The sequence below is a fragment of the Saccopteryx bilineata genome, chromosome 4 (genome assembly GCF_036850765.1).
Source record: "Saccopteryx bilineata isolate mSacBil1 chromosome 4, mSacBil1_pri_phased_curated, whole genome shotgun sequence".
NCBI classification, from domain to species: Eukaryota; Metazoa; Chordata; class Mammalia; order Chiroptera; family Emballonuridae; genus Saccopteryx; species Saccopteryx bilineata.
The window spans coordinates 289,339,901-289,577,953 of record NC_089493.1 but is presented as its reverse complement, the minus strand read 5'-3'; the positions used below and the strand labels follow the sequence as shown (position 1 = coordinate 289,577,953).

General features: G+C 57.2%; 23 protein-coding genes, 2 long non-coding RNA genes, 1 other non-coding gene and 1 pseudogene across 50 annotated transcripts; 15 read left to right on the top strand and 12 right to left on the bottom strand.

Moving 5' to 3' along the window:
• Nucleotides 1-6,123: 6,123 nt before the first annotated feature.
• On the top strand, nucleotides 6,124-12,157 carry PRR35 (proline rich 35). 4 transcript variants are annotated; one of them, XM_066278375.1, is made up of 4 exons: nucleotides 6,124-6,826; nucleotides 6,984-7,123; nucleotides 9,903-11,035; nucleotides 11,296-12,157. In XM_066278375.1, the coding sequence occupies exons 3-4, from the start codon at nucleotides 9,942-9,944 to the stop codon at nucleotides 11,927-11,929; spliced, it is 1,728 nt and encodes a 575-aa protein (XP_066134472.1). In that variant the 5' UTR covers nucleotides 6,124-6,826; nucleotides 6,984-7,123; nucleotides 9,903-9,941; the 3' UTR covers nucleotides 11,930-12,157. The 4 variants fall into 4 exon arrangements, with proteins under 4 accessions (XP_066134472.1, XP_066134475.1, XP_066134474.1 ...); XM_066278378.1 differs by lacking the exon at nucleotides 6,984-7,123; XM_066278377.1 differs by lacking the exons at nucleotides 6,124-6,826; nucleotides 6,984-7,123 and adding an exon at nucleotides 7,284-7,361.
• A 1,172-nt stretch (nucleotides 12,158-13,329) lies between these two features.
• On the top strand, nucleotides 13,330-15,255 carry NHLRC4 (NHL repeat containing 4). Its single transcript, XM_066276844.1, is given in 5 exon segments — nucleotides 13,330-13,336; nucleotides 14,855-14,896; nucleotides 14,899-14,952; nucleotides 14,955-15,088; nucleotides 15,091-15,255. Coding segments are annotated over 5 exon segments (402 nt in total).
• Nucleotides 15,256-16,451: 1,196 nt separating this feature from the next.
• PIGQ (phosphatidylinositol glycan anchor biosynthesis class Q) lies at nucleotides 16,452-32,951 on the top strand. 3 transcript variants are annotated; one of them, XM_066275418.1, is made up of 11 exons: nucleotides 16,452-16,575; nucleotides 21,818-22,516; nucleotides 24,440-24,571; nucleotides 24,708-24,828; nucleotides 27,360-27,486; nucleotides 27,799-27,952; nucleotides 28,092-28,203; nucleotides 28,886-28,966; nucleotides 29,554-29,668; nucleotides 31,728-31,789; nucleotides 32,651-32,951. In XM_066275418.1, the coding sequence occupies exons 2-11, from the start codon at nucleotides 21,828-21,830 to the stop codon at nucleotides 32,801-32,803; spliced, it is 1,746 nt and encodes a 581-aa protein (XP_066131515.1). In that variant the 5' UTR covers nucleotides 16,452-16,575; nucleotides 21,818-21,827; the 3' UTR covers nucleotides 32,804-32,951. The 3 variants fall into 3 exon arrangements, with proteins under 3 accessions (XP_066131515.1, XP_066131513.1, XP_066131514.1); XM_066275416.1 differs by lacking the exon at nucleotides 16,452-16,575 and adding an exon at nucleotides 17,630-17,783; XM_066275417.1 differs by lacking the exon at nucleotides 16,452-16,575 and adding an exon at nucleotides 17,872-18,049.
• A 7,320-nt stretch (nucleotides 32,952-40,271) lies between these two features.
• On the top strand, nucleotides 40,272-73,963 carry RAB40C (RAB40C, member RAS oncogene family). 5 transcript variants are annotated; one of them, XM_066275410.1, is made up of 8 exons: nucleotides 40,272-40,486; nucleotides 41,216-41,441; nucleotides 63,030-63,090; nucleotides 63,610-63,670; nucleotides 64,835-64,897; nucleotides 70,732-70,809; nucleotides 71,086-71,308; nucleotides 72,177-73,963. In XM_066275410.1, exons 2-8 carry the CDS (start codon nucleotides 41,300-41,302, stop codon nucleotides 72,455-72,457), a joined length of 909 nt encoding a protein of 302 aa, XP_066131507.1. In that variant the 5' UTR covers nucleotides 40,272-40,486; nucleotides 41,216-41,299; the 3' UTR covers nucleotides 72,458-73,963. The 5 variants fall into 5 exon arrangements, with proteins under 5 accessions (XP_066131507.1, XP_066131509.1, XP_066131506.1 ...); XM_066275412.1 differs by lacking the exon at nucleotides 40,272-40,486 and adding an exon at nucleotides 41,020-41,072; XM_066275409.1 differs by lacking the exon at nucleotides 40,272-40,486 and adding an exon at nucleotides 41,038-41,093.
• Nucleotides 73,964-75,101: 1,138 nt separating this feature from the next.
• WFIKKN1 (WAP, follistatin/kazal, immunoglobulin, kunitz and netrin domain containing 1) lies at nucleotides 75,102-77,467 on the top strand. Its single transcript, XM_066278374.1, has 2 exons — nucleotides 75,102-75,391; nucleotides 75,995-77,467. The coding sequence occupies exons 1-2, from the start codon at nucleotides 75,221-75,223 to the stop codon at nucleotides 77,465-77,467; spliced, it is 1,644 nt and encodes a 547-aa protein (XP_066134471.1). The 5' UTR covers nucleotides 75,102-75,220.
• A 477-nt stretch (nucleotides 77,468-77,944) lies between these two features.
• METTL26 (methyltransferase like 26) lies at nucleotides 77,945-79,644 on the bottom strand. The gene is made up of 6 exons (XM_066278372.1): nucleotides 79,367-79,644; nucleotides 79,053-79,215; nucleotides 78,798-78,857; nucleotides 78,413-78,480; nucleotides 78,245-78,323; nucleotides 77,945-78,168 (listed from the first exon to the last, which is right to left on the bottom strand). The coding sequence occupies exons 1-6, from the start codon at nucleotides 79,561-79,563 to the stop codon at nucleotides 78,121-78,123; spliced, it is 615 nt and encodes a 204-aa protein (XP_066134469.1). The 5' UTR covers nucleotides 79,564-79,644; the 3' UTR covers nucleotides 77,945-78,120.
• A 320-nt stretch (nucleotides 79,645-79,964) lies between these two features.
• Nucleotides 79,965-80,035, bottom strand: TRNAG-CCC (transfer RNA glycine (anticodon CCC)). Its single transcript has one exon. It is a non-coding gene; the product is annotated as a tRNA-Gly (tRNA).
• A 71-nt stretch (nucleotides 80,036-80,106) lies between these two features.
• Nucleotides 80,107-92,205, top strand: MCRIP2 (MAPK regulated corepressor interacting protein 2). 2 transcript variants are annotated; one of them, XM_066275408.1, is made up of 5 exons: nucleotides 80,107-80,258; nucleotides 87,515-87,632; nucleotides 91,144-91,271; nucleotides 91,502-91,603; nucleotides 91,821-92,205. In XM_066275408.1, the coding sequence occupies exons 1-5, from the start codon at nucleotides 80,213-80,215 to the stop codon at nucleotides 91,889-91,891; spliced, it is 465 nt and encodes a 154-aa protein (XP_066131505.1). In that variant the 5' UTR covers nucleotides 80,107-80,212; the 3' UTR covers nucleotides 91,892-92,205. The 2 variants fall into 2 exon arrangements, with proteins under 2 accessions (XP_066131505.1, XP_066131504.1); XM_066275407.1 differs by lacking the exon at nucleotides 80,107-80,258 and adding an exon at nucleotides 87,220-87,409.
• A 1,142-nt stretch (nucleotides 92,206-93,347) lies between these two features.
• Nucleotides 93,348-109,947, top strand: WDR90 (WD repeat domain 90). Of its 2 annotated transcripts, XM_066275406.1 has the most exons (42): nucleotides 93,348-93,428; nucleotides 93,693-93,784; nucleotides 93,931-94,107; nucleotides 94,195-94,303; nucleotides 94,532-94,702; nucleotides 94,978-95,092; nucleotides 95,176-95,243; nucleotides 95,408-95,508; nucleotides 95,582-95,794; nucleotides 96,255-96,323; nucleotides 96,910-97,020; nucleotides 97,094-97,239; nucleotides 97,310-97,367; nucleotides 97,971-98,089; nucleotides 98,221-98,364; nucleotides 98,445-98,575; nucleotides 98,648-98,764; nucleotides 99,068-99,303; nucleotides 99,525-99,664; nucleotides 99,880-100,010; nucleotides 100,479-100,609; nucleotides 100,938-101,099; nucleotides 101,290-101,418; nucleotides 101,591-101,721; nucleotides 101,801-101,841; nucleotides 102,032-102,172; nucleotides 102,318-102,515; nucleotides 102,807-102,904; nucleotides 103,502-103,601; nucleotides 103,863-103,984; nucleotides 104,149-104,305; nucleotides 104,387-104,577; nucleotides 104,667-104,835; nucleotides 104,961-105,072; nucleotides 105,267-105,438; nucleotides 107,823-107,945; nucleotides 108,100-108,274; nucleotides 108,375-108,505; nucleotides 108,612-108,755; nucleotides 108,830-108,949; nucleotides 109,035-109,119; nucleotides 109,521-109,947. In XM_066275406.1, exons 1-42 carry the CDS (start codon nucleotides 93,419-93,421, stop codon nucleotides 109,676-109,678), a joined length of 5,448 nt encoding a protein of 1,815 aa, XP_066131503.1. In that variant the 5' UTR covers nucleotides 93,348-93,418; the 3' UTR covers nucleotides 109,679-109,947. The 2 variants fall into 2 exon arrangements, 1 of the variants encoding a protein (XP_066131503.1); XR_010731213.1 differs by lacking the exons at nucleotides 108,612-108,755; nucleotides 108,830-108,949; nucleotides 109,035-109,119; nucleotides 109,521-109,947 and having other exon boundaries at nucleotides 108,065-108,274.
• A 310-nt stretch (nucleotides 109,948-110,257) lies between these two features.
• Nucleotides 110,258-116,118, top strand: RHOT2 (ras homolog family member T2). Of its 4 annotated transcripts, none has more exons than XM_066275400.1 (19): nucleotides 110,259-110,418; nucleotides 110,518-110,576; nucleotides 110,665-110,746; nucleotides 110,853-110,896; nucleotides 111,798-111,851; nucleotides 112,364-112,416; nucleotides 112,490-112,598; nucleotides 112,806-112,907; nucleotides 112,981-113,079; nucleotides 113,207-113,315; nucleotides 113,403-113,523; nucleotides 113,808-113,892; nucleotides 113,984-114,126; nucleotides 114,208-114,308; nucleotides 114,393-114,523; nucleotides 114,615-114,701; nucleotides 114,821-114,943; nucleotides 115,055-115,257; nucleotides 115,539-116,118. In XM_066275400.1, the coding sequence occupies exons 1-19, from the start codon at nucleotides 110,382-110,384 to the stop codon at nucleotides 115,663-115,665; spliced, it is 1,869 nt and encodes a 622-aa protein (XP_066131497.1). In that variant the 5' UTR covers nucleotides 110,259-110,381; the 3' UTR covers nucleotides 115,666-116,118. The 4 variants fall into 4 exon arrangements, with proteins under 4 accessions (XP_066131496.1, XP_066131497.1, XP_066131494.1 ...); XM_066275397.1 differs by having other exon boundaries at nucleotides 110,271-110,418; nucleotides 110,856-110,896; XM_066275398.1 differs by having other exon boundaries at nucleotides 110,285-110,418; nucleotides 110,523-110,576.
• On the bottom strand, nucleotides 113,530-122,069 carry LOC136334764 (uncharacterized). 2 transcript variants are annotated; one of them, XR_010731211.1, is made up of 3 exons: nucleotides 121,378-122,069; nucleotides 121,053-121,205; nucleotides 113,530-113,754 (listed from the first exon to the last, which is right to left on the bottom strand). It is a non-coding gene; the product is annotated as an uncharacterized lncRNA (long non-coding RNA). The 2 variants fall into 2 exon arrangements; XR_010731212.1 differs by having other exon boundaries at nucleotides 121,607-122,069.
• RHBDL1 (rhomboid like 1) lies at nucleotides 117,925-120,517 on the top strand. 2 transcript variants are annotated; one of them, XM_066275401.1, is made up of 8 exons: nucleotides 117,925-118,058; nucleotides 118,496-118,654; nucleotides 118,912-119,136; nucleotides 119,206-119,354; nucleotides 119,453-119,565; nucleotides 119,640-119,740; nucleotides 119,815-119,875; nucleotides 119,956-120,516. In XM_066275401.1, the coding sequence occupies exons 1-8, from the start codon at nucleotides 118,020-118,022 to the stop codon at nucleotides 120,225-120,227; spliced, it is 1,119 nt and encodes a 372-aa protein (XP_066131498.1). In that variant the 5' UTR covers nucleotides 117,925-118,019; the 3' UTR covers nucleotides 120,228-120,516. The 2 variants fall into 2 exon arrangements, with proteins under 2 accessions (XP_066131498.1, XP_066131499.1); XM_066275402.1 differs by having other exon boundaries at nucleotides 118,005-118,058; nucleotides 118,493-118,654; nucleotides 119,956-120,517.
• Nucleotides 122,070-122,164: 95 nt separating the features above from the next.
• STUB1 (STIP1 homology and U-box containing protein 1) lies at nucleotides 122,165-124,566 on the top strand. The gene is made up of 7 exons (XM_066275403.1): nucleotides 122,165-122,457; nucleotides 122,962-123,160; nucleotides 123,234-123,399; nucleotides 123,597-123,684; nucleotides 123,835-123,891; nucleotides 123,979-124,095; nucleotides 124,167-124,566. The coding sequence occupies exons 1-7, from the start codon at nucleotides 122,299-122,301 to the stop codon at nucleotides 124,290-124,292; spliced, it is 912 nt and encodes a 303-aa protein (XP_066131500.1). The 5' UTR covers nucleotides 122,165-122,298; the 3' UTR covers nucleotides 124,293-124,566.
• On the bottom strand, nucleotides 124,445-126,613 carry JMJD8 (jumonji domain containing 8). The gene is made up of 9 exons (XM_066275405.1): nucleotides 126,449-126,613; nucleotides 126,274-126,372; nucleotides 126,038-126,086; nucleotides 125,861-125,957; nucleotides 125,362-125,430; nucleotides 125,145-125,264; nucleotides 124,987-125,054; nucleotides 124,774-124,908; nucleotides 124,445-124,696 (listed from the first exon to the last, which is right to left on the bottom strand). The coding sequence occupies exons 1-9, from the start codon at nucleotides 126,541-126,543 to the stop codon at nucleotides 124,616-124,618; spliced, it is 813 nt and encodes a 270-aa protein (XP_066131502.1). The 5' UTR covers nucleotides 126,544-126,613; the 3' UTR covers nucleotides 124,445-124,615.
• A 99-nt stretch (nucleotides 126,614-126,712) lies between these two features.
• On the bottom strand, nucleotides 126,713-133,439 carry WDR24 (WD repeat domain 24). 3 transcript variants are annotated; one of them, XM_066275393.1, is made up of 9 exons: nucleotides 133,081-133,439; nucleotides 132,259-132,741; nucleotides 129,655-129,832; nucleotides 128,832-129,504; nucleotides 128,178-128,296; nucleotides 127,979-128,100; nucleotides 127,783-127,887; nucleotides 127,348-127,688; nucleotides 126,713-127,224 (listed from the first exon to the last, which is right to left on the bottom strand). In XM_066275393.1, the coding sequence occupies exons 2-9, from the start codon at nucleotides 132,737-132,739 to the stop codon at nucleotides 126,871-126,873; spliced, it is 2,373 nt and encodes a 790-aa protein (XP_066131490.1). In that variant the 5' UTR covers nucleotides 132,740-132,741; nucleotides 133,081-133,439; the 3' UTR covers nucleotides 126,713-126,870. The 3 variants fall into 3 exon arrangements, with proteins under 3 accessions (XP_066131490.1, XP_066131493.1, XP_066131491.1); XM_066275396.1 differs by having other exon boundaries at nucleotides 132,259-132,793; nucleotides 133,186-133,439; XM_066275394.1 differs by having other exon boundaries at nucleotides 133,186-133,439.
• A 1,357-nt stretch (nucleotides 133,440-134,796) lies between these two features.
• On the bottom strand, nucleotides 134,797-146,171 carry FBXL16 (F-box and leucine rich repeat protein 16). Of its 4 annotated transcripts, XM_066275390.1 has the most exons (8): nucleotides 145,820-146,171; nucleotides 144,395-144,537; nucleotides 142,811-142,973; nucleotides 138,716-139,377; nucleotides 137,699-138,207; nucleotides 137,330-137,414; nucleotides 136,913-136,976; nucleotides 134,797-136,685 (listed from the first exon to the last, which is right to left on the bottom strand). In XM_066275390.1, exons 4-8 carry the CDS (start codon nucleotides 139,361-139,363, stop codon nucleotides 136,537-136,539), a joined length of 1,455 nt encoding a protein of 484 aa, XP_066131487.1. In that variant the 5' UTR covers nucleotides 139,364-139,377; nucleotides 142,811-142,973; nucleotides 144,395-144,537; nucleotides 145,820-146,171; the 3' UTR covers nucleotides 134,797-136,536. The 4 variants fall into 4 exon arrangements, with proteins under 4 accessions (XP_066131487.1, XP_066131488.1, XP_066131486.1 ...); XM_066275391.1 differs by lacking the exon at nucleotides 142,811-142,973 and having other exon boundaries at nucleotides 145,815-146,171; XM_066275389.1 differs by lacking the exon at nucleotides 142,811-142,973.
• An 814-nt stretch (nucleotides 146,172-146,985) lies between these two features.
• Nucleotides 146,986-154,260, bottom strand: LOC136336574 (uncharacterized). The gene is made up of 3 exons (XR_010731476.1): nucleotides 154,081-154,260; nucleotides 148,586-148,719; nucleotides 146,986-148,009 (listed from the first exon to the last, which is right to left on the bottom strand). It is a non-coding gene; the product is annotated as an uncharacterized lncRNA (long non-coding RNA).
• Nucleotides 154,261-154,332: 72 nt separating this feature from the next.
• Nucleotides 154,333-156,702, top strand: METRN (meteorin, glial cell differentiation regulator; the record flags this gene model as incomplete). The annotated part of the gene is given in 7 exon segments (XM_066276843.1): nucleotides 154,333-154,453; nucleotides 154,715-154,778; nucleotides 154,780-155,035; nucleotides 155,724-155,985; nucleotides 156,233-156,292; nucleotides 156,385-156,659; nucleotides 156,661-156,702. Coding segments are annotated over 7 exon segments (1,080 nt in total), but the record flags the coding sequence as incomplete, so codon positions are not given.
• Nucleotides 156,703-163,889: 7,187 nt separating this feature from the next.
• LOC136334757 (small ribosomal subunit protein uS11m pseudogene) lies at nucleotides 163,890-164,591 on the top strand (annotated as a pseudogene).
• A 199-nt stretch (nucleotides 164,592-164,790) lies between these two features.
• On the top strand, nucleotides 164,791-166,336 carry ANTKMT (adenine nucleotide translocase lysine methyltransferase). Of its 2 annotated transcripts, XM_066275387.1 has the most exons (5): nucleotides 164,791-165,104; nucleotides 165,412-165,516; nucleotides 165,611-165,751; nucleotides 165,950-166,000; nucleotides 166,093-166,336. In XM_066275387.1, the coding sequence occupies exons 1-5, from the start codon at nucleotides 164,943-164,945 to the stop codon at nucleotides 166,300-166,302; spliced, it is 669 nt and encodes a 222-aa protein (XP_066131484.1). In that variant the 5' UTR covers nucleotides 164,791-164,942; the 3' UTR covers nucleotides 166,303-166,336. The 2 variants fall into 2 exon arrangements, with proteins under 2 accessions (XP_066131484.1, XP_066131485.1); XM_066275388.1 differs by lacking the exon at nucleotides 165,950-166,000.
• Nucleotides 166,330-169,927, bottom strand: CCDC78 (coiled-coil domain containing 78). Its single transcript, XM_066275384.1, has 14 exons — nucleotides 169,862-169,927; nucleotides 169,563-169,682; nucleotides 169,389-169,475; nucleotides 169,019-169,171; nucleotides 168,869-168,925; nucleotides 168,679-168,746; nucleotides 168,499-168,577; nucleotides 168,269-168,394; nucleotides 167,914-168,101; nucleotides 167,675-167,846; nucleotides 167,498-167,541; nucleotides 166,841-166,907; nucleotides 166,661-166,761; nucleotides 166,330-166,561 (listed from the first exon to the last, which is right to left on the bottom strand). Exons 1-14 carry the CDS (start codon nucleotides 169,919-169,921, stop codon nucleotides 166,450-166,452), a joined length of 1,434 nt encoding a protein of 477 aa, XP_066131481.1. The 5' UTR covers nucleotides 169,922-169,927; the 3' UTR covers nucleotides 166,330-166,449.
• Nucleotides 169,928-171,970: 2,043 nt separating this feature from the next.
• Nucleotides 171,971-181,194, bottom strand: CIAO3 (cytosolic iron-sulfur assembly component 3). The gene is made up of 11 exons (XM_066275383.1): nucleotides 181,049-181,194; nucleotides 179,768-179,863; nucleotides 177,415-177,558; nucleotides 176,754-176,886; nucleotides 175,971-176,105; nucleotides 175,558-175,676; nucleotides 175,228-175,357; nucleotides 174,253-174,325; nucleotides 173,702-173,839; nucleotides 173,030-173,187; nucleotides 171,971-172,884 (listed from the first exon to the last, which is right to left on the bottom strand). Exons 1-11 carry the CDS (start codon nucleotides 181,112-181,114, stop codon nucleotides 172,646-172,648), a joined length of 1,431 nt encoding a protein of 476 aa, XP_066131480.1. The 5' UTR covers nucleotides 181,115-181,194; the 3' UTR covers nucleotides 171,971-172,645.
• Nucleotides 181,195-198,571: 17,377 nt separating this feature from the next.
• Nucleotides 198,572-204,908, top strand: LOC136336573 (mesothelin-like). Its single transcript, XM_066278371.1, has 11 exons — nucleotides 198,572-198,640; nucleotides 201,456-201,543; nucleotides 202,186-202,229; nucleotides 202,332-202,431; nucleotides 202,708-202,886; nucleotides 202,985-203,140; nucleotides 203,402-203,544; nucleotides 203,625-203,752; nucleotides 204,100-204,194; nucleotides 204,434-204,620; nucleotides 204,697-204,908. The coding sequence occupies exons 2-11, from the start codon at nucleotides 201,459-201,461 to the stop codon at nucleotides 204,783-204,785; spliced, it is 1,206 nt and encodes a 401-aa protein (XP_066134468.1). The 5' UTR covers nucleotides 198,572-198,640; nucleotides 201,456-201,458; the 3' UTR covers nucleotides 204,786-204,908.
• Nucleotides 204,909-205,319: 411 nt separating this feature from the next.
• LOC136336572 (mesothelin-like protein) lies at nucleotides 205,320-215,471 on the bottom strand. Its single transcript, XM_066278370.1, is given in 18 exon segments — nucleotides 205,320-205,504; nucleotides 205,507-205,556; nucleotides 205,558-205,711; nucleotides 206,553-206,817; nucleotides 207,038-207,132; nucleotides 207,210-207,340; nucleotides 208,027-208,154; nucleotides 208,258-208,413; nucleotides 209,036-209,229; nucleotides 209,598-209,745; nucleotides 210,007-210,097; nucleotides 210,491-210,681; nucleotides 210,777-210,903; nucleotides 211,051-211,136; nucleotides 212,442-212,562; nucleotides 213,561-213,681; nucleotides 214,495-214,580; nucleotides 215,402-215,471. Coding segments are annotated over 17 exon segments (2,118 nt in total). The 5' UTR covers nucleotides 214,511-214,580; nucleotides 215,402-215,471; the 3' UTR covers nucleotides 205,320-205,460.
• A 2,421-nt stretch (nucleotides 215,472-217,892) lies between these two features.
• On the bottom strand, nucleotides 217,893-221,416 carry RPUSD1 (RNA pseudouridine synthase domain containing 1). Of its 2 annotated transcripts, none has more exons than XM_066275381.1 (6): nucleotides 221,100-221,416; nucleotides 220,403-220,593; nucleotides 220,189-220,312; nucleotides 219,996-220,098; nucleotides 219,738-219,839; nucleotides 217,893-219,035 (listed from the first exon to the last, which is right to left on the bottom strand). In XM_066275381.1, exons 2-6 carry the CDS (start codon nucleotides 220,582-220,584, stop codon nucleotides 218,608-218,610), a joined length of 939 nt encoding a protein of 312 aa, XP_066131478.1. In that variant the 5' UTR covers nucleotides 220,585-220,593; nucleotides 221,100-221,416; the 3' UTR covers nucleotides 217,893-218,607. The 2 variants fall into 2 exon arrangements, with proteins under 2 accessions (XP_066131478.1, XP_066131479.1); XM_066275382.1 differs by having other exon boundaries at nucleotides 221,213-221,416.
• A 113-nt stretch (nucleotides 221,417-221,529) lies between these two features.
• CHTF18 (chromosome transmission fidelity factor 18) lies at nucleotides 221,530-231,186 on the top strand. 2 transcript variants are annotated; one of them, XM_066275379.1, is made up of 22 exons: nucleotides 221,530-221,683; nucleotides 221,915-222,091; nucleotides 222,176-222,326; nucleotides 222,872-223,040; nucleotides 223,449-223,541; nucleotides 223,635-223,687; nucleotides 223,824-223,953; nucleotides 224,365-224,574; nucleotides 225,425-225,522; nucleotides 225,828-225,951; nucleotides 226,039-226,190; nucleotides 226,366-226,459; nucleotides 226,825-226,923; nucleotides 227,010-227,140; nucleotides 227,412-227,580; nucleotides 228,457-228,681; nucleotides 228,771-228,920; nucleotides 229,015-229,145; nucleotides 229,777-229,921; nucleotides 230,031-230,162; nucleotides 230,639-230,696; nucleotides 230,783-231,186. In XM_066275379.1, the coding sequence occupies exons 1-22, from the start codon at nucleotides 221,593-221,595 to the stop codon at nucleotides 230,917-230,919; spliced, it is 2,919 nt and encodes a 972-aa protein (XP_066131476.1). In that variant the 5' UTR covers nucleotides 221,530-221,592; the 3' UTR covers nucleotides 230,920-231,186. The 2 variants fall into 2 exon arrangements, with proteins under 2 accessions (XP_066131476.1, XP_066131475.1); XM_066275378.1 differs by having other exon boundaries at nucleotides 221,912-222,091.
• Nucleotides 231,150-233,552, bottom strand: GNG13 (G protein subunit gamma 13). The gene is made up of 3 exons (XM_066275380.1): nucleotides 233,295-233,552; nucleotides 231,497-231,628; nucleotides 231,150-231,336 (listed from the first exon to the last, which is right to left on the bottom strand). Exons 2-3 carry the CDS (start codon nucleotides 231,592-231,594, stop codon nucleotides 231,231-231,233), a joined length of 204 nt encoding a protein of 67 aa, XP_066131477.1. The 5' UTR covers nucleotides 231,595-231,628; nucleotides 233,295-233,552; the 3' UTR covers nucleotides 231,150-231,230.
• Nucleotides 233,553-238,053: the final 4,501 nt, after the last annotated feature.

Below are 238,053 nucleotides of genomic sequence, written 5' to 3'. Positions count from 1 at the left end.
CCGCACGTAGACAGAAGGATAGTACGTATGTGTGGCTGTTCCCAGCGAGACGTCAGTGTCTGGGGGTGCCTGTCTGAACCCATCGGTCATCAGGCGGGAACAGATGGAGCATGGGAACATCTCCTCTTCTGTGGGTGGCGACCTGCTTGGACCTGGGTCCCCTCCTGTTCATCCTGGGAGGCACCGTCCCCGTCTCACAGGTAGCAGCCATGGCCAGGCACATCAAGCAGCTCCCCCGTCTACTCTGCGATTCTGGTCTCAGTCTAGGCTCTTCCCCGAATGAGTCGGGGGCTGGCGTGCAGAGGCTGGCACTCAGTGGGTGTAAGAGGCCTGTCACAGGCCAGCCTATCGAATGTGAAAGCAATTAAAGCCACCAGCAGTGTTTGCTCCAGGCGGGCCTCGGGCAGCGGGGGAGCTGCCACAACACATCTTACCTCGACGCCCGAAGAAACCCGCGCTGATCCACCGCGGCTGCGCTGGCCACACTGGACCCCCTCCCGCGGGTCGGGGCCGGGCCGGGCCACGTCCACCCTCCAGTCATCAGAGAGCTAGCTCGGTCACCCCGGGGCATTCTGGGCAGCCTGAACCAGTGTTCCAGAGTGGTGTCAGGCCAGGTAGGGGTCACCACAGTGCGGCGGGGGCTGCGTGTCTACCCACTTGGCCAGCCTGGGGACCCAGCCCTCTCCAGCCAGTACCCCCACCCTTTGAACCCCAGACTTCAGGAAAGGGGGTTCCAACGGAGGGGGTAAGAGAAAGGGAGGCCAGGTGCCCTCAGCCCCAGTGACAGGAGTTGAGGGACCCCACTGGTGAGACCCAGTCATGACACTGAAGCTTGAGGGAGGTGCTGGCAGGGATAGCCCACTAGTGGGGCTGAGGTGCAGGCTTAGCCAAGGTCAGGGGGCGGCAGCTGGTGGCGGGGGGTGGTGCCAGCCAGGCCAGCCTGAAGGGGTAGACTTCACAGGTTGTGCCCTCAGCCATTGCAGGGTGGCACCCAGATCCAGGCCGAGCGTGAAGAGGTGGCTGGGCTGTCCCCCTCCTCACCTCCTCACCGCTGGGCTTGGCTCCCACCTCAACCCGCTGTATCTGACCCTCCGGGTGCTAGGGCTCCTGGTTCCAGGCACTTCTGTCTCCCCTTCTCTTCCCCACCCTCCCCCTTCCCAGCACCCCTGGCCCCTTCCCTGCTCCCGCCATTTGGGTTGGCCCCGTGTGCCCCTATGGCCTTCTGTGCCAGCCCATCACCCAGGCTGCCTTTCTGGCCACCCATTGGCCATGGCGGCCTTCCCAGGGCGGATGGTGATGTGTTCTCACTTGTGAGGCATCCCTGTCAGAAGCACTTAGTGTACAAATTAGCCTCTGCCTCCTGCCTCCCTCTGCACAGCTCTGGGCGCTGGGCTGACAGGGCCGAGGCTCCAGGCCCTCTCCCGCCTGCCCCGGGGCCGGGGCTGTGCAGCCTGCGTGCACCCTGGCCGCCTAGCCATGACCCAGCAGGAGGATGGCCCCCAGCTGCCAGGGCTCCTCTCGGGCCCACCTGACCTGGATGGGACCACAGAGGGTGGGGTGCACAAGGATATATTGGGGGCCAGCACCTGGATCCACCCCCAGTGTCAGGTCCAGTGTTGAGAGCCATGCAGAGACTCTGTAGCCCCCACCTGCCCCACCCGCTGGCCAGCCTGCCACTCAGGCAGGGAAAATCAGTTGTGACAGGCCCAGGAAGGCCAGGCCCCGGGGGCCCGAGGAGCAACGCACACAGCTCCTCTTCCAACATATGGTTGCTGTCGGCCTGGGGCACTGCTCGGCCAGTGCCGGCTCCGAAGCCGGGTGGGGGCTTGGGCGGCCCAGGCCTCTCATCCCATCCGCCTGGCCAGGCTGCTCCCTCAATGATCCAAAGGCTCCTGTCCCAGCTTGCATGCCTCCCATGGTGGGAAGCTCATTCCCACTGCATTACCTCTCCTCTATCCCAGCAGCCTGAGGCACAGAGGGTCCCCACAACAACGGTGGCTGATGACCTTGTGGGTCGCTGGGTGGGTCCCGGGGTAGGACACATGGGGAAGGCTGGCAGGGCTTCCAAAGGAGACAGCCCTGCAGCTAGTGCAGCTAGTTGGAGGCCAAGGCACAGCAAAGCACACGGGCAGGGGCCAGCTACCCTAGTCTGCTGGCCCGGGGAAGCAGGTGCCAGAGGCCACCTGGGGTCCCTGATATCAGGGTGGGCCAGCTCCCCCTCAGACTTCCTGGGGAACTCCCTGTCCTCTGTGTGCTTGCAGTGGGGTCCTGAAATCCTGTTTGAATTATTTTTATTCTTTTTTTTTAACTTTATTTTCTTTCTTTTTAATTTTATTTATTTATTTACAGAGACAGAGTGAATCAGAGAGAGGGATAGACAGGGACAGACAGGAATGGAGAGAGATGAGAAGCATCAATCATTAGTTTTTCATTGCGTGTTGCAACACCTAGTTCATTGATTGCTTTCTCGTATGTGCCTTGACCATGGGCCTTCAGCAGACCGAGTAACCCCTTGCTGGAGCCAGTGACCCTGGGTTCAAGCTGGTGGGCTTTTGCTCAAACCAGATGAGCCCGCACTCAAGCTGGCGACCTCGGGGTCTCGAACCTGGGTCTTCTGCATCTCAGTCCGATGCTCTATCCACTGCGCCACCGCCTGGTCAGGCTGAATTATTTTTATTCTTTAAACATTTTTTAAATTGATTTTAGTGAGAGAGGAAGGGGGTAGGGGGAGAGTCAGAAACACGGAGCTGTTCCTGCATGTGCCCTGACGGGGGGTCAAACCAGCATCCACTGATTCGGGACGATGCTCTAATCAACTGAGCTATTCAGCCAGGGCAAATCCTGTTCAAATCTTTTTTCTTTTTTTTTTCTGAAGTTGGAAACACGGAGGCAGTCAGACAGACTCCTGCATGCGCAGGACCGGGATCCACCCAGCATGCCCACCAGGGGGCGATGTTCTGCCCATATTGGGCATCGCTCTGTTGCAACCAGAGCCATTCTAGCGCCTGAGGCGGAGGCCACAGAGCCATCCTCAGTGCCCGGGCCAACTTTGCTCCAATGGAGCCTTGGCTGCGGGAGGGGAAGAGAGGAAGGAAAGGGGGAGGGGTGGAGAAGCAGATGGGCGCTTCTCCTGTGTGCCCTGGCCGGGAATCGAATCTGGGACTCCTGCACGCCAGGCCAACGCTCTACCACTGAGCCAACCGGCCAGGGCCCTGTTCAAATCTTGATCCACACAGTCACCGGCCTCATCGCTTTGGCTCTGCCCCTCCCCTCACAACTCTGCTGTAGGTCCCTGTGCTCTTGAGGTCAGTGACTTCAAGTGTGACCCCCCTTACCCAAGCCCTGGGTCCATGCCTCTCAGCATTAGGTCCTGAGGGCACCTCTAACAGGCATGGTAGAAGTGCCAAAGATGATCCATGTTCTGGGCCCCAGGGACTTGGGAACACGCTGAGGCTGCCATGTGTCCCAGGGCAAATCAGTAAGTGAGTGAACATGAGCCATGGCCATCATCCAGCATGGTGCTAACCCCTACCAGTGCATACCAGACCCTACCTGGGGGCTCCAGCCCCCCTCTCATTCCTCTACCCACCGGGCAGGCACAGGCTGGCCCAGCCCCTGCCCCTGTCCTGGCCAGGACTGTGTGTGTATGCTGAGGGGATGAGACAGACCTACTGGGCACCATGACACTGCCTCTGCTTACCTGGAGCCCACTGTCCATTCTGCCATGAGACCCCCAGCACACACATACCAGCACTAATGGAGATGATAGGCAGGGGCTGCGGGCAAGCCAGGCAGAGTTTAATGGCCAAGATGAGCTCTGGCTGGGGGCAGAGGGAATGGCAGTGGGTCCCCATACCACCCTGCACCAGGACCAGCTGAGGAAAGAAGGCTGTTCCCCAGGACCCCACTGGTGATAGAAGTACCCAGAGAGTCTCCACCACCCATTCTGCAGGTGAAGGGACTGAAGCAAGGGCTTCAGGACTCTAGACAACATGGGGGGACCAAGTCCCCAGTTGGGGTCCCTGTCACTGCCAGGAGACAGGTCACTCCCCTGGGCCCAAGTTCACCACAACATGTGGGGTTGGTCCCAATGAGCAGGTTATCACCCACCCGCCCCACACCCTACTTAGGTGGAAAATGGGTCAGGCTCTAGGCACAATGTACCAGCTGTGAGGAGGCAGCTGTGCCTAGAGAGCCTTGGGCAGAAAGCACAGGGGCACGGGGCACTGGCACTGATACCTGGCCTTGCCCGGTCCTGGGTGGTGGGCGCACCTGACTCGCACTTCCATGCACTGGCCACCGGGTGCAGTTGCTACGGATCCCTCCACCCGGCCCCAGGCAGCAAGCTGAGGGCCGGCTGGTGCTCCCTGCACAGACCCCTCCTGGAAGCCCAGAAATGTACCCAGGTCGTGCCCCTTGCGTGCTGAGTTCCTCTGGAGGTGCTGCTAACTCTCCTCTCACCCAAATTTCTGGAAGAAAAACCCAGCCATAGCCCTGGCTTGATAGCTCAGTTGGTTAGAGCGTCATCCCAAAGCGCAGAGGTTGTGGGTTCGATCCCTGGTCAGGCACATACAGAAACAGATCTATGTTCCTGGCTCTCTGTCTCTCTCCCCTTTCCTCTCTCTATAAAAATTTAAAAACAACAACAAAAACAGCCATAATAGCTGCCACCATGGCTGGTGCTGAGATCACCCTCCCCGGCCTCCTCCTCCTTTTCCCAGAATCCAGAGCCCTAGCCCCCTCCTTCCTCTCAGGGAAGGTCACCTGAACTTCACTGGCCTGTTTGCTCGATGTGCTTCGAGCAAGCTTCCTGACCATAACCTTCCTTCCCCGGGACGATGGCAACAGCCTCCAAACAGCCCATCTCCGGTGGTGACAGCTGTGGCCTCTCCTCAGAGGGATCAGCCAGTGAGGGGCAGGGAAACACAAAGCTGTTCCTGGGACCAAGAGGCCGAGGCCTGGCATCACCTCTGTCTCAAGGTGACCTGTGCCCTCTGCCCTCTCTGGGAAGTGCCTGTGCTGAGGGGGCCTGGGCCTGGCTGAACGTGTCCTGGATCGGGTTTGTGTGCAGAAGGAGCAGGTCTCCTGGCCTCCACTCCCCACAGGGCTGCCGGCCTGATGGCTGCTCAAGCTGTCCCTCGGCCCGGGGCTGCCTACATGGTCAGCCGCTCAGCCAGGCCAGGCAGGCAGAGAGGAGAAGGCTGGCACGCTGTGCCACCCACAGCCGCCCTTCCTGCCCTGTGGACTTGACAGGGAGAAATGGAGCCGCCCCAAGTTGCATCAGGGGAGGTAGCACTGGGGCAGGAGGGAGACCAAACTGGGCACTCACCCTCAGATCAGTGTCCTCACACTGGTGCCCCCAGAACCAGGACACGGGGGGGTCTTCTTCCTTGTGAACGCCTGTTGTGGTTGAACGGGGAGAACTGTGCCAGTAACGGCCGTGGCCTGTCACCCTCCTGCACAGACTGGGAAACTGAAGCCTGGCTCACAAGACATGCTAGACTCTGGGTCCAGTTCTCTCCAGTTCTCTTTTCCCCACTCAAGGTGAGACACCGAGAAGCATCCTAGAGGTGTTCCTTCCTTCCCCACCACACTCCTGCCCCCCAGACTGGGCTGGGGATACCCAGGAAGCCTGTAGCTGAGTCTGCAGGGAGAACCAAGTGGGCACCCTTTCATAGGGCACCCTGTGCCTCCACGGGGCCAGCCTGCAACGGCACTCAGCCCTCCGGCTGCAGAACCCGTCCCCTGACAGAAATGACACCATCACGCATCTCTGGGCTAAGATACCTCCCCCTGAATGAGGCAGATTTACTGTGAGAAACGTGGCCTTGCCCTGTCCTGGCATGTCTGTATCTATGTCCAGAGTGGAACTGGCTGGCCCAGTGAGTTTCCACAAGGACCCAGCTGAAAAGCAAAGGGACCCCAGACTGTTAAGAATTGATAGTGCAGGGAGCAATGTGGAACCTGTATTACCCTTGGTGGGGCTGGGAGCAGCTCTGGCCATGAGGACATTGGGAGGTGGGGTGTCGTGGTGGGTCTGTGATGCCCAAGCCTTTCCTTGGCCTCAGCCCCCACCCACCCCAGGTCCTCCTGTAGTGGAGAGGAGTCCTGCAGATGGGAAGATGGAGGGCTGGCTGTGCAATCTTCCTGTGGCACCTGCTGGGCAAGTGAGGAGTCTGGGCTGCAAGTGGGGGAGGCAGTAATGCTTCCAGGAAGGGGGGAGTGAGTGTATGGGTCAGTGGGCAGGGCACGGGTTTGGGGGTGTAAATCCAGCCTCCTGTTTGGAGAACAGGAAACAGCACTGGAGGCAAGGCTTGGCCAGGCAGAGCTGACCAGAAAGGGATTCTTGCTCCACTGTCTGCACTGGGCTATGCCCCTGAGCTCTGGGCTCCAACTCTCTCAGGACTAGGCTCTGTCCCTTCCTAGGCTGGGCTGCAGCTCTCTCCAGGCTGGCTCTGTCCCCCTATCGCACCCCCTGTCCTGGGGCTTGGCCCCCAGGCCCTGGCTCAGGCGGGCAGCTGTCAGGGGCCAGAGCCCTGCCCTGACGGATGAGTGCTGACGGCCCCTTTCCATGTGCCCTCGGCCGCTGACACCCCATCACACCGCTGCGGGGACCCCGGGAGACCTGGCCGCCTCTGCACGCACCCCCGCGGCAGCCTGCAGGCGACGGGGGGCAGGGACGGTGCCAGGCGCCCCGCATTCGTTTGCACACCTGCGCATCCACTCTTGGCTCCTCCGCGACGCTGCCGGTCCCTGGTGGTGCCATTGGTGTCACCGGCCACCGCTCTACACAGGAGTTACCGGCGCTACGGAGAGAGCTGAGCAGGTAAGTCCTGGGCGCGACAGGATGGTGAGTGCGCACGAGGAGGTGACTGTGGGCAGAGGGAGGTGGAGAGACGGGGCTGGGGGGGGGGGGGGCGGGTCACCTGGGGTGGCCAAGGGGAGACTGCAACCTGCGGTCGTTCATCCCCTCCCCCCGCTAGCCCGTGTCGGAGGTCGCAGCGCCCCCCGGAGCCCGGCGCCGCGGCGCACGCGCGGCCGCTCCTGCCGCCAACTTCGGTGGGTGCGAGTCAGCGTCTGTGGGACGCGGTCGGTGGCGGAGGCTTCGGGGACTCGCTGCCAAGTGAGTGACTGCAGACCGCGCGGGGGCCCGTTCCCAGCACCTGACCTCAGTTTCCCCTGCGGAAGCCCGTGTGGCTGCCTCGAGAGCCTGAGCCGGTTTCTCGCGGTCCGGGGTCGCGGTCGGGGGAAGGGGCGGGCACCGGCTGGGGCGGGGGCGAGAAGTTTCTTTCTGCATGATCCTCTGGGCGACGCGCAGACTTCGCGGGGCACCGCAGGCTCTGTTTCGGCCGGGGGCGCAGGTAGGGCGGCGCGGACATCAGCGCATCCAGCGAAGTTCGGGCCGCGTGGGGCCGGGCTGGGCGCGAGGGCTGCGGGGGCGGTGGGACTCTGGGAGTATCCCAGCGCGTTCCAGGCAACCCCAGCCCTACGTCCCCCACTTCCCTGCGTTTAGTCTCCGTGCACTGGGCTCATCTGGGCGAAGCAGCCAGGTCCCTGTAGGAGGGCGGTCTCCAGGGTGAGGCTGGGGAGTACAAGGAGAAGGGAGTTGGGGTGTCATCCTCGTCCAAGGACGAGCCTGGTCATCCCCTCTACACCACACCCTATGGTGTACCCACCAAGTCCCAAAGGGGCCAGCGGGATGGGTGAGCTGTAATCCCTCCGTAGCTAGTGGTTGCTCTGGGCACTCAGTGCCCCTTCTCGGACCCTGGGCTGGGCCTCCTGCTCCTGGCCTGACACCAGTACTCCCTCAGGAAAGTGGGGTCCCAATGTCTGGACTAGCACAGTGTGGGTGCAGGCCCCTCTGGAAACATGCACTCAGTCACGGGTTGGGACACGTGTGCAAATGAATGTGCTTTTGGGTGTATGGGTGTGCATGCTGGTGTATGGGGGTGTTTTCTGTTTGTGCACAAGCATGCCAGGTGGGCGTCAGGCATCCTCTGGGTCCCTATGGAGTCAGCAGGTGCTGAGATAGATCTTGAACAATCGCCCCCCCCAGGCTGCCATCTGAGTCCTGAGGCCTAGGAGGAGAAGCCCAGTCCAGGGGCTGGGCTGGGAGGTGAGGTGGGCTGTGGCACCAGGCAGCACAGCTGTGTGGCTCCCAGGGCTGGGTGATCGATGGCCCCAGCACAGCCGCCTCTGTCTCCCTAGCGCACATGCCCATTTGTCATTGGCATCTTAGGGGGGGCTAAGGGCTGGCATGGAGCCTGCCTTTGCACCCACCACCAAGTCTAGGGGGTCTGCAGCCCCAAGCCCTTTCCTGGGCCCAGCCCCCTCCTCCCACACCCTGCACTCCCTTGGAGCACCATCCCTTCCCAGATGTGAACATCCGCAAACCAGTCAGATAGTCTCTACCTGCCCTGTCTTCCACGTCCTGTCACTGACCATGCTGACACCCCTCTCAAGGACCTCTTTCCATGGACAGCCCGCTCCACCCCTCTGGCTATGCCCATAATGAGGGTGCCCACCCAGTGTTTGAGGGCAGCAGACATGACTGCCTGCCATGTGCAGAGCCTGAAGGCCAGCAAGGAGGACAACCTGCTCTCAGTGGCTGCCCAGCTGCTCCAGCTCGCCCACACCCCCTTAGCCCACTGGCTAGCCCTGAGCCCTGGGGAGCAGGATGCATGTGTCCGTCCATATCCATGAGAATGTCTGTGACCATATGTGTCCTCGGGTGTGTAGTGTGTCTGTATGTATGTGCACCTTTTGCTTGAATGTGTCTGAGTGCCTGCTCACACCCTGCCTGTGCTGTGAGTGCATTCGCATGCAGTTACCGTGTCCACTTTGAATGTGGTGAGTGTGCCCCGGCCTGTGTGCGTGTGCCCCGGCCCCATGCATTCTGGTGGTCCGCTCTGTTCCGGGTCAGCCCAGCCGTGCAGAGGTTGTCCCTGCAGGTACTGAGTGAGGCTCATCTACAGCCCCATACGCCTGTGTGCACACGCTCTCCTTGTGCCCCACGCAGGCACACACGGGGTGGTGGACAGCCCAGGTGGCGGCCCAGATGGAGTGCAAGAGCGGCTTCTGAGTGAACATGCAGGGCATGGGGAGAGGAAGGTCTTGGCCGAGCTTGGCCACTGCAGGCTTGGCTGCTGACCTGCCCGAAGCCACCCAGATGGAGCCAGGCTGAGCAGGTGGCTGTGCTGTGGGGCCATGCTGTGACGTCCACGCCCCCCCAGCCTGGCTTCGCCCCATGTGAGGCTGACCCCCTCAGAGATTTCCAGTCCCCAGCAGGAGCACACACTCACACTTACACGGAGGCTTAGAGCCTTCTGCGGGTTTCTCATCTCAGTGGCTTTTATCTCAGCTTCCTGGCAAGGGCAGGGGGTCTCTGGGAGGGAGTAAGACAAGGAAGAGCTGATGTCCCCCGGAATGGGCCCGGTCATACTTGGCTTCTTTCAGTCACTCACCAACTGCCCGCCGAGTGGACAGAAACAGACTTAAATGGAATCAGCCGGCCCCAGGATGGCTGGGGGCTAGCCAGGCCTGGGGCAGAGATAGAATACAGGATGCCTAGTTAAGCTTCAATTTCAGGTAAACAACAAATACTTTTTAATACGTTCCAAATTTTGGCCAAATTATACTTATACTAAAAAAGTATTTGTCGTTTATCTGAGTCAGATGTAATCAGGCATCCTGCGTCTTTACCAGCTAAACCTCGTAACCCTGGAAGTGTGCATAGAGAGGAGTAAAGGGTGAGGAGGGGAGGGCATTCCAGGCCAGGGGGCTGCATGTGCAAAGGCCAGGGAGGCCCAGGTTGCAGGGTGGAGCCTGTGCCATGACCAGCTTCTGGCCCTGGAGCTCTGGGAGCTGACAGAGGCACTGAACGAGGTCCCCTTTGTCTGCAGGTGGCCATGGCGCCGTGGCCTGCCCGCTAGCAGGCAGCCATGTCCCGAGAGGTGGCCGGTTCATGCCGCCTGGGCTCCGGCGCACGGGCACGGGCACGGAAGCCCAAGAAGCCACACTATATCCCGCGTCCCTGGGGCAAGCCCTACAATTACAAGTGCTTCCAGTGCCCGTTCACCTGCCTGGAGAAGTCACACCTGTACAACCATATGAAGTACAGTCTCTGCAAGGATTCCCTCTCGCTGTTGCTCGACTCCCCCGACTGGGCATGCCGCCGTGCCCCTGCCACGTCCCGGCCCCTTGAGCCCACCACGGACTGCCCCTCTGACCCCGCAGACCCTGACAGGCGTTCCCGAGGGGCTCAAGTCCCAGATACTCCCGCCACACCCGACCTTGTTGTCACTGACGTTCTCTCCCTGCACCGCCGTGTCGGGGGCCCCAAGCCAGAGGCTGAGGGGTCCCCAGGGACGCCACCCCCAGTGGCCAAGGATGCCCAGAAGGGTGTGGGCCTTGGTGGGCTCCTGGCTGAGTCGTGGAAGCCGGGGCTGGGCAGGGGCCCCAGGAGCATGGTGATGGCAGACTCAGGCACAGCGGGCCCTGAGAGCAGTGCTCCCTGTTACCCTCCGCCCACCGCCAGCGACTTCCCTGAGGCCCAAAGCCTCCAGCTGTCTCTGCTGGGAGTTAACTACCCTCTTGCCCCCAGTCTTTTCTCCTACCTGGGGCCCTCCCTAGCCACTGCAGCCCATATGCCCTTCCTGGGCTCTGCCAGCCCCCTGCTTCCCCCAGCCTCCGCCTTCCCTGCCCTGCAGCCCCCTGAGCGCCCCACCCCTGTGCCCCGGCTGTACTACCCTCTGCTCCTGGAGCATAGCCTGGGGCTACAGGCAAGCAAGCCTGCCCCTGCCAAGCCCCCTGCCCCTCCCAAGGGGTCCCCTGGGACTCTGGCCCCCAGGCTTCTGAAACTGCCCGTCCCTGGGCTGAGTGGGCCCTGGCCCTGTGGCACCTCCAGGGACCCAGGGCAGGAGGGAGGGCTGGAGCTGGCTGCCCAGAATGACCCCAAGAGGAAGCTGCCCCTGGGAAGCAGGCTGGAGCCCCTGAAGGCCCCTTCCAGCATGGCCAACTTTGGTTCCCAGAACAGGTAGGTGTCAGAGTTCCCCAGTCATGGGCAGGGGTGAGGTTGGGGGAGGAGGCCTGGGCCCCTGTCCTGAGATCAGTGTCTAGGAATACAGCCTTCAGGCCACAGAGGGGATACTGAGACCAGAAGGCCAACCTTTCTGTCCTGGGGTTCCAAGTCTCTCTAGGCAGGAAGACTGCACAGGGGGCGGGGTGGGGGTGGGGCAGAGGCTGAGGGTGCTGGGGGGGTAGAGCACAGCCTTCTGACCGGCTCCTACTCCCTAGCCTGCGGACTGGTCCCTCCATGATTCTCTGGCCCGAGGACAAGGAGCCAGGCGACCCCAAGACCCTGAGCCCTCTTTCCTCACTGCGCCAGCAGCCATCGAGCCTGGTGCTGGGGGGCCCTGGGCATGTGTGTGAGGACCTGACACAGGCCCTCAGCGACTACGTGAGGGTGGAGCAGCGCCTGGGGCAGCTGGCACCTGCCAGGGGCCTGGCCCCACGGCCTCTGCGGGAACAGCTGGGCAAGATCCGCAGAGAGCTCTTCACCATCCACCAGGTGCTGGAGCAGGCTGTGCGGCCCCCAGATGCACCCCTCGACCTCTCTGTGAAACGGGTGCCCTCCAAGGTCCCCGAGGTATCCTCAGGGGCCTGGGGGCAACCAGAGCTGGGGTCCATACTGGCCCGGGGGCCCCCTGAGTCACCCAGAGTGCTGGGCTCCACAGCGGCTGAGCCTTTCTCGGGCCATACCACCAAGTGTGAGGCTGACTCCAGTGTCCCACCACCTGCTCTGCCCCTTCCGGCCCCAGATGACCCTGTTCTTCCTGGCAGTGGCTGGGGCCCCCGTGGCAGGGCTGGGGGCTCCTGGCCCTCAGAGGCTGTCTCTGGTCTGCAGAGCTCCCCCGGTACCAAGGTCTGACCACAGCTCCTGCTGCCACCTCTGTCTGTCACAGAGGCCCTTACCCAATCCCATGCCCATCACCTGGCCCCTGCCTGCCTCAGCCTCCCACGGGCGAGGCCCGGAGCCTGCCCAGCATGCCCATGGATAAACCCCACCCACCATGGCCGTGGCCTGTCTCTGGGGCCACACAGGGACAGCAGCAAGTCACGGCTTTTTATTGATCACAGTTGTGGACATTAAAATAGAAACCACCTTCACACACTCTGTCTGAGCCTCCTCCTTCCCCTGCTGCTCCACTGTCGCCACTGGAGCACCTTCCCCCTGCAGAAATGTACCCGGCCTGGGCCGCTGGGGTGGGCAGTGCCCTGGGCCTCCCTGCCATTGTCCACCTTCGGATGTTGCCCTGCCTCCTGTAGACTGAGCGCTCGCCGGGAGTGCAGAGTCTGGGGACAGAGTGGGGGGCTCTCCATTGGAGGGATCAGAGCAAGGAGGGGCAGGTGCCTGTGGCTTGGGGTTTGGTCAGACCTGTCTCAGCACGGTGGTGTGCAGGGCCCCCGGGGCATGCTTCCAAGCCACTGTGTCTGGCGGGGCAGCCCTGATGTCAGATTCAAATGGGAGGCTGCTCCCACTGTGGTTAAAAGGTACCCCCCACATTCTGTGGCCCAGGACTGCTTGCCCAGCATGGCCTCCACTGGGCCCCTGCCAGCCCCTGCAGCCATGATAGGCATCGGGTGGCCTTCACAGCTCGCTGCCTCCCTCCTAGCACAGCCCAGCCAGACTTGGCCTTTCCCACAGGCAGGGGTGGGGGGCAGGTAGGGAGGGGTTCCCAGGGGACCTATGGACCCAGCTAATCACTTCTCTCCCCAGGAGTTGACCACACCTCCATGCCCACTCAGGAATGGCCCTGGGGAAGGCAGTTCTTGCCTGTGCCTGGTTCCCCAGGCTGGACCAGCCGGGCTGGGGCCAGTCGCAGCAGGACCTGTGGCCGCCCCATTAACTGCACCGGGCAGCAGATAGCATCGGCCACCCTCCCCACCAAGGGGCGTTAAGAGCCAGTGTCCAGAGAGGAGGGTGCAGGCCAGCTAGGTGGGGAGACCTGTGAGCAGCAGACAGGCTGAGTCTCCACCTTTCAGGGGCTTCCTGGAGGAGCTGCAGGGGTCTGAGAGCTGACTTAGGAAGTGTCCAGAGGACCCCCAAATCCTGAGCCTTCCGCCTCCCGTCGGCACCAGAAGGTGTCATGTCTGCTGGCCCCTGATTTCTCTTCATCCACAGGGAAGATGTGAACTGGGCCCCGTTGGGGGAGGTCACCCAGGTTTCACAGGTGCAGATGGGATCACAGAGACAGGATCCAGTCTGGGGGTGGGGGACAACAGGGACTCCTGGAGACCCTCCACCCTGGACTCTGGGCTTGCCTGCGGATGGCAGGTGAGGCCACCTCATCTGCTGACATCTGCTCAGAGCCTTCTGAAGAGTGAGCTCATGACAGACATGGCAAAGAAGTGTGGGATGTGGACAGCGGAGGGGGCCTCCCCGGGGAGGGGTTGGTTGTGCTGACCAGGAGTGGCATCCAGCCAAGTAGGGGCGGCAGGAAGAATGTCCCAGAAGCCAGTGCAAAGGCCCCAAGGCGTGAATGTAGCAGCCCTGGGGAGTCTCTGGGGCTTAGCAGCGGAGTGTCAGAACACTGTAGGGTGGCAGTGGCTTCTCCTGCCCCCTCCTCCTTTGCCCAAGGTGAGGAGGCCCCTCCCACTCCCTCAGGATCTAGTTTCCAACAATAGAGGCTGCTGCGGGGGCAGGGCCCAAGGCCAGCTCCGGATAGGAGGCCCTTCCCACGGGCTGCCCTGGGTGAGGGCAGGTGGACAGGCATAGAGCAGGACTCCTGCCTCATCCCTCAGGGGCTGGAGGTCTCCAGAGACTATGTGGGGGCAGTGGGTGAGGTCTCGAGTTGCACCCAAGAAGGGTCACTTTCCCTGCCTTAAGGAAGGAAGGGTTTCCTGGGCAGATGAGTTTGAGAAACGCTGCTGCTCATCTGACACTTGCACCCTCACTTTGAGACGTCTCAATGGTCGAGAGAGCTCATTCAGGCTTCAGAGCAAAACCCATGGCAACCGTTCTGGGTCCATATCTGCCAGAATTGTATTCCAGGGACCACATCTGGGAAAACAGGACCTAGAAACACACCTGGCTGCTGGGTTTGTGGGCTGAGCCAGGCTCAGGACCTGGTGGAACTGAGTTTGAATCCAGCTCCCCCGCCCCCTACTCCTGTGCCTCAGTTGCCTCATCTGTAAAACAGGAGAATACCAGTACTGCCTGAAAGGGCACAGGGGAACGGAGGGAGCTGCTGCTTGGCACACCGTGAGTAGGGCATCCTTTCTCTTGCAGCCCCAAACTTGGCCTAACCACAGCAACTTGCTTCACAGAGGCTGAGCTGACACGCCCACCCTCTGGCTTCCTGCCCTGCTCTCCTGGGCCTCCCCACCAGCTGGCCAGCTACTCCCCATGGACTTCACCGCACTCTGGCCTGGCCTGGAGACTACTCACTCCTGAATGCTCAGGCAGCTCCTGGTGCCTGCAGGGACTGGAGGGGGCTCTGGGGTCTGCATTGCCCCCCAGTGGCCTGCTCTTTCTGACAGGTGGGGCCACCCCCTGCATCTATGTGCTAGACCTCAAGGGACTGTCTGCTACCTGCCCTGCTGAGGGCCAGGGGTTGGGGCTTTTTGTCAGAGGATGTGGCTGTGACAGCTGTTGGGCTCACTGTGGTCAGTGACCTTGTCAATGGGGCTGTTTACACACTCCAGCACACTTTCCAAGCCCCCAAAGCTACTGTGTGACAGTGGGCACCTTCCTGGTCCCTCCGGGCTGGCTGTGGATGCCCTCGGCTACTTCCTGGTAGCAGACTCCGTGCCTGGGGCTGTACACACCTTCTCAGTGGGCCTCGCCGTGTAGCTGCTGCCCCTCCCTCCATTCTGGGTCTGGACGGCCCCTGCTGGTGGGCCTGGGGCACACTGGCGACTCTGCTGTGAGCAAGGAGTTCGGGGATGTTCAGGGTTTGGCAGTGCCCACCAGCCCCTGGGCTCCCTGGGAGGCCTGAGGGGGCATGCCTTTGGCAGCCTGGTGGGTGTGTGCACTGACTCAGAGGGTAATGTTACTGTGGTAGACAAGCAGCAGCACAAGGTGGACCCTCTCTGGGCCCAGCTGGGGCACCCATATGCTTTGTGTTTGAGGGGCTGAGGTGGCCCTTGGGCATGGCCTATGTGTCCCAGGGGAAGCTTGTGGTGGTGAATGCAGGGGATGGCCACCTCAAGATGAACCAGTATCACCTGACCATGTGGTGGTGCATTGAATAGAGAGTCAGACTGGGACATGGAGGACCCAGGTTCAAAACCCCAAGGTTGCGGCCTGACCTGTGGTGGCTCAGTGGATAAAGCGGCGACCTGGAAATGCTGAGGTCGCCGGTTCGAAATCCTGGGCTTGCCTGGTCGAGGCACATATGGGAGTTGATGCTTCCAGCTCCTCCCCCCTTCTCTCTCTCTGTCTCTCCTCTCTCTCTCTCTCTCTCTCTCTCTCTCTGTCTCTCCCTCTCCTCTCTAAAAAAACCCAAAAAAACAAAAAAAAAACAAAAAACTAATGATTGATGCTTCTCATCTCTCCGTTCCTGTCTGTCCCTATCTATCCCTCTCTCTGACTCACTCTCTGTCTCTGTAAAAAAACAAACAAACAAACAAAAAACCCCAAGGTTGCGAGCTTGAGCGTGGGCTCATCTCACCAGCTTAAGCGTGGGACCCCTGGCTTGAGCGTGGGATCCTAGACATGACTCCATGGTTGCTGGCTTGAGCCCAAAGGTCGCTGGCTTGAAGCCCAAGGTTGCTGGCTTGCGAAAGGGATCACTGGCTCTGCTGTAGTCCCCCGTCAAGGCACATATGAGAAAGCAATCAATGAGCAACTAAGGAGCCGCAATGCATCTCATCTCTTTCCCTTCCTATTTGTCCCTCTCTCTGACTCTTTGTCTCTGTAAAAAAAAAAAAAAAAAAAGATGAACCAGTACCACTCATAGTTGGCCTGACCAGGTGGGCTCAGATGACGCCAGTCCTCTCACTGGTAGGTTCAGCCCCTAAGTCCTCAGAGCACCATGAGAAGAACATTGAAGGACATTCAGGGTGGTGGAGTCCTCCAGGGCTGCTAGCCATGCCTTCCTGATCCTGCCGTTTGCTGAGCACCTAGTGTACTAGGCCCTGGGCTGGCCTCCTGTCTTCCTCTTGGAAAGAATTCAGACTTTGTCAGCAGCCACAAAACAGCTGCCTCCCAGCCTCCTAAGTCGGGTCCTCTCCATGCCCCAGTTCACTGTGCTCCAGTGCTCACCACCCCTAAGCCCACTTAGACCCTGGCGCTGGCTCAAGGCCCCGGAGGCCTGAGCTTTAGGGCCAGCAGCTGAAGCCTGAAGATCTTTGGCGTGTTGGGCCAGCTGCCAGCACTTACCCAGGCAGGATCTCCCGCCAGGTGCCCTAGTCCCAGTCTCTTAATCAGTCACAAGCAGGCAGGGAGGGTGTGGCTGGGTTGGGTTCGGCAAGGCTGGGTGGCCTGGGCAGGGGTGCGGTCCCTCACAGTCCCCCATTCTCAGAGACGCCCCAGGTTCTGAGCCTCCTGCAGCCTCTCTGGGCCCAGCTGAGGTAAGGGGGAGGCAGAGAAATGGCTATCCTGGAGGCACCCTGGGGTGTCACATGGCTGGTTTGGGAGCTTCCATGGCCCTAGCCATTTCTCCCATGTGAGACTGTCTCACAGGGTACCTGATCATTCATTTTCTCCTCTGTAAACCAGGACCCAACAGCTCATGCCTGGGGGTGCTGGGAGAGTTTTGGGCAGTGGTCAACTTGCTACCTAAAAACAGCAGGGAAATGAGGCCCCAAAAGGGTGGGGAAGTGCAGGGTGACTTTGAGTCTGGTGCTCAGACAGGGTTCAGGTTCCAGCGAGGGGTCTTCAGGGGAAGGGGACAGCGCCTGGTCCTGCCCCTGAGGGCTGATGAGGGGATGTTCCTATCACTAGGACACTGGGGTCTGTGGTTTTGAGGCCATTCACTTCTGGTAAGATTCCCTCCATACGTCTCAGTCAGTGGGTGAGAGGATGGAACGGGTCAATGTAAAGCCTGGGCAGTAGGTACTCAGTAGTTGCTGCTGGTGCTGGGGTGAGTGTTCCCTGGAGCAGGAGGGGCCAGGGGCTCCTCCTGATGATAAGATCAGGTGGCTGAAGCCTCTGGGCTGGTCCTCCAGGGCCCAACAACTTCCTAGCCCACCTGTCCTGGGTGGGGGTGGGGGTGGGGGCGAGAACTGGGGCAGCCCTCTCCAGTGTGCAAAGGGGTCAGCCTGGGGCTGGGGATGCATTCACCCTGAAAGGGTGGGGGCCCTCAAAAGCCTGGGTCCCTCAGATGGAGAAACCCTAGGGAGGTTTGGCAACTGTGGGAAGGTGGAGGAATTGGAAGGCAGGGGTGTTGGGGATACAGCAGGTAGACTGGACCGGGGACAAGGACGCTGAGGGAGGCACAAAGACACTGGGGGGGGGGGGGCACAAGGATGCTGCAGGGAGGGTCAAGGAGGCAGCGGGGGCGAACAAGGAGGCTGTGGGGCGGTAACGACGCTGCGCCAGCCAAGGGCTCCCGGGACGGGAACGTTGCGTGCACGGAACGCTCGGGCAAGGCCGGTGGGTAGCCCGAGCGCCTTTGGGGTCCGGACCGTCACGCGGCAACGTTAGGAGTCGGCGGAAATGGGGCTGGTGTCCCGCGGCACATCTGCGGCAGGGCTGGGGGCTACGACAGCAGTTGTCTGCCCGGGCCCGCCCAGCGCAGTCCCCAACCCCATCCGGGACCCGCCCCCGGGAGCAGCCGGTGAGCATTTGCATAGAGGGCTGGCGTTCGTGCCCTGTGACCTTGAGGAGCTGCCCGTCCCGGCCGCGGGCCTGGGCACAGGCGAAGGAGGGAAAGGGTCTCCCGGAATCTTTTTCCGGGGTCGGCACAGGTCTCTTGCCTCTCGGAGTCTCTGATCATCTGAAAAAAAGGGCGCCGGCCTGCGACTTAGGAAGGCAGCGAGAGGCCCCCGCCAGCCCCACGTCAGGAGCCCGTTTTCCCAGAGGGAGGATTTGTGACCGGGCAGTGTAGGTGCTCTTGGCGGGGAATCTGGTCCCAACACCCTGTAGGGTGAAGGGCGCCTGGCCGGTTCTCTCTGATCCACCCAACTTAGGCCCCCGCTGTGGACTCTTTGGAAGGGTATTCAGGGTCAGAGGAACTGACCGTCAGCACTTTATGGTTGGGTCTGACTGCAGTAAAGGGCAAAAACAGAATTCTAAGTTCATGTCCATTCTTTTGAAATGAGTGGGGAAAAAGCACTGTGTACAAAATATGAGGAAAAGAATTTTTTTAAAGCACAAACAACATAGGGGTAAAAATTAACATTTTTGTAAGCGATTGAGAGCAGTGACTGGAAGGCTTCACAGAGGAAGGTTTCAGCCAGTGAGATGTTTCTGGCCAGTCAGTCATAACTTGGTTTTCTCCCCGGAATCAGTTCATGCAGAGGATGAGAGGGAAGTAGAACTTCCACTTCTTAAGGTAGACTGTTGGCCTCTGGTTCTGTGGGGAGGGGTGTCCCAGAGATCCTGACTGATCTGGGAGTGGGCCATTTCACAAGGGAACTTGGTGTCATTCTTAACTGGGAGGCTTTTCCAGGTATGTGCACTAGCTTATTTTATTTTATCACAGTCTTTACAGATGTGCACATTACCCAAGTTACTGCCCTGCTTTCTCCCGTCTGCACCTCTGCTATCGATTGCCTGCTCTTTCATCTCTTTCTGGCTGTCTGATCTGAGCAGACTTCTTTGTGTTCATCACTCCCAGAGGCTGAGGTGGGAGCGGGGATGGGAATTTGCCCCATAATCTGTTAAGAGTTCTTTCTTGCTACCCCACGGATAACAACATCAACGTCTTCTCTCTGCTCTTCCTTAGACATAGGTAGCTGCTCTTTCTTTCTTTCTTTCTTTCTCTTTCTTTCTTTCTTTCTTTCTTTCTTTCTTTCTCTTGTAAGCTTTGTAGATGGAGCATAATTAATACAAAGAAAGGGCACAATGTGACAAATTTTCCCAAAGTGAACACACCATGTAATCAACTTCCCCCAGAGCATCTGTTCACCATTCGGCCAGTTGTGCTTCTTTTCCAGCAGTAGCCATGAGCAGTTTTCCTGAGTTCCTGCGAAAGGAGTCCTTAGGCAGGGTGTGATGGTGTCACTTGGCTGAGCTGGGATGTCCCCACAGGCTGGCACTGAGAGGCTTGGACTGTGCTGGCTGGTCCCCATGGTGGTTGCCAAGTCAGTTGCCTCAAAGGCAGAATTGCTCTGTTCCTCTCACGATGCCATCAGGAGGGCAGTCCTGTAGGAAGGTCAGGAAGACAGGTTGGCCCTGGATGCCCTTGACGATGGCCACAGGGATTTGGCCCCGGGATGCTCTCAGACTCCAGGCTTTCCCCTGCCAGCTTCCACTGTTGCTTTCCCTTCCTCGTCACTGGGGAAAGGGCATTTGGGAGTTCTGCTGCTGTTGGACTCAGAGTGGCCCTTTTCTTCTGAAATCTACAGCTGTGAGAAGCCCTTTTTATAAGCTGGCTGGAAGAAACCTTGACCCTTCACCCCAGGCTGGCTACCTGCAGGGGAGGAGCGCAGCCACATCGGTGGCCTCTTAAGCCCTGGGTGCCTGTGTCTGTGTGAGGCCTCCCAGTGCCCCCTGCTCCTCAGGATAAGGCTCCCTGTGCCTTCTACAATGTTAGACTGCCCTAACGTGTGTGTGTGTGTGTGTGTGTGTGTGTGTGTCTCTCTCTCTCTCTCTCTCTCTCTCCGTCGTCTTGTCCCCAAGCGCCTGGTGTACATTGAGACCTGGAGGCCCAGGCTCAGTTCAAAGCCTGTGTTTCTAGTGCTCTCTTCAGCAGCACATATACAAAGCCTGTGTTTCTATCCTCCAGTGTGGACTCCAACTTGGGGTGGTCTTAGCTCAGGGCAGCTGCTCTGCTCTTTTGATGGTGAAGTAGGGCATGACTCAAGATGAATGTCCTCAGTTCCTGCTGGGTGAGGTCCTGCTGCCTGTCAGGCCCCATCTGGGAGGGCTCAGGTGGAAGAATGAAGTGCTGGCTGAGAAATTCGCATCCCCAGTGAGCTTACTTCTTGGCAACTTAAGGCTCAGGATCCCACAAACTTCAGGAATTGCAGTCACTTGGAACTTCTTGTTGCTCCGAAGCCATGTGAGGGTAGTGAGAGGCCAGGAAGTCTGGTGTCCTTCATCCTGGTAGAAGATGGTGGTGCTCTCTGTTCCCTATTTGTAGATAGGTACCTGGTTGGAAGAATACTACCCAAAGGAGGTGCTCCGCTATGACAAGAGGAAATCTCGCTGGTGGGAGCCCTGCCCTGAAGTGGCGGATGGACGGGGCTCCCAGGGCAGGATGGGCCCAGCCACAGAATGGAGCAGAGTGGAGGTAGAAACCCTGTGAGAGCTGAGCCTGTTCTCGGAGCCCCCAGGCTCCTCCAGGAGGCCCACCGGGCAGAGGGGTGGGCTCAGGGTGCCAGGCATGTCCCTAGGCATCTTTGGGGTGTCTGCACCAGTGCCCACAGCCGCCAGCAGGGTTGTTTAAATTTTATCTTTATTCTTGCTAGCTTAGTAAGTAAATCAAGGTTCTTCAAAGTTAAAAATTTTTTATTGATTGATTTTAGAGAGAGAGGAAGGGAGAGAGAGAGAGGAACATGGATCGGGTCCTGTATGTGCCCTGACCAGGAATGAACCAGCAACCTCCGTGCTTTGGGACGATGCTTTACCAACCAAGCAATCTGGTCAGGGCTTCTTCAGAGTTTTAATTTGCATTACTTTAATTGTTAATGAGACTACATTTTTCCATGTGCAACACATTATATAAAACTAATCAGTTTCTTTAAAAACAAAGGTTAAAGCCTCCCTCTTGTTCTGGTTGGATAGCTCAGTTGGTCACAGCATATCGATCCGCAAAGGTTGTGGGTTCAATCCTGGTCAGGGCACAGACAGGACCAGATCAAGGTTCCTATCTCTCTCCCCTTTCCTCTCTCTCTAAAAAATCAGTAAAAAAGAAACTTACTGAAAAAACAACAACAGGCCCTGGCTGGTTGGCTCAGTGGTAGAGCGTCGGCCTGGTGTGCAGGAGTCCCGGGTTCGATTCCCGGCCAGGGCACACAGGAGAAGCATCCATCTGCTTCTCCACCCCTCCCCCTCTCCTTCCTCTCTGTCTCTCTCTTCCCCTCCCGCAGCCAAGACTCCATTGGAGCAAGGTTGGCCCGAGCGCTGAGGATGGCTCCATGGCCTCTGCCTCAGGTGCTAGAATGGCTCTGGTTGCGACAGAGCAATGCCCAGATGGGCAGAGCGTCGCCTTTTGGTGGGCATGCCGGGTGGATCCCAGTCAGGCGCACGCAGGAGTCTGACTGCCTCCCCGTTTCCAGCTTCAGAAAAATACAAAAAAAAAAAAAAGAAAAAACAACAACAACCAACTCTTTTTCATCTCTGTACTCCCTGTAATAATAACTGAGTGAGTTGTGTAACCTTGTCCTGTTTCAGCCTGCTTGTTTCTGAAATGGGGGAAAGCACTGACCAGCCCTGGGGTAGGAATGAGGGGTGATATGGGGCCCATGCTTACAACAGCCTGGGGCAAAGAGAGGGTAGCACCCACGGGAGATGTATAGCCAGGGACCTCACACCAGCCTCCATGACCAAACCAGTGGGCTCGGTGGCCATCGGTGATATGCCCATTGGGGTGTTTGTGCTACACGTTGGCCATGGCCTGCAGCCACCGTGCTGCTGGCCACTGTGGGATCATGGGGACATAGTAGCAGTGGCAGCTCTGAGCCGAGCCTCTTTCCTCTCTTCCAGTGTCTCCAGGATGGTGCTTAAGGCTTTCTTCCCCACGTGCTGTGCCTCAGTGGACAGCGGCCTCCTAGTCGGACGGTGGGTCCCTGAGCAGAGCAGCGCTGTGGTCCTGGCTGTGGTGCACTTTCCCTTCATCCCCATCCACGTCAAGGAGCTCTTGGCCCAGGTGCGGCAGGCTGGCCGAGTAGGCGTGGCCGTGCTGGGCACTTGGTGCCACCGTCAGCAGGAGCCCGAGGAGAGCCTGGGTCACTTCCTGGAGGGCCTGCGTACCATCTTCTCCCACAAGCCCTGGTTCCAGCTGTGCCGGGAGAGGGGCAGCAATTTATGGAGCTGCAAGGCCACCCGCTGGCAGAAGCCTGCCTCCGCTAGTGCCCCCAGCGAGGACCAGGTTATGCTCATCTTCTATGACCAGCGCAAGGTGCTGCTGTCCCAGCTGCACCCACCTGCAGCACTGCCTGACTGCCAGGCTGGGGGGGCCACAGCCAGCGCCGGGGGCCTGGCTGCCATCTTCGACACGGTGGCGCGAAGTGAGGCACTCTTCCGAAGTGACCGGTTCGATGAGGGCCTCGTGCAGCTGAGCCACTGGCAGTCAGAGGGTGTGGAGGCCAGCATCCTCGTGGAGCTGGCCAAGTGGGCCTCAGGGCCTGTCTGCCTGCTGCTGGCCAGCCTGCTGTCACTCATCTCAGCTGCCAGCTCCTGCCGGTAGGTGCCCCTGGGGGCAGGGTGGGAAGGAGTCAGACTCCCGGAGTCCTAGGCCCACCCCCTTCGTGTGGAGGCCCAGATGGGCCCTTTTGAGGCTCACAGCTGCCCCCCACGCTTCAGCTCTCCCATATTCCCTCCCCTAGCATCTCAGAGGACGTCCTGGCGGTGGCTGCTATTCTAGTGCCTCTCACTCCTGAGGAAGAGCCAGGTTTCCTGGCAACCTCAGTGACTGGGTAGGACCCACTGGGTAGGAGTACTGGGTGAACCGCAAATGGCTTCAGCCCATGAGATGACGGACAGCCTGGGTTGTTGCTGACCAAGGACTGGTGTTTGCCCTGCCTGGGACTTATCCATCCTCCTGAACACACGTTGGCCCACCCACTGCCCCAGCCTCAGCCCCAGCACCAGGCCCCACAGGAGGTAGCCCTGGAGGCTGTGGGGGCGCGTCCACTCACTGACTGCCATGGGTGTGGGCTGGCTGTCCCCAGCCTTGGCCATTCTTGAGAATCACCTGGAGCATTCCTGGCTTCAGACTTGGCCAAGGGATTTGCAAAAGTCCCTGAAGGCCCTGAGGAATGTTGGGGCAGCACCAAGGTTTTCTAGCTGAGCTGTAGGGGCCCCTCTCTGTGAGAATCCATCTCCCTGGGGGAGAGCAGCTGTGCTACATCCTCAGGCACCCCCTCCCCTTCGGCCCAAGGGTACACATTGTGTGGTCTGGGGGCTGGTCCTGCGTTCTCACGAGGGCAAGGCAGAGACCTCTCAGCAGCTGTGTGTGGACACACCTTGGGTTGTGAGGGCTGTAGGGAATGGGGAGGTTTCAGAGCTTCAAAAATCTCTTGGAATGAAGTATGTGAAAGTGTGTCTGGGCCTAGGTACAATTTTGGAAAGAGAAGGTTCTTAGCTCTTATCAGCTTTCAAAGGACCCAAGAAAGGTTAAGAACTTCTCATGTGTCCCAAATATGAATTAGCCCATCAATCAGGTGTTGGTCAATGACTGGTAGTGCTTATGAGCACAGGGATATTCACATGAGTCGTGGCTGTCACTGTGCTGCAGCGAAGCCCCCTTGGTTCCCCCAGGGCAGGCCCAGGGATGCTGCCAGGGCCTGGGCTGCCCGGGGCTTGGCTGGACTGGACCTTGGGGAGGCCGCTGTGCAGGCAGGGGTCTCTGTGCGGCCAGCGTGAGGCCACCTTCCACTTGATTGGAGCTGGTAGTAGTGGGGGATATGCTGAACGCGTTTCATTTCTTTTTTTTATTTCTTGGAATTGGTTCAAAGCTGCTCGGTTGGAGACGGAGTCTTTAAACTTTTCAAGGTCTAGCCCTCTTCCTTCCCAAGAGTCCAAGTGCGTGCTGGCTGATGGTTCTGCACTTTGCACAACCCTTTCTGTTCCCTGCCAGCAGCAGGGTGTGAGTGGAAAGGGGCTCTGGGCACAGCTGAGTTGCAATCTGGCACTTTCTTCATCTTTGTTTGCAAACCTCCTCCCTCAACATTTGTTCAGTGCTTCCTTTGGTGAAAAATCAGTCTCATTGGGCAGCCACGTCAGCCCCGAGACTCTTGACGAGGGTCACACATCCAGCATGGCAAGGGCTAGGTGGTGAGACAGCACGTTCTCTCCACTGCTGCGGTTCAGTTGTCCTGGGGTCAGTGCTTTGTGAGATAGTTGGGCTCCCAGTTAGTCATTGTGAATGCACCGTGAGCCCCGCTGGCCTGCTCATCTGGGCCCTCCCACCTGTGTCCCTGCCCTGCTTAGTTCAGGAATGTGGCTATTAGTGTTTGGGGCCGCCAGGGACTCTCGCTGAGCCTGCCTGGCGCTTCCTGTCTGCGCAGTGAGGGGTGTTGGTGACACTGGGGCAGCCCTTGCTCTCTGGCAGGCAGAAGAGCCCCAGGAGGAGCTGAAGGCCTATCCATCTCTTCTCCTTTACAGGGTGTTCAAGCTGTGGCCACTGCCCTTCATATGGAGCAAGCTCTCCACGTGGGAGCAGCTCAGGCACCGGCTGGAGCAGCTCACATTCATCTTTAGCACCCAGAAGGCCGAGAACCCCTCCCAGCTGATGAGGTTCGGGGCCTACCCTGGGTCTACTTGGCAGTGGCCAGATGTACCATACCCCCGTCTCTGCACCAGATCCTTCCTCACTGACCCACTTTGGCCAGGCTGCCCTCACCACCCATTCCTGTTGGACCCCTCCTTCCAGGAAGGCCAACACGCTTGTCTCCGTGCTCCTCGATGTGACCCTAGGCTTCGCGCTGTTGTCCTGGCTCCATAGGAAAGACTGCATCGGGCAGCTGGCTGATACTCTTGTCCCCGTGGCTGATGTGAGTTGGATGGGGGGGAACCAGGTCTGGACTCCAGCACCTATTTCCTGGGGTGGGGGTGAGGCCCTTTTGGGGGCAGCAGAGGCCCCTCAACCAGCAAGAGAAGCTCTTTTCTTCCTTTTTGTTTTTTTAAGATTTTTTTGGCCCTGGCCGGTGGCTCAGTGGATAGAGCATCAGCCTGTTATATGGACGTCCCAGGTTCAATTCCTGGTTAGGGCACACAGGAGAAGCAACCATCTGCTTTTCTCTTCCCTCCCTCTCTTTCTTCTCTCTCTTCCCCTCTTACAGCCAGTGGCTCGATTGGTTTGAGCATGGCCCCGGCGCTAAGAATAGATCGTTTGGTCCAAGCACATCAGCCTCAGATGCTAAAAATAGTTTGGTACCCAAGCATCGGCCCTAGATGGGGTTTGCTAGGGTGACTTCTGGTCAGAGCGCATGGGGGAGTCTGTCTCACTATCTCCCTTCCTCTCACTTTAAAAAAAAAGATTTTTTTAATTGATTGATTTTACGGAGAGAGGAGGGGTGGGGGAAGCAAGAAGTATCAGTACATAGTTGCTTCACTTTAGGTTTTCATTGCTTGCTTATCATATGTGCCTTGACTGGGCAAGCCCAGGGTTTTGAACCACTGACCTCAGTGTTCCAGGTCGCCTTTCTAGTCACTGCACTGTCACAGGTCAGGCTCTCCTCCATTTTTTGTGGTCATGAAAGCTGCCCTCATCACTGACCTTAGACCAGTTCCCTGGGGGCTATGGAGACTTGGGTTGGCCACGTGCCCACCCTCCCACACTGGGTCACATTGCAGCTCTTGGCGTCTACCTTTTCTTCCTAAAGATGGCCATGTCTAGGGGCCACCCGTGGGTCAGGGATTTTAGGGGGAGCCCCTTCCCCCACCCGGCCCAGTGTTACAGTGTCCCGTTGCCTCCCCTAGTCTGTGACTATTTCTGCTCTCCTGGCTGGCTGTTGGCTTGGGACCACGGCAGGGTCAGCATCACGGAAACCTTCCCTATATCCAGGGCTGTCTTTGTGCAGTTGAGCTCTGGCCTCCTACCCCTCAGTGGTCACATCACTTCCAGCATCGGTTCTGTAGCTCTTGTGCTGAGATCCAGATGTGCCAGCTCGTCTGCTGTGCTCCTGGGCTTGCCCTGCGTGTCTGGGCAATGTTTCTAGGCCCCGGGTGCCATCCCCTTCCTCGCTGCCATATCCCCCTTCCAGGGTCCACCTGTTGCATTCAGCTTCTCTGCCTCCCTTCCTCAGAGCCAGAGGCCCTGTCCGTTCTGTTCGGAGCTTGTCTTCCTGCTTAGGGCATTCCCTCTGGCCCCACAGGTCCTGTTGGGGGCCTCCTGTGATCGAGACCGAGGCCTGACTGGGTGGCCTGTGGGGGTTTGGCCTCTACTGGCTGTCATCAGCATCTAGTCATGTTACTGGTCTACTTGTGGCCGGGCCAGACTCTGTGGACAGGAGCCCTCCCAGGCTGAGTGTCCATGCCTTCTTTGGGTGGCCTGGCTGAGAGGAGGGAGAAGGGAGAGTCTGGGGCCTGGGAGAAGCTTTGCTACTCTGCCTGCTTCTTTGTGCTCTGCCTGTGGCCAACTTCACCCTAGACCTCCCTTCTGCAAAACTGCTCAGAAATATAAATATTTAATTTAAAAATGAAAGCCTCTTCCTGCTGCCAAGCTCTTATCCTTTAAATATTAAATAAGCTCTATTTATAAAGAATGTTCTGTTCCCCTTCTCACTGTTCCCAACGAGGCTGAGGCCTTCACGCAGGGTTGGGAGAGGCCTGCAAGGCGGGCGGGGTGGGGGTGGGGTGGAGGCAGACCTCTGATTGTGGCCCCAGCACTGGTGACGAGGCTGAGAGTCCTCAGGGCCTGCCCACTGGGGCCAGCATGCCACATGGACACTGGCTTTCCTTCTAGGGGAGCCAGGATGCTGGTTAGCTTCCCTGCTTGCTTACAAGCGTCCCTGTGCTGTCTCTGGCTCTCACGACCTTGATCCTGACTCTGAGTCCCCATCTGTCCTTCACTCTAGGGGACCCTCCCACCCTCCCACCTGCTACCTGGGCCCCTGACTGGCTTGACACCTTACCCTCACCTGAGGTCATTCACCCAGGGCAGGCCCAGGCCTCTGCTGTTGCAGGTGGTGGGGTGGGTCGTTGGTGGAGGAAGGCTGGGACAGCCAGTGGGCTCCCCCTGCAAGGTTCACGGTGAGCCTGGGTCTTTCCCACATCCTGGAACCTGGGGCTGAGGGCTCCTGTGGGTACAGTGGCCACACTGGTAAGACAGGGAAAGGATGCTGTATCTGGCAGTTGACTCCTATCAGGAGCTACCTGTCTAGAGGGCCAGGGGTGGACTATTGGCCTCGTAGGTTGTGCCTCTCAGCCCCACATCCCAGAACATCTGTGAAGATGGGTTCCGTGCCCAGACAAGGGTAGAAAACCCCATGAGCCCATCCTGGAGGAGGGAGCCTAGGCTACCTGTGCCCTGCGCAGATGGGCTGGCCCAGCTTATAGACAACATGCCCCTCTGTTCCCTCAGCGAGTAGCTGAGGAGCTTCAGCATCTGCTGCAATGGCTGATGGGAGCCCCCGCTGGGCTCAAGATGAACCGGGCGCTGGACCAGGTGCTGGGCCGCTTCTTCCTGTACCACATCCACTTGTGGATCAGTGAGTGCTGTGGTCGGGGGCTGTGGGACTTCCTGGTGACCCTAATTTGTCTCTTAAAGCCTGTGCTCCCAGGGACACCAGCCTTGGTTGAGCAGGGCAATGGGACCCAGGCCTAGGGCCCAGGCCCAACACTGTCCCCTTGGTCCCTGCTTCCTGCCCTCCTGGTATTCGGGGTGTGTGGAACCCTGCTGTGCTAGGCTGGCTGCTCTGCTGAGTGGTGGCCAGTGGCACAGTCTGTCACTCTCAGTTTCCAGAAGCCTCAGGCGCCATCCTCAGTGAGCACCCCCTCAGGGCTGAACCCCTTCTTGCCAGGCTACATCCACCTCATGTCCCCCTTCGTCGAGCGGATCCTGTGGCACGTGGGCCTCTCGGCCTGCCTGGGCCTGACAGTTGCCCTGTCCATCCTGTCGGACATCATCGCCCTTCTCACCTTCCACATCTACTGCTTCTATGTCTATGGTGCCAGGTGGGTGTGTGCTCCCCACCCTTGCAGGCTGGCCCAGGGCAGCTCTCCATGTCCTGGGCACCATAGGCAGGCTCCTGGGGCTGGGTGGCTATGGGGGGGGGCTCCAAGGCCCAGCCCTGACAGTGCCCATATCCTGCAGGCTGTACTGCCTGAAGATCTGCGGCCTGTCCTCACTCTGGCGCCTGTTCCGGGGAAAGAAGTGGAATGTTCTGCGCCAGAGGGTGGACTCCTGTTCCTACGATCTAGACCAGGTAGTGGGCAAGATGGCAGGGGAGGGGGCCCCCGGCCCGACTGGCCAGTGTGACCTCCCAGCTTCAACCCAGCCACTCTCCTCTTCTGCAGCTCACTTGCCGCAGAGTCAGCATGAACCCTGGGGGGCCTGGGGAGTCTGCGAGGGGCAGGGTCACGTGGGGCCCTCAGTGCAGAACCCCGCTGCAGGTGGGAGGGGGACCCGGCTCTCAGGAGGCTTCTGCGCCCCAGGGAACCTCTGGTCAGTGGGCACCAGAAGTGACTCTGGCAGTGGGTCCTGGAGGCGACCTAGGCACAGGGCCTGGCTCTGGCTTGCCCTGTTAGTTTGCTCGGACCTAACACTCGGACCCTGACTACTGCCCTCCAGGGCACTTTTTCCCCTGCTTAATGTTCACAGCCCCTTTGTCTTTGGCTGTGCTCCCTGTTGGCGGGTCCTCTTTCCTCCACCATCTCCCCTGCGTCACTGAGTCTGGAGGTCACGCAGTGACTCCCGCCGGGCACTGGCAAGAGTGGTCCTGAGCAGGCTTCCCTGAGTGGTCTCTGGAAGTCAGCGTCCCACCAGCAGGGGTCCTTTCTCCTCAGTGATAGGATGAGCTTGGTGATGGGAAGCAGGGGTGTGGCTAGTGCTGCGGGCTGTCCCCAGTGTGAGCTCCAGCTGGTGCTGAGGGTGCCCTTCTCCCGTAGCTGTTCATCGGGACCCTGCTCTTCACCATCCTGGTCTTCCTGCTGCCCACCACGGCCCTGTACTACCTGGTGTTCACCCTGGTGAGCTGTGGGGGGCTCTGGGTGTCACATCTGGCTGAGGGTCCTTGCCAGCTGTGCCTGCCAGCCTGGCAGAATGGGCAGGCTACCCAGCACTGCAGGCCATGTGGGGTGTGGCTGTTCTAGACCATGGTGGTGTGTGTGGAGCCCTGGAGGGAGTAGGAGTCCTTCCCCAGGGGAACACCACCCACTGCTCTGGCAGGAGCTATGGTAGGTGGGTCACGGTGGGGTTTCCCCTTAGTTACTCACGCGGGGGAGGGGGCTCAGATAGAAGAAGGGGAGCAGCACCTAGGTGGCCTGGGTCAAGGGGTTGGTGATTCATTTCTCTGGGCCAGAGCATTGTCTCTGTGACATTGTGGGAGGGCCAGCTACTCCTGCCTGCGGCTTCCCTGCCTCCTGGTGCTGGGCCTCAGGTTCAGGACGGGATCCTTGCCCTCCTCAGGGAGGAATCCATGCTCTCCCGAGGCTCGAGTCCCTGGTCACCCTTCCCTGTGGCCCAGGATCTGACAGGCTGTTCTGCTCAGGGGCATGCTAGCATGGCTCTGGCCATGGCTCTGGCTCAGAGGCCCTGAGCACTATTTGTGCTGTAGCTCCGGCTCCTGGTGGTCACCGTGCAGGGTCTGATCCATCTGCTCATGGACCTTATCAACTCCCTGCCGCTGTATGCACTCGGCCTCCGGCTCTGCCGGCCCTACAGGCTCGCAGGTACGTCTGTGCTGGGTTGGTGGGCACACCCATGGGCTTTACAGATGCACCAACTATACCATGTGTGCTTCCTGCCTGGGAGTGGTGTGCATAGGGCGGGTGGCCAGGGTGGACAGAGACTTCTGGTCCCAGGGTGTCTGCTGGACCAGTTGCCTGCACTGAGCTGGAACTAGAGGGCCCAGCTGGTGCTCAAGTTCAGAGGCCACACGGCGAACCTCCCTTTTTTTCATCCTTTTCTGACAAGTGTAAATCTCTGTCCTGAGACCGGTCCACCGTGGTGTACGTGGTACCTGAATGTGGCTCACAGAAGATGTGTTCCATGTGGCTGTGTGGGGCTGTGTGTGCCTACTGGTGCCCCTCAACTGTGGAGGCAGCAGGCCTAGATAGAGGACATGGGCTGGCCAGATCTGTGACAAGAGTGCCCTCCCAGCCTGACCAGGTGGTGGCGCAGTGGATGGAATGTCAGACTGGGGTGCGGAAGGACCCAGGTTCGAGACCCTGAGCTTGCCAGCTTGAGCACGGGCTCATCTGGTGTGAGCAAAGCTCAGCAGCTTGGACCCAAGGTCGCTGGTTACGTGGTCTGCTGAAGGCCCATAGTCAAGGCACATATGAGAAAGCAATCAATGAACAACTAAGGTGTCACAATGAAAAAACTGATGATTGATGCTTCTCATCTCTATCCGTTCCTGTCTGTCTGTCCCTATCTATCCCTCTCTCTGACTCTCTGTCTCTGTTTAAAAAAAAAAAAAAAAAGAGTGCCCTCCCAGCAGACCACTACCTGCTGGGACAACAGCCCCCTTCCCAGCTACCCCTGGCCCCACCCTGTGCAGGTGGCCACCCGATTACATGCTGACACTAACCACTGGGTTGGCTGTATGCCCCTAAGGGGAGGCTGTACCCCTTTAGACCTCGGGCCCACCTAACTGGTCACAGGGTGGATTGGTGCAGGGGCTTTGAACATACCAGGGAACTTGGAGAGCTCCACCATAGCCCCTATTAGTTTGCTTGGACCTAACACTCGGACCCTGACTACTGCCCTCCAGGGCACTTTTTCCCCTGCTTAATGTTCACAGCCCCTTTGTAATAGCCCCTATCCAGTAGCTGTTCAAAGGCCCCCAAGGTGTCCACAATGCCCATAAGCCCCTGCACCCAGTTTGCAGCTGGGAAGCTTGGGGCACGCCCCACAGCTCGTGGTGGCTGCTCTCAGACAGCTCAGAGCCAGAGGATGTGCATATGGGTGTCCCAAAGGCTTCGAACCTAAAGTCTGCCTGCTGGGTGTCCCCAAAGTCTCTTCGAAAGCACTTTCTCCACAGAGGGCCAGGCCAGGGACGCATGTGCTTGTTTCCCATGTTCACTCTGCCTCCAGCGCCCCCCCCCCCTCAGAATGCCAGGACAATGCTGGTGGAGAGCCCGAGGCTTGGCAGCCTCCTCCCACACCCTGGCTCACTGCCAGAGCAGGCGTTTCAACTTCACAAGAAAGGCCGCAGATGCTGCTGCCTCCTCTCTTCTTCCCTGAGTTTGCCTTGGGCCTCTTCATCAAATGATAATTAGCTTCTATGTCTCTTTTCAAAAAAATCTTCAGCCTGGGAATCCCGGGGCTTGGGGGCCCAAACTGCAGGCCAGGGCTGTGGTGGGTCCCAGTCGGCCACACACACAAGTTGGAAGACATTTAGATGTCAGTAGGACAGCCACCAGCCTGCAAGTGCCATTGGCTCTGGGAGACCCACGTCATCTGGAAAGCCACACAGGCTGCGCTCCGCTGCCCAGCTGCTCTGCTCTGCTGGCCGGGTGTCAGTTTTGTCCTGTCAGTGGCGTGTGCAGGAGGCTTTGCTATCAGCCCAGCGGCCCATTCAGAAGCGAATGGGAAGGCAGAAGAGCCCCGGTAGCTCTCTGAGTGCTGCCCAGAAATGAAGGGGCCTCGATGGCCAGAGTCCCCTTGGCCGTGCCTGCCTCTGCTGACCCATAGTGCAGGACTGCTGGGGCAGCCTGCCGGGCCCTGGGGCCCTGGGAGCCCTGGACGGCCCTCCTCTTCCTCACAAACACCCTGCTCTCCTTCCAGCTGGCGTGAAGTTCCGAATCCTGGAGCATAAGGCTGGTGAGCCCCTCCGACTCCTGATGCAGGTGAGGCCTCTGTGTACCCCAAATATTGCTGCTTGTGGACAGACCCCCCCCCCCCGATGCTGCCTGTATTCCTGGCACTCTTCTGTGCCGCCCTGGGTTTGGGGCATCATGGGCCAGTGTAAGGTACAGGCAAGAGAGCAGAGCTGAGGGGTGGGCCCCAAGGGGAGACGCTCCCACCGCCAAGGCTTCAGGGTATGACCTTCTCTGCCTGGAACCTTCCCCAGCAGGGCCCATGGATGGGATCCCCGATACTGTCATATGCCTTTGGCCTCCTAGGGCTCCTGCTTGCTTGGCCATGGGTCCCTGAATCCTGCCTTGGGCCCTAAGAGCTGTTGTTCTAGGTGAAGAGCGCAGATTGGCGAAGGCTCAGGACACACGTGTTCTCTGTTGACTCCTTTATCTGAAACAGTCTTGGTGCTCCCAGGCTTCAGGAGGGAGCAGGCTACTTGCGGGTTACCCCGGGTGACGCACTGGGTGCCAGTGTTGGGTCCAGGCAGGTGCAGTTGGCCTGAGCATCACTGTGAGAGGTCAGATGCTGAGGCAGCTGGAGCTGTGTGTGGTTTCTCAGGTGTGTAGTGTGTTCTGAGTCCCACCTGAAGAGGCTGCTAGGAGCTCCGTGGGTGCTGGAGCGGAGGGTCTGCACTCTATCAGCCCGGTCCATCTCTCTGCCACCTGTTAGAGCAGATCATTCCCTCCTGAGCTGCCGTCAGCCACAGCGGGAGCACAGCGGGGGTACAGCAGGTCCTGCCCCATAGTGTTTAGAGCAGTGATTTCCCCAGGAGGGTTTCCAAGATTTGGAGATCTTGAGCCCCAGAGAGCTGGGGGCTGTGCCCAGGCTGACTGCTGCCTTTGTGCTTCCAGATAAACCCCCTGCCCTACAATCGCGTGGTGCACACCTACCGCCTCCCCAGCTGTGGCTGCCACCCCAAACACTCCTGGGGATCCTTGTGCCGCAAGCTGTTCTTCGGGGAGCTCATCTACCCCTGGAGGCAGAGAGGGGACAAGCAGGACTGACAGACCCTGGCCATCAGCCCGTCCAGCACCACTGCGTGGCCACGGCCAGCCTCCTGTCCTGCCAGGGTCATGTTGATGTCAAGGAGCATGTGGCCCTGCACTCTGCCATCTCGGCCTCCAGTCTGGGACCTCCACAGGCTATGCCTGTCGCATGTCCTCCCAACTCTGAGGTTGAATTTGAGGTCACAGGGCTGGTGAGCAGGAGGGCGCAGGGGTGGCCAGCGGGGTCGTCTGGCCTGTGCTTCACAACACGCACCGTTGGCTGCAGGACCCACCTCCAGTCTGTTGTTATGGCACTGTTAGCCCAATGCCCACCAGTTCCCCAGGCCTACCCAGCTCTCCTGACCCCCCACAGACCCTGCCCCTGCCCATTATGTCCTTCCTAGTAGGGTGAGCTGACAGGTATCACTACTGCTCCACAGATGGCCCAACCTGTCACGGGGTAGAGCGATTCCTTCAAGGTTGCACTCAATAGTTCTTGAGACTTTGAGCCCCAAACATTGCCTTCCTTGGGGGTTTTTCTGAAGATGTACTCCGGAGTCCCCAACACCTCCCAGCTGCCTCAGTGGAGCAACAGCCAGCCAACATGGGTGATCCAAGCAATGGCTGACCCCTGGCCCAAACCAGCAGCCCCCCTGAGGCAGGCTCCTCCAGTGCCGCGCACCCTAACATGCACAGGGTTACTCCTGATGCTCCTTGGGGAGACGGCTTTGAGGAGCCTCCGCAGGCCTTTGGGAGTCCCTGTGCAGAGCCAGTCCGTGTTGGGTGCTCAGAACTGCCGTGCCAGAAGCTGAGTGCCCACCCACCTGACTGCCCGGTTTCTGCTCCATGCCCACCCTGTGCCCCTACAGGAACAGCCCCCTTGGCCAGATCTTCCATCCCCCCTCATGGGCTTCTTGCAGAATCAGGCAGCTCTGGGGCAGACGCTTTTATGGCCCCCACGGAGGGGTCCTGGCATGCAGGCTGCATCTGCCTACTGGATTCTAGGGGTATGAGCCCCAGAATCCCTGGAGTAAGGAAGCCTGAAGATATGACCACGGCCCATGTAGTTTGTCATCTTGGAGGTGGAAACTCCATGCCATAATCGGGGTGGGGCAGTGCTCCCTGCTCATTAAGGGTACTTGGGACTGTTCCCTTCTGCCACTCGCATTCCTTGGCTGCGACCACAGTGGGGGGGTCCCTGGGGGAGTTCCCAAAGCCCAACATCTGGTGGGACAAGTCCTGGCTCCTTTCTCTGCTATGACATTAAAACCTATTGTATGTTTGTGACACTGTTTCCCATTGCCCCATGTACAGTGAGGGCCCCCTTCTCCAGGAGTGGTGGGGCAGCTGGTCCCCCCATTCTGAGATGACTACTACACCTTTTCTGGTGATGCCAAAATGGGGGGCACTGGGCACCCTGTCTCCTGGAGCATGGCTCCACAGGTCTGCTGGGTGGATATGTAGGCGCTGGCCCCTTAAAGACGTCCCCATGTGGGAGAGTGGGCCCAGGGCCACTTGCTTTCTGGTCTCAGCTTGCCCTTGCATGGGGGTCTCAGGTGTAGGCCTCCCTGCAGCTGAGGGGTGACCCCTCCTGGCTCTGACGAATAAACAGGTCATCACCTGAAACTCGAAGACTCTACTCCCTTACTGTCCTACAGCCTCCACGGATCCTCTGGGGGCCTCTGCGTCTGTTGTCCTGGCTGTGTAGGGAAGGGGCTGGCCAAGAGGAGTCACTCGGCACCTTCCAGTCCTGCATCTCCACCCCCAGAGGGTGCCTGCTTGGGTCCTGGTGGACAGGGCCTGTGCCTCCAGTTCCTACTGAGAACAGTCTCCACACCTGCACTTGAGCTGAATTTTCTACCCACTCTTCTTGGCCGACCTGCTCACCCTTTGCCCACTTTTACCCTTTTACCCCTCCTGTTGGGTCTCCTGCTGCTTGGCCCAGACCGCCACAAGATGGTGGCCACATCACTAGGTGCTGGTCTGCCTGTCCACTTCCTGAGTGACAGCTTTGGTGCCAGGCCTGGTTCTTGCCAGATGTACACAGAGAGGTTTCTGGTTCTGTCCACCTATGGGACTTCAGTGGGGCCTCTCCTTGGTACCCAACCTGGGCCAGGGCATCCAGGGCAACTGAAACCTTTGTGGGTGTTCCCAAGAGCCTGTGTACAGAGCCTCAGGGCCAAGCTCCATCTGTCCCATTGGTTAACCTCCAGATATTTCTCAGAGGAAAGCGCTTGGGACACAGCATAGAGGGCAGGGCGTCTCCTGGAGGGGAGGGCAAGATACCCTAAAGCAGTGTTTTTCAGCAGTGGATTGGCAGTTCAAAACACTGCCCTAGACCTCTCCCCTTACCCCCACCCCCCGCCTGGACAGAGGCTGGGTCTGGAGGCCTGGCCCCATCTTGTCCAGAGCCAGGGGTGTAAGAGCCAAAGCAGATACAATTTCTAGGCCTCTGTAGCCCCCCAACACATGGTGCCTCGGCTGGGCTGAGCGGGGCCTGCAAGCGGAGGTCTGTATGAAGTCCTTCGTGCTCAGCCCAAGGGCCCTCGAGCTGGGATGCTGTCCTGTCCCCTAGTCCCCCAGGCCAGACCTGGCACTCAGCGGGCCCCAGGACGTCCTTGCACAAGGGTATGCTACTGAGTGGGAAGTCAGCTGCTCTGTCCTTAGGTCCCCTGGCCACCAGGGAGTGGCGCCCCTCTGGCAATCCTCCTCAGCTGGGCCCACTGCCCTAGAGCCTGTGGGCGCTAGCAGTGTCTTTGTGCTCCAAAGCCGACAGGATCTGAGGTGCAGGATCCCAGAGAAGGATCACAAGCCCCGGCAGGTGGTTGCCCCCCCTGCTCCCAGAATCACCCCCAGTGGATAGGCTCCCGACCTACAAAGCAGGGATGCTTGCACCTGCTCCACAGGCTGTGCTGGGAAAGGCCGCCAAAAACCGTGCATGTGGAGCCCACTTTCTCGCTCTTTCCTGGGTGACAGTGAACCAGGCAGCAGGCCTGCCGATGCTGGAGCTCCTTCAGGGGAGGTCCTGAGAGGTAATAGGGCACTTCTGAAGACTGGGCAGGTGATAACTTCTCACCAACCATTCCGATGGGCAACCCCAGAAACAGAAAGTTAACCCAGGTCCCTGCCAGATAGCTCGGTTGGAGCATTGTCTGGAGGCACGAACGTTGCCAGTTTGATCCCTGGTCAGGGCACACACAAGAACAGATTGATGTTTCTAACTCTTTCTCTCTCCCTTCCTTTCTCACGAAAATCAATAAATAAAATAAAATCATTAAAAAGAAAACAAAGTTAACCCCTCAGTGCTTCCAGTCTCTGGAGAGGGGACTGGGTGACTTCAGAGCAGGGAGTGGGCAGGGCCAAGGCAGAGGTAGGCTCAAAACTGGGCACAGTGACCCCTGGCCTGATGTCCCAGTTGGAGTCTGAAGGATGGGCAAGCACCAGCTGTGGCTCCCCTGTGCTGCAACAGTCAGTGCTCAGTCCTTGGCCTCTCTGGGGACGCTATCCCCCACCCCTGACCTGCTGAGGGCCAACAAGATTTCCTGCTGGCTGTCTCTGCCAACACTGTATTGTGGGTGCCGGCGCCCTTTCTGTAAACATAGGGGGCCATGTCTGCTCCAATCCAGCGTCCAGGAACAGCCATTCCTGGGGGAGGGGACATGGCCTGAGGAAAGGCACAAGCAAGAGCATCAGGGTTCCTAGTGGCCCTGCCAATCTCTGGCTAGCCTCTGCCCTCAATTATCCCAGCGTTCGGCTTCTCCAGGGGGCCAGGAGGATACCTGGAGAGCCTCTCACTGAATGCAACTGAGAAAGGCCTAGGCAGTCATCAGGTGCTGCCCACCCACAGAGAAACCTCCTTGGGAAGCCTCCCCAGGCACCCTGCCAAAATAAAAGGGCTCGCGGTCCAGTCAAGGCTGTCTGCAGCTTTGGGATGGGGTTTACTTGGTGTGATGCTAAGCAGCCCATGAATGGGCTTGCTGTCTGTGAAGACCATCTGCTGTTGAAGGCACGGTGTAGGTGCAGTGACCCTTTGGGAGGGAAGTTCTTACTGCAGGAAGGACATGCCAGCCAGGTTGCTTTGGGGCAGCGCTCTGGGGCCTGGTTGCTGTGTTGTTCCCTCTGCACAGATCTGCTTTTTAGGAAGTCCTACCTCATGTGGCTTCTACCTAGCCCACATGCTCTGTGCCTGGTCTAGTAAGGGCTGCTTGGCTCTGTTTTGACAACCTTTGTTATTTTTTAAATGGATATACTGAGGATATATTTTACATATCACAGAACTCACCCATTTTGAGTGCACAATTATTTGTAGTAACTTTACCAAGTAGTACAACCATCACCAATTTTTATTTTTTATTTATTTTTTGTGAGAGACAGGAAGGGAGAGAGATGAGAAGCACCAACTCACAGTTGCAACACTTGTAGTTGTTCATTGATTGCTTTCTCATAGGTGTCTTGATCAGGGAGCTCTAGCTGAGCCAGTGACCCCTTGCTCAAGCCAGCGACCTTGAGATCAAACCAGCAACCCTGGGCTCAAGCTAGCAACCTTAAGGTCATGTTTATGACCCCACACTAGAGCTGGAGACTCCTCCGCCCCCCATTCAAGCCGGTAAGCCTGCGCTCAAGCTGGTAGCCTGGGGGTTTCAAATCGGGGTCTTTAGCATCCAGGTCAACGCTCTGTCCACTGTGCCACCACCTGGTCAGATGGCCATCACCAAGTTTAGAACATTTTTATCACCTCAGAAAGAAACCCAAACCCCTTAAGCAGTCGCTCACCATTTCTCCTTACCTTAGGCCCTGGCAACCACTAATCCACTTTCTGTTTATGGACTAGCCTATTCTGAAAGTTTCATATAAATGGAATATAGCAATTATCAGTACTTTATTCCTTTTGTGGATGAATATAGACATTGTATGGATATACCAGTTTGTCCATTCATCTGTTAATGGACATTTAAGTTGTTTCTGCCTTTCGGTGATTGTGAATAATGCTGCTGTGAACATTCATGTACAAGGTGTTTTTTTATTGATTTGAGAGAGAGAGAAACATTTCTTTGTTGTTCCACTTACTTATGCATTCACTGGTTGATTCTTGTGATATTTGTATGTGCTCTGACCAGGGATCAAACCTGTAACCTTTGCATATCCTATGGGGATGATGCTCTAACCAACTGAGTTTTCTGGCCAGGACCCATGTATAAGTTTTTGTGTGGACATATGTTTTCATTTCTCTAGGAGTGTAATTGCTGCATTGTATGGTACTTTTATGCTTAACTTTTTGCCTTACTTACAAGTTAGATGTCCTATGTGAGTATGTTCTCATAAAAATGTCATCAATGAAGAAAAAGTTACCCCAGAGGTAACAATGCTGTCCATTTGTTGACACGTCCATATATCTGGAAGACATATCCTTCAAGACAAGCATTGTATTTCTCTACATGTAAATCTATTTTTAAAAATATATACACATATAGCGAGAGACAGGAAGGGAGAGAGGGAGGAGAGATGAGAAGCATCAACCTCATAGTTGCTTCACTTTAGCTATTCATTGATTGCTTCTCATATGTGCCTTCACTGAGGGTCTCAAGCAGAGCCAGTGAATCCTTGCTTAAGCCAGTGACCTTGGGATCATGTTGATGATTCTGTGCGCAAGCCAGTGACCCCATGCTCAAGCTTGCACCAGAAGTGGTGACCTCAGGTTTTGAACTGGGGATCTCAGTGTCCTGAGTCAGGGCTCTATCCACTGTGCTGGTTCTGAGGACTCAGGTTCAAAACCCCAAGATGATAAAGCGTCAACCTGGAAACACTGAGGTTGCCGGTTCAAAACCCTAGCTTGCCTGGTCAAGGCATATATGGGAGTTGATGCTTCCTGCTCCTCCCCCTTCTCTCTCTCTCTCTCTCTCTCTCCCCCTCCTCTCTAAAATGAATTAAAAAAAAAATTAAAAGGAAAAAAAAAAGGCCTGACCTGTGGTGGCGCAGTGGATAAAGCGTCAACCTGGAAATGCTGAGGTCACCGGTTTGAAACCCTGGACTTGCCTGGTCAAGGCACATATGCGAGTTGATGCTTCCAGCTCCTCCCCCACTTCTCTCTCTCTGTCTCTCCCTCTCCTCTCTCTAAAAAAAAAAAAAAAAAAAAAAAAAAAAAAGAATAAAAAACAAACAAACCCCAAGATGGATGGCTTGAGTGTGGGCTCATCTGGATTGAGTGCAGGCTTGCTAGCTTGAAGCCCAAGGTTGCTGGCTTAAGCAATGGGTCACTGGCTCAGCTTGAACCTCCATCCCAGCCCCTCTGTCAAGGCAGGTATGAGAATCAATCAATGACCAGCTGGGGTGATGCAACTGTGAGCTGATGCTTCCCATCTCTCTCTCTCTAAAGAAAAATAAAATCTAGAATGAAATGATTTGTAGATTGTTTTAAGCATAAATGTTGAAATTACACTGTACATATTATACTGGCATTTGTTTTCTTCTCAGGTTGTGCTGTCCTCGCCTTATGTTGCTCACTTCCTTAATTTAATAGCTTCCAGACTTTCACCCATCACTACAAGGCTGCAGTGAAATTCTTTGAGCTCCTTTCTGAGGACTTCTCCATGAGAAATCAGACGTGGAGTTACTAGCCAGTCCCACCTCCCTCCCTGAGGGCTGTTCCCCACACCCAGCCCCACAAGGGATGTTGCCAATTTGTTGGGTGAAAACGGTATCATTTTAATTTAATTTCCATTTCACTGAGTGAAACTTCACATGTTCACAGGCTTTTCATACTTCTTTGCTCATTAAGAAAAATAACCTATCCTGACCCACCCGTGGTGTCGCAGCGGACAGAGTATTGACCTGGGACTTCAGAGTCCCAGGTTCAAAACCCGAGGTCGCGTGCTTGAGTACGGGGTCGCTGGCTTGAGCCTGTCATTTACGGGGAGCAATCAATAAACAACTAAAGTGAAGCAACTACGAGTTGATGCTTCTCTCTTTCTCTCTAAACAAACAAATAAACAAGTAAATAGAAAAATAATCCACCTATCCCCAAAATCACCTCCTCCTGGAGGCCTCTGTGGTCAAGCCATAACGCAGGTCCTCACCCGCGTCACGGGCCCCCATGAAGTCCCTCACCTGTCTGACGCGGATCTGACTGAACATCTAGTCTCAGCCCAGGGGCCGTGAGGGCAGAACCCTGTCGCTCCGCCACTGGAGCCTGTGCTGCTATCACCTCTGACAGCTGAAGAGTCATCCGCACCAGGAGCCGCCGAGGTTCTTGAACGTTAGGCTTTCACAGCCACGCGCTGTGACCTACGGCCTTGCCCAGGTCGAAGGGCAGAGGCCCGGGCCTGCACCCCAGGGTCGTTCACTCCATCCACTCGGAGCCGCGGCGCCTAAACTCCCGGCCCAGCCCCCGCCCCCTCGGGCCCACCCCTTCCTGGCAACGGAAGTCCCGCCTCTCTGGGGCAGCACCGATTGGCCGCCTTTGCCTGGCTACGCCTGGGTCACGCCCTACCTCGGGAGGGCCCGCTTCCGTGAGCGCAGTTTCAGGGGCCGCTTTGCATTCTCCGGAGTCTCTGCGGAAGCCAGCCGGTCACAATTTAACAAGGGGTTTAGTTCTCCCGGGCTCAGCCGCGTCACCTCACTCCCGGGACCGCCACCATACAGCTCCCGTCCACGGGGAAAAAAGGAGGCGTATGCAAACAACCTGGAGTTCCAAGCTCCTGACTGGTGAGCGTGTAGGGGAGGGGCGGGAGGAAGGTGGGCTTAGAAGGGTGATCGATGTGGTGGTAGTCCAATGGGTCTGGGAGGATTGGCTTCGGTGGCCAATGGTGACTGGGGGGGTGGAGCAGGCGAGGGCTCAAAGTATGTTGGGGCAGTGGGCGGGATTGTGGTGGCTCTGGGACGCTCCAGGGCTGTAGTGGTGCTGACTGACGTGCAGGTGGACCAATGGTTCTGGGAAAGCGGGAGGCGAGTGACCAATGGCGACAGCAACAAGACAGAGCGGCTGTAATCTCCACAACGCTGTGTGGGCCGCGGCGGGGAGGGCGGCAGTCATGACAGACGTCCTCTGGGACCAATGATCTTAGGAAAGGAGGGATAGGTGACCAATGGTGGTCGAAAGGGGGCGGCATGGGGCGGGGAAACCGGAGGCTTTCCTGGGCTGTGTGGGAAACGGTGGGGGGCGGGCGGACATGAAGGACGTATGCGGAGGCCAATGGGTATGGGCGGGCGGCCAATGGCGGCTCGTGGTCTGGGGGCGGGGCGGGGTTGCGCGACGAGGTGCGGGAAGCGGCGGGGCGGCGGCATCCCTGAGGTGAGGCGGTCAGAGGAGCAGGTGCGGGCGACCGGCGCGACTGGGCGGTGCGACCCGGGCTGTCCGTGTAGCAGTCGGAGGTGGTCGGGCCCTCGCGGACCGGGCCTCGCCAGCTTCCGCTCACCTACGCCCGGTTCCCGCAGGTCGGTCGGAGGCCTCCTCCCCGCCGTGTACCCGCGGCTGGCGCCGTGGGCATGCGGGCGCGGCCTGCGCGCGCGTGAGCGAGGATGGGGACGCAGGGCAGCCCGGTCAAGAGCTACGACTACCTGCTCAAATTCCTGCTGGTAGGCGACAGCGATGTGGGCAAGGGCGAGATCCTGGAGAGCCTGCAGGACGGCGCGGCCGAGTCCCCGTACGCCTACAGTAACGGTAAGGAGGCCCCGCCGCTGGCCTGGCCTCGGGCGCCGCTCCCCGTCCCCTCCCGGGCAGGGCTCAGGGCGCTCCGCTGCAGAGCTCGCCCGGCTGGGCCCAAGGCGGCTCGGAGGCGGTGTGAGCACCACGCAGTCCCCGCAGTTAGCTGGCCTGGGAGGCGCCTTCCCCGGGGGGACCTGATCTGCCAGCTCCTGTCAACGTCGGGTCTGTGATGAGAAGCCGCCAGCCAGCCATTTGCCCGACCCGGCTGGACTGCGGTTAGGAGCCAAGGATCCGCGCCTTGCCTTTCTTCATCTCTTCACTGCGGTTCAAGCCTAACTCTGCCCGGCAGGGAGCAGGCCTGTGGCAGTTCGCAGTCTGTGTTCTTTCTCACCATTGTCAACTCGGCTGGAGGCCCGAGGCTGGCGGAAAGCAGCTGGGTCCTGCGCTTACAGTCGGTTTGGCACTTGACGGATCAGCTTGAGGTCTTTTCAGAGGCTCATGGTTTAATGGGAGGCTGAGATTCTGCTGTGAGCATTCTGGGAAAGGCTTTTGGAGCCGGGAAGCTTGGTGTCTTCTGGGTAACTACACACCTAGGAGGCGGGTGACGAAAATGTTTTTCGGGAGCTGGAGGAAGGCTGTAGCTGAGAGGAGAGCACCCAGGGGTGGAAGTCTCATGGCGCCCTGGGTTCTGTGGGGCCCAGCTGGAGAACCCGTGACGATGTGCAGGTACGACCAGGGTTTTCTCACAACCCTGTGGCGCCTGCAGAGATGGGAGGGGGAGCTCAGAGGCGGGCTAGCCCCCTAAAGTGTTTACTCAGTGCTCAGGGAATCAGCACCTTGTGCTGGAGGAAAATGCCCCATTCATGGTGTTATTAAACTTTCTGGGTGGTGGCTAAAATACACATCACCAGCACTTGTCTGGGCCCCCCTTAATTTACATGTGTAATGTAAACAAACGTAGTTATCTTGGCCAAGAAGCAGTGTGGCCAGTGTCCGTTCTGACTGGGGCCTTGTCCCAGGCCCCACCGGGTGTTTCGTTAGGAGAACCAGGGATTCTGCTTATAGTCATCAGCATCCGGTCTCTCCAAGTTCCTTTGGTGCTTCTGGGAGTTCTGTCTTGTCTAACTCATTCTATTTCAGGTCCTTTCTCTCCACACCCTTTGTTGCTTTGTTTCTTGGGCTCTTGTCAGTCCTGTCTGACTGCTCTGAGCATTTGCTGTTTGTAAATTGCTTGCCTGTGGGCAGCTGAGAGTGTGGACGCAGCTTTTCTTTTTTTTTAATTTATTTATTTTTTACAGAGACAGAGTGAGTCAGAGAGAGGGATAGACAGGGACAGACAGACAGGAACGGAGAGAGATGAGAAGCATCAATCATTAGTTTTTCATTGCGCGTTGCGACACCTTAGTTGTTCATTGATTGCTTTCTCATATGTGCCTTGACGGCGGGCCTTCAGCAGACCGAGTAACCCCTTGTTGGACCCAGCAACCTTGGGTCCAAGCTGGTGGGCTTTTGCTCAAACCAGATGAGCCCGCGCTCAAGCTGGCGACATCGGGATCTTGAACCTGGGTCCTCTGCATCCCAGTCCGACGCTCTATCCACTGTGCCACCGCCTGGTCAGGTGACGCAGCTTTTCTGACCCTCTCAATTTAGGACTCGTCAAGGTTGTTGGATTACCTGGGCTGGCTGAACGCCCTTCCTCCTGTAACAGCTCCAGCAGTTGGTAGCTGAGCCACAGCCCGAAGCACGGGCTGTCAGCCCTAGCTTAGAGGTGACATCTGGAAGGGCAGGGAAGGGGAACTCTGGGTTTGTTTTTAGCTGAGGGAGGAAAGTGTGAGACCCACCAGGTTTGCTAGAGGGAGGGCTTTTGTTGGTGTTGAGGCTTTAGCAGACCCTTTCACCAGCCGCTGCCACCTTAACCCTAATGGACACTTGGCAGCTGCAGTGAGAGGTGGCCCTCCTGACTCAGACAGTGAGTGGGTGGTTGAGTTGCTTTTCCAGGGGTAGTGTTGCTTCTTGGAGCCCTGCTCCCGGGCTGCTGGTAGGATGTGTGAAGAGTGTGAGAGGGGTTGGGCTTTGTCAGGGGCAACAGTAGTTTCCTGGGACATAGATTTACATGCCTGAGGGTCAGCTTAGCCTCACCATCAGGTACCCCTGCCAATGCAGTGAGCATTCAGGGAACACAGAGCTACTAGCTGAAAAGATAGGAACCGCCTCTGTCCCCTCTGTCAAGTTGCAGTGCATTGCCTCACTTCCTATGACATGCTGACTAAGTAAGATGTGGAGCCCTGCCTGAGGTAAGGGAGATGCCTGGTCCAGGAGAGGACCATCTGCCAGAAATGGAGCAGAAAGCCCACTCTTAGGCTCCATGTGCTGTTAGGACCAGGGCACACTCACAGGGTACCGCAGCTCCCCCTTGGCGTTAAGTGGAGAAGGCAGAGTACCTGGCCCCTGTGTCTAGAGGTCCTTGAGGTTAAGACATGCGCAACATGAGGAGCGGGTCTTTACAGTCAAGGCATCATCAGCGCACTGACTCCAAGGCCTGCTGTTCTTTGTCAGGGTGAAGTTACTGGACCCGAGTGGACTTCTTTCTGCTCCTCCGAAGGCTTCCTAACGGAGACTGTTGGGGTTTTGGAAGCTCTGGAGCACTGGTGCTCTGGATTCAGTGTCATGGGAATTTTTCCTTTGAAAAACTTGTAATCAAAGTTGTGGGTTTTTTTTACAGAGACAGAAAGAGAGAGAGAGAGAGGGATAGACAGGGACAGACAGACAGGAACAGAGAGATGAGAAGCATCAATCATCAGTTTTTCGTTGCAACACCTTAGTTGTTCATTGATTGCTTTCTCATATGTGCCTTGACCGTGGGCCTTCAGCTGACCAAGTAACCCCTTGCTCAAGCTGTCAACCTTGGGTCCAAGCTGGTGAGCTTTGCTCAAACCAGATGAGTCCACGCTCAAGCTGGCGACGTCGGGGTCTCGAACCTGGGTTCTCCGCATCCCAGTCTGATGCTCTATCCACTGCGCCACCGCCTGGTCAGGCCCAAAGTTTTTATTTCTGATCTTCTTACAAAAGATATATGTGTATTTGTTTTCCCCCTTTGTTGTTAAAAGCCTTCAGCATATTCTAGACTTCTTATTTTCTGCCAAAACTTTTGTGGTTCTTCTGACCAGGAGCAGATTACCCATGGCAGGGAGGTCCCCACCAGTGACAAGCGTTTAACCAAATCCCCTCCCTTGAGCCACCCAGATGACTTACCCACGTTGAAGTCTTGTCTAGCTTGTTCCTCAGATATGTACATGAGTGCAGGTTGCTTTTCCCAGCTTCATAAACATGTGAGTCATCAAAATGGCCTTTTTAGCTCTGGCGCCCAAAGTAGTGATGAGCCATATGTGACAATGTGCCAACCCCTGCGGGAGCCCACAGGGGCTCTTGGAGTTGGGTGATTCCAGTGTGTGCTGTGCTTATATGTTTCTGTTGACTTGAAAACCTTCTTGGGAGGTCTTCTTTCTTTCTTTTTCTTTCTTTCTTTCCTTCCTTTCCTTTCCTTTCCTTTCCTTTCCTTTCCTTTCCTCTTTCTCTCTCTCTCTCTCTCTCTCTTTCTTTTCTGGCAGGGAGAGAGAGACAGCAACATGGAGCTGTTCCTGACTGTGCCCTGACCGAGGATTGAACTGGCAACCTCTGCGCTTTGGGTTGATGCTCCAGGCAGGGCCTTTTCTTTCTCTCTCTCTCTCCCTCTCTCCCTTCCTCTCTTCCTCTCTTCCTCTCTCTCTTTTTTTCTCTAATTGGGAGGAAGGGTGATAGTAAGACAGACTCTCACATGTGCCCCGACCAGGATCCACCTGGCAACCCCTGTCTGGGATCGATACTTGAATCAACCAACCGAGCTAGCCTCAGTGCCTGAGGCTGATGCTTGAACCAACTGAGCTGTTCTCACTGCTAGATGCCCAGTCTTGAACCAGTGAAGCCAGTGGCTGTGAGGGGGGGGGGAGAGAAAGAAGGGGGGAGGGAGGGAAGTAGAAGCAGATAGTTGATTCTCGTGTGTATCCTGACCGGGAGTCAAACCTGGGACATCTATACACTGGACCAGTGCTGTATCCACTAAACCAACTGGCCAGAGCCTCCCTTTTTCTTAATACCCAGTGACTTTAGGGGAAGGTCAGTACTTTCCTCAGAAGCGAGCAGAGCACTTTGCATAAAGGTTCCACTGGGCCATCTGCTGGGGAAACATGCTTTAGAGCATAAGCGGCAAGGAGTCTGAGTTGTAGAAGCTGGCAGGAAGAAGGTAGAGGCTTCCGTGAGCAGCTTCTGCTCCCAAGTGCACTGCCAGATCTGACTCTGCGCCAGGGCCGTGGGTCCGCGGGGCGGTGTGCTGGATGCACTCTGGTGTACAGCCTGTCTTGTCCCGAGGGTGGTGAAGATCCTGATTGAGAGTTTGTCCTCTGTACCTTGATGCTCACATATCTTCACGTTGAAGGTCAACAGAAAGATGAGGAAGATGTGATATAGTTGATATGCCCAAGTCTTGGAAGAATCGAGAGAGGCCTAACTCCCTGTCTTCCTGTCTGCTCCTCTGGGGTCAGTGTTGATGGGAGCTGCTGAGTGTATGTGACACTTGGCTTCTCTGAACCCCGCATGTGCAGAGGAAGAAAGGAGGTCCAATGTACAGGAGGAGTGAAACAATTGTGCAGGTGTGGACAAAGTCAGGCAAATGCTGAGGTCTGCCGCTAATGTTGGGCCTGCTGAGTATGTCTGTATTAGTGTTGTGCCTATGCAGGGAGGACACTGTGTACCTTCAACCCTGGGGGGCCAGAGTGTGGGCTCTGGCCCACATCAGCAACTCAGCAGCCAGGCCAGAGCTCACCACATTTCCCAGCTCTATGGCCTTTTTTTTTTTTGTATTTTTCTGAAGCTGGAAACGGGGAGAGACAGTTAGACAGACTCCCGCATGCGCCCGACCGGGATCCACCCGGCACGCCCACCAGGGGCGACGCTCTGCCCACCAGGGGGCGATGCTCTGCCCCTCCGGGGCATCGCTCTGCCGCGACCAGAGCCACTCTAGCGTCTGGGGCAGAGGCCAAGGAGCCATCCCCAGTGCCCGGGCCATCCTTGCTCCATGGAGCCTTGGCTGCGGGAGGGGAAGAGAGAAATAGAGAGGAAGGAGGGGAGGGGGGTGGAGAAGCAAATGGGCGCTTCTCCTATGTGCCCTGGCCGGGAATCGAACCCGGGTCCCCCGCACGCCAGGCCGATGCTCTACCACTGAGCCAAACGGCCAGGGCCTCTATGGCTTTTTCTTTCCTTTTTTTTTTGTACTTTTTTGAAGTGAGAAGCAGGGAGGCAGACAGACTCTTGCATGCACCTGACCAGGATCCACCTGGCACGCCCACCAGGGGGCGATGCTCTGCCCATCTGGGGCTTTGCTCCGATGTGACCGGAGCCATTCTAGCGCCTGAGGCGGAGGCCATGGAGCCGTCCTCAACACCCAGGCCAACCTTGCTCCAGTGGAGCCATGGTTGCGGGAGAGGAAGAGAGAGACAGAGAGGAAGGAGAGGGGGAAGGGTGAAAAAGCAGATGGTTGCTTCTCCTGTGTGCCCTGGCTGGGAATAAACCCGGGACTTAAGCATCCACACGCTGGGCTGATGCTCTACCACTGAGACAACTGACCAGGGCCTCTATGTCTTTTTACTAGACAGTTCCAAATGTCTTTTTTCACCTGGCTGGAAGTGGGTTTCCGTTCTCGTTTCAAACCTCAGAGAGTACACAGTGTCTTCAGATGCTTCTCCATACTGTTTTCCTGAGTCAGAGTGGGCCTCTGGCCTGTACAGCCCTGGTGTCTGTTATGTTGATTTGTCCTCAACAGTAGCATGAGACCTGCACCCAGGAGGCACTAGCCAGACGTGTGTGCCAAATGAAGGAGCAGCCTGTGTGCAGCATCCCCGTTCTGACCACCACACTGCCCCTTTTCACCCCCTCTCTCTCTGTACTTGGTTGGGCACTCATGCCTGGCTTTTGTCTATTTTCTTGGTGATTTGTTGGGGTTTGCCTTCCCTCTGTCAGATGCTGGTTCCCAGGTGGATGTTGGCCTCAGCATGATACTGTTAGGCCCAGGGCCGAGCTTGGTGCAGTTCCTCATCTAGTCCTCACTGACACCCTGTGATGGAGGTACCGTCATCGTCCCATTTTACAGATGAGGAACCAAGACTCAGGTGGAGAGCCAGCAGCTATCTCAGGCAGCACAGGGCCTGGCACTTCTGTCTTCCTGAACCTGGCACTTTGATTGGTGGGAGTGACCCTCTCACTAGGCGCTCTTGCACCCTTACCCTCACTTCCGGCCTGGGCCTGGGCCTGGCTTCTCTCTCTGATGACCACAAGCCCTCTCTCTATTGCTTCTATGCAGCCACAGTCCTCCTCTCTAGTGTTTCCTATGCGTTACACTCCCTTGTTCTCAGTGCATTCCAAACTGAACTCCTCTTTCCTTCTCCTGGCACTTCTGTCCCTGGTCCCGGGGCTGCCTCCTCCCTCTGTTCTGGGGCCTGGGACCAGTCACTGAGGCCCATTTGTTCTGCCTTCATTGCACTGTCCCTGCCCTGCTGCCTCCTTCCTGTCTGGATCCAGCAGAGTAGCAAAGCCCCGACAGCTCCCAGGTCAGCTGCCAACCAGGGCAGCAAACCACAGGTTTCCAAAAGGCCACAGAGGTTCATGCATAGACCTGTCTGCCTGTGTACCCCTGTGCCAGAGGCATTCACCTCTGTGGGGGTGTGAAGATCAGTCCGCCCCTACCTGAGAGGGTGGCAGGCTAGGGGCTGGGGTTGGGAACAGGTTACCTTATCCACTCCAGATTGTGCTGCTAACTGGGCTGATTTGTAATTTGGATTTGTGTGACCCTTCTTAAATTTTCAGCAAACAGTTGAGTGGGTTGAATATTTTCAATCTTAAAGTTTTTCCTCGATCTTTATTACTTTCTATAAGCTAAGCAGATAACAGGCAAATGCTTCCACGACAGGTGTACTGCTGGGCAGAGCCAGTCCCTCTTTCAAGGTTGTGTGGTTGCAGTGACATTGCTGTCTTGTGTTGTGTACATATAATGTCATTGTTCCCATTAGCAAGAGTGCTAGTAGTGGCTTGGATGATGAACTAAATAGAAATGTGTTACAGGAAGTGGGGAAGAAGATGAGAGAGTCTTGTAGGTACTCTTGCCTCCTGCTCTGTATGAACTACTGTTGGCAAGGTATGAAATTGTTGGTCCCTGAGAAGCTGGCCACTTACCTAGTCTGTGGCCTAGGTGAGGAAGAGAAGAGGCAGAGTCATAGGCAACCCCGGGAGTGGGCAGCACCTTGTGTGATGACGTGCCTCTCGATGGGGTGTTGTAGGGCCTGGGACCACATCAGTCAGGGCATCCTCTGTTGGGTGTTTGGAGAAAGTGGGGGAGGGTCTCAGTTTCTGGCACCCTGCCCTGGAGCATGGAAGAAAGGAGATGGCTTCTGGGGCAGGATGTACTGCCCTGGACCCTCAGGAGCAGGATGTTAGGACTGTGAGTACAAGGCATAAGAGACCAGGAGGGGCTAAGCCAGCACTAGGTGTGTGGAGTCCTCATTAGGATGGGAAATGAGGGTAAATACAAGTGAATAGAGTGAACTCGAACTTTGAGGTGGTAACCAAGGTTTCCTGGTTATGATTGTGCTCGTATAGAGTCAGTAGTGATAGGCAGACTCTGATGTCCACAGTGCACAATTGTCTTCTGCCAAAGTGGGAATATCGAGTATCTCAATGACTGTGGACATGTGCCCTTCAGAGGGTACAGGAAGGATGGGGACAAGTAAACTCTGCACTGATGGACAAGGTGAGCAGGTTGGTGGGCATGGCCAGATAAGCTTTGGCCCCTCAAGGTGTTAGGTGTTGATGTCACAGAGCAGTGTGGCACTTTGGCTAGACTCATGAGTGGGAAGCAAATCATGCAGGGTGGGGGGCACTCAAAAAGACAAACCTTCAGGATTGTGAAGAGGGAGGGAAGATGAGGAGTGGTCTAACAGGAGTGCAGAGAGCGTGGGGTCAGGAGGCCAGCATCCCGAGAGAAGGAGTCCCCCACTCCAGAAAGGGTGTCCTAGTATCTTTGAGGAAGAACAGAGAATGGAAAAAGACCCAAGGGCTGGAAAGGCAGGCACTTCACAGATTTTGGAAAGTGTCAGAGTGCAGACAGCCAGGTGCCAGATCTCTGGGCAAGTGAATTCCTGTCAACTCTAGACAGAGATATCAGCTAGGTGATGAGCATGTGTTTGTGAGCCCAGGAAGCCACCAGTTGGTTGGCAGCTCTGTGGCTGAGGTGGGCCTGTGGTTCCATCTGTGGTTCTTGGGGTCATAAGCTGGGTCTTCGCCAGCCTAGACCTTTCTAGGCATTTGTCTGTCACTAGGCCAAGGTAGGGTGAGTGCCTGCTACTTAGATCTTTGCTGGGAGGAATGGGTGACAGATTAAGTGACATTATCGGGACTTGGATGCTTTGTACAACCTTGAGTGACTGAAGGAACATGGTGACATCTAACAGGGTGCTGAGGTTCTGTGTTTAGGTCCAAGAGTCACTGCAGAGGAATTGCACGCACTAACTTGGCAGCAGCAATGACTGTCTACCCTGCCCATGTGCATTGTTGGTATCTACCCCAAAGCCCCTGGGCCCAGCACTGCTGTTACAGATACACCACTTCGCACTCATTCAGCAAATCTCCTATTTACATGATCATTTTATATTGATTTCTGTGTGTTTGGTCCTCTCTCTTCCTGGGTCTGGTATTGGTGGTCCTCAAACTGCTGGAAGGCTTTAGGAACTGAATCTGGTTTTCTTCAAGACACAGTTTGGACAGTGGGGAAGGCCTGTCCCTGGGCACAGATCTCAGGAGCAGGGTGGCAGATAGAATCCTCGTCAGCTTGCAGAAGTTGCTGCACTGGCCTGTGATACAGATCTTCCATAGGAGCCCACAGTCCTGAGTCTACACTCACACTCATGCTTGCACGCACGCACATACATATATGCAAACAGCTTTCTTGGTCGGACTGGGATGCGGAGGACCCAGGTTCAAGACCCCGAGGTTGCCAGCTTGAGCACAGGCTCATCTGGTTTGAGCAAAAGCTCACCAGGTTCTACCCAAGGTCTCTGGCTCGAGCAAGAAGTTACTTGGTCTGCTGAAGGCCCGCGGTCAAGGCACCTATGAGAAAGCAATCAATGAACAACTAAGGTGTCGCAACGAAAAACTGATGATTGAATGATTGATGCTTCTCATCTCTCTCCATTCCTGTCTATCCCTCTCTTTGACTCTCTCTCTGTTCCTGTAAAAAAAAAAAACAAAAAAAAAAAACAAAACAAACAAAAAAAGAAAACAGTTAATGAACATGTAAAATACAAGTTGATTCTCCTCATCTCTTTTCCTCCTGTCTCTGTCAAAAACAAAAAAAAAACATGGACAAATATTTAACTTTAAAATTAAATATGATGGGCCCTGGCCAGTTGGCTCAGTGCTAGAGCTCGGCCTGGCATGCAGGAGTCCCAGGTTTGATTCCTGGCCAGGGCACACAGGAGAAGCGCCCATCTGCTTCTCTACCCCTCCCCTTCTCCTTCCTCTCTGTCTCTCTCTTCCCTTCCCGCAGCAAAGGCTCCATTGGAGCAAAGTTGGCCCAGGCGCTGAGGATGGCTCCATGGCCTCTGCCTCAGGCGCTAGAATGTCCCTGGTTGCAACAGAGCGATGCCCCAGATGGGCAGAGCATTGCCCCCTGGTGGGCATGCCGGGTGGATCCCGGTCGGGCGCATGCGGGAGTCTGTCTGACTGCCTCCCCGTTTCCAACTTCAGAAAAATAAAAAATAATTAAGTAGAATGGCCTGACCAGTCGGTGGCGCAGTGGATAGAGCGTCGGACTGGGATGTGGAGGACCCAGGTTTGAGACTCCGAGGTCACCGACTTGAGCGCAGGCTCATCTGGTTTGAGCTTGAACCCAGGGTCGCTGGCTCCAGCAAGGGGTTTCTCGGTCTGCTAAAGGCCCATGGTCAAGGCACATATGAGAAAGCAATCAATGAACAACTAAGGTGTTGCAACGCGCAATGAAAAACTAATGATTGATGCTTCTCATCTCTCTCCGTTCCTGTCTGTCCCTGTCTATCCTTCTCTCTGATTCACTCTCTGTCTCTGTAAAAAATAAATAAATAAAATTAAAAAAAAAAATTAAGTAGAATGATCAGTTGGTTAGAGTGTTGTCCTGATATGCCAAGGTTGCAGATTTGACCTCTGGTCAGGGCACATAAGAATCAATCAATGAATGCATAAGTAAGTCAAAACAAAATCAAATTTTCTTTCTCTCTCTCTCAAATCGACTTAAAAAATTTTAAAGAGGGCCTTGGCCAGTTGGCTCAGTTGATAGAGCATCGACCTGGCATATGGACATCCCCAGTCAGGGCACACAAGAGAAGCAACCATCTGCCCTTCTCTCCCTCTTCTTCTCTTGCAGCCAGTGACTCTGTTGGTTCGAGCTATGGCTCCAGGAGCTGAGGATAGATTAATTTGTCTGAATGTGTCTGCCTCAGATGCTAAAAATAGCTCGGTTGATTCCAGCATAGGCCCAGGATGGAGTTGCCAGGTGGATCCCCATTAAGGTATATGTGGGAGTCTGTCTCACTCTCTCTCCTCTCAATTGAAAAAAAATTCAATAGGATGGAACACTCACCTTTAACTTAATCACAGAGAAAGTCTGGTAACAGCACTAAAAGTACACCAGGGGCATGTGTATGGTGTTCTCTGTAAAGGACTCTGCAACATGTATCCAGAGCCTTAAGAAGTCTTCCCTTTTAACCAAGTAATTAGGGAATCCTTCCTAGAGTATAATAGGGGTCACAACTAGAGGTAATGAAGGCTTTGTGGTTTTGTTTTGTTTTGTTTTTAATAAAAATGAAAAACCTGGAACAGCCTAAGGGTAAAGGGGGGAAAAGTATGCCTACTTATATAGTACTGTACATGAATAGGTGTCAAATGAAAGAGAATTGTGGAGTGACTGTGTGAAAACATTAGTGGTGGTTATCTTTGTGTTTTGGGGTTATGATTAATTTTTTTCTTTTTTTCCAAGTGAGAGGAAGGGAGATAGACAGATTCTTGCATGTATCCCGACTGGGATTCACCTGGCAACCCCTGTCTGGGACCAATACTCTTCCTATCTGGTTCCATGTTCGCAACCAAGCTATTTTTAGCACCTGAGGTGGAGGCTCCAAGGAGCCATCCTCAGTGCCCAGGACTGATGCACTCAAACCAGTTGAGCCGTGGCTACAGGAAGGAGAGAGAGAGAGGGGTGGGGGGAGGGAGAGAGAAAGGAGGGGGAGAGGGAGGGGTGGAGAAGTAGATGGTTGTTTCTCCTGTGTGCCCTGACCAGGAAATGAACCCAGGACATCCTCACACTGGGGTGACACTCTACCACTGAGCCAACTGGTCAGGGGTATGATTAATTTTTTTAAACATCCTGTATTTCTACCTGACTGGTGGTAGTGCGGTGGATAGAGTGTTGACCTGGGATGCTGAGGACCCAGGTTTGAAATCCGAGGTTGACAGCTTGAGTGTAGGCTCACCCAGTTTGAGCTCGAGGTTGCTTGCTTTAGCACAGGATCAACATGATCCCATGGTCACTGGCTTGAGCCCAAATGTCATTGGCTTGAAGCCCAAGGTCGTGGCTTGAACTCCCTGGTCAAGGCATGTATGAGAAGCACTCAGTGAACAACTAAAGTGATGTAACTATGAGTTGATGCTTCTCATCTCTCTTCCTGTCTGTCCCTGTCTCTCTCTCTCAAAAAAATAAAAAAATAACAAGTGAAATACAGGACTTTTTTTTTTTTTGAGAGATAGAAGATAGAGAGGCAGGCAGGAAGGGAGGGAGATGAGAAGCATCAGCGTACAGTTGCAGCTCCTTAGTTGTTGATTGATTGCTTTCTCATATGTGCCTTGACTGGGGGTGGGGGGGCTCCAACAGAGCGAGTAACCTCTTGCTCAAGCCAGCAGCCTCGGGGCTTTGAACCTGGGTCCTCTGCATCCCAGGCCGATCCACTGTACCACCGCCTGCTCAGGCTCAGCAATCTTGTTTTATGCACCCAAAACAAGCTGAGAGGGTGGATCTAAGCAGACAGCTGAGAATTTTTGGTTCTTGTTTATGTGTGTGTGTTCCCTTGCCCTGGTTACCTGTAATATCCTACGGCTGTAGTGAGGGTGGGCTTTCTTGGGGTCTGTTGTCCTGCGTCAGTGCTAACAGATGTGTGAGAGTTGTGACGCTCTAAAGGAAGGGATGTGGAAGAAGAAATTGTGGCTTCCAGCCTGCTCTGTCCCGGGACTCCTGATAGCACGCTGTGCCGTGACTTCGGCCCACAGAGGGGCTACTTTGCTGCTGTGCAGGAAAATAGCTGGCCCTGAAAGAGTGGACTTCGCGCTAGGTTGTCCTTGACAGCCTGGCCGTGTGGCCGCAGATGCTCCACTCGGATAGCAGAAGTCCCATTTCCCGAGTGTGGGAGGCCAGGTGCAGACAGAACTGATGTCCTGTTGGTCTGTGCTACCCAGTCCTCAGCCTTCCTCCTGTGTGTCCCCACAAATCTGCTTACAGCTCCTGATGAAGTAGGTCTCGGCAGGTAGGAGGGGTGCCCTGGTAAACTCCCCAGATCACCAGACATGGGTGACTGTTGGAAAATAAAATGACATTCCAGAAAGTTGAAACTTTAATGATCATTTTTGTACCATTCCTCCTTCCTCCTCTCTGAATTCGTGCTATGAAATACCTTTGTGAAGGATGGCAGTCAGCAGATGACAGGTAATTATAATGTTCCTGCAACTCCAGCCTCCGTCAGCATATTTCTGGAGCCAGTGAGCTGCTTTCTGCTTCTCCTTGCCTTGGCTGTATCAAGGGACAACAGGGTCACGAGGGACATTACTGCTACACGAGGCCAGTGATACAGGGACACAGTGTGGGGAGGCTGTTAGCGTGTCATGCTGGGCCCCAGCAGGTCCTTCTGGACCAGTGCTTTGCAGCATCCCCTTTTATTGCATGAATGACACGAATGAAATTCATAGGTAATCTGTTCTACTTACACTCAGAACTAAAACAGATGTGCATATATGCATATATTTGTAATATAAGGGAAAAACAGGGTGCAATGTGTTGTAAGATAATGTGTATTTCAGTAGGTCAGTGCTTGGGTACCTTTGTGCTACATGCTGAGAAGGTGACAGTGAAAATGCCCCTGGTGTAGGTGTCACTATGGGTGATGAGATTTTTCTTCCTAAGTAGTGAACAGCTCTTGGTAAAATTCCGAACAAACAACCTGACCAGGTGGTGGCGCAGTGGATAGAGCCTCAGACTGGGATGCGGAGGACCCAGGTTTGAGACCCCGAGGTTGCTAGCTTGAGCACGGGCTCATTGGGTTTGAGCATGGCTCGAGCAAGGGGTCACTCAGTCTGCTGTAGCCCCCCAGTCAAGGCACATATGAGAAATCAATCAATGAACAGCTAAGGAACCGCAACAAAAGAATTGATGTTTCTCATCTCTCTCCCTTCTTGTCTATCTGTCCCTCTCTCTGTCTCTGACACACACACACACACACACACACACACAAATTCTGAACAAACAGAACCCAGTCTCCTGTGATTTGGAAGGCGAAGGCAGCCCTGCAAACATGGCACAGGGCAGCCTGGTAGCATGAGTCCATCAGCTACTGGAACCAGGCCTTCTGTATAATAGACACTTAGAAAGCAGTTTGTGTCAGGTAAATTACCACTCCCTTCAGAAACCCCATGAAACAAAAGACATTCTTAAAAACTTATGAACTCATCAGGTCAGAGCAGCTGACCTTTGGGAAGCAGGTGCCACTGCCACGGCTGAGTGCAGAGAGCTAAAGCCTGGGCTGAGGGGCCAGCAGCGAGCCTACAGCTCTGGATCCCGCGCCCCACGTCCCAGGCCCCTATGAACTCAGCGCAAGAAGGATAGGCTGAAATCAGAGCAGGAGCTGAATGGCTGGGTGGTCCTCAGCCGAGATACAGGAGGTCCACCCTGTGGGAGAATTAGGCACGGTGGAGGGCCAAGTGTAAGTCCATTCCAAATGGGAGACTCTGGCTGCCCCTCACCCCTCACGCTTAGATAATGAGCCCTTGGCAGCAGGTAGTGTTTCCTGGAACTGTCATTAGTCTAAGAGTTGTGAGCTTCGTTCTCCCCGAGGCACCTGGCAGCTTCACTGTGAGCCCAGTTCACAAGACAGAGTCACCCAGAACTTCCCATGGGTTTTCAGGACTTCTGAGGGGTGAAAGGACAGCCGGGAGCCACCACAAGGTGAGGAAAGACATTCGAGAATTTGATCATATGATAATTATGATAATGTCTGAGATAAAGAAGTACTGCATCTGAGAACCAAGAACAGGATGCTTTAAGAAGGGAACATTCCAGAAGACCAGAGAGAGCTTTTAAAAATTAAATGAAAAAAATAGCAGATTTTTTTTTTTTTTTTAAGAGAGTGACAGGCAGAGAAACAGAGGGACAGGAACATCGAGCTGTTCCTATGTGTCCTGACCAGGGATCGAACCAGGAAGTTCTGTGGTTTTGTTGACACTCCAACCAATCGAGCTATCTGGCCAGGGCTAGAATTTTTTAAAAGATCATAGAATGGCTGGAAGATAAAGGTGAAGGCATCTCCCAGAAATCAGAACAAGATGAGAAAACTGGCTGTTATCCCAGAGGTCACTCCCTGGCCGGGGGTGGGGGGGCAGGTAGTGAGACACAAGAATGTGTGGATAGGGGGGTGAACTGTGCCCAGGTTCCCAGCACAGAGAGTGAGAAATACCCCCCAGGACTCTGGACAAATAAAGCCCTGAAACCTTTCAGAGTAAAAGGGTCTTATGAAGAGGGCTAGGATTCAGAACAGTACCCATTTCCCCTCAGAGCCTCTGATCACCTGCTGCTGACCCCTGTTGGCCTCCCCAAGCCCTGTGTTCATCTAGGGAGTGTCTGTAGTCCTCAGGTCTAAGACCTAGTCATCCCATGTGACCCCTCTTCATCTGTGAGTGGCTTCAGTCCCCAAAAGGCCTGGTTGACTTTGATGTACCAGGGTTCCATCTCCTAATAGCTGATTTCTGTTCTGAATGGTCTTGACTGTGCTGTACAGAGAGGAAGGGAGTGATATGAGAAGCATCAACATGTAGTTGCAGCACTTTAGTTCATTGATGCTTTTCATATGTGTTTTGACCAGGGGGCTCTAGCCGAGACAGTGACCCCTTGCTCAAGCCAGCTACCTTGGGCTTCAAACCAGTGACCATGGGACCATGCTCAAGCCAAATGAGCCGTCGCTGAAGCCAGCAACCCCAGGGTTTCAAACCAGGGTCCTTAGTGTCAAGGTTGATACTCTATCCACTGTGCCACCACCTGGTCAGGCAGTGAATTTTTTTTTTTTTCAAGTGAGAGGAGGGGAAATAGACCAACTCCTGCATGTGTCCAGACTGGGATCCACCCAGCAACTGCCCTCTGGGGCCAAGGCTCAAATCAACTGAGCTGTCCTCAGTGCCTGAGGCCGACACTCAGACCAACCAAGTTATCCTTAGCACCCAGGACTGATGCTTGAACCAGTGGAGTTACTGGCTGTGAGAAGGGGGAGAGGGAGGGAAAGAAAAGCAGATGGTGGCCTCTCATGTGTGCCCAGACCAGGGATCGAACCCAGGATTTCCACACACTGCGCCAACGCTCTATCCGCTGAGCCAACCAGCCAGGGCCGGCAGTAAATGTTTTTTGGTTTGTTTTGTGTGTGTGTGTGTGAGAGAGAGAGAGAGAGAGAGAGAGAGAGAGACAGATAGGGACAGGCAGGCAGGAAGGGAGAGAGATGAGAAGCATCAATTCTTCATTGCAGCTCCTTAGTTATTCATTGATTGCTTTTTTTTTTGTAGCAGAGACAGAGAGAGGGACAGATAGGGACAGACAAACAGGAAGGGAGGGAGATGAGAAACATCAATTCCTCGTTGCGATTCCTTACTTGTTCATTGATTGATTTCTCATATGTGCCTTGACCGGGGGGGGCCACAGCAGACGGAGTGACCCCTTGCTTGAGCCAGCAACCTTGGGCTCAAGCTGGTGAGCTTTGCTTAAACCAGATGAGCCTGCACTCAAGCTGGCGACCTTGGAGTCTTGAACCTGGGTTCTCCATATCCCAGTCCAACGCTCCATCCACTGCGCCACTGCCTTGTCAGGCTCATTGATTGCTTTTTCATATATATCTTGACCTGGGGGCTCCATCAGAGTGAGTGACCCCTTGCTCAAGCCAGTTACCACGGGGTCATGTCTATGATCCCATGCTCAAGCCAGGGTCTCTGTGCTCAAGCTGGTGAGCCCACACTCAAGCCGGATGAGCCCATGCTCAAGCTGGCAACCTCACGGCCTTGAACCCGGGTACTCCGCATCCCAGTTCAATGCTCTATCCTCTGCGCCACCACCTGGTCAGGCTTAATTTTATTTATTGATTTCAGCAAGAGAGGAAAGGGAAGAGAGAGAGGAACATCAAGCTGTTTCTGTATGGTGCCTTGGCCAGGGATTGAATTGGCAACCTCTGTACTTCGGGGTGATGCTCTAACCAATCAAGCTATCCAGCCAGGGCCTGGCAAAAAATGTTCTTAATGAAACCTGGTTATCATTTTTTTTCAAAGAGCTGCTTGATTTTTAAGTACTGATGGGTGGGAGTGAAGTGAGGGAGTGGGTGACTGAAATTCTTCAGCAACAAATCTTCAGACCAAAGAATTGTCAGAGCTGATTCATAGTCAAGTTTGGTTGGTACCTATCTTTGTTTACAGCAGGTAGAGTCTACTTTTCTATAAGCCTCTCTCTTTGGACTTCGTATGTCTATATTTTTTATATTATAAATCATTGTAAGTTTTTATCCAGATTTGGGATGTGGTGGGGTGACAGGCAGAGTAAGCATGCAGAATATATTTGAATTTTTCAATATCCAAGTGAGTTTGTCAACTGAGGGGTTTTCCACCCACACCATTTTCCCCCTCCTCCCACTTTGACCTCTTGCCCCTGGCCTGTCCTCAGCTCTGAGCTGAGTCCTGCTCTCTGCTATAGGGACCTGCTGCCCACTTTCTTCAGGCCCCTCACACGGGTGCTCAGCCTTCCTTTGGGTGCTCATGCTGGCACCAGTCGTGGGAGCCACCTTTCCCTGGAGGCCAGGGTCAGCGCCAGAGGGCTCCAGAGAGCCCAGTCACTGTCTGAGTCTAAATCACGTCAGTGGTGACATTGCTCAGCCATCAAACTCTAGCTTCTCTGCATTGTTCCTTGAGAATCTTGTTCTCTAATGAGCCCTCTGAATCAGTTGTGGGGGGTGTCGGGAGGACAGCGGCCCCTGCTTGTTACCAGTCCCCACAGGCCTGTCCCCACAGGTCTCATGTGTGTGTGTTTGGCAGAGCATCGAGCAGAGTTGCTGAAGAACAGAGACTGGGTGTCATTTCTGACACAGACCAAAGTTAGTGTCCTGTTGTTCTGGATGGAACTCAGGCAGATGGGTCAGCAGGTTGCTTAGGGCACCCAACACTCATGATGCTGGTTATGGGAGGGAGCCCAGAGCTGAGTGGAGGGTGGGAACTAGTTCCCTGTACCCTGTCTCCTCCTGAGCCTTCCTGGGTTCCCTCTCTTCCCCACAGTTCCCTGTGGGGCCATTGGGCCACAGTGCCACTTCTGGGTAGCTTGGCTGCGGGACCGTCCCTTTCAAGGGGGCTGGCCTGGGGGAGGGGAGCAGAGCAGTCAATGTCCAGTCCTGGAGGCCTGAGCCTGCCTGCAGGGCTGCTCTGCCACGGGGAGGCAGGTCTGTTGTTGCCTAGAGGATAGGTCTCCACATCTGCAGTTGTCCTGGAGATCATCCTCATAGGGTCCGCCTCCCAGAAGCTGTGGAGACAGGACTGAAAGGAGGCCAGTCCTGGGCCAGATCTGTGCTTCCTATTTGACAGAAATCCAGGAGCTCCCACCTAAAGGAGCTGGTTCTCAGCAGATGCGGGAGGGCAGATGCAGAGGAGGTATGGTGGACAGGCCTGAGTTGTGTTTCTTCCTGAAAGATCTCTCATGGGAGAATATGTGCAAGAGAATCTCTCACTTTAAAAAACTTGTAAAACCTGACCTGGTGGTGGCGTAGTGGATAGAGCGTCGGACTGGGATGCAGAAGGACCCAGGTTCGAGACCCCGAGGTCGCCAGCTTGAGTGCGGGCTCATCTGGTTTGAGCGAGGCTCACCAGCTTGGACCCAAGGTTGCTGGCTCCAGCAAGGGGTTGCTCGGTCTGCTGAAGGCCCGCGGTCAAGGCACATATGAGAAAGCAATCAATGAACAATTAAGGTGTTGCAACGCGCAATGAAAAACTAATGATTGATGCTTCTCATCTCTCTTTATTCCTGTCTGTCTGTCCCTGTCTATCCCTCTCTCTGACTCACTCTCTGTCTTTGTAAAAAATAAATAAATTAATTAATTAAAAAAAAACTGTTGTAAAATATACATAACATGAAATTTACCATTTTAATTATTTCTAGGTGTACAGGTCAGAGGCGTATAATTACATGTACACTGTTGTGTGACCATCACCACCATCCATCTCCAGAACTTTTCATCTTCCCAAACTGCATTCAACACTGACTGACTCCCCTTCCCCTCCCCCAGCCCATGGTCAACTCTCTACTTTCTGTCTCTATGATACTGGTTACTCTAGGGACTTCATAGAAGTAGAATCAAACAATATTTGCTCTTCTGTGACTAGCATATTTCCCAGAGCATAATGTCAAGGTTCATGCATGTTATAGCATGTATCAGAATGTCATCCCTTTTTAAAAAAATTCATTTTAGAGAGGAGAGAGAGACAGAGAGAAGGGGAAGGAGCAGGAAGCATCAACTCCCAGATGTGCCTTGACCAGACAAGTGTAGGGTTTTGAACCAGCGACCTCACTGTTCCCAGATCAACGCTTTATCCACTGCGCCACCACAGGTCAGGCAGAATGTATTCCCTTTTTAAGGCTAAATTGTATCCCATCGTATAGGCCATTTTGTTAATCCATTCATCCCTGAATGGACACTTGGGTTGTTTCTACCTTTGACTATTGTGAATAATGCTGCTATGAACCCAGGTGTACAAATACATTCCCTGCTTCCATTTCTTTTTTTACTTTTTTTTTTTAAAGATTTTTGTTCATTTTAGAGAGGGGAGAGAGAGAGAGAAGGGGGGAGCAGGAAGCATCAACTCCCATATGTGCCTTGACCAGGCAAGCCCAGGATTTCGAACTGGCAACCTCAGTGTTCAGGTCGACACTTTATCCACTGCTCCACCACAGGTCAGATCCCTGCCTTCATTTCTTTTGAGTATTAACCGTGAAGTGGAATTTCTGGATCATATGGTAATTCTGTATTTAATTCTTTGAAGAACTGCCATACTGTTTTCCATAGTGACTGTGTTATTTTACATTCCCACCCACAGTGCACAAGGATTCTGATTTCTCCACAGCCTACCCAACCTTTGCGTTTTCTGGTTTTCTCGATAATAACCATCTAATAGGTGTGAGCTGATCTCTCACTGTAGTTTGGATTTGCATTTTTCTGATAATCAGTGATGCTGAGCATCTTTTTGTGATTGTGGTTATTTGTATGTCTTCTTTCTTTCTTTTTTGTGACAGAGACAGACAGGGACAGATAGGGACAGACAGGAAGGGAGAGAGATGAGAAGTATCAATTCTTTGTTGTGGCACCTTAGTTGTTCATTGATTACTTTCTCATGTGTGCTTTGATGAAAAGGGGCTGCAGCAGAGCAAGTGACCCCTTGCTCAATCCAGTGACCTTGGGCTTCAAACCAGTGACCAATGGGGTTTCAAACCTGGATCCTCCGTGTCCCAGTCCGACACTCTATCCACTGCACCACTGCCTGGTCAGGCTGTCTTCTTTCTTTTTTAATACCACTTTATTTTTTATTAAATTGAAAAAAATTTTTTTAGAGAGAGGGGAAGGGAGGCTGAGAGACGGACAGAAACAGTCTGTTCCTGTATGTGCTCTGACTAGGGATCCAACCAGTGATCATTGCTTATTAGGATGATGCTCTACCAACTGAGCTCTCTGGCCAGGGCTGTATGTGTTCTTTGGAGAAATGTCTATTCAAGTCTTTTTTCCAATTTTTCATTGTTTTATTGTTATTGTTGAATTATAGGATTTCTTTATATATTCTGAATAGCATTGTCTTATCAGATATATGATTTCCAAATATTTTCTTCCACTTTGAGGGTTGCATTTTCCTTCTGTTAAGTGTCATTTGATGTATGGAAGCCAGGTTTTGACTTGCAGTTAGGAGTTGGCCAGGCAGAAGCACAGTGGGGAGTAGAGCACCAGTGCCTGAGGTGCTGAGAGGTTGCCATGTGCAGCCACTCTGAGGTCAGCTTGCACACACGTGTGTACACACACACACTGTGTGAGACACCTATGATAATATGCCCATTTTGAAGCCCTCTTGGAGCAAGTGTTATAAAAAGTCATGAAACTGATTACCTTCTTATGTCTGAAGAAGGGGGGAGGAGGTCCTAGCCAGGTAGTTCAGTTGGTTAGAGGGTCACCCAGATATACCAGGGTGGCGGGTTTGATTCCTGGTCAGGGCACATACAAGAATCAACCAGTGAATGCATAAATAAGTGGAACAACAAATCATGTTTCTCTTTCTTTCTCTCCCACCTCTCTCCCCTTCTCCTCTCTTTCTTCACCTCCCTCTCTTCTCTTCCTCTATCTCCCTTCCTCCCTCTCCCTCTCTCCATCTCCCTCCCTCCCTCCCTCCTTCCCTTTCTTTCCCTCCCTCTCCCTCTGTCTCTCTCTCCCTCCCTCTCCTTCCCCCTCTCTCCCTCCCTTCCTCTCTCCCTTCTCTCCTGCCCTCTCTCCTTCTTTCTCTCTCTCTCCCTCCCTCATTCTCCCTTTCTTTTCCTCCCTCTTTCTCTCTCTCTCCCTCTCTCTCTCTTCCTTCTTCCACCCCTCCCTTACTCTCTCTGAAAATCAATATAAATTAAAAAAAAAAAAAAGAAGGGGGGAGGGAACACTGAGCTTTTAGGAAATTTCTAGATGGTCCATAAACCAGTTGAAGATCTTCCAGGTAAGATAACATGCCCAGCACTGTCCCTAATTCTACCAACTTCTCTTGGGCTGACTTTTTCTCATAAAAGTATAAAAAATTAAAAACTAAAGATATGGCATGCATCAGTTCTGCAGAGAGCTCTCCAGAGAAATGGCATTTTGGAAATCTCTTTACTCTCATGTTCCAAACATGCTCCAGTTGTCAGTGCCTGGGGCCTATGGTGAACCCAGGAATTCAGAAATGTCTGAACTTGAGATTCACACAAAGTAGTTCAGTTGGAGATGAGCCATCCTCCTACAGGCTTGCTGGATTCTACTCCTGTGCCACCCTCTTTGGCTGGTGCTGTAGTGCCCAGCTCGCTATGTCCCTGGGCTGGAGCCACAAGAGGGCTTCAGCTGGGGGTATGTGTCCCTCTACCTGAATCTACTGAGCCCTGGCAAGGCGGGTCCTGGCAGACTCATCTCCAAGTGTCACCTTCAGCTACTGTTTGCTTCTTTGCAGGAATCGACTACAAGACGACCACCATCCTGTTGGATGGCCGGCGGGTCAAGCTGGAGCTCTGGTGAGTCGGACTGTGTGGGGGTGTGGAGCCTAGGTGTGGGGGCTACAGCACCTCAGAGTTATTGCGGGAGCCTCGGGAGCTAAGTGAAGTAAGTGGAGAATCTGTAAGGGAACAGGAAGGAAGGAGTCCTGTTTACGTTTTACGTGAAATGGCTATTTAAAGAGATTTTATGTAAACACAGAAGGAGTTCAGCTCTGTGATACAGAAACCAGAGTCCATGGCTGTGTGTTCTAACAGAGCCCAGCTCCCCTTGTCCGTAAGCCTCATCTCTACAGTAGCCGCGGCCCCTCTCCCCTCACTAGGCTACACGTCAAGAATAAGGAGCATTTTCCAGAACCTTGAAGTTGAGATGTAAATTCCTGTAGGTTTGGGGTTCTCCAGTCTGGCAGGTGGTCTCCTGGGCTCTCAGGCCCACAGAGGTTGGCCATTGTAACCCAGGGGGTGGGGAGCGCCATGCAGGAATCACACTGGATGCCAGGTCCTACACGTCACGTCCCACTGACTCCCCTTGTGTTTCAGGGACACGTCAGGCCAGGGCAGGTTCTGCACCATCTTCAGGTCCTACTCCAGAGGCGCACAGGTAAGACCAGTGACGCTGCCGGTCCTGTTCTCCAGAGGAACAAGTCATGTCCCTCTGGGGTCTGCTTGTCAGACCCCACGTGTGTGACTCTTTCTAAGAAGTTTTGATGTTGGGATACCAGGCTTCAACTAGACTGCTGTCTGAGTGAGGGGTCTCAGCTGTCAGAATGCATCAGGTCCCCATGTCTCCAATCTGCTCCCACTCTGTGGCCTTACTGACCCCTGTGGCCAGTCTGGGGCCTTGTTCTGTGTAGATGCCACTGGTCACCTGGTTCACTAGGAGCCAAAAATGACTTCTCATCACCCAGGACCTCCCAAGTGTGGAGCATGAAGCTGCTGGGGAGCAGGTGCATCTCAGGGCCGTGGGCTCCCAGGGCAAGCTGACTGGATTCCTCATCAGGACTGTGGGGACTGAGCATTGGAGCCCCTGCGGGAAAGGCTGATACGGAGGCGGGGTGCTAGTGAAGAGCAGGAGATGGGGGCTATCCCGGGGGTTGCCATGGAAGTGCACCCAGATTTAGTGTGAGTGGGTATGCATGGGTGCAGGGGAACCCTGGGAGCTGTACCAGGGGAATTGGGGCATGCTCGCACTGCTCTGTGCTCTGTGTTCCCTGAGCATGCTCATGTGCTATAAGTGGATCAGGGTATGATTCAAGGCTCGAAGGAGGGGGGAGAAGTAGTTGCATGAGCAGGCCAGCTATAGGCTGCCGCTGCTGTGTCAGTGAAGGGTCTGACCAGTCCTCTCTGTAATGCAGAGCAGGCCATGACTTCCCCAGTCTTCTGGAATTGTCAAGGAAACCCCCAACTTCAGACTTGCCCAGCCCAGCTCCACACCAGACAGGGCCCTCCACCAGGAGCAGCACACATTCGTGTGAGAGGGGGTGCTTGGGCATGTTTTGGGGCCTCTCTCTGTACTCAATAGGAGCAGGGGTTTCCCGTCACCCCCTCACTCTGGCTTGGGCTCCTGGGGAAGCCCATGGGGTGTCCTTTTTGCTTCGTTAATCAGAATTGATGAAGTCTGCAGCTGCCTTGGCGCTCTGCACTCCTGCACTCCTGTTTGCTGTGTGGGACCTGCGGGAGCTGCGAGGGCGTGAAGCTGGGGCAGGCTCTGGTCGAGTCTGCTGAGGTGTGGTTGGGGACCGCTGACCTGAGCCTTCCCCAGTAGGGGCCTTTCAGACATGGTGGGAAGCAAGAAGACCCCGAGTGTGACCTTCCTCTCTGCAGAAGGGTGAGCTGAGGACCCCCAGGCTGGGCGTGGCGGCTCTTGTCCTGGGAGCTCCTGCGGAGGTGTGGGTATATGGGCGATGGCACCTGCAGCCCTAGCCGGATGGTCTCCCAGTGTGTGCCAGTATTGGGGGCCTGCAGAGGTGATGATTAGCTAGCAGTTCCAGCTAGAGCTGCTGATCTGAGTAATCAGGGTGTGGACCCCAGCTTGCAGGCATTGTCAGCACCCACCCCGCATCAGCACGGGAGGTGGGGTTGAGTAGTGAGAGCTGCCTGCAGAGCTCGGTGCCCTTCAGATGAGTGCGCACCATCAGTCCCCACCCACTTTTTTTCTTTTTTAAAAGAAGTGACTCACATACTTGATTTTATACACACAAGAAGATGACAAAGCTGTATTCCAGAATGGCATTGTAGTTCTTACCATGAGAAATAAGATTTCTTTCCCTGATCTCCTAGACCCGTGGCCCTTGCTTTCTGTTGCAGAGATGTGAGGTGGCTACTCGCGCCTCTGCTGCTGAGGAGAGAGCAGGTCCCCTGGGCTCAGTGTGCTGAGAGAGCTGGTGACGGGGTGGGGTGGTGGAGGAGGACACCCTATTTATTTATTTATTTATTTGTATTTTTCTGAAGTTGGGAACAGGGAGGCAGTCAGATAGATTCCCGCATGCGCCAGACCGGGATCCACCCGGCATGCCCACCAGGGGGCGATGCTCTCCCCATCTGGGGCCTTGCTCTGTTGCAACCAGAGCCATTCTAGCGCCTGAGGCAGAGGCCACAGAGCCATCCTTAGCGCCCGGGCAAACCTTGCTCCAATGGAGCCTTGGCTGCGGGAGGGGAAGAGAGAGACAGAGAGGAAGGAGAGGGGGAGGGGTGGAGAAGCAGATGGGCGCTTCTCCTGTATGCCCTGGCCGGGAATTGAACCCAGGACTCCTGCACACCAGGCCGATGCTCTACCACTGAGCCAACCGGCCAGGGCTGTTTTTAATTTTTTTATTTTTAGAAAAAGGAGAGAGAAAGAGGAGAGAAGGGTGGGAGGAGTAGGAAGCATCAAATCGTAGTAATCACTGCTCTTATGTGCCTTGACCGGGCAAGCCCAGGGTTTCAAAATACCGACCTCAGCATTCCAGGTCAAGGCTTTATCCACTGCACCACCACAGGTCAGGCAGGACATCCTATATAGTCAAGGGTTTAGGGTTAGCTGGAAGAGTAGCCAGGTGCTGGTCTCTTTCTACTGATAGAGTGATCAGTTTGTTCACACAAAAAGGGTTTCACATGGAAAATGGTCTGGGAAGTGCACTACCATTCAGCAGGTCCTGATTAAGACACCAGCATGTGCCTGGTCACTGACCAGGTGGGTGGGAGTATGGGTCAGGGACTATTTGACACCTTTTTATTCCATTTTATTTTATTGCTCCTCACTTTCAGTGTGTCAAGTGCTCTGGGCAGAGTATAAGTGCTTGTGGGGGGTGGGGCAGAGGCTTCTGCGTGCAGCCTGTGTTCCGTGGGAGCTCCACCATACAAATGTATTTCACATGCCAAAATTGAATTGAATTTTTATTTATTTTTATTTTTTAATTTTTTTGTATTTTTCTGAAGTTGGAAACGGGGAGGCAGTCAGACAGACTCCCGCATGCGCCTAATCGGGATCCACCCGGCGTGCCCACCAGGGGGCGATGCTCCGCCCATCTGGGACGTTGCTCTGTTGCGACCAGAGCTGTTCTAGTGCCTGAGGCAGAGGCCACAGAACCATCCTCAGCACCCAGGCCAACTTTGCTCCAATAGAGCCTTGGCTGTAGGAAGGAGAAGAGAGAGACAGAGAGGAAGGAAAGGGGGAGGGTTGGAGAAGCAGATGGGCGCTTCTCCTGTGTGCCCTGGCCAGGAATCAAACCCAGGACTCCCGCACGCCAGGCCGACGCTCTACCGCTGAGCCGACCGGCCAGGGCCAATTAATTGAATTTTTAAAAAATACATCTCTGTACCTTGGTTTGAGTGATGGTTGCACAGGTGTATATATTTGTTCAAACTCATCAAACTGTTTATAACTAAAATCTGTGAATTTTCAGGTATATAAACTTACAGCTTGAAAAGTAACTCCTGGGGCTACCCAGACATTCCACTTCCTACAGGTCGAGCTGTATGTACTCAGATTTATAATAAAATAAGGTGAAATTATCTGAGAGCTGACACCAGCACTGACTGATGAGGGCTGCCTAGGCCCAGGCCTGGGTGGGGGCCGTGCAGGAGGGCTGGCCAGCTTGCTCCAGGACCTGTCTGTGTTAGGAACGCCACACTGGGCAGAAACATCAAGAAACAATAACAGGAAAAGAAAAAAGAAAAAAAAACACAAAGAAATAATAGCAGGTTATTCCTGGAGGGGTGGGGGTGGGGTGGAGGAGTGGGAAAGCTGCTATTTATACTCCAAGGGTACTAATATTTTTTCAATGTGAGCATGTATTACTTTTGTTTAAAAAAAAAGTATAGTAAGAATCCGTTTGCCTCTCCTTCTGCCTCTTGGAGACATACAACTGAGACCCTCATTTTGATTTCCCTGCCAAGTCCATGATCACTGTGGTCTCTGCTGTCTGCACCGTGATGAGCTCTGTATCCTTCCTCCCTGTGGTTGGTGGGTTGGGGGAATATTCCTCTGTCATAACCCCAACCCATGGAGCTCCCCAACAGCCTCAGGTTGCAATTGAATCCTGAGCCCGTGAGATGGGCTTTTGCAGACTAGTTTAAGCTTTTATTTGTATTTAAAAATTTTTTTTTTATTTTGGCGAGAGGAGGGGAGGCAGAGACAGACTCACACATGCGCCTTGACCAGGATCCACTCCACAAGCCCACTAGGGGATGATGTTCTGCCCATCTGGGGGTCCTTGCTCCATTGCAAGAAGCCCTTTTTGGTTTTTTTGTTTGTTTGTTTGTTTGTTTTTACAGAGACAGTCAGAGAGAGGGATAGACGGACAGGAACAGAGAGAGATGAGAAACATCAGTTTTTCATTGTGCCACCTTAGTTGTTCATTGATTGCTTTTTCATAAGTGCCTTGACCGTGGGCCTTCAGCAGACCGAGTAACCCCTTGCTCGAGCCAGTGACCTTGGGTCCAAGCTGGTGAGCTTTTTGCTCAAACCAGATGAACCCAAGCTCAAGCTGGCGACCTCGGGGTCTCGAACCTGGGTCCTCTGCATCCCAGTTCGATGCTCTATTCACTGCGCCACCGCCTGATCAGGCTAAACAAGCCATTTTTTAGCCCCTGAGGTGGAAGCCATGGAGCCATCATCCTCAGCGCCCCGGGCCAACTCATTCTAATTGAGCCATGGGTGCAGGAGGGGAGGAGAAGAGAGAGAGAGAAGCAAAAGGGGGAAGGGTGGAGAAGTAGGTGGTTGCTTCTCCTTTGTGCTTTGACCGGTAATCGAACCTGGGACATCCACACATTGGGCCAACGCTCTACCACTGAGCCAACCATCCAGGACCTAGTTTAAGCTTTTAAATGTTACATAGATAAACATAAACAAGGAGATAATCCCTTATCCAGCCTTTCAAAATGTGGTTACATCCATGGAAACGTTTTCTGTGTTGTGTGCTGTATGTATACATTTAAAACACCATATTGTAGCCTGACCTATTATGATGCAGTGGATAATGTTGACCTGGAATGCTGAGGTCACCGCTTCAAAACCCCAGACTTGCCGGGTCAAGGCACATACAAGAAGTAACTACTATGAGATGATGCTTCCTGCTCCTTTTGCCCTCCCTCTCCCTCTCCCTCTCCTCTCTAAAAAATAAATAAACAAATAAATAAATAAAACACCATACTGTATGTATTGTTTGGGATCTTTGTTTCTCACCATGCAGTCAGTCTGTTGTGCGCCTGCCCTGGATTGGCACGTAAACGCTGAGTTGCACTGCTGTTACTTTTATCATCTGTGAGGCCTGTCTGCATTTCAGCTTACTCAGCAGCCCCTGACTGCATGTGTCGCTTGTTTCATGCTGTGAGGAGCATCTGCTGGCGCTGGTCTTCAGATAGCCTCAGTGATTTCATAGGAGGAAATTGGGCAGATCAGTGGCGCCCAAACCCGGACCAAAGGGCTATGTTCCCTGTGCCTTATGCAACAGGACTCCCTCCTGCTGCCTGTGGTTCCCTTCCAGTTTTTTTTTGTTTTGTTTTTGTTTTTGTTTTTTTTTTTTTAAGAGACAGAGAGAGAGATAGGGACAGACAGACAGGAACAGAGAGAGATGAGAAGCATCAATCATTAGTTTTTTTGTTGCGACACCTTAGTTCATTGATTGCTTTCTCACATGTGCCTTGACCGTGGGCCTTCAGCAGACCGAGTAATCCCCTAGCTCGAGCCAGCAAACTTGGGTCCAAGCTGGTGAGCTCTGCACAAACCAGATGAGCCCGTGCTCAAGCTGGTGACCTTGGGGTCTCGAACCTGGGTCCTCCACATCCCAGTCCAACGCTCTATCCACTGCGCCACTGCCTGGTCAGGCTCCCTTCCAGTTTTTACGCTGTGTTCCCACTGAATTGGTTTCTGCTTCTTCCACAGAGGGCTCGAGAGGGTCCTTCTGTCTAGGCATAGCCCTTCGCCCCAGTGCAGCGGCTGCTCTGCTTGTTCTCTCTGGCTTTCTGTCCAGAGAGCAGGAGCCGCTGGGTGGGCGTTAAAGCGCTTTCTACATTCCATGTAACCTAGGGGCTACACTTAAGTCTTCCAATTATTTGAAGGACATTTTTAAGGGGAAAGGCTTTAAAATTGCTCATTTTTGAGCCTGACCTGTGGTGGCACAGTGGATAAAGCGTCGACCTGGAATGCTGAGGTCGCCGGTTCGAAACCCTGGGCTTACCTGGTCAGGGCACATAGGGGAGTTGATGCTTCTTGCTCCTTTTTCTCTCTCTCTTCCCCCCCACCTCCCCCCTCAAAATGAATAAATAAAATGTCTTATTTTGAGATGGAAACATCTGTGCCTTCCATCTCAGCTGCTCTTTTCTCCTGCCTGTGTATGGTGGAGACATAGGCTGAAGGAAGACACAGTGGGATGGGGAAGGTATGAGCCTGCTTCACAGTGGAGTGTGGGACCAGATGGGCATTTAGGGGTCTGGGCGTGCTCTCTGGAGTCACCTTCCTGAGGCTTGTGATGGGTCATGGCTGAGACACTCCGGGCAGATCGAGACAGCCCAGAGCTGACCTCTGAATAATTAGCCTCTAAGGGATGTGGCAGGAAAGTCCTGTAGCAAACCCTCTGCTGGCTGGTGGGGCTGCACACGCAGCTGCTTCAGGTCTGGGCTGGAAAACTCAACCCCTCTGCTCAGCTTCTGTGGAGCCCCAAGACAAAGTGTGCTGTTGGACCGTGTCAGGAATGCTGCCCGCGTTTGCCTGCTAGGACTGTCCACAGGGTCTGCTCCTTACCGTAGAGCTGCGTGCCCTGTTTTTGCTCCTGTGACTTTTATTAACTGTCACAGGATAGTGCTTACAATGTGCTTGGAGGAAAGAAGTTAAAAAAAGCCTGTTCTGCCCCAGCCAAGTCCCCAAGGAGCCAGAGGGGGACAGCATTGAGCGTCTGAGATCCTGACCATCAATAGCATTGCTGCCACCACACATGAGGGCCACATGGGCCTCGTCATAGTGTGGAGACACAGTGCCCAATACCAGAGGCCCCCTTAAACATGATAGGATGTCTCGGTGCGTTGTCCACACCACCATGAAAGCTGTTTGGTGTTGCCGAGTGTCCCTGCCTCGTCTGTGCTAGAAGGAAGGATGTGGATGCGCGCTGGGGCTCCAGCATGCTGGAACAGAGGCCTCTATCTGGCTGACTTGTCAGCCTTAAGACACCTGCATCTTTCTTGCAGGGTATCCTCCTGGTATATGATATCACCAACCGCTGGTCCTTTGATGGCATTGACCGGTGGATCAAGGAGATTGATGAGGTAAGTGTGCACCTGCGGCCATCCCCTTCCATGGTCACGCCCTCCCCAGGACACATGTGCTCTCACGCCCTATGGGAGTGCCTGTGGCCCCCATTTGCTGCCTCTCCTGTGGCCCCAGCTCTGCATCCTCTTCTTCACCAATCACCATGGCACTTGAACTTCAGGGTCTCGTGCCTCATAGGTCTAAGCCCCACCTTGTCATAGAATTGGGATGGGGACAGCCAGGGGAAGGGGTGTCCCATGTTTGTACCTGTGCTGAGTCCTCTGCCCCCCAAGCATGCACCTGGGGTTCCCCGGATCCTGGTTGGGAACCGGCTACACCTGGCCTTCAAGCGGCAAGTCCCAACGGAGCAGGCACGTGCCTATGCAGAGAAGAACTGCATGACCTTCTTCGAGGTCAGCCCATTGTGCAACTTCAATGTCACCGAGTCCTTCACTGAGCTGTCCCGTATAGTGCTCATGCGGCACGGTATGGAGAAGATCTGGAGGCCTAACCGAGGTGAGATGTGGCAGTGGGCACGGGGACCTGAAGCCTGAGTGTTGAAGGCAGTGAACAGGTGACCCTTCAGAGGTCGTGGTCCCTCCCAGGTGTCTGGGTTTCCCAGTTGTAGAACTTAGTTCACCGCAGCTGAACCAGCTTGTGTCTTGCGTGTGCTTTGTTTGGGGGTCCTAAAGTTGTAGGAGGGATCTGCATTACACCCTGATGATGCCTCATGCTGGGGTAGTGTCATGGACCCTGATGTGTCCCAGAGCAGGCAGGGGAACAGCTTCTAATCCCATGTACTTCCCTGTCCCTCAGGCTCAAACCATGTCCCCCAGACCTGCCGGAGGTGGCTAGTGTTCCTGGAAGCTTCAGTCTCCTGCGAAGTGCTGGGGGCAGAGCTGGCTAAGCTCTTAGAAGTGGGGTCCCCAAGGACACTTCTCAGTGTGCAGCTCTAGGGAGAAAGCAGGAACAGGGTGCCATCCAGGGGCTGCTCCTGGTGATGCCCAGCGCCGAGTGGAGTAGTAGAGCATCCAGGATCCTGGTCTGGAAACCTCCAGCTCCCCACTGAGCTTAACTGTGCTCATCTGGCCATATGACAGCTCATCCCTCAGTATCCTCCACCCTGGGTCCTTAGGCTCTGAGATCTCTTTTTTTTTTTTTTTTTTTTTTTAATTTTTTTTAAAGCTCTGAGATCTCTTGACGCCTCACTGCATTTCCCTCTTGTCTGAACCTCCCCCCATCATCTGACCACCCTCCCCATGGTCTGACTCCTGCCACAGTCTTACCCTCCATCTGACACCTCCCCTGCCACTGACCCCTCCCTCTTCCCCAGGGTTTGACCCTGTCATCTGACTGCCCCTCTCTGACCACCCCATCCTCACAGTGTTCAGCCTGCAGGACCTCTGCTGCCGTGCCATCGTCTCCTGCACCCCCGTGCACCTCATCGACAAGCTCCCGCTGCCCGTCACCATTAAGAGCCACCTCAAGTCCTTCTCGATGGCCAATGGCATGAACGCTGTCATGATGCACGGGCGCTCCTACTCGCTGGCCAGTGGGGCAGGGGGTGGCGGCAGTAAGGGCAACAGCCTCAAGAGGTCCAAGTCCATCCGCCCCCCTCAGAGCCCGCCCCAGAACTGCTCCAGGAGCAACTGCAAGATCTCCTAGCAGGACAGGCAGGCGCTGCCATCTGGACATGCTTGGGGAAGCTCCTTGCCAGGCTCCGGGGCAACATCACGTGCAGGGAAGACTTTGGCTACACGAAGCCTCCTGGGAGTGTGGGGCACACCTAGTGGGCAGGTGGTCTCAGCCACATGAGCCCTGTAGGACAGCAGACTGCACTTCAAAACAAGCCCAAGTCCCCATATGCTCTGCCTGGTCCCACGCCAAGTGAACTGTCCTCGGGTCTCACAGGGCCTGGCTCACTTTCTTATTTATACTGAAGACATTTCACCACTTTATACCTTTTTAAAGGGCCAACAGGGAAGCCTTAATGCAGCCGCAGGGGTGAGCTCGCATCCCCTGTGGGGATGAGCTCCGAGATGCTGGAGAGGGTGGGGCTGGGGCAGAGATGAGAAGGAATACACCGGCACTTACACCACGCGGTGTGGGGCTTGTACAGAGGCCAGTGGGGATACATGGAGCTCTGGGCAGCAATCTCAAACCCTGCAACCCATGCCAGCCCCTAGCATGGTGGCTAGTGCGTCTACCGCACAGTTCTGGGCAGTAGTGTGGGGGTGGGCCTGGTGCACATGGGCTGTAGCTTCCTGGGTGAAGTCCCTGTGTGTGGTGGAGCCAGGGATTCCAAGCAGTGTTGATGTTTCTGGGAGAAGAGAAGGGTGCGTCCCACACCCATACCTGTGTGGAGGCACCTTTGATCACTTATGTTGCTACATGAGTTAGGATCAGCATTTCTGCGTGTGAAGATGCAGAGCTGTCTGGGTGATACATGTTCAAGGGGCTGCCGGTGCTCTGCAGGTTTGGACTGAGACAACCCACTTGCCTTCTGGGCATTTGGACCCACTCTTACCAGTTTCTGTTCCCTAACCTTCGGTGTCAACCCATAGCTGTTCCTCACGCAGCATTGCCCCTCTTCGAGGTCACATGTCACCAGAACCATTCTGACTCAATTCTCAGGCCACCTGGAACAGTCACAGTAGTGGACCTCCTCCGTGACCCGGAACCAGCCCTGAGCTGGAGGCTTAGCCTCCTCCTTCCTGCCTGTCTGGTGACATGGCCACCAGTCACACTGGTGCTCAACTCTACCTCCTGCAGGGCTCCCCCTGGACCTGAGACCCCTCACTCTGGGACTCCTCTGTGGTGGGTGTCTCCTGGGGGAGGCAGGTTGGGCAGGGGGCGTGCCCCTGTGAGCAGGGATGCCTGGGGATCATGGTCAAGGCCTGGCCACCAGTGGGGTTAGGCAGAGGAGGCCCCACCTGTCCTGTCCTGCCAACAGAGCCTCCTCTTTTGGACTTCGAACCAAATAACATGGACTTTATATTGATGGTGTGGACGGTCCTGCGTTCGCCACATAAACACTACCCTTTGCTGCTGATGCTCGCACCATTCCTGAGCTCGTTTTGGACGGTTTTTGTTTCTTTGTACAGTAAATGTAATTCAGCTCTGAGCTCCAGGCTACATTTTACATGAATTAAAGTCTCTGGTTTTAACTGGCTGGTGGGTTGGAGTTGTGATGCGGTGAGTGGCTCTGCACTCCTACACAATGGGTCCAGAGCTTTGTTGGCCCGTCCTTCCCCCATGATTGGTCTCACTGACTGGTACACATCCTGGCCGTGAGGGCTGAGTAGAGCTGCATTAGCTTGTCCTTCCTAGTGCTTTAGCCACACAGTTGGCTGGCAGGACCACCTGCTCCCCACTGCCCCACGGGTTAAAGCCTGGGATCCTGAACCATCACCAAGGGCCTTGGCAGGGCCTAACCTCTGAGGGTGGTTATGCGTGGAGCCAGGGACACCATGGATGACAGTGACCTGGGGTGGGCCATTTCCTGAGACTCACTCCAGTCCTGAAGACCTGGGCCCTGGGCAATGGTGGATGCCCTGGAGATCAGTGGGGATAGGAGGACAGTCACACTGAAAGTTACCCCCACACTTTGGGGCTGTACTTGGGCTGCAGGTTTGTGGGAGGGCTCTGGGCCTTGAGTCCCAAAGTCTGGTTTAGTGGCCTCTATGCCTGAGGCCGCCTCTCAGGGCAGACTATAGGCGTCCTCTGCACCTGGGGTCTCTTGTTCTCATGCTGAGCAGACCAGGCTCTTATTACCTCTGCCTCCTGGGTCAGAAGGTCAGACAGAGGGTCACGGGATGGTTTCCATCCAGTCTCAAAAGCAGATGCTCTTGGGGCCCCAGGCCCAGGGGAAGGGTTTGGAAAGGCGGATTCTGGCAGCCCCTGTGTTTGATCTCCCTTCCCCCTCCTTCCGGGTCCTGAACCCAGGCAGGGACGATCTTTGAGGCTGCTTTGATCCCCTGAGCCCAAGGCCTGGACACGGAGGAGGGCTTCCAGTTACAGTGTCCTCTCCCCTCCCCACTCCAGCCAGAGCCGGCCCTTCTCCGCCCCTCAGCAACCCTCGTGGCCAGTGTCTCCTTGCTCCTGGGCCTCAGTCCCTCCCCAGCCCTTCCCCCCACCACGCCCCCTTGTCCTGCAGTGACCACAGAGGAGCCTGGTAGGAAAGGGGTCGCGTCAGAGCTCAGAGAGATCTGGAACCCACCCAGCCCCTTGCACTGGGGTGTTGAGAGGGAGCATCTGCTGTGGGCTCAGACCTTGGGGGACAACAGGGATCCCAGAGGATCTGCCCGGGGCCCAAGGTCAGGGTCACTGACCACAGGCCTGGAAGGGTGGATGCCTGAAGGGATTGGGCAAAGCGGAGCCTGAAGGCCTGGCAGCCACACCCCCACACCCGCTAGGCCCGTGGTCCCCATGTCAGCCCAGAGCCTGCTTCTGCTGCTATTCCTCATGGTTGGGCTGACCTCAGGGGCCAGCCTGTTGCAGGGGCTTGAAAGCCACCCTGGCATGTGTCCCAACCAGCTCAGCCCCAACCTGTGGGTGGACGCCCAGAGTACCTGTGAGCGCGAATGCATCGGGGACCAGGTGAGTGTGGGCACTATCCCTACCCACCCATCCTGGAGGGCATCCCAGGGAACTAGGGTGGCCTGGCTGAAGCCCAGATCCCAGCCCCGAGAGTCCACTTCCTCTTCCCACACTCCTGCAGGCATTTCAGGCCATGCCCCTTATGAGGGTCTCAAGTGACACCCCCAGTCTTTGCCTTCATCACTCTCCAAACCTGCCCACCCACACCCTGGGGCTAGTTGTTCTCAGGACCCAAGTAGAAAAGTGGGGGTCACATCCAGATGTCCCACCTTTGCAGCCTGGCCACACATCCCCTGAAGTGGCCTCAAGCATGCTGTCTTATCTTCCCTGGGCTTGTTTCCTCGTATGGGAATAATAAACCAGCTTGGGGGGGGAGGGTTTGAGGAGTCAAGTGAGATGACATGGGGCTGGTCAGTGAGGCAGCGACCTACAGGTCACTGCACTGGATGGAAAGCAAATTCGTGCAAACCTGCTCGGCTTTCCAGGTGGGAGACTGAGGCTTGGGAAGACACAATGGGGGGCACACCCTGCCTGGCATAGCCAGAGTCCTGGGCAGGGCTGGGGGGTGTTCAGGCACCCGCTGAGCCTCTCCCCATCCCCCAGGACTGCTTGGCCACTGAGAAGTGCTGCACCAACGTGTGTGGGCTGCAGAGCTGTGTGGCTGCCCGATTCCCCGAGGGTGGCTCAGCCACGCCTATACTGGTGGCCTCTTGCGAGGGCTTCTCATGCCCGCAGCAGGGCTCCGACTGTGACATCTGGGATGGGCAGCCTGTGTGCCGCTGCCGTGACCGCTGCGAGAAGGAGCCCAGCTTCACCTGTGCTTCAGATGGCCTCACCTACTACAATCGCTGCTACATGGATGCAGAGGCCTGCCTGCGCGGCCTCCGCCTACACGTTGTGCCCTGCAAACACATCCTCAGCTGGCCGCCCAGCAGCCCAGGACCTCCGGAGACCACTGCCCGCCCGACACCCGGGGACACCCCGGTGCCACCTGCGCTCTACAGCAGCCCATCCCCACAAGTGGTGTATGTGGGGGGCACTGCCAGCCTCCACTGCGATGTCAGTGGCCGCCCGCCACCTGCTGTGACCTGGGAGAAGCAGAGTGACCAGCGGGAGAACCTGATTATGCGGCCAGACCAGATGTATGGCAATGTGGTGGTCACCAGCATTGGGCAGCTGGTGCTTTACAATGCCCGGCCTGAGGACGCAGGCCTTTACACCTGCACTGCACGCAACGCTGCTGGCCTGCTGCGGGCCGACTTCCCACTCTCCGTGGTCCAGCGGGATCCAGCCAGGGACAGGGCCCCCAGTGCCCCTGCCGAGTGCCTGCCCAACGCACAGGCCTGTGCTGGCCCCCTCTCTGGCAACGTCCTCTGGCACTTTGACACCCAGCGGGGTGGCTGTATGACCTTCCCAGTTGGCAGCTGTGATGGGGGCGCCCAGGGCTTTGAGACCTATGAGGAGTGCCAGCAAGCCTGTGCCCACGGGCCCGGTGATCACTGTGTGCTGCCGGCTGTGCAGGGCCCCTGCCAGGGCTGGGAGCCACGCTGGGCCTATAGCCCGCTGCTGCAGCAGTGCCACCCCTTTATGTACGGTGGCTGTGAAGGCAACAGCAACAACTTTGAGAGCCAAGAGAGCTGTGAGGATGCCTGCCCTGTGCCGCGCATGCCACCCTGCAGGGCCTGCCGCCTCAGGAGCAAGCTGGCACTGAGTCTGTGCCGCAGTGACTTCGCCATTGTAGGGCGGCTCACAGAAGTGCTAGAGGAGTCTGAAGCTGGCGGTGGCAGCATCGCCCGCGTGGCTTTAGACGATGTGCTCAAGGACGACAAGATGGGCCTCAGGTTCTTGGGCACCAAGTACCTGGAGGTGACGCTGAGTGGCATGGACTGGGCCTGCCCCTGCCCCAATGTGACAGCAGGTGACGGCCCGCTGGTCATTATGGGCGAAGTGCGAGACGGTGTGGCTGTCCTGGATGCCGGCAGCTATGTCCGCATTGCCAGCGAGAAGCGCGTGAAGAAGATCGCAGAGTTGCTAGAGAAGAGGGCCTGCGAGCTACTCAACCGCTTCCAAGATTAGCCGGCCTGCCTGGAGCTCAGCCCACCCCTGCCCTCCAGTCTCCCCAGTCCCCTAAATAAAATTATTTCCCTGGATGGAACTTGTGGCCTGCTGCTGCTGAGGCTCCCAGGGCTACACCCTTTCCCTGTCCAGTCTGTAACGCAGTTGGGCTCCCGCCACCACACTGAAGCTTTAGCTCCAGTCCAAGTTGACCAGGGAGCTCCAGTTCCCTTCTGGGAAGCCTCCTGTCTTCCTGCAGGACCAGGCTTGGAGGTGGATCCTGCAGCTGGGTCATTCCTGCCTTAGCAGTCCCTGGATCCTCTCCCTTCCTTCTCTGCTGCCCAAGCGGAGCAGCAGGGTCCAGGACACCCCCAAGCCCTGACCCCACGGGCCAGACCCCACCTGCCCCTGGTAATGGGGCCCTTAGGGACATAGCCTATCCCCCCCACCAGCACCACCAAGGGTGCTTGTAGGAAGAAGCGTAGTGGACACCAGCAATAGAAGAGCAGGAAACACTTTATTCCCAGGCTCTCAGAAGCCCTGTGGCCACTGGTCAAGAGCCCCCTGAATGGGCAGGGCCAGTCCCCATGGCCTGGTCCGTGGAGGCAGGGGCTGGCTGTCTGGGTTTATCCCAGAAGAGGCCTCCCTGGAGACACAGGGATGTGGGAGAGGGGTTATTCTTTCCGGAAAATTAGGCATTTGTTGTTAGCTGGCATATCCACCTTGGAGAGATACATTGGCTGGAGAAGCTGCCCAGGGAGACCCCCCCCCCCAGACCCCCCAACCCTCCCCACCTACCATCCTCTCCAGGAGGAGGCCACTGGCCTGGCCCAGGTCCTTCAAGAAGGCTGTGTCCCGCAGCCCCCACTCTGAGTTCCTGCAGGGATGAAGAGGTAGAGTTGGGGGGGTCACCTAGCTCACCTGCCCTCCCAGCCAGGATCCCTGCCCTCCTAAGCTCTATCTAACCTGTATCTGAGGTTCAGGTCGAAGTCCACGTTACTCTGGGGAGAGATTGTCCCATTGACAGCGTAGGGCTGTGGAGACAGAGGGGCACAGCTCTGCCCACAGACCCAGGGTCAGCCATTCCCCCGTCAACCACTGGGCAGACATGCAGGCTGGCCCCTAGGGGATGAAAAGGACACACTGCTCCCAGCTCCCATGAGCATAGGCAGCTCACGGAGACTGAGAGGGGAAAGTCTGAGCCTGTTTCAACGGTGACAGGGAGTGGGGGTGAGGGCAACTGAAAATACTGAGACAGGAAGGAGGGAGGGGGGGAGTCCAGAAAGGGGGAGACAGCAGAGGCTGGCTGGGATCAAGCCAAGGGAGTTCCATCTCAGGCAGGAGCACTCACCCCATAGGTGATGAGCAGCGCCTTGGGTTTGAGCAGGTGTCCTGCTGCTCTGAAGAGCCCCTAGGGAGGGGGGAGGCAGTAAGGTACTTTCCCCAGGGTTCTTTAGGGGCTGGAGACTCAACCTGAGCTCCTCAGGCCTCAGTGCCTTAGCAAATGGGGCAAACCTAGCATCACGCTCCCTTAGAATGCAGGGGAAAGAGTGCCTCATGGTGCAGGTAGCTGGCCCTTGGGTGGCTCGCCCACGCTCCCACAGACCTCGGTGCAGTTCAGGGGACTGATGTGGATCATGTTGATGCAGAGCAGCAGGTCCAGCGACTGTGGCAGGATCCCGCCCCATTGCTTCCAATCCCAGGTCACGTCTAGGTACAGCGGCGCCTTCACGTTGGACAGCCCCTGGGCCTGAGTGGTGGCCGAGATGCTGTCGGGAGACAGCTCGTGGGTGGGGGCGGCCTGTGCACACATTCCTGACGCCCCCTGCAGCCCTGCTCACAGCGGTCGCGGTGGCATGGGAAGCCGGGGTAGTGGGACGGGGCCACTTTCGCCACCCGGGGTCCCGCCTTCCCCCGCACCTGTCCAGGCAGCGCTGGTCTACGTCTGACGGCTGCCACTCGGCATGGGGGAAGGCCCGCGCGAAGTAGGCCGCGTGCTGGCCGGAGCCCGAGGCCACTTCAAGCACGCGGATGCCGCGCTTTGCCGGGTCCACGTACTGTCGCAGCACGCGCAAGATGGGTTCCTTGTTCCGCTCCGCGGCCGCCGCCACCATCATTATTACCGCGCACTTAATCCACCTTAAACTGCAGTCCCGCTGCCACGAGGCCCCCCGGGAACTGTAGTCCGGCCATCGCGAAGCCCGCCCCCACGGACTACAGTTCCCAGGAGGACGCGCGCAGCGGATTAAAGGGCCCGCATCCTCTGAAGACGCGCCGGGGAGGTACCCTGGCGGGACTTAAGTATATATAAGTGTACGGGGTCGCTGATGTGTAGGCGTTCCTCGCTCCACAGCCTGTGGCCATGGCCGTCCTAACATTTTCACGTTTGTGACTCTGAAACTGTCTCGTTCGCGTTGTACCGGAACACAAGGTTTCCCTATGCTTCCAGTTTCCTCTCGTCCTGAAATTTCTGCTGTCACCAAGTTTTTTCAGTCGAGATAAAAAACAAAATAAGGTATGCGCCGCCCGGGAATCGAACCCGGGTCGCAAGAATGGGAATCTTGCATGATACCACTACACCAGCGGCGCTTGCTGGGTTGGTGGTGGATCGCAAGATCTTCTAGGAGTTGATGACGCAGCCTTCTCGGCAGGGAAATATCACAGCGCACGCGCAGCGCCGCCGCTGCGGTCGCCGCGGAGGAGAGACGCTGCCTGACGCGCCACAGCCTGCAAGAAGGGTAGGACCGCCGGCCGGAGCAGTCCGCGATGGTGGGAGATCACGCAGTGTCGCTTCGGCATCCAGCGCTGGAGGGTGAGGAACCGAGATGAGGGACGTGGGTTTGTGGACCCCTTCGATTGTGGCCTGCGCCGCTGCCCCGTTGAAACCATGGCAACCGCGACCCTTCTGGAGCCCGAGCGGAACTCCGGTTGGGGCGGAGCTTCAGGTGGGCGGGTTTGCGGTCCGGCTCGGAGGAACTGATGCTCAGGGCTTGGGTGTGACCCTGAGCTGAACCGCGGTAGCCTGGGGTCTGCGGGTGTCGTAAGGGGTTAGTGACCCCCGAGTCAAATCGGAGGCCGATTTGTGTCTAGGGTGCTTCCTCAGTTGTCGGCTTTGGGCCCAAGATTCAGAGGGGCCCTTTTTCGCAGGCTGAGGGCCGTGCCCACCTGCAGTCAAGATTAACTGGGCAGGCCCTGGCCGGTTGGCTCAGTGGTAGAGCGTAGGCCTGGCGTGCAGGAGTTCCGGGTTCGATTCCTGGCCAGGGCACATAGGAGAAGCGCCCATTTGCTTCTCCACCCCCCCCCCCTTCCTCTCTGTCTCTCTCTTCCCCTCCCGCAGCCGAGGCTCCGTTGGAGCAAAGATGGCCCAGGCGCTGGAGTGGCTCTGGTCTCAACAGAGCAACGCCCCGGAGGGGCAGAGCATCGCCCCCTGGTGGGCAGAGCATCGGCTCCTGGTGGGCGTGCCGGGTGGATCCCGGTCGGGCGCATGCGGGAGTCTGTCTGACTGTCTCTCCCCGTTTCCAGCTTTAGAAAAATACCCCCCAAAATTAATTAATTAATTAAAAAAAGATTAACTGGGCAGTTTTTTCCGAGTGAGGCCCTCATAACGGACGACACTTAGACTCCGACCCAGACTTTAGCCTGGGTTTGCCCTCCAGGAGCATGCAGGTGGGATCAGGGGCCAGCGTGTGGGTCTGGTCAGACCTGGAGGGAAGGAAGTGAGTGGTGTAGGGTGGCTGGTCCTGACAGTCCCCCTTAGAAAGTTCCATTTCGTAGACCGGTCTCCCTCCTCCTCCAGGAAGACCCGTCATCATTCTGCATTGTGACCTCAACCCCCAGCTTCCTTCAGCGTTCTTTCTTGTCTCACCGCCCTCCGCTTTCCTTACCTGACTCGCTTTCTGCCTCACTTTCTCCTGGATGGTCGGCTGAGCATTTTTCCGTGGTGGAGATGTGTCTCTAGATGCGCATTCCTGCCTGACTCCGCCTGTGACCAGTGATGGTCACCTGAGGTCTCACTGTCTGTGCCCTTCACCCATGCCCCTCACACCACTCCTCACCCACCTAGAGGCACCAGCTTCCTGCTGGCTTCACTTGAGATTCCTGGGGCACAGGCCACCTTGTGATCCTGTCAGATATCTATTCTGTCTTTGTTCCTGGCACAGAGCTCCTAAAACACTGGGATCTCCTGAGTGTTGGGCCGAGAGGAGCATTTGTTATTATTAATAAATCCCTTCAGCTTTACCTGGGTGTATACTAGTGAGGTGGCTCTTGGAGAATGAGGGCTGGTTGCCAGGGGAACCCATCTTGTGATTAAAGGGCTGGAACTTTCAGCCCCACTCCTGACCTCCTTGGAGGTTGAAGGGCTGGAGACCGCGCTAATCAGCACTGACCAATGACTTCATCAGCCGGTGCAGTGGAACCTTCATAAAAACCCTAAATGGTGGGGGTTGGAGACCTGGGTTGGCGAACACGTGGAGGTGCTGGGAGGGTGGCACTCCTGGAGAGCGCGTGGGAGCTCCGTGCCCTTCCCACAGCTTCCGGGAGCGTCTCTGTCTGCGGTTCCCAAGTTGTTCCCTTTATAACGGACTAGTAAACATAAGTAAAGCATTTCCATGAGTCCTATGAGCCTTTCTAATTATGGAGCCCAAGGAGGTCAGTCGTGGGAACCCCTATTTGTGGCTGGACTGTCGGAAACATAGATGACAACCTGGATTTGTGATGTGGTCTGAAGTGGTGGTCTTGTGGAACTGAGCCCTCAGCCTGTGGGGTCTGCACTATGCTGGGCGGTTAGTGTCAGAAATGAGTTAAATTGGTGTCTGCAGAGAACTGGAGAATTGCTCCATGAGGAAAACCTACACATTTGGTGTCAGAAGCGTTATAAATGTAGAAGTTTTCCTTTGTACCATGTGTCCATTCAGAGGAGAGGAGCCCAAGTCAGACTGATTGGCCTGCTTTTCCCACGTCTTATGGGCAGCTTTAAGGAACTGCCCAAATGCCCAGCAGCAATTTCTGTTCAATAGCACTTGTCTCAGGTTGGTAACGACCTGCACATGCATCACTCTCGGCTGGACGCTGTGTGAGCCGTTTGCCCTCAGCATTCACCAAGCTCAGAGCCTCAGAGAGAAGCAGCTGGACAAGGCTGAGCAGCAGCCTTCGCTGCTGGGAGTGCGTGCAAATGTGTGCAGGTATGACCTGTGTGAATACGTGTGAGCATGTGAGTGAACATGTGAGCACGTGTTTTCTGGAACATCTTGGATGTGTGTCAGACTTGGGGAGGATCCCCGGGAGTGCCCACACTGCAGCGCCTCCCTGTGGTCTGGGCATTGGGCCCCAGTCCAGGCCCTGGCCTACTTCCTCCTTCCAGCAAGGCACATGCTGTATTGCACTCCCAAGGCCAGACCTGCCTTGGTGTGTGTGTGTGTGTGTGTGTGTGTGTGTGATACTCAGGAAACACCTGGTGAGGGAAGGGCTCCTAGGCAAGGCCCCCTACCTCCTCCCAGTCCTGCTCACCCACCAAGGGGCTGTGGAGCAAGCCTCTCTGAGTGCTGGCCCCAAGACGACTGGAGCCAGAAAAACAGGGTTCAGGCTGTTTTTCTGAACCTTCCCCCCTCAGGGGGTTCCTCACTTCCCCAGACCCTGCACATACCTTGGGTGCTTTCCCCCCAGTTCCCGTTCCCACTGTCACTCCCCTTGTATGTCTGCTGTAACAAACGACTCTCAAACTTAAAACAACAGACATTTATTTTCTCAGTTCCGGAGGCCAGAAATCCAAAATAAAGGTGCCCACAGGAGGCGCCTTCATCCACGTCCTGGGGGCTCCAGGGATTCCTGGGCTTGTAGCCACCCCACTCCAGCTTGTCTCCATGGTCACCGCCTCTCGATAGCTGGTCACAGCCTCTCGATAGCTCTACGACCAAATATCTTTCTCCTTTCTCTTAAAAGGACACTCATCGTTGGATTTAGGGTCCACCCAAATCCAGGATGACCTTATCTCAAAATCTTTGCCTTATTTATTCCAAATAAGGTGCACGTATCTTTTGGGGACCACTATTCAGCCCACTGCGCACGGGTTTGGGAGTGGACTGGGCAGTCCTTTTAAGCTGGGCGGTGGGTGTGGGAGCATCCGGCCACAGCTGTTTCCTGGAGCCTGCTGATCACCCTCTGTCGGCAGAAGCTCCTCCTCTGGTCTGAGTTGGTGAGGGCATGGATGGCAGATCTGGAAAATGATTGAGGATGACTGAAAACGGAAGCCTCTTTCTTCTTTTATACAAAAGTTTAGTATTGCATCTAGAGCCTTTTTTAGGGTAGAAGCAGCAGCAGGACTCAAGAGCCTAGATGGTGCTCTGCCTTTGTTCTCTAGAAATATGATGGGAAAGGAGTGGGCCAAGGTGGCTGCCATCAGCTCACTGAAGTGAGAGAAAGGGGTCTTGGGGACAGGCTCAGGGGCTTAGCCTGGGATGAACTGCTGCTGCTCACTGTTCCCCTGTTTGCAAGTCTCGTGGGGACCCTTAGAGTTTAGTAGAGAAAAGTAAAGGTGCACGCCTGAGAGGGAAGGAAGGTAGGGGTGTGCTACTGCTCGAACCTCTTGAAAGAGAAGAGCAGTACCTGTTTTTATTATGATGAGTGGGGTCTGTGAGGTAAAGCCCTGGTCTTTCCCTGATAGCCTTTTTGTTTGTTTGTTTGTTTGTTTGTTTTGCATGCTGGGTGAGGCCCCTCCCTCCGACCCCCTCTCAGTCTCCAGGGTGGGTTCCTAACTTTTCTGACAAGGGGGAAGTTGCTGGCTGCACAGTGTTGCCTCTGCAGGACCCACCATCAGACAGTATGATCTAGGGTGTTATGGAAAATTTCTCAGGGCCAAGAGACCAAAGAAAGAGGTTAACCATTCTTAATGTGGTATGGGGACATTTAGGACAATGTGAGATGAATGGGGCACTGGGGTGTGAGCTGTCCCAGGTGAGGGGGAGATGCCTCACATGCTTGTCCGGGCAAGGGCAGTGGCCTGCTCCAGGCCCGAGCACAAACCAGCACACCTGGGGCACATGGGCGGGGCCCAAGCAATCTCTGTGCTGGCTGTATCTAGTTTGTGGGTCCCACAGCAATGAAATCACTGAACAGCCCCCACACAGGGGAAGGCCAGGGAGGTGTGTGTTTGAGGAGACAGAACCCTGCTGGTTCATAACCAACCTGAGTTCTTGGGGGCTCTGGCTGGGCCCAGCCCACGCCCCTTGGATGCCAGGCTTTGTCCAGGCCAGGGCGGATCCAGTGCTCTCAGCTGGGTCCTGGGAGCAGCGAGGCTGGTCAGCCTCCTCTGGCGAAGGCCTGGCCCCTCCGGCTGGTCCCCCCACAACCTGGCCTTCCTCCATCCTCAGTCCCCCTGCCCCCTTGGCTCAGGGTGTCTTAGAGACCACCGAACTGTCTCACCCTCGCACCCCTCCAGCTCCCTGCTTGACCTGTGCCCCCTCCTCTCCTATTTGTCAGGACCATTCAATTGGGCTGGTCTCTCCAGTGCCCGGGGCCCGACCTCTGGCCTCAGACAAGGCCTGTGGGCAGGGCCAGGACATTGGCTACCAGAGGGCTTAAGCAAAGGCTGGGCTGCCTTCCCCTCATTCAGGCCAGTCTGAGGGGGTGCCTCACCTGGAGAGGAGGAGCTGTCGGCGAGCTCCTGTCAGCTTCGGGGACAGAGGTGGGGAGGTGCTCTGGGGCCTTGCTCCCTCTGCCAGGAACACAAACCCTCCCCTCTGGACAGTTCTTCCTCTGACCCTTCACCCCGTGCTGTCTCTCCAGAGTCTGAGCCTGAGCATTGTGCCCGAGGCCACCAGAAAGGCCAGGACAGCCAGCACAGATGATGCAGGAACACATTGTCCTTGATGCTGCCGGGGGAGGCATGGGCACTGCAGGGGAGGAAAGGGGATCCTAGACTCCCCCGACATGCTCTTGTCTGCAGGGCCCAGCCCCCTCTTGCCTCTCAGGGTCACAGGCCCAGCCCAGCCTGAGGAGGCATGTGGGAGGGGGGCATTTGTCCTTGAGCCTTGCTTAGGATATGCAGGGAAAGACAGCCCAGCCAGCCTGGGATGCAAGCTTCCTGGAGGGCCCTTGAGCGGGCCTGGTCACCGTACATGGTGCATGGGGTGGCCCCGGAGGGACTCAGCACAGAGCAGGTGGAGGAGGGGTTCCTCCTGCTGGTTTGTTCCTCTCCTCACCCCTCACTCCTGTCCCCATTGTGGCCTCTGGTTATTGTCTGTCCTGGTCTCTCAGCCCTGCTTGCATAGGAGTCTTCAGACCACTCTGCTGTGAAGCTGGGGTGTGGGGAGGAGGGCTGGATTTGCTCCAGGACTCCCCTGGGTCATTGTGCTGAGGTTAAGCCCCCTTGCCCCTGTGGCAGATGCTCCTAGGTTGAGACAAGGCCCCATTGGACATCCCAGGCCCTGGTACCAGCCGGCAAGAGCCTCATGAAACATTTGTAGGAGCCCTGAGGGACTGGGGGCAAACTCCACGGCTCCTGGACAGCTCTGGGCAGTTTATTTTCTTGGCTGGAAAGATGTTAAGGATTGAACTCTAGCAGGCTCACAAACCCATTCCTCCTCCCCTCACCAGGGCTACAATCTGTAGCCTGGGAGGGACAGCTCTGAGCAGTCTGTGAGTTGGGAGAAAGGAAAGTCATTGTCATCACCCTGTGGGGGTAGAACCCTCCTTGATGGGGTTGCCAAGTGGTCTATGGTGCAGAGCATGCCTTGTTCCTTGACCTCCACGGTCTCTGTAGGTCAGTTGTCTTTGAGGCAATGTCAGTGCAGTGATTCTTTTTTTTAGAGAGAGATGAGAAGCATCAACTCGAAGTTGTGGCACCTTAGTTGATCATTGATTGCTGTATGTGCTGAGCCGGTGACCCCTTGCTCAAGCCAGCCACTGTGGGGTCATGTCTATGATCCCATGCTCAAGCCAGCAACCCCAGGCTCAAGCCAGTGACCTTGAGGTTTTGAACCTGAGTCCTCAATGTCCCAGGTCAATGCTCTATCCACTGTGCCACCACCTGGTCAGGCAGTACAGTGGGTCTTGTATGCTCTCTCCCATGCAGGATGATACAGGCAGGCTAGGTCACCTCACTCACCTCTCTCCCCACATCACACCCCCTACTTGGCTCCTGGATTGATAAGTGGCTTCTTCCACCCTGGAGCTGGGGGTGCACCTGGGCATGGGAGGCTGAGACCTGGAGCAGAATGCACCCACAGCTGCTGTCCCGTGGGGTGGAAGGAAGATTCCCAGGGCATTTGTTAACGGCCCAAACACAAGATGCTAACCCTCTTTTCTCATCTCCCCTCAATCCCAACATCCAGGCCAAGAGGGACCCCTCACACTGGCCAGGCCCACCCAGGCACCTTCACTGAGGCCACTGACAAGAATGGGGGCACCCTCGTGTCCAGGGTGCACAAGGAATACCCCAGCGTCTGTGAATGGCTGGGGGGTTTCTTGGACAACACTGCTGACCCAGCAAACGCCTTGAGCGAGAGCCTCGCCCACGGTCTGAGTGCCCCTTGGCTCACCTGGCCTCGGGGCAGCGCCGTGGACTGGCATCTCAGGTCCCCGTGACACAACCGCTGCCTTGGCTTTGGGCCCTGTGGGGCGGGACGCCTGTTCTTGCCCGCCCCGCCCTAGCCTCTTTGTGCCTGGTGGGGTCAATTTCTCAGAGCCCAGCACCGCCCCTGTCTCGTGCCGTTGGGCCGGTGGAGCCGTGCAGGCCCTTTAAGGGCCGGGGGCGTGTAGCGGGCCCGCCCCCTCTCCGCCGTGCAGCCCGTTAAAGGGGCCGCGCTCACGGCGCCTGCCTAGCGCGAGCTCGGGCAGGAGAGCGCGGGACCTGCCCGCGGGCCGGGTAGGCGAGGGTGTGCGTCAGAGTACCGCACGGGGCGGCCCTTTGCACCATGTACACCATCACCAAGGGGCCCAGCAAGCTGGTCGCGCAGCGCCGCACAGGTGCGCAGGGGCGGGAGGCCGGCACAGCCGGATAGGGGTCCACGCGCCTGGACGGTCCGAGGTGCAGGCGCACCGACAGCTGACGCATCCTCCCTGTACCCGCAGGGCCCACACAGCAGCAAGTGGAGAGCAGGCTCGGCGAACTCCTGAAATGCCGGCAGCCCGCACCGCCCACTCCGCCGCCCCCGCGGGCTCAGCCACCAGAACCCTGGCCCCTGTCAAGGTAAGACGCGGGGCACCGGCTTGAGCTCTGTCCTCTCCTCCCCTCCCCCGCGGGCTGCTGTGGGACCAGTAGGGTGACCTTGGGGAAAGGTTAGCGGAGGCCGAGCCACGTGCTTGGGGTGGGCGGGCGCGCAGGGGCGGGGCGCGCTGACCCCGCCCGCTCCGGTCTGGCCTGTGAGGGCAGCTCTGACTCCCACACCTCAGCCCTACTGGCTCACCTGGCTCCTAGCTGGGTCCAAGGGGGCTGGGTCCGATGTGCTAGACACCCCCATACTCCGGGCCCTGTGGGACCCTGGAAGAAAGCCAACCAGCTCCAAGGTCGGAGGGGCTCCAGGCGTCTGAGTCTGATGTCCTGGCGACCTTGGGCAGGTGCAGAATGGCCCAGGGCGCTGGCACTCAAGGACCCTGTCACTAGCTGCCAGCTCCATGCTTGCAAAGCTCGCTGGGGAAGAGGTGCATGTGGTTCCCTTTGGCCCTGCCAAGCCACTGCCCTTTTCTGACCTTCATCACGAGCACCCTGGCTGGGCCCTGGGGGCCCCCATAGGTGGTCAGGGCTTGTTAGAGCCTGCAGTTTTTGCCTTTTTTGCTGGTGCCAAGAGCCTGAGACCAGCCATAGGAGACTCAGTCTTGGACACTTTGGCCTCCACACTACAAAAACCGGAGATCAGATCCTCCTCTCCCAGAGCTGAACCTTTTACTTGGCTCAAGCCCTGGTTTTAGGTTCAGGTGGTCTATATATTCTTGGGCCCTCACTTTAGTCTAGGCTCGCACAGGCTGAGGGCTCCTGACCTAGACTGTGGGTAGGGGCGGCACACGAGAGCCCCGAGAGGCAGTGCTGAGGAGGGTGCCGACAGGGGGACTTCCCAAGTGGAGGACAAACAGCCTCCAAGGTTGGCCAGGAGGTCACGGGTGTGTATGGGAAGGGAGCGCTTATCCCTCAGCCTGCCCTCTCCTTCAGTTACAGACCTCCAATGCCACGGATGGGGGCACCCTGTGGGGACTCTTCCGGGCTGAATTCCTTCCCAGGGGTCTTCTGTTGGGGGCATGTTGACACTTTGGGGCTGGATCTAGTGAGGAAATGTTCTAGGCTGCCACAGGTGCCTCCTGAGAATGAACGTGAGTGGGCCTCCAGGGCTGCTCCCTGGGACCCAGCTTGTGCAGCTACTGCTGGTCAGCCAGGCAGGGAGTTTGGCGCTGGAATGGCCCAGGTGCTCTCTACTGTCTTACCTGGGGAGACTTATCATCTTCTTCTCCACGATCCCCCTGCTGGGGAAGGCAGGGTGTGTTTGTGCCAGGGTTGGGGGTGCCAGGGAAGGACATAGAAGTATAATACAGAGCCCTTAAAATTCCCACGAGGCCTCACCTCCATCTTCAGTGTGCCCTGAGCCGGCCAGGCATATATGTAGCCTGCCAGGTCCCGGGTTTTAGGGTTCTGACAAGCTGGGCTTGAGGCCGCTGGGCAGCCCACACAGAGTATCGCTACATCTTGCTGGGTGCTGAGGAATCATGAGCAGGAAGAGAGTGTGCTGGCTGTACTGGCTGCCCTTCCCTCCTAGGTCCTTCCCCCTTCCCTGACCTGTCCCCTCCCAGTCTCTGTGGCTTGAAGAGCCTCCACTGGGAGGCCAAAGCCCACCTCCACTGCTGTACCTTCTCAGGGGGCCACCCTCTAAAATGGCTCTCCCCTGACTTCCTGCCTATCTTCCTTTTCTTCTCTGCAGAGCCTTTTCACTACCCCTATCCCTCACCCTGACTGGCCCAGGCGAGAGCAGGGTGTCTGGGTCGCTGCTCTATCCACCCTGCAGACCTGGTGCTCTGCAGATGTTCAGTGTCTGGCCCACTAAATGGACAGGCTTGGGTCATGGGTGCTGCCCATGGTGGTGAACAGGCCACATGAGTCTTGACCTCTGACAAGCATTCCCTCCTAGCCAGAGACAGGAGAGAATCAGATCAATGGAGGCCATATCAGCTGTTAGGGAGAAGATAAAATGGGGCCATGTGACCACCAGAGGTCCAGGGGCAGACAGACAATCAGATGGGTAGGGGAGGGGGCGTGGGGCCTGTATGAAATGTGGGCTTTGTGGTCAGACAGATGTGCAATTCAGATTAAGTCCTGATGCTGCTATCTGCTCACAGCATGTTACCTTCGACAGGTCACTTCTCTTTTGAGCCCAGGTTTTTAGGCTGAAAAGCGGTGGTAGTCTGCCTTGGGGGGTCTTGGAGGGGACTAGGTGAGAGGATGCCCCTGCTGGTGCTGAGCAGGGACTTGGGTGCTGTGGGCTGGAGCTGGCCAGTTGGCAGTGTCCCTGGGAACAGGCACAGAGTGGCCTTCGTCTACAGGAGCACACGAGAGCCTGCGCCCTTCCCTCCAGAGAGCCTATGTGTTGGCTTTATGTAACCACAGTAACTGCCGCAGGGGGTGGCCAGGCTAGAGGGGCAGGTGGGTGTCCGCCACTACCGTGGTCCCTGTGATTTGAAGCCCAGGGCTGCAATTCTGTTCTTTAATGTTCAGCCTGCAAATCCCCCTGAAGTTTGCAGCCTAGCAGGAGGTGGGAGGGGCAGGCGAGGGGCAATCCAAGTCACACCCTCTGGTTTATACAGCTAGACTCGGGGGAGCCCCACGCCCTAGATTCCCTATAGCCCACAGTTGGTGGGACCGGTGCCCCTCAAGACACTCCTCGTTATTTTAGTGCCCCTCTTGGCCGAGGAGGAAGTCCGAGCGGCAGTGGGGCACCTGAGCCCAGGATGGAAAGCAGGCAAGTGCCTGGCGGAGTGGCACGTGCAGCCCAGGACTCCTCCCAGCTCCCACTTCCTGTTGTAGGTGCGGCCCCACTCCCTCCAGGGCCCATCGCTATCTGGGGCCCAGCTGGCCAGGATGGGCCCAGTAGCCATGTGGAGAGAGCGTGCCCACTGGGCCAAGCTCCAGCACTTGGGGGCCGTCTCGTTCAGCATTCCCACTCCCATGAGCAAGAGGCTTGCCCTTGTCTGGGGCCTGCAGGAATGGGTCAGGGGTATGCAGGCACACCCTCCCCACACAGGCCGACCCACCCCATACTGGATGTCCTCCTTTGGGGCTCATCCCTGTGGGGCCTGGAGCAGAGGCCATTGGGCTCTTGTTTGGGGCCTTATTCCCACACTGTGGCATCAGTGAGATGGACAAGCTTCTGTGGGGAGAAGATGGCCAAAAAACTGCCTGGTGGGTAGGGTTGGGACTGAGTGACCTGGTCACAGCTCCAGTCAGAACCTGGACTGTTGGCCAAGCAAGGGGAGGTGGGAGGCAGGTGGCAGGAGACGCCTGAGAGACCCTAGGAGGGGTCCTGCATGCCTTGAGCATGGAGCCCTGCTGGGACACAGGAGTGCCTCAGGGCTACGGGCTGTTAGAAGGCTGCAGTTCAGGGAAGGGCGCAGGCTGGGCCTGGCCTGGGGGCAGTGGGTATGGCCTGAGGCTGTTCCTGGAACTCTGCCAGGCAGCACCTGGGCTTGGGACAGTCACCATCTTCTCCCTCTTCCCACAGTCCGGGGCCAAGGCTTGTGTTCAATCGAGTGAATGGCCGGCGGCCCCCCACCACATCCCCATCCATCGAGGCAACCCAGGAGACCTATACACTGGCCCACGAAGAGAATGTCCGCTTTGTGTCCGAAGGTAGTTTGGAGGCCCAGGGGTGTGGCCCCGGCCACTGGTCTTCTTCCCCACTGTAACCTGACTCACGGCCGGAGGACTGGGTTTTTCCTGGGCCTTCAGCCTGTTTGTCCTTGGCGTCCAGCAGGCTGCCCACTTCCACTTCTGGGCTGTGGTCCAGAGTGGCCACCAGACCCTGGTGGGGAGACAGGGTTCCGGGGGCCTGGTTCAGCCTGCCTGCCCTCTCCCTACAGCCTGGCAGCAAGTGGAGCAGCAGCTGGGTGGTGGCCCAGCCAGTGAGAGCAGTCCAAGGCCTGTGCAGTATGTGGAGAGGACCCCCAACCCGAGACTGCAGAGTGAGCCCTCCCCCGCCCTCAGGGAGTCCCCTCCGCTCCCACCCTGACCTGAGCCCTTCCAGGTCTAGCCCTAGGGGACAGTGAAGGGAACTTGGACCTGACCCATGTCTTCACAGTTGCCTGCCATATTTGGGGTCTGGGTGTAAGGGGCTGTGGTCAGCGTGAAGGGAGAGGTTGGAAAGTAACCTCCCTGTCTAACCTTCTGCTTTGTCCACAGACTTTGTACCCATTGACCTGGATGAATGGTGGGCACAGCAGTTCCTGGCCAGAATCACTAACTGCTCCTAGCCACTGCCTTGGAAGGAACGCTGCCTGACAGGCCTGGCCCTGCCCCGTGGCTGACCCTCTGCTAGAAGAGGACCATGACACCCTGTAGACCACTGCAGCGGGTCGTGTTTCCCCTGGGCCAAGCTGGATGCCAGCGACACCTGAAGTGCCAGCATTTGGACTTTTATACCTTCTGACCCCTTGGCCCAGCTGTCCCAGGCTGCCAGGGGCCAGGGGCTGAACCTGTTTTACCTCAATCCTGCTCACTGTGCCTGTGGACCAGCCCCTGGGGCTGGCACAGTGGAGCTCCAGGCTAATAAAGTCAAGAAACTGCCTTTTCAGAGTGGCCTTTACTTGGTGTGTGGGGGTAGAGGGATCCTCTTGGCTTCTTGCCTAAGTGCCTTCCTGTGTCCTGAGAAGTCTGTGCAGCCCACCCTGCCCCTCCTGACACCCATTCCCGCTTCCTCTCCCTGTTGGTGTTGGCAGGTGCATGAGCCCAGCTGTGCGGCCCAGAGATGTTCTGTAACTGGCCCCCAGAATGGTGGTCCAGAGTCCCAGGATTGGGGCCAGGTCTCAAGACACATGGTACTGCCTGACCAGGCGGTGGCGCAGTGGATAGAGCGTCGGACTGGGATGCGGAAGACCCAGGTTCGAGACCCCGAGGTCACCAGCTTGAGCGCGGGCTCATCTGGTTTAAGCAAAAAGCCCATCAGCTTGAACCCAAGGTCACTGGCTCCAGCAAGGGGTTACTCGGTCTGCTGTAGCCCCACAGTCAAGGCACATATGAGAAAGCAATCAATGAACAACTAAGGTGTTGCAAGGTGCAATGAAAAACTAATGATTGATGCTTCTCATCTCTCTCTGTCCCTGTCTATCCCTCTCTCTGGCTCACTCTCTGTCTCTGTAAGAAATAAATAAATAAATAAATTAAGACACATGGTACTGTCTCCTAGACCTGGTGTGGAGAGTGGACAAAGGTCCCACGAGTTTGAGGGAAGCTCCGGGGAGTGAGTGTGGCTGGGGTTGCTCGGCCCTAGGGGCTTGTGGGACACTGCTTACGTCGCTTTGTTGGGGGGGGGGGGTAACCTCATCTCCCGCTGACGGGATCAAGTCCACTACCCAGGTGTGCACTTTCCTCCAGAGGGTTGGGCTCTCAGTGGGTGTGGAGCGCCCCTGGGGCTGCATCTCATTCCCGATATACAGATGGGCCCCGGGACGAGTCAGGAACCTGTCTCAATCCCATTGCTAGAGACCATCGGGTCCTGGTTTGGGAATGGCCGAAGGAACCTGGGGAGGAGCGCTGTTGTCCCGGGGTACGACAGCGGGGGTAGGGTACGGAGTGGGCCGGCCAGGGTCTCAAGGAGCCCCGAAAGTCTGCTGCCGCCCAACCCCGCGCCCCTGAGGTGCGGGTTGCGGCCCCGAGGTCACGTGGTCACGGCGTCCAGAAGGCGGAAGTGACGCCGTTGCCAGGGGGCCGTTGCTAGGCGCGCGCTGCGTTCCCTGCGTCAGGCGCGCAGCGGCCGAGGCGGGAAGTGTGAGCCCCGGACCATGGCGCAAGGTAGGCTCGCGGCCGCGGACTCAGGGTAGGGGTCCGGAGTCCGGGGAACGAACAGGGTCCGACGGCCGCCGCGCACTGAGCCTGCAGCCTGACTCCGTCTGCGCCGAGTCGCAGGCCCTCGGGCGGGTGGTGCCGAGTATGGGTGCGAACCCAGTACGCGCGCTTTGATTACTGTCACTACTGGGGAGCGAGCAGACCCAGTCCCCCGCCCCTACGTGGGTCTGGCACCTGGGGGCAGGTCCTACGCCTCTCTGTCCCCCGCAGTGTGGCAGCACCCATTCCTCAACGTCTTCAGACACTTCAGAGTGGACCAGTGGAGGCGGTCCACTAAGGAAGGCGACGTGGCCACAGTGATGGTAAGTGGGCCGGGGAATCTGGCAGCAGAAAGGGTGAGGACCTCTTTTCTGCCTGGGACACTTAGCCCCGCCACCGGACAGTTATGCGGCGGTGCCTCTTCTGGTATGGCTCTGTGGGGGACACCGACTTCCATCCCTTTCTCCAGGACAAGACCCTAAAGTGCACTGTGTATCGAATTCGGGGCTCTGTCTCTGCCAGCAATTATATCCAGCTCCCCAAAACCAGCACCCAGTCTCTGGGGCTGACCGGACGGTACCTGTACTTGCTTTTCCGACCCCTGTCCGCCAAGCACTTTGTCATCCACCTGGACCTGTCTACCAAGGTGCCGAGGTCGGGAGCAGGGTCTGTGCTGGGGGCTCACTCCTGGTGCCCCTTCTTTCCTCCTTAGGGCCACTCTTTGTCCCTGCAGGACAGCCAGGTCATCCGTGTGTCCCTTTCCAACCTTTTCAAGGAGTTCAAGTCCACAGCTACGTGGCTTCAGTTCCCCTACATCTGTGAGGCTGGGATATCCAGGAAAGGTGACAGGGACATGGGGAGTGAATGGGACAGGAATGATCCAGGAGAGGTGGCCTGAGGGCAGAGAGGGAGGCAGGGCAGGCCCGGGGCAGGTGGGGCAGGTCCAGTCAGCCTCCTTCCTGGCCTGGAGGTGGGCAGCCTGGGTAGGGGGCACATGGACAAAGACAGAAGGCATTGTGGGTGGGCTGGTGAGAGGATGGGCACTGCTGACCTTGGCCTGCCCCCTGCAGACCTGATAGAGGTGGCTCTCCCTGGTGCCCGCTGGACCTGCCTGCAGCTGGATCTGCGTGAGCTCCTCCTTGTCTACCTGAACCGGCACTACAGCCACCTTAAGAGCGTTCGGCTGTGTGCCAGCCTGCTCGTTCGAAACCTCTACACCAGTGACCTGTGCTTTGACCCAGGTGAGGGCTGCACCCCACGCCCTGTGCTCAGCTTACAGGTGGGCTGATCCAACTCAGTCCCTACCCCCCAGATTCTATGCCTGGGAAAGGCCCTGGCAACTGGTGAAGATGCCGTGCTATGCTGTCTTTGAGCCCCTAGCTCCTGGGACCCTCATGGGGCAGGTGATGGCTGGACAGGTGGTCGGCAATATCCTGTAGGTGCCTGGTGCTGAGTCTTACCTGGGCTGGGAGAAGTTTCTGGATGAGCTTCCCTGGACCAACTTTGCTCTTTGTAGCTGTCACTGTCACCAAGGCCCGGCGGGGAAATCTGCCCGTCACCCCCATGCCTCGAGAAATGGCATTCCCAGTGCCAAAGGGGGAGAGTTGGCATGACCACTACATCCACATCCGGTGAGCAGCTCTGGCTGTCCCCGGGAGGCTGGTAGGGGAGGGCAGGGTGGCCCCTACCCTGACTCTCCCTCCGCCCTGTTGAGGTTTCCAAGCAGCAACTGGGCAGCGCCATCCGAGCTGGTTCAGAGGAGCTGTTCCCCTCCTGAGGCAGGTGGGCCTGTGGGGAGTGCAGAGCTCTGTAGGAGGGGGCTGGGGGCTGGGATGGTGAATCCAGAGGTGTGGTTCCTGCAGGGCGGGGGCTATGCGTGTGGCCCCGTCCTCTGCAGGCCTCGGCACTCTGCTCAGAGGGGTCTGTGGCCCTTTGCTCCGTTGCAGTCTTCCCGAGGCGCGTGCCACAGCTTCTTCCTCCAGTGGCCTTCAGCGAGGCCAGACAGGACAGCGTGTCCCCTGCGGTTCAGAGGCTTGGCTCCACCGCTGTGAGTGCCCGTGACTGCAGAGATAGGGCTAACAGAGGTGGCTCCAGGGTCTGATGGACACTGTCCCCGACAGTCCTGCTGGGCCCCCTCAGGGTTCCTTCCAGAGGACAGCCTGTCCTGTGAATGCTCAGAAGTCTCCATCGTGGGCAGCCCCAGCAGCCATAGCCAAGAGCCCTCGGCCTCCGTAAAGACCACGGACAAGCAGGCTGCTGGCAGTGGCCTTCACGCTCCTGTCAGTAAGGTGGCTGTGTTGTCCACGGCCCCGGAGAATGTGCTCAAACACGAGGTGAGTGCATGTCTCAGGAAGGAAGGGGTGGGCCAAGCCATAGAGGTGGGTGGGGCCATGGTGAGGAGTAGGAATGGGGCTATTGGGCCTGTGCCCACCATGAGCCATGCTTGGGGCCGATGGGCCTCTGAGGATCCCTTCTCATCCAGCCCCCCAGCAGAAAGCAGAACAGGTGGGAAGCAGCTTTGGGAAAAGTCCCTTTCAATGAAGAGTATGGAGGGGCTAGTGCCTGGCCACCAACTCCTGGCCCCAGGTAGTCTGTGGGGGACTCAGGCGCAGCACCTGGGGTCCCTGGACGGTTTGGCAATGTGGCCAGAATCCTGGGTTCCCGTCACAGACCGACCAAAGAAGCCACCCAGGACTAAGCAGCTTTTGGGAGGCAGGACCCAGCCCAGGGGGGCAACCTCTGCTGCTTGGGGTCTGGCCTTCTGGGGTCTCACTGTGAGTTTACCTTTTTCAGAGCTTCCTGCCAGATCCTGTCCTGAGGCTCAAGAGAGTCATCGGCCTTGGGGGCCACAGCACCAAATGGGTGAGGGGTCCCATGCTCTTGGGCCAGACATGTGTCGCATATATAAAGGGAGATGGTGAGAAGGCCCTGTATCACCTGAGGTTGGTGGTGGATGCCCAGCCCTGCCCACATCTGTACTGTGGCTCATTGTTTCCTCAGTCACCTACACTCGCAGGCCTCCTACGTTTTCACAAGCGCTGGCTGAGTCAGTGTTGCTCTGAGTGTTTGAGCTTCCAGAAACCTGTGAGCTCTCAGCCTTTCAACTTTGATGCAGCTGTATGCGGCCGGTGTGGGCATGACTTGTGGGTCCCTGTGGAGTAGGTGGGGGACAGTGGGAGAGGAGCCCCTGGGCTTGTGAGTCTGTTGGATGCAGGCTCCACGTGTATGCTGCCCGAGCCGTAAAATGTCTTATATTGCAGCAGGAGTCAGAGGAAACTCAGCACGTGTGTGTGAGTGTGCATGCACGTGTATTCACGTGTTTGAAAGTTTTCTCTGTCCTTTTGGTGTGTGCTGACTCCTGTGCACATTACACGGGGGAGGGTGTGTCAGGGTGGGGAGACGAGGCTGGCTGGCCGGCCTGTAACCTCGCCTCTGCCACCGTGACCAGGCTCTGTGGACCAAGGACGGGGCTGCCGTCGTGTACCCCTGTCACGCAGTCATCGTGGTCCTGCACGTGGACACTCAGGAGCAGAGCTTCTTCCTCGGCCACACGGACAAGGTGGGCACCGCCTGGCCCAGCGGTCCTTGTGTCCACAGGCCACACAGCTTTCCTCAACCTGCTGCCTCCCCAGGTCTCCGCCCTGGCGTTGGATGGGAGCAACTCGCTGCTCGCCTCAGCCCAGGCACAACCCTCCAGCGTGCTGCGCCTCTGGGACTTCCAGACCAGGGGCTGCCTGTCCTTATTCCGGAGCCCTGCGCACACCATCTGCTCCCTCAGGTGGGTGAGGGGCCTCGGAGGTGGAGAGGGGCCAGCCCTAGTGACACTAACTGTCTTCTCCACCCCGCAGCTTCTCCCGCAGTGGGGCGCTGCTCTGCTGTGCTGGCAAGGACCGCCATGGGAAGACGGTAACGGCGGGCTGGGGAGGTGGGGTCAAGTCCAGCTCACTTAGGAAGCAGCCCTCCCCTGACTAGCCTGGCTCTGCCAGGAGGCGCCCTGCCCACAGACACTGCAGGTGTCTTATACCCCTTGTGGGTGCAGTCAACATTTAAATTACTCATCTCTCTCTCCCCCTGGCTGGATAGCTTGGTTGGTTAGAGCTTTGTCCTGAAGCACAGAACTTGCCAGTTCCGTCCCCAGTCGGGGCACGTATAGGAACAGATCAGTATTCCTGTTAGTAAGTAAAAATTTAAAAGGCCCAATAAGTAATTCACCTCACTCTCTTTGGCAGCATGTTCTGGAGTCCTAGAGCAGCCAGGTTTTGTGTGTTTAACTGCTGGGCCTTCTCGCTTCTTGTGGTTTGGTGTTTTCTGTTTGTTTCTGGGGATGTGTCAGCCTCACGTGTCTGCAGAGGGTGGACTAGGCCAGTGTAGGTCGCTTGGGGCCGTGGGGACCGCCCTCCCCACACCCTCCCAAGGCGAGTGCCAGGCTGGCTCCCCTCAGAGCAAAGAGCCTAGGGGAGGCCCAGCAGGGCAGACGATGCCCAGGGCCTTAGCAGGATCTTGTTGCAGATGGTGGTGGCATGGGGCACTGGCCAGGTGGGGCGAGGCGGCGAGGCTGTCATTCTCGCGAAGGTGAACACTGATGTTGACATCCAGGCTTTTGAGATTGCCTTTTTTAATGAAGCCAGGTAACTGGGCCTCCTATCTGGATAGGGGTTGAACCACAGAGCCTGTCCCCCCTCCTCCCCGGCCTGTTTCCACAGCAGTTTCGGTCTCCCTGTGGAGAGTGGATGGCACTCACCCTCATACCCCTTTGCAGGATGGCGTCGTGCGGACGGGGCAATGTGCGGCTCTGGCGGCTTCGAGGTGGGAGCCTGCGCTCCTGCCCTGTGGACCTGGGGGAGCGTCACGCACTAGAACTCACTGACCTGGCCTTCGGGCAGGCCCAGGACAGCCGCACACTGTGAGTACTGCCCTTCTGTCCTCACTGGGCAGGCCCTGCTGTCTGCCCCTTTGGCCCTCACCTGCCGCCTCCCTGGGCAGCTACGTTTGCAGCCGTAGTGGCCACATCCTGGAGATTGATCACCAGCGCATGGCTGTGCGGTATGTTCGTCGTCTCCTGCCCACGCAGACCCCTGGCCGCCCCCTCCCACAGAAGCAGAGCTTCGGATTGGGTGAGTGGCCCCTGCTGGGTGGGAGGAGCAGCCCTGTTGCTTCTGCTGACGCTGCCTGCCCCCCCCCCCCAGGTCCTGGCGTTGCCATCAGCAGCATCAGTGTCTCCCAGGCTGAGTGTGCCATAGGCTCGGAGGACGGCCTCCTGCGCCTCTGGCCCCTGGACTTCTCCTCTGTGCTCCTGGAGGCAGGTAGGGACAAGACAGCACTCCACCATCACGGTCACCATAGAAGGACCACGTCCCTGGGCCAGTCCTGGACTGGATGGCAGTCCCAGGGCTCCGACGGGCTGTGTCCTGACCCTGGGAGTCCACCATTGCTGAGCCCAGGAGTGGGTGGCCGTGGGGGAGCCGCCTGTCCCTGCCCACAGCGAGACGGGGCTCTGGGCAGGAAGGAAATGGGTTTGTGTCCTGGGGGGCTGGGAGGGAGGTATCGTCTAGGTGTGGCCAGTCTGCCCTGGTGCCTGGGAGGTCACCAACCCACCCTGCCTGCAGAGCACGAGGGCCCCATCAGCTCAGTCTGCGTCAGCCCTGATGGCCTGCGTGTGCTGTCCACCACCACCTCGGGCCACCTGGGCTTCCTGGACATACCGTCCCGGGAGTATAGCCTGCTGGTGCGCTCCCACACTGCCCCAGTGCAGGCCCTTGCCATCGAGTGCAAGCGGGGGCAGCTGGCCACTGTGTCCCAGGACCACACCGTCCGCATCTGGGATTTGGTGACCCTGCAGCAGGTAGAGTGTGGCCAGGAAGGAAGGACTGGAGGGGCACAGGCCACACTGAGGCCTGGGGGCAGGGCCCAGGCAGGCGGGGGGCTAGGGAAAGCTTTGTCCCCGTGGCCTGTGTTGGGGACCCTCGGGTTCAGGGCACTAAAGAGAGACTGGCTCTCGGGTTCTCCGGGCCAGCTGGCAGCCAGCACCCACCCTGCCCACCCTCACGGCGCCCCACTCTCCAGCTCTACGACTTTGAGTCACCCGAGGAAGCCCCCTGTGCAGTCGCCTTCCACCCCACGCAGCCAGCCTTCTTTTGCGGCTTCAGCAGTGGGGCCATCCGCTCCTTCAGCCTGGACGCCCCCGAAGCCCTGGTGGAACACAGGTGGGTGCCTGCCGACTGGCCCTAGCAGCACAGGTGCCTGTGGTGGAAACCTGTGGGGTCCCCTAGTGTGTGGGTAGCTGGGCAGAGTGGAGGAGGGCTGTCTGCAGGAAGCTCCTCTGTTCTGCTGCCCCTGGGGGACTTGACCAGGCCCAGCCGTGGGAGGTTAGGGATGACAGAGCGCAGAGCCAAGGCAGTGGGCATCCCTTTGTGGGCAGGTGTCACCAAGGAGCCGTCACTGGCCTGGTCACCAGCCCCGACGGCAGCCTCCTGTTCAGTGCCTGCTCCCAGGGCACTCTGGTCCAGTACCACTGTGCTGCCAGCTGCTGCCGTGTCCTGCGTGTTGAAGGTCAGAGCCCCGCCCCCCGCCACCTTCCTCAGCCGCACCCCGGCCTCCCAGCCTTGCCCTCACAGGTTCCGCTGAGGGTAGGGCTCGCCTAGTGTCCGCTGACAGCAGATTGCCTTCTGTGGCCTCGCTTCCGAGACCCCCGGGGCAGATGTGGTTTTAGAACACACCAGTGAGGGTCTATGCCTGCCCCAGCCCTGAATAGGTGAACAGCCTGAGCCCCCGGCTGGCAGAGATACCCAGGCCCCACCCAAGGGCGTCTGCCCTCCCACAGCCCATCGGGCGGTCACTTGGGCTCACCCCCGGCCCAGGAGAACTCCAGTGGTCCTGACAGTCCCTAGGGCCCCGAGTGTCTTGGTGCTCTGATACCCAGGCCCCTTGGGCTGATTCTGCAGTTGTGGGCAGGTTTTGAGTCTGCTGGGGGCAGCCTCTCCCCACCTGGCTGACCAGCTGTCCCTGTGATCCCGGCAGCTAACGTGGTGTGCCGGGATGCCCGCCCAAGTTCCCGCAGCCTGGCAGTCAGTGAAGACGGCCGTCTGCTGGCTGTCGTGGGTCCCTTTAAGTACATGGTGACCATCATGGATGCAGCCTCGCTGGAAGATGTGAGTTAGCCAGAGCCTTCTGTGTGTCCAGGGTGGGTGGGCCTGCACCGGCCTGGCTGGCGGACTGCACATGGCTCCCCTGAGTTCCGCCAGGGTGGGAGGCATGCAGAGACAGGGCCCTCCCTGGCCCTGTGTGAGTACAACGGCATCGAGGGGGCAGAGGGGACCGTGCTCACTTCAGAGGCACAGAGAACATGTATGCCCAGGGTGGGCCTGCCAGGGAAGGGTGCGGGTGTTGTCCCAGCTGCCCGCCTCCTGTGCCCTGCCTGGGGGGGCGTGAGCTCTGCCCAGAGGTCGTGGCTGGGGGCTATTTGCCGTTCTTGCCCAGCTGCTGCGGGTTGACGTCAGAACCCTGGACCTGGCCAGCAGGCGCCTGGACTCGGCCGTGGCTATCTGCTTCAGTCCCGCTCCTCTCAGCAACCTGCTGGTGTCCACGTCATCCAGCAAGGTTGTAGTGCTCGACAGCACATCGGGCCGCGTGGCCCGAGAGGTGAGTCCAGGGCTGTGACCGTGGCTGGGCCTCCCCTCGGCCCCCATCTTGGTATCCCCAGTGCCTCGTGGCGGGGAGGTGCTGGGCTGCCTTCCAGTCCTCGAGGCGCATTTTTTAGGAAGGGCTGTTGCCCTGGTTCAGGTGACCTGTGTGCTCCGCTCATGTCCCCCATGACACTGCTGTCTTGCAGTTGTGTGGCGTCCACCCCGTGGCCCCCCACGCCCTGGCTCTCAGCCAGGATGTCCGCTTCCTGCTGACAGCGGCCGACCGAGCCATCAGAGTGTGGGACTACTTAACGCAGGCCAAGCCCAGCTGCCAGGTGTGTGTAGCCGGTGGGCGCAGGTGGGCACAGGCAGGCGGGGTAGAGGGAGAGTAGAAGGAGACCCACAGGACCTGCCACCACATGAGGACCTCTGGTCCAGCTGCCGGTCTGGCCAGACCTGGGTGTGGGAGGGCACTGGGGTCTCTGATGTGATATGCATGCCCCCCAGGTGTACATCGGTCACTCAGAGCCCGTGCAGGCTGTGGCCTTCACCCCTGACCAGCAGCATCTCCTCAGCGTGGGTGATGCCATCTTCCTCTGGGACATCCTGACCTCCCCGGAGAAGTCGCCCCCGGGAAGGCAGGTGCCCTTAACTTGTGTCTGTCAAGCCTCCTGCTGCATCTTCCCCACCCAACACCCTCTCCTGTTGCCTCTGCAGCGTCCAAGATGCACCTGGGGCCCCCCCGACCTCTGAGGCTGGTGAGTGTGCCCCCATGATGGAAGGTCTGTGGTGACATCGGATGCTGGCACTGTAGCCCCTGGGAGTGGCAGGCTGCTGCTCCCTGACCTGGTGGCTCCAGGGCATGGGAGGACAGGGGGTTAGGACACCTCCCCTCTGCGCTCCGCCTTCCTCAGGCCCTGAGCGCAGCCTAGCTCCTTTCGTCCCCAGGCCCGAATGCAGGACAGCTGGAGGGTCTGGAGGGTGCGGTGTCTGGGGCCAGCGGGCTCCCCCAGCAGCAGGGGCCTGTGCCATCCCAAGCAGCCCCACCCCAGCCGAGCATCTGTGCTGGGCCCTCAAGTGAAGATGATGGTAAGGGCAAGGGTCCCAGAGCACCCGGGAGGGCATGGTCACACGGCTCCCATCTGGTGGGCTCTGGTGCTGCTCTAGGACTGTGGGGAAGGGCAGGGCTTGAGGGGGCTCTGTGCCCTCCTCTCACTGCCCCCCACCTCCCCAGGCACTTTCTTCGTGTCAGATGAAGAAGGACCCTCTGAGGAGAGCCATGGCCCCAGGAGGCTGTGCCAAGCCTCAGGCCCGCCCGTGCTGGTGCAGAAGGAGGCCTGTAGGGCCGGAGACGGGGCCGGAGATGGGGCCCGGGGTACTGCAGGGGGCCCCTGGGGCCTCGACATGCTGCCCCACCCCCATGGTCAGCCCAGTAAGAGTGTAGGGCGGGAATACTTACGACCAGGCTTGGCCCAAATTCAGGTGCCCATGGGTCCCAGATTGGGGTCACCCTGTGAGATCAGGCCTGGTCACTTAATTGGCGAGTGAAGGAGCCTGCGGTCCCTGGAGGCCGGGCGGTGGGGTGTGGCTCACCTGCACTCTGACCGAGCATCTCCTGGGTCATGGACTTTCTTGTCCAGCCAGGAGGGGGTGACTGTGTGAGGGAGGGGTGTCAATGGTTTTGTGTAGCTTGACTTTCTGTGGCTTTTTTCTTTTCTGTCAGGTGCCCAGGGCACCAGGAGAACCAAGACCCAGCCCACTGCCCGCCCAGACTCTTACACACACTTCATAGCACGCTATAAGGCCTCCATGACGGCCAAGGTTGGCTGGGGTGGGATCCTCACCGCCTTTGCCGTAGGGGAGGCTCAGGGGTGAGAGTGGCACAGCCCTGTGGTTTCTGGGAGCATTACCTAATACACGGGTTCCCTGAGGGGTCCCTGGGGCTGCTCCCAAAGCTGACGGCAGTCCAGGCCTTGACGTTCGTCACCTCGCAGGTGCCCTTCCACCCTGTACTATGCTCCCACTGTCACTGACACTCATGACCTGGGCAGTGTCCTGCTGAGCCCACTGTCTCCACCCAGAGGTCCTGGCTCCCGCCCACCTCCTCAAGTACCCTGTCTCTGAGAGCCCCCTGGATCTTGCTGCCTTGGCCTGGTCATTCTGGACGCCAGGGACCCCCACACCTCCCACTGCTGCCTCCCTGTCTGCAGCCCAGCTCCTGTCCTTGCTTGGCCTCCTGTGTGCAAGCTTTTGGGCCCACCCTCTTGCCGTTTGTCCCATCCTGGGAGCTTGTACCTCCCCCCTCTGTTCCAGGCTCCAGCCTGGTGGGTCACAGCCTGAGCTGGTGGTGGCGGGCTGGGGGAGAGGTTGGCTGGCTACTGTGCCATACACCAACGTCCTGGGACCACTTCCTCACAGGTCTCCTCTCCCCCTGCCGAGGGCAAGTGGCTGCACCTGAAGGCTGTTGTGGGCTACAACGGGAATGGACGGGCCAACGTGATCTGGAGGCCAGACACGGGTAGGGGCCGCTGTTCACCCTGGCTCCCCGCCCAGGAGGGGCAGGGCAGGGCTGGGCCCAGCTCTGTCCACCCCCAGGCCCCAGGAGGGCAAGTAAATGTTGGCTGGGATGGTGGTTTGAGATAAGAGGTGGCATTTCCCTGTCACACCTGTAACTCTAGCCCATGTTCCCTGTGCTACCTCGGAGCATTTTCCCAGAGGGCTTAGCATGATCCCCTTGGCTGTTGAAACTGGCAGGGAGGATGACCCTCCCTGTCTGCAGGCTTCTTTGCCTACACGTGCGGCTGCCTGGTGGTGGTGGAGGACCTGCACTCCGGCGTCCAACAGCACTGGCGCGGCCACTCCACGGAGATCTCCACGCTGGCTCTCAGCCACGGTGCCCAGGTGCTCGTTCTGCATCCGGGGACGTGTTGCACATCCCAGTGTTCCTCCTGGGGGGGCTTCAGAGCAGCCCAGGGGATTCTGTTCTGGTCTCCCGTCCCCCCAGAGCCAGGATGGGCCCTTAGACTGCCCCACCCCACTGACCAAACCCTCCCCTGGCCCCCCAGGTCCTGGCCTCCGCGGGATGTGCAGGCACCGCCTCCTGCTGCCAGGTCTGCCTCTGGGACGTGCCTGGGGGCTCCTGCCAGCAGCTCCTGTCTCCCCACCGCACTGCTGTACAAGCCCTGGCCTTCTCCCGGGATGACAGGCTCCTCGTCACACTGGGTCAGCTGGGGGGAGAGTGGGGGCAGAGGGCGGTGGCCTCTGGACTTCCCTGCCTGATGTGACTACCATGCGTCTCCCCAGGGGACTATGGTGACCGAATCCTGGCCCTGTGGAGCATGGCCACCTGCGAGGTTGTTTCCTTTACCCACCTCCCGGAGCCGGTGCACGGCCTGGCCTTCAGCCCCTGGGTCACTGCTGAGCTCGCCTGCGTGGGCCAGGGCGCCCTCACCTTGTGCTTCCTGCAGCAGCACGGGGCTGACGTCACCTTCCAGGTGCCAGGGGGTTCAGGGACGGTTTAGGAGGATGAGGTCTGGCTGGGCCCTGGAGTGTCACTGACCCACACTGCCCTGTGTCCCTCCAGGCACACCGAGAGCCCATCCCCGAGGCTGTGGGTGCGGGCGAGCTGACATCACTGTGCTATGGAGCTGCACCCCTGCTGTACTGCGGCTCCAATGCCGGCCAGGTCTGCGTCTGGGACACGCGTGCCCGCCGTTGCTTCCTGGCCTGGGAGGCGGACGAAGGTGAAATCGGTGGGTGCCTGAGTAGTCCCTGACACCCCTCCCAGCTAGGGGGTCGGCCCCAGTTGGGGCATTAGGGCCCTATCTGGAGTCCCCGGGGTCTGGGGAAGCAGCTCACGCTGCCACCTGCTTCCTAGGAGTGCTGCTGTGCTCAGGGTCACGGCTGGTCAGCGGCAGCAACACGAGGCGCCTGCGCCTGTGGGCCGTGGGCGCTGTGCCAGAGCTGAGGCGCACGCGCTCGGGAGCCAGGTGAGCCTCCGCGTGGTGCTGGTGGCCTTGACCGGGGCCGCACTCCGGCATGCTGTCTCCAGCTGGGCCTGCCCTCTGTGGGGATGTGCTTGGGTGAGGCCAGGGCTCAAGAACATGGATGCACCCCAGAAGCCCCGGGTCCCCTGGGCTCTTGTTGCTGCCTCTCTTGGGACCCACTGACCACCCCCCTCCAGGTCTAGCTCCGTGTTCATGGAGCGCGAGCTGGCCCTGGATGGGGCCATCGTGAGTGCCGTCTTCCACGACAGCATGGACATGGGCGTGGTGGGCACCGCAGCAGGCACGCTCTGGTACGTCAGCTGGGCCGAGGGCACCAGTACCCGCCTCATCAGTGGCCACAGAAGCAAGGTGAGGCTGCCGGGCCACCAGCTCTCTGTCAAAGATGTCCTGGGGGCTTCCGTCCCGGACACAGGCAGTTGCCGGGAGCCCCGTATCCTGCCTGTCGCTCTCTGTTGTGTCTCCCGCCCCCACGTGTCATGGTTGAGTCAGGCCCAGCAATGGGATTGTTCCACGTGTAAATATGTGAGGTTCTCAGGATAAGGACTCCGCATACTCAGAACCTCACACTCATCTTGTGTTGACATAGTCCAGTGTCCACTCGTGTCAGCACCCCACCCTGGCTTCTCTTTGGTCCTTCTTTGCTCTGTTGCTTTTTCTCCCTTGGCAAAGAAACCAGGTCATCCACCCCTGAGCCTCCCACAGACCAGGGTGGGGCCTGCCTTCCTGCTCCCATGTTCTCTGGGGTTCAAGAGTCTGGAGGCGGGGCCAGAATCTGGTCCTGCCAGTCGGTCCCGCAGCTCCTTGTGTGAACCAGGTCTCCCGTGGGGAAGTACACGGGAGCTGCTTGCCTTTCTGTGCTGCCCTTGTCCCAAGTGGCCCACCACGCTGGTGGAATTGCAGGTGGCAGGAGTCTGTTCTCTAGGAGGCAGAGCTGGCCTTGTGAGTGTTGGATTTTCTGAGGCAAAGCCTGGACAGGAGCAGCATGGTAGCTGGTTCTCTCCCTCGTGGACCAGGCTTCCAAGCACTGGGTTGGTTCTGCCAATAACAACCAGTGTGTTTACTTTTCAGGTCTTTAAGAGATGCTCGGGTATACGTGTAGGCCAGGCTTCCCCTGGTCACTGCTCAGAGACCTGGTTTCAGCCAGTGACAGGGCCTTTGAATTGACTACTGAGTCCTTTTTTCTTTCTTGAACCTGTATTTACTTTTTTGGAGGTAATCGTAGCCATCAAATAAATTTGAGAGGAGTAAGGATTATATATATATATTTTGTTTTTTGGTAACAGTCTTATATTGAGGTATAATTCACATGCCATATTCTTCAGCGACTTCAAGTCAGTGGCTTTCAATATATTCACAGAATTGTACAGCGATCAGCACAGCCCACTGTAGAGCATTTTCATCATCCTAAAGGAAAGCCCATACCCAGTGAGCACTTACCTCCCATCCCTGAACAAGCAGTAACTATGGATTTATCTGTTCTGGACTCCCTTTGTAAATGGAGTCACACACATAAATGGAATGGTCCTCTGTCTGGCTTCTCTCTGAGCATCAATCACATTCTCAGGTTTCATCTGTGCTGTACTGTGTCAGTGCCTTACTCCTTCATATTGTCAAATGCTGTTCCATGGCACAGACAGAACGCATTGTGTTCGTTCATCTATCAGGGTAGGAGCATTTGGGTCCTACGCTGATGCTCACTGGCGATTTTCCTCTCATGTAGAATGGCAGGGCATCAGGCTCTCTCTCTGTGGCTCCCTCCAGGACTGGACTTGGCTGTTTCTTCCCAGAGGGGCCCATTGCTTCTCAGCTGGAAAGAGCTAAATTATTATTATTATTAATTTTTATTTATTTATTTTTTGTCAGAGAGAGGGATAGACAGGGACAGACAGATAGGAACAGAGAGATGAGAAGCATCAATCATTAGTTTTTCATTGTGACACCTTAGTTGTTCATTTATTGCTTTCTCATATGTGCCTTGACCGCGGGCCTTCAGCAGACCGAGCAACCCCTTGCTTGAGCCAGCAACCTTGGGCCCAAGCTGGTGAGCTTTGCTCAAACCAGATGAGCCCTCGCTCAAGCTGGTGACCTCGGGGTCTCGAACCTGGGTCCTTCTGCATCCCAGTTCGACGCTCTATCCACTGCGCCACTGCCTAGTCAGGCTAAATTATTATTTTTAAAGATAAAATATATCGTGAGTTCATATTTCCATCTGAAGCTTAAATGCAGGACTAGGCTGTTTTATTTCATCTCACTGGCGTATGGCGACTGTATCCCCTTTTTCCCACACCAGAAATCCTGGTTCTCAGTAGTCACGGGCCTGTTTTCTCCCTTGATGCCCACTTGACGATCTCAGGAAGTCACACCACCACCCCTGGTGCTGAGGTCCCTGGAATGGTCCGAAGTGTTTCGCGCTTCCTATACCTGTAGTCTGTAGCCCTCTGGGGACGTGGCCCATCACCATGTTTTAGGTTCTTCCAGAGCACTTCTCTCGAGTCCCAGCGAGAGGACAGTCCGGTTCAATAGCCGATGGGTTCCTTGCCATTTGAATTCAATGCCATTTGAATTTGGGACTTGTGTGGGGCACTCGAGAGGGAGCAGTCCACGTGAAGGTGGCCATGGCCAGGCAGGCTTGGGAAGGAAACATGCTATCATAGGAATGACCTGGCCCCACTGTGTCCTCTCTCTGCCCGAGGACCACGTGGTCTCAGGTAGAGCTGGCTGGCTACCCACAGGTGAACGAGGTGGTGTTCAGCCCCAGTGAATCCCACTGTGCCACGTGTGGAGATGATGGGAGTGTGAGGGTGTGGTCCTTAGCCAGCATGGAGCTGGTGATTCAGTTCCAGGTGCTGAACCAGGTACTCAGGGCACCGGGGCTGGGGTTGTGTGCTCGGGCTGGGGCCTTGCCTATCCACCCTCCCTTCAGCCTCAGTGTCTGGCCTCGGCCTTGGCGTTGGGACCATATCTTGCTCCCTAGGGGAGCACTGATGTTTCTCTACTGGGACTCCCCAGAGCTGCCTCTGCCTGGCTTGGAGCCCCCCATCCTGCAGGCTCCCAGAACAGCAGCGCATGACGGCAGGCTACAGCGATGGCACGCTGCGTGTCTTCAGCATCTCCCGAATCGCAATGGAGCTCAAGATGCAGCCACACGTGGCCGCACTGACAGCCATTGCCTTCTCTGTTGACGGTGAGCGGGACTCATGGGTGATGGTGTGACCCCTGCCACGCCCAGGTCATACCTTTGGGCTGGGGGTTCACAAGGTAACAGTGGCCCCTGCCACACCCAGGTCAGACCATCATTTCTGGAGACAAGGATGGGCTTGTGGCTGTGAGCCGCCGCTGCACGGGGATGACCTTCCATGTACTGAGGGACCACCAAGGCGCTCCCATCTCTTCCATCCAGAGCACAAGCAAGGAGGTGAAGTGGCCTCATGAGCCATCAGGGTCCTATCTCAGGGGTACTGGCAGGGAGGGGGCTTGGGCAGAGTGGGGCAGGAGGTACCCACCTGCCCTTACCTCCCCAGTATGTAGATTTTGGAGTAGAGGGCCCAGACTTGTGGTTGGCTGCCAGCAGAGACCAGCGGGTCAGCATCTGGGCCTCTGACTGGCTGCAGAACCGCTGTGAACTCGTGGACTGGCTGAGTTTCCCAGCACCCACCCTCACGGAGGTGAGGTCTTGGTGGCACCTCAGGTGGGGATGGTGTCTGCCCACCCCGCCACAGCATGCTATGCCTTTCCGTAGGCTCCAGACTGCCCTCCACCTTCCCTCGCTGCCTTCTGCCCCTGGGATAGGGCCCTGGTGGTGTGGGCAGGCCTCGGCCCACATCCGGAGGTGGTCTTCTACAGCCTTTGCCGGAAGCAGGTACGCGCATGCCCTCTGGGACTCTGGGAGGGGGGTCCTGGGCCGTGGCAACCCCTGTCCAGTGCCTTACGCTTGCTGCCCACAGGTGGTGGAGAAGATCCCGCTGCCTTTCTTTGCTGTGTCCCTGAGTCTGTCCCCCAGGGCCCGCCTCATGGCCATCGGCTTTGCTGGTGAGTACTGGTGGGCACAGACTCAGCCTGTCTTGAGTGGGGCTGAGTGGACGTACCCGTGCCCCCACACTGAGACATGCTCCTCACATCTGTATCTGGGTTCCCCATGTCTTAAGTGGGGTGCTGAGTATAGCACCCAGCACTGAATAGAGGTGGCCCAGCTTGGAACCTTAGAAGCCGCCTGCTGTTAGATATACCCTGACGACGATAGGCTCGTCCTTGACTCCGCTGCCCCAGTCCCAGTGGCAGGTGGCCGCAAGTGCGGAGACCTAGGCCATTCAGCACAGGTCCTCTGTGCTTCACCAGCGTCCAGCTGCAGACAGCCAGTGTGGGTTGGATCCTCCTGGGCCCTGGAGCTACAGACATGGGCACAGGGCCCACCCTATACTGTTTTCCTGCAGAGCGCGTGCTGAGGCTGGTGGACTGTGTGTCGGGGGCCGCGCAGGACTTTGCTGGCCACGACGACTGTGTTCAGCTCTGTAGGTTTGCCCCGTCTGCCAGCCTGCTCTTCACGGCGGCCCACAACGAGATCCTAGTGTGGGAGGGCACAGACTGCTGAGCCACAGTGGGAGCACTGGGGTCAGATGTGTCCTGCTGGTCACACTGGGCACCTGGTCTGGGTAGAGGCTCTGCTGAGAAGTTGGGTTAGTGGAGAACCTCATTCCGGGCTAGGATGGCTGGACAGGCTCAGCCCCGTCACACTGGATGGGCTCAGGACTCTGTGTTTGAATCATCAAGACTCTGAGCATGTGTAAAGTGCTTGTTAGCACCTGAGTGCTTTCCTGTGTTTCTAACTACAGTTGAAATAAACGTGGGCATTGCATTGTAGCATTGTTACTGGTCACTGCAGACTCCTACTGCCCTGGGCCTGGCTCTCCCGCTTGTCTTGAGCTCAGCCTCTGCCCAAGCCCCAGACCTCCTGCTCCCTGCAAGAACTGAGGCTTTGGCCTGTCCACTTGAAAGATTTACCTGATCTGGAGTGGGCCGGTCATCGTCCAGCGGGAAGTCTCTGGGGCTGGGCGGCACCTGAGGCACAGGCCCCGCCCCTGTGTCCGGCACAACGTCCGCAGTGCCCGGCGCGCCCACAGGGAGGCGCCGCTGCCCGGCCGCTCTGGCCCGCCCGGCTCGCTAGTGAGGCCGTGTGGGCGGGGCCGGAAGTGCGGCTCGAGGAGAGCAGGAAAGTGTGGGCAGAAGAGCTTAATTCGCCTCCGGCCGGAGGCGAGGCTGAGACTAGTGTCGGGCTGCAGCTACGGTGGGCTGCCATGAAGCGGGACGTCCGCATCCTGCTGCTGGGCGAGGGTAGGCGCGGGGGCCGGGGCTGGGCGGGAATCGGGGTCGGGCCGGTCTTATGGGGGCGCCACGACCTTGGTCTTGCCCTGACCGCGCTATCCCGCGCAGCCCAGGTGGGGAAGACGTCTCTGATCATGTCGCTGGTGGGCGAGGAGTTCCCTGAAGAGGTGAGGATGGTCGTGCAGAGGAGGGGACTGAGTCCCCAGGGAGTACCTCCCTCTGTCCCTGGGCCACCCTTACGCCAATATGCTTCAGGTCCCGCCCCGGGCAGAAGAGATCACCATTCCTGCGGACGTCACCCCAGAGAAGGTGCCCACTCACATCGTAGATTCCTCAGGTAGAGCCCCTCCTCCACTCGCCCCACCCGACTCCACCCCAGGGTTCTGCCCAGAAGCTGCGTTTTGGGCAGAAGGTCTCGCAGTGCCATCTCTTCTTCCGTCCAGAAGCCGAGCAGACGGTGGAGGAGCTCCAGGACGAGATCCACAAGGTACAGTGTGTTCTGGGGGCTCAGGAAGAGGGTTCCAGGAAAGCAAGAAGGGATTGGTTCAGGGCCCAGGCCCTGGTGGGCTGCTGCCTAGGCCTGATGGGCTTGTCTCTCTGAGGGATTGGATTAAGGTGCTCAGGGTGTCTGCAGCCTAATTCTTCCATGATTTCTCAGTATGGAGTTGGGGAGGAAAGGGACCATGCCTCTCCTACCCACATTCGCTTTTTCAGCAGATATTGGGGGACAGATGTCATTGTCCTTCAAAGTGATTCCTTAAGCAGTTTTGTCCCCAGCCACCTACCCCCCACTTTGTAGTGCAATCCATTGTCCTGGGTGTTTGAGCTGTGGTGCTGTGACCAGGGCTGCAGGCCGAACAGCCCTTTGTTTGTCTTCTATCAGGAGGACATGCATTTGGGTCAAGATCCTGTTAGGAAGTTGCCCCTATAGCCTTGCCTTCTCCCTGTGCAGCTTCTGTGCCGTAGGGGTGCCACTGGGCAAGGACTGAGGCCACAGCTCCTGAGGAACAGTCTTCTTGTTGTCATTACTCTTTGTGTTGTCCTTGTCACCTTTTCTCCCCATAGTGACACAGGAGTGAAGGGCCAAGGCCAAAGCGGAGTGCCAAGTTTAGGGGGTGGATGTGTCCGCCCTGAGCCCTTTAGGGGACTCACTGACCCAAGTTGCAGCACTGGGGCCTGGAAACGAGCAGGAAGGGCTTGTCTGAGTTTAGCACAGCAGACCCCCAGTCCCAGTGACAGGGCCAGGGAGCACTGGCTGAGGAGTACCGGTAAAGGATGGCTCCCTCTGTCCCTGGGCCTCTGATCCGTGCCCTGTCCCGCCTGTGAGTGCTGGGGCAGCTTGGACAGTGAGTCTCTGGTCATGCTGTACCATGTATGCTTCCCCACAGGCAAACGTGGTATGTGTGGTGTACGACGTGTCTGAGGAGGCCACCATCGAGAAGGTGAGCAAGAGAGTGCCTGTTTGTTTTGAGTCCCTCCTGCTATCACCCACCTTGGTCATCGGCCTGTCCTCCACATGGACCCCAGGTGGATGTCCAGCGGATGCTGGCTCTGGGGTGACTCACACCCATGGCCAGCCCCATCTCTAACGAGTGCTTCAGGGAACCTCCCAGAGCCACCCTGGGTGCTGGGGAGCTTGTGGTCAGGACCCCACAGCTTCCCCATCAAGCCCCCTGTGATGCTATCTCCCTGCAGAAAGTGTGGACAGTCACGAGTCTAAACCACTTACACTTACAAAAGGGGCTGTTGACCTCAGGTCCCTTAGGGGTGTTTGGGAACTGCTAGGGTCAGGTGAAGCCACACCTGTCAGCTGCACACTCCACCTGTTCCCAGTGGCTGGGACTTTGGCCTTCAGTAGACCTAGACTGCCCCCCATCTCCCTTGGGCTAGGCACACGTTCCATCTGGGAGCTGTCTGGGCAGCCTCTCGCTTCATGCCAGGCCTTGCCTTTCAGATTCGAACCAAATGGATCCCACTGGTGAATGGAGGGACTGAGGAGGGGCCCAGGTAATGGGGAGAGCCCAGGGGGACCATTCTCCTCTAGCTGTCTTGTCCCTGATGACCATGGGCCTCTCCCCAGAGTCCCCATCATCCTGGTGGGCAACAAGTCAGACCTGCGGCCAGGGAGCTCCATGGAGGCTGTTCTGCCCATCATGAGCCAGTTCCCTGAGATCGAGACCTGTGTGGAGGTGAGTAGGCACGCATGGCAGGGCCAGGTAGGGGGAACGGGTGGAGAAGAGAAGGGGCAGGGCCAGGACCTTGGGTCAGGCAAGCTGTTTCGTTGAGAGCATTCTTAGGGAGGGGGCTGCTGATTACCTGTGCCTACGTCTTTGTGGGGACCCGTTCGAATTCCCTGGCGTCGGGCACCTCTCTGAGTCTGTCCTGGTGGCTCCCAGTGCTCGGCCAAGAACTTGAGAAACATCTCAGAGCTGTTCTACTATGCACAAAAGGCCGTGCTGCACCCCACAGCTCCCCTCTATGACCCTGAGACTAAGCAGGTGAGCAGCTGGCGTGGGTGGGGTGGCTGGCAGGTGGTAGTAGGGGCATGTGCTGAGCTGCCTGTCCCCACAGCTCAGGCCTGCGTGCACGCAGGCCCTCACGCGCATCTTCAGGCTGTCAGACCAGGATGTGGACCAGGCACTCAGTGATGAGGAGCTCAACGCATTCCAGGTGGGGCCCCGTTCCCCTCTTGGTGGGGCCCATCCTTCTTGGGCTCCATCCGGGCTCCATGTTATTAATGACCAGGCCAAGCAGTCAATGATGCATCTGGCTAACAGCAACTTTTTCTCGGAGGCAGAAAACCTGTTTCGGGCATCCCCTGGCCCCACAGGCCCTGGAAGATGTAAAGATGGTGGTGCGAAAGCACGTGGCAGGAGGCGTGCGGGATGACCGGCTGACACTGGATGGTGAGGCCTGACCCCCTCTCTGTCCCCTGGTTTGGGGAATGGCTCAGCCAATACCCAGTGCTTTCTTCTCTGCACCTTTCTGAACAGGCTTCCTCTTCCTGAACATGCTTTTCATCCAGCGTGGCCGCCACGAGACCACGTGGACCATCCTGCGGCGCTTTGGCTACAGTGACACTCTCGAGCTGTCCACCGACTACCTCTTCCCCCCGTGAGTGGTGGGTGGGGCTCCCAGGGTCTGATGGTGCCGGGGTGGGGTGGGAGCCCTTGCTCAGGCAGAGGATGGCTGTGGAGGAGCACCCTGCTGTGGGCAGGTAGACTGGGACTTGTGCTGAGCAGGCGGCCCCAGCCACATCTCGGCCTGCTTTCTGCTGTGGTGCTCAGCCAAGGGAGACGGTGCAGGAGCCTCGGGGGCGCAGTGTGACTCACAGGGAGGGTCCAGCTGTGCAGACAGGAGGTGTGCTGAGCACGGGGGAACCCATGGCAACCCCACAGGCTCCATGTGCCCGCTGGCTGCAGCACTGAGCTCAACCACTTTGGCTACCAGTTTGTGCAGAGAGTGTTTGAGAAGCACGACCAGGTGAGGGCGCAGTCACCCTGCTCTGCTCCTGTCCTGCTCTGCTTTCCTCTCCTGGCTCCCAGCCAGCGTCACCATGCCCCTCTGCCTGCAGGACCATGACGGTGCCCTCTCCCTGGTGGAGCTGCAGGAGCTGTTCAGTGTGTTTCCAGCCGCCCCCTGGGGCCCTCAGCTCCTGCGAGAGGTCCGAACTGAAGCAGGCCGGTTGACCCTGCATGGGTACCTCTGCCAGTGGACGTAAGTGCAGTCCCCTCTGCCCCCACCCACCAAACAGTGCCGCCTCCTCACGATGCTCCTGTTCCCTCCCTCGTGCTCCAGCCTGGTGACTTACCTAGATGTCCAGCACTGTCTGGAGCATCTTGGCTACCTGGGCTACCCCACCCTCTGCAAGCAGGACTCCCAGGCCCATGCCATCACAGGTGGGTGCCCACTCTCACAGTGGCCTGGCCCAGCTCCTTTCTGGCAGCTCCTCACTCTCGTTTGTCCCCTCCATCCTCCCACAGTCACTCGTGAGAAGAGGCTGGACCAGGAGAAGGGACAGACACAAAGGAATGTCCTCCTGTGCAAGGTGGTGGGGGCCCGCAGAGTGGGCAAGTCTGCCTTCCTACAGGCCTTCCTTGGCCGTGGCCTCGGGGTGAGCCTCCTATGGGGTGAGGGGACCTCGGTGGGGGTAAGCGCTCTGGGGAGCATCAGGGCCAGCAGGCTTCAGGTACCTCTCTCCTCAGCATCAGGACGCCGAGGAGTACCACAAGGTGCCTGCCAGCTATGCCATTGACACAGTGCAGGTCAACGGGCAGGAGAAATACCTGATAGTGAGTGTTGGGGTTGGGGAGGCCCCTGTGATAGGCCCGGATGCACTCGGGCACTGCCGTCCCAATGTGGCCTGGGGAACTAAGCCCCCTGCCTCCCCGTGAGGCAACTCTCTGTCCAGCTGTGTGAGGTAGATGCAGATAGCCTGCTGTCCACCTCACCTGATGCTGCCTGTGACGTCGCCTGTTTGATGTTTGATGGTAGTGACCACCGGTCCTTTGCAATCTGCACCAGTGTCTACAAGGCAAGCCCCCACCTATCAGGGTCCTGTGTACAGCATGGCTGTGGGTGGGGTCCTCCAGCAGCCTTACCATGCCTGCCCCAGGACTGCCTCATGTGACCACTCCCCTTGCAGCGCCATTATATGGATGGGCAAACCCCCTGCCTCTTCGTCTCCTCGAAGGCTGACCTGGCTGAAGGTGTCTCACCGCCTGGCCTTTCTCCAGCTGAGTTCTGCCGCAGGCACCGGTTGCCTGCCCCGACCCCATTCTCCTGTGCCGGCCCAGGAGAGCCCAGCACAGCCATCTTCACCCAGCTTGCTACCATGGCCACCTTCCCGTGGGTATCAGTGTCAAAGTCACAGTCCCTGTGGTGGGAAAGCATCAGGATTGGAGTTGGGTGCAGGGTGCGCCTTGGTCTGGTGCTGATGCCCTGCAGGCCCTTTGGGGCTCGGTCTCACCAGCTGCCCCTGGTCTGGGAGTGCTGCTGTGTTTGATACTGACAAGTTGCTGCTCTCTGGAGCTCTATGACTTGCAGGAGAAGGAGGCTGAGGGAGGTACAACAGCAAGCATCTGGGCGGCACCCGGAAGGTGTCTCCAACCAGCGTCTCTCTCCTGCAGGTACCTGGTCCATGGGGAGCTGCATACCACCTCCTTCTGGCTCCGGGTGACATTGGGGGCTGTTGGGGCTGCTGTTGCTGCTGTCCTCAGCTTCTCACTCTACAGGGTCCTGGTGAGGAGCCGATGAGGCCCCGGTGCCCTGCATTCTGATCTCAGGGTACTGGGGTGTTGTCAAGCTCCACTTAGTGGAGCTTCCTTCTGTCTAAACTTTGCTCCTGAGGGCAGCCTGCCCACTGCCCCAAGGATGGGCCCCAGGTCCTGCCAGCCTGGGTCCTACCCAGCATCACCCGCCTTTGTGGGCATTGTATCTGAGACACTGGGTATGGGTGAGAGAGCCTGTGATCCCAGACCTGAATTCTCAGGGCTCCGCCCTTTCCTGGTCCCAAGCACCAGTGGGAATGAAGAGCATTAGAGGGCAGAGCTTTGGGCCAAAGGCAGGAAGTGAAGGGAAGAAAGTGGCCGGATCACTGTGCTGCTTCCTCTCCCTACCATTGGAAGACTGGTCCGGGGGGCTGCACCTCTCTCATGGAAGATGAGTTTTGGTTTTCTGATTAAAATTCAGTATCTTTTTCATCTTGGACTCGACTTTCTGAAGGTGGCTTTTGTTGGATATGTCCTTTGTCTTGGTGTGGCCTAGAAACTTCACTGCTGACCCTCCCGTGCTTCCCGAGCCTGAGACCTCACACAAGCCCACATGAGGTTGTTGTGTCTCAGCTGCAGCGTGGCATCCTCTACATCAAGGTCCAGGCTTTCCTGAGGGAGCCTGATACCCAAGGTCCTCCTGGCCTGTCTCCTACCCAACCTCAGCATCCATCCCAGCAGCCTGCCTGAGCTGTGGGGAGGATCTGGGATTCTGAGTTGGGACTGGCTCGTGATAAAATGTCCTGCTTCTGGTGTGCAAAGTAGCTCCTGTTTTGGGGAAGCTGTTTTTCTTCACACCCAGACCAGAGGTCTCTTGTCACTCACTGACTCTTAGTGAGGAGGGGGCCATACTTGGGATTATGTTTCAACACCTGTTCCAAATGCTTACTTGGCCAGTGTTCTGTGGCCTGGAACAGAGACAGCCCATGGCAGGACTAGGTGGAAGAACCTGCTACCCAGAAAGGTACCCCTCAGACGGCTCCTTCTATACCAGGGTCTCTTCCAGAGACCTGGAGTGCTGTTCCATGGAGTTGGGGGCGCTACCTGTTCTGTAGGGATGTTCGAGGCCTGGCCTAGAAGGATCTGGGGGTCAGACTCTATTTTGTATTTTTTTTGAGAGAGGAGAGATGAGAAGCATTGGCTTGTAGTTGTGTCACTTTAGTTGTTCACTGATTGCTTCTTATACTGCCTTGATGGGGTGGGGGGACAACACAATTGAACCAGTGATCCCTTGCTCAAGCCAGCAACCTTGGGATCATGTCCATGATCCCGCACTCAAGCCAGTGATTTCAAGCCATTGAACCTGGGACCTTGGTGTTCTAGGCTGAGGCTGTATCCACTGCACCACCACTGGTTAGGCTGGGGTCAAACTTGAAGTTGTATCTTCATCATTCCACCATCTTCCCAGCTGCTGAGGTGCAGTTCTGGCTTGTTGGGCCTCTATCCTGAGGCCCAGCTGCGAGGACTGTTAACTCATGGCGCTGGGGTTTTGAGTGCCCCTTGAAGGGGTTGTGGTTACACATGGCTGGTTTGTAACGTCAGTGCTGGAGGGGTCTTATCTGCTCTCCCCAGGAAACACGGCCCCTTCCTGTCTTATCTGTAGCCTTGTTTGGGGGATCTGCCCCAATATCCACATGTGTGCCTTGGCTCCCCAGTACCCTACTGGGGCTGGAGGTTCCATTGTCACTGTCAAACATAATGGCTGCAGGAGCCATGACAGACCTCCAGCTCAGGTGTGTGCTGGGAATTGGTCTGGAAAGAGCATGCAGGAACCTCCTTCAACTTTGGCTAATTGTCCTTTGGCCTCGGTGCCCATCGGTGGGTCCCTGGCGCCTTTTTGCTGCCCAACTGCGATTGGACTAGCGTGTTTGGCAGGCAGGTGCGTTCAGGGAGCTCCAGCTTGGGGAATCACAGGCACTGGGGTGGTCTAGGTAGTTTCCCGAAGGAGGTGACGTGGGCGCCAGGATCCCAACTCCGGGAGAAGAGGGGTGCGCAGGAGGGGCTTGGATGCCGCCTGTGGCTGTTTCCCAGCTGCTGTCCCCGTAGGAGGGGCAGCTGCAGCCTCGCAGCAGATGCTCTGCCAGGGCGGGGGCGGGTTTGGAGGAACCCGCATACGGTGAGCGAACAAGGGGCACCCGGGCGCTGGCCCGGCTGTCCCTATCCGAGAGCGCGTCCGCGTGCAGGGAACGCGCGTGTTCCGGCCACGCGTGTGGCGGAGGCGAGCGGCTCGGTGACGCGGCGCCAGGCGGAGCGCACGGGCCGGGGCGGAGCGGAGTCTTCCGCAGAGCAGCCCCTCCCGGCTACGGCCGTAGACCCCGGCCCCCGGCCCGGCCCAGCTCTATGGACAGGAGCTCGCTGCTACAGCTTATCCAGGAGCAGGTGCGTTGGGGAGAGGGGCCCCGGCCCTCCACCGTTGGGCTGGGGAAACGTAGCTCGCAGAGTCCCAGCCCAGCCCCCGCCCATGTCCACTCCCCAAACCCTTTCCTGCACGACCTTGGCCCGCTGCCTGAGACCCCAGGAGAGGGCAAGCCAGCCGAGGGAGCCTGGCGAGGGGCAGGCAGGAGGGTGACTGTCCTCAGATCTTAGCCCTACTCCTCCAGGATGGGCAGGGCCGAAATGAGGTGGAGAACCCTGCACACTTGGGACCCTGGCACCGGTTCCCTGGCAGATCCTGGGACTATGTGGGCACAGGGATCTAGCCCAAGGGTATTGGGAGACTGTCTCTTCCAGCTGGCCTGGCCCAGTCCTTTGGTCTGTGGGCCCAGTCCACCCTCAGGCTTTGGCCAGTGACCCCCACCCCCACCCCACTCCAGCAGCTAGACCCTGAGAACACAGGCTTCATCGGTGCGGACACCTTCACTGGCTTGGTGCACAGCCATGAGCTACCCCTGGATCCAGCCAAGCTGGACATGCTGGTGGCCCTGGCCCAGAGCAATGAGCGGGGCCAGGTCTGCTACCAGGAGCTGGTGGACCTGGTCAGTGCTACAGTGGGTGGGCTGCAGGGGTGGGGGCCCAGGCCTTGGCCAGGATAGTGCCCTGGCTGAAGTTGGGTGGGCTAAAAGGACAATTAGCCTAAGTGAGAGGAGGCTCCTGCATGCTCTTTCCAGACCCCCTTCCCTTCCCTTCCCACTGGGGCAGGGCCTCAGACCCTGTGAAAAGCTGGGTGGGCCAGGTGGGCATGGAGGTCAAGGGGGTAGTACGATGTCCCATGTTGAGGCCCCAACCCCCCCAGATCAGCAGCAAGCGCTCAAGCAGCTTTAAGCGGGCCATCGCCAATGGACAGCGGGCACTGCCCCGGGATGGTCTGCTAGACGACCCGGGCCTGGGCGTCTATAAGCGGTTTGTGCGCTACGTGGCCTATGAGATCTTGCCCCGAGAGGTGGATCGCCACTGGTACTTCTACCGGCACCGAAGCTGCCCACCCCCTGTGTTTATGGCCTCAGTCACCCTGGCCCAGGTGAGCCTGCCCACCTATGTGCCACCCACCTCCCTGGCCTGGCCCAGTCCTAACGCCCTTCTCTCCTAGATCATTGTGTTCCTGTGCTACGGGGCCCGCCTCAACAAGTGGGTACTGCAGACCTACCACCCAGAATACATGAAGAGCCCCCTTGTATACCACCCTGGCCACCGAGCGCGGGCCTGGCGCTTCCTCACCTACATGTTCATGCACGTCGGGTGAGGGCCCACTTCCGGCACTTCTGACTTAAGTGGCTGTGGTTGTGGCCCTGATGGCTGACCCCATCCCTCATACCCATTTGCCCCCACATGGCCAGGCTGGAGCAGCTGGGGTTCAACGCACTCCTACAGCTGATGATTGGGGTGCCCCTGGAGATGGTGCATGGCCTGCTCCGCATCAGCCTGCTCTACCTGGCAGGCGTGCTGGCAGGTGAGGCGGGAGCGTAGCCCCTCGCCCCCTCCCTGCCAGGCTGTACCCTCACAGCTGTCCCTTGCTTCACACAGGCTCCCTGACCGTCTCCATCACTGACATGCGGGCCCCTGTGGTGGGGGGCTCTGGTGGAGTCTACGCCCTGTGCTCCGCACACCTGGCTAATGTCGTCATGGTAATGGAATAGCCTGGGTGGGTGTGGGAGGGGCTCACAAAGCTTGCCTCACGGCCTGTCTCATGCCCCATTAGAACTGGGCTGGGATGAGGTGTCCCTACAAGCTGCTGAGAATGGTGCTGGCTCTGGTGTGCAGTAAGTAGGGGCGAAGGGGGCCGGAGGGGGGTACTGAGCTCACAGCCAGGCCGCCTCCCATGTGCCAACTCCCTCTGCAGTGAGCTCCGAGGTGGGCCGGGCTGTGTGGCTGCGCTTCTCTCCGCCACTGCCAGCCTCGGGCCCACAGCCTAGCTTCATGGCGCACCTGGCGGGCGCAGTGGTGGGGGTCAGCATGGGCCTGACCATCCTGCGCAGCTACGAGGAGCGCCTTCGGGACCAGTGCGGCTGGTGGGTGGTGCTGCTTGCTTACGGCACCTTCCTGCTTTTCGCCATCTTCTGGAACATCTTCGCCTATGACCTGCTGGGTGCCCACGTCCCCCCACCACCATGAGGGGCTCCTGGGGCCACATGGGCTAGGGTGTGGCCTGCATGTCCGCCTTCTGTGAATGTACATCTCAAGGCTGCTGCTTCTGTGAGGGCAGGAGGACCCTGTGGCCTACTAAGTCCAGGCCAAGCCTTACACCAGCCCTGGCCCCCCTCCCAGGCCTGGGGTGGGGGAATTAGGACTGTTGGGCCAGGCTGGGAGGTGGAGGTCCCAAGGGTGGCCCCAAAGGAGACCCTACCCTGGCCTCCCCCCAAGACTTGCAGTCTGAGCCTTTTTGGAGAATAAATAAATATTTTACACAGCACGAGGCAGCTGTCCTGGGGCTCTGGGGCCTGGTCCAGCCTCCCCCCACTCACTGAGCAGACTTCCAGGGCTCTTCCCTCCACGTGGGCAGACTAGATTCCCCCTTGCTGCTCTGCACTTGTAGATGTATCTGTGTGGGAGGCGGGAGCCCCAGGGCAGTGGAGCTTGTGGTCAGGAGTGAGTTCAGCAAACATTTACTGAGCATCTACAGACACACAGTGGGTGAGCAGGCCACAGCCAAATTCAGTCGGCCTGGTCCTGTTCTTGGCTGGCCTGGTATCCTCACGTGTGGCTGGGTTAGGGCTGAGGTCAGAGAGCAGGCTGGGGCACAGCTTCTGCCCCACAGCCCATATGCATAGTGCTGTCTCCACATGGTGAATGGTCCACAACCCTAAAGCACTGCCTAGGGATGCGCGCAGGGAGCATGGGGCCCAGGGCACTGGCCACTCTGCCTTTCAGAACAGCTCTGCACGTTCCACCCTGACCAGAGGTCCAGGTGCCCTCCTAGCCCGCCAACCGTCCCCTTACCTCGGCTCAGAGCTGTGGTACGCCCCTGCACTTGGCCCAGGTACAGTAGGTAGTACCTGACAATACACTGCAGGGCTGGCAGGCCAGGTACTGCCGTCACTGCCTCATCGCTCACGAAGGCTGCCACCTCAGGAGCTCCAACAGCAGGGACCGCTGGGGAAGTGAAAGGCCAGCACTCAGACCTTGCCAGTGTCAGAATAACCTCAGTGTGGGCTGCCATTCCCAGTGAACCTCCGTGTCATGGACGTGGCCGTCAGTTCGCATCACAAAAACACTAAAAGGTCCTGCCTGCGACCTGCCCAAGTGACCAGCTTTCCCCACTAACCTGAGGCCGCAGCCAAAAGTGGCTCTTCTGTAGCGGAGTTGGGTTAGGTGGAGCGGTCACTGGTGGTGGAACTCGACAGGGGCGCTCGCCCCACAAAAGGAGGACCCACCCCACAAGGAAACCCGCCCCATAGCGTAAGCCGTAAGGGACCTCCCCCAAGAGGAAGCCTCAACACCAGGAGGCGGGCCCAACCGCCGAGGTCCCGCCCCCCAAAGTGGAAGCCCCTCACTGCGAACTTCACGCCAGCAGCCGCTCCAGCTCGTCTTGTATCACATGCTTCTCCGCTCGGCCCTTGAGGGCTGCGGGCAAATCCCCTTCGTACCTGGGAAGAACGGTGACGGGAGTCTGGACAGCGAGGGTTGCCCGCCCTACCGACGCCCCCACCGCCCTGTCATTGGGCCAGGGTTTCCAGTCGTCCCTTGGGGCTCTTGCGAGCCCACAGCACCTCCCCGTGGCGCGCCAGGACGGCGGCCTAGCAGTTCGGACCCTCTCGTCCCAACAGCCCGTGAGCGGCCACAACGTTCATGCGCTAGGCGGGGCTTCAGATGGGAGGGAGCCGCTGCGGGGCGTGGGCGGGGCCGGCTTCTGAAAGGACGACTCCCACCCCGGCATGAGGGGCGGAGCAGCCTGGGGCAGCCCCGGGAACTTCTCCAGACTTCCGACGTAGCGGCTTTGAGTTGCTCCAGCCGAGAGCTCGTCAGCCCCGCCCCCGCAGAGCGTCGAGCGCACGCGTGGCCCCGCCCACCCGCCCCTATCGGTCCGTCCAGCTCACTCCGCCCCACGCGGCCGGAAGTTCCGGTGGCGGGTCGCTGGACCGGGCCCGAGCGGATCCGGGGCTCGGGCTGCGGGCTCGGGCTGTGGGCTTAGGCGGGCCGTGGCGCGGAGTTTGGGAGCGGAGCCCAGACCGTGCCGCGCGGCGCAATGAAAGGCAAGGAGGAGAAGGAGGGCTGCGCGAGGCTGGGCGCCGCTGGCGGAAGCCCGGAGAAAAGCCCGAGCGCGCAGGAGCTGAAGGAGCAGGGCAACCGGCTTTTCGTGGGCCGCAAGTACCCAGAGGCGGCGGCCTGCTACGGTCGTGCCATCGTAAGTGCACCCGTGCCCGGGGAGGGGATCGTCGTCCGGGCCAGTAGAGGGGGTGGAGCCTGCCCTATCGTCCTCATCGGTTCTTTGGAGGGTCTTGGCTCTGACGGGGGAGGGGCGCTTGGGCTCTGGGGGCTCAATGATCTGGTTCCAGAGGTGCCGAGGCCACTATTTTTGAAGCCAGGGCTGGTTGTCGGAGAACTGTGGCGGGTGGGAGCTTCAAGGCGCTTGAGACTAGCAGGGCCAGAGACTCTAGGCCTAAAGCTGGGGATCTTCACAGTTCTGGGTAACATGTCTTTACAAACGTACTGGAGTCAAGAGGGCTAAGGCAGGTCTCAGGGCCAGGACACCACCCTTCACTCATTCTCACAGCTCAGAGGTTTTGAAGCTGTAAAACCTCTAGTGTTTTGATTCCAAACACTGATTCCCAATCCAGGACAGGGCCTGGGACAGAGCAGGCAGGCAGAGATCACTCCCGCATGTTGACTGGCCTGCCTTGGTTCCCAGACCCGGAACCCGCTGGTGGCAGTGTACTATACAAACCGGGCACTGTGCTACCTGAAGATGCAGCAGCACGAGCAGGCCCTGGCTGACTGCCGGCGCGCCCTGGAGCTGGATGGGCAGTCTGTGAAGGCACACTTCTTCCTGGGGCAATGCCAATTGGAGATGGAGAGCTATGATGAGGCAATCGCTAACCTGCAGCGAGGTTGGTTATGGGGGTACCTGGGACCAGGTGGGTGGACTGGCCAGAGGGTGACCTGAAGCCTCTGTTCCCCCAGCCTACAATCTGGCTAAGGAGCAACGGCTCAACTTTGGGGATGACATCCCCAGCGCTCTGCGCATCGCCAAGAAAAAGCGCTGGAATAGCATCGAGGAGCGGCGTATCCACCAGGAGAACGAGTTGCACTCCTACCTCACACGACTCATTGTGGCCGAGCGTGAGAGGTGGGCTGTGGTGGCAGACTCCAGGAAGTCTCTCCCCCCTAAACAAGTCACCACATTAAGTCATTAACACAAGTGTTTATTGAAGGCCAATGAATAAGAGATGGAGGGGAACAAGGCCTGAACAAGCCTAAGGTGGGGGTGGAGTCTGACCTTTCCTGGCCAGACCTGTCTCTGACCAGCTCCTGGTCAACCTCCAGGGAGCTTGAAGAGTGTCAGCGGAACCATGAGGGTGATGAGGACGGTGGTCACATCCGGGCCCAGCAGGCCTGCATCGAGGCCAAGCACGTGAGGGTGCCCTGGCCCATGTGTGGGTCTGTGTGTTTGTGTGCATGTGACATTAGAGTGCCCCTAACTTCTGTTGGGTCTGTGTGTTTCTGTGTCTGGGGAAGGGAGAAGGGATGTCTAGTCCACACATGGCTGATTGGTTCTTTGCAGGACAAGTACTTAGCAGACATGGATGAGCTCTTCTCCCAGGTGGATGAGAAGAGAAAGGTGAGTTGTGTTTTTGGGGGCCTGTGGGTAGTAGGAACTGGAGTATTGTTTCTTTCCTGATCCCTGACCTGACCCTGTGTGATGCAGAAGCGAGACATCCCTGACTATCTGTGTGGCAAAATCAGCTTTGAACTGATGCGGGAGCCATGTATCACACCTAGTGGCATCACCTATGACCGCAAGGACATTGAGGAGCACCTGCAGGTGAGGGCTCATGGGCACTGGGGGCAGGGTCCTGGCCTACCAAGCACCTTCTGACCCTGTTGTCACTGCAGCGTGTGGGCCACTTTGATCCTGTGACCCGGAGCCCTCTGACCCAGGAGCAGCTCATCCCCAACCTCGCCATGAAAGAGGTCATCGATGCATTCATCTCTGAGAATGGCTGGGTAGAGGACTACTGAGGCAGAGTGAATGAGAGGGCCACTTGCCCCACCTTGCCTGGCACGGTGGCCGAGGAGGTCCTTGGGGCAGTAGCCCCCAGTCCCTGTACATAGTTTGTGTCCCTGGATCCCTGTTTTAGTGTCCCCATCCCAACTTCCATCAGTTCTGCTGGTAGGCCATGAGCCCTCCCACTCCTTCCCCATCCCTTTCTGGGCCGGAAACAGCAGGCTAGGGTGGTTTGGGCTGAGGCTGCTGCTGCCACCACTGTCTCTGTAATAAAACCTGTGAGCAGTAGAGGGGTGTGTGCTGGTGTGTGACTGGGCTTGCCAGCTGCCCGCTCTGGCTAGCTGAGGAAGGTGGAGATGAAAACACTGGTGTCAAGGTTGAGTGTGGCATGCCACCATCGGTCAGGGAAATACAGAACCTGGATTGAGTGGGGCACAGGGATTAGTGAGGGCCCTTTGGTCAGCCCAGCCCAACCCCTTCCTACCAGCCACTGACCTCACCAGCCTGGACGGTGCACTCCAAGGGCCGTTGAGATGGTGTCAGGGCCAGATAGGTGTCCTGGAGCCAGGCCAGAGTGGTCTTGTTGGGGTGGAACTCGGGTGTCTTCTCAGGGGGATACAGGAACCAGCGCTGGGGGCAGAAACAGCAGGATCACTCTTTGTGTTGTGCTCGGTGAGCCCCAAGTCTCAACCACCACCTTTTACTGACCTTGCGTCCATAGATCACTTCTGAGAACCCAGGTCCATGCCAGTGGAAGGGCACCCCAGAGCCGGTTCCTGTAGGGTCAGTTATAAGCAGCTAGTGGCTGAACCCAATTTGCACTCCACACCCCCCAGGTCTTTCCCCTGATCCTGCAAGGCACCCACCTGCAATCCCAAAGCTGTAAGCAGGAGTGGTACCCAGCAGAACAAATGGGGGTGGGGTGTAGTGCTGAAAAAGTGATGCCCATTCAGTGAAGTTGTTGTCCCCAAAAAAGTACAGGGTATCTGCCGGCAGAGAACACAGGAGGGTGCGGGGATCCTGGCATCTGGGCATTCCCAAGTGCCCCCTTCCCACCGCACTGCTGCCAGCCCAGGTGCTCACCATTGCCCAGGGAGGTGGGGTCTTGTGGGTGCAGCAGCTGCTCCACATACTCCTGGAAGAGGAGATCCACTGAAGGAAAAGGATGGGTCAGGACTGGATGGATGATGCCTCTAGGACAAGGGTCGGGAACCTTTTTGGCTGAGAGAGCCATGAACGCCACATATTTTAAAATAATTCCATGAGAGCCATACTACCCATGTATGTTAAGCGTTATCCAATAAAAATTTGGTGGTGTCCCGGAGGACAGCTGTGATTGGCTCCAGCCACCCACAACCGGTAACATGAGCGGTAGGAAATGAATGGATTGTAATACATGAGAATGTTTTATATATATATATTTTTTATGTTTTATATTTTTAACTTTTTATTTTTTATTAAAGATTTGTCTGCGAGCCAGATGCAGCCATCAAGAGCCACATCTGGCTTGCGAGCCATAGGTTACCGACCCCTGCTCTAGGATGCTGGCAAGTGAGCGGGGCTGTGAGGTGGGGCAGCTCACCTTTCTGGTAGGAGTAGGTGTTGGCAGTGCTCAGCCTTACCACGTTATCCCCAAAGGACGCCAGCAGTTTTTCGCGGGAGCACAAAGCCCGGAACCTCTGCGGGAAGGTGGGGAGAGGACTTAAGGGCCCGGCTCCTCGCAGTGGGGAGAACTGGCCAGAGAGGGGCAAGCACTTACCGAGTTGTCTGTGAGTCCCTGCAGAATGACAGGTCTGGAGAAGGCGTAGCTGGAAGGAAGGACAGAGTTATAATCGGGTCTGACCCGCCCCCTGCCCCCATAGGCTCGCTGGAGGTCATGGGGTCCCCGTGCGTGGCAGGCAGACACGGGTGGGGGGGCGTGATGTCGGTTCAGGGTAACATCCTGGGAGGGTTTTTGGGCGTTGGATGTGTGGCGGTGTGGAAGGGTGCACCTACTGCTGAACAAACTCGGCGTAGCTGAGGTCGGCCCGGCGCTCCACTGTGCAGTGCTCCTCTTCCGCCAGGGCCGCCGGCACCCCAGGTCCCCACCATTGCCTGTGGGCACAGCCGGTCAGCGACCCGGGCTGCCCCCCACACTGCACCCCCTCCCTGGTCGCCTGGCACCGCTCACCACCCTCCGTCGCTGTCTCCTACGGGATCTCGCCGGGCAGAAGCCATCAGCAGCCAGAGAACTAGCAGTAATAGAGGAAGCATTCCCACCGCCATGAGCCCGCCGCCACAAGGCACGACGGGAATCCCGTCGTTGTGGCAACAGCCCCGGCGCTGGGACGGCTCCCGGAAGCAGGTGCCTTTGGCCCGCCCCAAGGGGGCGGGATTTCCGAAAAGCGAAGACCAGGACTGCTAGTAACTTGCCAGTGCCCTTGGAGACACTGCCACCCGCCCACCAGAATCGACCTACGAGATGACAGGGCAGCTGACAGGGCAGCTTGCGGCGCGACTGACCGAGTGACAGGCAGCCTCAGACTGTGGCTCAACTTCATTTATTTGGTTCAAAAGCTCCAGCTTCCTCCCTCTCCTGGCCGTGCGAGTGGGTCAGGAGTACTCGCACAGGTGGCCACAGCCAGCAGGGCAATGGGAGCTGCCCTCCAGCCACTTCATGATGTGCTGCAAGTGGCCTCCGTGACTGCAGCCCTGGCACCACACGAACAAGCCCTTGACCACGTGGTGGCAGACGGCACACATGCTTGCGCAGCGGTGGCACCTGTCACAGACCCAGCCCCGGCTGCTCATGGGCCTCTTGCAGTGGCTGCAGTTTACATGGAGGGTAGTGGAGGCCTGGTTGAGACAGCTGATAGCACGACTAGTGCTGAGCTTGACCACCTGGTTGGACACGTTCCAGAGGCAGAAGCGCTGCAGCAGGTCAATGTAAGACGTGTACCAGTGCTCCTGTGGTGCAGGGAGGGAGGAGGGAGGCACGGGTCTTGGGCACGCTGAGGGGTTTCACCCCAGCATGCTGGGTGCAAGCACAGGCAAGTGTACGGGAAGACCTTCCCCCGCCCGCTCACCAACCTGGGTCTGCTCGTCAATCTCCTTGCGCACGCGCTCACCCAGCACAATAAGGACGGATACGGCCATCTGCACATCGCCCTGCTCAGCGTAAAAGCGTAGCATGTCGCACACCAGGGCACTGAAGAAGTCGGATGGCAGGCGGCTGTCGTAGAGTGCGTGTGAGACAGAGATGAGCGAGAAGGAGGAGTCCACGGGTGCCAGGGAGGCCACATCTGCCTCACTGCCGCTCACGTGGGGAGAGTCGGCCTTGTCCTGTAGGTTCTCAGGGCCTGGCGGCGTGTCCACGATTTCATGGCGCAGCGGGAAGGCTTCCTGGGGCAGCACATACTCGGGCTCCTCCGCTGCGAGGCACGGGCATGGAAGGCTCGGTCATGGGAGGCAGGGTCTGAGCCGCTGGCTCCGCCTCCCAGCACTGCTCTCCCAGCCCCAACTCACTGTGTGCGTGTTCTGGATCCAGCAGGTACAACTCGTCTTCCTCGCCCTCTGCGTCACCCAGCAGGTAGTCAGCAGGCACATCACTGCCCTCGGTCTCCTCATTATCTGCCCACGAAGGAGGGATTTTTACTGCTGGCTTGCTTTGGGATGCCCCAGCCCCACTTCCAACAATATCCTGTGCTGCCCTCCAGCGTACCCTCATTGGTGATGAGTGTGGCTGAGGAGTCAAGCAGCACCGTGTCACTCCGTGCGTCACCCTTGCTGCGGTCCAGGCGGGTCTCACTGCCCAGTCCTTGGGCCATATCCTTCAGGTTGAAACTAAGGGCAGGGAGGGTGGATAGGTGGGTAGGCTCCTGCAGTCTCACCCGCTGAGAAAGCCACCACCAGGAATCTACCTGTTCATGAGTGGCAGGCCACAGGAGCTGCCCTTGCCCACACTGTGGTTGAGATTGGTAGTGGGCACCAGGCCAGGGCTACAGTAGATGATCCGTAGCATGGTCCATGTCTGTGCTACCTAGGGGTGGACACCAGTCACTCATGGGGTCCTGAGTCCTGTGTGCCCCATGCAGGAAGCCCCGCCTGCCTGGATGGAACCATAGACTCTCTGTGTACAGCTGCTCCAGGGTCCCAATATCCTGGCCCATTCCAGGTAGGGAAACTGAGGCCCACAGGAAAGACAAAAAATCCCAGCCCTCATCCTGCAGGGCACAGAAAGAAGCAGTTGTGGGAGGTAGTGTGGAAATGAGCCCGGAGTCCCAGGGAGATGATGAGAAAGGCAGTGTGGACCTCTACAGGGCCAGGAACCTTAGAAGTCCAAAGCAAGAATGAGACAGAAAAAGGGGCTTAAGTTCCATGATACCCAACACCTGTATCCCCAGGATGGCACTGGTGTTTGCCCTGCTCTGGGGCCCTGGGCACCCTCAGTTATTGGGGCGAGTGAGAGTCAGTGCACTGAACTCAGGGAAGCGTCTGGGTGCAGTACTTGGGGGAGCGCCAACCTTTCCTCAAGGTCATGACCCCTGGGCCCCCCTCAGCACAGCCCCACCTACCTGGTTTCGGCCAAGTTCCCGGGCCACTTTTGAATTATGGTCACAGAGCTCAGCCAGAGGCCGGCCAGCCAAGGCATAACGCTCAGCAGTGTCAACAAACCAGCTCATGCTGCCACTACCAGGCTCCATCTCAAAGACGCTGAGGGCACTGGAGGCGAGCCCTGCGAAGGGCTCAGCAGGGTCCAGCTTGCGCTTGAAGAAGATGGGGTGGCGCCGATCCCCAGCATAGGGCTTGCGCCCTGACTCAGTGGCCACAAGGCTCTCCTTGGCAGCAAAGGCCAGGTCCCCAAAGAGACCGTAGCAGAGGCCCTCAGGATTGGCACGCTCAACAGGCTGGCTGGCGTCACGGAACAGGTGCTGACACAGTGTGCTGTCTTTGGAGCCAGAGAGCAGGAAAGAGGGGTCATGTGGATGGCGCCAGGCGATGCCCGTTGTGACATCGCGGTGCTCCTCAAACATGGCTGCTGGCACAAAGGGCCTGCGCACATCCCACACGTAGATGTTGTGGTCCACCATCATGGAGCACGTAGCCAGGTGGTGGCGGCACTCGGGCCGCCACTTGACTCTGGCCACTGAAGCAATGGTTTGCACGCAGTGTACCTCCTTGGCACGTTGTGTGGTCATGTCCCAGACCTTCACCATCTTGTCACGCCCACCTGTGGCCAGCCAGCCCCTACGGAAGGCCCATGAAGCCCTCAGTTTCCTTTCCTGGGGTAGCAGAATTCCCCACTCTCTGTCTCATAAGACTTGAGGCAGTGAGAGAGCCCTTCCGTGAGCACCAACCATCCCACCCTGCTGCCCCCACCTCAAGGCCACTCCATACCTGTCCTCAGGGTGCCAGTCACAGCAGAAGACAGGCCCATTGTGGGCTGTGAACATCCTTTCACAACGATCAGGCCGCCTTATGTCCCAGAGCTGCACATTGCCATTCTCAAATGTGGAGGCAAAGGTGAAGTAGTCCCGGATGCTGAACTGGACATCCCGTACACTCTCAGACTGGCCTATGGACAGGATGTCAATGGAAAGAGAGGTGAGGGGGACAGGTCACAGGGGACTCCAGAAGGGAGAGTGGCAAAGAGGGGAGCCATCAGAGTGGCTGTGGACCCTCCCAAGTAGACAGGGAGAGGTGAGGCCTCGCAGACACAACGCCTGGGCTGGGAAGCAGGTCACCCAAGCATCAGGTAGCTTCTGACATACTCCTGGACCTCGCTTTGCTCTGGATTCTTTCTCTGATGTCAGTCCTTATGCAAAGCTACGGCCCGGCTTCAGGCCTGGGTATCAGAGCCCTGGGTAGACAGGAGCCTCACTAGGCTGCCTCTCCACACTCTCCAAGGAGTTCGGAGGCCCCTGAAGGAGGCCCAGATGAGGGTACCCCAGCCTATGCCAAGTCCCTCCACGTTGAACTGGAGCTCCAGATCAATTCCAGAAGATTGGAGTCTTTGAGGATCCATGTCCACGCCCCAAAACTGCCACACTTAGAGCCTTTGAGGGCAGTGTCCAGCTTCACTCCAGCACAGGTAGCTCAGGGTCTGTCTTCAGAGACTCCCACCCTCACTTTTCCAAGGTCTTTGTCCTGTGCTTCACTTGGTTTCACTGAGGTGGACAAGGGAGAACTGGCTCAAAAACACTGGGCCTGCCTGACCTGTGGTGGTGCAGTGGATAAAGCGTCGACCTGGAAATGCTGAGGTCGCCGGTTCGAAACCCTGGGCTTGCCTGGTCAAGGCACATATGGGAGTTGATACTTCCAGCTTCTCCCCCCCTTCTCTCTCTCTGTCTCTCCCTCTCCTCTCTAAAATGAATAAATAAATAAATAAAATTTAAAAAAAAACAACAAAAAACACTGGGCCTCCCTGACCAGGCGGTGGCGCAGTGGATAGAGCATAAGACTGGGATGCAGAGGACCCAGGTTCAAGACCACAAGGTTGCCAGTTTGAACGCGGGCTCATCTGGTTTGAGCAGAACTCACCAGCTTGGACCCAAGGTTGCTCGCTCGAACAAGGGGTTACTCGCTCTGCTGTAGCCCCACAGTCAAGGCACATATGAGAAAGCAATCAATGAACAACTAAGGTGTCGCAACGAGAAACTAATGATTGATGCTTCTTATCTCTCTCCATTCCTGTCTGTCCCTGTCTATCCCTCTCTCTGACTCTGTCTCTGTAAATAAAAAAAATACAAAAAAAAAATTTTTTTTTAAATAAAAAAAAACAGGAGAAACACCCATCTGCTTCTCCAACCCTCCCCCTCTCCTTCCTCTCTGTCTCTCTCCTCCCCTCCCACAGCCAAGGCTCCATTGGAGTAAAGTTGGCCTAGGCGCTGAGGATGGCTCTGTGGCCTCTGCCTCAGGCGCTAGAATGGCTCTGGTTGTGACAGAGCAACGCCCCAGATGGGCAGAGCATCACCCCCTGGTGGGCATGCCGGGTGGATCCCGGTCGGGCGCGTGCGGGAGTCTGTCTAACTGCCTCCCTGTTTCCAACTTCAGAAAAATACAAAAAAAAAAAAAAAAAAAAGAAAAATACAAAAAAAAAACCAAACAGGCCCTAGCCGGTTGGCTCAGTGGTAGAGCATCGGCCTGGCATGCAGAAGTCCCGGGTTCGATTCCCAGCCAGGGCACACAGGAGAAGTGCCCATCTGCTTCTCCGCCCCTCCCCCTCTCCTTCCTCTCTGTCTCTCTCTTCCCCTCCCGCAGCCAAGGCTCCATTGGAACAAGGATGGCCCGGGCGCTGGGGATGGCTCCTTGGCCTCTGCCCCAGGCGCTAGAGTGGCTCTGGTCGCAATAGAGCCACGCCCCGGATGGGCAGAGCATCGCCCCCTGGTGGGCAGAGCGTTGCCCCTCGTGGGCATGCTGGGTGGATCCCGGTCAGGCGCATGCGGGAGTCTGTCTGACTGTCTCTCCCAGTTTCCAGCTTCAGAAAAATACAAAAAAAAAAACAACAAAAAAAACCCCCCAAACAAACAACAACAACAAAAAAACACTGGGCCTGCTGGGAAAAGAACCATGGGGGGACTAGGCAGTGCACCCCATCTCCTCTGCAAACCTGGGCTGAGGACCCTGGAGGTCCCGGTGGACTTCTTGCAATGAGACAGCCTTGAGCTCTGAGGCATAGAAAGAGGAGGCAGCGAAACTGTCACCTGCTCAGCCACCCAGGTTGGTTGTGGGCCTGCTCAGGCTCTGCCTTCTTCCTCATCCCATACCCAGCTTTGAATCCTGCTGGCCCTTCAGTGCATCAGAGCTGCAGCCACACTCCAGCTACTCCCCACACTTCAACTAAGCCTGCCCCATCCCTCCCCTGATCACCTGCGTCCTCCAGGACGCTCTCTGGGAGCATATCTGAAGGGCTTTGGTGCATGCAGTACTTCTTAACCTGCCTAGACAGTCCAGACACCTATAATGACGCACATCTGCCCATCCCACTTCTGAGGGCCTCACCTGAAAAGGTGCTGACAGAGTCCTTCCTGCGGAGGTCAAAGCACTTCATGAAGCCATCCTGGGAGCCACTGAGCAGCACGTGGGCCTCAGAGGGGTGGAAGCAGACTTTGTTCACCGTGCGCTTATGCTCTGTGAACAACTGGTCCTGCTTGTTGCGGGATGGTCGGCCCAGATTCCATGTGACTACCACACCGTTGGTGGCCGCTGTGGCCAGCAGGTTCTCATCCATCTGATGCCAGACAACATCAGCGCAGCTTAGGTTGAGTGAAGGCTTGCGGCCCACACGCAGGTTCAGCTTCTCCACAAACTGCTCCTCTTCAATAGCATAGATCTTGAAAATGCTGCGGCCTGCCACGACCACCTGGGCCGCATCACGGCACACGCTGATGGCATTGGCCGGTGCATCCAGATGGCAGTGCATAGTATGTCCCGTCAGTGCGCTGCCACCCAGGGCTGTAGTCACGCGGGACATCTTCTCCATGGCTGCACAGGTAGTGGAGACAGGAGGTCAGTGAAGATGGCTGGCCTGGTCACCCTAAGAGGAGGGGCCCTGTCGGTTCAAACCTTTCACCTTAGTTGCATCCCCCAAAGCTGCTTAGACCTGGGCTAGTCAGTCTTAGTGAGCCAGTCCAGGGCAGTCCACCATTAGTCAGTCAGTCTGACAGGCATGTTCCATCGCCCTAGGTGGGCAGTCAGAAGGTGCCATAGCTTCTACACAGCTGGCTACCGGGGGTGCAGCGTAGGGTTCACCTAGGACTGCTCCCAAGACCAGCTACCCTGCAGCTGGTCAGTCCCATGTCTGACTTGTGGGGAAGACCCTACCTGGTCAGTCCTAGCCCAGGCCACCTTTCCATCCCCTCAACAATCAGATCTCAGCGGTCAGTGGTCATCAGTCAGCCAATCCCGACAGAGAAGTGAGGTGGTTACCACCATCCACACAGACAGCTCTGGGGCCTTCCGGGACGGAGCTGAAGGGCTAGAGGGGGGCCCGGAGGACAGAGGTGCGGAGGGCCCAGAAGGACTTCAAGACCGAGCCGTTTAAGGAGCCTGAGGGCGTGAGGAGAGTCAGGAAATGCCGGCGGCTCGGAGGTTGTCGTGGTTGGGGGAGCGGAGGCAGCGGGAACAGACCAGAGGAACCGAAGAAGTTTCCTCCGCGAGCACCCGAACCATTTAGTAAAATTCCGGCCGGGCCGGAATTGACGCACCGGAAATAACCTCTTTCCCGCCCCTCGTCGGAAGTGGTCCGTATATTGTCGGCCCCCCACCGGGAACGGGCTTCCACACTACAAAAGTTCCGGATCAGTGACCAGCGCCGATAGAGGCGGAGGTTTGGCCCAGGCCTGAGGTAGAGGGTCTCCCCAGATTTCACTTCATGGGTTGGTCTCTTTTTTTTTTAATCTACAATATTTATTACCAGAGCTCATTTTCCTCTAATGGTCCGTCAGCAAGTCCATGAGTCCCTAAACGAGGTCCGAGTCCCTCCAATCGTTTCCACCTCCTTCCTCATCTCCCCTGAACCCCAGGTTAAGTAGGTTTTTCTAAAGGCTTTCTTGGGCTCCTGTTTCTTGTGATCCGAACCCCGCACAACAGCCAGGTACCACTCTTTGGACTAAAGTGCCCCGTAGTTCCCCACCACTTCGTGGAAATCCCAAATCCCTGGCCTCTTCCTTTCCCGGCGTACCTCAGCCACAGCAGCTTCCATTCCTTCTTCCAGCCCGCCAAGCTCTTTCCTGTCTCGCCGCCACCCGTACTAGGCCCCTTTCTCTCCAGAACGCGTCTTCTTCCCACACCTGAGGGTGCCATTCCCAGAGGCCTTCTCTGGCCACTTCATCTAACATGGCCTCTCCAAGTACTTTCAATTCCACTTGTCACAACCCGTTTCTGTTTACTGGTCATTGTCTGTTGCTTACAAATATGTGCTCCACCAGGCAGGGATCATGTCTGTCTTGGTCTCCATAAATTTCCAGTGCCTGACCACCTGTACACACAACCCAGTTCAAGTGACCCTCTCTGAGCCTCCCTCTCTCCTGGGTGTGAGTTCTGGTCTGTCCTTGCTGTACTGTATGATCTTTTAGGATATCCCTGCCCCTCTCTTAACCTCATTTACCCTGTACATGAAACAGGATTCATTCTTGCCCTTCTGAAAGTATTTTGGAAGGACTATTGGGTGTAATGACTTTAGTACCTGTCATCTCCACCTCCTTCCTCATCTACCCTAATCCCCAGAAGTAGTTTTTACTAAGTGGTTCGGGTGCTTGCTGCAGAAGAGGCTTCTTTGGTTACTCTGGCTCTGTTCCTGCTCCCTCTGCCCCCCACCCCCACCGCAACCCTTAAAAGGAGAGCTTAGGGACCTTCTCTTTTGGTCAGTGCTGGGTTTCCAGTCTGGCACCTTGGCACCAAGCCTCTCCTCTACATGTTTATTGAAAGAAGCAACAAGTTTGATGAGTTGAAAGGTTCACAAGAATCCAGAGACTTGGACCCTTTAGGCAGATATACCTTCCCCACCATGGTCTGATGACCTAACAACTCAGACACGTGTTTTTACAACTTTTTTTTTTAATATATATTTTTATAAACAGGTCACATGATAAAATAGCACAAGAAACACTTACCAAATATAAGGTTATATCTTCCGCATATACAGGAGAATGAGATCATTATGTACAATAAGAAAATGATTTTAGGGATTGGTTGGGTTTTCCTCTCTCCCCTTATTTTTTCTTTCTAAAGTTGTTGGAAATGTCACAGCTTCAGTTACATTAATACTTTGGACAATTGGACAGCTGCCACCTCCCCACTAAGGAGCTGTGGGAAGGGCCAAAGAAACTGGCTCCTGACTTCAGACAGGAGCCTCCTTCGGGCACTGCAGGGGCAGAGAGATCTTTGGGCTGTTGAACTGTTTCTCTGCTTCAATTGCATCTCTCGCTCGCTCTTTCTCTCCAGCTCTCTCTCTCTCTCTCTCTCTCTCTCACCCTCTGGAAACCGGTTACTCTCTTCCAACCACTTGGGGGCAGGGGTGTCCCAAGATTAGATGTGGGTGCTGTATCTCCTGGGGTTCAAGGTTGGGATGGAAAGGGGTCCCAGCCCCCTCTGCAGCAATTACCAAGATGTGCCAGCATCCCCTAGGACTTCCAAGTCTTGGGATTGGACAGAACATGGTTAGAGCCGAGTTGGGCAAGCAGATGTTTGGGAAACTGAGGAGGGGTGGGTAGTAGCTAGAAAGGAGCCCTCCCTCCTCTGGGTGCTATGGGTGTGCTGGCCACTGGAAGATCAAAGTCACTAGCTGCTGTTGACCCTGAGCTTTGGCTGAGGCCCACTTTTCCAGCTTCTACCTGACAGACCTGCCCAGGGTGAAGTGTGGTGCTGAGAGGCCTGGGCCCAGATGGCTACAGGGGGTGCAGTATAGGGTCCACCTAGGACTGCTCCCAAGACCTGTGGGCCCCGAGTCACTGCAGCTTGGGTCTAGCTGTTACCACTTCTGGGCTGAGATGAACTGGAGCTGGCTGGGCTAATGTTGATTATGCCAAAGTCATTGTCACCCACTCTGCTCTTCTCTCAACCTAATTTAGCCCCAGTCTGGCCAGGGCCCAAGAACTTGTAGGCCTGCGGATGGGGGTGGGACTGTCTCACACAGTGGCAAAGAAAAGGGGAGGTCTCTTAGGTCAGGCTGGCATGAGGTGGAGGAAGGGCGGGTGGGACTTAGGCTCCTCAGCGGGCAATGGCTTTGGCGGTGGCCTGTTTCCCCTTGTACCTTCTGAGGGCTCTAGGCGCGGTGCGGTGGAAGATTCGGGCAGCCCATGGGGCTTTTCCGGGCCCTTGTGTTCTGGGGGCCCAGTCTCCCTCAGCCCCCTGGGCCCTGCCCGAGACGGAGGACCGCTGGGAGACAGCGGGGTGTGGCGGGGAAGGTGGTAACAGCGGCCGTCTGGCGAGCTTAAAGCGCCCCACAGGAGCAGGCCCGGCCCCCGCCCACACCCGCGGGCGAGCGAATGATAGGAGGTGGCTGCAGAGGAGCGGAGGGTGGGCGTGCAGGGCGGGAGCGAGGGGCATGCACAAATCCCCGAGTGTGCGTGCGTGCGTGGGGCGGGAATCGCCCGTCGCCCCTCCCTGCCTGGGCAGGGCCAGGAGAGGAGCCGGGGGAGCCCCGGGGCAGGGTTAGCTCCCGGTTCACTCCGCCTCTTGCGCTGGACAAGGGGGTGCAGGGAGAGGGGCCTTAGTAGTGCTCTCGCGTCCCCGCCCAGAGCCTGACGGTTCCTGTGACGGGGGCGCGGAGACCCCGCGCTACTCGATGACGAGGCAGCGGGGCAGGTGCTGCGAGAAGTACTTGAAGAGTTCGGGGGTGGCCCCGGGGCAGTTAGTCAGCTCCAGTTCCTCTAGGTCCTGCAGCTGTACCAGGCCCGACAGCCCGGTGGTTGTCAGCAGTGGGCATCCTGCGGGGGACCGGGCGATGGCTGAGTGGGCGGAGCCCGGGCGGGGGCGGGGCAGGGAGGGCGGGGCTAGAGTGTGCCCGGCACCTTAATCTTCTGACCTGGAGCTTGGTAACAGCGAGTCAGCCCGATATGAATACGCAGGATTGGCGGGGTCGGACTAAGTGTGTGTGTGTGGGGGGGGGGGGGCAGTGGTCACTATCCAGGAGGGCAGCAGGGGGTAGTCTCACCTGCCAGAGACAGGAGACGCAAACTCCTCATGGCCAGGAGGTGCTTCAGCCCGAAGTCCTGCACCTGGGCGGGAGGGCGGAGCGAGTTAACTATGTCCGCTCGCGCCCTGTAGGAGACCCACTCCTGGGGTCAGGCCGCTGGCCTGGAGCTGCTGGAGGGGCAGGGAGCGGGGTTCAAAACGGGGGTTTCTCAGCTCCCCACGGAGCCAGGAGGCAGCTGGGGAGTGCCGTTGAGGGCCCTGGGGACTCCGCACGCTCCGCTTACTTCGGCCGCTGGGTGTAGAGGTATCCCAGACTTCCTTACAGGATCTGAGTGGGCCGGGAGCAGATCAGAGGACTGTCTGGGCGGGGCATTACCCGCGCCCCCCCACCTCCCCTGCCTATTCCCCAATCTTCGGAGGCTTGGAGGGCCGGTACCTGGCAGCACCATCGTAGGTAGAGGCTGCGGAGGGACGACATGGTGGATAAATAGCTGAGGCCAGTGTCCGTGATGCGTACACACCTGTGGTTGCAACAGAGCGGGACTGCCCACCTTCAAAACCTTCTCTCCTTGCCCCTCAGCTCCGACCCCTTACTCTTTTTCCTGCAGTGCCCCTGTCGTGAACTCACCCCCTGCCCCACTGGTAATAGCACCTTTATTTTCACAGCCCCGCCTCACCCACACTAGGCCCGCGTTTTGAGGGCCCTGCCCCTCAGCACCCTCCCCACTCATTGTAGCCCCACTACTTATGGAACTGTTCACTAAACTGTTCACCCCCACGGCCTGGGGGTGGGGGACACACACACCTGTCCAGCACTAGCTCCTCCAGACGGTGCAGGTCGCAGGCAACATACTCGAGGGCCATGTCAGTGATACGCGGGCACCATGAGAGGTCGAGGCTTCGCAGCTTGCGCAGGTTCTCAGCCACCAGCTCCACACCATCATCAGTGACCTTAGAGCAGCCAGAGAGGCTGAGCGCCGTGAGGTTGGGCAGGCTGTGCACCACATTGACTACCCCGTGGTTGGTAATCTCCCAGCAGGAGAGCAGGCGCAGGGTGTGCGTGCTGTGGCCTTGGCGCGCTGTGAAGTAGGCCAGCGCCGTGTCAGTCACATGGTAGGCCTGCAGGCTCAGCTCGGCCAGGTTGGGCAGCAGCTGTGAGATGGCTGCGATTGCGTCATCGGCCACGTTGATGCAGTCACTCACGCTCAGCGAGGTGATGCGTGCGCTCAGGCTGGACCACAGCCCTGCCTCGGTGAAGTCGTTGCAGCCAGACAGCTCAAGGCGCACCACACCCTGCATCTGCTCCAGCATCACCTATGGGCCAGTAGGTTTGGGGTCAGGAGGCCTGACCTTCACATCCACCTAGGCTGCCCAGGTATGCCCCTCCCCACAGGGCATGGTGAGGAGGGTAGGAGGTAGGGTGGAAGGAGTCGTGTGTAAACATACATGGAGCTGTACTCTTGTACAAGTGCACTTTACAGCGAGTGTTACACCTCAACCACACTCTAAAAGAGGACGCCCTTTGCCCTGCTCTTCCCATTACCTCCAGTATCCTCCCAACTGGCACTGTTCATTCATCTTTGAGCAAGGAACCTGCATTTTCATTTTGGACTCAGTTGCTCAAATTATGTGACTAGTCCTGCTCCCCCTGCCCACCTCAGGGCACTGACTCAGCCCTCAGCTATATTGCTTCTCATGTGCCTGAGCTTCCTCTAGGCCCAACCCCCAATTCCCCTCACCCTCACACCTGTCCAGTGGCTGCTGTCTGGCCCTGCCCCCATCCCCATCCCTTCTGAGCCAGCGAGCCAGAAGCAGTACACACCTCCAGGCCAGCATCAGTGATGGTGGAGCGCTTGAGGCTCATGGCCTTGACACCCTTCTTGGACAGGGCGTAGTTGTCGATGAACTCACAGATATCCAGGTCGGACACTCCAACTAAGCAGAAGCCCTCAAAGCCACGTGCAGCAAAGCCCTGCAGGTTCACAAACTCCTTCTCACCACCAGGCAGCATGTTGTAGAGCTCCTTGGCGTGCAGCACAGGCGTGAGGCCTGCCCAGAACTTCGGCTGGTAGAGCACACGTCGCCAGGCCTTGCACACCTGGGCCAGCACACACTTCTCGCAGGCCGAGAAGTACCAGAAGAGGCCATTGAGGATCTTTTCATCTGTGGCCAGTGGTGGCCGTTCCACTGGGGGCGCAGGTGCTGGGGCTGAGGCTGGTCCACCAACGGGTATCCCTGCTGGGGGGCACAGGCCCCCAGCCAAGGCAGCCCGTGGTAGCGGGGCAGCCAGGCTGGGTGGTGGTGGGAGAGTGGGTGGGGGCAGTGGCTGGCAGGGGCGGTTCCTGGCAGCTGGCGTGCCCTTGGTGATACTGGCTGCACCCAGGCCATTGGGCTGGCCCGGCAACTTCACCAGGCCATTTCGAGGCAAGCATGGGGGCTTGGGGTCGCCGTCGACTCCAGGGCTGGACATCTTCCTCCGTCACTCTGCAGATAGGGGCCCGTAGTGAGTTCCATGCTCTCTCTGGGAGAGCAGGGCAGAGCTGGGCCCCTTCCTGTCTTTGGACACCCTCTACCAGGGCACTCCCAGAACTACTTGACAGAAAAGGATCTAAGTGCAAGCTCTCCTCCCTGACAGCAGCAAATGGAGGGCCAGTCCCTGAGCACTTAGGGTGTGCACTGAGCTCAACCTGCACCCACTCACAAGGCTTCTGACATTTCACAGATGAGAAAACAGAGGTGGAGAGAGACAACACTCATCCATAAATGCTCCCTGCACTTTTGCTACCCTGATGCCCACCATCAGTGCCTGCCTCCATTTCGTAGGGGCTGAACAATTGAGGGAAAGGATTTGGGGTAGTCTCTGTCCCCTCCACTTTGGGGTGTCAGCATGACTTTCTGGAGTAGTCCCAGTACTCCGAGATTCACACACCAGTCCCTGAGAATCTCAGTGGCTACAGCAGGTTTTGTGGCTCAGGATGCTGTGGATACTGCAGCCATTGACCAGATGAGGAAACTGAGGCTGAGGCAGTATGGCTTGCTTGCTCAAGGTCATAGTCAGTGGTAGAGCAGAGGCTTGGACCAGAGAAGGTTATGGAACACTGTGAAGAGAGCTCCCTCCAGGGTAGGGACGAGACCACCCTCTCTCCCCTTCTCAGGCCTCCAAGGCTGTGAATGGGTGACAGAAGGCACAGCCCACAGATGGCCCTTGAGAGAAGGGGCAGTGGGACCCTCACAGTGCTACCTCTGCTCCACATTCCAGATATCCTGCCCAGCCCACACGAGACATCCAGTGAGGAGGCTGTGCACTGTTTTCCCCTACAAGGTCACACCCTGGACTCAGAACAGGCCTCTCACCTTGGCTGTGTGGCCTGAGGAAGGCTATCCCTTCTCCAAGCCTGACTTTGCTCACTTAGAAGCCTGGGAAGTAACAATACTCCTGCCACTAGACAGCATGTGCAAAAAGCTAAGCATAGTGCATGGTTCACAAAAAGCACTTGGAAAGTGACACAGACATCGCTCTGAACCCCATGGCCTGCCAGAGTGGAAGGGGACAGGAGCCATGGGAATGAAGTGGACAATCCTACCTTGCTCTTTCCAGGACCACACCCTCCAGTGCTTCCACGCCCTGGACAGGACAATCCTTGCCAGCACTAACATGTCTTGCCAGGAGGCACAGACCCAGGACACGTGGCCTTCATGATTGCCAACCAGCTTTGGACTCAAAGCCTTCCCCACTTGGCAGCTCAGGTTGGCCCCTCACTATAAGCTCATGCCTTCACACAAGCTGATACATGACATCCATAACATCTGCTGATTGCCCACTGGGATAATCATGGACTTCAACATCACAGCCGCTCTGGGGGGTCATATTCGAAACCTGAGGCTCCAAGGAGTTAGTTTTCCTACAGTAGCGGGGTTGGGCTAACATGAGGGCTGCTCTTAATGTCACTACAGGAGAAGGGGACCATCGTGGCCAGCAGTGTTTCCTGGAAGAACAGAATGAAGCCCACAACCGGCCCCCACTCCAGCATCCAGGGGCCAGTTTGTCCCAGTAGCTCCTTCCTTTGGGCTGCTGGGTTTAGAGAGGCAGGCCCAGCCTGAAAACCTTCTGTGTCCCTGGAGCGGGACTCCATGATTTCACGGCTCAGGGTGCACCGCCCACCCAGCTTCCGCCGCCGCTTCCCACAGACTGAGGCGCGGCCGGCGGGCCCCTCGGCGCGCAGCACCATGGACAGCGCCCCTGCAGCCGCTGTGCGCGTGCTCGGAGGCGAGGCCCAGCCGCCTCCACCGCGGACAGCGGCTGGTGGTGTGGTGTAGGGCGGATGGATCCGGCAAACCCAGCTTAGCAGGGAGGGGCCCTGGAGGCGGAGGAAGGGGAGCAGGGGGGAGGAAAGAAGCCGCCCTGCAAGTCTAAGATCCTAAGGAGGCGGCGGGGGCGGCAACAGGGGAGAAATAACTCAAGAGCAGATTTAGGTTGAAAATGCTCCCAACCATGGTGTGCACGTGGAGCTCCTGAGTTGGGGGGATGCACGTGGATGTCCAGGGCAACTGTGAGGCTCCCTTCCTATCCCCCAGTGGAGCTCACATTTGCACACGCCCACAGAACCATCCCCACCCTCCAAGCCGCAGGGCCGAGCTGGTGAAAACCAACTTGCCACTGGTGAGAACCCACGAGGAGTGGCCAGGACCAGGATGACCCTCTGCAGCCTGGGGGTAGTGTCAGAGTTCTGTCTGCTTCTCATTCCACACCCCCTCCCTGGCCAGAAGATCCTGTCCTGCCTGTCAGTCAGCGCTCCCAGTCCCCTACCCCAGGCCCTGGATTGGAGCTGCCTTCCTAGAGGCAGCCCTGCTGCTCCTCAACCTTGTTCATGGTTCTGCCGGGTTCCAGAGACTCGTCACACTCAGTTCGGCAAGAGTGCTTGGGAGAACTAGGACAAGGCCCCTCTGTCTGGCCAGATGGGTTGCAGAACTCCCACCTTCCTGGTACCTGTGACAGTACCCAGTGTGGCTTGGGGACATGTTTGAAGTTTCTTGCTAGGAGGGGTTAAGGGCAGCTGCCAGTTTGCTGGGGGCTGCCTCCTCATTTAGGCAGGAATCAATAAATACCAGGAGTTAATGCTAGGAGTCTTTTAAAAAAGATGGCCACATTTGCACTATTATTAACCTAGCCCTCGTGGGCTGTTGCTCAGTGTGGAGTAGAATTCCAGGGGAGATGCCCAGGGCTTAAGGCTCCTGGGCTTGCCCCAGGGAAAGAGGGATGCTGTGGCCACTCCTTGAACTGCTTGTCCCCATCAGCCTGAGCCAGAGCTGGACCAGGGTGCCAGTTGGGAGAGCCTCTGTTTCCCCAGCAGACTCATGGTGAGGCATGGGAGCCAGCGTGGACTTGGGAGCACGGTGGGGTCCTCGAGTCTCCTGCGAGGACTACAGAACTTTGTGACTTCCAGGCTGACAGTCTGCCGATAGCCGTGCTGAGCCTTCATAAGGAGCTGCCTCTTTTCCAGGTCATCACTAGACCCTGAGACCCAGCAAGTCTACCTTACAGCCTTGCCTGACATCTCCCCAGCCCCGATTCCTGTCCCGCATTCCTCCTCCCTCCCCATCTCCGCCTGGGCACATGCTGGTTTCCCTGCTTGCTCGGTAGGCCTCTGCGCCCCTTAACCCTGCAACCTCCTTCTTTTCCATTTTTTGGTGTAAGCACTGCCCCTATTGCCCCCCCCCCCACGGGATCCCCAGCACTGAGAAAACACCTCCAGCGTCTCAGTCGTCAGCTGGGCTATCACCACTGTTGAGTCCTTGAGAAGAAATGGTATGGCTTCGGGGTCTCTCAGTGCTTGCTGAATAAATGAATGAGGAATGGCAGTCCAGTTAGCAGGGTCACGCAGAAAGAGTGTGGCTGCCTGAGGCCAATGAGGCTTACCGGAGGACAGTTAGATTAAGAGGAGGGCACTTGGTGGGGGGCTGCTGCTCAATTCAATAGTCCCAGTTGTGGCAGAGGCCAGTGTCCACGGGGAGGAAGGCCACTGAGATTGGGTTGGTGCCAGAATCTCTGAGAAGGCCCCCAAGATCCTGGAGCTCTGACCCTTAGGAAGAGGACACCTCATGTTTCCTCTCTGGCTGAGACTCCCCTTTGGGAGCTGTGGGGTTAAGGAAGCTGTCTGTCTGTCTCCCATAATCTGGCCAGACTCAGGGAGAAGGGGACAGGCACCAGCAAGAGTAAGGAATGGTAGCGATCCTGCTCTTCCCCACACCATGCCCCCCATTGCTGGTCAGAGCACTCCACACACTGCCTGACCCCAGTGGGGGAAAGCTGGACTCAGAGAGTACCTTTTTAGAAATTGTATAAAGCTGGGATTTGACCCCAAGGTCCCTATCTGTCTGACTTCCAAAGCCCAGGCCAGCCTCGGTGGTCCAGAGGGCAATCCAGGGCCCCTGGCCGGCTGTCGCTGGCCAGGCACACCTCCCGTGGCCTCCTTCTCCGCTTTTTTCTGCTTCTTCCATCCTTGTGACTTCCCAGCTTAGAACAGTCTCTCCCACCGTTGTCCCTGTCACACCCCTGCTCTCCTTCCAGAGGCTGCAAGCTGCCATGTCCACCACTGGGACACTCTTCTTTTGGACTGCTTGTTCCCAGGAAACACTCCACCCCTGGGGACCCCCACCTCAGAGGACTCTTCCTCCATCCCTGATGCCTCATCTGCGGCAGCCTGCCCTGGATACTGGGGGGCCTGGCCCCAGTAAAACCAGCACTGACTACTTACCCCTGCCTGCTGAGGGTCATGAAGCCAGGTGGGGTGTGGGTAGCCAGAAAAATCCCATAGATCGATCTCTGGTGGTGGCCCCAGGGGCTGGGGTGACAACCAGGGCAGCTTGGGAGTGGGGTATGGTGCAGGCTGACACATTCCGTGACAAGCCCGTGAGTCAGGCACATTCGCATCCCGGCACTTGACTTTGCACATGTCCTAGCAGCAGCTCCCCTCCCGCCCCCAGCGTGGAGATGCTGCTGGGGTGCAGGCTGCCCCACCCATGCACCAGGGCCTCTGCGAAGGGCGCATGTTACCTTGAGAGAGACTGGAGTTCGTGCTTCAAGTCTTTGGCCTAGCTCAGGGAAGCTCGGCCATGTGAGACTGCTGCCTTGGGGAGTGGATGTTGTGTTCCAGGCCTCATCTCAGCCCCTCTCCTCTGAAAGACCTGAGCTCACCCCCCACCTACCCATCCCTGGGCCCAGACCTAAGGTGTCTGGTGCATGCTGCTTTGGGTGGCTACCTCGACCCCGCCCCCTCTTTCCTGCCCGGTGGGGGAAGGTAGCCCAAGCCCATCCTCTGCGGCTGGTCCGGTTGAAACTCCTCCAGTCTGCTGGTGGGGAAGATGCTGGGCCACCCTCTGACCCCACAGACCCTCCTTCACTGCCACCTCCACGCCTCCCCCATGCCAGCCTCTCAGATACATGTCATAAAACGGGGCTGTGTGCAGCAGAGCAGGCCAGCCCAGGAGCCCCTTCCCCTACCTCAGGGTGAGATGTCTCTCTGGATTTCAGCAGTACAGGCCTTCCTGGGCCTGGGCCCAGCTGTCTGAAGGGCTCCAGGTCCCCCAACCTCGGATCCACTTGTTTTCTTCTCATCAGTGGGAGACAGGACTCGCTCAAGTGCCCTGGAAGTGGGTGTGAGCTGGAGGGTGGTGCCTGTCCCATGAACCTCCCTCCCCAGCACTAGAGGTTGCTCACGGGCATGGCCCATGAGGGGGCAGATGAGGGATGGCTGAGGTGAAGGGAGCCAGATAGTGGAGTCTGCAGGCACTGGGGTAGCCGAGTTCAGGGATCCCCTAGGGCCTGAACAGCCCACCCTGTACTGCCCGTGTTTACAACTGGGGCATGACTTTCTCCTCTCCAGAAAGCTCTGGTCTAGCCCTATGGCCACCTCCTGCTGAACCAATGAGTCTCCATCAGGCTTACGCACTGGTCTACAGGACGTCTCAGGGGCCCAACCCAGACCAGGCCTTCTGAACCTAGGCTGCTGTCCAGCAGCTTTCAAGGGAGCCTGGTAGAAGAAGGGCCCTGTGCCTTCCTGGCACCAGGGTGGCCTGAGCTGACTCTGGTCACTGGGCCCTAGGAGGTGGTGGGTGTGGGGAGGTGCCGATGGAGGGGGCAGGTGAGGTGGCATCCACCATCTGCTCTCTCTCTGGAGGGAAGGCTTCTTGTGCAGAAGCAGGGAGGGGCTGGAGGAGTGGCCACTGGGCTGTGGGCTCCCTCAGGCTCCAATAGCCAGGACTTTTATCCTTCTGGGGTGATTGGTGTGCGATTCTCCCCACCCACTCAAACTCCACGAGTACAGGACCCCTCCCCAGCAAGTCTCGGGGTACCCATTTCCCCTTCTGATACCCTCCAGCTTTGGCCAAGGCCTGACCCCTCCTACATAACCAGGCAGGTGCCCAAACCCCTCCCATCCATCCCCTCCTTTTCCTTCTTCCACTGTGGCAGCTCCATATGGGCCCAGGGACAGAAGGTGGCCAGGGGCAGACAGGCCCCTCAGGCTACCTGTCCACACAGCTCCACCTGGAGTGTAATCGTGTCTAACACCTCATAGACCCAGGAGCTCCCGGTGCTGAGGTGGGTAATGCCAGCTCAGAGACGGTCCAGGACCTCACCCCTCCAGGAGAGCTGCGGGCATGCATTTCTGGTTCCCACAGTCTTGGTCCAGTTGCCATGGGGAGTGGGCCTCGACCAGGCCCTCCGTTAGGGTAAGGGGCTGTGGGAAGGCCTGGCAGGGCCCGACTCCCAGCGGCCACAGTCAGGGAAGGGGCTGCGGTTACATAAGCCCTCAGGGTGGCAGAGGCGCTGTCTCAGGCCCCCTCCCCGCCCTCTCATTGTGGTCGCCGTGGTGGCGTAGCCTGGCCCCTCCCCACCCTGCAGCCTGTCCAGGAGCACACACCTTACCTCAGCCCGGGCTCCTGGCTCATGCCACGCTATTCGCCGGGCGTCCTCCCGTCATGGGGAGCCCGGCATGGGCGCCGGAGAAGCGGGAGGCGGCGGAGGTGCTGGCCTGGCCGGCAGGGCCCGGCCGCACCCCGCGTCCGGTGCCCGGCCTGGCCGGCCACCTCGGCCGTACCCGAGAGGAGCTCCCCGGTGGGAGAGGATCGGCCGCCCCAAGCCTCCCACCGGGGAGGCTGAGGCTGTGCCCGGATAAATAAGGCCGCTTTGCAGGGAGCCAGGCGGCGCCTTCTCCCTCCCCTCGCCCTCCTCCCGGCGGTCCTCCTCCACCCTCCTCCCTCCGCTCCTCCGCGGTCGCCGGCGGCGCCGCGCGCGCCCCCCGCCCGGCCCTACGCGCCGCGCCCTCGCGCGTTCCCGGCGTCGGAGCCAATCCGGGTTGGGGAGCCCGGGCGGGAGCGCCCAGGATTCCGAGCCCCGCCCCGCCCCGTCGCGCGCATAGCGCGCTCCCGCGGGAGCGCCCACGGGCACGCGCCAGTTCCGGCCCGCACCCTGCCCCCACCTTCGCCGCGGGCGCCCTCACAATAACAAACGTCGGCGCGCGGCTGCGCGGGGACAGGAGGGAAGGGCAAGAGGAGGGCACGAGAGGGAGGGAGGCGAGGGGAGGGCAGGGCGCGGGGCCGGAGAGCTGGCGTGCAGCTAGCCCTGCCTGCCCAGAGCAGTGGGGACCCCAGATCCTGCGTGCACAGAAGACTCGACCCTTTGGCGCGGGCGGTTGGTCCAGGTTGCGCGGTTGGTCCCGTGGGACTCGGCCGGCCCCGTTCGTCCTAACCCCAGGATGCCACCTGCGGGGCCAATGACGGTTGGACCCTAACCCTAACCCTAACCCTTCCTGCACCTCCTGCGGAGCGGGCGCTCAGTCGCCCTTCAAGGCCCTCACATCCTCCAAGCACCTGCTGGGTGTCAGACCCAGGAACCCCCGTCAGTGGTAGACATACACACGCGCAGAGCTGAGAAACAAATGACCAAAAGATCATTTCTGAGACTTTGGCCTTGGCCAGGTTGCTTAGTTTTCCCAACTGCCAGGGCTGCGGGTTTGATTCCAGGTCAGGGCACATACAAGAATCAACCAATGAATGAATAAAAAAGTGGAACAAGAAGTCGATAGTTCTCTCTGTCTCCGTCTTTCTCTCTCGAAGCAATTTTTAAAAAGTGATCATTTTCAGTGCAATGAGTGTTGAAGAGGGCCAGTGATAGTGACGCCTCCCAGGTGGGGTGGTAAGGCTCCTGAGGACGTGGCACTTGAGCGGACACCCCAAGGGTGAGATGGTGAGTGGTGCAGGAACCGGTGTGCAAAGGTCCTGTGGCCTTAAGGAGCCTGGCAAGTTCCCTCTGTAGCAGATGGGAGGTTGGGGTGGCAGCTATTTTGTGGGGACCAGACTGGGAGAGAGGGTAGAGGAAGCGGGATGTGGCAGGTGGCTGTGGAGGGCTGTCTGGACCACTAGAGATACCAGGCCTCCCAGCAGGCTCAGAGAGGAGGACAGAGGCTAACAGTACTCATCCTGCGGACTCCTAGGAGCAGCGACAGTGGGGGGACCACGAGTGGGGAGAGCAGAGTAGGCTCTTCACGTCTGGGCTGAGGGAGGCTCCCTGAGAGTGTCTTCACAGAAATGGAGCCAGTTGGTACTTGGTGTTTGCAGCATTATGACCAGAAGCAGGGTCCAGTGAGGATGGGAGCGGCAGGGGGGAGCCAGGCTGGCGGGACCCTGGCTGGTCTGGGGGGGGGTGCTGTTCTTTCAGTGTGTGGGACACTGGCTTGGGTGAAGGCAGCTCCCTGGTGTGGCAGAGACTGAAGAATCAGCCTTGCCTCTGGGCTGACGTGAATCAGGAGGAGGCTTGGCATGGGCAGGCACGATGGGATGTGTGAAGACATTTGGGGTGACTAGAGTTTTGTGCAACCTGTCCAGCCACCTCTGGCATGCGAGGCTGGCAAGCTGGTCTTCCAGCTCAGCCTCCACCCCGTGTGCACAGGCTCAGGCTGGCATGGACCCCAGTGTGGATATAGTCCTGATGGGCAGGCAGAGCTTCATCTCGTGCCTGGGGCTGGGGTTCTTGTTCCTGAGGAGGTGTCAGGGCTTCTTGCAGAGAGCGAGCTGTGCCCTCAAAGGGGCCTGAGAAGCTTGCCTTCCTTGGAAGAACCTGAGCAAAGAGCAGTTATTCAGAGAGATATGAAATACTGCTGTGGGAGGCCTGCCTCCCGAACACCCGTGGGCAGCTTGCCTCTCCACCTGTGCCCTCCTCTCTGTGCCAAGTGCCTCTCTCCTCCGTGGCTGATGGCAGCTACCTCCTCACTGCTCTAACCCTGCTGTCCTCCACCTATTCTCCCTGTGATGCAGAGGGGTCACTTCAGAGTGCAGATATGGCCTGACCTGTGGTGGCGCAGTGGATAAAGCGTCGACCTGGAATGCTGAGGTTGTCGGTAAAAAACCCTGGGCCTGCCCGGTCAAGGCACATATGGGAGTTGATGCTTCCTGCTCCTCCCCCCCTTCTCTCTCTCTCTCTCTCTTCTCTAAAAATGAATAAATTAAAAAATATATATAAAACAAAAAAACAGTGCAGATATGGTCCCCATCTTCCCAGGACTCTGTTCTGCAGCCTACAAAGCCCACAGGCCACCAACCCCCAACCTTGTCCCTTATTCTGGAGCTTCTGCCACACTCTCCTTCCTCCTGGGCCAAGAAGGTACGCGGTCCCTCCCCTAGAGCATCAACTCACCTGGAGCACCATCCCTTGTTTCCATGCCTGGACACGGACTCTCCTCAGTTCAGGCTGCTGGGGAATTCCAGCTCTGGAGTCCCAGGGAGTGAGAAGTGAAGGCCGTTGGCACATCCTGTCCTGAGACCTTGGGGCTATGAGAGAGGGAGGCACTGTCACATCAGGGAATGAGGACGCCCATAATGGGGTCACCGCTTGTGGTTTTGAAACACCCTGAGGCTCCTCACAAGAGGTCATCAGGCCTCTTTCCTTGGAAGGCTCTGGAGTGGTATGTGTGCCCTCGAGCACCAGCCTAGGTCCAAATACTCCCTCCCTCAGCAGGCCCCAGGTCGTGCCCTGAAGGTCCTAGTGCAGCACAGGTGGGGTGACCCTCATGCCCAGTAGTGATTAGACTGGCCCTGAAACCTCCTGCTATGGAGTCATGAGATGCACACTGCCCATCACTACCTCAGCCCCACCTGAGGGGCTCTGACAGTGCCTGGGGAGGGGCCCTTGGGGTTTGGGCAGGCCACAATGTGTTTAGCCAAACACACTCAACACTCGGCAGCCAGAATGGATGCCTACAGGAATGAGAACGTCTCAGTCTGGGCTAGCCGTGGTGGCCGTGGGTGGACAACCACAAGTGATGTGTCTCTCTGCTATCTTCTAGCTTCTGCTCCCTGCGTTCCCTCCTCCTGGGACCCAGGCCCCACCTACCAGGCAGTGGGGTGGAGCCGCCAGGGCTGAGGATGACTCAGAGTCTAGCTGTCACCAAGGCAACCCTGTCGCCTAGCAATGGCAGTCTCCTGGTAACAGTTGTCTCCTAGCAATGGGATATTTTCTCAGTCTTGGCTGGAGTCTGGCAGTTATTTTTAGCTCAGCTGCAAATCAGCCTGCAATTGCATTTTTGGCTCCTGGAGAAGATGCAAGGTGTGTGTGCATGTGTGCATGTGCGTGCGTGTGTGTGCATGTGTGTGTGTGTGTTTCTTGTCAAAGTGAGGAAAATATCCTGGCTACAGGAAACCTGCCCCATATCTCCAGGGGCAGGCTCATAGGTGGCAAGTCTAGATACTGCCTGGGGTGGGGGTAGGAGAGTGGGGTGCAGGCGAGGGGAACCAGAGCCAGCACAGGCTGCCCGGAAGACTTGGCAGATATGACCATCTCCCTGACGGGGTTTCTGGGGTGGAGCTGGTCATTTCAGCACCCTAGGGTGCCCTAAGTCAGGCTGGGCAAGTGTGATCCAGGTCTGTGCTCACAGTACCATCAGAGAACATCACTGAGTGGTACAGGTTCTGGCGGGCTCCAGACACCCCCTGGCCCTCAGCTGTGGAACTGTGCCTGCTGTCCCTGGCCCCCAGCCCCACTCAGGAGTGCGAGCGGTCCTGACTGCAGACATCTGAGTGCCACAGGCTCTCAGTGACATGGGTGAAGCTGGCCTTCGCTCAGCCCACATCTCTCTCTCTGCCCTGCCTTTGCAAGAGTGGGAGCCCAGGCGGGAGCTCTTGGACAAGTGGGAGGCTTGGCCTCTCTCTCTGGGCTTTCTTACCATTTCCATGGGGGTTCTGTTCACTGTCCAAACTCTCCTCTGGCTGATGGGCTTGGGGCTGGCTGGCTGCCTGCCTCCCACTGGCCAACTTCCTGGTTCAGGGGGTTGCCCTTAGCGCAATCCTGGCCTTGGAGCCCTTGGCCTGTTCCGGACTTGGGCACCCTTCTCTGGCTTCTGTGCTGCTCTGCCAGGCCCCTGGCCATGCCAGGCTGTGCCTTGCTCCTTGCTTGTGCCCCCAGCACTGCAGGCTTCCTGGCAGGTGCCCTTCAACCCGTGGGGTTGCCTTCCCTGCCGGAGGTCAGTGCTACCTGTTCCACGCATTGTGCAGGGCAGGGCTCAGCTCACCTCAGACACTACTCCTTGTCCCAACATTGGCTCCAGCCCCTTGCTAGGACCTAGGTTTTGAGTGGGAATGGGAAAAGGCCCTTTTTGGAGGGTCAGGCCCTCGGAGATGTGAAGGAGCCCTCAAACTGAGCACAGACATTGAGGGATCTGCCTGAGGGTGGAGATATCATCCCTCCGTTCATGCACTCACTCACTCGCTCACTCATTCACTCCTTGCCACATACTCAGTCTCCGGGTGTTTACTAGGTACCTGCCGTGTGTCAGGTCCTGCACCCACAGCAACAGGAGCCAGACATGGCCTTCCGGGCATCCTGTCCTGTAGGCAGCAGACCTCCAATGGCTAACAACACCCAGGTGTTTTCCTGGGTGGGGCCAGGAGCTGTGAGGACAGGCAGCCCTGTCAGGTCTTCTTTTTCCCCCCTTTTTACTGACTTTATTGGGGTGACACTGGTTAACAAAATCATACAGATTTCAGGTGCACAATTATACAACACATCATCTGTACACTGTACTGTGTTCACCACCCCAAGTCTAGTCTCTGTATCACCATTTACCCCTGAACACCCCCCCTCACCCTGGGGTCTCCTTTAAATGACATCATTTCAGGGGCCCTCAAAGAAGAGGCTGGGGCTGGGGCTGGGGCAGGGGAGGCCTGGTGAAGAGACAGCTCAAGCGCAGATGTGTGCCCCTTCTGGACCAAGTCACCTGTCAGGAACCCCTCCCTCGCATCCACAGACACCCGCCCAATATCTGGGGGGAGGGTTGGGGTGAGGAGCTGGGGGCCTTAGGCGGGCTGGAGGTGGGTCTGAGGCTGTTTCTCCACAGTGCCACTAGAGGGCGCATGGAGCCCACTCTCCACTTTAGAAGCCTGGGCAGAGGGGGCCAAGGCTCTAGTGACCAGCCATTAGTGGATCCACCACCTTGGCAAGGGCAGCTATAGCAGCTGACCCTGTGCTCTTTCCCTTCCTCCTACAGTGCCTCTTTTGCCTTCTAGTACCCAGCCCAGGCCCTAACTATCCCTTTTTATTTAAAAAAATTTTTTTAATTAAAAAAAATTTTTTTAGAGAGAGACAGGAAGGGAGAGAGATGAGAAACATCAACTTGCAGTGGCACTTGAGTTGTTCTTTGCTTTCTCATACGTGCCTTGATGGGGAGGAGGGCTCCAGCTGAGCCAGTGACCCCTTGCTCAAGCCAGTGACCTTGGGCTTCAAGCCAGCAACCTTTGGGCTCAAGCCAGTCACCATGGGGTCATGTCTATGATCCCACACTCAAGCCGGTGACCTCAGGGTTTCGAACCTGGGTCCTCAGAGTCCCAGGTCAAGGCTCTATCCACTGCGCCACCACCAGGTCAGGTCCCTTTTTATTTTTAATTGGGTAAAATAGACATACTATAAAACAACCATCTTAACCACTTTGTGTGTGTGTGTGTGTGTGTGTGTGTGTGTGTGTGTTTTTCTGAAGCTGGAAACGAGGAGAGACAGTCAGACAGACTCCCGCATGCGCCCGACCAAGATCCACCGGCACACCCACCAGGGGCGACGCTCTGCCCACCAGGAGGCGATGCTCTGCCCCTCCGGGACGTTGCTCTGCTGCGACCAGAGCCACTCTAGCGCCTGGGGCAGAGGCCAAGGAGCCATCCCCAGCGCCCGGGCCATCTTTGCTCCAATGGAGCCTTGGCTGCAGGAGGGGAAGAGAGAGACAGAGAGGAAGGGGGGGGGTGGAGAAGCAAATGGGCGCTTCTCCTATGTGCCCTGGCCGGGAATCGAACCCGGGTCCCCCGCACGCCAGGCCGATGCTCTACCACTGAGCCAACCGGCCAGGGCCCATCTTAACCACTTTTAGGTGTACAGTTCAGTACTGTTTGAGTACATTCACTTTGTCATGCAACTATCACCACTACCCATCTCCAGGATGTTTCATCGTCCCAAACCAAAACTCCGTTCCCATTAAACACTAATTTCCCATCCCAAATTCCTCCCAGCTCCAGCACCCACCATTCTACTTTAGCTCTATGAGTAAGCCTCACAGAAGTATAATCATCAGTATTTGTCCTTTTGTTTTTTTTTTTTTAGTTTTTATTTTATTTAATTTATTCATTTTAGAGAGGAGAGAGAAAGGAAGAGAGAGAGAGGAGAGAGAGACCGAGAGAGAAGGTGGGGAGGAGCTGGAAGCATCAACTCCCATATGTGCCTTGACCAGGCAAGCCCAGGGTTTCAAACCGGCGACCTCAGCATTTGCAGGTCGATGCTTTATCCTCTACGCCACCACAGGTCAGGCAGTATTTGTCCTTTTGTAATTGGCTTACAGTATTTCACTGAGTAGAATGTCCTCAAGGCTCATCCATATTATAACATGTGTCAGAATTTCTTTCCTTTTTTTTTTTTTTTTTTTTTTTTACAGAGACAGAGAGAGAGTCAGTGAGAGGGATAAACAGGGACAGACAGACAGGAACAGAGAGATGAGAAGTCCAATCATCAGTTTTTTGTTGCGCATTGCTACACCCTAGTTGTTCATTGATTGCCTTCTCATATGTGCCTTGACTGCGGGCCTTCAGCAGACCGAGTAACCCCTTGCTCGAGCCAGTGACCTTGGGTCCAAGCTGGTGAGCTTTGCTCAAACCAGATGAGCCCACGCTCAAGCTGGCAACCTCAGGGTCTCGAACCTGGGTCCTCTGCATCCCAGTCGGATGCTCTATCCACTGCGCCACCGCCCGGTCAGGCAGAATTTTTTTCCTTTTTAAGGCTAAATTGTATTCTGTATGGATGGGTCACATATTGACTATCTATTTATCTGTTGATGGACACTTGAGTTGTGTCCACCTCTCAGCTATTGTAAAAGTGATAGCCTGTGGTTCTCACCCTACCACCTAAGCCCTGTAGGTGTCTTGCCCTTCTTTGGCCTGGGAGGGCCCTGGGAGCAGGGGTGAGGGCAGTGGTATGCTCAGTCTGGCAGCTGCCCCAACCTTTGCTTCCCCTTGGGCCATTTGGCCTCATCTGTCAGCCATGCTCTCAGGGATAGCAAGAGGGCTTGGTTTGAGGGACAGTGAGGTAAAGGGCTCACACCCACAGATGGCAGAGAATCTATACTAGTTCTCGAAGATCCTGCTAAAGATATCAGTGATCCCAAGGGACTGGGTATGAAGTTAGACTTCTGGCTTTGTGGCTAAGACCTGTTAGCTGACCCCGGAGATTTCCAGGGTTGTTGAGAGCTCTGTCCACTTGTCCCCCACCTCAGGGCCTTTGCTCAGGCCTGGAATCTCTCCAGTCCCCACTGGCCAGCCATTCCCCAGTCCCTCCCCTGTCTGTGGGAAATTTCTGTGCACCAAGTCCTTTCATTTCATTTTGAAGAATCCACTCCATCCCAGGGTTCCATGTCGGGCGGGACCCCCTGAGGTCTGATTCTGCAGTGCAGGACTGCCCCTGGGCTTCTGCAACAGATGCCAGCAGACCCAACATCTGGCCGCTCTCCCTTGGTTATCTGCAGCCTTCTGATGTTGGTTGGGCCCAGGTTGGGGCAGGATGGAGGCTGAGAGCCCAGGTCCCAATCTTGGAAAAGACCACTCGCGATGAGCACTTCTCCGCGTCCCCCCCCCCCCGCCCCAGGTTTCAGTGGGCACCAAACCTACCCACATCTTGGCCAAGGGCTCGAAGAACTGCGGGTCAACCGGGGCCGCGTGCACAAGGCTGAGGACGGGGGGACCTCGAGGGGCAGCACAGAGCAGGGAGAACTCGGAACCCCCTCCCAGGCGCCTCGGTGGTCGCGGGAGTGTCCTCTACACCGCGAACGCCGCTGCGATTGGCCGAAAGTCCCGGGACCGCGCCGCGATTGGCAGCCCGGCCGGCCCGCCTCCTGCAGCTCAGGCGCGGGACCCGGGTAGCTCCCGCCGCCCTGTCCCGGCGTCCTGTCGCCCCCTTCGGTGCTCTGAGCACTCTGCGGCTGCCTTTTGGCCGCGGCCGCCCGCGCCGGCGTCTCGGCGGACCGCTGCAGTTGGAGAGGCAGGTACGACCCCGCGGCCAGTCCTCTGGGGCTGCGCTCTCCCCTAGGAGGGGCCTGCGGGATGTTGCATTTGGGAAGGGGCGCTCCGCCCCGGCACTGTGTCCCTGCCCTCCCTCCGGACACTAGGCAGAGGACGCTAGGCCTCAGTTTCCTTGTCCACAGAGTGGACGCAGCTGTGCGGCTGCGGGGCGCGGCAGCATGGGAGGGGCGGCACCCGGCGCGGTCGCGGGACAACCCGCGTCAGCCCCGCGTGTCTGTCCCCCGCGGCCTGACCCTGGAGCCCGGCAGCGTGGGGCAGCTGTCCCTGGCCTGTGCGGAGGCCGGGATCCCCGGCCGGGGCGCAGCGCCCGACCCTGGGCGGCTCCGACTTGCGCGCGCGGCCCCGCATCGCCTACCTGCGGCCGGCGCGGCCCTTCGCGGGCGTCCAGGTCTTCGCTGAGCGGACGGGCGGCGCCTTGGAGCGGCTGCTGGCTGAAGGCCGGGCCCGGGGCCGATGCGCGCGCTGGGGTCCCCGCGAGCGCCGCGCCCTCTTCCTGCAGACCACCCCGCACTGCGATCTCAGCCGCCGCAGGCCCACCGTCTGGGTAGGGAGCAGTGGGAATCACTGAAGTCGCACCCTGCCCAGGCGGGGTGGGAAGTGCCTGTTCTCACCGCACGGAGAGAAAGAGTTTTTCAGAGTAGCAGCACCAGGACAGGCCAGAGGGTGGGTGGGCAATCCCCGTGACTCATCTTAGGGAAAGCTGGCAGGGGACAGAATGGGTGGACGAGGAGGCCAGGCTGGGAAACCCAGGTGCCTGGTCCTTAAGAGGCTGGGGATGACCCAGGTATGGGGGGGCAGGGGGTGTTGAGAAAACCTCCACCCAAAGCTATCCAGGACTCCCTGGCGGGGCGGTGACCTCCCTCCCCCAGCCCAATAAAAGAAAAGTCCAGTGTGAGCGTGTCACCATGGAGACGCCCTGACTCTCCGCAAGGCAGCAGGCCCAGTTGTTTGCTGTCCTGGAGCTTAGAACTGGACCCCATAGTGCAGGGGTCGGGAACCTTTTTGGCTGCGAGAGCCATGAACGCCACATGTTTTAAAATGTAATTCCGTGAGAGCCATACAATGACCCGTGTACTTTACGCATTATCTAATAAAAATTTGGTGTTGTCTGGAGGACAGCTGTGATTGGCTCCAGCCACCCGCAACTATGAACGTGAGCGGTAGGAAATGAATGGGTTGTAATACATGAGAGTGTTTTTATATTTTTAATGTTATTATTTTTTTTATTAAAGATTTGTCTGCGAGCCAGATGCAGCCATCAAAAGACCCACAGCTGGCTCGCGAGCCATAGATTCCCGACTCCTGCCATAGTGGGTGGGGTCTGTCGGTTTTTCCTCCTGGTTGGGGGCCAGACTCCAGAGCCCACTCTATCTTCCTGCTGCTCCCCCCCCCATCTCTTTGGGCCCTGGAGGCAGATCTGGGAGGCCACAGTGGTTACCACATATGCAAGATTGTTGTGCCAGAGTGTGCACCAGGATCCTGAGCTTCAGGTGGGTGAGTCCTCTTGTTCTGGGCACAACCCTCAAGCCCATGTTTATGCACGTGTGTGCGGTATACATATGAGCCTGCAAGCACCACCCAAATGCAGTTTGTGCACATGTGCTCCCTGGGATCCCAACTGGCCTGGGGGGGGGGGTATCTGCTCACTTGCCTTCTCTCTTCTGCCTCTGGCTGGTACGGGGAGGCAAACGGGGTCCAGGAGAGGGCAGGGCCTACACTCACCATCTCTCCTGCATGCCAGGTACCTACAGGCCCTGTAGTGATGCCAAGTTCCTCTTGGCCTTGTGCAGTAGCAACTTTGGTGAGAGTCTCTGCCCCACCAAGTGCAGGGGAGGGGGAAGCCTGGGGCCTACCCCCTACATGCCGGCCACTAGCTAATGTGTCTCCCTGCAGTGACCCATGGGACCACCCACGAGGTTGCCCACGACACAGTGCTGCAGGATGTGTTAATCACTGTGGCAGCTGCCCGTGCCCTCTGCCAGACACTGCTGCTGTTCCAGGTGGGTGGCTCTGGGGGCCAGGTACAGGCTTCCATTCGCACCCTGCTGCACTGTGAAGTTCGTCCTGGCCTTGGCACCTTCCTCTTCATGGGCTACAGCTGTTTTGGTGAGGCCTGGCTTGGCTTTGCACCCTGCTTCCAGGAATTTAGTCATGCCTATGCAGCTGCCCCAAGCCACCCACCTTTACCCCTGTGAGGTGGCATTGGACTGAGAGGTCTGGCAGCAGGGCAGGGGGGGGGCAGGAGGAGGGTGGATGGGAGAGGGTGGCCTCCAAAGGGCATCACAGTACCAACTGCTTCTGAGGGAATAGCAATAACCAATAAGAACATTGATTAGTAGTCAATGTAGGTCGAATGCCCTGTACCTGAGCCTAGCCTACTTTACGCTGCGGGAGACAGGACTGAGGGCAGTGGTGGCTTGTCTAAGCCCACCAACTAGTAAGTGAGTGGGACAGCGACCCATGCCCATATCCTGGAGAGGGGCTGCTGTGGGGTGGGGGTGTATGCAGGGACTACCCACCCACGTGAGCTTCAGCTCTGCTGCTCTTGTCCCAAGGTCAGGAGCTCCCAAGGCTCAGAGCGGGAGTGGAAAAGGGGCCATAACTCCTAAGAGCTAAGGCAGGTTGTGTCCCTTGGGGCTGGAAGGCCAGCATCACTCCCAGCCTGAGAGGAAAGGGGTTGTAGTCTGGCCAGGTAGTGACTTCCCTCTGGCTTGCTGGGACCCGGCAGAGTTATCCTGGCCCCATCCTGCCCTGGCTTGAACATCCCGATGTCCAGAGTCCATGGAGCATGGGGTCTCCTGCTTGTTGCTGATTCCAGTAGGTGAGTACACACAGTCGGGCCTCTCAGGGTCATTTGCCGCCACTGGTCCCTCGGGCTTCTGAACCCTGAAAGAGCTCATTCTGCTTGCCCCAACCCCATAGTACCCGGGAAGGAAAAGCTCGAGTCTGGGGAGATGCCAGGACTGAACTCTAGAAACAGCCTCCCATCCTTCCCTGCCTTCCATGCTGGGGGGGGAGCGAAGGGTGCTGGTGGAGGCCAGGGGTTCTGCCATCTTCCAGGCAGGAGCTGGGGCTGGGGAAGGGACAAGGCTGTTCAGGGCCCCCACAGGACCCCTTCCTCTCTAGGCACCGAGGATGATGCAGGGAAAGAGGAAAGTGCCGTGGGAGGCTCCCCCAGCCCGGAGCCGGGGCACACCCTTCCCTTCTGGGGAGGGCACAGTAACAGCCCCAAGGAGACAGGATTCTCTGAGCCGGGAGGAGCTGGCCCTCCTTCCCAGGACTCGGGTCTTGGGAGCAGGGCATCCCAGTTTCTTGCCGCTCAGGGCCATCTGTCTTCCAGGACTGGTGGCAGCTGGGGCCCAGGACTGACAAGCACACTGGGTGCTCTGTGTGCTGGGATGGAGGCTGGGATCTTGGGTGGGCCTAGTGTCCGAAGCAGCCTGCATCCCTGCTGGGGCTCCAGACCAGGGCCACGGATGGCGGAGGAACCAGGCTGAGTGCTGTGTGCGGACGGTTCCTGGCATTCATGGTCATTGGGACCCAGGGGGGGTGAAGTGGAGGTCCTGGCTCTGCCACTTAACCCGTGGCTCTGTCCCCACACTTGTCTCTCCTACCCCCAGGCTTTTCAGGTCACCTCTGAGAACTCAATTTTTTTTTTTTCATTTTTCCGAAGCTGGAAACGGGGAGGCAGTCAGAAAGACTGCCGCATGCGCCCGACCGGGATCCACCCGGCATGCCCACCAGGGGGCGATGCTTTACCCCTCTGGGGCATCGCTCTGTTGCGTCCAGAGCCATTCTAGTGCCATCCCCAGCACCCGGGCCATCTTTGCTCCAATGGAGCCTCGCTGCGGGAAGGGAAGAGAGAGACAGAGAGGAAGGAGAGGGGGAGGGGTGGAGAAGCAAATAGGCGCATCTCCTGTGTGCCCTGGCCGGGAATCGAACCTGGGACTCCTGCACGCCAGGCCCATGCTCTACCGCTGAGCCAACCGGCTCAGGGCTGGGTTTTTTTTGTTTGTTTTGTTTTTTTAATTTGTTCCTTTTTTTAGGGAGGGAAGAGAGAGAAGGGGGGAGGAGCAGGAAGCATCAACTCCCATATGTGCTTTGACCAGGCAAGCCCAGGGTTTCGAACCAGCAACCTCCCTGTTCCAGATCGAAGCTTTATCCACTGCGCCACCGCAGGTCTGGCTGGGAACTCAGTTTTTGTCGTTGTTGACATTTTCTGGAGAAAGAGAGCAGTCTCAGCTCCTGGGGTTTTCTCTGACAATCATAATTGGGCCAGCCACCAGAAGCGCTGGCCCCTCCCCCGGCCCCCTCCCAGCCACCAGAAGCGCTGGCCCCTCCCCCCGGCCCCTCCCAGCCACCAGAAGCGCTGGCCCCTCCCCCGGCCCCCTCCCAGCCACCAGAAGCGCTGGCCCCTCCCCCGGCCCCTCCCAGCCACCAGAAGCGCTGGCCCCTCCCCCCGGCCCGCTCCCAGCCACCAGAAGCTCTGGCCCCTCCTCCGGCCCCTCCCAGCACACTCACAGAGAGGCATCTGTCTTGGGTCTGCTGGGTCTCCTTCGCCTCAGCCCCTCCTCCCTGCCCCTCTCCCGCAGACTCCAGCACATCCTGTTTCCTGCCCCCTTGGGTTAACGACCTTCAGCTGGGGGAAGGAGCCCAAAGGGTGTCCTCCCTGCAACCGCTCCTTGGCTTGTCTGGGTTTTGGGGTGCCCTGATCAGCAGAGCCCCTCACCAGTCTCCCTGAGACAGCTATGTAGGGCCTGACTGTGACCCAGGGTAGCCAGGCCTAGATGTTCTCCCCAGTGAGTCCAGTTCCCAATGTCAACCTTAAGTATAAAATAGCCATTTTACCAGCAAAAATGAGTTTATTTGGGAGTGGCCAAGGAATTGCAGTTTGGGGCTTGCATACTATGGTAAAATGATAAAACCCAGATAAGACTGGAGAGCAAAGGGGAACGTTATTTTATAGGAAAATATGATAAAGAGGGAAGTTGGGAGAGGTAGTTATAAGCGAAAGTCCACTAGAGGAGAGCCAAGGGTCAGGTGGTGGTGGCTTTTCACCCCAAGAAGCCTTGGCTGGGCAGTTGCTGGGTGAGGAGAAGATCTTCCTCCTGCTGGAGTAGTGAGGTAGGCTTCTTTTTTTTGTTTTTTAAACCTTTAAAAAAATTTTTTTATTTTTATTTATTCATTTTAGAGAAGAGAGAGAGAGAGAAGGGTGGAGGAGCAGGAAGCATCAATGTGCTTTGACCGGGCAAGCCCAGGGTTTTGAACCGGCGACCTCAGTGTTCCAGGTCTAGCGCGCCACCGCAGGCCAGGCGGCAGGCTTCCTTCTGTTGGAGTCTGCGAGGTGCAATGAGGAGTGCAGAAAGCTGTCCTTCAAGGCTTCCTGACTCCGATTTTATGAGGTTTCCTTGATTTGTTTGCACATTTACCCCTTTGATCAAGATCTTTCTCTGAAAGCATCACTAACCGATAATCAGTTTTCCACACTGAGTAGTTTTCCCCTCTGTTTCAGGGAAGACCTTTCCTGGTTGTCGTTTTCCATGCAGAAGGGAAAGTGCACAAAGATTGGAAGTGGTTGAGGTCTCATTTGAGTAACAAAAAGGGGCAGAAGGAAGGCCGCTCAGGCATTCCCATCTAAAGTCTCTTGTCAGGGTCCTAAGCATTAAAGGTCATTTCAAGGGAATAAGCCAGCATTATTTAGTGCATTGTTTCTCCAGAAGCTTGACAGGCAACAGGCACAAAGTTTGAAAATTATACAAAACAAAATGAGGAGCAGGATACAATCCAGTTTGTATAATCGTTCTAAAGTAGGAGCTCAAACCTGAGTTAACCATTTAAACCGGTCAAAGGACCACGGAGAATCAGATGAAGTTTTCTGTAACCAGTAGGCTTGTCCCCGAAATTTTGTGTACTTGGGTTTCTACTTCTCCAGAAGAATTTAGCCATGTGCAACAGATGATGTGGCTCCTGCAAACTGAAACATGGCTGTTTTGAATGGACATAATTCGACTTTTGCAGTATTGCAGTATATCTCCCTTCATCAGCTGTGGGTCAAAAGAGGTAGGGACCAGATGAATCAGGCACAGTGTGACTGTCTCAAAGAGTGAGGGTTTCAGTTTCAAAGTGGGTGGATATGGGATTTAAAGGACTGATGGCAACACTTTTGGCCAAGGTGTCCATAAATTTTGCCTATTAGTTTTTTTTTTTGTTGTTGTTGTTTTTTTTTTTGTTTTTTTTTTAATTTTTTTTTTAATTTTTTTTAATTTTATTTATTCATTTTAGAAAGGAGAGAGAGAGAGAGAGAGAGAGAGAGGAGAGGAGAGAGAGACAGAGAGAGAGAAGGGGGAGGAGCAGGAAGCATCAACTCCCATATGTGCCTTGACCAGGCAAGCCCAGGGTTTTGAACCGGCGACCTCAGCATTTCCAGGTCGACGCTTTATCCACTGCGCCACCACAGGTCAGGCCGCCTATTAGTTTTTTTTAAAAAATTTATTCATTTTAGAGAACAGAAGGAGGAAGAGGAGAGAGAGAGAAAAGGGGGGAGGAGCAGGAAACATCAACTCCCATATGTGCCTTGGCCAGGCAAGCCCAGGATTTCGAACTGGTGACTTCAGTGTTTCAGGTCAACACTATCCACTGCACCTCCATAGGTCAGGCCCATTGGACAATTTAAAATGTCTGAGGGTGATATGTACAGTGTTCCCTGTATTATTTTTTGGGCAGATTAAGCAAGAAAAGTAGGTGCAAGAAAAGTAGGTGCTTTTTGTGGCCTTATTAACATTTCCATACCTTCATAAAGGTTATTATTTTATCAGTAGACCAACAGTTCAAGCATGTCTATAGTGGAATTAAGAATTTCTGGCAGGAATGGCTTGTTATTTGGCCTAAGCCAGAGTTCTCTCTTTTTATCGAACCAACAGTTATTAGAGTTCCAATATTGTTTTTCCTTTTTCTAGGGCCAATTTTAGAGCATCACTAGTCAATTTTTCTAAATTATCATTGGAGAAACATCCCTTTGGACCATGACAGAGGTTTGGTTATCGGTTCTTTTGAGAGCAGTGTTCTTGGCAGAAATATACTGGTGAGGTGGTTTCCTTTAGCCTCTAGGGAGTCAAGTTTGGAATGTCCATGTATCTTCATAGCCAAGGTGGCTGGTAAGAGTATGGTATCTAATAGGTTTTGAACTTAAGAGTCATTTTTAATTGTATTCCCATAAGAGGTTAGGAAACATCGTGGTTTCCATAGCATTTAAAGGCCATGAGCTACCCCAAAGGCATAGCAACTGTTGGTATAAATGTTTGTGGTTTTGCCTTTGGCTAGAGCACAAGCCAGACAGAAGTGTATAATTCTGTTGGGCAGAGGTAGCCACAGGCAAAGTTCTGTCTTGATAACTTCAAAAGCAGTTACAATAGCATAGCTAGCCCAATATTTACCATTAAAGTAAGAATGATCAGTAAACCATGGAAAATCTGCATTAGAGGACCTTATTTTTAAAAAATCATTTTTAGTTGATGGTTTGAGAGAGAGTAAAGGAGAGATACTGATTTATTGGTTTTTTTGTTGTTTTTTTTATACATTTTATTCATTTTTTTTTAGAGAGAGGAGACACAGAGAGAGAAAGAGACAGAGAGAGGAAAGAGATAGAAAGAAGAGAGGGAGGAGCAGGAAGCATCAACTCCCATATGTGCCTTGACCAGGCAAGCCTGGGGTTTCGAACTGGCAACCTCAGCGTTCCGTGTCGACGCTGTTACCCACTGCGCCACCACAGGTCAGGCTGATTTATTGTTTTACTTATTTATTCACTTATTGGTTGATTCTTGTATGTGCCCTGACTGGGCACCAAAGTCACAACTTTGGTGTATTTGGATGATGCTTTAACCAGCTGAGCTACCAGGTCAGGGTGGTGAAAGGAACTTCCTATAAATTATCATGGGGAGTCAAAAGTTGGTTTGTCAGCATCAAGCTGCCTTGAGGGGTTTTGTCAGTGAAGGAAGGGTTGATAGCCAGATCAAGATTAAGACAGCAAGATGCCTGACCAGGCTGTAGTGCAGTGGATAAGAGTGTTGACCTGGGACGCAAAGGACCCCAGGTTTGAAACCCCAAGGTTGCTGGCTTGAGCAAGGGGTCACTCACTCTGCTGTAGTCCCCAGTCAAGGCTCATATGAGAAAGCAATCCATGAACAACTAAGGTGCTGCAATGAAGAATTGATGCTTCTCATCTCTCTCCCCCCTCTGTCTGTCTCTATCTGTCCCTCTCCCTCTGTGTCTCTCTCGTTAAAAAAAAAAAAAAAAAAAGACAGTGAGAAAGTTATATGAGGAGCAGTTAGCAAGAGGATTTCATAGGTGAGACAACTGGCAGAAAAGTATTGAGTGTGATGAGAAGGCAGGAGGGCTTCTACTGCATAATGGGTGGGGGGAACCTGTGACTGTTCCTTCAGTGGACTTAATTCAAAGAACAGTGGCAGGAATGGCTCTGAGGCAAGGGAAGTTATTGTGCCACAGGTCTAGCTGCTGGCTTTAGAACCTGTGAAGTGATGGCCGATGTCCATGTTTTAGGGCAGTGATTTTCAACCTTTATCATCTCATGGTATGCATAAACTAATCACTAACATTCTGCAGATCACCAAAAAATGTTTTTTGCTGATCTGATTAAAAAAATAGATATAATTGATTAATTCACACTGGAAGGCTATTGTATGTTGGCTGTTGTCATGTTTTTCTTTTTGTTTGCATTTTTTTTTTTTGTATTTTTCTGAAGTGAGAAGCAAGGAGGCAGAGAGACAGACTCCCGCATGCGCTCCACTGGGATCCACCCTGGAAGCCCACCAGGGGGCGATGCTCTGCCCATCTGGGGCGTTGCTCTGTTGCAACAGGAGCTATTCTAGCACCTGAGGTGGAGGCCATGGTGCCATCCTCAGTACCCGGGCCAACTTTGCTCCAATGGAGCCTTGGCTGCGGGAGGAAAGAGAGAGATAGAGAGAAAGGAGAGGGGGCAAGAATGGAGAAGCAAATGGGCACCTCTCCTGTGTGCCCTGGCCGAGAATTGAACCCAGGACATCCACATACTGGGCCGATGCTATACTGCTGGGCCAACCGGCCAGGGCCACTTTTGTCATGTTTTTTATTTGATCAAGGGAAAAGAGGTCAGTGCCCTTGACTAAATAGTCAGGTACTGTATTTCTGTTGTTGTTTATTGATTTTAGAGACTGGTTGTTTCATTTTACTTTTGCATACATTGGTTGAGTCTTGTAGGTGCCCTGACCAGGGATCAAACCTGCAGCCTTGGCCTATCAGGATGACACTCTAACCAACTGGGCTACCTGGGTAGGGCAGGTACTACATGTTTTAAAAGTTCTTGCGGGGGTGGGGGGGGGGTGGGGAAGGGGTAATTTCAAGTCATGCAGGTTGTAAGGAACGCGGTCTCGGCTCTTGCAGTCATGGGCATGCCCACCAACAAGCAGGGTCAGTGGTCCAGGTGCCAGCCACCACCATTCACAAGGACACCCAGCAGCAGCAAGAGGCGGCGGCCAGAAGTTGAGAAGATGGTGGCTCGGGCTCTGGCAGTGAGCCGCAACGTGTTCAGCATTTACCCTCTAATTCCAGGGCAGGAGAGCTCCCTGAGGTTGGCAAGAAAGAAATTCGAGAAGGTCCCCATCGCACACATAACGGTGTCCTACAACATGTGGATCCAAGTAGTCTCTGCCACTAACCAGTGCCTTGCCCACACTTCCTGCGGCACAGAGAGATTCCGGAATGCCAAGGGTACTGGCATCGCAGCACAGAAAGCAGGCACAGCTGCCGCAGACAAAGCTACAGGCAAGGGCGCGAATGGCCTGGAGCCAGGGCACTGGTCCGCCTTCAAGGGACGGGCAATGTGGGGCCTGGAAGTGATCTCAATCACAGATGACACCCCCATCCCTCACAATGGCTGCTGCCCCAGGAAGGCTCTGAAGCTGTGATCGGAAAGAAGCCCCCACCTCCAGACCTGGGAGAAAGGACACTAGTGGAGCTCTCCACTAAAGGGGGACTTGTTGGAGGTCCTTCAGGCAGAAAGGGACAGCTCTGCCTCCTTACGTGGTGGCCTTTGTTGTGCTTTTGACTGGATATGGACATCGGTGTGCCCAGAAATGAAGTCACACTCTCTTGGACATAAGGGGAGGCCACGGGGACAACTCCAACCAGTAAGTGCTGCTCTGCTCTAAAGAAATAAAGAATATACCAAAAAAAAATTATTTTGCAGCACACCGGTTAAAAACTGCTGCTTTAGGGTGAACGCCAGAGAGGCACCCTGAGCCCTCGCAGGGCAGAACGCGAAGGGACTAGTCGCGTGTTCCGTCTGCTCCTTCCTGTGTCGCTAGGGCCTCCGCCCCGCCACTTCCGGCGTCGTTGCTGGCGGGTGAGAGGGTCTTGTACCGGAGGAAGGACAGCTCTGAGCAGCGTGTCCCGCAGCCATGGAGCCGGATGATCCGATCGAGGCGCTGACTGAGCTGCGTGAGCGGCGGCTGGATGCATTGGAACTGCTGCAAGTGGCGGCGGGCTCCGGCCTGGCCGCCTACGCTGTGTGGGCGCTGCTGTTACAGCCCGGCTTCCGCCGAGTGCCGCTGCGGCTGCAGGTGAGGGGGCGGGGCCTACGGAGGGACGGGGCTCAGGCCAGTGGGCGTGGCCAGGGCTGGGGGCGGGGCCCGCCTTGAGGCTTTGAGCTGGGTTGCTGCGGAGCGGGGGAGGGTACTGCACTTAAGAGCTACCTGGGCTGTAGTTTGGAACCTGTTTCAGGTGGGGCACGACAGCCCGTGCTAAAAAAGGAGCCCCGGAGACAAGCTCCGCTTCGCGACCAGTGTGATTCTCGTTTGGGGAATGGACAGGTGAAGAGCCTGAGTAATGGATTTCAGCCCTCCCAGCCACAGCTGTCTCCTTGCCCAGGTGCCCTATGTTGGAGCGAGTGTGCGGCAGGTGGAGCACGTGTTGTCGCTGCTGCGAGGCCGTTCTGGAAAGCTGGTGGACCTAGGCTCTGGCGACGGCAGGATTGTAAGTACTTGGGGGGCGGGGCAGGGGGGAGGGGTAGCCTGCTTCATGCCAGAGCACCTCCCCACCTTCTGGTTCTGACTGTTGGTGCCCGCAGGTACTCGCTGCCCACAGATGCGGTCTCCGCCCAGCTGTGGGCTATGAGCTGAACCCTTGGCTGGTGGGGCTTGCGAGGCTGTATGCCTGGAGGGCAGGCTGTGCTGGCAGTGTCTGCTACCACCGCGAGGACCTCTGGAAGGTAACCTGGCAAGTCCTGGACCCCTTCAGACACCACACTGATCACCAGGCTTCCAGTTCTGGCTTGGGTGCCCTGCTGACAGCCCCAGGTGTCCCTGCCCCCTGGATGGTGTGGGGGCTGGCCCTCAGAAATTGAGGTAACCCTATGCCCTATGCCCACTAGATCTCTTCTTACTGGGGTGACCTCTTCTTCCCACAGGTAAGCCTGAGGGATTGCCACAATGTGTCTGTGTTCCTGGCCCCCAGCGTGGTAGGTCTGGGATTTGCTAGTGCCAGGGGAGGCGGGAGGAGACAGCTGTGTCTCCCCAGCTGCTCACCCCACTCTTCTGTTCACTCCTACAGCTTCCACTGCTAGAGGGAAAACTGCAGGCAGAACTCCCCAACGGGGCCCGTGTGGTGTCGGGACGCTACCCCCTCCCCACCTGGAAGCCTGTGGCTGTGCTGGGTGAGGGCCTGGACCGTGTCTGGGCCTATGACATCCATACTGGTGGGCCAGCCAGGCAGGCTCCCCAACACCCAGTCCCTAGGGCCCCTGGTCCTCAGGCTGGCTGACCATGTGGACACAATAAAGAGTCGGTGGGCTCCACCCTGACTCTTGTTATCCGGAGGGTTGGGTCAAAGGACTCCCCAAAGTAGGGCCGTGGGGAGGGCTCCATGCTGGCTGGGCAGAGTTGTGATCTGAGTTTATCTGATGACTGGCTAGCGGCTGTGGGTCCTTGGACGTTGAGACTTGGCTAGAGGTGTGGTCCCCACTTTCTGGGAGTCTTCTGAACCCACCAGCTTTCTCAGCCTCAGGATCTCCTGCTTGTACCTGCTCGGAGGGACCAGACTTAGTCACTTGCCTGGCCATGGACAAACCTTGCCTCTAGTGTTTGGGACCCACACCCGTCCCACTTTTCTGAGAGCTTACCTGCCTAAGTGCTGGTCCACATACTCTTGAAGCTCAGAAAGTTGCTCCTCAGCCATCGTGGCCCTGACTAGCAGCTGTGCCCGCTCCTGTTCCAGCTTTGCCTGGCATGAAGGGGCACAAGCCATAAGCTAGGACAGGGTATGAGAAAGGATCCCTGGCCAGGCCTTGCCCACTCACTACCTGAGTGCCATGGTAGAAGTCCTGGAGTTTCTGTTGGATCTGAGCCCAGGAGGCAGCTTCTGGGCCCCTATGAGTGAAGAAGGGAATAGACATCAGGGCTGGTGTTGGCCTAGGAGCCGACCAATGACTCTGCTCAAGTCAGAGCACATAGCTCCTTGAGGTGCCTGCTATGGACAAGTTCAGGACAGCATGGGCCCACCCTGCCACTATGGGAGCCATCTTGCATGGGAGGCAGGGTAACCTAGGCCAAGAGGGCCCGCTGGCTGTTCAGGGACAGTTAAGCCATAGGCCAGCTTGGGAAGCGACCCCAGTGTCTGTAAGGATGCTGGTAGGAGGCCTCCCCCTATGCTGGAGGCGAGCCCGCGTGGTCCAGAGACGAGGGCTGTGAAGCACCGGGTAGCCTGCTCCTCTGAACTCAACTGGAGCGCCTCTTCCTGGGCTCTCCCTAACCCTCCCATTCGAGGCCAGCCCCTCGCCCATCAAGGTCCTCTTGGACCCCAGGCACTTGGCTGTTCTGTAATCATTAGTGCCTCCCGTACAGACTGAGGCCCGAGGGCACAGACCCACCACCTTGTTCACTGCCACCCAGCAATTAAGAGTTGGTAGAATAAGTGACCGCCTGGCAGGTCTCCCCCACACCTCCATCACGGCACTCACTGTGGCTCTGATGTGCTCCCCTGAGCGGCTTTGTCAGGTCCCTTCTGTGGGAACAAGAACAGCATCCTGAGCTCTCAGTGATATAAGGCTGCGTGATAGGGATTCTCAGTCAGCTGAACAAGGCGAGCTCTCAGAGTGAGTTCTGGGTTCTGTACCCCAAGGTCAGTGTGGGGTCACCTGGGTTTGGAGCTGCTGGAGCTGTGTCTCCAGCTTTGCCTGGTCCTCCGGAAGGTGGCTAAGCTTGGTGACCAGGTGCAGGGGTGGTGGCTCCAGGTTTGAGGCGACTGCATCAGTGGTAGCCTTGGGGATCCCAGGCGCCCCAGTAGGGTCCACCAGCACCTGCTGCACACTAAGCCACATGCAAGGTCATGTAGAGCCAGCCCAGCCCAGGTGCTCATCTCAGGGGAGGGGCCTACCTGGGGGCGCCTAGTAGCGCCTCATGCCTTTGGCTGAGATCCGTCAGGCGCTTGCGATAGATGCGAGCAGCCCGGGCCAGCTGTTGCTCACGGCTGTGATGTGCAGCTCGGATGTCCTCCAGAACGGTCTCCAGGAATGTCCGAAGGCCTACAGCTGCAGGTGCTTGGCTTTCACCATCTGCGAACTCCTAGAGGAAATGGGGTGGGGCCTGGGCTTGGTAGTGCCCCTCACCTCCCTCAACTGCCCTGTGTGGGGCAGGGTCTGCGGCGCAGCCCAGCAGACCCAGGCCAGGCTTGGGTTCCCCAGGACCCAGGGACCTCCTGTTCGTGACAGGCCACTCCACCCAGTACCCACCACCAGGGCGCGGGCACAGCGCTGCAGTCGGATGCTGTACTCCTCATTCAGTTTCTTGAGTTGCAGCTGTAGCCGGGCATTCTCGGCCTCAGCCTGGCGGAGCTGGCCCTGGCAGGTGGACAACACCTGGGGACAGAGGCAGCCCTGAACCTGTGTTCCTTGAGATCGACCTCTACTAAGCTTGTAGGACCCCTCCCCCAGACCCCAAAGAGGGTATGGCTGGGCCTCACCACAGCTTGTGCAGCCAGTCGCTGCCCAGCTGTCCTGGCCTCCTCTTGGGCTCCCTGCAGCTGTCGCCCCAGGGCTGCCCTGCAGGAGGGTAAGAAGTTCAGTTGGATCCAGGGTAAGGGACTCTCTTTGCCCCTTGGGAGCAGCCACTGTTCACTGTACCAGGAATGGCAGCCACTCACACGCGCGTCTCCAGTGCTTGCTGCTGGGCCCTGTGCTGCTCCAGCACCCACTTCTCTTCTCCGGGCAGCTACAGAGTACACGGGGCTGGCTGGCTGAGACTCCAAGCTCTCAGTCCTTTGTACTGCCCCACCCCAACCCTGGGCTAGGAGAAACCTGGACAGGCCCCAGGGTAGGTAGCTGTACACTCACGCCATTTCCCAGCTTCTGTAGCTCATTTTCAGGGGCCCGGAAGTTCTCGGGCTGTGCCTGTATGGGAGAGTAGGTCCCAGCCTCACTGTTCCCCTTCTGCGTCCCTATTTGGCTCCCACACAGCCAGGCCCTCCGTGTGCTCATAGTGACCTGGAGGATGCGATGGTTGCAGTGTCCCTGACCCCTGGCCCTTTGCTCAAGCTCCTGTGCAGATGCCTGAAGGTGCCCTGGATCAGTCTTTGCTGGGGCTGCACGGTCTCCATGCAGCTCCAGCTCCAGCACCCGGCTCTCTAGCTGCAGGACCTGTGGGTTGACCAGGGTGAGCAGGTACCTGCCTGCTGGGCCAGATCAACATCCATCTGGCGCACATGGATACACAGCGTATGCGGTACATTCAGGGCCTCAGGTGCTGTCTGAGGGTCCTGTCATATGGGGCACACCTGCACCCCCACAGCACTGGTCATAGTATGCACCCCTCAAGCACTTGGGCTGGCACATGTGGGCACACATCAGCGCCCACCTCGCTCTTCAGCTCAAAGATTTCAGCCTCCTGCTGCTGTCTCAGATGATGGGTCGCGATCTGTAGGTCAAGCAGCTCCTTGGAGATCTGTTGGTGGTCATAGTGAGAGGTGGTACCTGTGGAATTCTATGGGCACCCTCCCTCCTGCTAGCTCCTCAGAGCCCCCATACTCACCCCCAGCCGCTGCTCCTCACTCAGTTCTAGGTCTGAGGGAAGCTCTGTCTTAAGACTGGTGGCCCAGGCTGGGGCATCCCCAGGGACTTCTGGCAGCCAATCCTCAGCCAGTGGTAGGACCTAGGGAGGAACCACCACCCATCCCCCAGGCTGTGGCCTCCACTCTTATGGAGCCACGAGCCACTCTCACATATCCAGCCTAGCTGAGGTGGCAAAGCCAGGCACCCCTCCTGGTCCCCGAGGCCTCAGGGAGAACCTCAGCCCCATGGCAGGAGCAGCAGCATCCTGGAAGGACTCACATTCTCAATGACCCGAGATGGGGCCCCTGGCTTGGGGCCTGGGACTCTCGCAGGTTCCATTGGCAAAAGAAAGTCTGGCTGCCCCAAGCACAGTGCAGCCTCACGAACTGGCCTGTTGCTGCGACCCGGTGGATTGTGTTGCCAAGGCCTCTGTTGTTCCCCGGAGTCTCCCGCCCTCTCTTCCCCCCTCCCACTCACAGGAGGGCAGGCAGGGTAGTTCAGTGGATGAGGAGGAGGGGAAACAACTCCTTCCATATATTGCGACCCATTTTTTCTGGTTTCAATTGCCTCAGCTGGGAAATGCAGCCCAGCACTCCTGCATTTATCCGGGGCGCGGATGGAACCAGGGGTGCTTGAAAGCGCCCAGTCCGGGCAGGGACGTGACAGGGCATACGAAAAGGACCTGCCCCGGCAGCTACTGTCACCCTGACACTGAGTGCCCTGCCTTCCTACCGTACGGGTTCGCACATTCACTGGGAGACTTCTGTGTGTCTCCTGGTGGCTGTCGAGCGCTGAGACGGACAGACGGCAGACGAACAAGCAGGACAGACCCCCGCACCCCCTAGCCTGAGGGAAGGGGGCTTAGATGTCCCACTCAGGGGCATGGGGAGCAGAGAGGCTCTGTCCAGTGCTCACGTACTCCCAGCGCCGGGCTTGGGTCCCAGGCGCACGCAGGTTCCGGGTCGGGCGGGGCCGGGCCGGGGCCGAGGAGGCGGCCAGGCTGAGCACAGCGCTCTGTCTAGGTCCAGTGACCGGCGCCCGAAGTCCGCCTCTGTCCAGCGCTGTCAGGCCGCCAGCACAGCGGGCGGACGCGGCTTGCACGGGTAAGTAGGAGGCTGGGGGGTGGGGCTGTCAGGGTCGGCAGTGATGGGCGGGGCGGGGCGGGCCTCCTGGGGACCGGGACTGTGGAAGGAAGGGGGCCTGCGGGACCGAGACCCTGCTGGGGCTGAGCCGGGAGCAGAAGCGGTAGAAAAAACGCGCTGGGGGGCGTGGCCTGCAGCCGGCGGTGGCTTGACAAGGGGCTGGCGTCAAAGCCACCGGTCGCTAGAACCTGAAGCCAGGAACACGGGCAGTCCCAGGAGTCCCTACAGCAGGGAGTAGAGGCTCCTTTTCTGGCCCCCATTGTGTGTGGAGCGGACCCCTCTTGCGCACAGCCCTGCCTAGGGTCCAGAGAGGGAAGACCCACCGTGAGGTCCTCCCCCGTATCTGCCTGTGGCAGTGCTGTGCACCCCAGGTGCCGCCTTTCTCCAAAAGCTGTTCTTTGGCCATGAGCACACATGTCCCTTTCCCTCAGGCCAAAACTTCGAGTTTGTGGACCTCTGCAATGTCCATGTGAGGGCCAAGCTTTCATGAGCCAAGGTGGGGCCACTTCTCAGCTCTCAACGGTGAGGGCTGGAGGGTCGGGGGAGAACTGGGACCCAGGGTGACCATACCTGGGTTAGCCAGGGGTATGCCGGCTCACTGAGGGTGATGCGGGGCAGGCTGGGCGCATACAGCAAGGCCTGAGCCAGTGTGTCTTGGGAGGCCCTGTGCTCACACCAGGGACTGCACTTCAGTGTAAGCGCCTCGGGGCCAGCCCACTGTTCCTGGGGCCTCCCGGGCAGTCAGCTGGACATGGAGAGAGAGAGCCCAGGGACCAGCTCTTACTGTGCTGACCAGCGACGGTGAGAAGCTGCTTGTTAAGTGTTTTCTGCCAGCACCTGCCCAACAATTCCCCTTGAGCCCCCATGGTGTCCCCTCTTCCCACAGCAAGCAGCCTGTGTGCAGATTCACTGGCAAGGTGGCCCTGGCTGAGGTCCTGGGGGTGCTCTGCAGCAAGAAGCCAGCTTTGAGCGGGAGGCTGAGCCATTGCAGCCACAGTCCCAGGCCCCCCTGGCACTGCAGTAGGGGCTCCTGAGTACACCTTAGTCAAAGTGAGTCCTGTACGGACTTGCTATGGAGTCAGGCAGCGTGTTCCAGGCCCGCCAACGGGCTGCCTGGCCTTGGAGAGGGGCACACTTGAGCCCAGGACCTATGTGTTTGGGTAATACACTAGCAAGGTGCACAGGGCTTTTGAACTTGAACACTTTGAAAGGTCTTTTTAAAATGTTGGCAGAGGCTCTCAGAAGCTCTTTTCAGAGGGAGATTCCTTTATTACAGGGGGAGCTCAGTGGGGACGGGCTGATGGCAGGGCTCGGCTGTCCTGTCCCCTCCCCCGCCCACTGAATGGGGAGCCAGCGGCAGAGAACGTAGGTTCTCAGGCTGAGGCCACAGCTTTGTCAAAGGTTCTCAGGCTGAGGCCACAGCTTTGTCAAAATAAACACCCAGTCCTAGGTGGACCTGCCAGGTGGAGTGGACACAGCTTCCCAGTATGTGGGGTGCCACGGGCTGGGTGCACTTTTCCTACCAGTGTCCTTTGCTGCCAAGTGCAACAGGGCTCTACATGCTGGGCTATAAGCTTGACCAGCCCGGCAGGTCGGGCCCATCCCTACCCAAGCTTCAGGAGTAGCTCTAGAAATGGGGGAGCACCCCATCTTTGCTCCACTTTAGGCTCTTCACGGGACTGGCTGAAACCTTCACATACTTGGGTCACCAAAACCAGGAAGAGCAAGGGTTCCGCCATGGACATCAGTCTGCGGAAACTGGCCTGCACTGGGGAGTCCAGGTGAGTGCAGGCTGGAAGTCACCTTTCCTGGTCCTGACTCCCATCTCCACGTGGGTTCCAGGATAGCCTCACAGCTCACCCAGCATTTGTGGGCAAGCCTTGGGGTCTCAAGGTCCCGGCACTGGCTCCGGCGAGCCCTCCTACCACCTGATGCTGAGGCCAGAGCTAGTCTTCTCCACCGCGTGGTAGCTCGTGTGCAGCAGAGAGCCGGCCCGCTCTGAGCTCTCACCGTGCAGCCAGTGCGTGTAGAGCTCCCGGACCCCAGGTGCGTCCTCCGGCGCCTCCGTCCTGACCATGTTGTACAGCTTCTCAACCTGCTGGAGGAGTTCCTTGCTGGGCATCTCGGGGGCCTTGAGCTGGCCTCCACCGTTCAAGCAACCTGGCAGGACAGGATGGGCGAGGCTGTCTGCATGCCAGGGGTCAGAGCCCCACTTACACCCTTCCAGCCCTCAGGACAGCTGCTGCCCACAGCTCTGGTCCCAGGAGGGCCCTGCAGTCTGTGCAGAGGGGCCTGCTGTGCGCACCTGAGGGGCAGGCCATGACTTCCACGTAATGGTATGGGCAGCGCCCTCGCTTGAGCTTCTGCACCAGATTCTGGATGTTGCGGAAGCCATAGGCTGCAGCAAAGTGGAGCAGGACGCGGCCCTCACTCTCCAGGGTCACCTCCTGGAAGTCCTTGTTCCTGGGGGGCAGAGGCCGTGCTCATCCCCACCCCCAGAGATGCTGTCACCTCACCAGCTCCAGGGGGGAGGCCAGTGATGGAGAGGGACTGCAGAAAGCTTAACTCCACAAGCTGGCAGGTGACCCCACCCTAGCCTCAGTTTTCTGATCTGTAGAATGGGAACCCCACTTCCTAAAGATGAGTGTGTGGTGTGGTGGGGTCACACACAAAGCCACACCCTCCCTTTGTGGGATGCGATGTCCCAGTGGGACATTCTGTGCCGGGCACACTGCCCTGCCACCACGAGCCTCTAGGGGCTCTGGACTGCCGTGGAGTGGGCAGGGGACACTGATCTCTACAATGGGAAGACCAAGGCCCAGAGAGCTCTGGCCTGTTCGGACAAGCTGGGAAGGAGGACCAGCTCTTGTCCAGTGTCTCAGGGTCTGCGCCAGTTCAGCTCACTGTCTTCCACCTAGCCCACCTCAGCAAGGGGCCCAGGGCTGAGGCAGCCCCAGCGGCAGCACTTCCCACTGACCTCAGGGGCCTGTAGGTGATCTCATCCACGTGGATTCCAAAGAGCTCTTGGGCTGCGTGCCGGAACACATGCTCCAGGTAGCCCCCCGAGCCCCCACCTTGGTGGCTGGTGGGCTCCTGGGCAGATACACTGCTGTACCTGGGGGGGGGGCGAGGGAGTAAGGACTCAGGGAAGCAGCGTTGCTATCTGCTGAGGCTTCCGGGTGACCTGATTCTCACGGTTGCTTTCTAAGTGGGAATGGGTCACGGATCCCTGGGGGCTTTGTTAGTGTGTCAGCAGGTGGGAGAGGACTGTCCCCCTCCACTAAGTCACCTGTACCTGGTGAGTTCAGACCAGTATCAAGTTAGGGTCAGCTCTGCTGAAGACCACCTCTGTGGACACAGGACAGACCACAGGGCAGGCATGGAGCCAACCAGATGGAAGTTGCAGTGGGAAGAGGTAGAGAGGGGGACGCTGCCCGTCCACATGTGCTTCCGCGGCCTGCCAGGACACCTGCGACCCTGACACCAGATGTATGCTCATCCCTTCCACTATGGCAGGGGGTGACTTACAGACTGTCCAGGGGGGCTGGCTCCAGTTCTGACAGTGAGACCCCTTCTTCTTCCAGCAACTTGAAGACTTCTCCTACGACGGAACCACAGCACAGATGCTCATCAGCTGGGGTCTCAGGAAAACAGTGTCAAAGAATACTCATGTCATCTGTAACCCTAGCAGCCTGTAATTTGGTATGTGGGCCCAGATGTCCACTCCCTGGCTCGGGGGTGAGGAAGAGGACTCTGCTTCTGAAGACCCTCAGGAGAGCCGCCGTGCCGCCGGGAGCGCGCCCACCCTCACAGTGACTGGGGCCATACACAGTGCACCCGTCACATCTGGGCGCGTGCTCATGCACGGAGACCTCCCCTGACTGTCTGAGCTGCCCAGCTTTTATTTTTCTGTTTTTGAGGCACCTGGAGACCCTGCGAGGCTGTTCAACTCAGAAATGGGATAACCAGTGTGAGCCAGAAAGGCTGACAAAACTCTCCACCCTTCTCCTTCTACAGACTATTTTATTTCTTTATTTAATTTTTTCATTGATTAAAGAGAAGAATGGAGGCGGGGGAGAGAAAGTGAGAGAGAGAGAGAGAGAGAGAGAGAAAGAGGCATCAACTCATTGCTCCACTTAAGTCATTCCATTTAGTTGCTTTCATTGAGTGCTTCTTGTATGTGCCCTGGCTGGGGCTCAAACCCATGACCTGAGGGCATTGGGACAACGCTCTACCCACTGAACCACCAGACCAGGATCTATACAGACTATTTTAGAGCAAAAAATGGTGGTGCTGGGAGACCCATCTGCTTCAGGTCCCTGAGACAAGACAGCTGCAAATACCAAGCAGGCTCGAGGGGAGGGCCGCTGCCTCCCGCTGGGCCCCGAGCTGCTCTGCACCTCTAGCCAGTGCTTGTGGGCAGGGCCCAGGCAATGCCAATCTGTGCTGTGGGCTTGGGGACCACACCGAAGGTGCAGGGGCTCAGGGCGGCTGGGCCCCTACCTGTCGTGATGACACAATCCACATCTCGCGTCTGGTGTTCCTGGTTAAAAAAGTCCGATCTCGAGGCTTCCAGCTTCTTGTCATAGCAGGGCATCACTGTCACATGGAAGAGCTTATCAGGGGTCACACGCTGCATGGAGAGATGGGGAAATGTGGAGCCACAGCCTGACCCCAGCAGTGAGGGGGTCCTGTTAGAGTTGGGACAGAGTGACATCGCGGGCACAGCCCCAAACAGCCACGGAGTGACCATGAGTCTGTGAATGGGCCCTTGGACACTGCAGGTCTTGGCTCGTCTTTCACTGAATCATTCCTGGCTCGACTCCCCGGTACCTGCTGCTGGGTGAAGAAGTCCTTGACCAAGGCGCCCATGACCTGCTGTGGGGACCTGGCGGTGCTGATGTAGGGGATGATGGCGCTCCCATGGGTCTTCTCGGCGTAGCAGATCCAGCCTGCGACCAACATGGAAGAGATGGGGGAGGCTCATAAGTCACCTCCCGCTGTTGGCTTGACATGACATTCTGGGGGTGGACCGTCTTGTACAAGGAGTTCCAGAGCATTAATGAACATCCTCTTTATTTTTTCTAGCACCCACATGATTACTGTCTTCAGGAACTGAAGTGACTACAGGTGACTCAGAACATCTCCTCCTGCCAAAGAGGCTGTTCTGGGCTGACAATATCCTCCCCGCCCCCCACTCCAGCATTCCCAATACCCACTGCTCGGTGTTAGCAGTGTGAGCACACCTGGGCAGGCGGAAGTCAGCACAGGCAGAGGCTGCTTGGAGTCGGCCTGTCCCCGGAATCGCCGCACAAACTCTCGCTGGCTCTCCAGGAGGCTGAAGTTCCTCGAGAAGGCGGTGTCAAACACATAGTGCGCCCCTGGAAGTGCAGCGCCCCCTTGAGCCCCGTGAAAGATGGCCAAAGCGTGAGGAGCTGCTGACCATGTCGCCAGGAGCAGGGGCGTGGGGAGGGTCCGCCTTTCACAGTGGCCACAGGACGCACCATTCTAGACAGGACACACTGGTGCTGTGGACAGCCTGTGTGTCTGGCTGGGAAGCTTGCGTGTGACAACTGGCTTCCTTTACCTGCACTTAGTACCTGCCCAGGACGTGGCCTGCACCAGGGTCACCCATGTCCTCCCCGCTACTGGCATTACACAGAGGTCAGCCATTCAGAGGCAGACCCAGCACGGACCTGGAAAATGTGCCTTGTTGTTAATTTGGAAACCATACTTTCACAGAAGAAGGAATAAATAAGAGGTAGCATTGCAAAAAAGAAAAGAAAAGAAAAGAAAAGAAAGAGTGGTGAACTCCAGAGCCAGGAGAGCGCAGTCAGGACTCAGACGGCTTCTCTTAAACAGCACTGCTTCTGAGCACTGCATTGAGCAGAAACTTCAAGCTGAAGTCAGACTCACAACAGAGTTTCTGCCATGTTTAAGGTCAGTGACCCGGAGGCCTGACGACCCCCCCCCCCCCGCAATGCCTCCATGTTCCCACCTCTAGTGCTCACCCAAGGTGCCTCACCTACCTAGTTTTTTAAAGAATGCAGTTAACTTCCTGGCAGTGTCTGTAGGAGTCAACTGAAATCTCGCAGCCAGTGATGCTCTGGACTGGGGTGAGACTGAAATGACAACCAGCCTCTGCTGACCGGGGGCCACTGTCTGCAAAGCAAAGGACACATCACTCACTTTGCAAATCGTATGCAGAGTCCCAGTGGGCCAGAGTCGGCAAGGGCAGACCTAGCTCCATCAGGGCACACCATTTTTATGTATATAGAACCTGAAGTTGGCCTGACGTGTGGTGGCGCAGTGGGTAAAGAGTTGACCTGGAACACTGAGGTCACCAGTTCGAAACCCCAGGGTTGCCTGGTCAAGGCACATATGGCAGTTGATGCTTCCTGTTCCTCCCCCACTTCTCTCTCTCTCTCCTCTCGCTCTCCCTTCTTCCTCACTAAAATAATTTAAAAAAATAAAAATAAAAGAACCCAAAGTTTAGGGCCGGGCACTTCACTGTTGAAATACTGATAAGTAGTTTTCTGAGATGTCATTGACTAGACTTAAAAATTGAGAGGGGGGGTGTCCCTGGAGACACAGGAAGCCCCAGAAGAGGAGCAGCCCTCGACAGGACAAATCAAGAACGCTGGCGCTGATGCCGGGCTGGAGCAGTCTCTTAGACTGCCCACCACTTACCTTATTGGCGTCCAGAATCTTCCGCAGCTCCTCATGGCTCTGCTGAGTGATGAGCACAGTCTCGGCTGAGGTGACACAGCCGCTGCAGGCCAGGCAGTCGTCCAGGGAGATTTTGGCTTTTTCTAGCTTCTGCGTCCCCCCGTGCTGGAAGCATGAGAACCTGGTAAGCGCAGGGCCCCTCTGCATGAGGAAACAGCTCTCAAGGTGACGGGGCCTACAGGAGACCTTGACTCTCTTACTTACAACCCTGACAACCAACATGGCAGCTGGCTGGCTTTAAAAAGGTATTTATTACAGAAGTACTTAAACAGATTCTAGACTTAAATAGCACCATCAAATTCTGACTTTGGTACAAACTCAGCTGGAGGCCTGCGACTCTCCAGAGGTCCTGGAAGGATTTCTGGTCCCCAGGCTGCTCTCATGGGGCCCTGAAGAGAGGAAAGTGCCAAAGGCTAGGCTCTGAAAGGAGAAGAGATGGGCAAGGGAGGGGAGGGAGGGAGGAAGGAAGGAAGGAAGGGAGGGAGGGAGGGAGGGAGGGAGGAAGGGAAGGGAGGGAAGGAAGGAAAGGAAGGAAAGGAAGGAAGGAAGGAGGAGGGAGAGGGAGGGGCCTGTGTCCGCTCAGTGCCAACACCTGGAGTCGAGGAGGGATACAATGGACAGCAACAAGTAAGGCTTTGCCAAGCAGACACGCAACTTGGTGTTTGAGTCAAACCATCAGGTCCAAACTCAGTGACTTTTCCTAGATGCAGCTGATCCCAGATGAACTGCTTTATTTCTGCAAAAGCAGGAATGATCTGAACTGAGGCCAGGTGTGCCACAGGGCCTGATGATCTGACCAGAGGGCTGAGAAGACTGATCTCCCAGCCAAGCTCACTAGGCCTGCGCTTTGCCGCACTTTGAACAACACATGTTTTTATTTATTTACTGATTTGTTTCAACTTGGCCTAAAGTCCTGGGGTGCAGTGCTATGCCACACAGGAGGCTGGTGAGCTTGCCAACTTTCCTCCAAATCAAGCACTGCTGCTCTGGACAGCGGGGCATGCTGGCTCCTGACTCAACTGGGTCCCCTCACTCGTGGGACCCCTCTTGAGGTGTCTTTTCCCTAAAAAGGACCCAGTCCCCCATGCTGTGACAGGATCAGGCAGGAGCTGTTGTCTCACCCTCCTGCACCAAGTGAATAGTCAGCTCTCTTACTGTACAGGCTTGATTCATCATCCTTCCCCGCCAGGAGTCACCCTGGGGCTCCCCCCCTTTTTTATTTAAAAATTATTTATTTTATTATTATTTTTTTTACAGAGACAGAGAGACAGCCAGAGAGAAGGATAGACAGGGACAGAGAGATGAGAAGCATCAATCATTAGTTTTTCGTTGTGCATTGCGACACCTTAGTTGTTCATTGATTGCCCTCTCATATGTGCCTTGACCGTGGGCCTTCAGCAGACTGATTAACCCCTTGCTTGAGCCAGTGACCCTGGGTCTAAGTGGACAAGCTTTTTGCTCAAGCCAGATGAGCCCGCGCTTAAGCTGGCAACCTCGGGGTCTCAAACCTGGGTCCTCCGCATCCCAGTCCAACGCTCTATTCACTGCGCCACCGCCTGGTCAGGCCCCCCACCTTTTTTAAATGAGAGAGTGAGAGAGCGAGAGAGAGAGACACACACACACAGCCAGAAAGGGAGATGAGAAGCATCAACTCATAGTTGCGGCACCTTCGTTGTTAATTGATTGCCATCTCATATGTGCCTTGACCAGGGGGCTTCAGCTGAGCTAGTGACCCCTTGCTCAAGACAGTGACCTTTGGGCTCAAGACAGCGACCATGGGGTCATTACTATGATCCCACGCTCAAGACAGCGACCCTGTGCTCAAGTTAGGTGAGCCCGTGCTCAAGCCAGAAACCCTGGGGTTTCAAACCTGGGTCCTCAGAGTCCCAGGCTGATGCTCTATCCATTGTGCCACCACCTAGTCAGACTCCTCCCCTTGCTTAAAAGGGGTTTCTGGGCCAGGTGCACCTGATGATTATAGTCAATGGGATGGCACAGATGTTCTTGAGAGTCCAAATGGCAGGTAGGTGGACTGAATTTTAAACCATTAGATCAGGATATTGTCATTGCGAATAATACAGGAAGAAGGTGTTCACTAAGAACTAAGAGGTCTGAATTGGAAAATCAGGACAAATCAAGCTCCATGTTCAGCTTCTATGTCCCTGGCCCCTCCCATCACTGTTCTCTCAGGCTCCCTGACAGTCAGTGAATCTGACCTGTGAAAAAAGACTGGAAACGTAGTTCTCGTGGTCACCGCACTTGTGACGGGACAGAACAGTGGCCTGAGTTTCAGATCATCTGATCTAGAACCTACCTGACTGACTTGGAAGTAACTCCCGTCATCTTCGATGTGGATCTTGGCCACGCCACTTCCCAGCCTCTTCTCGACCTTCATGGGCTTGATGCAGTCCTATATCAGAAAGAGACCCCAAACCAGGCCTGAGTGGGCAGAGGCTCCTGAAGAAGAAGGGTGGCCTGCTCACCCACGGGGAACATGTTAAAACACCTTGCTGGCACTAAGGGTCACTCTGCAGGTCACAGTCAATTAAGGCTGGTGCTAAGCGGGTTTGCATGCTAACCTGTCAGCAGACACCTGCCAACTTTGACCATTACCCTTCTCAGTATAAACAGGAGGCTTGCCCTCCGCCCCCAGCCAGTGGTCAATCTTACATTGACTACTGAGAGAAAGCCTTAGGGGTTGGCAGGAACTTGATGATTTGCTTGGTTGTCACCTCCCTGCCTAGAACAAAGCTCATTTCTCTCCTCACCTTCCTGTCTGCCTCATCATCACTAGGAGAACCTCACTGGCCATTGGCCATGGCCTTCCTAAACACGACCGGTGACCAGTCTCAGCAAGACCTGGCAGGAAGCCTGTCCGAGCTCATTCCTGCCCAGGGGTGTTCCCCTCCCCTTCTCAGGAGACTCAACTATGGCCCTTTCAGCTCTGGGCCTGCATAGCTGGTGGCAATTGATAGGCAGGTCCACCAGATAAGGCGACACCCTCTTTCAAGTGTAGTTGCTGTCGCCTTTAGGGGCAAGCTCCGTCCTCCAGGAGAGGAACGCCAGCGACCACACCCTGCCTGGACAGCCAGTGCGAGACTCCAGCGGACCAGCTCCTCTGCTCTAGCAACTAGGGTGGGGATATCTCACCTGTACGCAGGAGGAGCTGTGGCTCAGAGAAGCTTGGCGGGGTCTTCGCAACCCCACTCCTGAGCCCGCCACTCCCCAGCTGGGTAACTCTGGCGGCAACTACCTGGCACCCTCCGGCTTCCGTATACCCATTTGTGAAGGGGGACAGCGCACTCCCCTAACCCGGTCGCCCTGAGGACCCCTGCTAGTTTCATTGGGCTGTGCGGGAAGGAGAGCCTACAACCCCAAACCCGCGGTAGGGCATAATAACCCGGTGGGACACCGCCCTCCCGGGTTTCTGTTTCCCAGTCGGTAGGAAGTCGGTCAGAGTGGCGGACGCCCTGGCGGCGCGGTCCAGGGTCTCTTAGTCCTGAGCCCATTTCTTAGGAGGAGAAACTGAGACAGGAGGAGGCAACCATCCTTTCAATCCTCTGAGCACGGCCGTTGCCCACCCTGGCCGACCCACCTGAGACGGCCCGATGAAGTCATCCAGGTCCGTCAACTGCAGCGCCCCGCTAAAGGGCGACGCCATGACGGCCACACTACCGCCCGGCGCTACGCGCAGAGGTCGCCAAACAGCGCGAAACGACGAGACGATTCCGCCACGCTGCCGGAAAGTGCACCGTGTGGCGCATGCGCATCTGGCCCCGCGCCCGGGTGTCTGGAGGGCGCGCGCCCCCTGCTGGCGGACCCAGTCTCGTGGAAAAGCCGACATACTTCCCTGCCTATGGGGCATGGACTGAGGGGTTGCGTGGACACGAACGACATCTCCCTCACTCACGCAGTGCTCACCGGCCCGCCAGGTGTGTGGCGCGGTGGTCTCCGCCCCAGGAGCTCGTAGAAGCAGCGGCCTTGCTTCTGGTGTGTCTCCTTTTACATATTACTGCAGCCCAAGAACCCAGAAGGTCGCCAGTTACTGAAGAAAATGAAAGTGACAGCAATAGGGAGCGGTTCTTCTCAACTGCGGCTCAGTGCAGAGCCTTGGGCACCGGGAGGGGCCCGCGGAGCCCCACGGATGGCCTCCACGCCCTTTTCTGTTATTTGGAGACCAGCCTGAGAAAAGTCCATTTGTAAGATTTGAAAACCCAAAGCTGTCAGACTCAATTATTATTTTATTGTTTTAATCTTTTTTTTTTTTTTTTTTTTTTTGTATTTTTCTGAAGCTGGAAACGGGGAGAGACAGTCAGACAGACTCCCGCATGCGCCCGACCGGGATACACCCGGCACGCCCACCAGGGGCAACGCTCTGCCCACCAGGGGGCGATGCTCGCTCTGCCGCGACCAGAGCCACTCTAGCGCCTGGGGCAGAGGCCAAGAAGCCATCCCCAGCGCCCGGGCCATCTTTGCTCCAATGGAGCCTTGGCTGCGGGAGGGGAAGAGAGAGACAGAGAGGAAGGAGGTGGGGGTGGAGAAGCAAATGGGCGCTTCTCCTATGTGCCCTGGCCGGGAATCGGACCCGGGTCCCCTGCACGCCAGGCCGACGCTCTACCGCTGAGCCAACCGGCCAGGGCCTGTTTTAATCTTTTTTTTTTTTTTTTTTTTTTTTTTTCCATTTTTCTGAAGCTGGAAACAGGGAGAGACAGTCAGACAGACTCCCGCATGCGCCCGACCGGGATCCACCCGGCACGCCCACCATGGGGCGACGCTCTGCCCACCAGGGGGCGATGCTCTGCCCATCCTGGGCTCGCCATGTTGCGACCAGAGCCACTCTAGCGCCTGGGGAAGAGGCCACAGAGCCATCCCCAGCGCCCGGGCCATGTTTGCTCCAATGAAGCCTTGGCTGCGGGAGGGGAAAAGAGAGACAGAGAGGAAAGCACGGCGGAGGGGTGGAGAAGCAAATGGGCGCTTCTCCTATGTGCCCTGGCCGGAGTCGAACCCGGGTCCCCCGCACGTCAGGCTGACGCTCTACCGCTGAGCCAACCGGCCAGGGCTAATCTTTTTTAAAATGTTTATCTTTATTGATTTTAGAGAGAGAGAAAGGGAAAGAGAGAGAGGGAGGCAGAAACATCGATCTGTTCTTGTATGTGCCCTCACCAGAGATCAAACCAGTAACCTCTGTGCTTCAGGACGATGCTCAGCCAACACCGCTATCAGCTATCCCTTCAGGGCTGGCGTCCTTCCTTCCTTCCTTTCTTTTTCTTTCTTCCCTCCCTCCCACTCCCACTCCCCCTCCCTCCTTCCTTCTTTCCTTCCTTCGGGGCAGACAGACTCTTGCAGACTCTCGCATGTGCCTGACCAGTATCTACCTGGCATGCCCACCAGGGGGCTATGTTCTGCCCATCTAGGCCCTTGCTCTGCTGCAATCGGAGCCATTCTAGCTCCTGAGGTGGAGGCCATCCTCAGTGCCTGTGCCAACTTTGCTCCAATGGAGCCTTGGCTGCGGGAGGGGAAGAGAGAGACAGAGAGGAAGGAGAGGGGAAGGGGTGGAGAACAGATGGGCGCTTCTCCTGTGTGCCCTGGCCGGGAATTGAACCCAAGATTTCCACACGCTGGGCCGACACTCTACGCTAAGCCAACTGGCCAGGGCCTCAGGACCCTCAATTCTTGAGCTACTTACTAAATGTGTCAAATACAATTATATATTCAAAGATTTAAAAAAATTTATTGTTCTTAGAGAGAGGAGAGAGAGAGAAAGGGTGGGGAGGAGCAGGAAGCATCAACTCATAGTAGTTGCTTCTGATCTGTGCCTTGACCACACCTGGGGTTTCGAACCAGCGACCTCAGCATTCCAGGTCTATGCTTTATCCTCCACGACACCCCAGGTCAATTACTTTTATTTATTTATTCATCTCAGAGAAGAGAGACAGAGAGAGAGAGAGAGAGAGAGAAAGAGAGAAGGGGGAGGAGCAGGAAGCATCAACTCCCGTATGTGCCTTGACCGGGCAAGCCCAGGGATTTGAACCGGGACCTCAGCATTCCAGGTTGATGCTTGATCCACCACGCCACCACAGGTCAGGCCAGGCTATTGAAACATTTAATTACCACTTTTTGTTAAGGCTTTTCAGAAAACTCCAGTGGTTGAGTCCGGCCATCCCTCCCTGGGCCCCAGCCAGGCCCAGCCCTGTGGGTGCCCTGGCAGGCTCCGCCCAGAGTATTGGTGGGAATATCACATTTCTGAGGCGCCAGCCCGGCCTGGGTGCCTTCTCTTCTTGGGGTTCTTGCCCTGAGGTTGACACTACCTGGTGACTGCCACACCTGCTTATGGGTGTGCTGCATGGTCCAGGGACCCGGGACCACCGGCTGGTGTGGCCTCTTCAAGCCCTGCAGCTGCTCCTCTTGGCTCCCAGGACAGCCTGTTTCGCAGCAGCTTCCCCCTTGTCCTAAGGAGACCCGAGTGAGGTCTGAGATGTCATGCCTGAAATCTGAACAACCCCACTAATTATTGTAACTAACTGAGCACAAGATAAATTTAGTTTCACTGAAATGCCCCAGAGTAGGTTTGCAAAAAACTTGTAACAATAACAAGTGCCACTGGGATTGGGGGCAGGATCAGGTTGGTGTGATGAAGAGGATTTGTAGCGGAGGGGCTTTGGCTTTGGCTGGGGGACAAAGGGTGGTTTCCATTTGAGGGCAGCGGGCATAGTTCCCCCAACACTGGAGGTGAGGAGTTTGACATGTAGATCTGCAGGATTGGTTTCAATCTTTAAATGGGCAAATTGTATAATATGTGAACTATTATCTCAGTAAAACTATATTTAGCCTGACCAGGCGATGGCGCAGTAGATAGAGCGTCAGACTGGGTTGCAGGAAGACCCAGGTTCAAGACCCTGAGGTTGCCAGCTTGAGCGCGGGCTCATCTGGTTTGAGTAAAGCTCACCAGCTTGAACCCAAGGTCGCTGGCTCGAGCAAGGGGTTACTTAGTCTGCTGAAGGCCCACGGTCAAGGCATATATGAGAAAGCAATCAATGAACAACTAAGGTGCCACAACGAAGAATTAATGCTTCTTGTCTCTCTCTCTTCCTATTTGTCTGTCCCTATCTGTCCCCTCTCTCTGTTTCTCTCTATCCCTGTAGAGGGATAACAAAAAAACAGAAAAAAACTATATTTAAAATGAGTGGCTAGAAGCTGACACTCACCTTGCCTGTCCCAAGGTGGCCCCAGGGGTCAGGCAGTAAGCACATCCTGTTCTGCCCTGGCTGGAGCCATGGGGCTTGCCGTCCCCGTAGGAGTGCCTGGGTGACAGTGTCCCTAGAGATCCTCAGGCTCTAGTGCCAACATCACGCCTCGCCTCCGGTCTGCCTGCTCTCACATTTTGCGAATTGTTTCATCATCATCATTAGTGAGTACTTACCGTGCGCTTCCCATGTGTAATACCAGAGTTTGCACATGTGCGGCTGTGTGTGGGGGGGTCAAGGGCCAGCTGAGGACATGTGGAGGAGCCGTGGCTCCTGTGGTCAGCTTGGCCCGCTGGCTTGTGTGACGCATAACGGTGCGTGGGCGCCCGTTTACCTGAGCTGGAACAGGTGCAGAGCTTGGCCTCTGCTCCGGATCTGCCCACAGGTTTGTCCAGAGCCAACCAGCTGCCGGTTGGGTGGGAGCAGGTGTGGTTTCCACCAAGCTGTAACAGCCCGTCCCCTCCTGTGGGTTGGTGTCCGTTTCACCCTCCAAGGGATTGGCCCTGTGTTAGTATCCTGGAGCAGCTGTAACAAAGGGCTACACATTGGGGGGTTTAAAACAACAGAAATTTAGTCTCTCAGTTCTGGAGGCCGAAGTTGGAAAACAAGGCACGGGCAGATTTGGGACCCCTCCAAGGGCTCCAGAGGACAACCCTTCTGCCATGTCCAGCTTCCGGAGGCTCCAGGTGGCCCTGGCCATAGGTAGCATCACTTCTGGCCTCTGCCTTCGTGGTCACACAGCTCCTGCGTGTCTTCTCCCTTCTCTTACAAGGGCACTTGTCATCGGATTTAGGACCCACCCTCATCCAGGACAACCTCGTCTAGAGATTCTCAGAGGACTTAATTACATCTACAAAAACTTTTTTTTTTTCCAAATAGGTTCCCATCCTTAGGTTCTGGTTGGGTGTATCGTTTGAGGAGCCACCATCTAGTGCCCCACAGCCACATGTCTAGGTTTTTGTGGGGTTGGAGGACAGCTACATAACGGGAGGCATCTCACTAGGTTGTCGCCCACCTCCCATGTGGGCTAGGCTGGCCCTCAGGGGACTGGTGGGCTGGAGGGGACACAACCCAGGCCATGCCTGCCGGCTAGGCTGCCCGACCCAGGGGCTGTGCTGCCGACCGGGGCTGGGCTAGGAGATGTCTTTCTGAGGCAGCTGGCCTCTGTAAAATGACCCAGGGTGGGGACAAGTAAAAGATATTTTGTCTTTGCCAAAATAAATTTCAACTTTCCTAACCATGGGATTTAGAAAAGTTTATTGCATTCTCCAATGTTACTGTGCTGTGGGTCAGTCAAGGCCCCCACAGAAATTGAACAGAAGTGGGGTTTGCTCCTTCCCTGCTCTGCACGGCTGAACTGTCGGAGGAGGGACATACATCCAGGGTCCTGCCCGATGTCTGAGATGTCGGCCATCAGGCTCAGGTTGAGGGAGGAGCGGCCAGGGACCATGGGGGAGGAAGCTTCCTTCTGCTGCTCCCAGCGCTGCAGGATCAGATACTGAAAGCTACCCACATCAAGTTTAGGGGGTCAGGAACTGCCAGATGGGAGGAGTGGGAGGGGGCTGGATCCATGGGCTCCCACCCGTGTGGACAGTCGTGTGGAACAGAGGACAGGTTTCCCAGGGCCTGGCTCAGGCGACCCTCCAAGTACAGGGCTGACCTCCTACCCAACCAAGTGTCTCTCACTTTCCAAACCCGCCCCATGCTCTGTGTAAACCGGGAGTATTTAGCGTGTTAGTGTGGGTGGTCAACTGGGAATCTCCTTACGAGAAGGGGGTCTTTACGCTCAGGTCTTCTGGGTAGATCAGCCCTCATCCTTGTGTGTCATGGGTGCCCCACGCTGTCTGGGTGAGCATCGGGGCACAGCCTCAGGGCCTGTCCCTCCACACCCTCCCACACCTCTGAGGTTTCTCCAGGCTCCGAATGCTGGGGTACGGGGGTGGGGGGAGAAAGGGCTCCCGGCATGTGCGAGTCCTGAGCCTGTCGCTCTCAGAATCTGAGAATAGGAAAACATGCAGGCACTGGTGACAATTTGGCCCTGAGTCTGAGCCCCAACTTCCCACCCCCGTACCCCCACCGCTTGCTTTACAATCGAGATTTGCATCCCAGACCCAGTGTTTTATTTGGGGAATTACTGAGGGCAATGAGCACATCATTAGCGCCATAATCAACACGTGGCCTCTTCCCACTGGGGCCACCACATCTTGTCAACAGGTGTGGTCTGGCAACAGCCTTGGGAGGCCAGGCACAAAACATAATTAGCAGCTAATGAGGAGGTTTATACTGGGCCAGGAGCTAGGTGGCCCTGCAGGGGTCCTTCCTCCGCTCCTGCCTGGTGTGTGTGTGTGTGTGTGTGTGTGTGTGTGTGCAGGAAACAGCAGCAAGGGCAGGTCAGGGAGAAGACCTTGTTGTGGGGTGGGAGTGTTCAGATACTTGGGAGGACAGGTGCGCTGCAGACCGTCCACAGGCTTGTGAGGTTGGGCCTGCCCCGGCCCCTCGAGGCCCAAACAGGGAACACAGACACCACAGCTCTGCGGGGACTGTGGGCCAAGCAGTACCAGCAGACAGGCTGAGAGCAGCAGCCTCCATCTTTGCTAGGGGGCGCTGGGCACAGCAGTTCCCCGCTCTGCCGATGGGCCTCTGGGCTGCAGGCTCGGATGGCCAGCCTGCCTGGTCTGCTTTCTCAGGAGAGTGGGCACAGCGTGGGCAGGGCTGAGCCCCAGTCCCGAAGCAGCAGGCTTGCGCAGAGTGACTCTCTCCAGGGGACTCGCTCAGCCTGCCTGTCTGGGGTGCGTGGCGGCAGGTGAACTGTTTTGGGGGTGTTTTCCCCAGCCCCCCGTGTTAGATCATCATGGTCACGGCTGCTGTGTTACAGCGTCAGGGCCGGGCTGGCCCGCGGTCCCTGGGCGCCTCTGCACGCGCACACTTCGTATTCAGCCCCTCACATCATCAAGGGGCCATTTGGGTCGTGGGCGGCCGGAGGGGGGCCCCAAACCCGAGAGCCACTCTGTCACTGGCAGCCTGGCTGATTCCCTCAGTGTGATATTTTTACTGATTTGTGAAGGTCAGGCCTGGCCTGCTGCCCGTGAGAGGGCCACCCTGGAAATCGTGCACTTAGGCCCCTGGCAGCCCAGCCTCGGCGCGCCCAGCCTGTGAGATCGTGGGCCCTCCTGCTCTCTACCTACGACAGCTGCCTTTGGGGCTGCCTCCCACTCACCCCGCTGGGCTGCAGCCGCTGGGGGTTCCCTGGAAGTTGCAGAAGAGAAGGTCTTTCTCGAGCTGGGGGCTCTGGGAGCTCTAGAGGAGGGAGCCACTGCCTCGGTGTGGGCAGAGAGACAGGACCTTGCTCTGTGTGCCCCAGGGCGAGGGTGTCTTCCCAGTGCTCCAGCCCACAATTCTCGGAGGCCCTGGCTCTTTCTCTGTCTCTGGCCTCTGTTTCCCTTCCACGGGAGGTGTGGAGCTGGCGACCTGGGGCCACCTCCTGTCCTGAACAGTCCTCACACACCTCCTGGGTTAGCCCCTGTACTCCGGTCCTGGGGAGACCCAGGACCTCGGCTCCACAACCCGGGCTCCTGTCCTGGAGGCCACCCTGCCCACAGGAGGTGGTCACAGAAGCGAGGCAGGTGTGTCTGTGAGTGTGTATGGCAGCTGGGAACAGTGAGTGAGCAGGGCAGGGGTCGCAAGCCAGGAAGAGGGTCAGTGACTCTCAGAACCAGCCCCTGAGGTCAGTGGTGGCCATGCTGAGGTGGAATCTGATACAAGGTAGTGGAACCTAGCCTCCAAGACAATGTTGAAGTCTCTTGGGAGGCAGGGAGAAGGGTTGACCTCTCAGACTCAGGAAGACCGGGCCAACCAAGGGAGGCTGCCTGGAAGAGGCAACCAGGAGCACAGACCCAATGATAGGTCTGCTTCAGGCTCCCGGCCAGTGGGCTCTGGTCTCCTTTTCTATTATTATTATTATTATTATTATTATTATTTTGGTATTTTTCTGAAGCTGGAAACGGGGAGAGACAGTCAGACAGACTCCTGCATGTGCCCGACCAGGATCCACCCAGCACGCCCACCAGGGGGCGATGCTCTGCCCCTCCGGGGTGTCGGTCTGTTGCGACCAGAGCCACTCTAGCGCTTGGGGCAGTGGCCAAGGAGCCATCCCCAGCACCCGGGCCATCTTTGCTCCAATGGAGCCTTGGCTGCGGGAGGGGAAGAGAGAGACAGAGAGGAAGGAGAGGGGGAAGGGTGGAGAAGCAGATGGGCGCCTCTCCTGTGTGCCCTGGCCGGGAATCGAACCCGGGACTCCTGAACGCCAGGCCGACGCTCTGCCACTGAGCTAACCGGCCAGGGCCTTTTTTGTATTTTTCTGAAGCTGGAAACGGGAGGCAGTCAGACAGACTCCCGAATGCGCCCAACCGGGATCCACCCAGCACGCCCACCAGGGGCGATGCTCTGCCCACCAGGGGGCGATGCTCTGCCCTTCTGGGGCGTCACTCTGTCGTGACCAGAGCCACTCTAGCGCCTGGGGCAGAGGCCAAGTAGCCATCCCCAGTGCCCGGGCCATCTTTTTGCTCCAATGGAGCCTCGGCTGCAGGAGGGGAAGAGAGAGACAGAGAAGAAGGAGGGGAGGGGGGTGGAGAAGCAAATGGGCGCCTCTCTTGTGTGCCCTGGCTGGGAATTGAACCCGGGACTTCCGCACGCCAGGCCAACGCTCTACCACTGAGCCAACCGGCCAGGGCCAGACTATTTTTTTTTTGAGAAATCAGAGCAGGAGCCAATCTACTAGCTCGGGGCACAGCTCCTGCCCTCTGCGAACATTGTCCTGCCAGGGGAGCTGGCTGGTGGCCCTTGGCTTCATGGGGATTATCCCATTAGAGCTTAATGTGTCCACACTAGCAATCAAACCAGCAAAGCCAGACTTCTTAGACATGACTGGAGGTATCCTAATGAGGAACAGATTTAGCCATGTGAAAATAAAAGAGAAAAAAGTTTTTTTAAAATGTGTAGAATAAACAACCTCAGAGTTGTTTTGTTTTTTTTCAGAGTGAAAAGGCCAACAACAGCCTGAATGGAGGTGCTTAGAGCCAACCCCTGACATAGAGCACGGACAAATAGGGATCAAGTGTGGGGTATGAAAGGCGTGCAAGAAGCCGGCCTTGTGCCGGAGCACACCCCGCAAAATGCTAACCCAAGACTAGAAGGAAGCTCAGCGCCAGGCTGCAAAGTAGCCTGGGTGGGAGGTGGGATCCGGGGCATCCGTCTTCTTTTCACAGTACAGATTTCCACCACTTCTTTAATGAGCATTGCTTACTTTTATGGAAAAAAAAAATCTATTCTTGGATCTGTCTTTCCACACGATCAACACCTGTTCTTATCCACCTTCCTAATCTGTGGACCTTGTTTGAATCTGAATTTCTGTGGTTACTACAAAGGTGGGGCCTGTCTTCGTAAACCACTAGGCGTGCAGTCTTCTTCTTGGGAGATTTCCTGCTGGTTTCCTTGGCTCCCTTTCTACGGGCTTCCTGTTTTTCTTGTTGATTTATGATTTGTTTTCCACAACCCGGAGGAAAACACTTACTAAGCCACGGGCACTTTTAGGTGTGGAAATCTCTTCTCCCTGTTAGCTACTGATTTGTCTATTGAAGAGGAATCTTACATTCTGGCGACGTCAAATCTACTCACACTTTGTGGAGCAGTTTCTGTTCTGGCATTTTCCTCCACTCTGCCCTGTCTTTTCCTATCCGTGTCGTTTCCTCTATCCCAGGGAGGTCTTTGAGCATTTTGGTATCCAACTTATACAAGAAGGCTGCTAGGGGTGTTTCGTTTTTCTTGACACAATGAGTCCTATTTTTCAACGCCATCTGTCCCACAGCTCTGTCCCTCCCCCCAGCCCCTGTGATTGTTTTGTGGAACCACCCTTCTGCATGTATGAAGTCTGATGTGCACATGGGTATTTTTTTGCTTGAAGTCTCTGGTCTGTCCTTTTGTCTGTTTCTATCTTAATACTGTGGCTTTGTCTTAATATCTGAGAGCTTGCTGCAGCTTTTTAGATCACAGTTATTTATTCTTTTTTCTTTTTTAAAAATTAATTTGTTGTGTTCCTGAAACAAATCCTACTAGAATTTTTATTGGGATGGAATTGAATTTATAGAATAATTTTAGGAGCATGACCTCTTATCATGCCAGATTGTTCATTTTAAAGGTATTCTGCATTATTAGTTAGGTTGGTTTCTAGGACTTTGTGGATCTCATTGTTATTAGAAATGACAGGCCTGACCTGTGGTGGTGCAGTGGATAAAGCATCGACCTGGAACGCTGAGGTTGCCGGTTTGAAAACCCCGGTTGGCTCGGTCAAGGCCCATATGAGAAGCAACTACTATGAGTTGATGCTTCCTGCTCCCCGCTCCATCTTCATTTCTCTCTCTACTCTCTCTTTAAAAATCAATAAATTTCCCTGGCCGGATAGCTCGGTTGGTTAGAGCATTGTCTGAAAGCAAAGAGGTTGCTGGTTCAATCCCTGATCAGGGCATATTCAGAGATGGAGCAATGTTCCTGTCTCTCTCTCTCTCTCTCTCTCTTCCTCTCTTGCTAAAATCAATCAATAAAAAAATTTTTTTTAATTAGAAATGACATTTTTTTCTATTAAATTTGTTATTGCTGCTGACCTAAAGAAGTGCTATTGATGTTCTATAGTGGTAAAATACACATAAAATAAAACTTATCATTTAAATAATTTTAAGTGTATAATTCAGTGGCATAAGCACATTCACAGTGTCGTCTAACCATCACCACCATCCATCTCCAGAACTTTTACATATTCCCAAGAAGAAACTCTGACCCATTAAACACTGACTCTCTCCTTTCCTTGGCCTCCCAAGACCCTGGCAACCTCTATTATACTTTCTGTCTGTATCGATTTCCCTAATCTGGACATTTCATGTAAATGGAATCATTTGTGTTTGGCTTTTTCCACTGAGCATAATGTTTTCAAGGTTCATTCATATAGTAGCATGTATTAGAATTAATTCCTTTTTTAAAATAAATATCTTATTTATTCATTTTAGAGAGGGGGGAGAGAGGGAGGGGGAGAAGCAGGAAGCATCAACTCCCATATGTGCTTTGACCAGGCAAACCCAGGGTTTCGAACTGGCAACCTCAGCATTCTAGGTCGACACTTTATCCACTGCACCACCACAGGTCAGGTGACACTATATATAAGAATGAACTCAAAATGATTAAAGACTTAAATGTAGAACCTGAAACCATAGAAGGAAACATATGCAATAAACTTCTTGACACTACTCTTAGCAATATATATATTTTTAATGTATCTTCTTTGGCAAGGGAAACAAAAGAAAAAAAATTGGATTATATCAAACTAAAAAGTTTTTGCATATCAAAGGAAACCATTAACAAAATGAAAAAACAACCTACTTCATGGAAGAAGATATTTGCCAATGATACATCTGATAAGGGGTTAATAACCAAAATGTATAAAGAATTTATACAACTCAACACCAGAAAAACCCAAACAATCCAGTTAAAAAATGGGCATAGGGCATACAGATGGCCAATAGATATATGAAAAGATGCCCAATGTCACTGATCATCAGAGAAATGCAAATTAAAACCATAATGCGATACCACCTCATACTTGTCAGAACTGCTTTCATCAATAAATCAGCAAATGACAAGTGCTGCCAACGATGTGGAGAAAAGGGAGCCCTCGTGCTGGGAACCTGTTGTGAGAGTAAAGACTGGTGCAAGCGCCGTGGAAAACAGCATGGAGGTCCCTCCAAAACTTAAAAACGGAAATGTTTTTTGTTTTTTTTTTTTGTATTTTTCTGAAGCTGGAAACGGGGAGAGACAGTCAGACAGACTCCTGCATGCTCCCGACCGGGATCCACCTGGCACGCCCACCAGGGATGACGCTCTGCCCACCAGGGGGCGATGCTCTGCCCCTCTGGGGCGTTGCTCTGTTGCAACCAGAGCCACTCTAGCACCTGGGGCAGAGGCCAAGGAGCCATCCCCAGCACCCGGGCCATCTTTGCTCCAATGGAGCCTCGGCTGCGGGAGGGGAAGAGAGAGACAGAGAGGAAGGAGAGGGGGAGGGACGGAGAAGCAGATGGGCGCTTCTCCTGCGTGCCCTGGCTGGGAATCGAACCCGGGACTTCTACACGCCAGGCCGACGCTCTACTACTGAGCCAACCGGAAAACGGAAGTGTTTTATGACCCAGGTATATACTCGAAGAAACCCAAAACACTAACTCTACACTAACACTAAGAAAAAAATGCACTCCTATGTTCATTGCAGTGTTACTTACAAAGACTGAGAAGTGGCAGCAACCCGAGTTTCCATGAATAGATGAGTGGAGAGCCTTGACCAGGTAGCTCAGTTGGTTGGAGCATCATCCTGATACACCAAGGTCGCAGGTTTGATCCCCAGTCAAGAATCAACCAATGCCATTAGAGAAATGCAAATCAAAATCACAATGAGATATCACCTCACACCTGTTAGATTGGATATTATCAACAAGACAGGTAATAACAAGTGTTGGAGAGGCTGTGGAGAAAAAGAAACCCTCATTCACTGCTGGTGGGAATGCAAATTAGTACAACCATTATGGAAGAAAGTATGGTAGTTCCTCCAAAAATTAATAATAAAATTACCATATAAACTGGGTATCTACCGCAAAAACTTGAAACCATTGGTATGCAAAGACACACACCCCCACATGTTCATCGCAGCATTATTCACAGTGGTCAAGACATGGAAACAACCAAAGTGTCCCTTGATAGAGGACTGGATAAAGAAGATGTGGTGCATATATACAATAGAATACTACTCAGCCATACGAAATGACGACATACTGCTATTTCTGACAACATGGATGGACCTTGAGAACTTTATACTGAGTAAAATTAGTAAATCAGAAAAAACTAAGAACTATATGATTTCACACATAGGTGGGATATAAAACTGAGACTCATGGACATAGGTAAAAGTGAAGTGGTTACCAGAGGGAGGGGGGATATGGGGGAGGGGTGGGGGAGAGGAGTAAAAAGGTACAAATATACAGTGACGGAAAATGATGCGACTTTGGGTGATGGGTATACAATATAATCAACAGTTTCAACACTATAGAAACTTTTACTTAAAACACCCTGCTAAATTTCATTTTCTAAATAAAATTTAAACAAAAGAATCAACCAAGGAATGCATAAATTAGTGGAACAACAAATCAAAGTTTTTATATCTCACTCTCTCTCTCTCCCTTTCTCTCTAAAATCAGTAAATAAAAATTTAAAAAGTGTTTTAAAAAAATATTAAGTAGCCCCGGCCGTATAGTTTGGTTGGTTAGAGCTTCGTCTCAAAGAGTGGAGGTTGCCGGTTCAATCCCTGGTCAGGGCACATGTAGGAGCAGATCAGTGTCTCTCTCTCTCTCTTTCTCTCTCCCTTCCTCTCTTGCTAAAATCAATCAATTAAATTTTTTTTTTAAAAAAAACCCCAATAAATAGATGAGTGGATAAAAAAAGTTGTGGTATAGCCTGGCCTGATAGTCAACCTGGTTAGAACATAGTCCCGATATACTAAGGTTGGGGGTTCGGTCCCTGGTCAGGGCACAGACAAGAATCAGCCAATGAGTGCATACATAAGTAGAACAACAAATCGATGTTCCTCTCTTTCTCTCTCTGTCTCTATCTTTCTTTCCTCTCTCTCTAAAAATTAATCTAAAAAAATGTAAAGTGTACAATTCAATGTTTGTCAATATATTCACAGAGAGGACCCTCCTTTCACCTGAGTTATTGAATACTGAGTATCTTTGGAATTTAACATTTGCTGCAGACTTGATAATGAAGTCAACTTAAAATTGCAAAGGAAAACAGTACTTACAAAACATACAGTCCATTAGCGTCATATTAACAACTAATGTTACGTGAGTCACTAGTCACATGCGCCATACACTTCCCGTGCCGTCAGAGTTAAAACAAGAAGTGAACTCTTCATTCCCACGCACGTGGGCAGGGGCTGTATCTTTGAGCTCGAACTATTGTTCTCAATGCAAGCACAATGGAAATTGCCACATTTTAGAATCCATTTAGCTGTGCAGTTGAGAAGCTCTTACCTAACCCTTATTTGGAAGTGATTAATCCTGTTATCAAGCCCCTCCAGTGAGTTTTTAAAATTCCACATTTTGAAATTGTCATTTCTTTTTTTCTTTTTTTTTTTCCTTCCATTTTTCTGAAGCTGGAAACGGGGAGAGACAGACAGACAGACTCCCACATGCGCCCGACCGGAATCCACCCGGCATGCCCACCATGGGGCGACGCTCTGCCCACCAGGGGGCGATGCTCTGCCCATCCTGGGCCTCGGCATGTTGCAACCAGAGCCACTCTAGCGCCTGAGGCAGAGGCCACAGAGCCATCCCCAGCTCCCGGGCCATCTTTGCTCCAATGGAGCCTTGGCTGCGGGAGGGGAAGAGAAAGACAGAGAGGAAGGAGGGGGTGGGGGTGGAGAAGCAAATGGGCGCTTCTCCTATGTGCCCTGGCCGGGAATTGAACCCGGGTCCTCCGCACGCTAGGCCGACGCTCTACCGCTGAGCCAACCAGCCAGGGCGAAATTGTCATTTCTAAAATTTTCTATTTGGTTCTTTTTAAAAAAATTTTTTTTAATTTTATTTATTCATTTTTAGAGAGGAGAGAGAGAGACAGAGAGGAAGAAAGAGGAGAGAGAGACAGAGAGAGAAGGGAGGAGGAGCTGGAAGCATCAACTCCCATATGTGCCTTGACCAGGCAAGCCCAGGGTTTCAAACTGGCGACCTCAGCGTTTCCAGGTTGACACTTTATCCACTGCACCACCACAGGTCAGGCTATTTGGTTCTTTTTTTTTTTTTTTTTTTTTTAATTTTTTTTATTTATTCATTTTTAGAGAGGGGAGAGAGAAACAGAGAGAGAGAAGGGGGGAGGAGCTAGAAGCACCAACTCCCACATGTGCCTTGACCAGGCAAGCCCAGGGTTTCGAACCGGCGACCTCAGCATTTCCAGGTCGACGCCCCATCCACTGCGCCACCACAGGTCAGGCCTATTTGGTTCTTTAAAAAAAAAAAAATATATATATATATATATATATATACATATATATATATATATATACATATATATATATATATATATATATATATATATATATATATCTTCCTACCTTTCCATCACAAGAGCCTATTTTCCATGACCTTGTTGGGTATAGTTGCAATAGCTTTGGGTGATGGGTATACAATATAATCAACAGTTTAAACGCTATAAAAACTTTTACTTGAAACACCCTGTTAAATTTTATTTTCTAAATAAAATTTAAACAAAAGAACCAACCAATGAATGCATAAATAGTGGAACAACAAATCAAAGTTTTCTCTCTAAAATCAATAAATAAAAATTTAAAATGTGTTTTTTTTAATTATTTTTATTTCTTTTCTTTTTAAAAAAATATTTTATTTATTGATTTTTAGAGAGAGAGAGAGAGAGAGAGAGAGAGAAGGGGGAGGAGCAGGAAGCATCAACTCCCATATGTGCCTTGACCAGGCAAGCCCAAGGTTTCGAACCGGCAACCTCAGTGTTCCAGGTGGACGCTTTATCCACTGCACCACCACAGGTCAGGCCTCTTTTCTTTTCTTTTTTTTTTTTTACAGAGACAGAGAGAGGAATAGACAGGGACAGACAGACAGGAACGGAGAGATGAGAAGCAACAATCATCAGTTTTTTGTTGCAACACCTTAGTTGTTCATTGATTGCTTTCTCATATGTGACTTGACCGCGGGCCTTCAGCAGACCGAGTAACCCCTTGCTCAAGCCAGCGACCTTGGGTCCAAGCTGGTGAGCTTTTGCTCAAACCAAATGAGCCCGTGCTCAAGTTGGCGACCTCGGGGTCTCGAACCTGGGTCCTTGGCATCCCAGTCCGACGCTCTATCCACTGTGCCAGTGCCTGGTCAGGCTATAATGTGTTTTAAAAAACATTAAGTAGCCCTAGTATCCTTGTCTGATCATTCTAATAAATGACTGACTCATTGTGACATTGGCCTCAGTTTAGCCTTTTGCCTTGAAGTGGGTCACAATTGCCTGGCTTTTCCTATGCTGAGTACTTTTGGATTTTCTCATGAACATTGTGACTATCACATTGCATAGACCTGTGAAGACTATTCCTGCTTTTGTTTCGGTGGGCCATGAATTTGGTTAGACTTTAATTGGGAATTCTGTCACTCCCGAGGGGGGCTGACCCATTTTTCATCTTTGGTGGAGCTGTTTCCAGTCTGTGCTGCACTCACGTGACTCAGGGGTCAGCAAGAGGCTCAGGTAGAGAGCTTGAAGCTCATACCACGGGGCCACGCCTCTGGCTGTCTTCAGGGCAGACACACACACACACACACACACACACACACACACACACAAAGAGAGAACCACTCCTTGCTGGCACCAATTCCCCTCCAAGAGCTGACTTTTGTTTACTTCTCAAGGTCCTTGGGAAATTAATTGGTTTTTCACATTTTGTCCAGAACTTTTCAGTTGTTGCCTGTGGATAGACAGGATTTTTAAGGCACTCCTCTGTTGACTTCGGTAAGTTCACTCTTGTGCCTTGCTAAATTTCGTACAGGCACACCTTAAAGATATTGTGGTCCCAGTTCTAGACCTCTGCGATAAAGTGAGTCATAATATTTTTGCTGGATAAGAGTCTCACCTTCAATTTGTAAAAAAAAAAAAAAGAGGAAGGCAGCATCTGTGAAACAAAATAAAGCAAGACATGCCTGTTTATTTTTTATTTATTCATTTTTTAGAGAGAAAAGAGAGAGAGAGAAGGGGGGAGGAGCAGGAAGCACAAACTCCCATATGTGCCTTGATCAGTCAAGTCCAGGGTTTCGAACCGGTGACCTCAGCGTTCCAGGTTGATGCTTTATGCGCCGCGAGACATGCCTGTTTAATTACATTGATTTAGCTGCATATAGGAGAAAATCCAGCCCACGGAAAAGGTGAGAGCTGTATATACTTAGCTCAGCAAACAGAAACCTCCGCAGGGTTGGCACCGGAGAGGCTCCCCACAGGGAGCTCCTGTTCACACAGTCATGGAGGAGCGGTTGGAAGGGAGGTGCGGGAGCCTCCAGGGACTTCAGCTTCAAGGTCACTCCACGAAGGCTATGGTCTCAGGAGTCAGTGAGCAGACTCTGGAGCCGGGCCAGCACAGACATGCATGTGGTCCACACTCAACGGCCAGCGGCCACAGCGTCAGAAAGGTGGCTGCCACCTCCCATCTGGGAGAGAGCCAGTGTGGGAGTGGGTGGGCTCTCACCAGCTCCACTCTCGTGGAGGGCAGTGCTGTGTGTGCTCACTAGGGCTAGTGGGTTGGATTTCTCTCCCCCAACCCCCGGGCTCTTGCACCTGACCGTTTCACCCCATGGTGATGTCCACACTGTACTATCCCGAGCCCAGAACTCACTCGAAAGTGGACAGTACTCTGGGAGTCACATCCCGGCCCTGTGGCCACCACCTAGAATGACTCGGTTGGGTGGCCTGTGGAGACCCTGCCAGGGTGTCAGTGGGAGACCACACCCTGGCTGTGCTGTGGGGTTTTGACCACTCACTTAGCCTCAGTTTCTCCTCCTGATAAATAGGAGAGTAAGAGCCCATGAAGCAAGGCCTTGGCTCCGGACACATGCCTGGTACATGACGGTCAGCCTGGGCTTCTACCCACGCCCACCAAGGGAAGGGCCGGCAGCTCTGCACCCTGCACCCCTCCCCCCTGGGCGGCCCCTCCGCAGGGTCCCCACCCACACATTCCTGGAGCGTGAGCAGTGCGCTCAGCTGCCCCAGTAAGGCCTTATTTCTTTCTCTGACAGGCCCGAGAGGCTGCCGGCCTCTTGACCACCCACGTACCAATCGAAGAAACCAAGGCAGAGGAGGCTCAGGTTTGGTCCATCATCCTGGAATGTCAGAGTGGCTGTGGGCAGGGCCCCCGTGGATCCTGGGTGGGGTCTGGGGGCACCAGGGTGTTTGCTGGGGTCTCCCAGTACCGAGCTCTGTGTTCAGATTCACAAGGGGCTAAGTACAGCCTCATCTGTGGGGGTTGGGGAGGTGGGTAGCGGCCCAGGCAGGGTCTGCGTCCCGTGTTTGGGCACACCTGGGGAGGAGAGGGCTGGGAAGTCTCCATCAGCACCTTCCAGCCACGCAGTTCTGGGTGGGAGCAGAGGTTAGGCTGAGACTGGTACGAGGACCCACCTGGGGGGGGGGGTCCTGACCAGCCTCAAACAAACAGGCTCTGGGGAGGTGGGGCAGCCATTGCCTCTGCCACCATGGACGCCGCCTCCCTAGTCCTCGTTGTGATGACCACCCTCCCCCTCCTGAGAGTCAGCTCTGTCCTAGTACCAGATCCTCTTGACTTGCTGTGTGACCCTGGGCTGACTGCATAGCGCCTCTGTATCTGAGACCTGTTCTAAACCCATCATCTGCTCTCCTGCCCACCCTCTGCAGAGAGGCCTGTGGTTGGCAGGGAATGTGGTCTGACTTCATATTCCATCACTTGAGGGCCAGACCTTGGGGACTGAGGCCGGGCCGGGCCGGGAGATTCTGCAGGTGGGTGGGACTGGCTGGGCAGGAGAGAGCCTCTGCCAGCGTCCTGCGGCCAGGCACCTGCCAGAGGCTGTGAGCTCATGCCTCAGGGTGGGGGAGGACTTGGCCATTTCTCCATCATAGTCACCTCTACCTCATACTGTACTCTGAGGAGCTTGTGGTCCACTCAGACCCCAGGTGCCTGTGGCTCTGGCAGCAGAGGCACGGCAGGAGCGTGGGGAAGGGTCAGCCCTCTCTGTGGCCAGGCCCCACACCCAGGGTCCTGGACGGGGCCTGAATCTTTCCCGCTCCAGCATGTGCCAGCATCTGCGCAGGGCTCAGCGCGCAGTAGGTCCTAAGCCAGTGTGCAGCTGGCTTGTGAGTAACAGGTAGTAAGTGGATGCTGGTCTTAGAGAACTCAGGGTCAGAGATGGAACGGCACTCAGTCCTACCCTGTCCTGCCTCCCCCAGGACCCGCTAAATGTCTGACAATTGTTTTCATGATGCACATAAATAACCATGCCCTGGGCTGGCTGCAACACCCTGACTTCTACTTGTCCTACTCTGACAAGCTTGGAAGCTGCAGCCTTAAGACAGCTGGGGTGGCCCTGGCCGGTTGGCTCAGCGGTAGAGCGTTGGCCTGGCGTGCGGGGGACTCAGGTTCGATTCCCGGCCAGGGCACATAGGAGAAGCGCCCATTTGCTTCTCCACCCCCCCTCCTTCCTCTCTGTCTCTCTCTTCCCCTCCTGCAGCCAAGGCTCCATTGGAGCAAAGATGGCCCGGGCGCTGGGGATGGCTCTTTGGCCTCTGCCCCAGGTGCTAGAGTGGCTCTGGTCGCGGCAGAGTGACGCTCCGGAGGGGCAGAGCATCGCCCCCTGGTGGGCAGAGCTTTGCCCCTGGTGGGCGTGCTGGTTGGATCCTGGTCGGGCGCATGGGGGGGGGGTCTGTCTGACTGTCTCTCCCCGTTTCCAGCTTAGAGAAAAAAAAAAAAGACAGCCGGGGCGTCTCTGTGGCCCTGACCTGGCCAGGGCCCATGGTGGCTTACAAAGGCTCCCAGGTGGCCCTACTTGGGGTGCTGGGGGGCCCTGGTTACATGGAGCTGGGTGGGGGCTGAGGCGAGAAGCAGGGCGGGTGGGGGGTGCTTCTCTTGCCTGGTCCCGCCTGCTGCCCTTTTTCTGGTCTGGGGTCTGGTTTTCTCCCACCTCCTCTGGGGCCGGGTGAGGAAGGAGAGGGACCCCCCAGGGCCTTGCCACTGCCCAAGACACTCCCTGCAGGCTGGCTCTTTGCACAGCTGAAAGGGGTTGCTAGAGCATGAATGTGCCAACCCCGTTTCTGAGCCAGGGGTGGGGCTGACACAGGCGCAGACAAAGGTTTGGGGAGGGGATAGCTCTGCTCCACGGGGCCACAGGTGGCCTCCAGCTCTGGGCCTCCCCGGGAGGGGACAGTGTGGATGGCCTGATGTCCTTCAAATCCCACTCTACCCCGGGACAACCTTCCCCACCTACTTCTCCATTCTAGAGAGGTCAAGGAGACCTCCCATCCCCACAGGAATGCCTGACCACGTGTTACTCCACCCAAGGGGCCGGCAGGCAGGAAGGGCATTGCCCTCTGGCACCACCCAGGCCTCTGTTTGGAGAGGGACCTCAGAAAAGAACCAAGAGGTGGGCCCCACCCAGCCTGGTCCACCTGCCAGAGCCCTCGGTTTGCACAAAGCCCAGCACCAGCGGCTGTGGGTGTGGCAGCGTGGAGGGGGCAGACGGCCATGCCCCAGTTTGGGGGATACACTCAGCAGAACCCCCAGCGCTGAACTGATGAGTCCCCCCTGGTGCAAATGGGGAAACAGGCCGGCCTGAGCCAGAGGTGGCCCTGCCTCCTCCCCTTGCCCTGCCCTGGCCTTCAGGAAATGGATGGGCCAGCTGTCTGCCTGCTGCCACTCCCTCACAGCTGGGGCTGGGTTGACTCAGACCCCACACCCCCTGGCAGGAGGGACCAGCTTCCCGGAGGGGGCAGGCCAGGCGGGCCAGGTGGGCTGCTTGGTCCCTAGAGCAGGGCTGGACAGATAGTGCTGCAGGAGCCTAAGCAGGTTCTACCTGGAGCCCCTATTGGGGTCTCAGAGCCTTTCACTGGCTGTGGGTATGTGAGCAGTGGGGCCGTCAGAGTGGCTGTCCTCCACAGACCATGGCCTTGCAGAGCGCTCGACCCGCCTTGGGCGTCCTCGGGACCCCCACCCACGGCAGCCTCCTGCTCCTGCTTCTCGGCTTCCGTGAGTAATGGGGGTGGGCTGTGGCAAAGGGTGGGAATGGGGGAGTGCTGGAGGGAGCCCAGGATCGTTAGGGGGTCGGGACCTTAGGAAAGGCTCTACTGGTCCCATGCCTTCTCCCCAGGCTGTGGACAGTGCCACCTGTCCTCAGCAGGTGCCTCCAGTCCTGGCAGGTATTCCAAATCTGAGCAGCGTCTGGAGTCCTAGGCAGGTTTCCCAAACCTCGGCAAGCGTTTCGAGTCTGGGCAGGTGCCCTAAACCTAGCCGCTGCCCGAGTTCTGGGCGGGCGCTCTCTCAGCCATGTCTCTTTCTGCTCTGCCCCACCGGTTAGAGGCTGAACCAGGGCAGTGATGTGATGGGGGCTCAGGCCAACGTGAGGGTGTTTGTGGGACAGCTGTCTGACTGCCCTGAGCAGTGGGATCCCAGGAAGAGGCTGTGGGAGGCCCTGGCCTGGGATGTGCTGGGCTCTGACATCATGGGGCACAGGAGCCTAACCCTCTGTCTCCACACTGCGGGGTGCGTGCGGGGCTGGGGGCCAGGGAGGGGCTGGCTTTTCCCCCTTCCTCTCCAGGGTAGGGGCCGTGGCATGATGCACCCCCAGAAGCCCCCAGCCACCCCCTCGAACCTTGTGTCACTGCCCTGCAGGGTGGGTGCTACTTTCCAGGGCCCAGACTGCAGACACAGGACAGGTAAGGACCCTCTGGGGAGACGGGAGGGTTTTCTGATTTTAAGTGGGGGTGCTTGTACACTGGGCCCTGTGTGGCTCAGTCACACCCCTGCTCTGTCCTCAGGCTGTCACAGCTGCCCGGCTGCGGCGCGCCTCCCAGGACGGTTCCTGGCAGCGGGCTGAGCTGGCTGTCATCCTCCCGAGGGCCCTGCGCAGCACAGAGAGTGAGCACAGGGCCCAGCCCGGCTGAGTGTCAGGGGCCCTGAGGGTGCGGGCTGGCACTGTGGGGTCTCACCTGCTGGCTCTGTGGCCCTTTTCTGGCTGCTCAGCGCCTTCAGTTGTGACAACTTAGGAGTGTTCGGAAATGCCCCATTTTGCTAATTGGTAAATTGAGGCCTGGAGAGGGTCCTTCGTTGCCCAGGGTCTCAGCATGGGTGTGGGAGGAAGAGGAGGTTGACTGGAAAAGCCCGGCCCCCGGCCCCCCTACCCGCCCCCTGCAGAGAAGGCCTGCCCACCAGGGAAGGAGGCCCATGTGGTGGACGAAAACCTCGTCTTCTACGAGGAGTGGGAGCTGGACGCCTGCGTGGAAGGGGCCCTGCTGGCTGAGCAGATCGACCGGGTGAATGCCGTTCCCTTCACCTACCAGCAGCTTGACATTTTAAAGCGCAAATTGGACCAGGTAGTTCATGACCCGCGTTCCTGCCTGCATGCAGTGCCCAAACCTTCCCCAGCCACCTGGGGAGTGGCTGTAGCCCTCACGGTCAATTTCCCTGGCAGTTCTACCCACAGGGGTACCCTGAGTCCCTGGTCCGGCAGCTGAGTTACTTCTTCCTTGAGGTCACCCCCGAGGACATCCACAAGTGGAACGTGACATCCCTGGAGACCGTGAAATCTCTGCTTCAAGTCAGCAAAGGGAGAAAAATGGATGCTCAGGTGACCTATTTGGGAGAGTACATAGTATGAGGTTGTGCAGGCCGGGGGGATGGGCACAGGGTGTGAGGTTGTGCAGGCCTGGGGGGCACAGGGTGTGAGGTTGTGCAGGCCTGGGGGGCACAGGGTGTGAGGTTGTGCAGGCCTGGGGGGCACAGGGTGTGAGGTTGTGCGGGCCTGGGGGGCACGGGGTGTGAGGCTTGGCAGTCCTGAAGGGAACCGTCTCTTTCTGCCCCAAGGCACCTCACTGGGCTCCTCCCACAGGTGGCTGCACTGATTGCCCGTTATCTGGTAGGAGGGGGCCAGCTGGACAAGGTAACCCTGGATATGCTGGCCAGCTTTCACCCTACCTACCTCTGCTCCCTCAGTCCTGAGCAGCTGAGCTTTATGCAACAGGATGTTGTTGAGTGAGTCCCAGGGGTCTGCCAGGGTGGGGAGTGTGTTGGGCTCCCACTCATGTCCTGCCCCACACTTCCCCCACCCCCAGGGCGGCCAGGCCTCAGGACCTGGACGCATGCGGCCCGCTGCAGATGGCTGTTCTCTACCACAAGGCCCATGTCGCTTTCTGCAACATGAGCGCTTCCGCATACTTTGCGAGGATCAAACCCTTCCTGGGTGAGCCAGGACGTGGAGGACAGGATGCCTGAGGTCGCCATCTGTGTTGCCAGCTTCTTGCCTCCCTGGGCTTTCCCTGGAGGTGTGACCTCCATCCCTGTAAGGGTGTATAGATAGGACTGAGGCTTTGTGAGTTCTGACCCTTTCTCAGGTACGTGACTGCCTCCAGCCTCTCCCCTGACTGGGAGAGTCAGGTGGTCTCCAGGCCAACCAGGGCCCTAAAATTCCTTAGGAAAAGGGAATCTCAGTGAAGGGAGTGGGCGTCTCACAGCTGGTGGCCAGAGGGTGAGACTGGACGGGGGAGTGTTGTGAGGTCTCACGCTTAGCGCCCCTCTCCCTGGGCACAGGTGGGGCCTCCACGGATGACCTGCGGGCTCTCATTCTGCATAACACAAGCATGGATGTGGCCACGTTTAAGAAACTAAGGAAAGAGGCCTTGCTGGTATGGGCCATGGGAAGGGAGGGGCCACCGGAAGGGCTTGTCCAGGTATGGGCGGGGCCACCGAGAGGGCGGGGACTCAGAAGGGGCAGCTATTACGGGAGGACCAACTTCAAGGTCTGGAGGGGCTATGGCAGGGTCTGTGGGCTGGTGAAATGCGGGCTGGTTTGGACACAACAGAGTCCAGCAGCCCTCTGGACAGAGTCAGGGAGACCCTGACGGCCACCTGGGGGCTCTTGCAGCCCCTGACCGTTGCCGAGGTGCAGAAACTTCTGGGTCCAAACCTGGAGGGCCTGAAGGCAGAGGAGCGGAACAGCCCAGTGCGGGACTGGATCCTCCGGCAGCGGCAGAGCGACCTGGACAGCCTGGGGCTGGGGCTCCGTGGTGGCATTCCCAACGGCTACCTGGTCCTAGACCTCAGCTTTCGAGGTAGGCTGGGGTAGCCGGCCGGGTGGGGCTGGGGTAGAGTGAGGTGGAGGGTCTGAGTCACCCCCGTTCTGTGCAGAGGCCCTCTCGGGGGCTCCCCACCTCCTTGGACCTGGATCTGCGTTCACTGTGATCCCAACTTTGCTCCTGGCTTTGGTCCTGAACTGAGCACGCTGCTCTGGATGCTGAGCTGGACCCGGCCGTGGACTCTCGTCTGGTGGGAGCAGGCCTGGGTGGTCTCTGCCCCACCCCAGGGGACTGGAGCCCAATAAAAAGAGAATATGTTTTCCCTCCAAAGAGGTGACCTGTGGTGGTTTGGGCACAGGGTAGGAGGCCCTGAGGTGGTGTCCTGAGGCAGGGGCTCTGAGGGCTGTAACCTTGTGGACATGACTTCCTGAGTTGCAGCCTCTCCTATGTGTACTTGGAAAAGAGTGTTGTCTGGTCAGGGACTCCAAGCTGGGTGTGGGGGTGGGTTGGGGCCTTCCTGACGTTGTTCCACTGCCCCCTTCTCTCCTGAGGCAAGGCCAACAAGCCCAGGATGGCCTTGGTGAGTCCCCAGGACCTAGCAGGTGAGAGTCCTCTTCCTGGCTAAGAGGGTCTCTAGGCCCCTCCTTGGGCCTAGAACAAAGGGACACACAGAGGAAGATCACCTTATCCTTTATTAAAATCAGCAAAGTAAACACCATGGACACGCCCTCCCCTTGCCCAGTTCTTTGTCCTGAAGGAGACCAGAGGGCGTGGGGCAGTGTCTCCCTCAGCTGGCCAGAGCTGGTGACCCAGCAGTCACAGTTCAGCTCCAAGTCCTGGGTGCCGAGTGGGGGCAGGGACCTGCCCTGCAGGCTCCTAGGATGTGGGACACGGCCAGGTTCCCTGGGCCTGGGGCTGGCACCTTGGCCTGGCTGGCATCCAGCTCTGCCTACCAGCCCCAGTTTTCCCGCAAGGTGCCAGTACAGTGCTGTCTGCAGAGGCCATTGTGCAGGTGCCCTGGAAGCAGTCCCAACTGGGCCCCAGGGTGCCCCGATATAGCAGCCACAGGATGCTGGAGGACAGGAGCACAGCAAGTGGCAGGTACCCCAGGTGGGCTGGTGGACTGCCTGTAGGTGGAACGCAGAGGAAGCAACCGTCAGTCCTGCTGGGAGCCACATCCAGGATTGTCCTGGCAGCCCCTGGTAAGCCCCTTCCTTTGGGCTCCAGGTTCATGCCATCCCTGAGGGTGGGGAAGGTCATGAGTGGCCACTCTTCTGGGCCCCAACAAAGGTCTCAGTTTCCCCTTCCTGGGGATTTGGGATTTGGCCCCTACTTTGTACAGGTCAGTGGGTTTTGGAGGAGCGATTTTGTCCTTTAATAACTCACTGGGGCCCTGGCCGGTTGGCTCAGCGGTAGAGCGTCGGCCTAGCGTGCGGAGGACCCGGGTTCGATTCCCGGCCAGGGCACACAGGAGAAGCGCCCATTTGCTTCTCCACCCCTCCGCCGCGCTTTCCTCTCTGTCTCTCTCTTCCCCTCCCGCAGCCAAGGCTCCATTGGAGCAAAGATGGCCCGGGCGCTGTGGATGGCTCTGTGGCCTCTGCCTCAGGCGCTAGAGTGGCTCTGGTCGCAACATGGCGACGCCCAGGATGGGCAGAGCATCACCCCCTGGTGCGCAGAGCGTTGCCCCTGGTGGGCGTGCCGGGTGGATCCCGGTCGGGCGCATGCGGGAGTCTGTCTGACTGTCTCTCCCTGTTTCCAGCTTCAGAAAAATGAAGAAAAAAAAAAAATAACTCACTGGACGATACAGGGTGAAGCCAGTGTCACCCAAATGTCACCAGAGACGCAAATGGAAAAAAGAGTTGGCCAACAGAGTATGAGAATGGACACAAGTAGCAGTTTGGGGTCCACAGAGGCCCTGGGCAGACAAGGCCGTGCCGAGGAGGGGGAGGGCTCGGAGCGGGGCTATACCTGAGGTGGGGGCGTCACTCCCAGGCCCGCCCAATGTGGCGGCTAGGTGGGAAGCCCGGGGGGTGGTGTGGCGAGTCCCAGTGGTGGACAGGCCTGGGCTGGTGGGGCCGGCAGGGCTGGAGAGGCCCGTGTCCAGACCCAGCTCGCCGAGGGCCGACCTGTTCAGGCTGCGGAGCCAGGAGCTGATGGTCGGATGGCTGCGTGCCTTCAGCAGGTCCCCCACATTTGGGCCCAGCAGTGACATCACACTGTCGACACTTAGGCTCTTTGAAGAGGTGGGGGGGGGGCATGGGGAAAAGACAGAGAGTCACAAAGGGGCCCAACTCTGCGGCCAAGGGAAGACCCAGCAGGGCAGTGCTTCCCCAAGGAGTGAGCACAGGGTTGACACCTGGCAGAACCAGCCTGGAGAAGTGACAGGTGTGGCCTAGGGCACCCCAGGCTTGGCCAGCGTGCCCCTCCCCCCCGGAGTACCCCCCAGGGCCAACCTGCAGCACATGAGGGTTCAGGTTGGTGAAGGTGTAGATGTCCATGGAGATGTTGGCCCTGGCCAGGTTCTCCAGCTCCACTACAGGGGCGCCGCCTGCGGGCCGGGAGTGGTGAGAGGGGAGGGGCGGGGCTTCAGGGAGAGGGGTGTCTGCTCTCAGGGCGGGGTCTCACCGAGGTAGGGGCGTATGGAGTGGTAGTAGGCAGTTGTGGTGCTGGCACTGCTGAAGGCCTCTCGGGCCTTGGAGTAGAGCACGTCCTTTTGGCTTTGAGGGCAGGAGGAGATGTCCGGGGCCCCGGCCAGCCTGGGGAGGGGCGGCAGGCTGATGAGCCAGCTGGGAGCCCCTTGTCCTCTGGTTGGCTGAGCCTGGCCGTCTCTCCCTAAAGCACAGCTGTCCTCTTGCCCTCTATACTGGGCTGATAGTGTCTTCCCCAAATTTATATCCACCCAAAACCTCAAAATGTGACCCTATTTGGAAATAAGGTCTTTCCTATTCGTAGATGTAATCAAAGTACGATGAGGTCCTACTGAATTCGGGTGGGCCCTAAAAGCTAATGACTGCTGTCATAGAAGAAGGCAACTTAGACACAGACACAGAGAGAAAGGCAGTCATATGATGATGGTGGAAGCAGAGATGGGGTGAGGAGGTCAGAAGCCAAAGAATACAAGGATTGCCGGCAACCCCGGAAGCTGGGAGAGGCAGGAAGACATTGCGGCTATGGGTTTCACGGGAAGCCTGGCCCTGCTGACACCTTAACTCCAGACTTCTGGCCTCCAGACTGAGAGAGCACATCTGTTCTTTTAAAGCTCAGTCTGATGAACTTTGTTTTGGCAGCTGTAGGAGACTGACACACTTGTCGTGGCCGGCCAGGCCCCTCCCGAGGCCTCAGTCGCCCGCCCTCGGAGCCTCAGTCTCCCCCATCCAGTCCTCCTTGCTGAGGGGTGGAGCTGAGCCCAAGGCGCAGTGAGCACGCTGAGGGGCAGGCTCACCGGAACTCCGAGGGCTGGATGGCCTGGATCTGCTGGGGGCTCATCCAGCAGAGGCGGGAGCCCCCGATGGCCACAAGCAGGGTGCCAGTGATGCTGCCTTTGTGGTCCAGGAACTTCTGCAGGATGGCCTGGGGGCAAGGCTGGTGTCGGTGGGGCTGGGGTTTCTGAGACTAGGATCAGCGGGTCCCCACCCCCATCCTTGCCACCCTGCCCCAGCCCTTGTGCCCTCACCTCCGTCTGGTTCTCCAGGGCCACATCCGAGGCCAGCAGGGCCGTGACTGTGTCCCTAGACGTGATGTTCCACTGGCCGATCTCGGTGCCGGAGTAGAGGTAGACCAGAGAGGTGATAAGCCGAAGCTGTTCTTCTGGGACGCCGCTCGGGTAGATCTGAGGCGGGTGAGCGGGTCAGGCCCTGCCCCCCAGCGCCCACCACCCAGCTGCCTCCACCCGGTTCTTCTGAGATGCCGCTCGGGTAGATCTGAGGTGGGTGAGCGGGTCAGGCCCTGCCCCCCAGAGCCCACCACCCAGCTACCTCCACCCGGTTCTTCTGGGACACCGCTCGGGTAGATCTGAGGCGGGTGAGCGGGTCAGGCCCTGCCCCCCAGAGCCCACCACCCAGCTACCTCCACCCGGTTCTTCTGGGACGCCGCTCGGGTAGATCTGAGGCGGGTGAGCGGGTCAGGCCCTGCCCCCCAGAGCCCACCACCCAGCTGCCTCCACCCGGTTCTTCTGAGATGCCGCTCGGGTAGATCTGAGGCGGGTGAGCGGGTCAGGCCCTGCCCCCCAGAGCCCACCACCCAGCTACCTCCACCCGGTTCTTCTGGGACGCCACTCGGGTAGATCTGAGGCGGGTGAGCGGGTCAGGCCCTGCCCCCCAGCGCCCACCACCCAGCTGCCTCCACCCGGTTCTTCTGAGATGCCGCTTGGGTAGATCTGAGGCGGGTGAGCGGGTCAGGCCCTGCCCCCCAGCGCCCACCACCCAGCTGCCTCCACCCGGTTCTCGGCGCACCCTAGCCAGCTTGTTCTTGATGACACGCTGGCACTCAGCTGGGAGTGGGTGCTGCAGCAGGGGGTCCAGGTTGGCTCTGAGCACGTGGCTGCCCAGGCAGGACTCAAGCTGTGAGCAGTCGTAGCGCACAAGGAAGAGGTTGTCACGCAGCGTGGCCGCTGTGATGTTGCCTTGGACGCAGGGTCTCCCTGTGGCTGGCGGAGGGGTGGGGTGGGGTGGGGTTGATGACCCAGCCGCTCATCTAGGCTTGAGCTGGATACTACTGCTGATTTTGGGCTCCACATCATGCCGAACCCTGACCCATCCTTGACTCTCCCCAAGCTTGACCTTTAGCTAAGAATTTGGCGCAGAGTAGACTGAGTCAACCCTGGCCTTGACTTCGACTCCCAGCCAAGCCCTGACTCAGAAGTCTTAGCCTCACTGCCTGAGACCCACCTGTGCTAGACATAGACCCTGGGCCCACCCCGGTAGGTGCAGCAGCAGGTGAGGCTGTGTACTGGGAGCTCCCACCCAGGATCAGGAGTCCAGAGCCGTGTCCCCGGGCCACAGTGGTTACACTGACCTGTGCCCCGCTTGGGCCGAGAGGACATTGACTTGGCCTTGGCCTTTGCCTCAAGGAAACTGGTGACAAAGCGCTTGGTGTCACGCTGGCTGAGCTGCCTTGCCCGGCATGAGGCCACCATACTGCCAAAGAAGTCCAGGCCCACGGCCTGGCAGGAGGTGCTGGAGACTCCACACCCTGGGTCAGCTGGTTGCTCCTCCCACCCCACGGATGGAAAACCCTGTGATGGGCACGCCTGGAGATGCCACTCAGGCACTGGAGTGGCTGTGTGGTCAGCCCTCGGGCCCGGACAGAGTGGTGAAGGGTTGGCTGGACACCCTCCCTGTGACGAGGGCCCGTCGGCTGGACACCCTCCCTGTGACGAGGGCCCGCTCAGTTCTCCCCACCCCACCCCAGGGCACCGTCCTACCTCCTGCGCCTGCATCCACAGGCTGGGGCTGATGTAGGTGGCCAGTGGTCCCAGAGCCTGAAGCCCCCCCAGTTTCCAGGAGCTAGGGGGCCTGGTGTGTGGGAAAGGGGTGCGGGTCAGGGTTGGGGCAGCCCCACAGCCCCTGCACTCAGGGAGGGAGGCTGCCCGTCCTTCCCTGAGCGCACAGTGCCCAGGGCCTGCCCTGCTGGGGACACCTTGCCTACCCAGAAGAGGCTCTCCCACCCAGACTTCGGGGCAGGGGGATGGAGGGGCCCAGTGGGCATTGGCAGCACCCCCAAATCTGCGTGCCCCAAAGGCTGTAAGGTCGGTAGAGCTGTGAGCTGCCTCGGAAGGTGGAGGTCAGCCGGGTGATGGAGTTCAGTGAACTCCTGGGCCCGAGCCCTTGGCTGCCTCCTGTCTCCAGGCGGGGCGGCCTGGACAGAGGGGACCGAGGGGACAGAGGGGACAGGCCCCACCCACCCACCCAAGCACGGTCCTCCCACTGGCCAGTATTGTGTTGAGAGCATCCTGCTGGGCGAGGGTCAGCCGGGGGCAGCGCTGCAGGTTCCGCAGCACACGAGGGTCCGAGGCCACGATGCTGGAGGCATCCATGTCACACACCAGGGTCCCGAGGAGCAGCAGGTCTGAGGCGCTGAGCTGTGGGCGGGGCACCCCCTGTAGGACAGCAGGGTAGCGAGAGCCTGGCCCTCCCCCCTTCCCCCCTTCCCCTTTCCCCCTTTCCCACCTTCCCATCCTGCCCCAGGGCCTACCAGGCAGGCCAAGGCTGAGCGCTGCAGGGCGGCCCTCTGGTCAGGCAGGTTGGACAGCAGCTCGGTGTCCCCCTGGGCGGCTCGGTGGATGAAGGCCCAGCAGTCGGCTTCCCTTACCTGCCCCAGGCTGCAGGTGGGTTGGGGGCTGTCGGGAGGGCGGGGCCAGCCAGGGGTCCTGTGGGGTGGCCCAGGTGCCCCTGGCGAGCTAGGACCCCTGGAACCAGAGGAAGCATGCTCACCTCTTGGACATTAGGCAGGCGGGAGGGGCACTCACTTGTAGAAGAGCAACAGGTCGGGTGGGTGGAGCAAAAAGTCCCTCTGGAGGCCATGCAGGGCGGCCAGGTTGGCCAGGCAGCTGAGCTGGGCAGGGTGTAAGGCGCATTACTCCCTTGCCCAGCCCCCTCTCTCTGCCACGTCACCCGCCCCTCAGTGTGGGGCCTTTGGGTTCAAGCCCCCTGTGCCCGCCCCCACATCACCCAGTTTCTTCCTCCTCCCTGCCTGCTCTGTGTCACCTGGACTTGAGGCCTTCCTCTCCCTGCCTCAACCTTCACATCAGAATGGCCTCAGAATGGGTCAGCCCAGCCTGAACATGACCATCACCCACCCCAGGTTGGCCCCAGGTCCTCGGCCCACCCCCAGCCCCACTGCGCCATGGAGACTCATCCCGATGCCACCCCTGCCCAGACTTCTTGTCCGGCATGGCCTACTTGGGGGTCTTTTCAAATTTATTACTAGTATTTTGTTTTGTTTTCTTCTTTTTGTGTGTGTTTCTTCCTTTTGTTACTAGATTTATACTTTTTAAATTTAGATTTTTATTTATTCATTTTAGAGAAGGGAAAGAGAGAGAGAGAGAGAGAGAGAGAGAGAGAGAGAGAGAAGGGGGGAGGAGCAGGAAGCATCAACTCCCATATGTGCCTTGACCAGGCAAGCCCAGGGTTTTGAACCAGCGACCTCAGCATTCCAGGCCAACGCTTTATCCGCTGCGCCACCACAGGTCAGGCTTGCTACTAGATTTATACTAACTTATAATATATATAATATATAATATATATATTATAAGACAGAATAATAGCTCTTTCTTCCTCCCTCCCTCCCTTCCAACTCAGGGCAGTCCATGCTTAGGTCAGCTGTGAGTCGAGGTGGGCTCAGGCAGCCCCTCATGGCCCAGGTGGGGGAAAGGCCAGCAGGCTAGAATACATTCCTCAGGGGTCTGAGGACCTCAAGGGGGGCACCATGTGCCAGACAGAGGCAAGAAGGGGTCAGTGCAGGCCAGATGGACAAGCCCTCACCGAACCAAGAACAGGAGCCCGAGCTCTGTGGGCAATTGACTAAGGAGTCCTGGAAATGATTCCATGCAGGCCGTCCTGGGGAACCACAGACAGGGCGGGCAGGCTTCTGTCCCCTTGGAGTTGGGCTAAGAGATGCTGCTTGGGTGGCTGTGAAGTTGGCAGTGGGCTTGGAGACAACTGTGTCCAGCGTCCCCAGCACGGGCCTAGTACTCTAGGTGAGCACACTCTGCGTTCTGCCCGGGTGGTCCTTGCCCTGGCTGGCCTGTGTCCTCTGCCGGGGACGCTCTCCCTTCCTCCCCAGCTCCAGAATCTTTCTCCTAGGACCCTGTTCTTGCCTTCAACACCCAGCCCACTCATGCCAAGCGGGGCTTCTTACCTGCCAGGCTCTGAGGAGCACCTGTTGTGATGCCATCCTCCTGATCAGAGCCGAAAGCTGGCCCTGGGACAGCTGGTTGGCTGGCTGGCACCAGAAGCCTTGCAGGAGGGAGGTGTTGGCACTGAGCAGAGGAGGCAGGGGTGAGGGGTGGAGGTGGGGGCAGGAGGGGCTGCAGCATGGGGGATGGAGGTCAGGTCCCAACACAGAAGGAGTGAGACAGAGGAAGCATGACAGGGAGGGCTCTGACAGGGGCAAGGCTCCTGCTTCACCCCCTCAGTCCTGCGAGCACCCAGTCCAGGCTTGGGCTGTGAGCAGGGGTGGTCCCTGCGAGAGGCTGGGTCTTTGCGTCCTCCCAAGCCGGTCCCAGGGATGGCTGAGGGTTCGGAGATGTGGCCTGGGCACCTGCTGGGCCACTGCAGCCAGATCCATCTATTTTCTTCACGGTGTGAGTCTATAAAGTCATACGTGCAGAGGGGGTCTTTTGGGACTTTAGCCTGGGCCCAGCCGGTCCAACGTGGGCCTCCAGCCTTGCCTGCTCAGTCAACTGATTGATCAAGTGACTGGTGGCTGATCAGTGAACTTCAACTCCCAGAGAAGAAGAGGACAGCCAAGACTAAGCACGAAACCCCGGACAGCGTGCGGAAACGATTCAGTGTCTGTTTGGGGCCCGAGAGGGTGGCAAAGCCAAGCCTCAGGATAAAAAGAAGAAGTCTGAGGCCTTGCCGGGCCAAGGGGAGCAGTGTGAGCTGTGGGGGTTCCGGAGGGTTCCTCGCTCCAGCCAGCTGTGATGGCCTGGGAACCTGCTGTCAGCCATGTGGCTGTGACCCTGAGGCAGCGCACTGGACTCGGGGCCATCTCAGGGCAAGGTGGGAGAGTGCCCAGCGCAGGCCGGCCGGGCCCCCAGGTCAGAGCCGGGAGTTAGCAGCCTGCCACAGCGATGCCCAAGTCATCGTGTGCACCCTGCCCCCTGCCCCCATCCCTGGGCCTGGTCCTCTGCCCCTACCCCCTGGGCCTGCCCAGCCCGCTAGGTCTGGCCTCCCTGCCCTCTGGGCCTGCCAGGGAATCAGCTGCAGGAAATCGGGTTTGAACTCAGAGCCTGCAGGAGGGGCTGGCACTCACCGAGCCCACAGGTCATCCCTGCTGGCATCCAGCCCTTCCTGGGCGAAGCCCTCGGCCTGGGGACGAGAGCAGTGGGCAGTGAGCCACATGAAGAGGATGAGACCTGGGCTGGCCAGGACACCTGGAACAGAATAGGCCGGAAGCCCCTTGAGTGGCTGGGCCTGCCTCAGGGCAAGAGCATTTGTGGGAGCATCCAGTGCACTCTGCCCGGGGACCCCTGTGTCCTGGGTGCGTCTATGACCGCCCCAACATGGAGACCTCGGAAGCCATGTGGCCCTGGTCTCCTGTGTGTTGCAGCCTAGGAGAATGTGAGTGTGACAGTATGTCTGACCGTATACATTTTTGTCCAACATTATTGTGTGTGTCTGTGATGGTATGTATGTGTGATGTGCACATGTGTGTGGTGGCATGCACATGCCTATGGTGTGTGAATTCTCAGTACAGTGCGCCTATGTGGTGGTATGGCAGTACACATGCAGGTGACGATGTGTACCTATGTGTACCTGGTGGCATGTGACTTTCTGTGTTTGGAAGCATGTGCACACATATGTGATGGCCTGTACATGTGCTCACCAGTGTCCACACATGTGTGTATCCATGTACATGTACTTCCCATCTTCATGGCTCTGTCCTCAACAGTCTGAGCCCCAAGACCCCAAGCAGAGAAACTGGGGTACACCACCACCTCCTCCTGAGCCCCTTCTAGCAATTACCTCTCCTTGTCCCTGCCTGGTCCCCTCCAGGACCCCAGGCCCAGTGCCATGCCTGCCTTTCTCCTTCCCTTCCGTGACCTCCAGCCAGCCGTGAGGAGGGGCATCCTGGGGCCGGACCCTCGACGGCAGGCTCCGGAGGGCACGGTGGGCAGAGGGCAAGCACTCTCCACATCTCCGCCACGCAGCCCCAGGAGCCCCTTCTCTGAGGGGCGTCATCACACCTGCTCTGGGACCCATGGCCGTGCAAGGCGCACAGGACGTTGTGTCAGGAAGGCACAGGGGTCTTGAGCAGCGGGTCCAGGGCAAGCTGGAGAGGAGACAGGAAGTGATGAGGCCGCCCCACCGTCTCCCTGCACCAGCCTTGGCCAAGGGGCACAGGTGAGGAGGGCGCCATCCACGCTCATGCAAGACAGGTGCCTGGCAGGACAGGCAGCGTGAGCCAGGCTGCAGTTGTGTTCTCTCCCATCTTTAAGGAGGGGCGCAGCGCCACAAAAGGCGTAGCTTTGGAACAAAAGGGATCTGCCTGAGGAGGAGCCAGGCCCTTCTTATCTCAGATTGGGGCTTAGGGACCCACAGGCTGTGGCTTTGGTGGTGGTGGTCTCCAATGAATGGAGGAGCTCTTGTTCGTTACAGGGCAGCAGTCCCAGTGAGTCCCCACAGGCAGACGGGGGAGAGACCTGGTGGCTTCCCGACCGGCCCTGGAGTGGCCATGGCTCCACCCTCACATCTAGGCAGTCTAAGCAGCTCTCTGCCCGTCTCTGGGCCTGAGGCCTGGCCCCAGACACAAGCCATGGTGCAGACCCCAGGGGCAGCCGAGCTATGGTTGAGACGAAAGTTGTGAGGCGTGGGGATGCAGGCCCTGGGAGGTGAGGAGCATCAGGGAGTCTGGCCCACACTGTCCACTCCTGGGTACAGCCTTGCACAGTCTCACAGCTTGGGGTACCTGTGAGTCTCTGGATTCCACATGGCCCAGGAGCAAGATGGGGAGGTTACTGTAACCGCATGCACGGGATAAAACGGAGGGTCAGAGGGGCTCAGCTATCTTCCCAGAGCTGCAGAGAGCAGACCAGAAGCCTGGCCCTTTGGGCCCAGCTAGTGGTGGCCCCCACCCTGACCCCTACCTCTCACCTGAGCACAGAGACCTTCTGTGGCAGAGAGTGGCGCTCTGTGGCCTGCGGCAGGTGGCAGATGCAGAGGGTTGTAACAGTGCGCCAGCCACTCCGGACACTGTCGATGCCAGCCCACTGATCACGTCAGTCCCCGGAGCTGAGCCTCGTGGTGGGGGTGGTGTAGGATTGCGGTGTCAGGGTCCCCACTCACCTCCATGCCTCACCCAGAACCCTGCCTGTGCAGCAACCCACTCCTGTAGTGACACCTGCCAGATCAATGTGTAAGGGAGGGGCTGGGGCTGTGCCTGGTGACGCGGCTATGTCGGCCCCTGGGGCCCCAGCACAGCGGCACCTGCTCCCCAGCCCCAGGAGAGTGGGAAATTGAGTGCAAGGTTGGCGACTACCCAGCATTACCCCTTCCCACCGAGGGGTCGTGCATACGTTCACACCCATGCACCCCTACCTCCACCGTGTGTGCTGGTGTCTGCATGTGCACACGGGAGCCTGTATATGTGTGCCTGGGAGCACGCGCAGCTATGTGCATGTGTGTGTCCTTCAGGGACATTAGGCACACACGGACTCAATGTGGCACCTAGGTTTAGTGAGGTGTGCGGCAGTGTTTCTGTTCTGTGGGTGCTGGAGCAGAGCCAGCATGCGCAGCCACACACCTGCGTGCCAGGAGCAGGGAAGGCATGAGGGCGCCAGGAGGGTGTGCCACACGTGCCCGGGGGCCACTCCACCAGACAGGCCTCTGAGGTTAAGCAGGAGGGATGACTGCAGGAGGAACTTCCCGACCAGTGAGAGGTCTGGGTTCAGCTGCTGGTTGAGCGCCCTCTGCACCACAGGGCCGCATGTGACCAACACACCAGCCCCCGGCCAGGCAGAGGCACTGACCTGGGTCGGGGCCGGCGGCTGGAGGAACCAGTTGGGGATTGCTCCTGGCAGCCACACTGCTCCCACGGGAGTCCAGGTTTTGGCTGAGAGCTTGCTATGGCTCTATGCTTAAGGATGTTTAGGGAGTGGAATGTCACGTGGTAGTGGGGTCTCCACCAGTCTCAGTGCTGGAGATTCTCACTGTTCAGAGGGCACGGGAGCAGGAAGCAGCCAGAGAATGCAGGAGGCCACAACGGGTGCAGGAGGCTCAGCCTCCAGGGCGGCCCCAGCCAACAACCAGAGCAACAGAGCAATTGCTGGGCTGTGGTCACGTCTTGCCCTGGTTCTTCCACGCACTGCCTCCTCACTGAGTCAGCCTTAGCCCATACGTTTTCACAGATTAGGAAACTTGGGCCCAGAGAGGCTGAACAACTTGCCTTTGGCCACACAGCAGAGTGGGAAGCATGACCAGGCCATGCACCCAGGCTGACACCTGTGCGTGGGATGTGGGGGGCCTGGGGGCAGGGGCACAGGGTGAGGCAGGGCAGGTCTCAGCAAGTGTGAGAACTGCCAAAAGCAGGGTGTGTGAGAATAGGGACTGGCGGTGCTACCCCATCGCATCCCTGGCCAGTCAGGTTGGGCACACCACAAAAACCATCTGGCCACCTGGAATACCACTACAGGTATCCTGCGGGCCCCTCTGGTTTGTCCAAGCCCCTCCCATTACAGGTCGAGAGCAGGGGCTGGGAACTGTGTCTCTGCAGAGGCCCTATGGTGGCTGCTTCCGGCTCTGTCCCAGCCAAGATCCTGCTATGATCACAGGTAGATCCAGTCCAAGAGCCTCATGACAGGACCTGTCTCACCTAGAGAAAAGAGGGATCTGGCCCAGCCATGTACAGGGCCATGGCATGTGGCCTCATCCTGGATAGAGGTCCAGGTGACAGCCTCTCATGGCATTTCTTTTTTTTTTTTTTTTGCACTTTTCTGAAGCTGGAAACGGGGAGGCAGTCAGACAGACTCCCGCATGCACCCGACCGAGATCCACCCGGCATGCCCACCAGGGGGCGATGCTCAGCAGAGCCACTCTAGCTCCTGGGCAGAGGCCAAGGAGCCATCCTCAGCGCCCCAGCCAACTTTGCTCCAATGGAGCCTTGGCTGTGGGAGGGGAAGAGAGAGACAGAGAGGAAGGAGAGGGGGAGAGGTGGAGAAGCAGATGGGCGCTTCTCCTGTGTGCCCTGGCTGGGAATCAAACCTGGGACTCCTGCATGCCAGGCCAACACTCTACCACTGAGCCAACCGGCCAGGGCCGCCTCTCATGGCATTTTGACACAGTAGAAGGCTGATGTGACGGTGGCTGGGACAGCAGCTCTATAACGGACTGTGGTGAGACTAGATGGATGTATCATACCTATGTCTTTGGTTGGGAGGGCTGGGGATCTTCCAGCTTCTCCCAACCAGGGCAGGAGGTACTTGTTGCATGGGGGTACAGCTCAGCAGCCAGGATCAAGAGGTCAGTCCTGGGCCCTCCAGGGGTGGGGGGCTTGGTGCAGAAGTCTGCCTGGTGCAGAGAAGGGTACAGGAGTCTGGGCTCCCCCCGGAATCCCCGCATCAGAATTATTCATGGTTGTTCACAGGATTAGTCACTGAGCTTTTATTCTAAGTTCAGGAGCTCAGTTGCGGCTGAGTGATGTGTGTTGTGAGGGGCAGAGGCGGAAGCTGGGCTGCCCTTACGCCTAGGCTAAAGCCCAACAACCTATGGCTGGGTGGGAGGACCCCACAGAGCGGTATTTACGTCAGGCCAGAAGGATGGCCCAGATGCACCCTCATGATGATCAGGACGTGGGTGGAGGCAGAAGCCAAGGCACGAGCAGGACTGGCCAGGCAAGGGATGAGTCGGGACTTGCAGGCGGAGAGTGCTCAGCTGAGCTGGGGTGATGGCAGAGGGTCTGATCAGAGAGGAGCAGGCTGCTCTGGGAGCTGGACTAGGCGCCGGGGGAGGAGGCCACCCAGGAAAGGGCTGACCCAGGTCCTTTTCCAGGGCAATCCCTGGGCAAGTCTCAAAACAGGGGCTAGGAGTGAAGCTTTGGAGTCAGAAAGGTGTTTTGGGAGGCCTTGGCTTCCTCTGGGGTGCTGGTCCTACTCCACGGGGCCCTTCATCCTCCATCATCGTGGCTGCCTGGCTCCCCCTATTGGCCCTTCAGTCCTTCTTCAGGTTTGGCTGCTACAGTTGGGGTAGAGCCTCAGTCCTCCTGGGCTGGGACACCTCTAGCTCGGGATGGGCTCTGGGTTCTGACCTGCAGTTCCCATCTACCTGAAGGTTCCATCCTGCACCCCAACACTAGGCCCACGTGTTCAGTTATCTGGCCCCAACGTCCATTCTGATAGCCACTGAAGGCATGAGGCCCACTGTGCCTCTGTCTCAGGGGGACGGGCAGGGGGCGGTGGGGGCCGGCCTGGCTCAGGCAGACGAATGGAGGGGCTGCAGGGCTCCTGGCCCCCTTCTGTGGGTTTAGGATCATGGGCAGCCCGCAGGACCTGGACAAGCTGATCCAGCGGTTGTATCAGGGTGTGGGGGCTCCAGCAGGCATCAAGGGTGGGCACGAAGGGGTCCGGTGTGCAGGCTTCCACACACTCGGTCTGCGTGGGGATCCGCAGGTAGAAGGCATGCAACATCATGCGGAACGGCTGGTCTTCCCGGCCCGAGGCCTGTCCATAGGTCAGGTCCCCCACAACAGGGTGGCCGAGGGCACTGCAGTGCACACGCAGCTGGTGTGTCCGGCCTGTGTGGGAAGAGAGGGCCAGTGAGGCAGGCGTCTTGCTCCATGATTGCCACCCACTGGTCATGTCACACCCAGCACTGTCCCCAGCTGCCTCATACAATGTCTGAAAACAGAAACCCTCCCTGCGTTCTACTACAGACGAGGACATAAAAGCTCATAATGGAGTCAACTTCTAGGGTCACCTCTGTTGAGAGTAGGGCCAGGGTGGCACTCAGTAGAATGGAGAACTCAGGCCAGTCTTCCTGATGGCTTCACATCCAGACCAGCAAGACCACTTGTAGGTGGAGCAGAGTAAAGGGGGAATACACGATGATGAAGGAAGACTTGACTTGGGTGTAAACACAAAATGCTATATGTAGATTATGTACTACAGAACTGTATACCTGGAATCTATATGATTTTACTACATCATGCCACTCCAATAAATCCAATTAAAAAACCCCACACCACTCATAGAGTAAAATCCTCAGGCTGCAAGGTTAAATGTGCAGAGGAGGGTCAGCTTTGTAGGCAATGGCTGGGGTGGTCCCAGTCAGGCTACTCTATCTCTCTGTGTCTCAGTGTGCTTCCCCATGGAACAGGAGCGCTGCAGCGCTCTGCCTGAGGAGACGCTGACACCAGGCATCTACCACGCTGCGGGCAGGACACTGGGTGGTAAGTTAAGGAGCCTGGGAAGCTTCCAGGTCCCACACCTGAACATACCTGTGAGGGGCTGCAGCAGCACTTTGGAGACGGGGTCACCTGCATACAGCCCGTGTTCTAGAACCACCAGCTCCGTGAGGCTTGGTTTCGGGTTCTCACAGCCTGGGGGGTTGACAGGGAGACTGTAAGGGTTGGCTGGGCCAACCCTGCGGCCCCAGCCCACCCCTACACAAGCCAGTCGCCTGGGTTGGCTCTACCCACCCCAGGTCCCCCTGGGCGGAAGGTGCCCCGTGGCCCCGGCCCCCTTTCCCACTGTACCCTGGGTTCCCTCGATGCACATGGTGTGGGCCCGACCCTCCGTGCTGTTCCTGCCGATAGCATAGCTGATGGTCATCCGGCTCTCCTGGATGTGCCCTCGAACCTGCAGGGCAGGGGAGCCACCGACACTCAGGGCCTGCCAAAGTGGGCTGAGCATTGGTGTCCCCGAGCCCCAGGACTGGCCAAGCCTTACCAGAGCCAGGTAAGCCTTGGTGACACGCCGTTCCTTGAAGCACTTGTAAGCACTGCCTGCCGCTGCCTTGTTCAAGGCCACACAGAGTGCTCCGCTGGTGGAGAAGTCCAGTTGGTGACAAAACCTGCAAAGGGACAGAAGTGGCTTAGCTGACGGCGACCACCTCGCTCCAGTGGAGGCTGCCTTGGACTACCTGTGCTATGTCCCCTCATACCTGAACCCGTAATAGGTGTCTGGGTCAGCCAGCTCAGGGAAGCGGTGCCGCAGCTGCTTCTGGAGGGTCAGTGTCTCCTTCCATGTCTTGCTATCGATGCGCACGTCCCAGTGCTTGTTCGCCACCAGGAAGTCACGGCTCTGGTACACAATGGACAGGTTCTCCATGCTGCCTGGCTCCATGGTGGGCGCCTGCAAACAGAGCAAGTGTGTGCAGTGGTGGTTCATGGGGTGAGTAGCCCAAATAAGACAGATAACTCTACTCTCCAGAGCCCTGGGTCTGAAGCCACAGATGTTGTATGTCAAGCAAGTGTGTCCACCTACTCCGCACCTTCATCCACCGAGCCCCTTAATACTCCCACCCCTGAAACAAGTAAAGAGTGTCAGCTGGGTGGGAGTGTGGGGAGCCAGTGTTGCTCTGACGGCGGGGCAGTCCCGCAGTTTAGCCCAGACCCAGTCCTTGGGAGTAGAGTAGTCTTGTATTACAGCCTTCTACCACCTACTTTTCCCAAAAGACCAGGAATATGTGATGAGGGCCTTTCTCTGAGTGGGGAGAGGGTCAAGGAAAGGGGCTGCTCTGCCCGCACACGACCGGAGGTGGCATAGATCAGCCGGGTGCAAGGGCGCAGGGCGCTGCTGTAGGGGTGGAGTCCACCCTCGCCCACTCACATCCCTTCACGCAGACACCCATCTCCTACCTCCCCTCCGAGGAAGCCTCCACCTCCCTCGCGCGTGATGGCACAAACCGAGGAGTTCCGGGTGGACCCCGGCCGCGAGCCCCTCCTGCGACTCCGCCCACTCCGGAACCGACCTGCAGTCCAATTGCGCCGTCCGGGCCCCCGAGGCCGCTGGCCCGCCCTGAATTCAGCCCCGCGTCCCGCGCCTCTCGAGCCACGTCCCCGGGACCTCTCGTTCGGCCACGGAGCCGCGTTTCTCCAGGTCCGGCCTGCCCGCGCAGCCCCGCCTACGCCCCCAGACGCTAACTCCAAATTTTGACTCGGCTCCACCCGGCCTGCGCGCGCAGCCCCGCCCCGCCCCTCCCCTTCATCTGGCCAATGGCGAGTGCCGCCGGCCACGCCGCCCGTTGATTGGCGGCGCCAGGACGCTGAGGGCGGGAGTGGCGCGCGGCCTGCGGCGCGGGAGGTTCGGAGCAGGAACCGAGACTGGCATGTTCTGCGGGACTGCACGACCATGGAGGACTACGAGCGGGAACTGTACGGCGTCGAGGACGACTTCGACAGCCAGTTCTCGGCCGAACTCGAGGTGCTGGCCGAGCTGGAAGGTGCGCGCGCGGGGCCCGTCGCGGCTTCGTCACCTGTAATTCTACAGGGTCCCGGCCTGCCTCCTGGGTCCGGGCCTGCCCCTCGGATGGGTGCGGGCAGGCGAGCGAAGGCTGGAGGCAGTCGCGACCTGAGGCGGGGGCGCGTCGGACAGAGAGGGGCCTTCCTGCGCCGCTGACCGTCTGGAGGTAGGCTGCCCTGAGGCGGTTGCTGTGACTCTTCTCTCCCAGCAGGGTCAGCGGCCCTGTCACCCCCCAGGGACCGGATCCAGCTGACGTTTGAGGAGGCCATTGCTGGAGGGGACGCTGCAGCTCCCTCTTCTCCAGGTGGACCTTCAAGGAACCGCAAGTGCGGTGCCAGGAAGAGGCAGCAGGCCACCAGCGGACAGAGGCACAGGGATCTGCTCCCGAGTAAGGCCGCGGCCCCCCACAGGGGTGGGGTGCGAGACAGGGGAAGCGCCTCTGTTCTTTCTGAGATTGTTTGTGTCTCTCCAGCCCCCAAAGTCAAGCGGCCCAGGATCGAGGTGGTCAAGAGGCTGAACTTTGAGCAGGATGAGATGGAAGAGCCACTGCTTCCTGACTCCCCTCCTCAGGATATCACTCCCCCACTGAGTCCTGAGGTCCCAGCTGAGCTGTGGGGCGAGGGGTGTGTGGCTTGGGGCACAGGTGTCCTAGGCTCCTGGGATTGGAAGTGTCTTTTTTTTTTTTCTTTTCTTTTTTTACAGGGACAGAGAGAGTCAGAGAGAGGGATAGATAGGGACAGACGGACAGGAACGGAGAGATGAGAAGCATCAATTATCAGTTTTTTTGTTGCAACGCCTTGGTCGTTCATTAATCAAGGCACACTTTCTCATATGTGCCTTGACCGTGGGCCTTCAGCAGATCGAGTAACCCCTTGCTCGAGCCAGCGACCTTGGGTCCAAGCTGGAGAGCTTTGCTCAAACCAGATGAGCCTGTGCTCAAGCTGGCGACCTTGCGGTCTCGAACCTGGGTCCTCCGCATCCCAGTCCGACGCTCTATCCATTGCGCTACCGCCTGGTCAGGCTGGAAGTGTCTTGTTCCTCATACAAAGTCCCAAGGCCTGGGGTTCGGGGCTTGTGGAAGGGCTTGGTAGCAGAGGGTGGATCTGGGCCCCTTATCTGAAAATTAACATGTGGCAGGAGTCCTAAGACCGCCCTGGTCCTTTTTCAGGATTGTGGATGCTGGTGATGACATGGGTCTGATACCGGCCTCACCAGCCACTCGCAATCCGGTCCTGAGGCGACCCCCCATCCTAGAGGATTACATCAACGTGACCTCCACAGGCGGTGACAGGGCCTTTCTGGTGCTACGGGCTGACCCAGTTGGCACTGGGGTGCAGGTGGGTGCTGTTTGTCCACGGAGGGGGGGGGTGGCTAAGCTAGCCGCAGGCCTCCTGTGGGATCGGTAGGCTTAATGCTGCCCAGAAAAGGGTCCTAGGCATTGTATCCACACCAGACATCTTGGGGACATCTCAGGGAGCTCACCTGGTTTCTAGTCATCCACTCAATAATAATTGTCTTCTCTGTCCATCCTATTTTTACCCATCTCTCCTCTCTCCTAGACACTAAAATGGTTCCATCTAAGTGGCTTTTTTTTTCAGTTCCTGGTCAGAGAGGGGGCTTCTCCATCTCCAGGCCTGCTGATGCTGGGGTTGCAGCCTGAGTCCCTGAGCATGGTGGGAGGGGCACGGGTGACTCCATGTCCTAGGAGGGGTTCTGGAGGTGACTGCTACTCTTCCTCCCCTCAGAGCTCTTTCTCGGCTATCCCATGGCGTGGACGTGGCCATTTGGATCTCCTGGGTGTGTCATTCGCCTCTCTGAAGGAACAGGTTGACAGAGAGGTGGGGTCTGCTGGGGTTTGCTGGGAGTGGAGGGGTGGCTCTGGGGTGACTGGCTGTTTTAGTCATCCTGCTCTTAATCCCCACTGTGCACAGCGGCAGCAGCGATTGCTCGAAGAGGCCCAGCGGCTCTCGGATACGCTGCACAGGTGATGCAGTGGACCCTTTGCCCCTGGTACCCTCGACTGTTCCTGAACTGCTGACCCCAGTCTGAATTCTGGGTGGGGGGGAGGGTAATCCTTGCTGGGGTTCAAGCCAGGTGGCTCAGGGTACAATGATCTTCAGCCTCAGGACAGAGGAGGTGGAGGAGGAGGCCCCTGAGGAGGTGCCAGCCAATAGCCAAGATGACTCCAAGCACTGCCTCTGGGTGGATGAGTTTGCACCCCAGCATTACACCGAGCTGCTCAGCGATGACGTGAGGCCTATATTTGCTCAGTGTGACTGGCGTCCTTGTTGTCAAGAGGGGGACTATGGTCTGCCTTGCTGAGTTGTAAATGGGGAAACTGAGGCCAGCACAGGCCTGGCATGCTGCTGGTCACCTATGCCGTGGGCTGGGGATCCAGAGCATCCCATTCCTGGAGCCGTTGTTTCCTTTTCTCTCAGCAGCTGATGCCCCTGGGAGTGGTGAGGGCTTCTAGAGTGGTCAGAACCAGGACTGTGGGGTGGAGACCCCTCTGTAAGCCTTACTTTGCCACTAACAAGAAGGGTGCATGTGTGTTGGTCACTTGTTGTTCAGCCTTAGCATCTTTGTATGTGTCTGGGTTTATGACAGCACGTGGAGTCTTTGGTGTTGGCGGTACTCCAAACAATGCCTCCCTTCCCACAGTTCACCAACCGCTGCCTCCTCAAGTGGCTGAAGCTGTGGGACCTGGTGGTATTTGGCCGAGAGAGGCCAGCCCGGAAGCCTAGGCCCAGTGTGGAGGCGGCCTGTGTTGGCAAGGAGGCCACAGCCTCCAGCAAGTGGAAAAGCCACGAGCAGGTGTTGGAGGAGATGCTGGAGGCTGGGCTGGACCTGAGTCGGCGGCCTCGGCAGAAAGTGAGCCCTACCTGTCTGCCCGGCATACACCTCCAAGCCCAGGGGTTAGGCTCACTGGCTAGTGCCTTTACACCTCCGGAGGATACATTTACTGCCCATCATGACTGTGGGCACGACGACATGGTGGTGGAGGTGTCAGTGACGTGACTGTCTTTGAAGGACCCAATACCTCCTAAAGGATGATTGTGGTAGACGGTGGTTTCAAGGGAGTTGTCATGTCAGTAATGGCTGTGTCCCTGTCAGCTCCCACCATCACTGGCTTTATTCAGGGCTTTGTCTCATTCTGAAGTGCTATTTTTGAGCTATGAACACGCTCAGGTTCTCTCTCTCTCTTTTTTTTTTTTTTTTGTATTTTTCTGAAGCTGGAAACGGGGAGAGACAGTCAGACAGACTCCCGCATGCGCCCGACCGGGATCCACCCGGCACGCCCACCAGGGGCGACGCTCTGCCCCTCCGGGGCGTCGCTCTATTGCTACCAGAGCCACTCCAGCACCTGGAGCAGAGGCCAAGGAGCCATCCCCAGCACCCGGGCCATCTTTGCTCCAATGGAGCCTTGGCTGCGGGAGGGGAAGAGAGAGACAGAGAGGAAGGAGAGGGGGAGGGGTGGAGAAGCAGATGGGCGCTTCTCCTGTGTGCCCCGGCCGGGAATCGAACCCGGGACTTCTGCACGCCAGGCCGATGCTCTACCACTGAGCCAATCGCTCAGGTTCTCATCGGGTGATTGGGGTGCATTTGAGGGGACATCCCCCAGTACCAAGCTTCACAGGACAGGATTATTAGCCTTGGTGTTTGGGCCGGGACCTCTCCATCGTGGTGCAGGTTGCAGCATGTCTTCATGTCTTGGCTGCAGGTGGCTCTGCTCTGTGGACCCCCTGGGCTGGGCAAGACCACTCTGGCCCACGTGATCGCAAGGCATGCTGGGTACTCTGTGGTGGAAATGAATGCAAGGTGAGTGGAAGGGAAGGCCTGGCCTCTGGGCCTCTTGTCTGTCCTGATAAGTCAGGTTGAGTCTGGGACACTGGTGGGTTAGAGGTGGGGCTGGGGTCCCAGGGACCCTGGCAGTGGACTTGGGGGGGGGGTCCTCGGTCACTGGAATTTGGGGCAGCCATGTTGTGGGGGTCTCCTTTTTGGTAGTCTCAAGATGTAAGTGTAGCATCTTGGCCCTAGGAGATCATCCTGCCAGGGACACTGGCTGCTGCCTTGGCTGAGGCCACAGGTCCCCTGATGGTCCCTTTTCCGCTTCATGGTTCCAGTGACGACCGCAGCCCTGAGGCCTTCCGCACCCACATCGAGGCGGCCACGCAGATGGAGTCTGTGCTGGGTGTTGGTGGGAAGCCCAACTGCCTGGTCATTGACGAGATCGATGGGGCCCCCACGGTGGGCCTCCTGGGTACTTGGCCATTGGGTGGTGGGTGTGTGGGCAGTGGGGCTGTGGCTCATTGTGCCCGCTGCACCTCCCCTCAGGCTGCCATCAACGTGCTCCTCGGCATCATCAACCGCAGAGGCCCGAAGGAGGCGGAGCCAATAGGCCTGGCCATGCCGGTGGGTGAGGGGCGACGGCTGCGGGCAGAGGGGGCTCTCTTGATGAGGCCAGTCATCTGCATCTGCAATGACCAGTGAGTTGAGTGGGGAAGCATCTCCAGGGTGGGGGGCCTCAGGATGTTCCCCAGGGCAGGGCTTCCACATAAAGCCTGCCTCTGGGAGGGTACATTCTAGCCCACCTGGCCACCGAGTGGATTTGAGGCTGGGATTTGTTACAAGGTTTTCCCTGCTCCCTGTGCCCGTCCACAGGTTTGCGCCCTCTCTGCGGCAGCTGAGGCAGCAGGCTTTTCTGCTTCACTTTCCGCCTACACTACCATCCAGGCTTGTGCAGCGGCTGCAAGAGGTCAGTGGGGGCAGGGGATGGGGCCCAGGGCCCAGGCTGCATGGCTAACGGCGGGTGGGGGGACGGGACCCCTTCTGTGGTCTTATCCTTCCCTCCCCACTCTACCCCTGTCCCACCTAGGGCCCTGTCTCCTTTGTTGCTGCCACCGTCACCCCCCACCCCTCCAGCTGGTCCAGGTCCTGAGGGTGAGGGTGACTGGATCACTTTGGTGGTGGGGGGTCTCTAGTGGACAGCAGGCCCAGTTCACAGGGCCTGCAGCCTTTGTCTCCTGTAGGATGAGAACAGTTACTTATCTGTCTCCAGGGAGGAGGTGACACAGGTAGGGCTCTGAGGGAGGTGGATACGCACGCTCTTTCCTCCTGCAGATCTCCCTACGGCAGGGTCTGCAGGCTGACCCAGGTGCCCTGGCAGCCCTCTGCGAGAAGACGGACAACGACATCCGTGCCTGCATCAACACCCTGCAGGTGGGCAGGGGGAAGCTGGCTGTGGTGGGGTGGGGCTAGGGCAGGGGCAGGGGCAGCTACTCTTACCTCCCACGCCCTGTGTCCAGTTCCTGCATGGGCGGGGCCAGCGGGAGCTGAGTGTGCGGGCTGTGCAGACCACACGAGTCGGCCTCAAGGACCAACGCAAGGGGCTCTTCTCTGTGTGGCAGGAGGTCTTCCAGTTGCCCCGTGCCCAGAGGTAAATGGGATGGACAGAATGAGAGGGTGGGCCAGCCTCGCCTCAATATCTATGGTGACCAAGCCCAGGACACCAAACCCTGCATATATAGGACACACACACACACAAAACCTTTGCTGATGGACACCCAAGGCTGCCTGGGCCCTGCTTTCAGGGCTGCCTCCGCCTTCCTCACTGCTCCCTCCTTGGGGCTCTCTTGGGTTGGGACTGTGCTGTCGAGAGGAATAAAGTGGATGGGGATTCCACTCCAGCCTCCGCACCCCCTCTGTAGGCGACGTGTGGGCCAGGACCCAATTCTGCCTACCCACACGCTCCTGGGCGACGGGCTCATGGGCTTGGGGCATCAGGCAGCCGAGGCACCCCTGACCATGGCTGCACAGCGGTTCTACCATATTCTGCATGTGGCTGCCTCCACGGGTGAGCATGAGAAGGTCGTCCAGGTAACCATGCTTTAGCTGAAACTTCTTTCCAGGGCCCAGGGTTGGGGGAGTGTTCACTGATAGTGAACAGAAGGCAATTCAGATAGTGCCAAGCTAGAGAAGCAGCAGGTGGGGTGGGAGTGAGGTGGGGCAGACACAGGGCATCAGAGGCCTCCGAGGGGACTGTGAGCAGGACAGAGGGCCAGAGGAGGGGCTGGCTGGTGCTAGGAGGGGAATGGTCACTATCATGGGCTAGGAGGGAGAGGCAGTGGGCTGAGGGTGGGGGTGGGGGGTCTTTGATTGTAGGATCTCCGGTTGCCAGTTGGGAATCAGTGAGAGGTAGCAGCAGTGACAGCAGCTGGGCAGCCAGATCCAGTGATTGGGAGGGGCTTGATTCTGCACATGAGCTGCAGAAATGGGGACATGTCAGAGAGCAGGTAGGGATTTTGGTCTGAGCGGTGGTAGAGATGCCCCCCCAACTGAAAGCCCAGCCTACGCTGTTTCTCTAAGCCGCTTTGGGTGAGTGGTCAGGGATCCATGCAAATCCAGAAATCCCTGGTGCAGTGGGCAAAGCAGTGGCAGGAGGGGATGGGACTTCCTCATAGAAGGATCACGGGAGCTCTGCTCTCAAGCCTGGTGGACAGAACTTACTTTAGGGAGGGGTGCAGGGGTTTCTTTCCTGCACATCCCAGGATCTTGGTCAAACCAGAGTGGGGGTGGCAGGTGGGCCCTTTTGCTCTCCCCTCAGGGCCCTGTGGCCACTCACTGGCGTTTGCTGCTCTTCTAAGAGACATACTTGGCAGGGCAGATGGGCAGTGAAGGGTTCCAGAGGAAGGTACTTGTGCTGTGGCGGGTGGATGATGGCGCTGGAGGCACTGAGGGACCCACCACCCGCAGGGCCTGTTTGACAACTTCCTGCGCCTGCGCCTGCGGGACTCCAGTCTGGGCACCGTGTGTGTGGGACTCGACTGGCTGGCCTTTGAGGACCTGCTGGGCCAGGCTGCCCACCACGGCCAGAGCTTCCAGTTGCTGCGCTACCAGCCCTTCCTGCCCGTGGCCTTCCACCTGCTGTTCGCCTCCAGCCATGTGCCAAGGATTGCCTTCCCCAGTGGCCAGCAGGAGGTGTGCCCTGCAGCTTGTCGCTGTCTAGGCTGGGCCCCAGGTCCTGGGGGATCCTGGCTGACTTCATTCCGGTTTACCCTCCACCCCAGGCCCAGAACCGGACAAGTCAGGTGCAGAACCTGATCCAGACGCTGGTGTCGGGTATTGCACCGGCCACCCGCTGCCGAACAGCACCCCAAGCCCTTGTCCTCGACACCCTCTGTCTGCTCCTGGACATCCTCGTGCCTAAGCTGCGTCCTGTGAGTGCTTTACCCAGCAGGAGGGAGTAGCTGCCAGCTGCTGGGGTCCTGGCCATGCTCAGCATTCCTGTGCCTGTTGCCTACCTGCCCACAGGTGAGCACGCAGCTGTACAGTGCTCGTGAGAAGCTGCAGCTGGCCAGCCTTGTGGGCACCATGCTTGCCTACAACCTAACCTACCGCCAGGAGCGCACGCCCGATGGGCAGTATGTCTACAGGCTGGAGCCGTGAGTCTCTGCAGCGCCTGGGACGGGGGGCTGGGGCTGGGCCAGCAGTCTAAAAGCATGGCCTCGGCGAGGTGTCGGTCTGTTCCTGTGTCAGAGCTTGGGGGTTGTTGGTTCTAGCTTAGCTCTTGCCCACATGTGACTGAAACGGGCCCCAGATTGGGCATAGCCTCAGGACCTGGGTTTACTGCAGAACTCTCAATGCCCGCCATCCCCCAGGAGCCACCCCAGGGCTTTGTTTTTCTGTCCCGAGATGGTTGTGGGGATGGATCGCCTCTGGGCAGCAAGACCCCAGAGTATCTGGGATGCAGATGTTCCTTTGTGCCAATGCAAGGAGGCAGTAATGGTGGGTTCTGAGCGTGAAGCCCAGCCTGAGTCCCGGCCCTGCCATGTCATCTCACTCCCCTCCACCTTCCTAGCCCTGGGCATGGCCCTTCTCATGCCCATAGACAGTTGAAGGAACAGGTTCAGAGATACGCCCCCTGCTGGCCTGGGCTGGGCACTGCAGAGCTGGAACTGGATCCTAGTCTTCAGCTTCCACTTCCTATCGTTTGGTGTCATTGTGGTGGGTTGCCCTTGTCCCTGTCACCACTGAGTGGGTGCCTGGGTGTCCTGCGCCACCCACCCCGAGCAGGAACTTGGAGGAGGTTTGCCACTTTCCTGAGCTGCCTGCCCGAAAGCCCCTCACCTACCAGGCCAAGCAGCTCATTGCCCGTGAGATTGAAGTGGAGAAGATGCGGCGGGCGGAGGCCGTGGCCCGAGATGCGGACAGCCCCCAGGTAAGCCCACCTCCGGCTTGGGCAGAGCAGGACCTGGTAAGGCACTGCCCTCCAAGTGGACACTGCCCTTGGAATGGCCCTGCCCAGCCACTGCACCCACTTCCTGCAGGTGGACCAGAGTGCCCCCAGGGCCCAGGACCCACACAGGGAAGCTGGGGGGAGAGGGGCACAGCCACCCACCCCCCGTAGCCATGAGCAGCGGCTGGAGCGCATCCTGAAGAGAGCTGTCCTGGAGGACCAGGTTTGGGGGTGGAGGGGGCCATGCAGGCGGGCTGGGTGACCTTGTGCCGGTGTTCCCCTGAGGGACCCACTAAGGGTCCAGCTCCCTGCTGCTCAGCAGGGTAGGGCTTCACTGGGGCTCAGTTTCCCAGCTGGGCAGGAGGGTGCGTTCCACTGGCACCTGCTGCCCTGGCCCTCCCCCGACGGAGCAGGCAGCTGTGAGGGTGGGGGGACGGGTGGGCAGTGGGCTCCTGGCCCTCAGAAGTGCTTCCTGCTGCATGTGAGGGTCTGATCTGGGCTGTGAGGGGTGGGGCAGGAAGACTTGCTGAGCAGGCCAGCGTGCAGTGATGGGGAGGGGCTGGGAGAGATGTCTAAGCCCCGGCCGAGGGCCACTGCTCAGAGGTGCCAGGAGACCTGTTCTCCTTCGGAGAGCTCTCCCCTGGTGGCAGGGAGTGTCTTCTGTGTGCCCCCATGAGCCTGACTAGCCACCCTCTTCAGGCCGAGAGGGATTTCTTCGGTCGTGTGGTCATCAGGAAAGCAGCAGTCCTGAGTGCAGGTGTGTGTGGGGTAGGAGCGCTGGAGGTGGGGGCTGGGGGCAAGGGGCAGGGGGCAGGCAGAGGATCAACCCTGCGGCTCCCACAGAGGACACAGCCCCTGAGACGGATGCAGTTGAACAGCGCATGGGCACTGCAGTGGGCAGGAGTGACGTCTGGTTCCGCTTCAAGGAGGGTGTCTCCAATGCTGTGCGACGCAGCCTGCATATCAGGGACCTGCTGTAGCTGGGTCCCACCGGCACCTCAGCATCACTGGACACCCTAGTCCACACTACTCCCAGGGTTACAGCGGATGCCCTGGTCCACATTGGAGGCCACAGATCCAGGCTGGATGCCCCAGAGCTACTCCACATACCTGATGTTCATGACTGATACCTACACTGGACACAGCTCATGCTGGACATCCCCAGATCCACACAGGACACCCGTTCTTAGAAAATGTACAAAAGCACAGATACCTTGGAAAGTCTTTATAAAAGTCCCCTTTACAGAGCTGCTCCCTTCACAAAGAGCATGGACCTGGGTGAGGCGTGGGGTCACAGGATGGCACACTTGCCCTTCTCCACCCACGGGTTGTTTTTCATGAGGTCAGGGTTCAGGAAGGGGTCCTTGGAGATTCCATCCTCGATCCACTTGAGAAGCCTGTGGGTAGGGAGAATGGGTGAGCAGTGGGCACCTGACCCCTCAGAAGTGCTGCCCAGTGGCTACCTGTGAGGATTTGATCTTAGCTTATGCAAATGAACACAGGCAGGGAAATGAGATGCAAATCAACAGCTGGCCCTGGGTGTGTTGAGGCACTCACTCAGGAATGGTCTTCGATGACATCTCCCTTTTGAAGGCCAGCTGGTACTTGAGGCTTTCAACCTCCTTTTTCATCTGGGGCACATCCCACTCCTCCATGGCGTCGGGGGCTTCGGAAGAGGCCAGCCTGGGGCTGGAGGACACAGGAAGAGGCAGTAGAACCCTGGATCTGTCAGCCTGCAGTCATCCCAAGGTTCCCTCCCCACCCCCCCATGAGGCCCCCCACACAAATGGAGCCCCATCCTTGCACACTGACTCCCAACCCACAGCCCAGGGCGGTCCCTGGGGTCATACCACCAGCCCCTTGTGCTTCCCAGGTACACACTGAGATGCAGGGCCTGGGTCTGAGGCCCAATGTGTAGGTGAACGTGCCCCCCCTCCATGGAGCTAATTAACTGCAGTGGAAACTTTCCATCCAATTAAAGCCTTAGCACAGCTGGGCCACTGGGTTGGAGAGGGATGGAACATGGTCCCTGCTGGGGAGACAGGGAGATAGTGGGACTGGCACATAGCGAAGATGGGTTCCCCTTGCTCCCCAGCTGCAAGGCCCACTTTCCACTCCTGCTTGCAGAGGCACAGCCCAGACCATCACATAGGGCGCAGGAGCTTGTGTGGCTGCTGGCATGTGTGCCCTCCCACTTTGCATGGACAAAACCCCTATGGAGGTTGAGTTAATCCTGGGGCTACGAGGATTTGACTGCATTTTGCATCTCTGGCTGGGGGTTGGGGATCCTGGGGGTCTTGGGGGTCAGAGGCTGCGTAGGAGGGCCAGGATGCAGAACAGCTACAGTTTCCTGCTGTCCAATGTCTCCTCTAGAACTTGACAACCTGCATGGCCTAGTTTATGCTTGTGAACCAGCCTGGCAAAGCCACAGGTTGAGACCTCTCAGTGGATTAAGCCAGTTGAGGGCAAATGAGTTGCTTTTTGCTTCCCCCATCCCAGCCCGTTCCAGGGACCCAGGGTATTTCTCACTGTCCCCTGGCCACTACCCCCAACACTGAGGTTGGGAATCAAGGGACCGGCTTTCTTGACCTTGGGAGGATGGGCAGGGCACCACAGATGCCGACAGGAGTCTGACCCTGCCTGCCTTAGGTTGTATCAGGGACTCGTGGACGGTCTCCATCCCGGGCTGGGATGGTGGGGTGGTGGGGGAGGGCCTTGGTTTTGTGGTGATCCGGGAGAGTGGCTGATGGGGAGGGAGTGTGGGCCGGGGAGCCGGGAGCCAGGGTGACAGCCCACGGAAGCAGAGCATCTCTGAGGGGCAGCAAGGGGGGAGGTGTGCAGGAGCTCCTCCGCCAGAGGCCCCAAGTTCCAGCACCCCGACCCCAGAGCAGGTTCTCACGCAGACAGCCAGGTGGTGGTGGTGGGGGGCATCCCAGTGTAGGGACAGCAGTGGCCCTGTCCACAGACCCCTCCTCCACTGGTGGGCCCTACCAGTGCGCAGCGGCTGCCAAGCCCGGCTTCCAGTCCCACGCACCCTGCCTGCCCCACAATCTACACCGCCCCCAGCACGGTGCTTGGCGGGCACTGCGGGCGGCGCGCACGGCGCACTGACGGACGCGGCTCGCCTTCCTGTTGGCTGCCCCAGCCCACCCGCCCACACACAGAGGGGTCCAACGCACGGCTGGCCTGGCCCCTTGGGACTCTCAGCGGCTACCCATCGCTGGAAGACAGGGAATCAGAGGCTTCTCCTCTCGGGTTAGGTCTGTCCAGTTCAGCCTAGTTAGAGCTGGACAAGGCTCAGAACCCTGGGTCTCACTTCCCTGCTCAGCCTAAGGGACCGGTTCATCAGACCTACCTTGGGCGGTGATGGTGAGGGAGAAGTGATGACAAGGATCAAGTGATGGCAAAGTGATCGCGAGGGCTAAGTGATGGACGAGTGAACCTAGCACACAGGCAGGCAAAGCCCAGCAGGTGCCCGCCCACTCCAGCCACCTGGGGCCAGGCCCTGGCACCGCCCTCACTCTCCCCACCCCGCACAGGAGACTTAGCCTGGCTCGGTCAGCCTCCAGGGGTGGGAGATGCAGTGCGAAGTCAGCTCTGGCCTTGAGCCTTAAGGTCCTTCTGCTTTGCCCTTCAGCCCTCAGGGCAGATGCCACCAGTGCAAGACTGCATCCTCTTCTCAGAGATGCCCTGGGTGTGCCCAGTGGGCCCACTGCCCTGCTCCACTCTTAGGGAAACTGTACCTCCCCCACCCCCCAGCCCCGGCCCACTGGGTGACGCAGGTGCCAGGCTGTATCCTGGGCAGGTCCCCAGGTGGCAGGGCCCAGCTCTCCAAACAAGGACCCAAGGAAGCTGGAGCCCAAGGCTCCCCCAGGGGAGGCCTGGAACAGGCACTTAGCAGGTGCTTCTGTGGCCTCCCCTGGGCTAGACCGCTATGACCAGTCACTCTGCTCTGCTTGAAGGTTAGGATGGGGTGCCCCCTGCTCCTTCAGACACCTGGGTCCTTCCTGTTGTGATTCTGTAAAAGGGGTCAGTGATACTTCCTGGCCCCTCGAGCATGTACGTGATGACAGACCAGGAGGCACTCGGAAACTAGGGCACATCAGGGAAGCTAGGGATTATTTTTATTACGGATTTGGGTGGGTGGGTGGAGGGCTTAGAACCAAGGGCATCCACGTTTTCCTCAGGGCAGATGGTTGCATGGTCTCTCTCTACCCCCACCCGCTGGTCCCACCCCCTGGGCCTGCCTGGCCCTTCCCGTGCTGTGACAGGGCTGCTTGGGGCTCTCCTGGGGGTGGGGGCCCTGTTCACACTGTTGGGAGGCTCAGGGCAGGGGTTCTTGTTAGTTCCCAAGATGACTCAAGGTTTGGACTGAGACCGAGGCCAGCCAGGCCCCACTACCCAGTCCCCTCTCGGAGGGCACAGGTAGAACTGAGTATCCGGGACCAGGCTCTGGCCTGCGTGTCCCAAGAGAAGCCTTGATGTGACCTGGCTAGGTGTGGACCCCTTTGCAGGGGCTGTTTGAATTCTCCATTGTGAAATGAGGAGGTTCTGCGTGGTCACAGCTAAATCCACTAAGGACTGCTGGCAGGGCTCAGAGACCCACACTGGAGGTCACCTGGGCATCCGCAGCACAGCGCAGCTGGGCCTGCGGGTGGGAGCTGTGTGGGACACAGATCCGGCACTTCCCCTGCCTCCATGTTGAACCAGTCTCTGAGCACCGGTTAAACCTGCTGTGGGGACAGTTGGGGATGAGAAGAGATCACTGTGCTGACCCAGGCAGGCCCATGTGTTGAGGGCCAGAGCTGCGCTTGGTGGCCAAGCTGAAGAATGTCTGCTTGTGCGAGCCCATGAAGCCCACCTTCCTTCCTTTCCTTTTTAAAATTTTTTTAAGTGAGAGGCAGGAGGCAGAGACAGACTCCTGGATGTGCCCTGACCAGCCCCCTACCAGGCCATGCTCTGCCCATCTGGGACCGTTGCTCTGCAGCTGAGCTATTTTAGCACTTGAGGTGAGGCCATGGAGCCATCCTCAGCACCTGGAGCCTCTTGCTCAAACCATTTGAGCCATGGCTGCGGGTGGGGAAGAGAGAGAGAAGGAGCAGGGTGAAGGGTTGAGAAGCAGATGGTCGCTTCTCCTGTGTCCTGACTGGGAATTGAACCTGGGACTTCCACATGCTGGGCTGATGCTCTATCACTGAGCTAACCGGCCAGGGCCAAAGCCCACCTTCTTGGTGAGAGTTGGGGAACCCTGTGACTCCTATTTCTCACATTCCTGGGATGTGGACTTGTGGACCCCAAACATGTCCAGGTGCAGGCGGTCCCCCTCACTGGAGCCGCCCAGGGGAACTGGGCCGGTCCAGAAAGCTCAAAGACCCAAGGATTCATGGTGGGAGGGGAACACATGAGAAGCAGTGACAGCTTGTCCTCCAGCTGAGTGCCAACTCCCAGACTCCCAGAGTGGGTCCAGGGAGACCAAACACCTTTCTGAAATTAGCTCAACTAACTAGGCTGGTGGTGAGAGCTCCTTGCTGGCCTAGAAACTGCAGCCCCAAGCCACACACCTGCAGAGGCCCCTCACGGGACAGGGTGACTCACTGCATCACTGCCACAGGGTCTCGTGTCCCCCAGGCCTCCCAGGGGCTATGGCAAGCATGGGAGGTGGGGGACGCGAGACCTTGTGGCAGTGATGCTTTCGGTTCAGGAACAATAAAAAGATGGTGTGTGAGTTGCTGTGACACCTTCTGGGCAGCGTCCTGGAGGAGGGCTCAGAGAGGTGGGGGAGGGAATGCCCCAACCAGAGAGGACGCACAGACGGGTGCTGTCCCTGCCTATTCCAATCTTCAGCCTGTCACTAGGTCACCTGTGAGCCATCCAGTGCCACCCTCAGCCACTGTCGGCTCCAGCTCCATGTGTGGGGACAGCGCCACTTGGGTTTTCCAGAGACTGGGGCTTTCCTTTGCATGGCTCCCCGCTGAGAGAGGGCAGGCAGCCCAGGCAAAGGTGACAGGACCTTTAGCAAGGACACCACTGAGGCCTTGGCTGGTTGGCTCAGTGGCTAGAGCGTCAGCCCGGCATGCAGATATCCCAGGTTCGATCCTTAGTCAGGGCACACATGAGAAGTAATCATCTGCTTCTCCCCCCTCTCCCTTTTCTCTCTGCCCCTCTCGCAGTCAGTGGCTTGGTTGATCTGAGCATCAGCCCCAGATGGGGGTTGCCAGGTGGATCCCGGTCAGGGCACATGTGGGAGTCTGTCTCTCTATTTCCCCTCCTCTCACTTAAAAAAGAAAAAAAAGAACCCCACTGCCTGTTTCTGAAGCACAGCTAGGGGTGGGGTGGGGTGGAGACTCAGCCCCTACACACAGCCCTCCAGAGGCACAGGTGGGGAAGCCAAAAGACAAGTGGCCAGTGCTGCAGGACTGTGACAGGCAGGGGCACAGTGAGGGCCTGGCCCAACAGTCCTCTCTCCCAGGGAGGCCATGGGAGCCTTGGGGTTACAACAGCCCCCCCCCCCATGCCCTGCGCCTGAGGCACAGTGACAATGGCCCCTGCAGCTCTAGGGAGAACATGCAGACAGACTTGTTTTCCATCCCTGGAAACTGAACCGGGAAAAGGCAAATCTGGAGGTTGGAAAAACACCAAAGAAATTTTTTATTTTACTTGGTTAAATAGAACTCATGAAAAACTATAGACAATTTTTACATAATCTTTGAAAGTTCGAAAATGATTTGCAAAAATAATTTAAGCTCTTAGATGCATGAGTGTAAAACATATAACAAACGATTCCAAGGAAATCAAGGGTGGGCAGCTGGCCCTGGTCGGCACAGCCTCTTGAGTTACAAAGTCTCAGGGAAGTCACTGTGGTTAACGCGGTTTATCCTAACAGTGCTGTGGTCCAAGCGGGAGGGCGTGGCCATGGCTCCTCGGGTGGGCTGGCCCCGCCATGGAAATGCCAGATATGGCCGAGGTCTCAGCCCCTCTGGTGTCACACACTGCAAAGTGACTTCTGTCTCTGAGCGCATTGACTAAAGAAAGTCACAAATATTCTATTAACAACATGAAACCGCTCAGCGGCAGGTAGTTTGTGGCCTTGACATTTGGCCTTTGGAAGGAAGGTCTGTGGAGGGAGCAGAAAGCCTGTGACAGGCTGTGGGAGCAGGTGAGATCCATGGCATCACTGCCTTGCTCTAGGAAGGCAGCTTTCACAGACCCAGGCTGCTAACCCCTCATCTATCCCACCAGCCCCAGCAGGACCCTCTGGCTTCAGGACCTCCCTCCCCTCCCATGTGAGCAGGCACTTGCTGTGAAATGACAAAGGTTGAACCTGACCTGTGGTGGCGCAGCGAATAAAGTGTTGACCTGGCACATTGAGGTCGCCGGTTTGAAACCCTGGGCTTGCCTGGTCGAGGCACATATGGGAGTTGATGCTTCCTGCTCCTAGCCCTGCTCTCTCTCTCCTCTCTCTAAAGTGAATAAATAAAATCTTTTTTTTTTTGGTCTTTTTCTGAAGTTGGAAAGGGGGAGGCAGTCAGACAGACTCCCGCATGCGCCCCACCGGGATCCACCCGGCACGCCCACCAGGGGGCGATGCTCTGCCCATCTGGGGGCGTTGCTCTGTTGCAACCAGAGCCATTCTAGCACCTGAGGCGGAGGCCATAGAGCCATCCTCAGCGCCCGGGCCAACTTTGCTCCAATGGAGCTTTGGCTGTGGGAGGGGAAGAGAGAGACAGAGAGGAAGGAGAGGGGGAGGGGTGGAGAAGCAGATGAGCGCTTCTCCTGTGTGTCCTGGCCGGGAATCGAACCCCGGGACTCCTGCAGGCCAGGCCGACGCTCTACCACTGAGCCAACTGGCCAGGGCCAATAAATAAAATCTAAAAAAAAGAAACCCCAAGGTTGCCAGCTTGAGCAACGGGTCACTGGCTTGGCTGGAGCCCCCTTGGTGAAGACACATATGGGAAGCAATCAATGAACAACTAAAGTGCCAAAAAAAAAAAAAGAAAAAGAAAAAGAGCCTGACCAGGCAGTGGCGCAGTGGATAGAGCATCGAACTGGGATGCGGAAGACCCAGGTTCAAGACCCCGAGGTCACCAGCTTGAGCATGGGCTCATCTGGTTTGA

Excerpts from the sequence above, each read along its gene's own strand:
- PRR35 (XM_066278378.1), top strand. The coding sequence starts at position 9,942 with ATGTCCCGAGAGGTGGCCGGTTCATGCCGCCTGGGCTCCGGCGCACGG. Across the intron at positions 11,036-11,295 it reads AACTTTGGTTCCCAGAACAG|CCTGCGGACTGGTCCCTCCA; the intron begins GTAGGTGTCAGA and ends CCTACTCCCTAG.
- PIGQ (XM_066275418.1), top strand. The coding sequence starts at position 21,828 with ATGGTGCTTAAGGCTTTCTTCCCCACGTGCTGTGCCTCAGTGGACAGC. Across the intron at positions 28,967-29,553 it reads ACTACCTGGTGTTCACCCTG|CTCCGGCTCCTGGTGGTCAC; the intron begins GTGAGCTGTGGG and ends TTTGTGCTGTAG. Across the intron at positions 31,790-32,650 it reads CCCTCCGACTCCTGATGCAG|ATAAACCCCCTGCCCTACAA; the intron begins GTGAGGCCTCTG and ends TTGTGCTTCCAG.
- RAB40C (XM_066275410.1), top strand. The coding sequence starts at position 41,300 with ATGGGGACGCAGGGCAGCCCGGTCAAGAGCTACGACTACCTGCTCAAA. Across the intron at positions 70,810-71,085 it reads GGATCAAGGAGATTGATGAG|CATGCACCTGGGGTTCCCCG; the intron begins GTAAGTGTGCAC and ends CTGCCCCCCAAG. Across the intron at positions 71,309-72,176 it reads GATCTGGAGGCCTAACCGAG|TGTTCAGCCTGCAGGACCTC; the intron begins GTGAGATGTGGC and ends CCATCCTCACAG.
- WFIKKN1 (XM_066278374.1), top strand. The coding sequence starts at position 75,221 with ATGTCAGCCCAGAGCCTGCTTCTGCTGCTATTCCTCATGGTTGGGCTG. Across the intron at positions 75,392-75,994 it reads GCGAATGCATCGGGGACCAG|GACTGCTTGGCCACTGAGAA; the intron begins GTGAGTGTGGGC and ends CCCATCCCCCAG.
- METTL26 (XM_066278372.1), bottom strand. The coding sequence starts at position 79,563 with ATGATGGTGGCGGCGGCCGCGGAGCGGAACAAGGAACCCATCTTGCGC. Across the intron at positions 78,858-79,052 it reads GTCCCCTGAACTGCACCGAG|GGGCTCTTCAGAGCAGCAGG; the intron begins GTCTGTGGGAGC and ends CCCCCTCCCTAG. Across the intron at positions 78,324-78,412 it reads GACCTGAACCTCAGATACAG|GAACTCAGAGTGGGGGCTGC; the intron begins GTTAGATAGAGC and ends TCATCCCTGCAG.
- MCRIP2 (XM_066275407.1), top strand. The coding sequence starts at position 87,358 with ATGTACACCATCACCAAGGGGCCCAGCAAGCTGGTCGCGCAGCGCCGC. Across the intron at positions 91,272-91,501 it reads TGTCCGCTTTGTGTCCGAAG|CCTGGCAGCAAGTGGAGCAG; the intron begins GTAGTTTGGAGG and ends CTCTCCCTACAG. Across the intron at positions 91,604-91,820 it reads CCCCAACCCGAGACTGCAGA|ACTTTGTACCCATTGACCTG; the intron begins GTGAGCCCTCCC and ends CTTTGTCCACAG.
- WDR90 (XM_066275406.1), top strand. Across the intron at positions 98,090-98,220 it reads GCCTTTTTTAATGAAGCCAG|GATGGCGTCGTGCGGACGGG; the intron begins GTAACTGGGCCT and ends ACCCCTTTGCAG. Across the intron at positions 98,765-99,067 it reads CTCTGTGCTCCTGGAGGCAG|AGCACGAGGGCCCCATCAGC; the intron begins GTAGGGACAAGA and ends CCCTGCCTGCAG.
- RHOT2 (XM_066275399.1), top strand. The coding sequence starts at position 110,382 with ATGAAGCGGGACGTCCGCATCCTGCTGCTGGGCGAGG. Across the intron at positions 110,419-110,517 it reads CATCCTGCTGCTGGGCGAGG|CCCAGGTGGGGAAGACGTCT; the intron begins GTAGGCGCGGGG and ends TATCCCGCGCAG. Across the intron at positions 110,897-111,797 it reads TCCAGGACGAGATCCACAAG|GCAAACGTGGTATGTGTGGT; the intron begins GTACAGTGTGTT and ends GCTTCCCCACAG.
- RHBDL1 (XM_066275402.1), top strand. The coding sequence starts at position 118,020 with ATGGACAGGAGCTCGCTGCTACAGCTTATCCAGGAGCAG. Across the intron at positions 118,655-118,911 it reads ACCAGGAGCTGGTGGACCTG|ATCAGCAGCAAGCGCTCAAG; the intron begins GTCAGTGCTACA and ends CAACCCCCCCAG. Across the intron at positions 119,137-119,205 it reads CCTCAGTCACCCTGGCCCAG|ATCATTGTGTTCCTGTGCTA; the intron begins GTGAGCCTGCCC and ends CTTCTCTCCTAG.
- STUB1 (XM_066275403.1), top strand. The coding sequence starts at position 122,299 with ATGAAAGGCAAGGAGGAGAAGGAGGGCTGCGCGAGGCTGGGCGCCGCT. Across the intron at positions 122,458-122,961 it reads CCTGCTACGGTCGTGCCATC|ACCCGGAACCCGCTGGTGGC; the intron begins GTAAGTGCACCC and ends CTTGGTTCCCAG. Across the intron at positions 123,685-123,834 it reads CCTGCATCGAGGCCAAGCAC|GACAAGTACTTAGCAGACAT; the intron begins GTGAGGGTGCCC and ends GGTTCTTTGCAG.
- JMJD8 (XM_066275405.1), bottom strand. The coding sequence starts at position 126,543 with ATGGCGGTGGGAATGCTTCCTCTATTACTGCTAGTTCTCTGGCTGCTG. Across the intron at positions 125,055-125,144 it reads TTACAGCTTTGGGATTGCAG|GAACCGGCTCTGGGGTGCCC; the intron begins GTGGGTGCCTTG and ends CTGACCCTACAG. Across the intron at positions 124,909-124,986 it reads AAGTGATCTATGGACGCAAG|CGCTGGTTCCTGTATCCCCC; the intron begins GTCAGTAAAAGG and ends TTCTGCCCCCAG.
- WDR24 (XM_066275393.1), bottom strand. The coding sequence starts at position 132,739 with ATGGAGAAGATGTCCCGCGTGACTACAGCCCTGGGTGGCAGCGCACTG. Across the intron at positions 129,833-132,258 it reads CTCTGTCAGCACCTTTTCAG|GCCAGTCTGAGAGTGTACGG; the intron begins GTGAGGCCCTCA and ends TCCTGTCCATAG. Across the intron at positions 128,297-128,831 it reads GGGAACTTGGCCGAAACCAG|GTAGCACAGACATGGACCAT; the intron begins GTAGGTGGGGCT and ends GTCCACCCCTAG.
- FBXL16 (XM_066275391.1), bottom strand. The coding sequence starts at position 139,363 with ATGTCCAGCCCTGGAGTCGACGGCGACCCCAAGCCCCCATGCTTGCCT. Across the intron at positions 137,415-137,698 it reads GAGGAGCTAGTGCTGGACAG|GTGTGTACGCATCACGGACA; the intron begins GTGTGTGTGTCC and ends TTGCAACCACAG. Across the intron at positions 136,977-137,329 it reads ACCTACGATGGTGCTGCCAG|GTGCAGGACTTCGGGCTGAA; the intron begins GTACCGGCCCTC and ends CCTCCCGCCCAG.
- ANTKMT (XM_066275387.1), top strand. The coding sequence starts at position 164,943 with ATGGAGCCGGATGATCCGATCGAGGCGCTGACTGAGCTGCGTGAGCGG. Across the intron at positions 165,105-165,411 it reads GAGTGCCGCTGCGGCTGCAG|GTGCCCTATGTTGGAGCGAG; the intron begins GTGAGGGGGCGG and ends CTCCTTGCCCAG. Across the intron at positions 165,752-165,949 it reads ACCGCGAGGACCTCTGGAAG|GTAAGCCTGAGGGATTGCCA; the intron begins GTAACCTGGCAA and ends TTCTTCCCACAG.
- CCDC78 (XM_066275384.1), bottom strand. The coding sequence starts at position 169,921 with ATGGAACCTGCGAGAGTCCCAGGCCCCAAGCCAGGGGCCCCATCTCGG. Across the intron at positions 169,683-169,861 it reads CATCTCGGGTCATTGAGAAT|GTCCTACCACTGGCTGAGGA; the intron begins GTGAGTCCTTCC and ends GTTCCTCCCTAG. Across the intron at positions 167,542-167,674 it reads TCCAGCAGCTCCAAACCCAG|AAGGGACCTGACAAAGCCGC; the intron begins GTGACCCCACAC and ends TTGTTCCCACAG.
- CIAO3 (XM_066275383.1), bottom strand. The coding sequence starts at position 181,114 with ATGGCGTCGCCCTTTAGCGGGGCGCTGCAGTTGACGGACCTGGATGAC. Across the intron at positions 176,887-177,414 it reads AGATTCTGGACGCCAATAAG|ACAGTGGCCCCCGGTCAGCA; the intron begins GTAAGTGGTGGG and ends TTTGCTTTGCAG. Across the intron at positions 176,106-176,753 it reads TGCATTCTTTAAAAAACTAG|GGGCGCACTATGTGTTTGAC; the intron begins GTAGGTGAGGCA and ends CTGCACTTCCAG.
- LOC136336573 (XM_066278371.1), top strand. The coding sequence starts at position 201,459 with ATGGCCTTGCAGAGCGCTCGACCCGCCTTGGGCGTCCTCGGGACCCCC. Across the intron at positions 201,544-202,185 it reads GCTCCTGCTTCTCGGCTTCC|GGTGGGTGCTACTTTCCAGG; the intron begins GTGAGTAATGGG and ends ACTGCCCTGCAG. Across the intron at positions 203,141-203,401 it reads GGAGAAAAATGGATGCTCAG|GTGGCTGCACTGATTGCCCG; the intron begins GTGACCTATTTG and ends CTCCTCCCACAG.
- RPUSD1 (XM_066275381.1), bottom strand. The coding sequence starts at position 220,584 with ATGGAGCCAGGCAGCATGGAGAACCTGTCCATTGTGTACCAGAGCCGT. Across the intron at positions 220,313-220,402 it reads GACACCTATTACGGGTTCAG|GTTTTGTCACCAACTGGACT; the intron begins GTATGAGGGGAC and ends GTCCCTTTGCAG. Across the intron at positions 220,099-220,188 it reads CCAAGGCTTACCTGGCTCTG|GTTCGAGGGCACATCCAGGA; the intron begins GTAAGGCTTGGC and ends CCTGCCCTGCAG.
- CHTF18 (XM_066275378.1), top strand. The coding sequence starts at position 221,593 with ATGGAGGACTACGAGCGGGAACTGTACGGCGTCGAGGACGACTTCGAC. Across the intron at positions 222,327-222,871 it reads GCTGAGCTGTGGGGCGAGGG|GATTGTGGATGCTGGTGATG; the intron begins GTGTGTGGCTTG and ends GTCCTTTTTCAG. Across the intron at positions 226,924-227,009 it reads CCTGCATCAACACCCTGCAG|TTCCTGCATGGGCGGGGCCA; the intron begins GTGGGCAGGGGG and ends CCCTGTGTCCAG.
- GNG13 (XM_066275380.1), bottom strand. The coding sequence starts at position 231,594 with ATGGAGGAGTGGGATGTGCCCCAGATGAAAAAGGAGGTTGAAAGCCTC. Across the intron at positions 231,337-231,496 it reads TCATCGAAGACCATTCCTGA|GCTTCTCAAGTGGATCGAGG; the intron begins GTGAGTGCCTCA and ends CCCTACCCACAG.